A 237,494-nucleotide genomic window follows, 5' to 3' on the forward strand; every position below is an offset into this window, starting at 1 on the left:
AAGCATCTGGATTGCTTTTTAAGAATACCGATTCTGGAATCCAGTGCAGACATACTGAATCAAAACCTTTGAACATGTGTATACATGTAATTAATAAGCTCCCTGGTGCAGCCAGGGTGGAGAACCACTTTGAGGCTGAGGTTTCAGGATTGACTCTCACTGTGGAACTGGGCCATCACGAGAGCTATTGATTCTGCAATCAGGAAACGATTTGCTGCATTGGGAAGCTGCTGCTACAGCTGCTGGCTTCAAAACCATGCCTCCCTGCCTCCTTTGGAAGCTGCCACGGTCTGGAAACTCATGCAACCAGAAAGCTCTCACTCCAGAATGCGTCACACTTGCTATGATGTTGATTAGCAAAACAGTCACCTGCACCTTGCCTCTTGGTGCCCCAGAAGCCAGTGACAGTCATGGTGATGTCAGTGAACAATGCCACAGAAAAACAACTCCTCCACAACTGTGCTTATCACAGAACCAGCAGCAGATGGTCTTTGCCTCGCTCATGCTCTCCCTCCACAACTGCCATGGTAGTTCTGCTGGTGGAAACTATCACATAAGGAATCTTAATTGCAAGAATGTGTAGCGGTTGTAGCTTTAAGCTTTCCAGCCCTACAGAAGAGGAAGGCAAGGTGGAAAGAGATTTGGAGTGCATGTGTGTGCCAATCCAGGGTTCCACCAAGGACATCATGAAATAGATAAGTCATTTTAAAGATAAGAGGACCCTTACATTCATCTGGAGTCGGGCAGATGGGGGGGGGGAGGAGGGGATGGATATATTCACACCTAATGGGTGTGGTGTGCACTGTTTGGGGGATAGGCATGCTTGTAGCTCTGACTCAGGCTGTGCAAAGGCGATCCTAAATGTTTGTACCCCTGCAATATTCTGAAATAAGAAAACAAAACAAAACAAGAAAAGATAAGAGGAACCTTGGTGTCATACTAACCCAGACCTGAGGGAAAATCTGCTTCATGCCTTTTAGGGAGTAAGAGAGAGAGACAGAGAGAGAGAGAGAGAGAGAGAGAGAGAGAGAGAGAGAGTGTGTGTGTGTGTGTGTGTGTGTGTGTGTGTGTGACATCTAAGGCAGAATCAGAAGGGATCTCTTCCCTAGATAGGCTCCTTGCTTCCATAAGAAAAGTAAACCCAATACTGGCTGAAGTCTATGCTTGGGGGTATTAGGAAGGGAAGGGTGTATGTTGCCTACTTTTTATCTTAGTTGGTGTCTGGCCCTTTCTCCCCTTCCCTATCTTAGCGTTACAGCTCAGAGTCTGGGCACATTCTGTTCAAAACCTAGCTTTGCCATGTGTTGCCTCCTTGATTTGTCCAAGCAGCAGCATCTGTGATTAGTACCCTTATCTAATCTTAGCTTTACCCCTCCCTTACTCAGTACCTACAGATGCATACTTCATGTTTTCCAAAGCACTCAGTGCTAATCATGATGATATTTTCCCATACGGTTTCCTTATTTTTAGATATGTTCTTATGCATTTTATATTCCTTCTTCCTTTGGAAATGAACTGTTTCTATAATGCAGTCTCTTCATTAACAAAGGTTTTAGTGTATTTGAATATCTATTTGTGCTTTTTTTTTTTTTTTTTGTGAGACAGAGTCTCACTCTGTCACCCCGGGTAGAATGCAGTGGTGTCATCAAAGCTCACAGCACCTCACACTCCTGGGCTCAAGCAATCCTCCTGCCTCAGCCTCCTGAGTAGCTGGGACTACAGGGGCCTGCCATGATGAGTGGCTAATGTTTTCTATTTTTAGTAGAGATGGGGTCTCACTCTTGCTCAGGCTGGTCTGGAGCTCCTGAGCCCAGGCAATCCTGAGTCTTAGTCCAATACACACTTCAGTCTCCAGAGTATTTCTCTGGGGAAAGTCACTGGAGCTGTGGCTTTTCCTTCCCACCATGGGAGAGGGGCATGGTGTTTCCCCTCCATCCCAAGCCCAGCAAGAGGGTCTTTAAGAGAACCTCTTTGGAAACTTGGTATTTACTCCTTGGAGCTAGAAAGTATGGGTAGTTGACCCACATCTGAGGAAAGTAAAGAGGAAAGGCTGTGTCTGGAGGCCTGAATGATGCCTGCCAAGCAGAGCAATGAGAGGTGGTAGAATTGAGAGTAGTCAGTGACCGCTACCTATGGTAGGGCAGAGATATGAGTCCCCACAATTATGTGTGGGAGGGAGGGATCTGGTTCCATGGCTGATTTAAAATGGATCCCACCCAGATGGCCTTCTTGCTGGGGGCTAGTCTCTCTCAGCACAAAGAGGCTGGAGGTGTACAACCTCCAGTTGAATACAGAAGCTGGGATGGGGCTATGCAGAGTACAGGCATTGCCTATCAAGGCAGCACTAGGCAGGAATTCCTGGTGGGGTAAATGAAGCTCTGCATTCCTTCAAACAGGATCCTGCAAAAGAACTAATTAGATTTAAATATTTGCCAATCCCAGAAAGTTCAAACTGAATTTCAAAAGTACTTGTTCCTTCCAATTTTCAGCTACATAGGGGGAAACTAAGGCAAGGGGAGGGATCAACTGTGCCCTGTCCTCACCTTAGCCCAGGCAGTACCAAGCTGGGACAGGGAAGAAGCTTTCATGTTACATGTCCTTCTCAGTTTTTAATATTAAATTGGACTATGATAAAGAAAATAAAGAAAAATGGGTTCAAACCTGGGACAGAATTTCCTTCTGGGAAGAAACATGTTTTCCTGATAAAACCCTTAAGCAATTTTCTGATAAACTGTAATGAGATTAAAGCCTCTTCTGGGAAACCAGCTACTTACTCAGCTGACTGTCTGGTGTCTTATGATTTTGAATACAGTTTAGTAATAATCATCTAACCATTTTTTTTTTAATCTATAAAGCATTCCTTCCACAAGGGAATCATCGAATTGACTTAAGTCTCTTTCCTTGTGAAAGTTAACAATTTGTATCCTGTTGAGTTCTGCTCTTTCAACATAATGATTATAAAAATATTTCAGGGATAGAAAGATGTTGATCGATAAAATAATTTTGGTTGTTCTTGAAGGCAATTATATCTTAATATCAAATTTCTGAGAAATCACTGTAGTAATCACTTTCAACTTGCCCTTTGTGGCAATGAATTAGAAATTTAAGGTGGTACATTCTCAGTTCAAATGTCATTTGGACACAGATTGTATTGTCTATTCCTATTTCACAGGTTCTGGTGCCTGGTCATCTTTTATAACCCTATTATATAGGCAGGATTTTCCTTTTCTATGTATTACTTAAACACGATCCTATATCACAAACAAATTGTTTTAAAGAGTTCAAGAAAGGGGATTAATAGGTTTTAATTTCAACTAGCAGTAACACAGAGCCTAGTTATTCCAAAGCTGTTGCTCAGGTTACAAAACCAAAACTTTTCATATAATTTAGCCATGCATTGTATGTGAAGAGCCTAGATAAAAAGCCAAATAATGATATACTCAAACAGTGTTGGTAGTTGTATTAGGTTGGTGCAAAAGTAATTGCAGTTTTGGACTGTGAATTTTAAATCATTATAACTAGGCTCAAACACACTTTTCTTAATCAAAACAGGAACCATTACAATCAATACATTTTTGCCAAGGGGAAATAAGTTTGTTTATTCCTATAGTGTGCTTCGGGATTCGACGAACTCTTGGAAAGCATTTTCTGCATCTGCCGGTTGTGCAAGCATTTTCCCTGCAATAAGTTGTTGAGATGCTTGAGGAAGTGGTAGTTGGTTGGCTAGAGGTCAGATGAATATGGCAGATGAGGCAAAGCTTCGTAGCCCAATTTGTTCAACTTTTGAAGTGTTGGTTATGCAACATGGGATTGGGCGTTGTGGAGAAGAATTGGGTCCTTTCTGTTGACCAATGCACTGGAGTTGCCGCGGTTTTAAGTGCATCTCATCAATTTGCTGAGTATACTTCTCAGATATAATGGTTTTGCTGGGATTCAGAAAGTTGTAGTGGATCAGACCGGCAACAGACCACCAAACAGTGACCATGACCTTTTTTTGGTGCAAGTTTGGCTTTGGGAAGTGCTTGGGAGCTTCTTCTCGGTCTAGCCAATGAGCTGGTCATTGCCGGTTGCCGTATAAAATCCAGTTTTTGTGGCGCGTCACAATCCGATCAAGAAATGGTTTGTTGTTGTTGTCGCATACAATAAGAGAAGACAACACTTCAAAATGATGACTTTTTTTATTTATTTATTTTTTTTTTGAGACAGAGTCTCGCACTGTTGCCCAGGCTAGAGTGCCGTGGCATCAGCCTAGCTCACAGCAACTTCAAACTCCTGGGCTCAAGCAATCCTCCTGCCTCAGCCTCCTGAGTAGCTGGGACTACAGGCATGCTCCACCATGCCCGGCTATTTTTTTCTATATATATTTTTAGTTGTCCAGATAATTTCTTTCTATTTTTAGTAGAGATGGGGGTCTCGCTCTTGCTCAGGCTGGGACTTTTTTGATTTTTGGTCAGCTCATTAGGCACCCCCTTAACGAGCTTTTTCACCTTTCCAATTTGCTTCAAATGCAGGATGACCATAGAATGGTCAACAGGATCCTACTACTTGGAAATCAAATCAAGTTGTTCCTTGATATCCACGGGGGAATGGGTGGTTGTTGTCAACTTCAGATGGCCGGCCACTGCGCTCCTCATCTTCAAGGCTCTCATCTCTTTTCTTGAACCACCACTGCACTGTACATTTTTTAGCAGTTCCTGGGCCAAATGTGTTGTTAATGCTGCAAGTTGTCTCCGCCACTTTACAACTCATTTTAAACTCAAGTAAGAAAATTGCTTGAATTTGCTTTTTGTCTAACATCATTTCCATAGTCTAAGATAAATATAAAATAAATAGTAAGTAATATGTCATTAGCAAGAGAACATAAAGCGAAAAATGCACATTAAAATGATGTATAGCATAACCACATTTAAGAATGTATTCCAATATCAAACAGCAAATTTCAACAATGCTACAACCGCAATTACTGTTGCACCAGTCGAATATATTTAAATTGGTACAGCCCTTCAAAAAACAATTTGGCAACATGTATCAAGAGCAATACACGCTTATACCCTTTGATTTGGTATTCTAACTTTTATCCTAATTAGAACTATGAGAAGGAACTACCTGCATGAATGTTTCCTTCACAGTATTTTTTATGGTATTGAAAAATGAGAAATAGCCTGAATGTGTAACAAGGACTTAGAAGGTAAATTTATGGTTATACCCACCTAATATCATGAAATTATTAAAATATTCTTTGGAAAGACTACAACATGAAAAAGAAAGAATAAAAGTTGAATTCATACTATAACAACTTAAAACATATACTGTACATATAAAGAGTACACAAAAATGATAATAGTTGTTAGGATTATGGATCATTTTAAAATTACATTTTCAAAATTTCTCTAAATGTTTCTGTTATTTAAAATTAGCTTAAGCATTAGAGACATTTGCTTAAAATTTCTGAAGTCTTAGAATCACATATTATTGGCAATCCATGCTGAAATGGTACATAAAAATTTCCGTTTGCTAATGTTCTGCTGTTGGCAGATACAGTAAATTTTTCAGCTAAGCAAATGTCAATTGTTGCTATAGCACTTCTAAAATTAAAATAAAGCCACATAATAATTGGCAAGGGTACTCTTAGGTAAATGTGGAGAAAAGTCAAAGATTGATTAAGCAAAGGAAAATGTCAACCTTCCCAGTCAGTGACAGGATCTAAGTTGAGATCCTTTGAGATCCTACCACTTGGAAAACAAAGTAAGTTGTTCCTTGATATCCACGGGAGAATTGGTTCCAGGATTCCCCAAGGATACCAAAAGCCACAGATGTCCAAGTCCCTGAAATAAACCTATGTACATTCTCCCATATACTTTAAATCTCTACATTACTTATAATACCTATTACAATGTAAATGCTGTGAAAATAGCTGTTATAGTGCATTGTTCAGGGAATAACAAGAAAAAAAGTCTATACATGTTCAGTACAGAATACAGTTTAGTAAAAAATGTTTTCCATCTGTGGTTAGTTGAATGCTCTGATACAGAACCCATGGATATGGTGGGCTGACTGTGCTAGTGGGGAGGACACCCTAAATAAGTAGAATGAAATCTGGTAAGCACTTGCAAAGGCTACTGAGCAGGTTAGGGGAAGATTTTGGAGTAGGAGGAGGTATTCCAGATAAAGTAGACCCAAGAGCAAAGGTTTTCTTTTTTTCTTTTTCTTTTTTTTTTTTTATCTCTGTTCAGAGAGCAAAATAATGGAGAGAGTCCTGACTAGAGGGCAACTGCAGGATTCAGGTAAGCAGGTAATAAGAGGTATAATAAAAGGAGGCTGAAGACCTTAGGTTTTGGAGCAGAGAGACTAAGATATTTAAGAATGACTTAAAATCTATGTTGATTATAGCATCTGCATGGAACCAGACCTTCATTATGTAAAACTATCCAGGTAGTATCTCCAGAATATATTTTAATTTAAAGATGATTTAACCACATTTGAACTAAGTTTTAGATGATTTTTGGTGTTCCCTAATAGAATTGGCACATGATATTGAATCAGATTGCAGTGGATTATTTTAACTGTGTGGCCAGATGCACAGAAATATGTAAAGGTATTGAGGCCAACAAATAAATTGAGAAATGCAAATTCTCACAAGTGAAAGGATTTGGAATTCTAGAAGGCAGATTATCAATAGCTGTATCCAGATCCTTTGGAGTGGTGGCTTGTTTTATATTAAAACTTTGTAATAGCTTAACAGGAAATAAAATTCTGCCTTAACCTTCTAGGTAATTGGGATGTTGCTGATCAATAATCAAGATCATTTAAAAAAAAACTATATGACTGAACAGCAGACAAGGTGACTACAATGTTTTCCCCAGTTTCCACTAGCATGACAGAGTTCAGATTTTTTGAATGTTTATTATTTTTAAATTTTTCTTTTCTTTTTTGAGACAGTCTCTCCCTTTGTTGTTGGGGGGGGGGGCGGAGACTAGAATGCAGTGGTGTCATCATAGCTCACTGCAACCTCAAACTCCTGGGCTCAAGCGATTCTCCTGCTTCAGCCACCTCAGTAGCTGGGACTACAGGCGAGGGCCAGGACACCCGGCTAGTTTTCAGTAGAGACCAGACGGGGGTCTTCCTCTTGCTCAGGCTGGTCCTGGGGGTCTTCCTCGTCCTCAGGCTGGTCGCGAACTTCTGAGCTCAAGCAATCCTCCCGCCTTGGCCTCCTACAGTGTTAGGACTATAGGCGTGAACCACCATGCCTGGCCAAGAGTTCAGATTTTTAAAAAGTTTCTTGTCCCAGAAAATATCACAATCCATTTAGAACATGGATTCAAGCCCAAAGCCTTCTGACTACAGAGCTGAAGAGGATGTAGACCTCATTTTAAAAATCACCGGATAGATTTGGCAGTCGCCTAAGCATTTCGTAATTAACTTGTTAACCCTCAACCACTAAGCTAGTAGAGCCTTCATTTATTTCCAAAGCAAATCTTGCCAGGATGGAGGGGGGCGGTGGGAGTAGTGAAGATGGGTTGGAAATGGGGAGATATTGTTGGTCCAAGCGTGCAAAGTTTCAGTTAGTAGGAGTAAGTTCTGGAGATCTATTGTACAGCATGGTGACTACAGTTAACGACAATGCATACTTAAAATTTTTGAGCTCTTAAATGTTCTCTCCATTAAATAAAGTGGTAAGTATGAGAGATATAGATACGTTAACTTGCTTGATTTAATCATTTCACAGTGTATACATATATCAAAACATCACTCTGTACACCACAATCACACAATTTTTTATTTATTAATTATACTTTAATGAAACCGGGAGAGGGGAAGCAATCCTCTTTTGAGCACGGCATCCATCCAGTTTTATTTACAAGCACTGAGAAATGAGCACGCTGAATTAAATCGCAGGGAGCGCGTAGAGGTGACAGCCTTCCCAGTAGGGAAAGGAGGCCTGGACGCCCGGGGCACGTCCTTCCCGGCGGCCCCGCCGTCTCATTTGCCGTTACCGACGCGTGACCCGGCGCGCTCGGGTCCCGGACCGGAGACAGGCGCAGGGTGCACCAGGCGGTCCCATGCGCCCCCTCCCTCTGGCGGCCGCCGCAGTCGCCGCGCCCCGAGCAGCGCTCCGGCTCCTCGGCAGAGGGCTCGCCGCCGCCATGTCCACCGCCGGACCGCTCAAATCCGTGGACTACGAAGTGTTCGGGAGAGTGCAGGGTAGGCACCCCCCTACAGTGGGAGAGCAAAAAGGTTACAGAAGGAAGGGTAGCGAGAGCTGTGAGACGTGCCACCCATCTTAAGGATGCCCTTTCGCGGTGGGGCGGGGACTTCCGCTCAGCCATGACACAGCACCGGCAGCGGGGAAGGGGGCGAAGTGCGCATGCGTTAGAGGACAGGGGTGGGAGGGGGAAATGAGAGGGAAGGAGGGGGAAGAGGGAGGGGGAAGAGGGAGGGGGAAGAGGGAGGGGGAAGAGGGAGGGGGAGAGGGAGGGGGAGAGGGAGGGGGAAAGGGAGGGAGGAGAGAGAAGTGGGTGGTTGAGGGGGTGCGGGAGTGCCCGGCAGAGAAGGAAAGGTTTAATTCAGTTGTGTAGGTAAAGAAGAGGGGACCTGTAAACTAATGGTCCAGGTACTTGCCACTGAAACTTCCTGGGCTTTACTTGAATTTTAGGGAGGACGCCTAGATGATATTTGAGGTTCTGTCTGTCAGAGGTCAAAGAGGTCAAACATTTCTTAAAAAAACTCCTGTGTAGCTCTTAAAACAATTAAATTGCTATCTAATTTTTGTTTTATCAGAAGTTTAAATAGTTGCATAGGAGGTAATGTCTGGCTTACTGTAAATATTGATACTTGAAAATGTTAAATCACTCTTTGAATTTTAGCCAATATAATATATTGTTGAGATTTAATATCCACCATCATTCATTTAAAATAAAGCTCTTTAACATTGGGAAATTTTACATGGTTTGTTTTTTCCTCTTTTGAATTCGATATCCATTCCATTTCCCCCACAGACTTTTATCCCATTGTCATGCTTGAGAGTTTCATGTTGCTCACCTCATGGTACTTTTCTGCAATATGTATGTGTGTGTATAAATATGCATACATGTCACGTTTTTTCTTAATTTCCTTTGATAATAAAGCTCTAAGTATTTTTTTTCTTCTGGATTAAGTTACTATTGAGATGATTATTAGAATACAATTGATGAAAATAATATAAATATATTAAAAAGTATGATAAATATTATTAAATTAAGGTAAGTTTGGATTAGAAATTTATTTCTTAATGAGAAAGCTGTGGATGTTTATGGAACCTTGGTTAAAGGATGGGTTGAATTATCCTTTTATTTGGTACTCTAGAGGTTTTGATACTTTGGGACAACGTAAGATTAAGAATAGGTGAGAGAGGCTGGGTGTGGTGGCTCACACCTGTAATCCCAGCACTTTGGGAAGTTGAGGCAGGAGGATTGCTTGAGGCCAGGAGCTCAAAAATAGGTGAGAGTATGCCTTTAGTAAAGCGTGATTGTGAAAAGGGAGGTGGGAAAGGAGAACCACAGCAAGCAGGTCTCAGACAGGTCTTGGGTCAGTTTTAGGAAAGAGTATATTAATATATGGAAGTTGAAGATCTGAAACTTGATTCCCTTAAAATTATCCATGGGTTTGTATCCTTTAGAAAATCTTTGGGTACACCTAGTGGTATGGTTCCCTGATTTGAAAACTGCCACAATAAGTCAGTGAAACACATTACATAAAATAGGAAAATGGCGGCAGAGATCACCTGACAAAATATTTGGTCCACTCCTAGTTGAGGAGTGTGTGTGTGTGTGTGTGTACATGCACATGTGTGCAATTTACTAGTGATGTTCCATATGCTGAGTATCTTGCTATTATTTACTTAGTCCTCATCACAATTTTGTGAGATGCATGTCTTATTCTTGTTTTAACAAGGGGAAAACAGGTACAGAGAAGTTCAGTAACTTGGACAAGCTCTTAGTTGACAAATGGGATTTGATACCACATCTGTCTAATTTATAACTTACACTGTTCCATTATGTGATGTTTTCTGTTAATACATTGTGCATTTCTATTGATTTTAACTATATTTTACACTTCTGTGCATATGATGGTTATATGGTGTATGAAGATCAATTTTGGGCAGCAGTAAAAATATGGGAAAGATAAATATATTTATATATATAAAGAGTGGGGTTTAAAAAATCAGCTTTAGAGCAATAACTTCTACAGTTCACAGCATGTTAAATGGAAGAGAGTATATGCCCACTATTTATTTATCAAGGCATAGTGTGGTGCAAATTCACAGTCACATATTTGCACATATATGTGTGTGTGTATATATATATACTGAATTCCCTGACAATTTAGGGTATACCAAGCTCTGTATTCAATATTTTGCATACACTGTCTCATTTAATCCTCATCTCTGTGACTTCAACCATTTTTCTTATTTAACAGATGGAGAAATTGAGGCATGGAGAAGTAACTTTCCCAGGTTATGCAGCGAGTTGAGCGGTGGGACTGGGATTTGAACCCTGACAGTCTTTACTGACCACCACCCATCCTACTCGTCATTATCTCCTATTGGTTCTCCTCTCCATACCCTTTCTACCCTTAATTTTGCCTTCTTCTTAACCTGTGCACTGAACACACAGACCGAAGCAGGCCTTTTGGACATGGCCATTTGGACCACTCGAGGTATCCCGGTGGGTGTTTTGACTGTCCTTTTGACCTCAGGGAAGTTTGACCTGGTCAATAAGCAGTTAGCACACACAAAAACTTACGGCCTCCAACTCTCTCTCTTTGTGTCTTGCTGGCAGTGGCTGTCACTATTTCTGTATATCAGTCTGTGTCTCTCTATATCTAACAAAACTGCTTACAATTTTCTTGTGATTGCCTAAGAAATCAATACAAACCATTAGCATTTTATCTGAGTCATAATGATTACACAGAAATAATTGACATCATCAAAAATAAAAATTTTTTACTTTAGTAATATAAAATGGGCAGTAATTAAAGAGAGTATAAAGTGAACTTTTAATTTACAAGTGGAATAATCACAGCCAAAAGGTATGGAATAATAAAATCTTAGTGAAAACTGGCTTGTTAGAAATAGCGGCTCTGAAAGTAAATTCACAATGGAAGAACCTGTAATTGGAAACATTTAATATGGGCAAAATATGAATTGATAAAATTGTGATTAATATTTTAATGTCAGTATTGAGACCACAAACTGATAGGAGCCAATATTGATACATTATTATTAGCTAAAGTTCATGCTTTATTCAGATTTCCTTAGTTTTTACCTAATGTCCTGTTTCCGTTCCAGGATCCCATCCATGCCATCACCTTACATTTAGGCCTCGTGCCTTCTCAGGCTCCTTGAGGCTGTGACAGTTTCTGAGACTTCCCTTATTTTTGATGACCTTGGCAGTTTTGAGGAGTACTTTGAAGTCAAGTTCTTTGGAGAATGCTCCCCAGTTGGGATTTGCCTGATATTTTTGTTATGATAAGACTGGGGTTATGAGTTACTGGGAGGAAGACCACAGAGGTGAAGTGTTGTTCTCATCAACCCTTATCAAGGGTACATACCGTCGCTATGACTTATCACTGTTGATGTTAACCTTCATCTCCTGGCTGTGATAGTGTTTGTCAGGCTTCTCCACTGTAAAGTTAATCTTTTTTCTTCTCCCTTTCCATACTCTACTTATTGATTGGTTGAGACAGAATCTCCATCTGTCACTCAGGCTAGAGTGTAGTGGCATCATCATAGCTCACTGCAACCTCACACTCCTGGGCTCAAGCGATCCTCCTGCCTCAGCCTCTGAAGTAGCTGGGACTACAGACACTCACCACCATGCCCAGCTAATTTTTCTACTTTTTGTAGAGCCGAAGTCTTGCTCTTGCTCAGGCTGGTCTTGAACTCCTGGCCTGAAGAAGTCCTCCCTCCTTGGCCTCCCAGAGTGCTAGGATTACAGGTGTGAGTCCCCTCACCTGGCCTCATCTGTTACTTTTTTTTTTAAGCTTGGAGTTTAGTAAATTTAGTTTTATTGGATTAGTCAGTTAAGTAATTACAGAAATGGATGTGTTCCAGAAAAATGCCTCTCCTCTACGTTAATGGGACAGAGAGCAGTGTTAATATTTGAGTTCTTGTTAACATTTTTGTTCTTTTTGGGCTCTGGTATTGGAATATTGTACTAATTTATTCCGCATTACTTTTGGTATCCCAATTTTTTTTCTTAACCTGCTTGTAGTGGCTCTTTAAAATTGCACTTTGAGAACTATCATGGCCAACTATGTCATTATAAGGTGTTGGTAATTTAAGCATTAGGTCACTCTTCCTTAGCTCACCACCCCACACTCTTCCCAGCTCCTTTCTCAGGCTTTGTTAGGTCAGATTTCAGGTCACAGTTTAGTTATTTTTTACTTTGGTCTCTTACCTCATGGCTAGCTGGCTTAAGGGAGGGAAGATGCCAAAACTGGGTTTGGGCATAAGGGGAGGGAGAGAACCCATTTAAAGTCTAAACTGTGCACTTTGACTTATTAAGCAAAGATCTTTACATTAGGATTTTAGGTGTACGGTTTTGGCTTAACTAGGGTCACTATAACAAAATACCATAGGCTGGGTGGCTAAACAATAGGCATTTGTTTCTCATAGTTCTGGAGGCAGAAATGTCCAAGATCAAGGCACCAGGTGATGTGGTTCCCTGGTGGGGGCTCTCTTTTTGACTTCACATTACTTTTTTAAATCTTCAGATTCTCAAGGAGCTCCACTGTTTTTTTCCCACCTACTTCTGTTGCATTGGGGACTTTGGGATGAGGGTTAGGGGATCAGAGGACTGAGCCTCTGTGTTTTTAGAGCCTTTGTAACTATGACCTGGCTTATAACATTTATATAGATGTTTCATTGCATTTACATCTAGAAGAGCATAGTCTGAAAATTTGAGAGGGAAATTGATTAAGCCGTGTACAGATGCTGTGACGCTTTACCAGCTCTCAGGTGACTACTAGTGACACTCCTAGAAATGCATCATGGCCATCTGTTGGTTTGCATGTGCTTTAGAAATTAATAGTCTGTTTTTGACAGGATTAACTCAGTTTTAGAATAGGAGTAGCCTATCAGAATACTGAGATAATAGCAATTTTCTTAAAGATTGCTTAACTTGAAAACTGGGATCAATTATTAAATGACTTTGTCAGAGAGCACATGATTTAGATGTACACATTTTTCATTATGTGGACAGGTAAATAGAAAAGCTGTGTTTTAGAGGCTGAAAATTTAAGTACCATGTTAAAGTCAAGGAACATAAATATGGTTAACTCTAATTCCCTCTCTAGTCTTTGTTCCTATAGCATTTCATTTATAGTTCTGTTGAACTTCTTGTTTTTCCTTCTCTTTTAACCATTCTGCTTTCAACTAGTTATTTGTGTATACATGCCTGTGTCTTTCACTAGACAATAACAATCTTATTCTGAAGGTCAAGCTGGTAGCTTGTTTTTATAGCCCCTACAGGGCTGTGCCTCTGGTGGGGACTTTAAAAATGTCTTGAATTAAATCAAGGTCCTTGGGAATAGTGGCTTGGAGAAGAAACAGTAGTGTTGTGGCTGTTTCAACTATTTGAAAGATGCCAAGGTGTATGGCTCCAAGGAACAGACCCTGGACTGATAGAGATTAAGTGAGGCAGAATTTTATTCCCTATGAGGAAAGCTTTCTAGCAATTAAAGAAGTCTGAAATCATTAAGGGCTGCTTTGTAAGGCAGTGACTGGATCACTTCCTGCATTCAAACTTGACGAATGCAGTCAGATCCCAGGGTGAAGGGGTACATTACAATGTGAAAAATCTGATTTTACATGAAAGGATGCTGATGTTTAAAACTCATCATATGGTTTCTTTAAATAGATTCCTTTTGTAGATTTAAAGTATGATTTACTTTGCAAATATTCACCCCAGGGTTTCTCACTGACACCTCTTTCCACACAGTGAGGTACAGTTGCAGCTGCCTAGACCTTGACTGGGCAGCATATTGCGCCTGAGTCTTTCATCACTGAAGGGGTGATGTCTGTCCCAGTTTCCAGGGCAATGTGTCTGTAAAAACCTGCATGTGTCATATCAGCTTCTCTTCACTTCAGCAAGTGAGGTGGAAACATTGCAGGGCGGCCCCAAAAGCCCATTGATGCCTCTTCTCCTACAGAGGCCCTGTCCCAAGAGGGCTCTGTTCCAGCCAAGGCCAATAAATTGCAGAAAATCTGTCTCCAAGTTCACCCTTTCTTTCTCTCTGTTTTATATGCTTTAAACTAGGGCTCAGGATGCTCAGAAAGATTCTGGGAAAATTCCAAGTGGGTTATGAAGCTTTGAACATTTGATTCCCGCATGGTTCACTGCCTTGCAGAGTTATGGGCTGGGAGTATTGAGACTCCTTGACACACATTCCTTCTAAGGCTTTGAAATAAAGCTTGTGGTTTGAGGAGCCAAATAAGTAACACCGCTCTTCATTATGTGAGTTATTGACAAGGAAGACAGAGTAAAGCAGAGTTTTGGGAATGTGGCAAGTATCTGAAGTCTTTGTCTTCATAAGCTCAGGCTTGGCCACTCATAGCTTGCAAGAGCCAATAACAGGGACAAGGTGGAATGAAAGGAAAGTGACTTTGTGCCAGAGCTAGCAGTGGGGAAATGGCCAAGGCTTGTGCCTCAAAGAAACCATTTGAAGTCTTGGGCTGAGGGTAGGGGTTCAAAAAGGGAACTTGGTGTGGATGGTATGCAGGAGTGGCAAGGGGGTGCTGGTCAGTGTGACTTGTCCCAGTGACTACCTTGAATTATTGCTGGTGAATGGGCTGGTGCCATCTTGAAGGCTGTTGAGCTATGGATGAAATGTGGCCTTGAGGCAATCTCCTGCTGGGGGTCTGGATTGTTTCAAGACTCAGTCTCTGGAACTTTTTAAGCAAGGCAGTGGAAACTTGTTCAAGGGAGTGAGCGCCCGGCGGAAAGGAGAGTAGAGGTCAGTATTTCCTCATTAAGAGCATAACAAGAAACCAGCAGGAAAATTTCAAAATGGAGTTCTGAAAAACAGGGAACTGTTTACAAGCCAACTTCATAATACTTCATACTGTAGACTTAAACATACCCACCCAGGGACAGGCGGGGCTGCTCTAGGGCAGAGCAGAAGGTATGAACCCTACGGCTAACTTGCTCCCAGCAGAAGGCAGAAGAGGAAGTGCCTGGCCTATGCGTGTTTCTTCTTCTAAACTTACCCATTGGATGAGCCACTGTATGCCCCTGGGGAGGAGTCGGGGACAAGATACAGGGTAGCCAGGAATGGCATACCAATGGATATGCCTCCTTAGGAATGATCTTTTGCTAGGGAGAAAGAAGCTTTATCCTCCAAAAATAAGTTGTAAAATCGAGAGAGAGAACTCAATTATTTAGTCCTGCTTTCAGTAGTTTAAGATGGTCTACACTGTACAGTTTTTTGGTATACAGTGATAGAAAAAGTCAGGGAGGTTGTATGGTGAGCAAACTTGGAGAATGACTGCTCCTTTTACCAATAGAGGTAGGAAGGACTACATCATAGTCCTATTTTCTGATTTCCTTTTTTTTTGGTGGCATTTGAGAAATTTTGAGATATAATTTACATAACACTAAATATACAGTGGTTTATTCCCCATGTTTCATAGTATTACCACTAATTTCAGAACATTTCCATCACTCCTCCACCTCTGTTCCCTTTAGCAGTCATTCCCCATTCCCCCCCATGCCCCACTTCTTCCCCCTTCCCCTGGCACATTAAAGTACCTCTGGGAAGTCAGAGCCAAAGCCTCTGATGTCAGTGGCCTTGCCCTCCTAGTTTCATGGCTGCTGTAGTTCCAATCGTGATATTCACACTACAGTCAGGACGAGAGAGGGTGCAAGCACAGTACCCCTGGCTGAGTCAGCCCCTGTTGAAGAGCTTTCCTGAAAGCCTCAGCCAACTACATGGCTTACATCTCATTCCCCCCGTGATATAGGGGAGACTGGGGCACATAGAAGGGCACACTGGCTGCCCCAAGTAAAATCAGAGCTCTGCCAGAAAAGAAGGGGAGAACGGGTTTTGTGTATGCAACTAGCAGTGTCTGCTACAAATGTTCATGTAGTAAATAAATTTAAAAACATAACTGTTACATTTGGTATTCTTTCCCAAGTAGTGACACAAAAGGACACATTACAGAAAGACTGTGATCTTCATGGTCTTAACCACAAAACATTAGATCTGTAACCATGACAACCTAAATTTCTATTAAGTCCATATTGAATCTTTCATATATGATTTATCTCAGTTAATCTCAGATAAACAAGATTTATCTCTTGTTTTTTTCCGTCTATATCACTGCCTAGGTAATAGGTAACACTTGTATTATTCACCCAGTTTGCCAAGCAGTATGAACTTAGCCTAAAATTGTGTCTCAAACTTAAATGACATTCTATAACTCTACTGTTTTAAGATTTGTTTAATAAATATATGTATATGTGTCTTTACCATTCATAGTTATAAATATTTTTGAAATATAAAACTTTAAAAATTTAAATCAAATTAACATATGCACAGAGATTTAAAAAAAACTCAAATAGTACAGAAGGACTGCCTAACCCAAATCCTGAAAGTTCTATAAGACAAACAATTTAACCATTTTTTCTTAAATTCTTGTGGTTGCTATATCTTTATTATATGTATACTATGTGGGTTTGGGCCATAATCCCAAAAAACACAATCTCAAACACCATAATCTTGAATGTTGAAATATAGGAACATCAAAATTCCTGAAGTCTAAAATCCCAAAAATCACAATTCTGAAAGATCAAAATCCCTAAAACATAATTGTGGAAAAAATTATTTATAAAAATTATTTAAAAGACTTTTTTTTCTTACATTTTAAAAAGGAGATTTATTTGAAAAACAAAAATATGACAACATTTTGCAGACCACTTTACTCAGTAAAATAGGCAGTAATGACATACATATTTTTGCAAGTATAAAACTCAGTTATACTAATGACAGTTGTACAGTATAACAGTTATGGGCAGACCAACTGTATTCATAAGGAAATAGGTCAAAAAACAAAATGCATAAACACATATCATTATGGTTGGTAATTGTGCACCCAACTTCATAACTGTGGTCATCCGAAATACCATGACAGACAACCTGTCTTTTTTCATGATCAATCAAAGTCTATGATAGGTCACCACTACATACACAGTCACCCAAAGAGCTGAGATTTTGAGAAATTTTATCTTTCACAAATGCAGATGTGTAAAATGGACATCTCTACATTTATTAAGGAGGTTTCAGCATTTTTACGTACATGCATATTGCTTACACAACAAAGTCAATGTTGTGATAACATACTTCCATGGAGTCAAATTTCCAAAAAGTGTATGAAATGAATTAGAATACTCTAAAAGTCTTTACACAATTTATACTTCTAGTATTGGAAATGATGTGAAGATGAAATACATAGCATAGCAAATTGTAAAAAATGTTGACAATTTAAAATAGTGGGGAAAAAACTAAAAAAGAAAATAATAAAGAAAAAAACAAAAAGAAAATTTGACATATGAAAAAGTGTATTTCAGGGCTAGATTATGGGCAATTGCAAGGAGGTGGTTGTCCATAAGAACTGGCCAACTTTCATGATCATCAACAATGTTTTGATGTCTTACATCACGATGCATAGCTGCTGCTTTTTTTATTTTAGGATATGGCTCTCTTTGGAGAATACATTCACATTCATTTTGTACATGGCACTGATCTTCTTGAAATTCTTCTATGATTTGAAATACACTGACATGAGCATTCCCTATTAAGTTCTCCCGTCTTCTGTGACATGCTTCTATATTGTTTTGGGTATATGGAAATCCATTCTCCATGCACTCCTATACAGACCACAGATTTGGTGCAAAGAATACTTGTAATCAAACAACAATACTGTTTTGTAAGTGTCTTATCTTACCGTGCACATAATTATTTTCAAACCAGTCAGTAACTTTTCTGGCTTCTGCAGGCAAACGCAACTTTATTTATTTTTATTTTTTGAGACAAGAGTCTCACTCTGTTGCCTGGGCTAGAGTGCCAAGGCATCACCCTAGCTCTCAGCAACTTCGAACTCCTGGGCTCAGGCCATCCTCCTGCCTTAGCCTCCGGAGTAGCTGGGACCACAGGTGCACGTCACCATGCATGGCTAATTTTTTTTTTTTTTTTTTTTTTTTTTAGTAGAAACTGGGGTCTCACTCTTGCTCAAGCTGATCTCGAACTCCTGATCTCAAGCAATCCTCTCGCCTCCGCCTCCCAGAGTGCTAGGATTATAGGCATGAGCCACTGCACCTGGCCTCAAATGCAACTTTAATTCATTAAAAGCTCCTGGATTTTTATCAGCTGGAAGAAATGCCAATGCAGACAAATGACACATTTTTTAAACTGAAGTTTTCATCATTTTGGCTTCTTGTGGCCAATTCACTCATCTGAATTTTCCACCAAGTGCATTAGGCTGAATGGATAAAACAAATTTTATTGGTGACACCTTGGAATTCACTCTTAAAAGACTTGATTGCACCTACTTCCGTCATTATGTTAATGAACCTACGAGGGGGGCTGTTCCCTCTGTTGCTTGCTGCACAGAAAGCCAATTATTGGGATGAGGATTGTCAAGGAAGAAATGAGATTTACTACAGAGGATGTTAACCAGGAGGTGGGAGGACTACCTTAAATCTGTAACCCTGACCTATGAGGTAAGGGGTTTTTTTAGGGGTGAAATGAATAATGCAATGAAGTGAGTGAGCATCATTACATGTTTGGGGTGGAGTGCAAGGCATGCAGGCACAGTGAGAAATCATACTGGCACGTACGTCACATGATAAAAAATGGCAGATAAGCCCCTCCCAGGGTAGAGATTTTAGTAGTATAATGAACTAAGGGGTAATATTGGTCATTCTTTCAGTCTTGTGTGCTTGTGGGTTGTGGGGAGTAGGTTGCTCAGTGCGTCCTTGGGCAAGATTTGTGGTGGAATGCCGCTTATCTTGACTTCTTTAAACAGTGCGGTAGTGTAAAGCCTTGTGATTATCTGGTTACTGCAAGGAGGGTCCACTGTTTCTGAAAAAACAACTCAAAAGGGCAGGGATCAGTGAAACAGAAAATTACAAAATTCTGGTCAGCAAATCTTACTGGCCTGGGAAGTTGAAAAATAAGAGAACTGCAAAAAGGCGTTTTCGTTCAGGGAGCCGGTTACAATTATGATTTGGAGATTCAGTTGAAATCCATTTTCTTCTGCAATGTCCACCAAACCTTTAAATAAGTATTTATAAAGGGCTTCACTTTTCTCCAGTCATTTATACATAAATGAATGGATAACTTCTAGAATTTTCAGATCCAACAGGGATATGAATTGTATAGAGTTGTTAAAAATAGTGAAGATAGTTTTGAAAGTGCTATCCATTAACCAAAGTGAAGCATGCACTAGTTTTTCTATGTTAGATTTAGTGGTAAACATAAGAAGTCTATCTTCTTTGACAGTCAAATCCCTAACCAATAATAGTTCACCATTTAATGTGTTTTGTTTCACTGAAGGAAACTTTATATTGGTAAGTATCTTTGGTTTAGAAGGTCGATGAGCTTGTCAAATTCTTTTTATTCTTTAACGAAAGGCATTTTTTTGAAGGCAAGCATGGCACTATGTGTGAAGGGGCAGAAGTCATACACGACTGAATAATTTGGCAGGGGAGATTTCTTGTATGTTTTGCCTGTGTTTTCACTTTTTCTGTGATCTGTGAACCACTGAAATGTTGACGGCAGATGTTCCCCACCTAGTCCACCTCAGACTTACACAGCAATCTCTGGATACACCTTCACAGACCACCCGAAATAATGCTTTACCAGATTTCTAGTTGTTCCTTAATCTAGTCAAGCTGACGACTAAAATTAGGTCCACAAATGCAGCCCTTGTCAACTGGGCACCCATACATGTCTCCTTAAACCCTACTTAATTTCCAAACAAAAACAATATGAAGGTTAGTTCTATCTACATCATGCTACTAACATGATGCAAGTATCTTGCATACAACTGAAAACACATTAATCCCTTCCCCAGAATTAGGCCTTCAGAATTTTAACATTTGAGATTTTAATCTTTCAGGATTGTGATTTGCAGGATTTTAGACGTTAGGGATTTTAGACTTTAGGGATTTTGATCTTTCAGGATTTCAACATTTGGAATTATGGCATTTGAGAATGTGTCTTTTGGAATTATGATCAGCACCAATACTATGTATGTGCCTAATGTATAGTGTGTATACTATCCTGTACAGTATATATACTACATATATCTAATATACATATATATTATAGATTTATATGTAGACATATGTATCTATAATATGTATGTATATATGTATATGTTCAACCACTATATGTTATCACTATGTAAAGTTCTGCTAGAATCAACACAGGATTTTTGAGACTCATTTTAGAGCTTTGAATGCAGTAAATTTAGCATCATCACTTTGAAAATAAACTTAAATTCTAATCAATATGGTTATATATATATTTGCAATGTTAATAATAAATTATTACAGGGTAGTTAAATATTTCACTTAAATATTTATCAGCTAGTTTTTCTTATATTCATTTATTCAACAACCATGTCGCAAGCTCTGGTCTAGGTGCTGGGGACACAGTGATGAACAAGACAGAAAAAAATCCTGTCCTCATGGAACTTACAGTTTACTGTAAAGGTAGGAAATAAAAAAGTAAACAAACAGACATAGTAATGTCATGTGGTAATGAGTACTATGCATATGCAGAAAACATACTGGGGTGCACTGATGTTTTAGACACATTAGTCAGGGAATATGTCTCTAAAGAGGTGCCATTTATGCAGAGGTGAGAATAATGAGGAGCCAGACATGAGAATGTCAGGAGAAGAGGATTTCGGGCAGAAGGAATAGTCAGTGCAAAGGCCACGGGTGGGAATATGCTTGACGTGATTATGGAGCCCAAAGAGGCAAGTTTGGCTGGAATGGAGTGAGAAAAGAGGGGATACTAGGAGATGAGGAAGAAACACTGGGAAAAGGCATGGAGGCTGTGGTAACCAGAATCTATTTTATTTTGAATGTTATGGGAAACAGCTAGAGGGTTTTCAGCTGGGGAAGGAACTGATTTGATTTTATTTCAGAAAAGAAAACCACCTTGGCTGCTTTATGGAGAACACACTATAGGAGGGCAGAACTGGAAGGAGGTAGACTCGTTAAGGAGGTTCTTGCAGTAGATGAGTTGAAAGATTATGGCAACTTTAGATATAAAAACATTATAGTCCATTTTTATAGAAATAGTTGGGACAGAATTAAACTATTTTTCAGGAAGTCTTCAGTAAAGTTTGGGGACTAGAAATAATTTAGAAAATGAGTGCAATGCGTGGGTTTGAATATTTATGTGTGATATACAAATATGCCCTTATCTCACCTTTGGGCCTTTGCACATGCTCTTCTATCTGTAATGCTGTTCTACGCTCATCATACTAAGTTTTACTCATTATTGAAATCTCAACTCTCAGACCCATTTTTTAACAAGTCTGCCCTAAAGGCACCCAAGACTTGGACCATGTGTCTGTCCCATAAACTCTCATTTGCATCTAGCTTTATGCATCTTACAGCTCATAATCGTTTTATATTTTAATTGCCAGTTTACTTACTTGTCTATCTTTCCCACTAGACTGTAAACTCTTAGATGCAGGAACTGTGTCTTACTCATCTCATTCTTTGCACTTAGAATTAGACAATTAAAAATACTTGTGAATAATCAATGTTTACCTGTGTTTATTAAATACATCTGAGTTAGTTACCTGATTCTTAGATTATGTGTATGTGAAAAAAATATTCCATCAATAGATTGGAGTAGGTAATTTCCTTAACCCTGCAACACATAATGAATGGCATATCTGTGTTTGATACCTCTTTTAGAAATTTCTCAAACTGCATCAGCTTATGCTAATGGATTTTTTTTGTCATTAGTGAATAGATGGTGGAAGGGCCCCTGGGGATTCCTAAGTGTTGAAAGGATGTTGCTCTTCACTGGGGTCATGCTGTCGATTTCCCTCTCTGGGAATTTCTGGCAGTAAGTAGGAAGGGTAGGGGGAGCAATCTAAGTGACAGGCTCTCTAGGAAGGACACCAGGTCCAATTAGGGTGCAGGCGAGGGCGTATTCCTTTTCATCATCACTACATGGTTTATTTCATGTAGTGCAGCTGACTTGTAAAGTAGGTGAGGCAACAGTGATATGCAAGTTCATGATGTAATACCAACACCATCTTGAACAGTGTCAATGGGAAGAGCATAAGATCTGCAGTACCCTACAAGATTTTAGTTTTCCCCTTTGTGATGCAATTCTCAACCTGAAATATAAACCCTTTTCAAATCTCTGCTAGACTTTCCTTTAAGGTGGAATCAGCCATTGGTTCGAAACTTTAGTGGGCATAAGAATCACCTGGAAAGTATGTTAAAACCAGATTCCTGGACTCCACTTGCAGAGTTTCTGTTTCTGTAGTCTGAGAAGTGGCCCGAGAATTTGAGTTTCCAAAAAAACTTTCAGGTGTTGCTAGTTCATGACCCACTCTTTAAATAGGCAAGAGACAGACCACATGTTTCCAATTTCTCTTAACTTCAGTTGCATGTGCTTTTTCTTTTCATAATGCTAATATATGGGGCTGTTCACTGTTGGGAATCTCAGGAATATGCACAATACAGCCATGACCAAAACCTTCCATCTACAGCGTCTTACTGTGTTCTGGAATCCCCTCACTCTTATGATAAAAAGACTTTTGTTTGCACAGTTCTTCCTGTTTTGTCTCTCTCTTCTACATGGTCTGGTTGACCTGAAGTTTCTTGAATTTTCTGCCAATACCTTTTATATCTATACCAGCTAATGTCTTCCCTCCGTCTTTATAACAGAGTGCCTTTTTGATTCTCCTGCAGATTAGTTCTTCCCACTCATCATTCCTCTACATTTAACATGTATCTTTTAAAATATTTTTATAGCTCTGTAAAAATTCCATTTGTGATACTGTCCTGTAATTTTATTGCTTTGCTGCTCTTTTTCTTCATGTTCATTTGTTATCACAATATACTCCCATCAGGAAACATTATTATAAATCTGCTTATACAACTACATAAAAATATCTAAGCTACTGATCCTTTCTTCTATATCCTCTTAACCAAACTCAATTGCTGTATATATTATAGAAGCAATGTCTTTTGGCCTCTCTGGAGATTAGATCTATCCTCTGTGACTTCCCAATGCATTTTTTTTCTAATTATTTTTCAATTAGGTAGAACATACATTCAGTTACATTACCTTTTTTAGTGTCCAATCAATGACTTTTGACACACACACACAGTTGTCTAACCACCACCACAATCAAGATATAGAACAGTCCCATTACCCCAAAAAGTCCCCTGTACCCCCTCATAGTACTCTCTCCCTTCTACTCCCAGCCCTTGGCAACCACCCGATTAGCTTTCTGTCTTTATAGTTTTGCCTTTTCCAGCGTGTAGAATTACACATCATATGTGAGTCTGGCTTCTTTCTCTTAGCATAGTGCATTTATGATTCATATATGTCATTGCTTATATCCATAGTTCATTTCTTTTAATTGCTCGGTAGTATTCCTTTGTGTGGATCTACCACAGTTGTTTATCCATTCCCAATTTTAAAAAATTACTATTTCCTCTCCTCCTCTAAATTGAAGCTTTTTTGTTGTTGTAATTTGGCTTCTTGGGTACTAAAAAGCAAATTTCCAAATTTCCTGCATGTTCTGGGTGGGAATAAAAACCAAGTTGCAATAGGTACGAACAAGCCCTGTTTTTCTGCACCTGACACATTCCTGATGTTTCTTTACTTAGGCTCATTTTAACCACCTCTCAAGTATGAGCTCAGATGTCAGGCATATCTATCCCAAAGAAGCCTGTTCTAATGCATCCTTTTGGATCAAGGGTCTTCCAGGTTGCAATTTGCAGGAATGTCCTGAGATCTATTATTTGGGGTCATTGCTGTAATTCCCAGGAGGAATTCCCTTCCCTTTTCCCTAAAAGGGTTCCACATGTCAAACACACATTCCTGATAATTTGGAACCAATTTGCCTTTTGTTTCACGCCTACTTAGGGCTCAGTTCTCTATGTATCAGTGTTTGGTTCCAAATAACCCAGGATACGAAATCCCATAGCGTTCTAGACTTCTATCTGAGATGGGACTCCCATAGTTTTGCTGGCTGGGTAACTTAAGTGTAAGATACCATGCTAGTTGGCCAATGGGGAATGGCCTGATCTAACACAATTTAGGTAGAGAAAACATAACCAAGGCCAACAATACTACCCAACCTACATGTTCAAAGTATGAACATGATGTAATGTATACCCTATAGATTCTAAGAGTTATTTCCATTTTAGTTAATTCCCATGAGTACTGGGGCTTCAGAGCCAAGTTATGGTCAAACATATCATTTCATGATATATTTGGTTCCATAACTAGAAATAAAATAAAAACATAAATGTTTTATTACATTTAACCTTGAATTTTGTCCTTGCATTTAAAGAAGAAATCCTAAAAGCTGAGGACAGTTAAATTTTATGCCAATATACTCAATCCTTGTAATAAGCATTTTGTTTTATTTAGCATTTAAAAATAGAATGAATATATAGTTCAGCATTTCATTATACTTTGGTTTTAGAATATTACCTATTTCCTCCCTAAAAGTTTTCTTTTTCTCTTTTCATTTAAAGAGGAAATAATTTTTAAAAACACTTTCTGAATACATTCAGATATTAAACACTTTATTTCATTTACTTACTGTACTTAAATATATTAGTACCCCCTTGTCCACTGGGGATACAGTTTAAGACCCCCAGTGGATGCCTGAAACCACAGATAGTGCCCAACCCCATATATTCCAAGCGCTTATCACACACTGTAGCCATTAACTAGTGCAGTTTAACGTGTGACAGCAAAACTAGAAAAAATTTCTTTTTCCTTCTTCACAGTTTCACCGATAGATTCATTCATGCTTAGCCACCTCAGCACAGGATTTTTTTTCTTTCCTTACTTTTACATTTTCAGGTACAGGAAGTACTTTATGGTTTCTCTTTAGCATATCCAAATTGCCAGCTTCACTACTCTTATGCTTTGAAGCCATTATTTTTTAAAATTTATTTATTTATTGTTTGTAGAGATGGAGTCTCTCTCTGTTGCCCAGGTGGGTCTTGAACTCCTGGTTTAAAATGATCCTCCCACCTCAGCCTCTCCAAGTGCTAGGGTTACAGGCCTGAGCCACCGCGCCCAGCCTGAAACCATTACTAAGTATTATAACATAAGAGTTACTTGAATACAGCACGTGGTACTGTGAGATGGATCTGATAACTCAGATAGCTATGAAGCTATTAATGGGCGGGGAGCCGGCACAGTGGGGACATGCTGGGCAAAGGGATGATTCACATCCTAGGGGAGACATCTCGAGATTTCATCACACCACTCAGAATGCAGGCAATTTAAAACTTACGAATTACTTATTTCTGGAATTTTCTATTTAATATTTTTGGACCACAGTTGACTGCAGGTAACTGAAACTTCAGGGGGTTAAACCTTGGATAAAGGGGACAAGTGTAGATGAAAGTTAAGTCAGAAAATATATAATTTTTAAAAATGTAGATGAGCTGATATTTCTTTTTATCTTTCTTTTATACAGGTGTTTGCTTCAGAATGGTAAGTCAATACAATCTTTTTATTTATTTATTTTTGCCATCTTTTCCACTGTTATTTCTAATCACAGAGATCGAGGGGTTTTCTACTTAGTGCTAGTCGACCCCTTATTTCCTGTCCTTGATAACAAATGAAGAAATACATGTATTTCTTTGAAGTTACTGATTGAAATTACTTCAGTACAAGTGAAAGTGTGCTCTCCCTGAGATTTTTATTAAAGCTAAAAATATTACAGCTTTCCTAGTTTTTAGTTAAAATTTTCTATGAATTTCAAAAGTACCTCTCTTGGGGTGATTTGAATTAAACATTTTGATTAGATATGTTGAATACAAGGTATGGGTCTTAAACATGTTCTGGAGATGAAAGAAACCCTCTAGGTGAGGGTCCACTGCAAAATGAAAAATGCTAATGTTGCATAAATAGGTGGTTCCAAGGTTTTTAGCAGTTAAAGCTCCTTGTTGCTTTATAAATTTTAATTTTTTTAAAAATACTCCTTTCCTAAAAGTTAATTGTGGCATGTATTTTCACCTGCTATCTGAGCTGGGAGTCACTAGATGAGGTGCCCAATCCTTGAGCGTTCCAGTAAAGTCTCTGTATTTTGAGCCCCATTCCCCACAATTCAGATTGCTTTCCTTTTCATTAGTATCTAGTAAGAGCTTGACTTATTTTCAAAACTAGCTCCTCCATCAATCTTAGCTGTAACTATTTTGGTTTGTATTGTTTCATCTGGTTGGGGATGTAGAGGGTAGAGATCTTGATCACCCTGTCCTCCAAATAGAAGAGTATGGTTTTGAAAAGTTCCAGTACACTGGATCCACAGGACTTTTAGTATGATGTAGTTAAAATAATTCAAAATCAGTGTTGCTAGTTATATAGCATAACTGAATTTGAAACTGGAAAAAGGAATTTAAAAAACTATTAAGAATAATAGGGGAGATTAATTTACCCATAGACAACTATAACATTTCTGTGTCAAGTCTAGCACTAACAGAAAACATCAGAATCTTTTAATCATACCACAATTGCAAACCAGCATGTCTATGCTAATGTTCTTGCTAGTTTAATTTTCTTATTAAAATTATTTCCCCTATTTTTGCTGGAAATTTCAAAATGTTTTAGCCTCTATTTCTGTTTGTTGGTCATAAGTGGATATTTTCCCTCAGTGATTAAGCATCTTGGGTTGGTCATTTGGAACCCTGATTAACAATGTAATTCAGCGTTAACAGGCACGAGGGCAATGCAACTGAATTTTATGGATCCCAAAACACACCATAGAAACTGTTTCTGAAACAATTCCCACTATCAGTTTATTTTTTTTTAAATGTGCTTGTCCTTGCTGAAAGTGGAATTTAACAAAAGATACCATTGAAGTGAAGATTCTTATTAATAGAGGTGTTACTATAGGCCAGCTACACAATTGTTGGCATGGGCTATGTTTTAGGGAAACAAATGATTATCAGGTTAGCGTTTTTTGAATGTTAGAATAAGTATATTATGAATTCAGACTTTTGATGATGGACTTCACCTCTTTTGTTTTTTCCTGAAACCAGTACACAGAAGATGAAGCTAAGAAAATAGGAGTGGTTGGCTGGGTGAAGAATACCAGCAAAGGCACCGTGACAGGCCAAGTGCAGGGCCCTGAAGAGAAAGTCAATTCCATGTGAGTAGTAAGACTTGTAACACACATATGACATTTATGAAGCTGTTTTAATGTTTCATTGGACATTAAGAATAGTATTGATGGACCAGATACTATTTGTAGATTATAGCCAAACTAAGATGTTTTTAGGCAGGCTGGTGTAGAAATTCTCAGAGTTGGGAATGGTATTTCTATGTTTACGGATGGATTTCCAACTTGGGCAGGCCTCGGGAAGAGCTGTTGCGTCACTCTTTTTATGAAGTTGTCCTGTTGTGTCCCCTCCAGCATGGGGGAAACGTCCAGGGCCCAGGTAGTCCTTATTTGAAGTGTTGTGAGGGAAGCGTAGTACCTTAGGATGGCTCATGAAGTTCTTACAGTAGCCTTCAAGGCAAAAAAGATTTTCATCTCCTTTTTATTGTTTAAGGACCTTACTTACCTAATTGTAATTTTATTTTTACTGTCAATGAAAGAGTGTCTGGTTGCCATAATATGAGTCCTTACAGTCCAAATGAGGACAGATTAAGTAATATGAGAAAAGTACCTTGTATACACGATATTTTCAAAGGCCTTGTGTTTTTAACTTCCTAACTTCCACCGCCCTTTGTAGTCTTTTTTTTTTTAAATAAAAAAATAGCTAACATTTATTGAGCATTTACAACATGTTGGGCAATATACTAACACTTTACATGAATTATCTCATTTAATCTTTGCAACAGATCCTATGAGGTAGTTACTAAGTACTACCCAATTTATTTTATTTTATTGTTTGCAATTTATTTTTTATTACTTAATGTTTTCAGATTTCAAAAGTAATAGTTTTTGCTTATTGTAGTAAGTGAAGAAATATCATACAGAGAGGTATAGAGGCAAAGCTAGTTACCTACACCTTCCTCTCTATTCCCTTCCCTTTAAGTAACTTGTTCCATGACTTTGTGAATACTTGACACAGCTTTCCCTTTCACTTAAAATATTTAAGTATACATTTATGATTAGGTTTTGCTTGTTTTTTACTGAAACAGAATACTTTATGCATATTTTCTATAACTTGTATTTTATGGAGATTCCCAATGATCAGTAACTATATAATTACCAACTCCTTCTTTTTTCTAATTTCTTTATATATACATACATACTTGTGTTTGTGTGTAAAACCACACCCCAGCTTGAAAAGTGGTGTCTAAAAATTCAGTTTCATAAAATTCAGGGTAACAGTTAATGAAAAACAGTATTTTTCAGTAGGATTATCATAAAATGCGCAAAAGATTGTGGGACTTACGTTGTACAGAACTCATAGTTCAATGGATGGGAAAATGCCAAGTGATTATAAGGTAGTTTAAGAATGGAGGCTGAGGAGGATGGAAGCTCATGCCAATCAAATTATATTCCTAGTCCATGTTATAGCAGGTCTTTGATTAATTTACTTTAACAAACTGAATCATATCATACATTCTGCTCATTTTTTCTTTTCAACTCCTACATTCTCCAGCCTCCTTCTCAAGTATAATAATTTATGTTAGCAAGCTCGTTTGTATCCTTCTGTTTGTCTACAAGTTCACTTTCTCTCTCTTTCTTTCCCTCTCTCTCACACATATGCATGTACATTTATGGGTTTTGATCAATATTTGCTTTTTAAAAACCATGGTGTATAACCTTCTCTGCAACTCACTTTTATCACTCAAAGATACATCTAGGAAAATCCTTCCAAGTCAAATAGTATAACTCTAATTCAATTCTTTTTAATGATTGCTTAATATCCCACAATATATAGATGTATTTATTACCTCATTTCCGGGAATTCATTTTTTTGTTTCTTGTTTTTTGCAATAAGAACAGTGCTGCAATAAACATTTTATTGGTGATTTTATTTTTATGGGATAAATTCCCAGAAGTGTGATTTGTTGGTTGAAGTGTAAAAATATGTAAAAATATTTCAGACTGCTTTCCAAAACAGCTATAAACAATTCACATTTTTTCCTCCTCATCCTGTTGTCGATTGATATTATATTATTGTGCTCTAATTTTTCTTTTATCTGATTGGCTGTAGAGTGATTATTATTTTTTATTGTGATTTGCATTTCTCTAATTGCTAGTTAGTTTGAGCATCTTCATGCTTGTGGCTATGTGGATTTGTTTTCATGAACTCCCTTTTCCAAAAAGTCTGGAAGTAGATAGACAATTACTGGCCTTGGTTCAGTAGCTCAGTGATGTCAGGACCAATGTCTCTGTGATTGTCTTGGCCTTTCTCTAATGATCAAAAAAGGAAAAGTGCAGCTTCATCTAATACCCACGATTAAGGCAGGAAGAGTAAGGATTGTATTGCTTCCCCTGATCCACCCGAAACAGACATCTACTTGTGTTTCCTTGGCTCATAAAGGTCATATGGTTACTCTTTGCCACAAAGGGAGACTGGAAAATTGGTTTGGCATATTGATGCCCTGAGTAAAATTGGTGTTCTCTTGGCCAGGATGAAGGGGAGGGGGATGGGTACTAGGTAGTCAACGAACGAAGTCTGTTATATCTTTCATATTTTGATGCTATTATTTTAATGAGGTTTCAGGTAAAAGGACATAAACATGCCATGTGCAGCTGCACTGTGAAAATTAAGTGAGAAAATCCACGTAAAGCACTTAGTGCCATGCCTGGCCCATAGTAAATAATCAATAGGCATTTGCTATCATTATATGACTCATGTGCTCCACTTTGTACATGTTATCTTAGTGGCAATTGGATGGGCCAGGTGGAAATGCCACAAGGCTCCTAGATATATGGGTCATCCCTGCAGAGAAACTGGGCTAGAGAAATAAATGTGGTTGTCATCAGTACGCGGATAGTGTTTGAAGCCATGAACTACATGGATGGGATTATCGAGGGACAGCTTGTATAATGACAAACAAGCAGGAGGAAGACACTGGAGAATGTAAATTAAGCTTAAAGAGTGAATTTATTCCGTTAGTGCAATATACTGTTTAAGGTACTGAATTATCAAAAAATTAAACCACAGCAAGAGATGTTACAGAAATAGGTTGTAAGGTCAGACTAAATGTGGCATATTTGTAGGTAAAAAAAATAATGCCTTATTTTTTTATAGTTATTTAAAAAAAGAAAACTTTTTTGGAAGAATGCTATGACAATAAAGGACACAAATAAGAGTTAAATTGTCTTTAAAAATACAGGCTTGGTTTCTTCTCAAGTTATGAAAATGTAGAATACAACAGGGACCATCATTTGGAGGTGGCCTGGCTGCAGTTGTAGTGGCTCTGCTCCATTCTTGCCAACAAGCCAGCAGCATCCAAGGACACGTTGTGGATGTGTGTGTTTTCTTCCTCTTCTGTGTTTTATTTTCTCAGAAAGAATGACTGGTGGCTTTTTTTTTTTTGCAAATTGTACTATATGATTCCAATTGTAGAGGTGAGTTCTATAGACATTTTTTGGTGCATAGGAACTGTTTCGAATCTATTGTTTTATTAAATCTTTGTTTTTTTTTTCAGCATTAAGAATATTTTCTATTTCTTAGTAATCATTTTAAGTTAACATATTGAGTCATGACACTGGGCATAAACCTTTGAATAAATCCTCACAAAATATATTTTTCTTAAAGACTTAATGGTAATCTTGTAAAACAAAACACACTTGTATTTTGAGAAAGTAAGCCAAATTCTAAAATTAAAATTACATCTTGGTTGCTACATATTTTTAAAACCATATGTCATGGATCTGTCTTCTGCACTTCAGAGGATTGTTAATTGACTAGAGTATTTATACAAGATGATGATCAAATGGTTACACGATCTGGAAAACTATGTCATAATATAAGGAATGCTTTAAGGCATTGGGGTTATTTAGCTGGAGAAAAGAATACTTGAGAGAACCATAATAGTTTACCGAAAGTATTTGAAAGGCTGATACATGGGAAAGGGTAGATGTTTTGTGTTGTTCCAGAAGGCAGTAATTTTGGTTGTAGCAAGGGGTGAATTTGCTTATTTCAGCTCACCCTGACAATGAATTTTCCTGTAAAGTCATCTAATGTATCTAATGGTGGAATTTTATCAATAACAAGGACTAGTCTAGATCAGGGATTGGAAGCCTATGGCCTGTGAGCCAGATCTGGCCTGCTGCATGTTTTGTAATGAAATTTTATTAGACCATAGCCACACCCATTTATTTATATCTTGTTTATAGCTGCTTTTGTAGTACAAGGGCAGAGCTGAGTTGTTGCAGCAGAGACTAGACGGCCACAAAGCCTAATTTATTCTCTGGTCCTTTACAGAAAAAGTTTGCTGTCCCCTGTGTAGATATCAGACAAATCAAAGAGGGTACTGTAGAAGGTCCAACTCACTGGGTGGTATGTAAGACTAGGTGAACCCTGAGGTCCTGTCCAGCTAAGTTTCTGTGGTTCTACACAGAGTTGACGATGTATATGTACTTCAAATGTGTTCACAGTTCAAGAGTTAGAGTAGGCATATTCACTAATATAGTTGTATTGACCTCTTTCTCAAATATGTGACATTTATATGAAATACTGTTAAAGTATTAGCAGATTGGCGTGAAGCAATGGATTTTGTGAACAATTAGGTGGTGTCAGATTCAAAGTTGTTGAATATTTTTGAAAATAACTTTTCTCTGGTAGACCGTTAGTGGCACGAATTTCTGTGTAACCAGAATTGCTCGTTTTTCCTAGCTTTTTCATCTGAGAATCTCAAAGTACTTTGATAAAATTTACCTTATTCCTCAAGGTCCTTCTTATACAAATAGATGGAGTTATTAAGAAATGTTCCATTGGATATTCTATTGAAATATAGAAGACTTAGACATTTTTCAGGGGAACAAAATGAATTGAGGAGCTGTAATTTTAGAAAAAATATTTAGTTTAGCCTAATTGATATATATTAATAGGAACCTAGATACATGAAAAATATCTATAGTAGAGTTGTAGTTGTAACAGCAGGTTTTAAACCTCAAATACTGTGATTTATTTTTCCTTTGGAATATAATAGATCTATATTAAGATGACTTAAATGCATGGTTTTTGCTTTACCATTTACATTTTATATATGTGCATTTAGTAAGAGTCACATTTAATAAAATAAATATAAAATGCAGCACTAATTCCTTTTTAAAAAATTAATAAGACTATTTTTTAGAACAGTTTTAGGTTTACAGAAAAATTGAGTGGAAAGTACAGAGTTTCCATGTATTCCCTGCCCCCAACTCCACCCCCCAGTTTCCCCTATTATTAACATCTTGCCATTGTGTGGTACATTTGTTACAATTGATGAGCCAATGTTGTTGCACCATTAACTAAAGCCCATAGTTTAGGGTTCACTCTTGATGTTACACTCTTGATGTTCTACTGGTTTTGACAAACGTGTAATGACATGCCTTCACCATTACAGTATCATGCAGAATAGTTCCATTGCCCTAAAAATCCCATGTGCTCTGCCTATTCATCACTCCTTTCCTCCTCACTAACCTCTGGCAGTCACTGATGTTTTTTACTATCTCCATAGTTTTGCCTTTTACAGAATGTCATATAGTTGAAATCATGCAGTATATGGCCTTTTCAGATTGGCTTCTTTCACTTAGAAATGCACATTAAAGTTCCTTCATGTCTTTTTGTGACTTGACAGTTCATTTCTTTTTATTGCTGAGTAATATCCCATTATATGGATGCACCACAGTTTGTTTACTCATTCACTCATTGAAGGACATTTTGGTTGCTTCCAAATTTTGTCAGTTATGAGACTGATTATTTTTTAAATGCCTTTTTTTGCCAAATTATAATCATATATAATTAGGGGATACACAGAGATATTATGATATATGTATACAGCATGGAATAATTAAATCAAGCTAATTAATATATCTATCACCTTAAATACTTATCATTTATTCCTTCTGTCTAGTTACAATTTTGTACCCTTTGACCAACATCTCCCTTTTTTCCCCACCTCCCAGCCCTTGGTAACCCCCACTCTACTCTCTGCTTCTATGAGTTCAATTGATTTAGATTTCTCATATGAGTGAAACCATGTGATTTTTGTCCCACTGCACCTGACTTATTTCAGTTAGCAAAATGTCCTTCAAGTTCATCTATGTTATCACAAATGACAGAATTTCCTTCTTTTTCAAAGCTGAATAGTATGCCATTGTATATATAGACCACATTTCCTTTATCCATTCATCCATTGATAGATACTTGGGTTGATTCCATATCTTCACTATGAGAAATAATGCTGCAATGAACATGGGAGTGCAGATATCTCTTCAACACACTGATTTCAAGTCCTTAGGATATATATCTAGAGAAGTGGGATTGCTGGATCATATGGTAATTCCGTGTTTAGTTCTTTGAGGAATCTCTATACATTTTTCCTTAATTGGCTGTACTAACTTACATTGCCATCAATAGTATACAGGGTTCCCTTTTCTCCACTTCCTTGTCAACACTTGTCAATCATCTTTTTGATGTTAGCCATTCTGACAGATGAAAGCTGATATTTCATTGTGTTTTAATTTGCCTTTTTCTAGTAATTAGTGATGTTGAGCATTTTTTCATATACTTGGTGTTCATTTGTATATCTTGTGAGAAATATCTATTTAGGTCCTTTGCCCATTTTCTAATCAGGTTAATTTTTTATTGTTTTTGAGTTGAGTTCCTTATATATTTTGAACATTAACCCCTTATCAGATGTATTATTTACAAATATTTTCACCCAATCTGTAGGTTGTCTCTTCACTCTATTGTTTCCTTTGCTGTGCAGAAGCTTTTTATTAATAGTTTGATGAAATTTCATTGGTCTATTTTTGTTTTTGTGGCCTGAGTTTTGGGGCCAAATCCAAAAAATGATTGCTGAGATCAATGGTGTGCAGTTTTCCCAGAGTCTCACTCTGTTGCCTGGACTGGAGTGCAGTGGCATCATCACAGTTCACTGCAACCTCAAACTCCTGGACTCAAGTGATCCTCAGCCTCCCAAGTAGCTGGGACTACAGGCATAGAGATGTAGAGATAGGGTCTTGCTTTGTTGTCCAGGCTGGTCTTGGCCTCAAGTGTCCCTCTTGCCTCGCCTCCCAAAGTGCTGGAATTACAGGTGTGATCCACTGCACCTGGCCTTCTAGTATTTTTTTTTTTTTTTTTACCAGTTTCAGGTCTTACATTTAAGTCTTTAATCCATTTTGAGTTGATTTTTGTATATGGTGTGAGATAAGGGTCTAACTTCATTCTTTGGCATGTGGATGTCCAGTTTTCCCAGTTTTTATTGAAGAGAATGTCTTTTCTCCCTGTGTGTTCTTGGCACCTTTGTTGAAAATCAATTGACTGTAATTGTGTGGGTTTATTTCTGGGCTCTCTATTCTGTTCTGTTGGTTGACATTTCTATTATTATGCTAATACCACGCCAGTATAATAGCTTTGTAATATAGTTTAAAGTAAGGTAGTGTGATGGTGCCTCTGGATTTGTTCTTTTTGCTCAAGATGGCCTTGGCTACTCAGGTTTTTTTTGTGTTTCCATATGAATTTTAGGATTGCTTTTTCTATTTCTGTGAAAAATGATATTGAAACTTTGATAGGGATTTCACTGAGTCTGTAGATCACTTTGGCTAATATAGACATTTTAACAATATTAATTCTTCCAGTCCATGGACATGGAATATCTTTCCATTTATTTGTGTCTTCTTCAATTTCTTTCATCATTGTTTTATATTTTTCAGTGTATACGTTTTTCACCTCATTGGTTAAATTTATTCCTAAGTATTTGATTTTTCGGTAGGTGTTGTAAACGGGATTTTTTTTTGATTATTTTTTCAGATAGTTTGTTGTTAGTGCATGGGAATGCTACTGAATTCTGTATGTTGATTTAATATCCTGCAACTTAAACTCTTTATTTATCATTTCTAACAGTTTTTTTGGTGGTGTCTTTAGGGTTCTGTCATCAGCAAATAGTGACAATTTAACTTTTTCCTTTCCTATTTGGATGCCTTTTATTTCTCTTGCCTAATTGCTCTCACAAGGACCTGTAGTACTATATTGTATAGAAGTGGTGAGAGTAGGCATCCTTGTCTTGCTCCTGATCTTAGAGGAAAAGCTTTCAACTTTTCACTGTTGAGTATAATGTTAGCTGTGTGCTTGATGAGTTTTATCAAATGCTTTTTCTGTATCTAATGAGATTATAATACATTTTTTGTCCTTCATTTTGTTAATGTGGTGTATTCCATTTGTAGATTTGTGTATGTTGAACTATCTTTGCATCCCTGGGATAAATTCCACTTGATCATGGTGAATGATCCTTATAATGTGTTGTTGAATTTGGTTTACTGATATTTTGTTGTGGATATCTGAATCTATACTCATAGAGATATTGGCCTGCAATTTTCTTTTCTTGTTATGTCCTTGCCTGGCTTTGGTATTAAGGTAATGCCAAGCTCATAAAAAAAATTCAGAAGTATTCTGTCTTCTTCAATTTTTTGGAAGAGTTTGAGAAGGATTGCTATTAGTTGCTTTTTGAATGTTTGGTAGAATTCAGCAGTGGGTTTTCTTTGATGGGAAACTTTTTATTATTAATTCAGTCTGTTACTCATTACTGGTCTGTTCAGAGTTTCTATTTTTTCTTCAGTGTTGGTAGATTAGATGTGTCTAGGAATTTATCCATTTCTTCTAGGTTATCCAATGTGTTGGTGTATATTAATAATTGTTCATAGTAATCCTTATGATCCTTTGTATTTCTGTGGTATCAATTGTAATGTCTCCTCCTTTATTTTTATTTTATTTATTTGAGTCTTCTCTTTTTTTCCTTAATCTAACTAAGAGTTTGTCACTTTTGTTTATCTTTTCAAAAAACCAACTCTTGGTTCCATTTATTTTTTTCCTATTGTCTTTCTAGTCTCCATTTTATCTATTTTTGCTATGATGTTTGTCATTTCCTTCCTTTTGTTAACTTTGGGCTTAGTTTGTTTTTCATTTTCTGGTTTCTTGAGGTATAACGTTGGGTTGTTTATTTTTGATCTTGTGTCTTTTTTGATGTAGGCATTTATTGCTATAAATTTCCCTCTTACAACTACTTTTGCTGCATCCCAAAAGTTTTGGTATGTTGTGTTTTCATTTTGTTTGTCTCAAGATAGTTTTTGACTTCCCTTTTGATTTTTTCTTTGACCCATTGGTTGTTCAGCAGCATGTTAATTTCTACATATTTGTGAATTTTCCAAGATTTCTCTTGTTATTAATTTCTAATTCCATAGCATTGTGATCAGAAAAGATACTTGATATGATCTCAGTTCTCTGAAATTTCTTCAGACTTGTTTTGTAGCCTAATATGTGACCTATCCTGGAGAAAGTTCATGTGCACTTGAGAAAAATGTGTATTCTGTTGCCCTTAGATAGAATGTTATGTGTATCTGTTAGGTCTATTTGGTCTGAAGTATAGTTTAAGTCTAATGTCTCCTATTAATTTTATTTATTTTTATATAATTTTAAAGTTCATCTATAATATAAAAATGTGAGCATAAAATATTTTTTAAAAAGATATCTCAATTTTTCCAAAAGCTTAAAACCTATTTTAGTCTGCCCACTACAGAATGAGTATAATAATTTTTTTAATTTGCAAAAGGTTTACATGGTTGTTCTAAAAATTTAAATAATATGGAATTATATGGAGTAAAAGACGTAAATCCTTCCTGTTCTCCCATCCAAGTACTAACCAGGCCCTACATTGTTTAGCTTCTGAGATCAGATGAGATTGGGCACGTTCAGGGTGGTATGGCCATAGACGTGTTCTTTTAATACCATAGTCCTACACATTTTTTCTATGCATATAAAAGCATGTATATATATTTAAAAATATGTAGCATAATTCTCTTATTGTAAAAACAACCCCCACAACTATACATACCCATATAGTTACATATATCTCTATCATTTATAAAGATGGGATCATGCCATATATACTACTCTGCAACTTTAAAAAATTTCACAGTATTGTATATTGTAGGTATCTATTCAGGGCAGTAAATGTTATTTTAAATCACTGTATCCTGATTTATTAACAAATTATAATTTATTTAATCATTCATCTATTACTGGACATTCAGCTTTTTATAGTTTTTTTGCTATTATGAATCTTATTGCAGTGAGCATCCTTGTAACATATATATCTTGTTCATTTATTAACAGTTATTTATCTGGTACCTGTTGTGTGTGCCAGGCACTGTTTCAGGTGCTGGAATTCAGTAGTGACCAAGAGAAAAGGTTTAATTTCTTGTGTGGGGAGACAATAAACAAATAAAGAATAAACTAGATCTTTTCAGATAGTGGTAAGGGACATGAAGGAGGTAAACAGGGTCTTGTGGAAGAGTGTTATGGTTTTCCTAGTCTAGATGGGATGATCAGGGAAGGGCTTTCTGTGAAACTGTCCTCTGAGCCTAGAGCTGCCTGGTGAAGAGGAGGCTGCCAGTGCAGACTCAGGACGAGCACACTGGGCAGAGGAAACCAAACAGCTGTGCACCCAGGGGGCCTGTGGGCCATCTGCCTGGTGCAGGCATTAGGGGTGCATTGTGTGTAGGGAACCTGAAAACAACAGGAAAACCAACGCAAAGTTGGTCTGCTTTTTTATTACCACCATGTGCCAGCAATTCTAACCCATGACATACTGCTCCCTGTCGCCCTCGCCTTCCATGCTACTGATGTGACGTGTGTGCTTTTCCAGTATTTTTGAAGTGTCGATTTCTGGATGTGGATCAAAGGCTGTCTGCAATTTAAATTTAAGTTTTGGATTCACTTTTTATTATAAAAATTGTGAAGCATTTTTTAAAAAATACTGAGTAAACTAACAACTTGTGGCTGAGGAAGTTTTTGTTTTTGTTTTTGTTTTTTGAGACACAGTTTTGCTCTGTCTCCTGGGCTAGAGTGCTATGGCATCAGCCTAGCTCATAACAATCTCAAACTCCTGGGCGCAAGCAATTCTCCTCCCTCAGCCTCCCAAGTAGCTGGGACTGCAGGCATGCGCCACCATGCCCAGCTAATTTTTTCTATATATTTTCAGTTGTCCAGCTAATTCCTTTCTATTTTTTAGTAGAGATAGGGTATCGCTCTTGCTCAGGCTGGTTTCGAACTCCTGACCTCGAGCGATCCTCCCGCCTTGGCCTCCCAGAGTGCTAGGATTACAGGCGAAAGCCATGGCGCCCGGCCAAGGATGCTTTTTAATAGTTAAAATATTTTATTGTGATAATTTTTTCATTCAGCAAATATTTATTATGTTTTTCCATGTCCCTCTGTTACGTGCTGGGGGGAACAAAGATGATTAAAGGTGTTGTGAAAAGTCCAGTCTAACTGGGGTGAAAGAGGAAAACAGGTGAGTTTAGTGCACGATGGAAAGTGCAAGGGTAGTGTCTGGGACGGAAGTGCTGGGGGAGGAGTCGGCCTTGCCTCTCCTTCGGGTGTCTTCGCTGCTCTTCTCGCCCTGGCTTTTCAGTCCTCGGCCACACCACGCTCTTCCTCCCCTAGGACTTTCTCAGCTCTTCCGTCTGCCTGGAGTGGATGCCTCATTCTTCAGGCCTTGCTGAGGGTTGTTTCCCTTGTCATAGCCTCTCACTACACGCTCTGCTTCCTCATGTCACTTAGCACAGCTGCTGTGAAAGCATTACTTGCTTAGTATCCCCTCCCTTCACCCTCAGAGAAAAATCTGCAAACAAATGCTTTCAGCTGTAAATAACAGAAAATCTGCAACTATGTGGCTACAATGAATGGTGGTTTGTTCTTCTCAACTATAAAGGAGACTGGAGGTCAGTGGCCGTTGGTGCTCGTTCAGCTGATCATCGTCTTTAGGCCCCGTGTCTGTAGGGGTCTCTTGTCCTTTTCCTCGTGGTTGTAAGGTGGCTGCCCCAGCTTTCAGCGTCACACCCACAGTCAAGGCGGGAGGAAGGGATGGCGCCAGCCCTGCTCCTTTTATCTGGAAAGCAAACTCTTCCCCAGAACTTGCACACTTGTGTGTGCCATTGGTCATCCCTAACAGTGATTAGAGTTTCTGGCCACTGGTGAGGAAGGGAGGGAGAAGGAGGGGGCGGTATTAAGACTGGTGTTGGGTTTACCATTCTGCAATATCTACCACACTTGTCAGGACTGTGAGCTCCTTAAAGGCAGGGATTGTCTCGTTCTTCCTTGAATTCCCAATGCCTAGCATAGCACCTGGCACAGAATGAGTGACAACGAGTATGTCAGAAAGAAGGTGGAATGTGGACCTTCAGGAGAAGAGAATAGCAGGTACAAAGTCACTGAGCTGAAGGACCCTTTGTTGTGTGTTTGGGGACAAGTGATTGGAACACAGGTGGATGACACGGACTGTTGGAAATTGAGCTGTGGTGGATTGGGGTGAAACTGAAAAGCCTTGCATGTCATGTTAATTTGTCCTTTCTTCTGTCAGCAATAGGGAGTCATTGAGAAGTTTCAGGCCAGGGAGTGATGAGATAGGATTTGTGGGTTAGGTTATTAACTCTGTTGGTAGTGTGGGCTAAGATCTGGAGGAAGACAGATTGGAGTCAGGGAGACTAGTTAGCCACATTGTACTGTGGTTTGATAAAGGAGAGTGAGAGTGATTTGGGAAATTGGAAAATACAGTTTTAAAATCACCTAGAACAATGATTCTCAAAGTTATGACCCTGGATCAGTAGCATGAGCATTACCTGGCAGCTTGTTAGAAATGCATATTCTTGGGCTCCACCTCCACCTTGGACCTACCAAAACCGAAGCCCTGGGGGTAGTATCCAGGAATCTATGGTTTAACAAGGCCTCCAGGTGACAGTGATCTACAGGAAAGCTTGAGGAACACTGAACTACAACAGTAGACACTTAAGCGTAAAAAGAGTTCAGAGGTCATCCAGTCTGGTGCAGCCAATCTGCACATTAGAATCACGTAGGGACTTTTCTGAGGCATCTAGGTTGCAAATCCCCCCTTGCTGCAGAGCAACTAAATCAGAATCTCTGGGGCTCGGACTCAGGCATCCAGTTATTGCTAGTGCTCCCAGGTGTTTCCAATGTGCAGATAGCTATGAGAACCACTGATCTTACCTAACCCCTATTGATGAGAAAACTCAGGACTAGAAGAGGAGTTGCTCAAGGAGCTACAGCAAGTTTAGGTAAGCACTGCGTCTCTTGAATCAATGTTGTAAGCTGTCTTCTCCACCATGCTTTAAACACTATCCCAACTTTTTAATAATTTGCCTTAAAATAATCATTCACAGTGACAAATATAAATGCCAAATTTTAAGAAGAAAAATAGGTTCAGTGCTATAAAAAATCCGGTTCTCCTTTAACAGTATTTCACACTTTAGAAAGTTATACCTTTCATAAGGATTATGTAACAATATGTATTGTCAATATTAATGAAAAGAATATAGATATGATATGAGTAAATAGTGGTTTTTTGTGTGTGTATATAAGTAATAAGAATCTCCTTTTTTCAAACTCTAGGTGGAGCTCTTTGGTTTTTATATATTATTTATAATTTTGAGAGTCTTTCTTTTAAAAAAGAAACTGGGGATTTTTTAAAAAAAAATCTAAAAATTTATAATATTTTCAACATTTCTCACCTCTCCTTTTCTTCTTGTTTCAGAGCCATACAAAGGCTTATATTTTTGTTTCATTGCTGGACCAAATCCAAATTCAGGCCTCAGAGAGTCATTTTCAAATCCATCTTAAATCTGTATTTTATCTCATTTTAACAAATGGGATAAGTTTCCGATGTTTATTGTTTCTGAAAAGTCTCAATATCAAAATAGAATTTCTATAAGATGGGTCTGCCTTTATGAATAACGCAGGTGGAGAAAGTCTCTGGGGCAATACAGCTGTTGCTATAGTAATTCCGTCAGCTATTTTTACCCCATTGTGTACAAAAGGAGTGTTAACAGCTACCTTCTTGTAACATAAACATTTGTTGCCACTTCTTTTTCTCTCTTGCCTTTTACCAGCTCAGTATTCTCCTACTGGGAGTGCACTTGGAGAAAACTTCCCCAAATATGAGGCCTGTTATTTTTAAATGGTGTAAGCCAGTGGTGTGGTTCCTAGACCAGCAGCGGTACCATCAACCTCACCTGGAAGGAAGTTTGTTAGGAATGTAGGTCCTTGGGTCCCATCCAGAACACGGAACCAGAAACCCTGGGAGCGGGGCCTACCAATTTGTGTTCAATCAAATTGGTAGAGGCTATTTTGAAAGTATAAAAATCCTGTACTCACTGGAACCTACATCGAAAAATTCCTTCTGTGTAGTCAGTGTGCTCGGTTTGGGTTTGTCCGTGGCTTTTCAAATCACCCATGGATTCTGTTAAAAGGCAGAATTTTCACTGAGTAAGTTTGAAGTGGAGCTTGATGCTCTGCATTTCTAATGAGCTCCCGAGCAGTGTGGAGTTTGCTTGTCTGTGGATCACATTCTGAGTAGTGAGGCAATTGACCACCCAAATGGCACGTGGTAAGACTATACCCAAACCCATATGGAAGGCTGATCTATTATTTATGAATTCATGCGTTTGGTTTAGTATGCCTAAAGTCAGTGAGTTTTTTCCTTTTCAGTCACATTGTAAAGAGGCAATTTCTGGAATATAATGCTCTCTTGTCTAGTTTAAAGTGACTCATTCTTATTAAATGCTACAAGAGGGTATTGTTTGCCAGGATCTGTCTCTGAGACGCTCTATTATAATCAGCAGTGGGCACCCTTACGGATTGCAGTATTTTTAACTGAGAAACTAACTCATTCACAGCATTATGAAGCTAGAGAGTAAATCCTGAAGTTTGGGAATGTTTTCAGACAAAGTAATTTCAGACAAAAGTGGTTCATAAATGTTTGGAATTGTTCATTGACTACTGATTATTTATTAAGCACCTACCATGAGAAGCATTGTGCTAGGCACTTTAGGAAATTTTTTTAAAAGTATAAAGTCCTTGATCTTGAGGAGATTACAATCTAAGGAAATAAAATCTATGCCTTTTGTGGGGTGGGTGGAATTTGGATATTCTGAGGAGAGGGAAGGGGGGATGTTCCATAACAGAGGAGATGGCATGGGCCACGGTACAGCTCCCAGGAGGGAGCCAGGGGTGCACACGGGGACTGGGGAGTGGTTCAGACTACATGGAGCTTGGCTTCTTGTCGAAGAGAGATTATAAAAGCGAGTCAGAGCCAGATTAGTGAGGATTTAACTGCCAGGCTTATGAGTTTTGACTTAATTCCTTGTGCACCAGGGTGCCACTGAAGAATGCTTTGAGCTGGGGGCAGGGTGACCCAATCGAATGATGATCTGGGAGGAGTCATTAATGGAACATGCAGGGTGAACTGGAGACAGAAACACTTGGTAGGCAACTGCATTGGTGCGCAGGGGTGTGAGAAAGACTGAAGGAAATACAGTAAGGGAGACAATTGGCCAAAGGGCAATATAAACTGAAAATATATGTGGATTGAAGAGAAGTTAAGAAAAATTAATCCATATAAATGAAAACCAGGGGTGTTTGGGACTATATGTCTGCCCTTTTTAAGTGCCTCTTGTGGGAAAGAGCCTTACTTGCTTTCCCATTGACCGTCTTGGAGACACTGTGTGGACTAGGTAGCTTAAGTGGTATTGCCTTTCTAATGATTTGAAGTTTATATGTTATTTCAGTCACAATTTCCATTTTAGTTTTGTATCTCCACTTAGAATCCTCTCCTTATTTCCTGCAATTATGAGTATGTTTTGAATACTGCTAGTCACACATTCCAAAGCTGGAAATCCATTGTTAGTGCTTTCGGAACAATCATCTCAACATTTTAGATCTAGAAGGGACCTGAGAAGTCATCTAGCATCTTTCTTTCTCTCCCTCAACCCCCACATTCTCTGTCTCACACACTTTACAGACAACCAAAGTTCTGTGAGACTTGAGGCAGAGGAAACACTTGAAGGCAATGCCGGGTAGCACCACGCCCCATCCATGACTAGGTGGTTCACAGGCTGATCTGATCCAACCACAGTGCCCCAGAGTGGAGAGGACACTTGGGGTGGGAGAGCCCCTGTGCTTGCCTTTCCGTGGGTGGCCTCCTGCCCCTACTCCAAGGGAAAGCCAAGGCATGCTGGACCCAGGATGCAGGAATCTTCTGGCAGGATATCCAGGGGCTATTCATCAGCAATTACTGGCCATTTTGCGGAGGATTTTCTCTCTAAAAGTCCTAGGAACCCAGTGAGCATATTGAGTCAGAGCCACCCAGCCTGACTTGTTGCAGAAAACACAATGCCTTAGCATCCCCAAACATTCTCACGAGACACTCTATTCTGAGAAGTTCAAAGGTTTACATTCCAGTTTAGATAATCATCCAGCAATGTTAGGGCCTGATCTGTGGGGTCCAATGTTAGTGCCTCGTTCTTACTGTGCTTATCTGGATGCAGCCTTAGCTATTGATGTTGTGCTGTCTGGGTGTCCAGTCAAGGAGACCAAGGTGGGAGTACTTGCCTTGGCCATGGTGGTGCCTTGAGAGCATCCAGAAGGCTCTGTAAAGTCTCTGATACAGCATGAGCTGATGCGCCTCATTATTACCTGTATCTCCTGGGGAAGCATTCATCCTTTCCACAAATATTTGTAAAGTACTACGTGTCAGGCAGTGTTGGGAACTGTGGATACACAGATAAGTAATGTAGTCTCTGCCTTCAAGGAGTTGAGGTGGGTGGATGGGTGAACACAGAAGAATATGTGTACAGAGTGAGGCAAGACAGGATTTGATCCAGAAAATTCTTGGGAGCTGTGTAAAGGACTTACCCTTCTTGGACACTGAGACCCTCCTGCTTCCCTTGTCAATGCCATGGCGACCTCCATTCTGATACAGTGACTTTGTTCTATTGCTCAAATCACGTCTGCATCTACGGTTTGGCTGACACTTCTGTCTTGAGAAATTTTTCAAACACAGGACTAGCTAATCTCTGGCTGGGGGCCAGAACTAGTGCCTGAATTGGACACCTGAATAGATGTTTTACCCTCCCACTAGCAAGAGGGTTAGGCTACCTTACTACTCACCTTGAAGTTTTCCCATAACAGTGGAAACTTATATCAAGATTCTACAGCAATTTGGCTTTTGTACACCCACCGTCCATAGCACCCCCTCTCCCATTCCCTAGTTTCACACTTACCATCCTGATGCCCTGTTAATGCTCATCTGACAAAGCCGACAGATGCAGCTCACAGGCCCGGAGGGCAGTGGGTCCTCTTGGTAAGGCATCCTATTTTAAATTTTATTTATTTTAATTTTAAAAAATGTTTTTCATGAGGGGTTTTCCAGTAAAAACCGGAAAACCTGCTAGACAAATTCTAAAAGAGCTATAACCCTTAAAAAAATGCTTCAGACAATTACCTTTGATCCAGCTGTCACAGGTGCTAGATGGTAATCCATAAAACCCCTTCCTCCTTACTGCATCTGCCGACCTGTGACCTTTGGCTTCCAGCTCTTACTGAACATAAAACGACATCCAGTGTATCGCCACTCATTTCCTCACCAGTCCTTGTTATTTAGTTTGTCAAAACATTTTTGGATCTTGATTCAGTTATCTAACACATTCATTATTTCTCCCAGCTTATCAACTGAGAACTTTGATAAACATGATTTCTGCCATCCAGGTACTAACCAGGCCCAACCCTGCTTATCTTCTGAGCCCAGATGAGGTCAGTCGCATTCAGGGTGGTATGGCCATAGACAGATAAACATTTCTATATGATCATGTCTAAATAATTGATGACAACATTGAACAGGACAGGGCCCAGTAGCATACTTTAGAAACTTCCATCCCCTCATACATTTGTAAAGATGTAATGATGTAAATATTTTGGAAATAATATTTTAAATACATAGGAAAGTGAGGGAATAGCATAACACCCACAGCAGATTTCCCAGTTGTTATATTTTTCTATATTTGTGTCACAAATACTGTATAGACAGTGATTTTTTTTTTTCCATCTTGGATAAACCAGCTGTAAACGACATTTGGAGGAGGAACTATTGGAGACATTTGAATATGGCCTGGGTATTAAAGAACATTAAGGAATTAGTGTTAAATTTGTTAGGTGTGATAAGGAAATAAGGACACCAGACACATACTTGATGGTTGTGCAGGAAAATGTCCTTATTTTTTTTTTTTTACAGCTGTATACTGAAGTATTTGGGTGAAATGTTATGCAGTCCATAATTTTATTTAAAATACTTCATACTGCCATAAAGAATAATCCAGTAGGAAGAGAGGTGCATAGGAGATATCTAAAGAGATTTGGAGAGAATGGGTACATAATCTTTTGTCAGCCTGTGCTGATACATTTGAATCTGGAATACTCAAATAACAAGCCAAATTTTAAGAATTGCCACTTAATATGCAAGACAGAAATCTGGGCCCCATGCCATCCTAGAGCTTCACTCCATCCCATTTCCCCACCCCAATTATTACTGTAATTTAAAACAAAAATTAGTTCTATATTTTAATGTACATTTCTCAAAACTGTTTTGTCAAAATGTCCATTTTCCCCATTGGCTCCATCAAACATCCCCCAGACAAGACCACTGTGTTGAACTGCTACATCAGAATGTCCAATAAAGGAAAAAAGCAACATATAAATGGTGAATTAGAAACCATAAAAAGTAATTGGATATTACTAATGGAAGTGTTATTAATATAAATTTAGGTACATTGCTAGGATAATATTTAGACAGGTATGGTAGAGTTAATTATATATCTGCTTACTTAAAAATAGATATGGTGGTAGGCCGGGCGCGGTGGCTCACGCCTGTAATCCTAGCACTCTGGGAGGCTGAGGCGGGTGGATCACTCGAGGTCAGGAGTTCGAGACCAGCCTGAGCAAGAGTAAGACCCCGTCTCTACTAAAAATAGAAAGAAATTATCTGGCCAACTAAAAATATATATAGAAAAAATTAGCCGGGCATGGTGGCGCATGCCTGTAGTCCCAGCTACTCGGGAGGCTGAGGCAGGAGGATTGCTTGAGCCCAGGAGTTTGAGGTTGCTGTGAGCTAGGCTGACGCCACAGCACTCACTCCAACCTGGGCAACAGAGCGAGACTCTGTCTCAAAAAAAAAAAAAAAGAAAATAGATATGGTGGTAATCATTCAATTAAACTAAAATGATAAATTTAATAAAGAGCTGTGAAAATGAATATAAAGTGTCTCTTGGAAAAATGTAAAATGGATGATAGAACACTAGTCCTGTAGAGGGTGTATTATTATAGATAATATAGTTTGTGTCTATAACCATTAAAAATAAAATTTTAAGTATTGCCATTTTCTGGATAGCTGAGGATGACAAAAGAATAATTTTTAGTGTGTGCTTCCACCCAAATGGCATATGAAATGGGCAACCAAGGTGAGGTGAAACACTGGGCAGATGAGCCAAAGCTTTATTTTTGGCATCAGTTTCCATGCCTTTAAACTTGCTGGGATTTGTAAAGCTTGGTTTTGCTGCCTGAGGAGCTAATTAGGAATGTTACAGAAGAATTTTTCTACCTAAACCAGTGTAGACGGTATTCATGGTATTCATTCCAAAGTATGTTACACTTACCTCTTATTCCCCCCTAGATGGAAGCTATTTAGCAGAAGTTAACCTTTTTTTTTTTTTTAATGTCTCCAGTATATATTTCAGCTGTGAATCTTCTAGGGCCAATTAACATGGGTAGCACCATTTGTGCCAACATCAAATGGCCACTGCATTCGTGAGTTCTTGTGACCCTGTGTGTTATTCTTCTTTGTTAGGTCTGTCTGGTTTTTATCTGTTGCTGTGACATGAGGAGCACACCCATGAGAGCCTCCCCGCATTCCGCCTTGACTTCAATTTCTAATCTATGAACATTACTGATGGAAATACTCACCTTTATTTGGAATACTCAATAAACAATCCTCAACCTATAGGAATTTGATTTAATACCAGCTACCAGCCATATCCATATTACTCTAGACAACATTTTTTACCAACAGCACATAGGAAAGGTCTACAAAAATTATGGTTTTGTTCCCTAAAACAAAACATCATATTCTATTTCTCTAAGCTTTGTTTTTAAATAATACTTGCATGTTTAAAGAGTCAAATAATCACAGAGCACAGTGGTATGCACCTGTAGTTCCAGCTACTTGGGAGGCTGAAGTGGGAGGATTGCTTGAGCCCAGAAACTAGAGTTCAGCCTGGGCAACATAACAAGACTCTGTCTCTTTAAAAAAATAAATAAGTCACATATCAAAAAACAGCAACCATACCCTCTTCAACCTGGTCCATCCTAGTCCTCAACAACTGTTCAGTGATAAGGGTATTCCTCCCAGTTTTAAAATTACTGGTATCTCTTGAATCATTAACTTTAGATCTTATCTAATGACTTTCTATTATGCTAGGTGAATCTATTTACTTCCTATTATGGTAGATGAAGATAGAACTCTCTTATACTGCTTATACTACTCTTCCCTTCCCTCATTTCCCCAGTATGGTTATATATGACCTTTGGGTAAATGGATCAGCAATCAGTTTTTATATTTTTAGAACTATGTAAGTTGTGTTCACTGTTAAGTGAGGTCATATAGTCCCCAAGAATGTGGAACTTACAAGGCTCCCCCTCCTCATACTCCTTTAAAGCCTAGGAAAGGTGCAGCTGCTCCCTGGCCTCCTAAGAAGCCCCCAAGGAGGAATCTGGCTCCAGCTATTCATGTTTCCTGTTAGAATTCGGTGATACTTTTCTTTTTTTAAAATTGACACATAATAGATATACATACTTTTAGGGATTTTAGGAATTGCAATGTGGTGTTGGTTGCTAAATATATTACCAACCTGTTTGAGAGAAACCCTGGCATTTTCTTTGCTCATGAAGGTTAACTCTCACTAGTAGAAGCATTACAAACAAAATTAACTGAAAGAATTTAATATTATTTCATGTAAGATCTTTTTTCACCTTTTACAGTACTGATTCTAAAAATTTTGTACTGGAAACGTTAATAATAGAGTAAGTAGATCTAAGCTGCTTTGGAAGCTGTACTTGTCAGTTCTATTTTTGGTTTCTTAGGAAACGAGTTAAAAACAGCTTTTTAGTCCTTAATACATTTCTAATTACATTTCTTTCTCCTCTTCCGAGAGGCTTGTTTTTCTTTAAAAAGCTGTGGCTTTCTTTGCCTGCACTAATTGGAATATTGGTTTTAAAAATTCATATTCCCTCTAACCATGGTCATTAATTATATATATATATATATATATATATAAATGCTTGCAAAGAGATAACACAAAAGTTGGATGCTTTAAGCAAAGCTTTTAAGGTTGTGGTTGGTTGGTGTGATCACGTGCTTTATTCGTGAACACATTTGTAGCAACAGAAGTGATGGCCTGGATTGAAGTTCCTTCTCCCCACATCGTCGAGCAGGCTGGCCGAGGTCTCACAAGGATGTACGTAACCATGACAGTGAATGGGTGTGGAGACAACGTGGCTCCCACACTGGAGAAGGAACTGTCTGCTTCTGAGTCCGTGCAACTGAACTTCAGGACTCTCCTGCTCCTGTGCCTACAGTTTGTGGCTCATGAATCCGGCATAGTGCAAGGTTTACATGTTACCCGAACTGATTTCCACTTGGTTACAGCTTTTCTCAGATACTTTAGAGATGAAAAGTAGGAGGAGAGAGAGGGTTTTGCAGATTCGTTGCTACCTCTTCTGGGCCTGTGAATGGAGGAAGATGGTACAATCTCTCAGCCTGTCTTCCTTGTGATGCTGTGTCTGTTACATTGACCAAGTGGTTACTAATGACTCTTCTGCTGCTCACCAAGTTCCAGAGAGATTCTTATCGTCCCTGACAGTGGAGGCACAGGGAGCATGTATACCCTTCTGTCAGTCACCCCCATAGCCATCTCCTTGCTCCTCAACACTCCCAGCTTGGGGAGTCCCCTGAGGGACCTCACCTGGCACCTTCTTACCCATCTGCACACGGCTGTCTCCTTCATTCAGATCCTTCCCTGGGGAGCACTTTGCAGGTGTCACTTCCTTCCACTTCACTCTTATTTTTACCATAGCACTTAGCTACCATTGGATATTTTTGTGTTTATTTGTTTATTGTCTATCCCCTCCAGAGTCTAAGCTCCATAAGAATTGGGCCCATGTCCTGATGTATTCAATTGTGTATCCTCATCATCAAGAAAAGGGTCAGCAAAATTTTTTTCTGTAAAGGACCACATAGCAAATAGTTTAGGATTCACGGACTAAAAAGTCTGTTGAAACTACTTAAATCTGCTGTTGTAGCCCCGCCATAGCCAAAGATGCTATGTAAACAAATGAATAAAGCTGTGTCTAATAAAACTTCATTTATGGATGCTGAAATCTGAATTTCACATAACTTTCCCATGCCGTGATTAGTATTCTTCTTTTGATTTTTTCTAACCATTTAAATATATAAAAACCACCCTTAGCTTGTGGGCTATGCAAAAAATGGCAGGCAGATTTGGCCTGTGGGCTACAGTCTGCTAACCTTGATGAAGAATATTGATTCTTACTGCAAGTTTATTACAATGAATGAATTGATAAAGTGGAGTAGAAGGGTGGAATTGTCACATGTAGAAATTAGTATATTACTAAAAGTGTAATAGAAAAATATTCCCCTAAATTCTTAATAAATAGATTATTCTGGAAAGATAAGAATCATATCCTGTCTTTTGATATCCTCTGGATTTGGTTAGCAGAGTGTGTGTTGCAAATTGAGTCTAACCCAGTTTAGACATGCATAACTCTTAGGTTCTTTTTGGTGAATAATAATAGCTACCAGTGAGGTTTAAGGTGGTGTGCTTAGCCAGTCTCTCACCATCTAGCAACCGGGTAGTAATAAAAACAGGATTCAGGCAAAATTCAGGCACACATACAGGCATTTATTAATCAAGCATTGATTAACAAGTGGCTCAAAGTAGTTCCTTCAAACTTTCTGTAAACCTAATGCAATCCCAAATGCTCTGTTCATTTAAGTACATTGATTCATTTTCCTAGTTCATTAAATTCCTGAGACTGGGTAATTTATAAAGAATAGAAATTTATTTTCTCACAGTTCTGGAGGCTCAGAAGTCTGAGATCAAGGTGTCAGCAGGTTCAGTTGTCTGGTGAGGCCTGCTCTCTGGTTGCAAGATGACATCTTGTTCTTGCGTCCTCTGGAGGGAAGAATGCTGTGTCCTCACATGGAGGTAGAAGATAGAAGGACAATGCCCTTTCATAAGGGCCTGAATCGCATTCACGAGGGAAGAGCCCTTATGGCCTAACCACCTCTTATAAGCCCCTCCTCTTAATACTATCACATTAGCCATTAAGTTTCAACCCCTGAATTTTGGAGGGGACATATTCACAACATAGCATTGAACTTGTATGCAAAACTCATCAAAGATAGACACGGCATTCTAGTAGCAAGAAAGACCATGCATTCAGAACTCCTTCAAATCCAATAGCTGGATATGGGATCAATTAGAGAATGAAACCTCTGATGTTATTCCGAGTGGTCCCGGTTATAAGCATTGCTGGATTCTTATACTGTGTTTGTGGAAGGATTGGGGAGTGTTTGCAAATCATTTGAGTCCATCCACATATTTTGAATACCTTTAATTTCACCAGTGATAATCTATTTTGCACATTTATCGTGCCAATTAACAAGTCACCAATTCACTAATAAAAACCTGTTTTTGATAAGAAAGCATGCTAATCAGCAAAGTGTCATTTATTGATCTGGATGGCAGAAGGATCTGTAGAACCTGCCTCTGGGTATTTTGTTGTAGTAGCCCAAACTGACAAAGACATCCTCCTAGCATGAAGACTCTATTTCTCAGCCTCTTTGAAGTTTGTACGGCCACATAACATAAGTCTGGCCATTGGGATATGAATGAAAATAATGTGTGCAGTGTCTGGGTTGTGCCCTTGAAGGGAAAATGCCCTCCGATCACTGTTCTCTTCCCCGCTCCCTGCTGGAATATGGATGTGAAGACAGGAACCGGGGCAGCCATCTGGAACCGTGAGATGGAAGCCATACATTGAGGGTGGCAGAGCAACCAGACAGAAAGACAAAGTATCCCTGATGGTGGTTCAGCTGTCACACCAGCTGTGGATTGCTTGTCTGGACTCTTGTAGGACAGGGCAATATATTCCAATTCATTTGAGCCACTAAGTCTCTCTGTTACAACATCTGAATTGCTCTGTATCTCAACATACAATATTTCTTTTAGAACATTTGGAACAGCCCAACAGTATTTTTTTAAAAAAAAAAAAAGCAGGAAAAAAATATCCATAACTTTGTCATGCAGAGTCAGCCATAGTTAACTGACGTCTTAGGGGATGTTGTGGCGCCCCTCTTCCCAACACCCTTTCAGTGTAACACACTCACCCAGTGCCAGGAGTGTTAGCTGCTGATGGTGCTATCCAGGTGTTGCCCTTGGCCTGACAGGGAAGCCTGCATCCAATAATCTGTTGTTGAGGGGCTACTAAAGCCCAGCCTTCTTGCCTCGATTGTGACAGCTCCGAAGGGCCATCCCAGCTCCAGAGCTCCATGTGGGCATCACCAAGCCCTCTGTTGCAACCGTGTTAACGGTTCACCTCTCCCTCTGCCCATCGTGCCTCCCCACTCAGTACTGTTTCCAAGAGAACTTCGTGACAAACCTGCACGTAAATGTCAGAATCTCTTTGCCAGGGAAGCTGACCTATGACATAGATGTATTTGCAAATTCAGGATTACATTGTAATACTGTGTTTTCCACTTAGTGTTATATGGGGTATTCTCCATTTACTCCTCCAGATCCACACTCCAGCCTCCTCCATCCAGCTGTGCTCTGGGAGGCTGACCTCTAAGGGCTCCATTAATGGGCTCCCTTGCCCTCTAGGCTGGATGCGGCCAGTGGAAAGCACTGATAGGCGATCACATGGTGGAAGGAGAGACTGACTGAAGCCTTTGTTTCCCAGATGCCTCCTTGCCAGGCCATGGGTTGGAAAAGGCATCATTCTTCTACCAAGTCCACAGCTCCTGCCATGCGATCTTCTGTAGCTACAGATGTTACTGTGTTTTGCTCAATAGTTGCTTCCTCCCTGCTCTTTCAGGCCTACAAGAGGCAATGACTCCCATGTTGCTGGCCCTGGGGGGCTTCACAATCTCTCCTTGGGTTCCTTATTCCTGCCCTCACCTTTTCAAATAGTCACTCTTCTCAATCACCCGGTCTGAGCCATCTGTTCCTGGCAGGACCATGAATGATACAAAGATGACCTGGAAAGCATTTCCCTACTTCTTAAATATTCTTCTAAAACATGATTTTTATTGGCTGTATACAATTCCATCATGTAGACTTACTTACCAGTGTTTCCTTAACTGATTGCCTATTGTTGATGTATATATGTAATTTTAATACTGATTTTTATCACAACATATCAAAGCATTTATTATGTCATTGAAAACTTCTAGTAAATATCTTTTCAAATGACTGTTCTGTTAATATTATGGGCAGACCATGAACCTTGAGTTGTTTATTCAATAATGAAAAGAGATTTGTTCTAATCCATTATGATTTCCCTTGTGTAGTATTTATAATGACTAAGGAAATGTATTTATTTGCAAGATGGTTGGCTGGCTGTACTCTGTGGCTACCACAGAAGAAAGCAAGGCTGTTCCCCAAACTCACCACTATAATGTCTCTAGTTCTAGGCCCTTAAAACAGCTGAACTAACTGGTGTAAACAACACTTTTACTTGAATCTAAGATCTTTTACGTTTTTTGGGTCAGATTTTGCTTTGGATACTGAATAATGGAGTTGGTGACTTTTTTATATTCATTGTGTGCTTGTAATTCTAGAAAAAATACACATAATTTAGTGTGAAGGATTTGAAAGAGAAGATATTAATAGTTTGATCACCATGTAGCTTGTGTAAGAATAGCATCATGATTGAAAACACTAGGAGGAGGGTTTTAAGGAAAGAGAATGAGACTGAAACAAAGTAGCCATAAACTTTTAAATTCTGGGCTGCTAGTGGTCTTCATTGCTCAGGGACCCTTTGTAAGATCTTGTCTTAGTTAAGCTGCTATAACAAAATACTATAGACTGGGTGGCTTGTAAACAACAGAAGTTTATTTCTCACAGCTCTGGAGCCTGTGATGTCCAAGATCAGGGTGCTGGCAGATTCAGCCTCAGATGAGGGCTTGCCTCTTGGTTCATAGACAGCCATCTTCTTGCTGTGTCCTCACGTGGTGGAAGGGGCAACAGAGCTCTCTGGGGCCTATTTTTAAGGACACTAATTTCATCCTAATCACCTTCCAAAGGACCCACCTCCAGTTACCCTCACACTGGGGATTAGGTTTCAACATGGGAATTTTGGAGGGACATAAACATTGACACCATAGCAGATCTCTTAGGTTAACCTTCCTCTAGTATTATAAAAAGCACTTGAGTCTATTCATTTATTCATTGCATTCAATAAATATTTATTAAGAACCTACTATGTTCAAGGTACTTGGATATGGCTGTGAACAATCTGGAAAAACTACCTACTCTCAAAGCACCAACATCTCTCAAGGGAATCAGATAATTAACAAATAAACAAGATAATTATGAATTGCGACAAGTCGTAGAAGGAAATTAACAGGATGTTGAAAGAGAGTAAGTGGGGCAGGGATAAATATGAACCTCATATTGTGTGTTGTAGAAGGTAGTGTCCTTGAATGGAGTGACACAGAGTGAGATTTGAAGTCCAGCTTTATGACCTTGTACAAGTTTCTTTACCTCTCTGAACACCATGACAGACTGCAAATATAACAATAGCAAAAACAAGAACATAATAATAACTCCTACCACTTATAGTAGTTGTGGAATTAAATCAGAGAAAATTCCTAGCATTGTAAGCGTTACTTTCCACCAGGTCCCAAATAAATATCAATTTCCTCTCTTAAAATTATACCGTAACCTGAATTCTATAATATCCATTTTCCAATGACTTAATTTCAGGAAACTGTTCTATACATCTTTGAATCAATTTGATTCATCAAATATTTATTGAGCACTTACTATGTGCCAGTCTCTGGTGATACAATGGTGAATAAAATGTATACTATCCCTGCCTCATCAGGGTTTACTTATTGATCTTACTTAGCTATAACTCACAAAGCCATTTCTCATCACCGGTTCTCCTGACTAGCAGTAATGACTTTTCACCCCATTGGTATGCATATTTTATGTTAAACTTTTTTTTGTTGTTGTGAAATAAAAAACATGCAAAAATGCATAAAACATAGGCCATAAATCTTAAATCTGATGGACCCTCTCTTGCAAAACCCTAAGAGATTATTTATGTGCCTACTATAAACTTCCACCATCCGCCAACTAAAAATAACAAAGGAAACAAAAAATAGAAGATAAAATTTATGACCACCATTTGATGTTTGGACAGACTTCTGGATTGTCTTAGGCTTGGAGGAAAAAAGCTGAGATTCAGTCATGCAGAGTCACACAACTGGCAGTAACTCCTTGAATTTCTAAGTTTATTGAACCAAGTGGAGGGTTTTCTTTGTCTTGGTGTGTTGTGTGTCTACAGTGGCAGTGCCCACATTGGTATGGACTCAGGTTCCCCAAAACTTGCCAGGGAGACCTGGCCACATAGCTCTGGAAATAACCTCACGTGGAAATGATGCAGAGTATCTATATTAAGCCAACATCAACATGCTGTTTAATGATGAAATACTGAAGGCAAATCCAAGTCAAGCTAGGAATAAGATATAGACACTTGCCATTACCACCATTTAACAGTGTTTGGGGAGTTCAAGCCTGTCTAATAAGGAAAGCAAAAGAAATGTAATAATAAATATTATAAAGCAGGAGACAGTACTATCATTGTTTGCATTTTATAGCATCGTCTACCTAGAAAACCCACAAAAACCAACAGAAAATAAGAGATCAGTAAGATGAAAAGGTACAAAATTTGCACAGTTAAGAACCTGCCATAGGTTTCAACGTGATGGATTTGATTTTGTTAACTGCTACCATCCTTTCTTTAGAGAACCACCTCTTCTCCACTCCATGTGCCCCTACCGACTCCCAGACACAGGGTGGGTACCAAATGCTGCTGGTCAGGTCATGGCCCCAGATTCCCTGAGTACCAAGATTAGCCTGGGGATAAGCATTGGGAGGATGAAGCCTGCTTCCTCCTAGGGTTGCTGGGCTGGGATATGACTGGACTGTCAGCAGCCATCCGACCTGGACAACATCATGGATCGCTGGATCCAGCCATGAGTGAGGCCACATACATACAAGCCAGGCCCAGGCCCTCCCCTAACAGGTGTAGAGTCTGGGTAAGGGCATACATGGAGGTCCACAAACCTTATTTTTAAACATTGAGTTTTAAATCAAGGTAGTAAGCTGTTAAATGAAATATGGTCTATACCCCTGCTTTGGTAAATAAACCTTCCATGGCAACAGAATTGAAAATATAAATAAAAATTGTAAAGCTGTGGTTTCTACATGACTGTAAGTTAATAAAATACAAAAAATGATTAGATTTCATAGATTATGCATGTCTGGGTGTTATGTTACCATTTTTGGATGAATGATAACATAAAATAATACGTTACAATTTATTCTATAAAATTTAGTTTCCTTGCTTTCATTCCAGCAAAATCACTAATTTTATTATTATAATGAAGATATTCACTTAATTTTTGTTCTAGTCACAGTAATCTAAAATATTTTAAAAACATAATTGTATTCAAAATATGCCTAATTTAAATATATTTTCATCAAAAATATAAATTAAAGCAATTGCAGAAATTTGAAAGATTAAACGTTCTATATTTTTAGAAATGTCATTTATCTTCTAGTCTAAAACATTTGAAATTATCAATATTCAGATGAACTATAAATTATAATTAATATAAAAATTTAAATAGTTATTTAAATAAATCTGTTTAAAATTTAATCACCTGAAAATGTAATATTATAATTTAATCTTGTTATATTTTCATGATAATAAGATTATTCTTAATTTTAGTGCTATTGATGATCTAGTGATCAATGTAAAGAATTGGTATTACACCTTGAGCATATTATAGCTATATCTATAAATTTACAAATTTAAGAGTAATGTGAGTTATTTTTCTAGAACCACAGTTTGGAAACCAAAGAGAAGCAAGATGATAGATGCTCAGCACTTCCAGAAAGATACTTCCTTATGCAAGAGTCTATTGCATTTGTTCTATCTAAGAGGAAGAATTTGAGGAGGTAATTTGTCATTTCTTTCACCTAAGCATTTCTGCCACTTAGGTCCTCCCAGCAGTTGGAGCAGGGTCTGTCTCCAAGGTCACAGTAGTACAACATTGAGAAACAGTAGTTTTTTATTTGGAGAACACAGGGCAAGAGATAAGGAGAAACATTTCCCAGGGTCCTGAGTAGTGTTAATCAGGAGAGTGGATGTTCAGCACTGAGGATTGCATTTGCCAGGTCTAAGTGCCACGTCCTGAGTGACAGCGGCACTCATGCATTCCTTAATTAATTAACTTTTTTGTGCTTCTGTATGTGTGGACTCTAGACAGTGTGAGCCCCAGGCAGCAGGCCTCTTGCTTGGGCCTCTTGCTTAGGACTTCTAGTTGTGTAAACCAATGAACTTTCTTTCATGCTTAAGCTATTTTATTTTATTTTATTTCTAAGTATCAAGGGGATACAAATGTTTTGGTTACATGGGTAGCTTGTATCATGCTTGAGTCAGGGCGTTCAGTGTGCTCATCACCCAAATAGTGTTCATTGTACCTGGTAGATAAATTTATTCCTCACCTCCCACCCTCTCTCCCCTTCTTGGTTTCCAGTGTCCTTTACATCTTTCTGTGCCGTGTGTGTCTACCGTTTAGCTCCTAGGTATTAGTGAGAATATTTTTGTTTTTGCATTTCTGAGGTTCTTCCCTTAGGATGATGGTCTCCAGTTCCAAAGCATTTTTAAACTGAAAAAAAGAGAAAAAATCCTAAATCATACAAGTGGGTAGAAAACGTAACAGAAAATAAGATCCTGTTCATGATAGGACCCTAAATAAAAATTTCTAGAATTGAATAAACTTAGGTGATAAATAGATTCGGTGCAGAATGTATGTGAAGACAACTATAAGCCCTTACTGAAATATATGTTAGAAAAGCAGAAAATTTGAATAAATGAGAAGAAGTGTTGCATTTTGAATGAATAGATGCCATGTTATAAAGATATAAATTCATTTTAAATTAATTAATGCATTTAAACCAATTCTAATTGTATTAAAAATTATGATTATCTCCCCAATATCCATTCCATACCAGTTCTGTGGCTGCCCCTGATTAATCTAGGCACATAGTGCTGTTCTTAGCTGTGATTGATAAAAGAATGGGTAGGTGGTAGGATTCAGGCTAATGACACACAAAAAGTGATTTGCTGGTGGCTTCTAGTCTTCTGCTAGATGTGAATGAGGATGCGATGACCCGGGTTGCTTCTCGCAGCCATCCTATACCCATGAGGATACCTCACTCACTGTAGGGCGAACCTGACACAGTGAATGGGAGAGCTGGAAGGCAGGGGTTGGAAATACATGGGTTACTAATGACACCAATGGGCCATTGTTTAAAGCAACTCTGAAATTTGATCTATCTTTGGACTCATGGTTATGAACACCGATAAATCCCTTTATTGTTTAAGCCTCTCAGAATTGGACTTTCGGTTATTTGCAGCCTAAAGCATCTTAACTGATATAGGAATCATTTATTCTTAGGGATTTTTTGTTAAAGAAATGACAAAATGCTTCTAAAACTTACATAGACTAATGAAAAATTTAAAATTCTACAATAATTTTATTTTATTTTATTTTATTTTATTTCTGAGACAGAGTCTTGCTCTGTTGCCCGGGCTAGAGTGCCATGGCATCAGCCTAGCTCACAGCAGCCTCAAACTCCTGGGCTTAAGCAGTCCTCCTGCCTCAGCCTCTCAAGTAGCTGGGACTACAGGCATGTGCCACCATGCCAGGCTAATTTTTTATATATGTATTTTTAGTTGTCCAGCTAATTTCTTTCTATTTTTTTAGTAGAGACAAGGTCTCACTCTTGCTCAGGCTGGTCTCAAACTTCTGAGCTCAAATGATCCAACCACCTTGGCCTCCCAGAGTGCTAGGATTACAGGCGTGAGCCACCATGCCCAGCCTCTACAGTAATTTTAGCAGTGTAATCTAATACTGCCATCCCCAATCCCCCTCCCCATCCCCCACCACACAGCAAGAGGCAGGTGGTGGGTGAGTGAGCTGCTCCCCATTGCTGGCAAGTTCAGCCTCTTGTCAGATCAGCAGTGGCATTAGATTCTCATAGGAGCACGAACCCTACTGGAAACTGCACATGTGAGGGATATAGGTTGCGTGCTCCGTATGAGAATCTAATGCCTGATGATCTGAGGTGGAGCAGAGGTGGTGATGCTAGCGTTGGGGAGTGGCTGCAAATACAGATTATCATTAGCAGAGAGGTTTGACTGCACAATAAATGTAATGAACTTGAATCATCCTGAAATCATCCCCGTCCCCATAACCCAGGCCCATGGAAAAATTGTCTTCTATGAAACCAGTCCCTGGTGCCAAAAAGGTTGGGGACTGCTGATCTAATACAAATGTAGGTCAATGAAATAGAAAGTCCAGAAACAGATCCTACTACAATTTACGTGCTATATGATAAAGATGGATTATTTAGTAAACAGAGCTGAGAACATTGGTAATTATTTGGAAAAATCATGTTACTTTACTTCCTTCTAGGAAATACATTATATCTAGATTAACAGTTAATCGTAAAAGATTAAACTATTAAAGAACTAGAAGAGTATATAGATATCAAATTTTGGAGTTGATAAGGGCCTAATAAGCTGAAAGTCAAATAAATGTGAAGGTTTAGGGAAGTCTTGAAGTATTTAAAACTTTATATGCCAAGAAACAGCATAAAATTTTTATGGTCAAAAGCTAAATTGATAGGCTGGGCTTACTGGCTTACTCCTGTAATCCTAGCACTTTGTGAGGCAGAGGCAGAAGGATTGCTTGAGGCCAGGAGTTTGAGGTTGCAGTAGGCTATCATGATGTCACTGCACTCTAACCTGGGCAGCAGAGTGAGACCCTGTCTCCAAAAAAAAATAAAAAGGTAAATTGTCAAAATATAGTTGAAAAATATATGTTTTAAGTATAATATAACATGAAATATAAAACACTGCAAAAAAATCCAAATAGGAAAAAAATGGCCAGGTAGTTCACAAAGGAAGAAAAACCATTGATCATCAAATATATAAAAATGTTTCATATTCCTATTTAAGAAAATTCAATTTAAAAAGAGAACTTTTTTCAACAGATTGGCAAAGATTTAAAAAAAAATGCTAGCACAACACTGTGAATGTACTAAATGTCATTGAATAATTGTTGACTTTAAAATGTTAAATTTTATGTTTTGTGAAATTTACCTCAATTCACCTTTTTCTTAAAACAAAACAAGAAAGGAAAAAAAGAATGGTAATAGCTGAGATGAAAAGTATCTGTAGTCTCGTGCACTGCAGTTTGTATTGTAAATTGGTATGAAAATTTTGCAAGGCTAACATTATGTAGATAAAACCTTGAAAATGTTCATGTCCTTTCCTTTCATTTTGTAATTCCACTCTAGGAATATGTACCTAGAAAGTAATCAGATATGCATAGATATATATATATAAGTGCAGTTATTTTTAATAGTGAAAATTACAATTATAGTTTTTAGTCATAGAGAAATTATAATATATCCATATAATGAAATATTCATTAATTTAAAACTCACATTAAGTAATATTTTTGAGATATTACACCATGGGAGGAAGAAGACAAAGGGACATTGTCCTGCTTTAAGTTTCAGATTAGATTTTTAATTTTTAATCCATGGGGAAACAATAGTTGTAAAAGCCAGCTTTGTTTCTGAAGTCCCCAAAGCCCCTCTTAACATGTCAGGAGGAAAGTTTGGCAGCCTGAATGTTTTTACTTTTACTATAAGCCAGAATGTAAGGAGACATGCGATCTGATGTAGGTAGCCGTCCCCTTCCTAAGGAAGGAAGGAAGGAAGAAAACCTTTACGGTCACTCAAGGGGGCAGCTGGTGCAGAGAGCAGTGGGGTTCACATTGGATGTGTCTCTCTTGCCCTCTCAGGGTTAAAAACTTCAGGGATGTGGCTGGCAGGATCCATGGTGGTAGGTTCTGGGGAATCCAAGAACATGGGTGTGGTACTCTATTTCTCTGGCACGGTCTGAACAGCTTGGGAGTGGCGGGGCAGTGTCGCTGGAGGGAGACGCCTGGATGAAGGCCTGAGACAGTACCTTCAGGGGTCCACAGCCTGTGCCTGCCATGCAGGACTGGGGGCTGCAAGCCAGAGGGCTCAGAGAACAGGTAACAGAATAAGACCTGGGGAAGGCTGAGGAGGCAGACCAGAGCAAACAGCACGCTCCAAGGACATACAGCAGGGCTGGCAAGTGCCCACGCAGTCTCGGCAGAATCAGCCACTACTACACAGCAGGCAGCACGGCGTGGTGCCTGGTGAGCAGGAGGGACGAGGGGAGGTTGGTGAGGACCCAGAGGGTCACACTCAGAGAAGAGGCCTTCCACTCCTGTTGGCATGGTAGGCCAAGCTCTCCCTTGCACCCTGCTATGTTCTAGATGTGTCCCCAGAATTCATGTGTTAGAAACTTAATTCCCAGTGCAACAGTGTTGGGAGGTGGGGCCTAATGGGAGGTGTTTAGGCAGAGCCCTCATGAATGGATTTAGGCTGCTATAGCAAGGGCTTGTGGGAATGGCTCTCTTCTGCAAAAAATAGAAACAAAAAATTAGCTGAGCCTGGTGGCTCGTGCCTGTAGTCCCAGCTACTTGGGAGGATGAGGCAGCAGGATTGCTTGAGCCCAGGAGTTTGAGGTTGCTCTGAGCTAGGCTAATGCCACAGCACTCTAGCCCAGGCAACAGAGCGAGACTCTGTCTCAAAAACAAAAGAAAACAACATGTAAACACTTTGGAAAAATACTTTTAAATATTAACAGTGATTATTTCTGGGTATAGAATTTTTTATGTGGTATTTTTGCATATTTATAAGATGAACATACATTTCTTTATATAATCAGAAAGAAATTGTTATTTTAAAAAACAAAGCATAGAGCCTTGCTACTTACAAGTTTAGTCCATGGGCCAGCAGGATTGGCATCACCTGGGCACGTGTTATAGAAATGCAGATTCTCAGGCCCCACCCCAGATCTCCTGAATCAGCATCTTCATTTTAACAAGATCCCCAGGTAATGCAGGTGTGGAAAAGCACTCATGTAGGCTTCATGCTCCTGTCAGTAGCCCAGCGATTTCAGTACCTGGAACTCTGCTCTCTCCTGTTCCTGCAGATAAACAGCCTTCCACTGTGCTCTGCATCCTAACTCACCTTCCGATTCCAGGACTTTCTCCTGCACTTATCTCCTGTCTCTCTTCCTGGATCATTCCCATCAGCAAACAAAATGCTGTGATATCTCTCTTTAAAAAAACCAATATTGTGTTTTTTGAGCAGTAACAATCTACTCATTTAGCAAAAATCCAGACTACAATACACTATTGTTAACTATAGTCCTCATGTTGTACGTTACGTCTCTAGACTTGTTCATCCTTCATATTGCTACTTTGTGTCCTTTGACTTACATCTCCCCGTTTCCTTTCTCCCCACCCCCCCCCCACCTAACCACTGCTTTATTCTCTCTCTCTGTATATTTGACTTTTTTTTTTTTTAATTTTAAGATTCTACATATGTGGGAGATCATGCAATATTTTTCTTTCTATGCCTGGCTTATTTCACTTAGCATAATGTCGACCAAGTTCATCTATGTTGTGGCAAATGGCAGGATCTCCTCCTTTTTTAAGACTGAATCATAGTCCTCCCCCCACATATATGTACACACACACACCCCCCACTCCACATCATGATGCACCACTGTTTCTTTATCTGTTCTTCTGTTGACAGACATTTCGATTGTTTTCATATCTTGGCTATTGTGAAATAATGCTGCAATGAGCATGGGAGTGCAGATACCATTACAAGATGGTGATTTCATTTCCTTTGTGTATATACCAAGAAGAGGGATTGCAGGGTCATATCATAATTCTATGTTTAATTTCTTTAGGAACCTCCCTACTGTTTTTCATAATGGCTGCACCAATCTACATTCCCACCAAAAATGTACAAGGGTTCTCTTTTTCCACACGCTTGCTAATACTTATGTCTTGTCTTTTTGATAATAGCCATCCTAATGGGTGTGAGATGGTAACTCACAGTAGTTTTGACTTGCATTTCCCTGATGATTAGTGATGTTGAGCATCTTTTCTTATACCTGTTGGCTATTTTTATGTCTTCTTTGGAGAATGTCTATTTAGGTCCTTTGCCTATTAAAAAAATGTTTTTTATATAGAGATGGGGTCTTGTTATGTCTCTCAGACTAATCTTGAACTGGCCTCAAGTGATCCTCCCACCTTGGCCTCCCAAAGTGCTGGGATTCCAGGTGTGAACCACTATGCTTGACCTCTTCACCCATTTTTTTTTGGGTCACATGTTCTCTTGGTATTGAGTTATGTGAGTTCATTATAAATTTTGGATGTTAATTCCTTATCAGATATGTGGTTTGCAAATATTTTTTCCCAATCCATAGGTTACCTTTTCATTTTGTTGATTGTTTCCTTTGCTGTGCAGAAGCTTTTTAGTGTGATGTGGTCCCATTTATTTATTTATTTATTTTCTAACCTGAGCTTTTGGTGTCATATCCAATCTCATCTTTTAAAGCGAACAAGCAAGACCCCAATGTACTTTCCCAGACCTCTACCTCCTACAGATATTGCCCCAGTTTTTTGCTTTCCATTTCCAGGCAAACTTGAAAAACTTTTTTATTGCTCACTGTCTGTACTTTCTCTCTTCTCTTTCTCTCTTCCCTAATCCACTGTTGCTGCTCTTGCTAAAGTCACTGATGACTTCCAAGTGTTAAGTCCGGTGGCCAGTCCTCTGCCCTCAACCTCATCTCAGCAACATATGTACGGTTGATTTCTTGCTTCTCCCTGAAACTCTCCTCCTTGGCTTCCAGGACACCCTACTCTCGTGATCTTCCTCTTGTCTTACCGACGGCCCCTCCCAATCTCCTTCCTCTGTTCCTTCCTCCTCATCTCCTGTTTCTCTGTGGGTTGGAGTCCCAGGGTGTAACAGTTCCATGGCTTTAAGTCTCACCTATAAACTGATACATCCCAAGTGAATATATCTACATCTGAATTCCAAACTCACATGTCCACCTGCTTCTCTTGGGTGTCTAACAGACATACTAAATTTAGTCTGTTCAAAACTGAACTCTTAATTTTCTCCCCCAACTGGTTTCTTACCCAGTATTCCCCATATGGGCAAATACCAGCTCCTTTATTATAGCTGCTCAAGTCACAACCTTGGAGTGATCATGAATCCACTGTTTTGTTCTCTTCCCATCTCCCAGCCATCACTAAATTCTGTTTCATTTTCAAAATATATCCAGAATCTGAAAATCCATTTCTCATCCTCCCAGTCCGATGATCCCCTCCCCAGGCTGAACCACCATCGTCTCTCTTCTGAGACTATTGCAGCAGCGTCACACTCAGCCCCCTGCTTTCACCTGTGCCCCGGGAGTCTATTCTCTCCAGAGCAGCCAGAGTGATCCTTTGAAGACACAAGCTGGATCTTGACTATGTTCAATGGCTCCCCGCTCACTCTGAATAAAACCCAAGTTCTTACCATGCAGTAGTTCAAGGCCCTGTGTAAATTGCCCCCTGCTGTCCACTGTACCATCGTCTCTCTGATCTGATCTTCTGTGCCCACGCCCCTGCTCCCTCTGCTCCAGCCATGCCAGCCCCTCCTTGGCATTTCTTGAGCCTGGGGAGCAAACACACTACCACTTCCAGGTCATTGCCCTTGCTGCTCCTTCTCACAGGCAGTAGAGCATCGTGGCAGTGGTCAGAAGCAAGATTCTTTGGAGACAGACCTTCTCAGGTTCATGTTCCAGCTCTGCTCTACATTAGCTGTGTGACCTCACACAAGTTACTTAACCTTTCTGAGCCTCAGCTGCCTCATCTGTAAAATGGGGGTAACAAATGTACCTACATACAGTTGTTCAGAGGAGTAAATGAATTTATCTATGGGAAACAGTTGGAATGGTGATTGGCACAGGAGCAAATGCTGTGTAACTATTAACTGTTATTATTACCACAGGTGTCTACATGAGTCTGTCTTTTTATTTTTTATTTTATTTATTTATTTATTTATTTTGAGACAGAGTCTCACTCTGTTGCCCAGGCTAGAGTGCTATGGCATCAGCCTAGCTCACAGCAACCTCAAATTTCTGGGCTCAAGCAATCCTTCTGCCTCAGCCTCCCGAGTAGCTGAGACTACGGGGATGCGCCACCATGCCTGGCTAATTTTTTTCTATATAGATTTTTAGCTGTCCAAATCATTTCTTTCTATTTTTAGTAGAGAGGAGGTCTCGCTCTTGCTCAGGCTGATCTCGAACTCCTGACCTCAAGTGATCTTCCCGCCTCAGCCTTCCAGAGTGCTAGGATTACAGGTGTGAGCTACCGTGCCCGGCTGAGTCCGTTTTTTTATTCAGAGCTCTGTTCAAATGTCCCCTGAATGAAGACTTCTCTGGATACTCTCCCTCCCCTTCCATTATTCTCTGTTGTCTTAACCTGCTTCATCTCTCTTCTTAGCACTGATCAATACCTGAGCATATGTTTATTGATTGGTCTGTTATCTGTCTCTACCCACAAGAATGTGGACTCCACTGAGAGCAGGATCCTGTTCTTGTTCACAGTGCCTGGAGTGTGGCAGCCACCCAGGAAGTATTTATGGAGTGAATTTCTCAGGAGTAAGGTTTCCTTCCTCAGTGGTTGATAAATGTAATTAATGATATAAAATCTTCAGTCTGTCAAACTTTGTGCTTGATGACTCCCGAATTTAAATCCAAGAACTAATCCATGGAGAAATGAGAAAAATTAGAATAAAAACACAGAGCATGAAAAAATATATAAAAATCTCAGTATAGGAAGGCCAGCTATTCTGTCTTGGAAAATATTTTTTCCCCCTGAATTTGAAAGCATGTCCTTCCTTTTATAGTGTCAGAATATTCTTTCTTTAATTAAATGCTCTAGATAGTACATGGCAGTTTTTAAAATTTCCCTAGTATTCCTATTTTTATTACTCTGTTTAAAAAATTCCTATTACACAGTACTTATTTTTAACTTTTCAAAAAATTTGAAATATAAAAAGTTGTCAACCTTATGGTGCTTTTCAAAATTAAAAGAAAAATTACTGCTCTGTGAAATCCAAAGTCTGAGCATTGCTTAAAATATTATATAAATGTAGGTAACATATCCAATTTTGTTGCTGTGAGGTTCTGATTCCAGCAATAGCCTGGGAAGTTGTGTTATTAGTCAAAAAACCTTGGTGCCACTTTATTTACTGCATCTTACCTCTTCTTATTAAAAAAGAAATGGAAGATTGGAATATTTTTAAGATAGAATAAATACGGGCTTCAATTAGTAGTCCTTAGAAAAAATATTACTAATGTGACTTAAACAGGAAAACAGAACTGAACAAAGCCTTTCCCATAATACTACACTTGGTTTCAAGTTGAGGTCTTGGTTTAAATTGTTTTAAGACCTATTGAAATCTTAAATGTCATTTTAAAGAGGAAAAAATGGGGGGGGGGAACATGGGCAATACTTATAACCTGAACTTTTGTACCCCCATAATAAGCTGAAATAAATAATATAAAAAAAATAAAGAGGAAAAAAGGTCTGTATTCCCTGTTTGTGAAATAATGCACTTTTAAGCTTTATTTTATTATAACAACATAGATGATAATAGCACTAAGAATGATGGGTACCACTTACTGAATGCTTTTGTGTTATCACATTAATATATTTATTATCTCATTTAATTCTTAAAACAGGTCAATAAAATGGTAATTATTATCAAATTTTGTTAACTGTTGAGGAAATGGAAATTTAGGGAGGGGAAGAGCACTTATTCAAATAGACATTATTTGTTAGATGGTAGCGTTGGGATTGATCCCAGAGCTGACTCCACCATGGGTCTGAATCAGATGCACATTCCCCAAACTGGCGCACATGTAGTCATGATGAGAACTCACAGGTAAAATGTAGCGAATAAATAAAACTTAGCTTACTGTTTGATTTTTCTTTCAGTTGTGTTCTTGTTTTGCTCAAAAGGCCAAATTTTCAATTAGTAATAATTGTGTGAAACACTCCCATTTATGATTTTTTTTAAATTTGCTTTAAAATTATATTATACAGTAAAATATTCCATTCATTTGATTTTATTTGTATTATGTTCCAAAAGATTAAAAATCTGAGTTTCAAATAAGCATAATATATGAAACCTCAAGACCGATCATCTTTTTCTCCATCAGCATTTTCTTTTGGGAACACTGAGTAATGGGTTTTAGTCAATTCTGCAGGAAGTAAGACATCAATAATTGGAAATGAAAAGAATTAACTGCACACTTTTATTGAGTTAACGCTTTTGTGCAACCCAGCTTTTTCATCCATGAGGCATGCTATTCAAATCTCGAATATACTTATTGATTGATTTTTTTTCTTTTATCAGGAAGTCTAGCTTCATATAATGTGATATCATATGAACATACAGTACAAATTATATCTATTGAGTATTAAGTATCGTTAACATCAAAGACTATCTTATTTCTCAACATTTAGTTTTTGTTTTTTCTATATATTTACAAATTATGTCAACATTTTTTCTTTTTCTGTTGCTTTGTAATGTTATAGCCAATTTCTTTGTAATTATAATGTTTAATATCCCTAACTAGATGTGAAAACTGTTTAGGTTAGAAATGAACTATTCCCTTCTTTTATAAACCTTATTAAAATGCCGTCCACACAGTAGATGGTCACTTGACTGTGATATCACTAAAAGTGTATATATTCAGTGCTGGCATCACTAGTGAAAACTCCAGAAGCTATTTTAGGATGTTGTGTTTTCTGATAATGAATATTCAAGTGGAAGTAGGAACAGAGAGAACCATATGCATTGGCTTATTTTTGGGATCTCCCCAAACTAGGTCAGAATAGAGACCTCAAAACTCAGTGGCTAAACCACTTCACTCTTCTCTTTTTACTTAAATGTTCAATGGTAGTTTTTGATCTTCACAGAACATTGTGTGCTCTGGGCAAAGCTTGGTGTTTCTCTCCTGTTAGCCTTGTTAGCTCCTTTGAGAATGTTGCTGCTCTGGGGGGGTGGCGGGGTGGCGAGTGTTAGATTCTGTAGTTTAGAAGGCAGTGCCAGCCACCGACCAATTTAGCCAGCCTGATGTACGTCCACAAACCTTCCCAGATTTTTTGCCATGATAACTGGGAGATGATATTTCAGATATATCTCCTCTGACATTCAGTCATCTTTTATGACTATGGTATTAATAGATTTAATTCCCTGAGTAAGTGTTAGGATTAGGTGTAGCTGCGTGTCACCAAAAACCGAAGTAATACTGGCTGAAACAAAAGAGAGGCTTTTCTCTTCTGTAAGAGAAGTCTGGAGATAAAGCAGTTCAAGGCTGGCATGGCAGCTCCTGTTCCCAAGGACCTCCAACTCCATCCGCTAGGTCATCTCCACAGCTCCAGCTGTGACATCGCAGCCCAGGCCACAAGAAGAAACAGGGGCAAAGGCAAAAGGACCTTCATACTGACTGGGTCAGCTGCCTCTAAAGCATTTTCTTATGAGCCCCATTCGGTGACTTGTGCCTCATTAGTTGCAAAAGAGAATGGTAAAAAATTTTTTATCTGGGCACATTATCATGTCAATTAAAATAGGAATTTATTCGTAAGGAAGAAGGGCTAAATGTATGTTATATGGGCATATGGAAACTTCTGTCATACATTGATATTTAACCTATTTTTTAGATTTGTCCTTTTTTTTCAAGTGAGCCATGGATATGTGCTTTATATGGTTCTGTTTCTGTGGTCAACATAAACAGACATTTAGCCAAGGCTTAATTTTCTTCTTCTTATGTGATTATTTAAAAAATTTTGTTTTAAATTTGATGAATTACATTAAATATTTATTAAGCTCCTATCATAACCAGGATCTTGGGCTAGACAGGGATTCTGACCTTTGTTATTACCGACATTTGGGGCTGGATAATTCTTTGTTGTGGGGGCTGTCCTGTGCGTTAGGATGTTTAGCAGCATCCGTGACCCCCACCCTCTAGATGCCAGTAGCAACTGCCCAGTTATGGCCACCAAAATTGTCTCCACACATTGCCACATGTACCCAGGGGTCAAGATGGCCCCCAGTTGAGAACCACTGTACTAGAAGATAACCCCACATTTATTCGAATTGCCTGTTTGGTTTTCTGTGAAAATATATCATGGTAGATTCAGTATTGCTCTAAGTGTTGCTCGCTGTTGGTGTTATGAGCAAAGCAGTATTTGTATTTGTACTACTGTCAGACACCATGATGAGAACTTGACATCTATTGCCTCATTTAATCCTCATAACACTTTGGTATATCAGCATTGTGTTAATAGAAGGTTCTAATGATATTAGATAGTACTATAAATTTTTCACAAATGAGAAAAATAAGGCTTAGAGGTTATTTTAGGTTAGATTTCCCTGAGAGCAGAACCTGAGACATAGTTTTGAGTGTGGGTGGTTTGTTTGGGAGGTGATCCCAGGAAGCAGAATGATGGAAGAAGGGAGGATGAAACAGGGAAGGAAAACAAGCCAATAAAGGATTGATGTTGAGTGGGAGCTGGTTAGCGTGGGGGCCACCCAGGGTTCGCCATCTCTGAGGACCCTCTAAGGAGCCAAGAAAATTGCATCTCACAATTATTTCCCTCCTCCACTCACTAGGTCAGGAAGAAGCTTGGTAACTTCTGTGCCTCCCATCCCCCCTTGACAACCCCCAAGGGCATTCACCCCTATCCCTTTACTGATGAAAGTGGTGAGCAATATACACAAAGATCCAGCTTTTGAGGAGCTTATAATCTTGAGGGGGAAACAATTAATAAATTAATAAGCAATGTAGTATCAGATAGCAGTGAGTATTCTGAGAAAACAAAGCGAAGGTTGCGTGACAGGAGTGTGGGGACTGCTTAGACGAGGCAGGCAGGGAAGGCCTTTGTGAGAGGGTGACGTAAGAGCTGAGACCCCAACGGCGAGAGAAGCTGCCCATGTTAAGATGTAGGGTACAGTCATTGTAGGCAGAGGGACTGCGTGGTGCAGAGGCCCTGAGGCAGGGATGCATTTTCTTTGAGCAACAATCAGAAGGCTAGTGGGGGGAGGGCCGTGAGGAAGCGGAGGTTTGGGTCAGAAGATTGAGAGTCAGGCTTTGGGTAAGAACTTTAGATTTTATTCAAGGTTCTGCTTACTATATTGGAGGGTTTTAAGCAGGATTCAAGTGATCTACTCAAGACTTAAAAAGAGCACCCTGGCTGCTGCAGAGAAAGGAGCAGAGCAGAGAAAGAGAGGAAACCAGGAGACCAGTTGGGAAGTTTTCATATTTGTGCTGGCAGGGCCCCATTTTGTGGGGCCTAGAGCAAAATGAAAATGTGGGGCCCCTTGTTCAAAAAACAGGAAAAAAAGTACCATTAAAGATACTAAAATATAAAACTCTTTCCTTTCTTCCACAGTCTGTCAACTTGTCATGGTGTTTTCTTGTGTGTTTTAATTTGCTGTTTAACGTTTGTCTTAGTCCGTTTGTGTTGCTATAAAGGAATACAGAAGCTGGGTAATTTATAAAGAAAAAAGGTTTATTTAGCTCATGATTCTCCTGGCTGGAAGATTGGGCATCCGATGAAGTCTTGAGCTGGTTCCACTCATGGTGGAAGGTGAAAGGGAGCTGGTATGTGCAGAGATCACGTGGTGAGAGAAGGAGCAAGGCTAGGGGGAAGTGCCAGGCTCTTTCTCTTTTAACAATAAGGTCTTGGAGGGAACTAATAGAGCGAGGACTTCCTCACCCCCTCTCCCCAGGGGCACATTAATCTATTCATGGAGGATCCACTCCAATGACACAAACACCTCCCACTAGGCCCCACCTCCTACACTGCAGATCAAATTTCAGCATGAGGTTTGGTGAGGACAAACATCCAAACTATAGCAATGTCATTCTAAGTAAAGAAAATTAAAACTTAAAATTATTAGCATGAATTCTACCATTCATCTGTCTATTGTGCAATGCCAGTTTTAAATGCAAATATAAGATGAGAACATTTATCTCATATCCAGAATCACTGAAGTTGCCCAGCTCATGTGTCATAGTTTGCACATGCAGATGTATTTTGTTCTTACCAGAACAGTGGAAATGCTGCACAAAACGAGCTCAACTGTTTTATTTTACTTCTTGATCTGTGCACGATCTACCAACACTCTCTCTTCAGCTTCTTGGTAAGAGAGGTCTGCAAGGAAAAGGAGCTCTGGGTTGTCCTGTGGTTCCCTTTCCTTCTCTTGTCTTTTTCAGCATAAGTAGTTGGTTTCATACAGGGAAGTAACACAAAAGAGGATATCATAGAGTCCCTTGGTCATTTATATTTCTCAGAACACATTGCCTTCTCTCTGTGTTCAAAGTCAATTCTGGTTTGAAAGACAAGTGCGGCCTGCCCACACCATCCGCTCTCCTGCTTGCTCAGTTGTAGGTGTAACCTGCTCACCTTGTACTTGCTTCCGGGTTCGTTAAGCTCCCAGGCATTGTGGCTGACTGGAGTCCTGTGCTCATGGGACATTGTGAATAGCAGATGCACACAGGGCAGCAAGGAGCAAGACACACATGGGTGCATGTCTCCTCTGCTCATGTGTGTGCTTCATTGTCCCATCAGACTTCACTTAGAAAACACAAGTTCAAAGATTATTAATAACTTCAGGATGGTGACAGCAGAGCCTCAAAGCAAGCTCTGGGCCGGTCTGAGTGCTACTGCTTAGGCCACACACCCATGAAGCCAGGCCTGGGTCCTGGCGAGAGATGACAGAGGATCAAGATTCAGCTGGTACAGTGGAGTCAAAGAAAGTGATGAGTAAGTTTTGAATTTAGATGGTTTCCCCAAGTCTTGCTGTTGGATTGGAGCTGGGAGTGGGGACAGGAGAGAAATCAAGGATGACTGACTTCTAGGCTTATAGGAAGTAATTTATGGAGGATGGAGAAGACTAGAGGAGAAACAGTTTGTGGAGTGGGGAAACCTGGAGTTGTTGTGAAGTTTGGATCTACCTAAGCTTAAGTACTTGGGAGCTGCAAAGCCAGGATTTTAGCCCAGGCAGTCTAACTTCCGAGGCGTGCCTTTAACCACTGCACTGTTCTGTCATGTGGGAGCCCACTGTCGGGTGCTGGTGATGGCTGCAGTAGTTCTCCATCTTATTATTCCCTGACCTCTCCAGACGATCCTACCAACTCCTGTGGAGCATCTGGACAGAGGCATGCTTGAATTTCTTTTATATGTAAACCTAGTTAACAAAATATTGGTTTAACTTGCTTCCCTTTTGCATCTCAATTATATTTGTTTTCTTTCAACAGTATTTTGTAGTTTCTGGTTTACAGTCTTGCCCTTCTTTTGTTAAATTTATTCCTAAATATTTTATTCTTAATGGTATTATATAAGTGGAATTGTTTTTTAAATTTTGCTTTAAGGTTGTCCATTTGTAAGTGTATAGAAAAACAATTGATTTTTGTATTTGATCTTGCATCCTGCAATCTTGCTGAATATGTTTATTATTTCTAACAGGTTTTTAGTGAAGTCCTTGGGATCATCTATATATAAGATCATGTCATCTACAAATAGAGATAGTTTTACCTCTTCCTTTCCAGTATGAATACCTTTTATTTCTTTTTCTTGCCTAATTGTCCTGGCTAAAGCCTTCAGTAATTGACAAATAGAAGTGGGAAGTGTGGATGCACTTGTGTTGTTACTGATTGTGAAGGAAAATAATTTGGTCTTTCATAATTAAGTTTGCTGTTAGCTGTGAGTTTCTCGTAGTTGCCCTTCATCAAATGGAGAAAACTCCTTTCTGGTACTAGTTTGTTGAGTGATTTTTATCATGCAAGGTGCTAGATTTCGTCAGATGCTTTTTCTGCATCTATTAAGTTGATTAGATGGTTTTTCCCTCTTCTTTCTATTAATATAGTGTGTTACATTGATTGATTTTTCTTATGGTGAACCTGGTGTACTCTTCCAATAATCCTTTTTTTCTTCAAAAAGGATAAATGGTGATTTGCGTTCTGGATCCTTATAAATATGAAATTTCTCTCATTCACCTTACGAATCATATCTTGCCTGGACACAGTATTCTTGGCTGCCATCCTCCTTTCTTAAAAGTCTGTATACTTCTTCGAGGATTCAGTATGGTATATGAAAGATCCAGTGCTGGCCTGATTATTCTATTTTTGTAAATAAGTATCCTGTTGCTGCTATCTTGAAGCGTATAGGACTTGTTTTTCATATTTGGAGTTCAAAACTTCACTATAATATGTCAGGAGTGTCTTTTTTTTTCGCTATCATAACTGTCTCTGCATTTGATGAGTTCCTTTGATCTGAAAACTCAATTCGTTCTTCACTTTAAAGTTTTCCTATTTGATCATTGCCTCTTCTCTTCTCTCTTCCTGTAAATCCTGGTATTTGCATATCAGGCTTCATGTATCTGTCCTCCATGCCTTTTATATTTTCATGGGTGATTTACATTTCTTCATAATTTTTGCTTTGCGATGTGATAGTTCCTTTCAGTTAGATAGTTCATTTTCCAGTTTGCTAGTTTGGTTTTCAATACTAGCCATTCACTTTACTTCCTCTACTGGAAATTTACTTCTAGATTTCATGTTTGTTTCAGGCACCCTCCTGATTTTTATAGTTATTTTCCATGTGTATCCCCTTAAACATCCTTATTACATTTTTATTATTTCTCCCATTAATTTGGCTTCGATAGAAGCTGCACATCTGTCCATTCTGGTTTCCCTACTTTGAATTGCTAAGTCCCTTACATGTCTATGAAGTTTCTTTGCTTTCTTAGGGCAGTGAGCGTGTATGCTCAAGCATCTGTGTGGGTGTGGTGGGTGAACTCTGTTGGGCCACGGTGGATATTACCAATAACCTGCGGGAATAGAGCTAAAAAAATTGTGAGGCACCATCTGGGCCTGGAGAGGCCATTTTGGTTGTGGGCAAGATGAACAACCAGAGGGAGCCAGTGAGCACTGGAAAGGTCACGCCCAGGGAAAAGCAGACAGGCCATCGGTGAGGGAGAGAAGGCTTAGTTCCTGACAGGATGACCCACTGCTTTCTATTATTGACCTTGGCTTCTCACAAAACCTTTGCATATCCTCTTACGATACCAGTTATGTATCTCCTCTCTTCACCTACTCCTTCTACGTGCCCACCTGTCACGTCCTTGAGGTGGGTTTGAGTTGATTTCTCTTCCCAGATAAGGCAGCAGTCACACCACCGTTGCTGTGGGATGCTTTCGACTCCTCCACATAGGGCTCAGATGGGACAGACACATCCCTTCTGTGTGACTTAGATTTACCTTTCCAGGTATCTCCTTTTTACTGATCTCTTCTAAGTAATTTCATTCCTTTATAAATCCCTTTTCCTGAAATTCTCCTCCCCTCTCTCTCCTCTGAAGTTTAGCTCTCTTCTTAAAGCCTTTGGTCTACACAGATTTACCGAAGTGTCTTATATAATTAGGTCAGGGATATTCATCTGCAGGTAATTTTGCACTTTTCATGCAATACAGGCTTTGCTTTAGGGTTAAATATGTATTATAATTCTGTTTGATAAAAAATAGTATTTATCAAACAGAAATTCCTTTTTTGAATATGTGTATTTCTTAGAGATTTATGGCTATATTCTCTTTCATCTTTAATCTTGTTGTCTAGTCCAAGGACTGCAAACTGGCAGTTGTTTGTTGACATTTACTTGGGCTGATGCATCCTGTCAGGAGGGAATAAAGTTGTCATTGCATTGCTTTAATGTAAGCTTGCCTGCTGCTGGGGCACATACACTCTGCCTCTTCACCCTCTTCTTACACTTGAAACTTCCCACATTTCTGTTAACTCCCCTGTCCTCAAAGGCATTTGAGTTTTAAGTTTGGGATCTTGGACTCAAGATATCACTATAATTCTATTTGCTTTCAAATTGTTTTCCTAAATATTCAGAATGGATGACATTGTGAGTTAAAGGCAGATACCATGAATTGTAATTTAGATCTGTTATTTGCTGTCATTGTTGGCCATGCTTGGAAAACTACTTTCAATTATTTTCCTATCCAATTAAAAATTTTTTTTTCACGTCCTATGGTGTTTCTAAAATGCTTCTATCCAAATCATGTTATCATACATTTTTGTTTAATTAGGTTGCCTGTCACTTTGGTTAAGGTCTAAGTAGTAAATGATATTTCTATTGTGTTAGATTCAAAATGAATGTACTAAAAGGCACTTTGAAAATAAGATAATTTATCCTCTATAATTTGACAGACCTAAGGCTCATAGTTTTCACAAATGACATCCTTTATTTATACCAGGGGCCTATTAGCATTTTATAAACTCTCCAAAGTATTGATGCCTCTTCTTTGTTTCCCTGAAATAAGTGTACCAACCCATTTTCACTGCAGTTCAATCTAATCCTCTTTTTGATCTTTTCCATAATTGTAGAGTAAATGAAATTCACCTACTTGCTCCAAAATGTAATTTAAAAATGCAAACTAAGTGTTCCCCTCTAGGGGGTGCAATCTGTTTTAAACTCTTACTATGTGTAATAAAAGCTATTAACCATAGAGGGAACATTCATAGCCTCTGTCCATATTGTTTAAGGCAGGTTTTTTGAGTGATTTGAAAACTTGTAAATTTGATGATAGCCAGTGTTTTCCTCAAGTTACCAAATTGACATAATTTTAGAGTAAATGCAATAAATTTATTTTTGTTATGATTTTGGGCATTGTGTTAATCAGGGTTCTCCAGAGAAGCAGAACCAACTGTGTGTGTGTGTGTGTGTGTGTGTGTGTATGTAGAGAGAGAATATGTATGTGTATATATGTATATATAGAGAATAGATATAGAGAGGTATATATATGTACATATTTGTATATATATTAATACATATACCTCAAGTTATATGTGTGGTTTATACATATATAAACAGAAAGAGAGATTTTAAGGATATGGCTCATGCAATTGTGGGAGCAAGCAGGTTGGAGTTCAGGGCTCAAAACTCAAGCAGAGTTTCTACTTTGCTGTCTGGAAGCTGAATTCCATCTTCTCTCAGAAGCCTCAGTCTTTGCTTTTAGGTTCTTCAATTGATTGCATGAGGCCCACCCACGTTATGGAGGATAATTTGCTTTACTTAAAATCAACTGATTGTAAATGTTAATCACAACTAAGAAAAACCTTCACAGCAACATCTAGATTAAAATGTAACCAAACAATTGAGTACCATAGTCTAGACACATAAAATTTGCCATCACAGGCATCTTGCATATGTGATATTGTCAGTGTAGGCATGAACCAAATTAAAGATAATGCTAGCTGGGTTTTTTAGTAACTTGGATTAAATATTTAGAACTCTGCAGTAGTAAAGATGCTAATTTATACCTTAGCACTCCAAAGTTGAGTGAATGAGACATGAAACATAGAAACCATGAACCATACTTCTTACCAGTTTGGATTTTTTCCAGAATATTTTTTGGGTCAGATTTCTGCAATGGTATTGTTCTAATTTGTTCTTTGAAACTTAGCGTTCAAGTTCTTTGTGTGCATTCAATATTGGGCAACTTTGAACACATACTTAGAATAGTGGCCAAAATGTGGATTAGAGAAAGAAGGCTAATTAACTTGTTATCCTGTGTAATTTCTGCAATCTTAAAATTGTTACAACACAGAATGTTCCAGGACCTCACACAGATCCGTAAAATGTATCTTCTGGGTTATGTTCCCCATGTGGTTTGTGCCTCCAGCTCAGGGACACGTCAAGCCTGCTTTTCCTCTGGCCCACGCGATCCAGTTGGAGGTCTTCTCGTCGCACTCACCCTCAAATTTTTTTTCTGTCACCAAGTTTTTATTTGTCTTCTGAAGTTTAATTCACACTAAAAAAAAATCTTTTTAGTTCTCTTTGCCTCTGCAGTCCTAAAGTGGTCCTTCCCCTCTCCTGCTCACTTCCCCCCTCTCTTTCTCTCTGATTTTCTCAGTTCTGATCCTGATGTTAATAATATACTATCCTTAATCTTGTGGTTCTTATGTTCACTTTATGTGGCAGACTTCACCTATGTATTTCTTTTCTATGGTGTTATAGTTTACTGTTTAAATCCCTAGAATGGTGAATGGAGGGTGTGTGTGTGTGTGTGTGTGTTTCATTTTAATTGTCAGAGCTTGATCTCTACATGACTTTCCATTAGTCTGGCATCGTGTGATTCCCAGGGTTGGGCAGGAAATTAGTTTTTGTCCAGAATAGCAGGATACAACAGAAATTATTTTCTTAGCTCCAAAGGCCTCTTTGCTCTCAGAAGATCAAATTGAAATAGTGGCTTGGTGATTGACTTAACTCATTAGACAGCCTGCTGATAAGAATTTATGTTTAGACTTTGAAAAAAGGGGAGATTTTTTTTTTCAGGGCTCAATAGAGGTTCCAGTAATACAGAAAAGTAAGAAGAAAAATTGTTATTTGTGTATGGTATTGAGCAATATTCTGTGTCATAATCAAATTTTATGGGATTAGTCGTATGTCAGATTGTATCCTCACACCCTATTGTGTGATTGTGTGTGTGTGTGCATATATGTTCACTGAGGCATTTCCTAAAGTTTATTGGCTTTTACTTTGATTTATCCTTTATTAAAGAAAAGTATTGAGGAAATGACAAAAACAATTTTTTTCTTTTACTTTTTTTTTGGCATGCTCAGCTTTTTCAAACTGTTTATTTTTACAGATGTATTTCATCAGTTCTTAAGAATGAAGCTAGGAATGTTTGCTGGCTCCTAGGTTAGTACCACCCAGAAACTGAAAAAAATCTGTTTTCTTAAAATTTGATATTTGGGGGGAGGTAGGGAATCTTTCCACTTTGGTGAACTATTAGATTTAAAAAAAATATTTAATACATTTTTCATACTGCTTTTTCCTGTACTCCTTATCTTAATTCTGTATTGGCTTTTGAACTCTTGTTATGGGTTTATTTACTCATTATTTTATAGTTAATGATTTTTCTGGAATGTGAAGGGGATAAAAATTGCTTATGTTTTATTTTCTCTGGAAAACTTGAAGATACTGTTCATACCATCTTAGAATTGTTTCTTATCATTCAGAGAGCCTCCTCTAGGGGTTAGTCTCCAAGAGACAACTTAATAATCAGTTGTTAATCTGATCAGTCAACAAGTACACTTCTTATAGAGTATTTCTTGTATAATTAAAATATTAAGATATTGTTCTGACATATTTTCTTTGAGCCAGACTAGAGTAAGATGAGTTGAGAAAATGACCTGGAATGGTTCATTCCTTCATTTGGCAAACATATATTAAGCCTCCGAGTCCTGACAGGCATTGAGTCCGTCTTGTGTCTTCAGAAACTGACAGTTCAAGACAAAAATGAAAGTGCTTACAATTTAGTAGAGTGACTGTTACAAAAGAGGTTCCTTTTCCTGATTGTGCGGCTACCACTTCTGGCCATTTCCCCTCTATACCTGCCACTTTGAGCTTTGACGTTGGGGAATAATGCAGAAGCAAGGATGCAGAGAAATTTATTTCGAAATCAAGGAGTGAGATTAAAGCCAATGTAAAACCATGGTACTGCACTCCTTTTCTCTTAAATCCTTGATAAAACTAGTGTATGCTATATAGCAGGGTCCCCCAAGTTGAGAAATGTATCCCACCCTCTTGAAGAAAAATAAAATTCTTGTGGACTTCCAGTGTTGACTGAAATTGTTTTTATTATAATCTTACTTATAACACTTACATTGCTTATTATGTTATTTAATATACACAAACATAAAGCTACATGTAATTGTTATGCTTTTAACTCCATATAAAATAAAACCAAAATAAAATTACAAATTAAATATAAATAGGATTACAAAACCATTGCAACTCAAATGAACATTACGATTCAATTCCAATCTATTGATTTAATGGGATGGGTGTCCCTGCTTTGCTGAAACAGTTGTTGATTTGGGGGATTATAGTAGAAAGATGTTGCCACAAGTCTAATTCTCTGGGTCATCTGTTTCTGTATTTGTATTTTGAAAATACTTATCTGATAAATGCCTGTTCACATAAATATGTTCTTCAAAATAATACCTTTCAGTCTCTAATTGGAACTTACGCTGATCAAGCCTTCTCTTTAATAAAACTCTGTCAATGAGTATACTCGGAATAGCACATTAAAGATGTATCACTTGGTAGCTCTATAAAGCTTCATCACCTGAAGGTAAAGTTAGCCTGATTGACATCCTCATTAAATAGTATCTAATGTAATTGCTGCTGGGATCAGGAATTAAAAATTCTTTTTTGCCTGTTTATGACCATATTTATTTCTGATAAATTGATATGAGTTGGTACACACAGAGATGACACTGGTCTCTCCCACATCTCTGCTTATTTGGACCACAGGGCCTTCCGGTCTTACGACTTTCCCTGATGTCAATGACATAAACTCAGGTGTACATACAAACTACTGCACAAAAATCTTGTGGCATTAAAAAAAAAAAATCTCATAGTAGTACTCAGTTGTATGGAGTCATCCAAAAGTTGCAGACTATCTTTAAATTCTTTTTCATATTATCATAAAAATAAAAAAATATTTCTTAAAACATCATCAAGAATTTGAAGATCCATAAATTTGAGAACTACTGCTATAGAGTGCCTAACAGTTTCCTGATGGTAAAAATAATTTAAAAAATTTGGCTCCAAACCAAATTTCTATATATTTAAACTTGTAAATAGTTTTTCAATTGTAAATCCACTATTAAAGTATAGCATTACAATGATATTTAACTCAGATGTTCAGGGCCTGGCATACAAAATATGTAATATAAATAATTTTGATATGTCATTGGTTTTAAGAGAGAAAACTAACTGCTGGTAGTTCTTGCTCTGCTGATCTAATGTACTGGGCATCTCAATCTCTGCACCATGGCTGAAACTATGACTGGCAAGCTCAGCTTTGTGTCTTCTATATCTGGTCCTGGCTGTGGTCAGTGTCGTCAGTTCTAGGTTTACATATATAATTTTTATTCTATTTTATTTCAGGAACTATGATGCTCAAATTTTCATGAATTACTGGTTATATTTAATTTTAATATTTAAATATTAGAAGTGATTCATTTACCAAAGAATAAATATAACTCTACACCAGTTTTTTTCCCACCCTGTGTTTCAGATATCCAAATGATGTCTACGATTTCTTTGTCCATATATTGCATTACAGTGCCCTCTCTTTCTTGTACAACTGTAAGACTCATTATTTCCATCTGTAATTGACCAGCAGGGTAGGACAGTGCTTGAAAACGCAAATAGAGCAGACCTGTATGCTTGAGATGCCAGGAACTCTGCTTTCTTTCTCTCTCTCTTTTTTTTTTCTTTTCTAATTTCTTTCCTTCCTTCCTTCCCTCCCTCCCTCTCTCCCTCCCTTTGTCTTGCTCTGTTGCCCAGGTCAGAGTGCTGTGGTGTCAGCCTAGCTCACAGCAACCTCAAACTCCTGGGCTCAGGCAATCCTTCTGCCTCAGCCTCCCGAGTAGCTGGGACTACAGGCATGCGCCACCATGCCCAGCTAATTTTTTCTATATATATTTTTAGTATTCCGGCTAATTTCTTTATATTTTTTTAGTAGAGATGAGGTCTCGCTCTTGCTCAGGCTTTAACTCCTGAGCCGTAATGATCCATCTGCTTTGGGCTCCTAGAGTGCTAGGATTACAGGCGTGAGCCACCACGCCCAGCCCCTTTTCTAACTTATTTCTAGCAGGATATCAATCATTGGCATAACATGTTTGCATTTGATAAGGGACTGACTGTGACCTCCACCCACTGCCTGCCATAGTGCTTGGCACATAGTAGGTATTCCTTGCAGGTGAATGAAGGAATCAACAAAGAATGAATGAATTGGGTGTACCAGTAGTGGTGATGGTGTGGCAGTGTTAGTATTTTAGCAGCAGGAAATTTTGGATTGTTTTTCATTTGGAGCTGAGACTGTCTTACTGATCTTTGTGTTACCTGAGCTTTTATTTATTTTTGGAGATATAGGAATCTTTTGGAAAATTTGTTAATTCTTTTGACTAATACATAGAGTGAGCATGATCTTTGGATAACCCAGTGGATATTTATTGCCTTTTACATTACAGGAAATAATGGTCACATATAAAATTGCATAAAATTTCTACTTTGTATTGCTTTTCAATTTTAGTTTGAGTTCACCTGTCATCCTGGGACCTCAGATGTAATCTTTTCCCTACACAGCTGATTCAGAATGCATTTCCTTATGCTTTACTGGGGCTGGAATAACTGAGGTATGATCATTTTAGTAGTAGTCTGTCTTGCAGGCTGTACAATCTGCTTCCCAGCTCTCAGCATCAAAACAGGAGTAATAAGACTAAAAGAATAAAAATAAGATGGATTTATTTCTGCGTTTGCGCATATAGCTTATTGAGTGTGCCCCGGGCGGCAAGGACGTGAAGCAGAGGAGCTGATACGCTTTCCTCATTAGTCATTTCACCCACTGGGTTGGCACATTTCCATTTATGAAGTAGGTGTGTGATCTGTAGTTGCACAGTAGCCAAATGCATTTGATAAATTTATTTCATTTTGACAAAAAGGTAAATATATTCTTGTACAAAAATATTCAAAAGGTTTATGTAAAGAAGAAAATTTAAATCACCTGTAATGTCACCACCCAGAAACAAACTCATTTAAATAGAAGGTACCACTCACTTTTTTTTTTTCTAAAAATGTCTTGGTTATTTTTACCATAAGAACTTAAAAATACTTTTTATTTATCACCCAGATAATACATATTTACTTTTAGAAAAATTAGAAGATATAGATTAAAGACAAAGAAAAATACCCATTATAATACTATCTAGAGATAGCTGCTATTGAGATTTTGGCATGTATTCTTCTACACTTGTAATTGCACAATAAATTATGTAAATTTACAACTAGGTATATAATTTTTTATAAAATTGGAAGCATACTATGCATATTTAAGTATAATCTTTTTTGTGAATATCTTTCCATGTCAAAAAATATTATATATACCCCATGATCATTACTAAGGCTGCAAGACATTCCATTATATTGATGTGTAAAATAAATACATTTATTTAATAAAGCTCTTGCTCATGAAAATTAGGTCATTTTTAAATTGTCTTTTCTACCTGTTTATTGTAGAGTTAGTGCCAAAAATAAGTTTTACATTTCTGTGTGTCCAATCTGTCAGTCTTGTTATGGTTTCTGCATTTGGGATCGTGCTTAGGAATTCCTCCATAATACAAATATTTTAAAATTTGGCTCTGTTTTCTTCTAATACTTGATGGTTTCTATTTTAACACTGAAAACTTTAACCAATGTAGAATTTATCTTACGTATTGTGAAGCAGGAATCTAACTTTAATTTTTTCAAAAATACTTTGTTAAATAATTCATCCCTCCACCAATTTAAGATGCTAGTTTTGTCATAAACAATAACTCATATGAACAATTGGGTCTCTTCCTGGACTTTTAAATTTAGTTCTATTTGATCTATTCCTGCACCAGATTTGTACTGTTTTGATTATTGAGGGTTTATTTTATGCTTCAATTGATGACTGGTTGAGCAAAACTCCTTCTTTTCTCAAAGTTTTCTGGCTAGTCTAATAGCTGATCATCTTCCAGTTAGGTTTAGAATAGTTTGTTAGATTGCAAAAATTTTTTGCAACTTGATTTTTTTAATTGGAAGTATGTTAAATGTGAAGATTGATTTGGGGAGAATGGCATGCTTATAATATTTTCCATCAAGTAATAGAAAATATATCTCTATTTATTCAAGTCTTTTTTTTTCCAGCTCCTAATGACATTTTTTTGAGCTATTGCACATACTTAAGTTTATTTGAAAATATTTTATTCTTTGTTTCTATTGTGAGTGGAAGCCTTTTCTCATATTTTCTGATGATTGGTAGTACAAATATATGTGAATTTGATTATACTTGTTTTATACCCTATTTGTAATCATTTGTTTGTTCTAATAGGTTTTTATATTATTTTCCTGGGTTTTCCATAGAGACAATCATTCCATTATTTAGATCTCATTTCATTTATTTGTACTTTTATTTTTTAACTTTTTTTTTTTTTGAGACAGAGTCTCACTCTGTTGCCTGGGCTAGAGTGCCGTGGCGTCAGCCTAGCTCACAGCAACCTCAAACTCCTAGGCTCAAGCAATCCTACTGCCTCAGCCTCCCGAGTAGCTGGGACTACAGGCATGTGCCACTGTGCCCAGCTAATTTTTTCTATATATTTTTAGTTGTCCAGCTAATTTCTTTCTGTTTTTTTTTTTTTTTTAGTAGAGACAGGGTCTCGCTCTTGCTCAGGCTGGTCTCAAACTCCTGAGCTCAAATGATCCGCCCGACTCAGCCTCCCAGAGTGCTAGGATTACAGACGTTAGCCACCACTCCCGGCCTAAATCTCATTTCCCTTCCTTGACTCATTGCATAAGTTCAAACCTAGTTTAGAAAAGTGTTGAAAAACTGTGGTAATAACAGGGTTTCCTTGCCTTATCTCTGACTTCAAAGATAGAGGCCCTAAGCCATCACTGTCCAGTAGAATCTGCACTTACGGGAGTGTTCTCCCATTGTCCCATACATGTGGCCATTGAGCACTTGAAATGTGGCTAATGATATTGAAAAACTGAATTTTAGTTCTATTTTATTTTAATTAATTTAGGTTGGAGATGGGGTTTTCATTATTAATTATGTTGAGTATTTATTTCAGATGGATCTTTAACATGTTAAAGCCAGCTTCGGGAAAAGATAATGGGATAAAAACCAAGAGTATTATGTAGGTGATTGTCAGACACATACATGCCTTTAGCGGGATGTGAAAAAAAATACAACAGAATGATAACTGGAATGAGATGAGGGTTTAAAGAAAGCTTGTTTTTTGTATGTTTGCTTTGTTTTTAAGACTAAGTACGGACCCAAATCCAACTCTTTATCTTCCTAAATATGTACCTTCCCTATGTTCCTTATTTCTGTTGATATTGCCGCCATTATTCTAGTCCAAAACCTTGTTATCACTTTTGAAAGTTCTCTCTCTCCCTCTTCCCCTAATACTCAAGCACTCCTTCACCCCACCCCCATTCCCACAATCAAGATCTAACCCATTCTTTAAGGTCCTTCACAAGTATCCTTCCTGCATGAAAGAACTCATTCTTGATCTCCTCAATTAAAAGTAGTTTTGTTCTTCATTAAAACTAGTACTTAATCTGTGCCCTTTTTATACCACTTAGTCCTGCACATTGTCTTATAGCTATTTATGAACATAGCTGTCAGATTGTAAACTCTGAGGAAATAATCCTTAACTGATTTACCTTTCTACCTGCATGGTCCCACTGCTGGTGTGCTGCATGTATACTGTGTATCTGTGCCAGTAAAACTTTAGTTAAGTGAATCACAATCCAACTTGTATTAATCATATATGTTTGCTGTGTCTTTTCTTAAACTGATAACTTTTGGAGAGTATGGATCATATGTATTTATTTTTGTATCTTCTGTGTACTAGCACAGTACTAAGAATCGAACAATTGTTTGGTAATTTATTTAAAATTTTTATCCATAAAAGTAGTGTTAAGATGTATCATCTACAATCACGTTTTGCTGCCTTTAATGGAAATCCAGTTAGACTAGGTCAACCAAACAGGAGTTTTTTTTGTTTTTGTTTTTTTTCTCATATAGAAGAAGTCTGGAGGTGGACAGTCTCAGGCTGGTACAGTGATACCATGATGTCATCAGTGTCCCAGGTTTTTTCTGTCCTTAACACATAGCTTTTGTCCTTGAGATCACATGAGGCTGTTTCATCTCCAGCTATCACATTTATGTTGCTGTCCCTTTCTATTAGGAAAATAGTAGCTTTTCTGGAGGTTTCTACAAATAGACTTAATCTCTTTAGTTAGAACTAGGGTCATGTGGGCATCACTGTCTGCCAGGGAATTTCAGAAGGTGAATATTTTTAACTGGGTGCTTTCCATCCAAGCAAAATTTGTATTATTGGAATTCTTTTCATAGGGAAGAAAGAGAAAATGAATCTTGGATGGGAAACCTAGAGTATGTATCTTAAATACAGAATTTACACTTAAAGCCATTAGGATCTACAAGGGGATGATAAGATACAAGTGAAAAGTTCAACAATTCAAGACAATTATGCGATAAATTCCATATGCACAGCCAGACAATAAGTGCTATCAAAGATTAGGGGTGGATGAACTCCCTAGAAGATGGAGTCAACTAGAAAATCTTCAGTGTAAGAGGTGAAACTTGAGCAGACCCTTAAAAGTTGGGCCAAATATTGCACAGAGGCATTGGATGCTTGTTTTGCAAGTGAGAAACAAAATGCTTAAGATATGTTTTTGAATCACTAGACTGGCTTAGCAAGAGAAATGCACTCATATTATCTGGCAGTGGAAAATAAGGTTGGAAAATAAGTTGGGACAACATTACAGAGGATTTTGAATGCCACCATGAAGAGTTTGGATTTGAGATTGTTCAGATCAGCAGATCTATTGGAGGTTTCTGAAAAGAGGAATAATATGAGGAAGTAGAGTGGAAATGATATATGTTAGAGTTTAAAAGAATAATTCACAGATTCATTCATTAGGATTAATTAATCTCTAATGCTATACCTCCTACCTAGTAGTTAAGTTCATAACCGTTTTGACCAAAACAGTTGGTTCTAAGAGGTCTCCAATGCCTAAAATAGATATTTGCTATTATTACATTTGGGACCCTGAGCTCTAGAAATAAAATTTTTTGTTAAACTTATTTTTTATATTTGCCAAGGAATTCTCTGTTTCTGTTATCATTACAATATAGATTTTAAATGTTATATGAGCATATTTTATCATATTAATGCCCATATGTAATCTTTCATAATTAAAGTCATTTCTCTAAGTTTGCACTGAATAATTTATAAAATGATGACAAAACAGATTGATGTGTTTTGACTAAAAGTGATTTTATTGTCTGTTATTTTCTCAACCTAGAATTTTAAGTTTATTGAAAATACTTAAACTTCAAAGCACTTTATATTGAATGAATGTTTTATTTTCCCTTTTAAATCAATCATCATATAATACATTTTGTAGTATCTTTTAAATAAGTGAAGTGTGTTAGAGCTTTCACCAGATATACTTCTGAATTTTTTAAATGACAGCTATTTATTCAACTGGAAATCTCATAAAATAGTAAAAATTTATCTTCTATTTTAATAATGGTATTAATTACTTTTGATGGTTTGACATAGCAGTTTGAGTAAAGAGACAGTCTGATTCAACTGAAACACATAAAATATGCTTGAATTATTTCCTATATAATTATAAGTGAACACCTGAAGCCCAAGTTACCTCATTTATTTAGTATTTGGAGTATCAGAAATTTTCATTTCAGAATATCAAAATTAGTGCCTTGTCTCTCTAGAATCTCCTTCTTAATTACCATAAGATCTTTCCTTTCAGAGTCTCACGAGTGTGAATTTCATTCCATGTAAAAATACAGATATGTAAATAGTTTGTTGCAATTACTCCCAATTAGGTAAAATTTAGTATTCATAGTTAAGTACTTTTTGATTATTGTTCAGCCCCATCCCACTGAAGTTGGGTTTGGCCATAGAACTTGCTTTGGTCAATGAAATGTTACTAGATGTGACATAAAGCCTTGAATATGCTTGCATGGTTTGGCTTAGGTTTTTTCACTGTTAATTTGCTGTGAGAAGAGCTTTCCTTGGGCAGCTGCTGCCCGTTCAACTTGGGTCCCAGAATGAAAACAGGTGAAGCAAACCTGAGCCCAACCTGCAGCCTGAAGTAGAGCCACCCAACCCAGCCCAGCCTAGATCAGCCAAACTGCAGACAACATACAGACCTGTGAGCATGCGAATAAATGTTTATTGGCTGGGCACAGTGGCTCACACTTTTAATCCTCGCACTTTGGGTGGCTGAGGCAGGGGAAGATCATTTGAGGCCAGGAGTTCGAGACCAGCCTGGGCAACATAGTGAGACCCAGTCTCTACAAAAAATAGAAAAATTAGTCAGGCATGATGGTGCATGCCTATAGTACCAGTCTACAGTCCCAGCTACTTGGGAGGCTGAGGCAGGAGGATCACTTGAGCCCAGGAGTTTGAGGTTGCAGTGAGCTATGATGACACCACTGCACTGTAGCTCAGGCAAGAAAAACCCTGTCTCAAAAATAAATAAATGTTTGTTATTATAATTCACTGAATTTGGGAGGCTTTGTTATGTAGGATTATTTTGGTAATAGCTGACTAATATGGTATTACCATTAATACTAAAAAAATACATATCTGTATACTTTCATTGCGAAAAACCATAATTATACATGGCCCAACCTCTTAGCTCTCTATTAATTGAAAAGTAATGTCAAATAACAATAATTAATTGGGAGTTTCTCTTGGCTAGTGGCCATTGCAAATGTTATGGAGTAAAATTCCCAAAATGGAACTTGAGGAATAAGTTATTGAGCTGTTTCTATTTTTTTAAAAATAGACCTGGCTGGTACTGCAAGTAATCATGAAATGAAATGATGCAGGAGCCATGGCTGACATTTGTTGAGGGCCTGTCCACACATGTGTTTGGCATTCATATCTTGTCTTCCCTTCATGGCAAACCTGCCAGGCAGTCAACACATGTTTATTGAGCACTTACTATATGCCAGGCATTACAAAGTATGTGTTGTCCCATTTTTGTTGAATGAAGAAACTGGGGCTCAAAAAAGTTACATTCAAGCCTCTCAGCTAGGAAAGGGCATAGTTAGCATTTGACCCAAGATCTGTCCGTCTTCAAAGACCAGGCTGTTATTATCATTGTATTATTTGTGTTTCTAATTGTGGAACTAGGAGAAAAAGAGAATTTACAAACTGATTTACCTAACATTTGTTGATGTGCTGTCCCTAATTGTTTACTACCTAGCCCAGATGTCACCTGGAATCACCTCAGCATTCAGAAATTGACATATCGTTAGATCAAACCCAAATCTATTTTATTATCTGTGAAAGTCTGAAGTTCTCCTTACAATTTCTACTAATTCCCAGGCCTCACACTCTTGTGTTCCCCTTCATGTGCCCCTGGAGGCTACTTCATTGGCCATTTCTACCTCATTTGCCATTTTAATACGAGTGTAAACCTCCACCCTTTCCGGTTTCTACTGGACACACCTTCACCAAGCATCTTTTGAGTTTTGATGAGGATCTCCTTGCAAAACACAAGATCTTACACCCCTCCTCAAATTCTTCACCTTCTATTTTGCAGAATAGCTTTCCCCTTCCTTTGAAGCCTTGATAGCCCAGACAACTTTGGGAGTCACGTCTCCCCCAGGCTGGAGTATAAGTGTGTGCCTTTGCTGTCTCTGTCTCATCCAAGCAAAAATCGTGAGATTCTTATGGGAAACAGCATAAGTTGCAATTAGTCCGATCAGTCAGACAGCCCCCACTTAGCTCAATTTTAATTTTTTAAATTGAATTTCATTGAATTTTCAACATTGGCAAATTTGTTCAACTAACCTTAAATGGTGAGAACTGAAAACATCTAATATAAGAAAGAGTTACTCTTTTCCTTCTTAGATTAGAAATAAGATACTTGACTTTACATAACTAAGAAAAAGCCTATCTTTAGAATTTTACTTACTTCCTACCTCTTTCCAAAAATGTGATTTACAAAAATTGCAGAATAAATCTGAGTGTAAGCGTTTTCTGTAGTTTTTCCCAGACCGCTTTTCCTATTAGCTATTCAGAGCGAATTTCAGGAGTTTGAGAACTTGATTTGTTTATGTGCCCAGAATTTAGATTCTGGTATAAATTTAAAAAGTCTGAAGCACTTGATTCTACAGTACTGTGATTGAAATGGTTGAAGAACTGCTTTCTGCTTCTGGAGAAGCCCAGACTACTGTCTTGTCTTACATGATTTGCCACTAAAATTTTAATTCCTGCCAGAATTATTTTTAATGGGAAGAAGCTGAATACCAGTTGACCAAAAGAACTTTAGTTCTCACTCATTTCTAATAAAATTTTTATTGGTTCGTCTTTAATTTAGGAAGCAATTTTCCTAGTAATTTGGCAGGCATTAGTTTCTTACCAAAGACACTGCCTGAATGGTTTTTTGAGAAACTCACGTTTTCTTATATTCTGTGATTATAGCAGCATTGTTTTTTTATTTGACAAACATTATTTGTTAAACAAAGCATTGCTTTGGGGTGTATCCAAACTTCTAAGCAGTAATAAAAGAGAATGAGAGAGATGAGACAGATCTTGGGTGTGAGATGCATTTGGAAGTGGATTGTCCCAAGATTTCATGCTGGAACATTGGGGTTAAGATTTCATACTGTTGGTTCAGTCTTAATACTAAGATTGCGTAGAGTATTTTATCTTGTGTGACCTTGACTAAATTCTTTAACCTTCCTAGACTTCTCATTCCTTATCTGTTAAATTAGGACTATGTCTGCCTTACCCATCTTAGAAGGTTGTTGTAAGGGTTAGATGAAAGCAGTGTGTGTGAAAGTACTTTGTAATGTGCAGTACCTACAGACGTTAGTGATTGTGTTTGTGGGGCAGAAACGTAGGCAGGAGGGAGGAAGGGAAGGAAGAAGGAAGGTTGCTCTTATTTTCATTCCTGCAATGTGGTTGGAAATGGATAGTCCTTAAATCCTAAGCAGTTGAAAGATGGTCAGGGCAGGAACCACCAGCCTGGGGCACAGCAGTGACGGGACCCTTTACCTGGCTTTAATGAATGCCCATTCCAGTCATTTCAGGTAACATTTGAGTGTCTACAATGTGCTGGGCACCACGTTAGTTACTAGGGATACACATAATGACAAGGTGGAGTCCTTGCCCTCAAGAAATCCTCAGTCTGGCCATGGACAGCACGGCTGTGCGCCTTCAGCAGGGGTGAGCTGGGCTAGGACAGGCCTGTGGAGCACGGCTGGCGCAGAAAAGCAGCTGGTTATTGTGACTGGGTCTTGCATGTTTTTTCTGTCATTAAATAGAGTGATTTGAAAATAATCCACCATATTTTTAACTGTTTAAGCCACACAGAAAAATAGCAAGCGTGTCTTGAAAGGTCAGTTACAAACCACATTGTGTAATGACACTTTTTTCTTTTAATACATGAGAAGTGACAGGACCAGCATCTGCTGCTTTATAGTTTTGTCATGTTTCAGGTTTTTTATATGCTCTTTTTAGGTTTCAGGGACATACCATCACAATGAAATTCTACTTTATTGCTTGTTTGTGTCCTGGTTGTGCAACACTAACTCTTTGGACGTCATTTTTAACTTCATTGTTTGCATTCAAAAGTTAAACTGCTAGTGTGATCTTTATCTTTGATAGTTTGTAAAGGAAATAAGTGGATAACATATTATCCATACTAATCAGAGGGCCCAATGACAAAGATTACTCCCAATCGGTGGTGATCATTTTCGGCTCTGGAATGCTTTAAGTATTTCTTTCCTACTTATTCCTTTCTTAGATAAATAATAACATAAGCTTTCACTTTCTGAGTATACAACTCCCTCACTGTGGGAGTGAGGGGAGACATTCCAGAAGATGCCAAGTAATATAAGGCACTAACCTAGGACTAATACCTCGTTGCAGAAAATCCAGGGGGTGGTGGGCTAATCCAATATTGAATTAAATTCCCCATAGTATCTAACTGATGCTTTACTCTAGTAGAGTTGCCACTCTGGTGCCTACTTTAATATTTAGAGAAATATTCTCAAATATTTAGAGAAAATATGAGAAAGTTTGTGAGAAAATGAAATCTTCTATAAACATGATGGCCTTCATTGTTTGTCTTTACTGCAGAAATCCCAGAGTGGCACCAGTGTGGCCCTAACCCCTCACTGTGTCACTATAAATTTATATGATGTACTGTGTGTTTTGAGAGGGAGTAGTCAGCCCCAGATTCAAAATTCAAAACAAAAAAATATTAAATACCCAAGTGAGTAAAGATTAATTCTCCGGGATACGTCTGGACCCATCTTTCAACGATGTTGAGCATCTGGAATTTCTGCGTGCATTTGCGAGGCCGCCGTTTCCTCTGACAGACAATCCATTGTTATTACTGGCTGTAGGCAGGCCTGAAAGGGCAGAGTCAGGAAAGACAAAGAATTTACAGTACAGAACTTTCAATAATGTGTTGATGTCAGGAAAAGAGCTGAGCCATTTCTGATAAGAAAGAAGTGTTAATTTTAAACAGCTGTGAATGTACTGTCTGTGATCTACTCCTGCAAAGTAACAGCAGGGTAATTCACAGGCCGTGGGTCACAAGACGAGTTTGAGTAATCAATCCCTAAGTGAAACCAAAGAGAGGAGAAGTAAGTACTGGCAGAGGTGGCAGAGGTCAGCCCTGGGAGTGGAACGCATTGCTTTCATCTAACACTTACCGTGGGATGTTCTTGGACTGGGTTTGGATTTGGCTGGGGCTACTTCCCTCCTTTAGGTCCTCACCACACTCCTTTACAGAATCAACATTCATCAGTAACTATGCAGGCACAGTATCAAAATTATTTATAGAGTTTGAGAAATGATATTGAAATTTATACAGCATTCCTGGTAGCCAGGCCAACTCTTAGTAGTAGCACACCCATCTTGATTCTTAAAGAAATGTAATATATTTTTTCCTAAGCAGATTTCAAATTTTTATCAACACGTTTGTCTGGTATAATGAAAAACTGCCCAAGTCTATGGAATGGGGTGATAGCTTGTTATTTTGGTGAAGGCGCATATATTCTGAAGATCTGTCTTCAAGCCATTGGGTACAAATATTGAATGTGAGTTGAATTTGAAAGTTGACTGTTTCAGGGTTCCAAATTGGACCATTAGTGTTAGAATATATGCAGTTTTAAATCCAGCCTTAATATCTGTGTGTATTTAGAGTATCTTTTTTCAAAGAATGAGTAACAAGTTTCTATTTTTGCAAAGTCAGTTAAAATATTAGGTGTTAGGAGACTAGACTCTTGTTCAGCTCTTCTTTATAAGAGTTTGGAGTAAATCACTTATTTTCTCTATCTGTCACATTTTTTATTCCACTTATAAAATGTGCACACTAATTTTGGCCCACTTGCTTCTGAAGATGTCATACATGTAATACTTTGTGATAAAGCCTTAACATATCAGAAATAAATGATGATAATTTAAGGCTAAGTTAATCGAAGGTATTGTTAGATGTATGAATAGTGGTACAAATATAGCATGGAATAAGAACAGAATCATGTAAATCAATACTATGTCATTTTATCTTTATTTTTATTCATATTTAATAAATATATTTATATTTTGTAAAAATTCCACAGTGTTCAGAACTATGACATGAGATGCAGTAGTCTATACATGTCTATTTTCAGAGTCCACCTCTTGGGCCACAGTTTAAAAATTCCAGGGTTGAGGATCTAAGTAGTATTGTAGGATGGACCAGGCCAGTACTCAGAGCCACCACCATTCTGGCTTGATTTTGCATAACTTTCAAATCATCTGCTTAGAGAGCTAAACCCCAGCTGTTCTTCAAGATAAGCCATGATGACTGAGTGGCTATAAAATTATCTCATAGATAATAGAGAAGGATGAACAGGTTCAGGCTGGTGGAATGATGGCCCCTTTTTCTTTGAAAGAAAAGGAACATAGCTGCAAGTAATGAATTTCAATCCCTTATTACTTTCTTTGGGAAAGTGATCACATTTACTATAAACTGCATTAGGAAGGAGGAATCTACACCTAAGTGTGGGACCCGATCAGAAAGGAATAGACATAGAGGATCAGGCAGATCTTTAGCACTGAACAAAGGTCTACAGATAGTAATGCAGCCTATAATTCCATAGATGGGTATACAGGAACCATAACAGTAATAGCAACAGCTAACATTTATTGAATGGTTATTATTTATTAGACACAATATTATGTATTATCTATAGATTATTCATGTGTGAGATACTGTCTTTATCACCATTTTGGAGATGAAGATACCAAGGTATACAGAAGTTAAGAAACTTACTGAAGATCATACATAACTGTGCTAGCTTTTAGATTCAGAGCACCTGATTGCAGAAACCGCACTCTTAACTAGTATGCATACTGCCTCCCATCAATTTGAAAAGCAGATTCAATCCATTAATTGGTCTTAACGGGAGTGGTGAAATATAAGACCTAAGGCCAAGTCATAAATTGTTTAGGAAGTGGCCCAAAAAGCAAGCAAGCAAAAACGAAGGAAAGGTCCATTCCAATAGGCACTGGAGTTGGATATTGTAGGAGTCGTCCATGAAGCATTAGGGACCCATAACAAGGAGACTGAGACTTCATAGTAAGACACCTAGCCAGTGGAAGCTGGGGTACAAGGCAAGGAAACCAGTCACAGTGGACTGGAATAAAATAAGAGCAAAATCAGAGGAACAATAATTCGGGGCAGAGGCAGGAAGATCTTGACAAAGGATTTCTTATCTCCTCTGCTAAGGGCTGCAGTTGGCCCCAGAGTCAGATGCATAGCTGTAAGTCAGGGTTAATTTAATAGATGCAGCTCAGAGGGAAAGAGAAGCAAGGGCACAGAGCCAGGTAGGCCATTACAGACTGACCCAAATGGGTTAGAGTTCCAGGCAAAGAGCTAATTTTACTAATTTTACTAACATTTATTTCTCTACCATAGCAGCCCCTGCTTCTATGTGACATGAAGCAGTGACATTAGATATCCAAAGACTGTGGAACAGGGAGATGAATTTTCATACTATAATTATAAAATTTAATAGCATCCTTTCATATGTGTTCTTTGGCCCAATCTAAGTTGTTATTCTTATTTAAAAAAACTCATAATGTTATGTAATATACAGATTGCAGAGTTCACTAAACCATTTGAGAGATTACTAGAAAGAATAATTAGATGTGAAATTGTTAATTATTCATATCACCTGTTTATTCTGTCTTATAATAACTTTTTTTTTTTTTTTTGAGACAGAGTCTCACTCTGCAGCCCGGGCTAGAGTGAGTGCCGTGGCGTCAGCCTAGCTCACAGCAACCTCAAACTCCGGGGCTTAAGCGATCCTACTGCCTCAGCCTCCCGAGTAGCTGGGACTACAGGCATGTGCCACCATGCCCGGCTAATTTTTTCTATATATTTTTAGTTGGCCAGATAATTTCTTCCTATTTTTAGTAGAGACGGGGGTCTCGCTGTTGCTCAGGCTGGTCTTGAACTCCTGACCTTGAGCGATCCGCCTGCCTCGGCCTCCCAGAGTGCTAGGATTACAGGCGTGAGCCACCGCGCCCGGCCGTCTTATAATAACTTTTGCAGAATGCATGTGATTTGGGAGGTTCTTGCTTTATCTCTTTAAAAGAGTGAACATTCGGCCGGGCGCGGTGGCTCACGCCTATAATCCTAGCACTCTGGGAGACCGAGGCAGGTGGATCAAGACCAGCCTGAGCAACAGCGAGACCCCCGTCTCTACTAAAAATAGAAAGAAATTATCTGGCCAACTAAAAATATATGTATAGAAAAAATTAGCCGGGCATGGTGGCGCATGCCTGTAGTCCCAGCTACTCGGGAGGCTGAGGCAGGAGGATTGCTTAAGCCCAGGAGTTTGAGGTTGCTGTGAGCTAGGCTGACGCCACGGCACTCTAGCCCGGGCAACAGAGCAAGACTCTGTCTCAAAAAAAAAAAAAAAAAAGAGTGAACATTCATAGCAGTACTTTAGGAGAGACGTTTAAATGGTTTTCATTTGCTAGTTCTATCCTCTTTTCTGTGAAAGAGAAAACAAAAACAATTTTATTTTTTCTTTCATGTAGTGTTTATCCAACTGCCTCCATGTTTTATCTTATAACAGCTCCAAAGACTATGCAATTATTTGTTCTTTTTAAAGCTCACAGCTTCCTAGATCTAGTTGTAAATACTGTTAAAAGTCTCCCAAACTGTTAAGAACCCAGTTTAGTTTCATTTGTGCTAAGAAGCTGTTTTTCAGATGATTGACATCCATATAACATTGTTTCTATCCAAAAATATTTCTCTTGCTTAATCTGCCATTTTTCATATTCTGTCGAGTAAATAGCTTTGTTATTATGAAATGGGTCTGAAGTATATAAAAGAAAAATACTAAGATATAGGTTGCATCCAAGAAATGCAATGTCTTTCTGTTACATAAATTATCTAATGTGACATAATTCATGTGCTTCTTTGAGTCTCATGTCACATTAGAGAGGCAGCCTGAGGTGGAGAATGAGCACTGGCTCAAGTTGGGACCCGTAGTAAAAGCAGACATCCCCATTTCATGACCTGAGACTTCAGCTAAGTTGTTTCACCTGACTTCGTTTCCTGACCTGTCAATTGGGAATAATACCTCTTTTGCAGCATCTTTATGAAAAAACAAATGTATATAAAGTTGCAACTATAGGTTTTCAATAAAAGCTAATGGTTATCACTCATTGGCACCTACACTTTAGGACTATTTCACTTGAGAGCTATATAATTTTAAATGATAAGAAAATGCCTTTGATATAAGAGTCTATTTCCTGCCTCCCTGGGCACAGCCTGCTGCTCCATTAGCTGTTGCTCTCTGCAGTTAATGATGATAGCTTGGGGTGCATCCGGCGCTGTACTGAGTGATTTGCATATATTATTTCAGTTAATAACGGCAGTCCTTTCAGGAGATTTTTGGGTTTTGACTTTCTGCCATGACTTTGACCTATGTGTATTTCTTTTAGACTATGTATTCTTTTGATTTTTGTCTGTCCTGTTCTATCCATTGCTCTGTGCTAACTATGGTACTTTATGCAACCAAACCATATTAGTTCAGGGGCTTTGGGATGCAAATAATAGAGAACCAGACTTGATGTGTCTCCAAAAATACAGGGAATTTTTTCACACTCACAGCTGAATAATTCTTCACTGGGATTTGTTTCTGTGTGATTCTTTTTGCTCTGTCTTCCTCCATGGCTTCCCTCATTGTATTAGAAATCATAGCAGCAGTTCCTGACATGACATCTTTATACTGCACTCTGTGTAGGAACGAGAGTTTCTATTTTCCCAGATGAAAGCTCTCAGCTTCCTTTGACAGGATCAGTTTGGATCCTGTGCTGCCTCTGACTCCATCACTGTGACCAGGAGTTTGGTGTCATTGACTGGCTTATCCCTGCCCTTCGTGAATCAATCACTGGACAAGAAAAAGGGTGTTACACTGCTTAGTTCAGACCTACACTTGGATTGGGTCGATGTCACTCAATTCATGGACAAGGCATTGGGGAGCAGGAGGTGAAATGGGTGCTGGGAAGGCTCGTCTCGTTCCCAATCCCAAAACAAAAGCTTTCAACATTTCACTTTTAATTATGATATTTTGCTAGAGGGTTTCTTTTTAAAAGATATTCATTATCAGTTTAAAGGAGTCATTTTCACAATTTTGAGTTATTTTTTTAAAATCAGGAATGTAAGTTGACTTTTATCAATTGTTTTTTCTAAATCCGTTGAGATGATCGTGTGGATTCTTTTCCTTATTCTGTTAAGGTGATGAATTACACTGACTTTTTAAACAACTTTAATTAGGTATAATGGCATACAATAAACTGCACATGTTTGAAGTATATAGTTTGATAGCTTTTGACATACATGGACACCTGGCAAACCATCACCACAATCAAAGTAATAAACATATTTATCACTCCCCTCCCAGCGTTTCCTCATTCCTTCTATAATCCCTCCCTGCAGCCCCTTCCCTCCCACTTCCCCTCCACACCCGCCCCCAGGCAAACACTGATTTACTTCCTGTCTCTGTAGATCAGTTGTATTACTGATCGTAGTTTTGAATGTTAAACTAACCTTCCATTTCTGAAATAAACCCAATTTAATCATTATGTATTTAGCTTTTTTCCTTACATATGAGGGGACTTCATGAAAAAATGGAATTAAAAGATAAAAGATAAAAAATATAAACTTTATTTCTTAACATAAGCTCCATCAAGTTTAAGAGACTTTCGTAAGTGATAATACCATCCATTTAGTTCATCCCTAAAGAACTGAGGGTCTTTGGAATTTAATCATGTCAGTATAGTCTTTTGTACATTATTAATTGAAGAAAAATGTGTGCCCTTTAAAGATTTCTTAAGATTAGGAAACAAAAAGAAGTCAGAAGGAGCCAAATCAGGACTGTAAGGTGGATGTTTCATGATTTCCCATTGAAACTCACAAAATTGCTCTTGCTTGATGAGAGGAATGAGCAGGAGCATTGTCGTGGTGGAGGACTCTCTGGAGAAGCTGTCCTGGGCGTTTTTCTGCTAAGGCCTTGGCTAACTTTCTCAAAACACTCTCATCATAAGCAGATGTTATTGTTCTTTGGCCCATAGGATGTCAACAAGCAAGATGCCTTGAGCATCCCCAAAACTGTTGCCGTGACCTTTGCTCTTGACTGGTCTGCTGTTGCTTTGACTGGACCACTCCCACCTCTTGGTAGCCATTGCTTTGATTGTACTTTGACTTCAGAATTGTACTGGTAAAGCCATGTTTCATTTCCTGTTACAGTTTTTTGAAGAAATACTTTAGGATCTTTATCCTACTTGTTTAAAACATTTGTTGAAAGCTCTGCTCTTCTCTGCACTTGGTCTGGGTGCAATGGTTTTGGCACCCATAAAGTGGAAAGTTTGCTCAATTTTAATCTTTCAGTCAGAATTGTGTAAGCTTAACCAGTTGAGGTATCTATGGTGTTAGCTATTGTTTGTGCTGTTAATCATCAGTCCTCTTCAACTAGGGCATGAACAAGGTTAAATTTTTTCCTTGCAAATTGATGTAGATGGTCTGCCACTGTGGGCTTCATCTTTAACATTGTCTCATCAGTAAACTGATTTTTTTTGGGAACTGTTCCATAAACTTTTCATAAACCATTGATGATTTCACCATTCTTCTACCTGAGTTTCACTATAAATGTGATGTTTGTTCTTGCTTCACTTTTAGCAGAATTCATGTTGCTCTGACAGGCTCTTTTCAAACCGGTGTCTTATCCCTCTTAGTGCCTCAAACTAGATCCTGTTCAGACATGTTATTAATATAACAAGTTAGCATGAATTTAAATTGGTGCAGGAAAATTTTGAAATCCATGCATAGTTTTTGCATAATGTGCATTTTCCATGAACTTTCTGAAGAATCCTCGTATCTCTGTATTCATTTAACTAACACGTAGCTTTTATGTTTATGAATGAGATTGGGCTGTAATTTTTCTTTCTACTAATGCCCTTGTCATGCTTTAGGATCAAGGTTATGCTAACTTTATAAAACAATCTGGGGGATATTTTCTATTCTGCTCTTTTCCATTTTATGGAAGAGTTTGTGAAAGACATGTTTTTTTTTTCTTCTTCTTAAGTTTTGGTTTGAATCAACCTATGCAACCTACTGGACCTACAGTTTTCTTTGTGGGAAAGATTTAAATTATTGCCTCAATTTTAAAATAAATATGGGACTGTTCACATTTTGTTTTTGTACTGTCAGTTTTTGTAAGATGCATGTTTTATTGACTTTTTAGTTGAAGTATGACAGTAATGTGTATAATATTAAGCATACAGCTTGATGATTTTTTTACAAATGAATATTTTATTGACTTAAAGTTGTTGATAATATTCTCTTATTATTGTTTGAATGTCTATAAGCTCTGTAGTGATATCCCTCTTTTATTTCTGATATTGGTTATGTAAGCTTACTCTCTTGTATTTCTTTATTATTGTCCATGGGGGGGGTTATAAATTTATTTGTCATTTCAAAGAACCAACATTTATCTTTGTTGCTCTTCTCTGTTGTATGTTTATTTCCTGTTTTATTTGTTGCTGTTATCTTTTTATTTCATTACTTTTATTATCTTTACATTTAAGTTGTTCTCTTTATAACTTTTTATTTTAGAGGTTTAGCTCATTGCTTTTCAGCTTTTCTTTTCTAATATATAAAGTTTCCTCTTAGAAATGCATCTAAGAGGAAAATGCATCTCATAAATTTTTATGAACATTTAATTCAAAATATATTCTAATACCCATTATGATTTTTTCTTTGATCCATGGGTTATTAGGAAGTATATTTCTTAATTTACAAGCATTATGGATTTTCTAGGTATATTTTTGTTACTGATTTCTAGTCCAATTCCTTTATGGTTAAAGTATTTATTTTGCATGAATTCAGTTCTTTGAGATTTGTTGCAATTGCTTTCACATGTGGTTGATTTTGATAGTGATCCATGCATATTGAAAGCAATGTGTGTATTTTGCAATTTTAAGGTAGAGTATTGTATATGTGACTATTAGGTCAAATATGTAAATTGTGTTGTTCAAGTCTTATATGTCCTTACAAGTCTTATATGTACCTGAGAGAGATGTTCAGATTTCTCACTATGATTTTTAAATTTCTCTATTTTGTCTTGTCAATATTGTTTAATATATAATTTGGGGCTATGTCATTAGGTTCATAAAATAGAACTATATCTTTTACTATAGAACTTAAACTTTTATTATATCGAAGTACAGTTGACCCTCCATATCCATTGGTTCCACATCTGTGGATTCAACCAACTGTGAATCAAAAATACTTGAAAAATAATTGCATGTGTACTGAACACATACAGACTTTTTTTCTTGTCATTATTCCCTAAACAATACAGTATAACAACTGTTTACATAGCATTGACAGTGTGTTAGGTATTATAGGTAAACCTAGAGATGATTTAAAGTATATAGGAGGATGTGCATGGGTCACATGCAAATACTATGCTATTTTATATTAGGGAGTTGAGCATCTGCAGATTTGGGTATCTGCAGGAGGTCTTGGACCCAATCCTCACAAATACTGAGAGATAATTGTATACCTATTTCTAATAATGTTTTTTGCCTTAAAGTCTTCTTTGTATGAAATAAATATAGCTTATATGCTATTGTCACGTATTTTCATTTTACATATATTTAAAATCTCCTAATATAACTATTGCTATATTCAGTTGACATTCATTTGGATTTATCCACAGTTTCCCTTTTCATTATTCTTTATTCCTTCCTGCATCTTTGAGCTTCCATCTGGGAGCTGAATACACCTGGGAGCTGTATTCTCTTTAAATTAGACCATTGAAAAATTTTCTACATGAAATGAAAAATGTCTTATTTTCACTTTATTACTGAAGAGTAATTTCACTGGTAGGGAATTTTAGATTTACAGATATATTCTTTTAGCACTTTGAAGATATCATTACATTTTCTTTTCTTCTTCTTCTTTTTTTTTTATTTTGAGACAGAGTCTCACTCTATTGCCCAGGCTAGAGTGCCATGGTGTCATCCTAGCTCATAGCAACCTCAAACTCCTGGGCTCGAGCAATCTTACTGCCTCAGCCTCCCGAGTAGCTGGGACTACAGGCATGTGCCACCATGCCCAGCTAATTTTTTCTATATATTTTTAGTTGTCCAGCTAATTTCTTTCTATTTTGTTAGTAGAGATGGTGTCTCGCTCTTGCTCAGGCTGGTCTCGAATAACTGAGCTCAAATGATGCACCTGCCTCAGCCTCCCAGAGTGCTAGGATTACAGGCGTGAGCCATTGCACCCGGCCAAACCATTCCATTTTCTTATGGCTTCTCTTAATTCTTTTGAGAAGTTAGCTGTCAGTCTAATATTTGCTCCTTTGAAGTTAATGTCTTTTCTCTGAGATTTCCTTTAATATTTTCTCTTTAACTTTGATTTCCAGCATTTTTATCACACTGTGATTTTATTTATCTTGCTTTAAGTTCATAGATCTACTTGAATCTGCTTTTTGCCAAGTTTTGGAAAGACTCAGCCGTTATCTTCTCTAATATTGCCACTTCCCCATTCTCCCTTTCTTCTGGAGACCACCTACCTGCCAGACTTTCTGGACATGCATGAATGGACCCTTGGCAACCTATCTGACCCCACTCTCTGCCATACTCTGTTTTGTTACTACTTGTTTCTAACTACCTTGCTGTTTTTCTAATAAGCCAAGCATGCCTTTACCCCCAGGTTTTAAAATATAGCTTCTTTAGCCTGGAACACTGTTTTCAAGATACAGCCAAGACTCCTTCCCTTACATGATTCAGGTCTCTACTCAAATGCAGCCTTATCAGAGAGGTTTTCCTTGGTCACTTTTCAAAATTATAAGCCAGATCCCTCCTCCTCACCTGGTTTTATGCTTCTTCATAGCACTTAACACAATATGACACATTATATATTTAATATTTGTTTGCTTAATCTCTAGCTTCCTCCATTAGAATGTAAGCTCCATAAGAGAAGAAATGTTTTTGCTCACAGCTGCATCTCAACCCCTGGAATAGTGACTGGAGCAGAGTAGGTGTTCAGTGAATACTTGTGGGAGAATGAATGAATGAACCATTAATAGATAATGCATATAGAGAGGGTTCTCTGTAGAAAATGAAGAAAGTAGACAAAGAAAAATAACAAACTAGGCAAGGCTTTTAATTTTTATTATTAATATTTTGTTCTTTCAAATGTAAAGACAGTATCATTAATCATATTTCTATCCATCAATGTTACCTAAAATAGAAAAATGAAATATTAATATGTTTGAAAATACTGCTTTCATCAGTTTAAATTAACTGGCATCTCATCATTTAGGTTAGGCTTGTGCTCTACAAATTTTTAAGAACATTCAATTTTAGGTTTTTTAAAAAAATAAACCTACCAAATAAGATGCATTCTTTTTTTAGTGATTAATAAATAAATAGATTCAAGATTCTTTCAATGTTTTTCATAGTATGAAATTATTGTGATTGCACATAAAAATTTATTAAATTATTTTGACAACATATTATGAGTGCTTATAAGTACAAAGAGTGAAACTGGCCAGCACCTGGGTATTGCTTGGCCTATTTCTTTTGCAGTTGTTAGGGATATCTATTTATTGTGTAGATCTTTAGGGACTTGTATGAATACACCATTTTTTTATGGACAGAAACTCCAAACTCTGGTTTTCTAAATGTCTTTCCCTAAATAAACCATAAATCCACCCATACTGACTAGACCTACATATTAATAAAATATGCAGTCATTATAGCTACTCAGAAGGAATCTATAGTGTAGGGCAAAGCTGCTTGACTAGAGAGAGTCTTGACTCCGCTAATAATAAGGTTTTACTTCACTGGTGCCCACACTATTTTGCCAGATTGCCTGAAGTCAGCATGCTTTCCTGATGTTCACAGACTGTGTTGCTTTTCCAGGAATGTCTCAAAGGGATCCTGCCTGAAAGAAAAGAGGCCATACTGTGACATTGCACTGCTTATAAAGAGAACAAGAATGGCCTCTGTCTTGTTCTTTCAGCCAGCTTCAAACAAACCTAGCCAGCATCAAAGCAGAAATGGAACTGATGAAGTCATCAACCTAGAGCCTCCCCCAACTGCCTATGTATTTTCTGGTCTAGAATGAAGCAAATAATGTAAAAAAATGCTTCTTAGAAAAGTCAAGGAGAAAAGCATCCACTACCCCACTGCTCCTCCCATTCCCCACTTCTGAAATAGTGTTGTTAGCATCTGATGTGAGCTAAAGGAGTATTTGAGGCTGTGCCATATGTCCCTGTTAGAAACACTGAGCTCATAATGACTAAGAAACTCCAGGGGGGTGTCTAAGCCACCAAGGTTATAAAGGGCATAGCATTATCACAGCTGAACTAAAATTTAATAAGATCCTTACTTTACCACCCATGGTGACCTAAGCAGGTGGTATGGCAGACAAACTCTAAACAGAGGGGCTCAGTCTTGGCTCACCATGCTGTTTTTGTGGTTGAATGGGGAAAAAGAAACTGGTAAATATTTCTAAATGTCCTATGCTTACATATTCATTTATTCATTTCTTTCCTTTTAGAATTCCCTTATGAAAAGCATTTTTAAAATAATCCCTAAATTTGAAGTATTTATAACAAAAATTGTATGTATACTCACCAATTAAAAAATAGAGTGTTCCCTAGAAGGAATTGTGACTCCAGTGGTCTAGAGGTTTAGAGTTTTGTCATTAGAGATGGAAATTTCTTCTTAGAATGAAGTTAGAGGTTTACTCCTCACTATGTGACCGAGCGGATGTTTGAGAGAGATCTGGAGTTATTGTAATGAAGGCGGGTAGGACTGAGAATGCCCATAGGGTCTGTGGCTTGGAGGGTGGGTATCACCATAATCTTAGTGTTGCATTTTTAGAAATTAAAAACTTAGAAATTTAGGTTGGGGACAAAGTCATAATCCCTTAGCTAAGGAGAGAATGATAAATAAACTAGATTATCAGCATATTAATTTAGAGTGGAAAACAGACCTCTTGCAAGAATGAGTCTGCATGTGTGGTGAAGCCTTATTTGTAAACACAGAATCAAAAAAGAAAATGGATTTTTTCCAAAAAAATAGCACATCAGACTTTTGTAGCTTAGAGAACTCACTCTTCTTGCTCTAGCGATATTTCTTTTTCTAGTAACTTGGTAAGGTTGTCTCTAATCAGAGCCCCTGTACCACACCTAAAGAAATCAATACTTTCTCATTCTCCAACTTTTAGTTTTCCCATTGTTATTGCTCCTCAGAACTTTGTCATTGTAGAATCCCCTGCCTCATCATACCTGTGACAAGTTAAAATTTCTACGACTGAGGCTTCTATCACAAAGGGTGCAATTTAGATGAGCAACTCTCCAGCAGACAGGGTGAGGGATGTAGCGATACAGGAGTCTGGAACCTAAGGCCTTGACCTAGGGCTTCTATTACCTAACAGACTGACCATGACTGTTTTTCTTGCTTAAGTTGCAAAATGAGGTCCCTTTCACCTTTGACATGTGACCCAGATCTAGTACTTCATTTTACTTTAGTCATCTTAGAAAGAAGACATTTAGACTGAGGGGATGAATCTCTTTTCTCATTGAGGTAAAGGAGTTTTGTACCATTTTATTTTTCTTGGTAAAGTCTTAGCTTGTAATTTGGCAGCCTTTATTTGTATTCCTTTCTCTTCCCTTGGCTAGCTGGAGAGCAAGTGCCATTGACATGGTCCAAAGAGTATCTTCTTTTCAGCCTCAGAGCAGAGTGCCAGAATGGAGCACCCCTTCCCCTGCCCCCTCCCCAAATGCCTGTGAGTACCAAGTCATGAAAAACATTTTCTAAGTAAGTCGATTCAATTATTATAAGTTCAGTTAATCTCTAATTTAGATATATCATGGGAAACTATTTATAATATATGCCAGCTGACCCTTGTCCAGATTTCCATGGAAATAGCAGTCTTTTAACACAGTATGTTCTTGGACTGTTCTAAAATTTCCAGCTGGTTTGAATGTGATATTGAACCCAAAAAGGAAACCTTCTACTAACCAAATGTATTGAAATGTGTATTCAGGTGCTCAGGAGGTAGGCTTAACTTGAAAAGATTCACTGAAAAGATTCAAGACACAATACCCTGAGCTTTCCCTCAAACTTTTTTAATTGAGACCTCTGATATTGTTGTGTTGTTTCTATCTGAAGTCAAACAGTGGAAGGGATTGCAAAAAATGTTGTTTACTTTTTTTTTTTTTTTTTTTTTTTGCTCTATGAGGTAGAGATTCATCTATTTCAGGAGAAGCAAAGGTAGTCATAACCTTCTCTTGAATGATCAAATAAAGTTCTGCAAGGGATGCATCATATTTCAGTAAGACCAGATTTATTCATCAAATGTATTGCTGTTAAGAGTATGAAAACTTTTCAGATGAAATAATAGCATATGGGAGAAATTAGCCATGTATTTATAATATTCCTGATAAAAGTGCAGATGCCATGACTGACTATATTGCATGCTTGGCAAAAGTAACGGCAGGTTTGCTGTACTCATAATATTTGAGTTAATCTGTTCAAACCCATGCACAGCAGTACAGAAAGGACTTTCCCAGCACAGTCACTGCAGTCTGTAGCAGTTACAATTTTGTTATCTATGTGGCATCAAATAACCAGGCTTGATAATAGAATATCCTTCATGACTCCAGATTTTAAAATAGACTGCCCCACTCCAAGTTAATAAAGACAGTCTTCCTTATTTTTTCTAGTATTTTTATTTTGTTTTTTAAATTTAAATCTTTACTCCTTTGGAATTTACCTGGCATATAGCATGAGGCATGAATCCCACTTAATTTTATTGAAAAAGTCTCTCTAGTTTTCTCAAGACATTATTTTGAGTGGCCCATATTTTCCTCACTGATTTGAGATGCCCTGTTTGTCATATACCAAATTGTGTATGCATTGGGGTCTATTGCTAGACTTCCTGTTCTTTTCCATTGATTCTTTTGTCTATTCTGGTGTCAGGGCCACACTTTTGATTAGTGGAGCTTTACATTGTTCTATAAAAAATTCTAGGAATTTGTCCCCCTCATTTTTACTCTGTTTTGGAGGTTTCCTTGAAATTCTTATTGTGTTTAATATTTTTCTGTATAATTTTTATTTTCTTTTTGACATAATTATACATATGTATGGAGGACATAGTAATGTTTTCATGTATAGTGATCAGATCAATTAGCATATCTGTCATCTCAAATATTTGTCATTTCTTTGTGTTGGGAACACTCAATATCCTCTCTTCTAGCCATTTGAAAATATATTATTGTTAACTATAGTTACCCTACATTTCTATAAAACACTAGAACTTACTCCTCCTATCTAGATATTATTTTGTGTCCTTCAACAAATCTCTCCATATCCCCCCTTTTCCCCTACCCTTTCCAGCCTCTAGTATCCTGTTCTACTTTTTACTTCCATGAGATCAACTTTTTTTTAACTTCTGGATGTGAGTGAGAACATGCAGTGTTAAATTTTCTGTTCCTGGCTTATTTTACTTGACATAATGTCTTCCAGTTCCATCCATGTTGCAGTGAATCACAGAATTTCATTCTTTTTATGGCTGAATAGTATTCCATTCTGTATATATCCCACATTTTCTTTATCCGTTCACCTGCTGTTGGACACTTGGTTGATTCCATATCTTGGCTATTGTGAATACTGCTGAAATAAACATGGGGGTGTAGATGTCTCTTCAATACACTGATTTCCTTTCTTTTGGATAAATGCCCAGTAATGGGATTGCTGGATCGTATGGTAATTGTATTTGTAGTTTTCTTTTTTGAGGAATCTCTATGCTGTTCTCCATAGTGGCTGTACTAGTTTACATTCCTACCAACATTGTATTAAGAGTTCCCTTTTCTCTGCATCCTCACCAGAATTTGTTATTTTTTGTGTTTTTGGTAATAGCCATCCTCACTGGGGTGAGATATCTCATTGTGGTTTTGATTTGTATTTCTCTGATGATTAGTGATGTTGAGCATTTTTTCATCTACCTGTTGGTCATTTGTATGTCTTCTTTTGAGAAATGTCTGTTCAGATTATTTCCTCATTTTTTAATCAGATTTTTTTTTTTTGCTAAGATGTTTGAGTTCCTTGTATATTCTGGATGTTAATCCCCATCAGATGAATAGTTTGTAAATATTTTCTCCCATTCTGTAGGTTGTCTTTTCACTCTGTTGATTGTTTCCTTCCCTGTGCAGTAGTTTTTTAGTTTGGTAAAATCCCATTTGTTTATTTTTGCTTTTGTTGACTGTGCTTTTGAGGTCTTATTCATAAAATCTTTTCCCAGACTAATTTCCCAAAGTGTTTCCCCTATGTTTTCTCCAGTAGTTTTATAGTTTTAGGTCCTACATTTAGGTCTTTAATCCATTTTGAGTTGGTTTTTATATAGGGTGAGAGGTAGGAATCTAGTTTCATTCTTTTGCATATGGATATCCAGTTTTCCTAGCACCATTTATTGAAGAGGCTGTCCTTTTCCCAATATATGTTCTTGGTACCTTTGTCAAAAAATCAGTTGGTTGTAGATATGGGTTCTCTATTCTGTTCTATTGGTCTATGTGTTTTTTATTGTTTAATATATACTTTAGAATTTGCTTGTCTAATTCTCTCTACCCCAACCTTCCTCGATTTTTGGCCTTGTTATTGTAATTATAATAAATTTCTAAACTAGCTTAAGAAGAACTGACAATTTTATGAGGGTGAGTCTTCGTAATCTAAGAACTTGGTACACTTTTCCCTTTGTATAAGTCTTTCTTTGTGTCTTTCAGGAATGCTTTAAAATTTTATTCATAAATCTGGCACATTTCTTAAGTTTTTCTTAGAAGAATCCTTTTATAATAACAACAGTAAAAGATGAGATATCTATTTCATATTCTAATTCACTGTGTTTGCACATCTAAAATCTATTGATTTCTGTATCCTGCTACCTTACTAAATTTTCTTATTGTTTATAGTAATTTTTCAGTTGAATATCATAAGTTTTACATATTGATCACAAATTATAATAGTTTTATTGCCTTCTCTAAATTTTTGTATCTCTAGTTTCTTTCTCTTACTAATTTTATTGTTTAATATCCAGTACTGTTAAGTAATGGTGGTGACTGTTGAGCATCTTTCTTTGTTCCTGACTTGAGTGGGAATACCTCTAGTGTTTTCTCAGTACTCACGATGGTCACTTCTAGATCAAGTTGTATTTTATCAACTTTAGAAGTTATTCATCTATTTCTACTTTATTGAGTTTAACCATATTTCTAAATCATAGTAAAGCCCAGAGCTGTGTACCTGCAGCCTCCCTACCATGATAGGATCAAAGCTCTATTAATAAAAGGAAAGAAACTTAGGACCCTCTAGTTTACCTCCCTCCTATATCATGAGTAAAAATTATAAGCACAGGGAGGTTGTAATCCCCCTACAGAGGGCTGAAAATTAGATTAGAAGACAAGCCTGAACACTGTCTCTTAGGTCTCACACCAGTGTTCTTTTGGTTATACTAGACTAACATTGAAAATTTCTCTATGACTATTTTTCTCTTCCATTATGCTCTCTCCTTGAGATTTTTCCATTTTATACTTCTCTTTCCATTACATTTCTAGGACCTCACATGTGTTGCTTGGCTGTGCATTCTTCCTCCAGCTGGCCATTGCTGAGGAGCCAAGTTTATCAAAGGAGATTTCTAGACAGTGACATAATCCCTTCCCCACCCAAAATGACCTCTTTGCTATTTGTTCTTCCTGGATAAAATGCATTGTCCTCCAAATGCTGTTGGTTACATCTGGAACTAAAGCAGAAAGCTCATTGGAGCCACTGAACACCTCCAAATACGCTTCAGCTTTGACAGTGCCTTTAGCAAGGTGATTTTAACCAGCAGTAGATGTGTCATAAGTGCTATTGTATCTTATATTCATTTGCGGGTGGTATTCAGATTTCAAAAGAAATTAGCTCATAATATGTTCACAATATTTAAATGAAAAAACATGAGCAATTACATATTATTACTACTGCTGATTTTGCATTCATCCTCATGTCGTAACTTTCATTAGTAAATATCAGAATTAGTAATTGTCTTATATGCTAAGATAAATTATATACAAATGGAAAAAATTTAAGGCAATTATTATTTTGATTAATAATGTTTTAATGCAAAAGAAAATATAGTATTTCTATCCACATATAGTTATCAAATTCTGGAGTCAGATAGACTTGAGTTTGAATTCTGGCTTTACCACTGCCTGGCTGGGTGACTGGAAACAAGTAATAATAACATACTCAACTGAGTCTCACTGTCCTCATCTGCAAAATGGGGTCAGGAATACCTTGTAAAGTTGTGTGAGAATTAAGATAATCATATGAAGTGCTGAGCACAGTGGCTATTATGACCTAAGGCCTCAATAAATGATAGCTATTTTTATTGCAGCTTATTGTTAAGGGCTGAGATAAAGCCTGTTGTTTTTATTTAACTTATTGTATTAATTTTAGAGATTAAAGAGTAAATGGCACAGTTTGATTCAATTTGGGTCTATAATTGCAAAACAGCTCATTTATCCACACAGCCTCCTTTCTAAGACTTAGAACTAACATAATGGTTTGACTGAAGTCTCCACCCTGGCTCTTCTTTCTTAGGAATTATTTGGGCAGACGTGTTAATTAATACTTATCTAAAACCTCAAGGCTAAATGTATGTTACTAACTTTTTGATTACATTTTCATTAGCCAATTATTTATTGACCATATGATAAGTGCAATAGAAAAGTATCACAAGAGACTAACATGATTCCTACTCTACACATTTAGAGCTAAAAAAAACTTGGCTGTCTTTTATTTATACACTAATTAAGTAATTTTGGAGAGTCTATTTTGTGCTAGATCCAGTACTATGTCCCAGAGATACATAGATGAAAATATAGTTCCCTACTTTGAAGAAGCTCATAGTCTAGTATGGAACTTACAGTCTAGTATGGAACTTACAGTCTAATATGGAACTTATAGTCTAGTATGGAACTTACAGTCTAGTATGGTGTCTAGAGTGGAACTTAGAAGCTACTTCTTATAGGAAGTGTTTTTTGATACCCATAACCCTCAGCTGGAGGAAATGTCTCTCTTATGTAGTCCTAAACACCCTATGCTTGCACTTGTTTTAGTATTTTTCACACTGTACATTAATTGTCTCCTATGCTAGACTATAGTCTGCTTGAGGACAGGGCCTGTCTTATTCATCACAGAAGAAAAGAAGGTAACTAAAACATGATTTTGGCCCTTAAAGAACTTAAAAGTGAAAGACAAAAATATAAACTACTAACATATATAAAGAACTAACTTCAATATAAATTTGTATGAAATAAATGCTACAAAGGATATGCTACAAGAAGAAGGAGGTTTTGGAGGTTATTTAGAGAAGATGGCATTCGGGTTGAATTTAGAAGGAATGTAGGATTTCCATAGGTAATAAAGTAGGTAAGGGAACCCAAGGTGAGGGAACATCATGAGCTAAGGCACAGAGATAGGACAGTACCTAGGCTACTTGAGGAACAGTAAGGAATTCTATGTGAGCGGACTCTGGCAAGAATGTTAGGCAGGGGCTTGGTACAATACTAGGGTATGTGGATTTTCTTCTTTGGACAGTGGTGCATTGATAAGGATATTTGGGCAAAAGGTACCTGATCACTTTGTCAATAGTGTGACTGATGGGAAATGAATAGAGAAGATTCAGGAAGGGCAGTCTAAAGATTTCCAATAATGTAGACAAGAGATGTTGATGTGAAAACAGATCTGAAAATAAAGGGAGCAATTCTGGAAACATTGTGCAAATGGACATGTCAGACTCTGGTCTGAAGTAAGGGTTGAAGATTCCAGTTTAAGAGTCCTTATCTCAAAGGTGACAGCAGAAGCTCTGGCTGTGGGTGAGGTCACTCAGGAAGAGTACAAAGAAAGCAAGCCAGAGGGGAGCTCATAGAACTTGGTGGAAAGCTTATATTTGAGGGGTAGGTAAATATTCAGATTTAGAAGAAATGTTTCAAACCTATTATTAAAAAGATGAGGAAAACTACATCCTTGGGATTAAGTGGTTTGCTAAAGTTAATACCTAGTTATGGCAAAGCCTCCTAGAACCCTCATGCCTCAACTTGTAGCTCAATGCATTTTCTATTATTTTATGCTATAGATTTTAGTTGAATGCTAAATGTGAAAAATATTATCTACTACCTTTTCCATTCTCATATATTTTGGTAAAACACACTAAACTTGAATTCTGACCCCTTTACATAAATCAAAGTATCTTCTATCTCATAGGCTTATAGCTACCAACAGCAAAGAGAAAATTTTGCCTTTGGAAAATACAGCGTAAGCCTTCTATATGGATGCCTTTTAAAATTATATTGTGTGATTGATTGTAGGAGTTACAAAAAGCCTAGTTAACTCTACTTTATGTTTCAAAGGCAGTAAGTTAATCTTATACGTTTTTAAGTGTTTTTATATCTTTTATGTAAAAAAAAAAAACATTTTAAACACTGAATTAGCCTTACTATCCCCAAATACCTTCCTGTATAAAGAAATGAAAATATTTTCTTCAAATAAGCCAAACCAAATGATTTCATTATAGTTCTATGGAAGATTTTGTTGCTATTAATACAGTAATCACCTACGGCATGTGCCAAAGGTGTGGTTTGAAATTCTGTTATCTCTTAATTATCAAATGAAATATTTATCTCCAAAGAGGGAGGCCTCAAAAGAAATGAAACTTTGAAATATAGACCATCTTAAAAAGCAAGTGTATGATGGAGCCAGTCTTCAGAACAGCATCATCCTTGCTAAACAACAGACCTAAATCATGTATGGATTTTATGATTTATTTGGCTGGAAGAACTAAGATTTGAAAATGAACCATCACAAGCCATTATTAATGAACTGTTTGTAACTGGAAAACTCGAATAAAGGTCAGTTGATAAAATGAGCAGAGCTCTGCAAATACTAAAAGTTGATGGTCTATCTAGATAACTGAACATTTCTATTCTCAGAAAATGTATTTTAGCTATGTGAATGTGGCATAGTAAATGATCCTATTAGAATTCTATGTATGGATTCACAGCCTACTCAAAAAGATCTGAAACATACTTTGATATTGCTATATTCTAGCATACAGGTTCCAGAAAAATAATGGGTTTTTTTTTGTTTTGTTTGACTTTTCTTTTGAGTTTCTTTTGCGTTTCTTAAGGAAGCATATTTTATTTAAGTATGATATACATACACAAAAGTGTGTTTCCCAAGTGCACAATTCAATAATGTTTCAAATTGAGTACACCAACTTACCTAGCACCCAGATCAAGACAAAAACATCACTAGGCCTTCAAAATCCACCATCTTCATACTCCCTTCCAGTCAATAGGTACCATCTCAAAGCTAAGTATTTGGCAATAGTTCTTCATGTGCCCCTCATGTTTCTGCACATCTTGTGAGCAGAGGCATTGTCAGTGTTCAGAATATCTTTTCAAGGAAGTTTATACAGTGAACAGCCTTGGAAGATGTAGCGTCTCCCTCCAGAGTAAAGGGCAGGTTTGTTTACAGTCTTGAAAAATAGAGATTGTGTCTCTTACAGAGCAAAGGACAGGTTTATATACTATTCAGTATAATAATGTCTCCCTTCAAAGCAAAGGTGGCAAGCATGCTTACTGCCCATTATAAAAGATTCAGTTTCCCTAAGCCCAGAGTTGTCTCCTATAGCACATACAATCCAATGTATGTGCAGGTCTCACTGTCTTTCTATATGTTGCCTTGTGAGAATTAGAGCTCAGGGAACTGATGGAAATACTGACACTCTGGCTATTGAGTTGTAAGGTCTTTTGCCTTTGACCTAGAATCCATTAACTAGGAAGGCTAACTTGTCAACTTGCAAGGAGGCTAAATCTCAGATCCTTCACTGTTCTTGGTAGTAACCACTATTCTGACTTCTACCACCATAATTTTACCTTCTCTCACACTTCATATATAAATGAATTATATAGCATGTAATTTTTTGTGTTGTGCTTCTTACAGTCAACATCATATTTGTGAGATTCATTCCTATTATTGCATGTAGGCATAGTTCTTTATTTCTCATAGTAAGAACATTTTCATGTGTTTTTTTGGCCATTTGGATATCTTCTTTTTTACAGTGTACAGTAAGTCTTCTCCCTATTGTTCTATTGAGCATTCTATCTTTTTCATATTGATTTGTAGGAATCCTGAATACATGCTCTAGATACTAGTCTTTTTTCAGATGTATGTTTTACAAATATCTTCTCCCACTCTGTGGGTTATTTTTACAGTATCTTAAGGGTGCCTTTTGAAGAACAAAAGTTTTTAATCTTTATATATTCCAATTTATCATTTTCTCCTTTAGTTTATGTTACACCTTTTGTGCCCTGTTTAAGAAACCTTGTCTCTCCAGGATCTTTCAAATTTACATCTGCCATCCATCTGGAATTGATTTTTGTGAATGGGGGTCACAATTTGTTTTTTTCCATATGAATATCTAATTGACCCAGTGCTATTTATTTAAAAGAGCATTTTTCCCCCCATCGATAGGTTTTTAAATGTTTCCATCAAAAGTGACATATTTCACTGGCCAGAGCTACTCAGTTGGCCTTGCCTAACTTCAAGGAGACAAGGAGGTGTGATCTTCTACTGAGCCTGGAAGGAGAAGGAAACTGGAAATATTGGCAATTGCTGTATTACTCATCACAAAACATAACTTGAATAATATGTAAAAGACCAACAGAGCTAGGCCAAAGAAAGTAAAAGTAATGATAAATAGGAAAAACTTATGAAACACAATACAGAATATCAACCAAAGATTGATAATGAAAGGAGAGAGTATGAATAAATAATATTTGGAATGAAAAAAATAGGCACAATAGTGATTTAAAGAAATATAAGAAAGCATGTTGGACAGTTTTATGCCAATACATTTTGAAACTTAGATGAAATATATGACTTCATAGAAATGTGTAACTCCTCAGCACTGACTGAAATGCAAAAGAAAACATAAATAGACCTAGAAACAATAAATAAATTGAATCAGGGGTTTGAAAAACATCATTCACAAAAATAGCATGAGGCTCAAATGATTTTGAGACAAATACTACCAAACCTTCAAGGAACACTATAATCAATTTTTTATATTTATTAAAAATTCAAAAAATATTTATTGTGTACCTGTTGTGTGCCTGAGACTCTTATAGACCCTTAGGATATATCAGTGAACAGAACAAAGATTTCTTCCCTCTTGGAGTTTACATTTTAGCAGGAGAGAAAGACAAAAATGATAACAATAACAAGTAAACCATATAGTATATTGGAAAGCTGTAAGTGCTATAGAAAAAAACAATAGAGTAAAGGGATTGAGAGTTGTGGGGATAGGGAGTAACAGATTGTAGTATTAAATAGGGTGGTCAGAGGAAGTCTCATTGGAAAGATGAGATTTTGGCGAAGATTCAAAGAAGTTGAGGGAGTTAGCTAAGTGGAAATCTTGGAAGAGAGCATTCCAGGAAGAGAGAAAAGCTAAGCAAAGGCCCTAAGACGGGAACATGCCTGGGGTGTTCAAGGAACAAGGAGGCCATTGTGGCTGGAGGAGAGTGAATGACGGAAGCTAGATTAAGTAGGGTCTTGTATGATACTGTAAGAAATTTCACTTTTATTCTTAAATAGGAAACCATTATATGATTTTGAGCAAAGGACACAAAATCTAATGTAAATTTTGCATGGATCACTCTGGCTTTTGGGTGAAAAATAGCCTGTGTTGGGAGCAATGGTAGATTTAGGGAAATCTTTTAGGAGGCTATTACAGTAATCTAGGTGAAACATGTTTCTCATACTAAGTGGTAGCAATGGAGATGCATGGTGGATAGAGTGTGATGGTAAAGCCAGTATGATTTCATGATGAATTGGCTACAGGGTGTCTTAGTTCATTTTCTGTTGCAGTAATGGAATATCTGAGATTGGGAATTTTTAAAGAAAAGAAGTTTAGCTCACAGTTCTGGAGCCTGGGAAGTCCAAGATGCCATGCTACAAAGCAGAGTGGAGGAAAAGTGGAAGGGTGAGCAAGGGCACGTGAAAGAGAAGGGACAAAGGAGGCTGAACCACTTTATAACAACCCATTCTCTCATGCACTAATCCATTCCCTTGAGAAAAAAAAAACAGTCTTGCAAGAAAAACATTAATCCATCTTAATGACCTAATCACCTCTTAAAGGTCCCACCTCCCAATGTGGTTACATTGGCAATTAAATGTTAATGTGCATTTTGTAGAGACAAACCACATCCAAGCCAGAGCATGGAGTAAAAGAGAGAGAAGTCAAGGATGACCCCAAGGATTTTGACCTGAGCAACTGGTAGGATGGAGTTACCTAGAAGCAGAGATGAGGAAGGTTGGTGATGGGGCAGATCTTTGTAGGAAAATCAGAAGTTTGCTTTTGAACATGTTAAGTTTGAGATGATTGTTGAACAACAGAGCTGAGATACCAAGTGGTAGAGTTTGGATATTTGTCCCCTCCAAACCTCATGTAGAAATTTGATCTCCAGTGTTGGAGGTGGGGCCTGGTGGGAGATATTTGTGTCATGGGGGTGGAGCTCTCATGAATGACTTGGTGCCATCTCCACAGTAATGAGTTCTCCCTCTATTTGTTCACAAGAGAGGTGGCTGTTTAAAAGAGACTGTCACCTCCTTTTCTCTCTCTTGCTCCTTTTCGTGCCATGTGACATGCCTGCTCACCCTTCACCTTCTGCCTTGATTGGAAACTCCCTTAAGCCCTCACCAGAAGTTGATGCTGTCTCCGTGCCTCTTTTACAGTCTGCAGAACCATGAGCCAATTAAACCCCTTTTCTTTATAAATTACCCAGTGTCAGGTATTCCTTTATTGCAACACGAAATGGACTAAGATGCCAAGTAGGCATTATGAGTTTAGAACTCACAAGAGGTCTGAGACAAGGTTACACATTTGGGAATAATTAGCAGACATGGTATTTAATTCCAAAGGCCTGGATGAGATCACCAAGGAAGTGAGTATTGATGAACTGAGCACTGTGGCCTCCAAAATTACAAAGTCAAGAAGAAGAGGAAAAACCAGCAAAGGAGACTGAGGAGAGACCAGTGAGGTCCGAAGGATACCAAGAGAGTGCAATGTGCTGGAAGCCAAGTGTGTACAGGGAGGTGTTTGTGTCAGGTGAGGCTGATAGGTCAATTAAGATGGGGTCTGAGAACCATTGGATTTTACAACAAAAGAGTCACTGGTGACTCAACAAGAGCTCTTTCAGTGGAGTGGTAGGTTTTAAAGAGGATGGGAGGAAGGAAATTGGACACAGTGAAAATTGACAATTCTTCTGAAGAATTTTACTCCAAAGAGAAAATAAAGAAATGGCATCCTGACTTGACAAGAGCAGTTTTGGTGGAGTGGCAGGGTGACAGCTTGGTTGGTATAAGTTTAAGAGAAAATGGGAAGGGAGAAAGTGTAGACTACATGTATACATGAGTCTTTTGAGAAGTTTTGCTTCAAAGAAATGGGATAATGGCTGGTGGTGAAATGAGTCAAAGAAAAATGTTTTTTAAATGGGGGAAGAAGCATATGTATTTGTTAATGTGAATGATCCAGTAGGAAGCAAAAACTAATGATATAGGATATAGAATTATTGGAGGGATATCCTTGAGTAGATGAGAGGAGGCGGAATCTAGTACCTGAGTGGAGGAGGAGTCAGCTTTAGGTAGGAGCATGACAGGCTCAGTAATCATAGCTGGTAAGAAGGCAAAGTATGAGGGTGTGGATGCTGATAGGTGGGTGGAAGTGATGGTGAGATCTATGAAATTCTCTTCTGGTTGCTTTAATGTTCTCAGTGAAATGGAAAGCAAGATTGTCAAATGAGCATTAGGATGGAGCAAGAGGCAGTGGGGGTCTGAAGACAGAGAAGAAGGTATGACATAGTTATCTGGAGAGTAGAGGAGTGACTGGACTGTGACCTAAGGTGTGATTGTCAGACAACAGTAAGGTCATGAAATTGAAGTGAGGCTCACCAGCATGGTTGTGAATTTTTTTCCAGCCACATTCAACTTACAGTTGCAGCATGAATAAGCAGAGTTGGATTTAGTGAGAGCTGAAGCAAGAAGGGCAAGAGAATGATTATAATAATTGATCTTAGAATTTAAGCTGGAGGAACAGAGGACGTATAGGGATAAGGTCAGTTAAAAGGCGGTCTGATCAATGTGTTGGAAGATCCAGGGTATTGAAGGGTTGCTTGGGTAAAGTACCAGGGAGGGTAAGCTAGAAGGACGAGATAGTGGTCTGAGAGAGGCCTGCAGGGGATTAGTCAGAATCCTACTCATCTATCCAAGCTGAGCTCTAATGAGGCATATTAAGGACAAGGTCATTGCAGGGGAGGTTGTCAGTGGACCAAGAGGCCAAGGTGGGAAGGACAGCCTATACGTATATTGAAATCACTTCAAGTTAAGACCAGAGAGAAGTGAGAATGAGTCACGAACTAAAATCCTTGAGAAATGAGGGGGGATGACATAGGGGTAGCACAATGCAGGGCAGTAGGTGATCTAAACCAGGGACAGGAGTCTCAAAGCTGGGTCTGTCTGCTAGGGCCAAGGAATAAGACGACTACCTTTAGATAAAAGGGGAAGGCAGATACTTTTAGAATTTCATATATCTTAATGTCACAGATCCGATATACTATTTTCTCTCCCTCAAAGTGCCTAGAAGAAGGGTACACATATATTAGCTGATCAAAAATAGGGAAAAGATATTTTTCAAAATTGGAAAATGAGTAGTTATATGCTTTGAGTTCTGTGTGAAATGTTATTTTCTTTTGGGGTTCCATGATGCTTGTGTCCTAGGGTATGGACTAGAAACTAATGAAAAAGAACAAAATACAATTTCAGCCTTGGAGCCTAAAATATTCTGGTTGTAAATATTTTTTAAAGGGGAGGAATAAAGAGAGCTAACATAAAATCACTGAAATGTCTGGTCAACTAGAGTCAGAAATAGAGTTGTGGAGAAAGAGACAGAGGAAAAGGGTGAGGGAGAGGAAGAGAGAGAAAAAGGATTTAAGAAAAAAAAAAAGGAAGAGAAGAAAGATGGCTTCTTGGGAAGAGTACAATTTAGCCACAAATCTGCAAATCATAGAATTGTAAAGTGTTTAAATTCTCTGGGAAACAGAAAAAGCATGATGTTTTGAAAGATAAACTTAATGTAAGATGAATGAAGAGAGCCTATGAATTGTATAGTCTGTTTTCCTTTGACTCCTTAAATATTTTCCAGTTCTTACTTGTTTTGAAAGTGATTCCTCACTCTTAAATTCTTCAAACAATCTTGTTTGTATCATGATTTAACATACAGAACTATTGTTCTTAGAACTAGGCCACCCAGTTTAGAAAGCTGAGGATCTCAATACGGTATATTATTTCCTTGAGACTCAAAAGAATGTTGGTAAACAAGAGGAGACCAACACTGTTAATTTCCCCTTTTTCCCATAGAAAGTTCATCAAACTGTGTTTGCAAAGGGAATGATCAAAAAGAGGCTTTAAGTGATTAACAAGTAGCTTTACAGCTGCGGTCATTGTTACTGCCTCTTAGAAATACAAATATAGTCAAGTGAGGAGAAAAATATTTGAGTTACCAAGACATGGGTAATGATTTACCCTGGGAAAGTCAGTAATTATGACTTAATCATTTTCTACTAATACAGTGCTCGTAGAAAGCAAATATACATTATTGTGCCTGGTGAAACTGTAAGAGGCTAAAAGGTGTGTGTAGAGTCCTGGCCTGGCAGACGGGTCCCAAGCGTTAGAATCAGATGGCAGGTATGGCAGGTGTGAACAAAAGGCATCTGGAGGAAAAGAGACTTTAGAGAACAGTTCACAAACCAAGGAGATGCAGCCTTCAGCATAAAAGAAAGGTATTCCAGAGAACAAACGGACTATTTGGCTTTTATAAAGTCCTTGCCAGGGTTCCCAATAAGGTCCATTTATGCAAATGAAGGAGTCAAACTCCCTTAGTTCTGATTGGTTGATACAGCTGAACCCTGCTTGGTTGAGGTAACTCGGCTCTGATTGCTCAGTTTAGGTGAGCTCTGATTGGCTGGTTCAGGTGAGCTCTGGAAGTCCCGAAGTTGAATAGATGTATGAGTTTTTCAGGGAACGCAGAGTATGTGTGTGACTTCTATTCAGCACACGCCCACTTAGCCCACTCAGGATCCATCCTGAAGGACTGGCTCTTTTAGGTTCACATTTGTTCACAGAGGGTGACCCAAATCAGCCAGGGCTAGGCAGAGAGACAGGTATGTGACTGGACCTCTGTCCTGGCTAGTTCCAAGGGTCCCCCCAGTGAATACATTGCAGGAGCAAAATGATACTGTTAGATCCTCGAGGGAGGAACACATGAGGCCGAGATGAAGGTTAAAAGGTTTATTTTAACGTCTCCCTGCAGACTGGCTGAGGCAAGATGGCATAAGCCCAGAAATGGCAGCCGTCTGGGCTTTTGTGGGTGGGTTTGGGGGGGTTCTCAAAGGGATGGGGCCAGTTTAAAGGGAAAGTTCCCGTGGAAACTGCCACCAGCCTCTGGGTTCAGCCTAACAGATACAACCACTATTGCAATGTTTACGTTACACAGTACCAAAACACCAGTATTTATTCCAGACTTTTATTTTAGAAGTGTTCAGACTTAAAAAAATAAAAGAATGAAACTAAATAATACTTTTTAAATGCAAAATTGAAAAATATAGAATAAAACAGGTAAAATGTTTACAATATCTCAATGGTAAACATAATCAGCCTAGCCTAATTTAGATAAAATTAATTAAATTACATATTTAAAAATAATGAAATTGATACTATAGTAAATGAATAAAATTTAGTTAATTGTGGAAAATTGAAAATGAAATATTATTGAATCTTTTAAAAAAATAGTGGGATCGGCAGGCGCGGTGGCTCACGCCTGTAATCCTAGCACTCTGGGAGGCCGAGGCGGGCGGATCGTTTGAGCTCAGGAGTTCGAGACCAGCCTGAGCAAGAGCGAGACCCCGTCTCTACTAAAAATAGAAAGAAATTATATGGACAACTAAAAATATATATAGAAAAATTAGCCGGGCATAGTGGCACATGCTTGTAGTCCCACCTACTCGGGAGGCTGAGACAGGAGGATTGCTTGAGCCCAGGAGTTTGAGGTTGCTGTAGCTAGGCTGACACCACAGCACTCTATCCTGGGTAACAGAGTGAGACTCTGTCTCACAAAAAAAAAAAAAAAAAAATAGTGGGATCTTAAAAAACAAAGTGCATTGATGATGTCAACCATAAGACCATTTGTTTTTTCATCAAAGTTTTCTGTCTTCTATATAAGTTCTTTCAGACTCACACTAGTGGCAGAATGATGAATAGTTTTGCTCTAATTTCTAGTATTTTTTTCTGAGTTGCCATTTTAAAATAATCCGTCTTTTTGATCATTTTTATTTTAGAAACAGCAACATTTTTATGAGTGGCAAACTAGTTTTTCTTTAAAATAAAGCATTTCTAGTTTTATCTTCATTGTTTTAATTTATCCTGTTTGGATGTAGATCCAACTATATCAGCCTAATTACTGTCCCATTCATATTCTACTTTATTGAAAGGTTTTTCAAGTAGAAGTAAGATTTATTTATGTGATAGAAGGTTTGTGTTGTCAATTCTTATTTTCTTTTTCCTTTTGAGGAGTATGGAGGTAGAGAAAATGTTTCTCTACAAGTATGGTGTTCTTTTGTTCTTCTCAAATTTTAATATAGCATATAATCCTTTGCATATGTTTCAAGATGACAATTCAGGACTTTTTAGAGTATTGGATAATCATAGTACAAATAAAAATACCAGAATTTTGTTATTTAAACACACACTAAATACTGAAATGCAAGAATACTGAGAAAAGATATTATCATCATTAGTCAAAACCAGGAAGCCAGATTCTATCATCAAATCCAAATAGTTAGCACAGGAAAAGCAGCAAGTGTACACTTATTGACAAACTTCTTTGTGGCAGGGAGGTGACAGACGTTTAGTGATGAATGAATCCCAAATGGATCCTGCTCACAGAGCTTAGAAAGAAGAGGGCAGAAACAGACGAGTCAGGAAGGGCAGGAGCCAGGCAGACAGTGTGACAAAGTAAGAGGTAAAGGACGTAGTGAGAAGAAAGGGAGAAGGTCTGAGATAATTGCCCCCCACAAAAGGGCAGGTGGGGAGAGCCTGCTAGTCTGGAGATGGGTGGGTGCATATTGTATTGTGAGCATTAAAAATTATGAGAAACTTATTTTTTAAGTCTTTTAAAGCTACTAGTTATTTAGGAACAAGTAGAAATCTCAGTGCCCTTTCAAAAATGTAAGTCTAAATTAAGATGGTAAGATATTTTAAAAAGATACATGATCCTGGTCCAGGTTAGGGGGCAGAGAAGCTATAAAAGATACTCTTGGGATAGTGGAGGAAATTTCAATATGGACTTGATATTAAATGTTTTTATAGAATTACATGAATTTTCTTAGGTGTGATAATGGCACTGTTGGTGGTTGCAGAAAACAACATTCTTATTCTCAGGAGAGGCATGCTGGTATTTAGGGGCCAAGTGTTATGACAAATGCAACTTACCTTCACAAAGTTCGACTACAACAAAAAAACAACAATTAAATTTGGAGCGGGGTGGTGAGGGAGGGAAAGAGGAAGAAAGAAAATATGGCAAATGTTAGGTGGAATATATGTAGGTGTTTAATCCTATACCCAAATTTCTATATATGTGTGAAAATTTATATAATAAAAAGGGGGGGGGAAATCAAAAGATAAGCATCTCCACTATTTAGTGAATGTACAGAGGAAAAAAAAGGTAAGCATCACATTCTCCTTTTGATAACAGATGGGGCAGATGAAAGAATAGCAAGAAGAAGGGGAAGAATGCAGGGTGTGACCTGTTGTGACTTCGGGCAAGTGCTTAACCTCTTTGAGCCTAAGATTTCTTTCTGTTTTTCAGATGCTATCTACATACAGGGGTGATATGAGGATTAAATTAATGACACTTGTTACAGAGATAATGTTTGAAAATGTTAACTGGATGTATTTACACTAGTGGCAGAATGGTGATTTTAATTCCTTGTCCTCATAAGTCATGTTCCCAGCAGCCACTCTGTCATTAAAGCCCAGGAAAGAGGGAAGGGAGGATGCCTCTCAGAAGGAAGAGGCCATGATGCAGAGCTTCCTACTCAAAGTGTGGTCCACAGACCAGCAGCATCAGACTTACCTGGGAGCTTGTTAGAAAAGCAGAATCTCAGGCCTCCTCCTGAATTAGAGTCGACGTTTTTTATTTGCATAAATTTAAAGGGTGTAAGTGCAGTTTTGTTACATGGATAGATTGGGTAGTGGGGAAGTCTGGGCTTTTAGTGTAACCATCACCTGAATAATGTACATTGTACCCATTAAGTAATTCCTCTTCCCTTACTCCCTCAACACACCATTCCAAATCTCCAGTGTCTATTATTCCACACTCCACATGCATGTGTACACATTATTTAGTTCCCACTTATAAGTGAGAACACGTGGTATTTGACTTTCTGTTTCTGAGTTTTACTTATGACAATGGCTTTTAGTTACATCTATATTGCTTCAAAAGACATGATTTTATCCTTTCTTGAGGCTGAATAGTGTTCTAGTGTATGTGTATGTGCGCATGTATGTGTACACACATTTTCTTTTCTTTTCTTTTTTTTTTTTTTTTTTTTTTGAGACAGAGTCTCACTCTGTTGCCTGGGCTAGAGTGAGGGCCGTGGTATCAGCCTAGCTCACAGCAACCTCAAACTCCTGGGCTTAAGCGATCCTCCTGCCTCAGCCTCCCGAGTAGCTGGAACTACAGGCATGCACCACTATGCCCGGCTAAGTTTTTCTATATATGTGTAGTTGTCCAGATACTTTCCTTCTATTTTCAGTAGAGATGAGGTCTCACTCTTGCTCAGGCTGGTCTCAAACTCCTGACCTCGAGCAATCCTTCTGCCTCGGCCTCCCAGAGTGCTAGGATTACAGGCGTGAGCCACCACGCCCGGCCTACACATTTTCTTTATTCAGTTGTCCATCCACTGATGGACACTTACATTGATTCCATATCTTTGCTATTGTGAATAGTGCTGCAATAAACATTTGAGTACAGTTATATTTTTTATATAATGATCTCTTTTCTTTTGGGTAGATACCCAGTAGTGGGATTGCTGGATTGAATGATGGTTCTATTTTTAGTTCTTTGAGAAATCTCCCTACTGTTCTCAATAGAGGTTGTACTAATTTACATTCCCACCAACAGTGTACAAACATTCCTTTTTCTCCATATCCTCACCAACATCTGTTATTTTTTTTGACATTTTAATAATAATTCTCACTGGTATAAGATGATATCTCATCGTGATTTTAATTTGCATTTCTCTAATGATTAGTGATGTTGAGCAGTTTTTCATATCCTTTTTGGTCATTTGTATGTCTTATCTTAAAAAAATGTTTATTCTTGTCCTTTGCCAACATTTAAATGAGGTTATTTGTTTTTTGTTGTTGAGTTGCTTGAGTTTCTTGTAAATTATGGATATCAGTCCCCTGTCAGTTGCACAGTGTGCAAGTATTTTCTTCCACTCTGCTGGTTATCTGTCCACTCTGTTGATTATTTCTTTTCCTGTACAGAAGCTTTTTAGTTTAATTAAGTCCCAGTTGTCTGTTTTTGTTACTTGTGCTTTTGAGGTCTTAGTCATGAATTCTTTGCCTAGATCAATGTCCAGAAGGGTTTTCCCTAGGTTCTCTTCTAGGATTTTGATAGTTTCAGGTCTTAAGTCTTTAATCCATCTTGAGTTGATTTTTGTACGTGATGAGAGACAGGGATCTAGTTTTATTCTTCTGCATATGGAAATCTAATTTTCCCAGCACTATTTATTGAAAAGGGTGTCCTTTCCCCAGCGTATGTTTTGGTCAACTTTGTCAAAGATCAGTTTTGCTGTAGGTAGGCATTTTAACAAGATCACCAAGTGATTCACCTGCACATTAAAGCTGAAGAAGCAGAGATTGAGAGAGAAATCAAGTCCCTCAAGACAGGAGAATGAAATGGGATGACTCCTTCCTGCCAGCCCTAGAGGAAGGTGGGAAGAAGGTGGAGGTGAGACACATGTCTCCTGACTTCCCTTCTTTGGATTAAAGTCCAGAGAGGGGAGCAGAGAATGGACTGAGAGAAAGCTGAGAGCACAGGGGCTTTTGCCCCATTTCCCACAGGAAAGGCCCCCCATGAACTATCCCTCCACACACCAGAGGTGGCCAGAGCAGGGATAAAGCAGCAGCACAGTCTGATGGAATAAGAGAAGGCCTTAGTTGGTACTTTGCGCTGCCCTTGATTCTTGCAGTTAGGAAAACACACAGCAGTCCCAACCATGACTCAGAGACTGGCTGGGAAGAAGCAAAGGTGATAAAGCATCCCCAGGCTGGTAATGAATGAGAGTCACAGAACTCAGGAGCTTCCCTGAGTGGGGCAGAATCAGTGGGGAAAGACCCCTTACCCTCAACAGCCAAGGACTTTAGCATCAAGTTGGGCAAAATGCCCAGGATCCATGTAGACAAGGAGCATTCTTGTCATGGAGCCCCAGGGAGCTGATAACTGTGCAAATACCCCCTTTCCGATAGCCATGAGATCACAAAACTGTCCCCCTCCCCATGCACCCCAACAGCATCATAGAGAGGAGCACAGGCAGATGGGGAGAGAAAACTACAAGTCTGACCATTTAAACAGCATCTTTAAGGAACTCTTCTTGTCTGGATAAATTACTGAATCAGAATGAGTTTCCTGCAGGAAGCAATATTAAAACACATACACACACACACACCCTTGCAGAAATACAAGGAGGATAGAAATTCAATAGTAGAAGGTGACTTTATCTTTCTGAGTATGTGACAGAATATCAAAGGCAAAATAAGAAGATGGAACACCTAAAAGACATTAATGAGGTTGATCTTGTTATATATAAATGAGATACAGGAAAGTGTAGTGCTTAAGAGTGGTGGGTCCAAATACCAAGCTGCATTTATTTACTCAATAACCTGTGTCTTGGACCTCAGTTCCTTTTTTGTACCTCAGTCTCCTTATCTGTAAAATGGGCATAATAACAGTGCCTTCCACAACAGAATTGTTATAAAGAACAAAGCTTAGCACATAGTAAGTATTTAATGAATATTAGCTCTCATTATTTTTGCTCTATGGGACTCCACATCCCAAAAATACCCTTTCTTTTCATGTGCCCACTGGACCTTCACAAAAAATTGAGCATTTACAAGGCCACACAAAAAAACTCATTGCAAAAAGTAGAAATAGTGTGGACACCATGTTCTGGGAATGGTTCTATAATAGCTGATATAAATAAAGAACCAACCCTTGGGTCAAAAAAGAAATAAAAGTGAATTACAGAACACCTGCAAAATAATAATATTGGAAACTTCACATACTAGAATTTACAGGCTGCAACTAAAGGACTTTTTAGTCTTACTTGTGAATATTGGTACAAAAATACTGAATAAAACATAAGCGAGCAAGATCCACTAACACAATTAAAAAAATCATTTACCACAACCGAGTGGGGTTTATTCCAACACATTCATGTTTGGGCACATCACATCCTCACCACAACCCTGTGCACTAGGTCCTATCATTGACCCTGGTTAGCAGATAAGAAAACTGAGGTGCAGAAATATTAAGTAATTTGCCAATGGATGCATAGTAAATGGCAAAGCCAAGAAACAAACCCAGGCAATCTGACCCCAAAGTTCTTCCTTTGAAACTCAACAGGAACTCCCTGAGCCTTTCTCAGCTTTGGTTTTCTCATCTACAAAATAGAGTCAATAATCCTTAGCTTTTGGGGTGGATATGACAAATAAGACGTGGAGCTGGTGGGTAGGGGGAGGCATTGATGCTGTCTTTATCTGTTTCTGTGTTGTTTGGCTTCTTCTCATGAACCTACATTATTCATGAAATTTTTTAATCAAGAAAATGTTTTTTTAAAGGCCTATAAGAGTGCCTGGCACAAAGAGGCACCCAATACAGACATTATGTCTGAAAGCAAAGTCAGAGATTCCATTTGACTTAATAGAAATTTCATCAGCTCCAGAATCTTGAGTATAAAGAGAAGAAATAAGATAGGGCAATAGCTGGAGGAGAATTCAGGTGAGAAGTTTTTACTTTCAAATGAGAAGGGCTTGTATATCCTAATGTAAGGGCTGGGAGCCAGCAGAAGGGAAAGGGAATTGGTTGAGGTGAATGGGAGTTACAGCCAGTGGAGCAAAGGACCAAGGAACTGGGGAGTCTGGGGAAGGGTGGTCCTAAAAACCTCCTTGGATGGACAAAATTATTTGGGGGAAGATTAATAGCAACTCATTATTGGTAGATAAACCCCATTTTTTAAGCACCGTGAACAACAGGCCTCCCCGAGGAAACAAAAATAATCAAGATCATTTTGGAAAATGAGATAGGAATTAAAAGGACTCTATGGCTTTCTTTATTTATCTACCTGGTTCTAGGGGATGTGAGAATAGGTTTTTGAAGAGGAACCAACAGTTTATTTTTCCATTTGTGGGTTGCAATGGTAAAATGATTGTTGACCAAAGAACATCTTTTCAAGCAGCTTCCCTTGGTGTAGGTCAGAGGGGCCACAGGGCAAGTTTATTTCTGCAGCTGGGAAAAAGGTTCAGAGTGTCTTCCTGGAATCGGCTCTCATTTCAGAATCTAAAATAGATTTGAAATGCTGTGCTATTTGGGAATCAGGGCCTATTCATGCGAAGCACATCTGTTGGTTGCTGTTGAAATTCAAATAAATTCAAATAAAGTGCAAATAATGCTCATATTACACTTACCGATTTCAAGTTTAAAAAATACATATACAAAAAACCTATACCCTGGTTGCTGTCACTGCCTAAAACACAATATGGAGAGCCTTGATTTTCTGCTATGCATAGTTGCTTTGAACCTGAGCTACAACATTTAATTCCTTTAAAAATGCCCCTTCCTCTCTACCTGAACTTTTCAACTGAGATTTGTTTTCATTTTCAAAAGCTTAAATATGAACTATATCAAAAGTTCTGTAGTTTGGTTTTGATCATTCTACATCCTTCAGTAGTTGAAATGAGGTTTTTGGACTATTAAAGTCATAAAGCCAGGATTGAATAAATGCATTTTCCTCTTTGTCTTCTCTCCAACTTTAGTAAATGAAATGTTTCATATAGGTGCTGTGATTAAGGAACCTTGAGCAGTTTATTTATACATGATTCCATTCCATAAAGGATTTGAGGTATCATTAAAAAGATAAACTCAGGACAGCAAAATAAGGGAACATGCCTTTTAAAACTCAGCCATGACTCTTTTATAGTGATCTACCGGTGTGTTGAAAGAAGTAGAAGAACCATTTTAAGGTTGTGAGTTTTTCTTTTTTTCTTAATAATTAAAAATTTTGCAAAATATTTCAAGTGACATATTCATGTCATTACCTGAGAGTTTACAATACTATAATAGGTACTACATTACATGAATTATCTCTTTTAATTTAAGTCCCATCACTACCCAACAAAGTAAGTATTATTATTTCTATCTTATAGGTAATGTTATCTGAGGCCTGCAAATAGGTCATTTGCCCAAGTTCACACACTGAGCCAGATCTGAAACCATGTCTCTTATTCGAGCCATTAACTCCTAGTCTAAACTGTGCCTTTTGTATGAGAAGCAGTAAAGGAAAGGGAAAAGGATGGTAAATAGGAAATTGAAATATATTAGGAATTACATACAAGAAATAAATTCACTTACAATAGATGAAGACATTTGTCTAATCTGCTGCCTAATCTAGGCAAACACTTAAAAGAATCACTATGGTAAAAATAAAGCATCAGGAAGGAGGAAGACAAACAGATGACACCAACATCCCAGAATAAGGCTTCGTGGACAAAGGTGTGGCAATAATCACACTCACTTAGTAACTTTCACAGTATGTTCCTCACTGCAGCACCTTTGGGAAACGTAGCCTTCTCTGTAACGTTCTGGCGTGGTGAAAGATCCTAACTCTAGGAAGCTAAATAGCTTACCGTATGACACTAATATTCCTGCTTTCTCCTGTTAAACTTTTTGCTCTTATCTATACGTTGAAAAATATGATAGGTGTTAAAATCTGTAATGTTCAACAACTAGGATAGCTATTCCACCCAATTTTATTTACAGGAAAAAAAAGCAATTATTTCGTTATCCTGTGTCATAGCAATTTTCACTTTTGTCTTTTTCTATGTGTATAATATGCACAGTATGTGGAATTATTATTGGCTCCCCTCCACCATTAAATAATAGCAAATTTTTCCAGTTTTCACAATTATAATTCTAATGACTATGTAATAGTCTGTTGAGTTGATGTACTATAATTTACACTGGGCTTTTTTTTGTTTCCAGTTTTTTGTCTATTATAAATATCCTTCCAAGAACTTTTTATGCATCTAATTTACTTGAATTTCTTCATATGTGAATGGTATGCTTAGGTCCTCTGACCATTTATCTCTGGAGGTTTTAATATTTTTGAAGATTTAAGTAAGTTCCTTGTTTGTTATATATACTACCTTTCTATCCCATTAATAACAAATGTTTCCCAATCATGTTTCTCTTCTTGTATGTTACAATCTTTATTAGTTTTTTATGTTATAGTCATTTTTTCTTGATGTTTTTGCTGTTTTTTCCTTTGTGATTTCCATTGTTGCCATAATCATTTCAAAGATACTATCTCTCTAAAGATTTCATAAATATTTGATTCTTTTTTTTCTCCTAGCTTTGCTGAAAAGTAAAGCTAATATTTAACTCTTTAATCCAGTAGGATCTTATTCTGGTATGTGGTGTCGGAGCTGATCTAAATCACTTTTTGTTTTGTTTTTAATTGTTAGCTAGTTATACTGGCAATTATTTAAATATAATTAGGCAATTAAATATTTCCCTAATTTTGTGATAATGTATCATACATTACATTTATTTCTACGTGTCCCACACTGCTTTAATTATTTAATTAGTTTAATAATTTACACTTTATACTTTGTTTTAAGATTTCCTGGGAAACTTCTGGGGACTAGCTCAGCATCACAACTGACAGTTTCTTTGTTAGTGTAGAATTTCAATATTTAACAAATAGTAAATAACTTTACTGGATGAAAATTGGTTTTCTGTATAATAACATGGTATATATCTCAATTTGTTTACCTTGTTTTATATATTTCAGTGAAGATTTGTAGCTCAAAGCTGGAATTTATTCCAAAAATTGGATTATTGTGCTGGCAGTTACCATGATAAAGAAATTTCCTAATTATGGTAAATTTGCTATAAACCCACACCTTTGTTTAAATTTATTAGTCTATATGAGTTTATCAAATTTCTTAGGATTTCTAGACATGTGCTATTTTCTGCAAATAATCATAGTTTTAACTTGCCCTTTATTGTATCATTCCATTGGCACAAAGTGAATGCCCAATAAATGGCAGTTGCCATTATTTGTCTATTAGAAAGAATTCTAGGCTGGAGAGTGAAGAAATTTGCATCCTTCTTTCAGAGTTCCTCAACTGAGGGAGCCATTGATGAAGCACCTTTTCTTGCTTCATGGGTTGAGCACCAGCCTAGACACTTGGCATCAGCCATCTTGCCCAAGGCACAGAACAAACCTACAAAGTATATAATTATTAAATATCGAGGTTGAGGAAACTGAAATTTAGCAGGTAGGTATACGCTGCCCATTCTGGGCCCAAAGAAGCAATAAGAAATGGAACACTGAGGTGCCTAACTATGGTGGTAGACATATGAAAGGCTGTGGGATTGTGGCTCCAAGCTCCTGTGACCTGGCAGGCAGGGTTATTGCTCCCTAAGGGGTGCATTGACCTTGAATTTTGGCCAAGGGTCTAGGAGGTACCAGGGAGGGACCGTCAGAGCTGAATCAGCTCACTTGCATCCTTATATTATGCATATGCTTTGCATTTCCTATTTCTGGGTCACAGCAAATCTAAGTGAAAGCAGTCCTGTAGGTTTTCTGTGTTTTTGTTTTCACCTGCCTTCCAACCCAATCAGCCCTTAGAGGTCTGGCCTCACTCAGCTGGGTTAAAGAATTTGTGTAAAATCTTATAAATAGTGAATGATGGAGTAGGTGGCTTGCTCCAAAACTAGTGGTCTTTCCATTTACCAATCATGTTTACACCAGCAACCTGACTTAGGTCACTTCACCTCTCTGAGCTGTAGCTTTCTCATCTGAATATGGAAGAGTCAGATAAGATGATCCAGTTTTGACAGGCAGACTCTGTTCTTGAATGTGCATTATACACACTCTTTTCTTCAGGATTGCAAATTCCTCAAAGACAGAGGCTACACTTTCCATATCCTTGAGTTGCTCACATTGCTTTGCACATAACAGGTGCTCAATAAATATTTGTTGATACAGAATGAATGAATGAAACAAAGAAAATTGTCTTAATGCTTTTCCCACAAGAGAGATTTTTAATGCTCAAACACAAGTCCCTGTGGGGTCTCCTAAAAGTCTCATCATTGCACATTTCAATTGTGGAATCTTTTCTAAATACTGCATTTGTCATGAGCCTTTTCGCAAGAAGATGCTTAGCACAGGCTCAGCTTGTTTTCATCTTGTTTTCAAAGAATCAGGGTTAGGAAAGCAGGAACCTAGGAAGGCTCAAGGTGGGAATTGTGGTAGGTAGACTTTTCTCTAACAAAGCTGTTTGGGTTATTTTTATCTTTGTGCTGCTGTTATAGCAACACTATGACAAAACTGACTGTTCAAATTTAATTAACTAAAGCCTGTCCAAACCCAATTTTGGATAAAGGACTGACAACAGTACACATATCTTAATATCTCTGTTTGGGCATGTGATAGGAAACTAAGTCTTATGTTCCTGTCTTTAACGTAAATATACAATGTTCAAATGCACCCTTAGAAGACGTAGTACTAGTGCACCATCTAATAGAGTATTCTTTTTCATCCAAAAAAAAAAAAAAACAACCAAAAACACCAAAGGAAGGTACACAGCCTCCAGGAGGCATAGAATCTATGGATTTTGTAATTGCTGTTTTTAAACTTTAAATCTCATTGAAGTCATAAGTTAACATTTCTAAGATTTTATGGCTGAATAATTCTGAGAAGATATCCCAACAAACTTCCTGCCCCCACCTCATCCCCAGCCAAAGCTGGGAGAGAGGGAACACCGACACTACCAATAGTCACAGCAGTTATTTTTGGAATTAAAAACAGGAATTTGCAGCATTCACAAGTGTCTGGTTTTGTCTCTGGAGCTTCACAAAGACCAGCATTATATTAAGACTATAAAATTGTTCTCTGAAACTAAAAGGAAAATCTGGGGGAAATTAAACATTTTTTGTTGATAAATCACTTAACCTTAACATTTCAGAAATTTTTACCAAGTTTTTATATAAAAAGAATCAGAGGGGGAAAGCTATAAGGAATCAAACTGTTTCTTATGAGCCATGGTATTTGCAGGAAAAGAGAAAACATTACATAAGCCAAGAACAGTTTCTCTAACATGGATACAAAGGAGAATGATGTAATAGCAGCTGCAGGTTTGTGCTACCACACAAAAGAAAGGGGCTTTCGATATCATTTAACTAAATCAAAATACTCAGTTCAACCTGACAACACAGACAATAAAGTCACAAAGAAATGTCTTTACTTTCAAAAAATTTGTTTACCACTGTGTAATAGGGGTTAATTTATTGTCCCAGTACAGGAAAAGGAAAACACCATGCCAATTACATTTGAGTAATAACTTACTCATAGTGTGGATCATTTTATATTTTCAGTGTTCTTTTAGGCTGCCAAAGAAGGTACAGGGCTCACTTACAGAAAATGCCATAGTAACCTGAACTCAAATGGTCCTGAACTCTCTAGACTATGTTTCTTTCAGGCTTCCTAGTATTATTTTAAAGTTGAAAAAAGAAGAAGTAAGAACCTCCTTACCTAAATAACTTAGGGTTTTCTTTTTGTTTGTTTTGTTTTGTTTTTGAGACAGGTCTTGCTTTGCCCCCCAAGCTGGAGTGCACTGGCACAATCATAGCTCACTGCAGCCCCAGACTCCTGGGCTCAAGCAATCCCCCTGCCTCAGCTTCCCAAGTAGCTGGGACTACAGGTGCACCACCACGCCTGGATAATTAATTTTTTGTACAGATGAGGTCTCTCTGTGTTGCCCAGGCTGGTCTCAAATTCCTGTCCTCAAGGGATCCTTCCACCTTGGCCTACCAAAGTGCTGGGATTACAGGTGTGAGCCATTGTGCCCCGCCAACTTTGGTCTTAATGAATGCTCTGATAGGCCATGCCTGGTGGCTTAGGCCTATAATCCCAGCACTTTGGGAGGACAGGGTTTAAGACCAGTTTGGGCAAGACAGCGAGACCCTGTCTCTACAAAAAATAAAAAAATTATCCAAGCGTTGTGGTGCATACCTGTAGTCCCACCTACGCAGGAGGCCAAGGCAGGAGGTTTGCTTGAGCCCAGGAGTTAGAGGTTGCAGTGAGCTGTGATCATGCCACTGCACTCCAGTCTAGGCAACAGAGTAAAACCCTGCCTCAAAAAAAAAAAAAAAAAAAGGCTACAATAAAATTTATTTGGATCTTGAGTTAAAATGATCCAGTTTTACAGGATGACTATTATTAAGCTATTTCTCTGTATTTATTCAAGTTAAATTTCATGTAAATCCTTAAATTGTAAGACTCAACTATAATTTCTAAAAGAGCCATACCAGTGTGAACCTAAATCCAGGTGCATTTTTTGGGGAACGGGTGACTATTTGGATTCTACCTGTGCTGCATCTCACTATCTTACCTCCAAACACAGGAAACTGAGGATTGGCTCCTGGACTATTTGACAGGTGAAAATCTCATAAGTACATTTTCAACAGTTTTCAATTTTGAAAGGAGAATAGTAGTGCTTGACTATTTATAGCTTCTGGTATTAGATCAGGAGAGAAAACATTCTTTAAGTCAGGGAATAATTTAGGAATGGGGAAATATTCTAGTGCTTTGCTTCAGCACCCCCAGGGATGTGCTGCTCAAGGCTTTCACGGGAGAAACTGATGGTTATAAGAGTGTGGATTGGCTTTGTACCTAAGAATTCCCTTGCTAAGGAATATCAGGCACAGAGAAATGATTAAAGGAGGTTTATAGAATCTAACATATTAAGCGAATCACATTTAGGTGAATTTGGAATGTCAGGATGTATTGTTTTATGATGAACATCCAAGTCCTGCTAGATTTGCCTAATAGAATAGCTGATAAGGGCAAAATAAGTTCCGATTTAATATAATTTCTAATTAGTTATTAATAAAATACAACATTAAGCATACCCCTAAATATATATATTCTACTAGTTTACAAAGCAATTGTAATGAGTTTTATATTTACCTTATCATACATCTTTTTCTGGAAAAAAAATTGAAGCTGAACTTAAATAGCTTACACGTTCCATCCTTTCTTTGTTGGGATAAATTCCTTTAAAGATATTACAATTAAAAAAAGATATTACAAAATTACATAATAAATGCCGCAGGTGTACATCCTGTCTTTAAATTTCAGTCCTCTGAACTATCCTTTATGGGGGAACCTTGAGTTTTTATCTCAAAATACAACTCTATCCAGGTCTTTGCAGGAAAGGTCCAAATCCTTAGCAAGCCATGCAAGACCTTTCACCATCCAGCTATGGCCCCAGTAACCTATTTTAATTCATAAGACTCTCCCACTCAAAATATCTGATGTCTGCACGTTGTTAGTTCAGGTATTTCCAGACACCATTCTCCTTTGTTAATTACCCACATTCTAAATACGTTAGTCTAACAGTTTTCAGTGTTATAAAACTTATTTACACGCTGGGGAAAAAATCACTCTTTGCATTACCACGATGGAATCACTAAACCCATTGAAAAGACTTGATACCATTGGTAAAATTTCAGCATCTATTATACTGACTTTGACTTTGAACATTAAAGCCAAATTTTATATTTCTCTTTGTGTTCAGATTGTTCTTTCACACAGGAAAAAAAGAAAAATTGTTTTTATTCCCTAAGGCATTTTCTCAAACATTTTCATAATCTTTTGTTAATTTTAAATTGGTACATATTTATTGGAGAATTTTGAAAATAAGCAAAGAAAAAAGGAAGAGAGGAGATAACCACGATTATCACTTCCATGCACATCTTTCAAATATTTTACTGTCCATACATATTTTCTTACAAAACAGGGTCAGACTATACATCCTGTTTTGCAACTTGATTTTTAAAAAACCTAATGCAGTATTACAAACATCTTTATATATTAGTAAAAATTCATCTTCATAATTTTAGTGGCTATTATTCCTTTATATGGACATAAACAATTCCTAATTGTTAGATATTTAAATTGCTTGAAGTACTTTCATGTTACATACAATGCTGTAATGAACATTCTTGAGGCAAAATCTTTACCTACATCCTCAATTATTACCTTAGCACAGAATTTTAGGAGCAAAACTGCTGAGTCAAAGTGCATGCTCATTTTATTTATTTATCTATTTAATAAGGCAACACATATAAGATGTACAAAAATTCAAAGGGAACAATAGGATATTCAGTGACAAGTACTGTCCCCTCCTTCCTTTTCCTGCAAATATCCATTCTCCCTCCTGGGAGATAGCTGCTTTTAGTAGTTTCCATTTATTTTTCCAGAGATATTTAATGCATTTATAAGTATATACATATAAATCCTTTAATATGCATATTAAGAAATTAGTAAAATGATTTCAATAATGAAATCTGTTTTATAATTTCACATGCTATATCATCATAGGTACAAAGCTTTCTACAATTGGGCAACATTCATTATTTCAGTTCTGTTTTATTACTTAATTTAGATTTTACCTTATGTAATAATATATCACTTATCATCTACCATGATATTTTATCTTCATTGGACACTCTAAAAACATTTTATTATAGAAAGTTTCAAACATACCCCAAAAAGTAGGGAGAATACAATAAACTCCCAAGTGCCCAACTAGTATGCACATTTTATGGCTTCTAATAAGCCCTCTGTAAAAGGTTTTTAGTGATTTATACTCTTATCTGCTATGTATGAGATTTATACTATCTTCATTTTTGTATTGTTGAATTTTATAGCTGCTGCCACCAATGTTGTATCTTTTTTTAGCTAGAATAACTTGTTGGTAGGAATAGAAAATAATAGGAAAAATAAGGTGTAGTAACTTTTGTGGCAATATGACAATAGACTTCATCTAGCATTGTAATGCCAGTCAGCTTGGCATAGCTTCCTGGTTCAATGGGTTTGGAAGAATTATGAGAACACATTCAGGGCCTGTGGGGGAAAGTGCTAGAATTGATTAGCAACATCTACCATCAGAAAAGGAGGGAGGATTGTTGGCTTCTTTGACATATAAAGTTTGCTGATTCTGCTTTAGCTCATGTGTATAAAAGTATAATTTTTTTTTTTTACTGTTCTTTTGCTCAGTAGCCATAAAAATCAATTTGATTTATTACGAGTTTTCCTAAGGAGACATACCTGTTTACTTATAGGTTCCCAATACCAGATATTATATTCACAACTTTTCTGAAAAATAATTTGCTCTTTTGAAATGAACTAAATGCTGTTGGTCTATATGTGGAGAGGACACTGCTTTACCATTGTCAGGGGAGTGCGTGTTGGGATTGTGTTCTCAGCAGCAGGGAGGGATGGCATTTGTCCAGGCACACAGCTCTATGTGGCTCCATGCAGGGCCATGAATTTGTTGACGTCTGTGATGTGTATGGTCATGGAACAGAGAGATGCTAACTGACCCATGACAGATCAAACCCCAAATCTTACCATTTTTAATGCCACATTTAAATTTACTGAGGTAATCAACCACAACAAAAATGTATTTAAAAAACCAATATAAAGTAGTATATCAAGTACTTAAGAACTGTTTCATGAATGTATAGAATGGTAAATCTGGAAGGCATCGTGGACATCATTGAGACCAGTGGGCCAAATCCAGTCTGCTGCTTGTTTTTGTAAAATAGTGTTGTACTGGAATACAGCCAGGTCCACTTGTTTACGTGTTGTCTGTGGCTGCTTGTGCACTACAGAGGCAGAGTTGAGTAAAAGTGATAGAGGCTGTATGGACCACAAAGCCTAACACACTTACTGTCTGGCCCTTTACAGAAAAGGTTTGCCAACCCCTAATTTAATCCAGCCTTTCACTTTAGAGATGTGGAGATTGGGAATCACAGAGGTTATGTAGCTTGTTTGGGATAATTCTGCCATCTGAAAAAACAGCCAGCAGAATTCCCAGACTCCCCAGTGGCAGGATCCAGAGCTATGGTCTCGTAAGTTTCCTGCAAGATAGAGAGCATTTTCACATCTTCTGGAAGCCATCCTCCACCTTCTCAGGCAGGTTGCCCCCCCTCCCAGGCTTACTGCAGTGAGGACAGAATGAATACTCACAGAACACTTTTCATATCCTTCATCATCACATTTATCATGCCCGATTGTCAGCATTTACCTTTCCCACTAGGCCGTGAGTGCATTGGGGAGAGGGACCATGCCATACTTGTCTTTGTAGCCCAGATGCCTAGCACAGATTATAGAGCACATATCTAATACCTATTTGTTAAATGGTTTGCATTTGCCACCTCATCTTTTTCTGTAGCTATTTTAAGATAAAATTCAACCACTGTAAAGATGAGATGCAAGTTGTGGTTTATAATTTCCCATCATTCCTGACCAAGACCCCCCATTAAGAGGCAGCAATAGGAGAGGTCTAGAGCCGAAAACTGTGACAGGAAGGACACAAATCTCAATTTTTTCATTGCACCTCCTAAGTAATGGCCCCAAGCCTCAGAGGCAATCTGGACTTGTATTCCCAGCAAACAGAGAGCCTGATGTAAGTCAAGGGTGATAAGGATGGAGAAGAAGAAAAGTATATGAAAAACAATTAAAGTCAAGAGGACATCAGGGTTGATTGTGCGGGGATGTTTGAAAGTCTGCGACTGCCCAGATTCTAGCAGGTTTCAGAATGCAGGAGAAAGAGCTCATCGGGTGGGAGGGGGCGTGGCGGTGGGTGGAGGCAGGTGGGGCATGAGAGGGGAGACCCAGCAGGCAGTGGGTTATATGAACCTGGAGCTTTGGTGTTAATTCTGGACTTAGATAAAATCATTCAGAGAGTAGACAGAGATTGAGAAAGCCAAGGGATTAAGCCTAGAGATCACAAAAAGTGGGGGTTTCCTTATTTTGTTCAATCTTGAGAGGCTCACCTAGAGATATGGGAGGGGAAAAAAGACTGGTGGTGTCTCAGAAGCCAAGGGCAGAGAGGAGAAATGTCAAGTAAGATGGCCAAAATGTGTGCCATGCCTTTAGTGATTTGGAGGCCTCTGACCTTCTGAAAGCAGTTTTAGTGGAGGGGTGGGGCTTGGAAATCCAAATCAATGGGTTGAAGAGTTAGTGAGACGTAAGGAAGAGACAGTGAGTAGATTTTACTTTTAAACTTAATTGAGAGAAAGAAAGAGAAATGAGATGGTAACTGCAAAGTGCGTTTATGTCCTATTGAGTGGTTAGCATCATTGATTTATTAATTCTTTGAAAAGACTCTACCAGGTGTCAGGATCATAGAAGGTGTATTAAAGTCAGGTGGAAAAGGAAACATCACCACTCAAGAGAGGAATTTATTTCTATGCACCTCGGTCTCTTCATTTATACATGGAAATAATAATACCTTCCTCAGAGAGATATTGGAGGTTTAAATGAAATAACATAATTAAAAACATTTTGAAAATAGCAAAGCACTATGCAAAAGTAGATTATTCTCTGTATTATCAACTCTAGTTTATTATCTTGACTCAACACCTGATTAGTCTCAATCTTGGTGACTTAATATTAGAATCTAGTTACAATTAACCTTGTCATTGCAGCTCAGAAGTCAAGGCTCAATTTCCTTTTCCTTGTATATATTCTGATGCCTTGAATGCCAGATAATTTATCTATTTAATTCAGCTATCAAATTAAGTACCATATATAAAGCAAATTACTGGCACTACCACAGTGCACAGTCACAGTCAGTGGATGTTATAGGGAATACATAAGTCTCAGTCAATAGGTGAGAGGTACAAGTTATAAGCCTGCATGATGCATAGCACAGGTAAGGATGGGCTGATGTTGGTGGCTAGACAGAACTTCAGTTGGGTAAGTCTCCCCATCTCCTTGGAACTAGAGTAGCAAAGATACCATGTGATCATCAGAACTGGAGTCTGGAGAAACCCTTGAGTTCCATTTTTTTTGTGATGTGGAAGTTAATTCTAGGCTCTTATATTATGAAATAAAATTAAAAAGCCCAAATCAAAACCTTATTCTTATAAACGAGAGTCCTACAACTCCTGGTAAGAGAACCAGGAAAGAGATCTTGATTGTGGGATCATTTTATAAAGAGTTAAATATAGATTGCAGCAGCATAGAACCTAGATGATTATGGAAAATGCTTTACCAAGTTCCACTTTCTTCCCACTACACAAATTCAATTAAATCTATTCGAACAAGAGTTATAAAGATAGTAATTATACCCTACCAGCTAATTATTTCTTCTTTAGAATGAATGAGTTATAACAGAAGTAAGCAACACAATTAGCAAGCTTCATTACTGTTTATTTCCATTTTTTAATTTCAACATTTACTTATTTACCTCGTCCTTCCACAAAGGAGCTGAAGTGACTGTTGCTATTCATTTTAGGTGTTTTTATTCATAATTCATTACCCAGGAGACTCCAGTTCTCTTGGTGATGAAATATATGTTAAGTATTTCTGCCTCAGAAATTTGACTTAACTAGTAAATTAAAACCTCTTATGAAAGAACAAAAGAATACATCAGTTCTACCAAATCCTTCAAAGAATACAATTTTAAATCCTAAGATTTATACTTCCATGTCTGTTGGAGTTAGGGATTGGGGACTCTAAATAAAATGAATAAAACATTAAATGACCAACAAATCCTGCCATCAGGGATGATAGGAAACTAAAAATCTGCTTTAACATTTTCAGACAATTTCCAGCTTGTCTCCCAGTCCTCCCCTGTGTCCTCCCCCTGTTCCACACTTACTTTGCTCTGCCGTAGGCAGATCAGTGTTACGGTCAAATATGAAGATCTTGGAAATTTTTTGACTGATGTGATCTTAGTTTAGGTCACGTGTTTTTCCCCATCTATTCCCATGAATGTTTAAGAAAAAGCACTAAATACTCATTTCCTTATTAATAGAACAAAAACATTTGCTTTTATGTGATTAACCAACTACGCTGAGCTACCCACTCCCAGTGAAATTACTGGGATTTGGTGGGTAAGAACACCAGATTGGTGACCATCTTTTCTGACAGAAATTGCAGAAGTTGGTTTTTTAATATGAAAGTAGAGCGGTGTGACTTACGATTAAGTGATGATTATCCTCTGTATGGGTGAGCTCACGTGTACGAATAGTTATGTGTAGACTCATATTTGCGTATGCACAGGAAAGGTGTGAAAGAGTACACCGCCAAAGAGTGGCAACATCTAAGAGTGGGGCTGGGAGGTGAGAAGGGAGAGCTTTCACGTTCTGCTTCCCATATTTCTATACTGTTTAGATTTATGCAATGAGCAAGTGTTACTATTTTAATTAATAATATAAAGAATAAAATGTGATTTTTCCTAAATTTAAGGTGATAAATTTAAGATGACAATTCATAAACTTAAGATGACAGCATGGTTAATTTGAAATCTTTTTTTTAAAGAATTTTCACAATGGCATTTTCAATTCAATGACTTGTGACACATTTTGGGCTTTATCCTTCTACTGAATAAATGACTGAAAATAAACAAAAAGATGAAATTTATCCCAATTGTTATCTACAATCCGTCTGTTAGGTTTGAATATCTTGACTCAAGAATTCTGATTAAAGATTTCCAATTTGGTCCTTTCTGTGCGACTAGGATTATAATCTTTTAATATTGTTATCAAAGATCTGTGCAAATCACTCATTGAACAAACAACTCATCGAGCACCTTCTCCTTATCAGCCCCTGGGCTGGGCACTGAGGTCAGAGGTGGGTAGACAGGACCCTCTCTAAGTCACATGAGCTAACCTTTACTGCATACTTTCCATGCCCCAGGCACTGTGTGCAATGCTTTACATAGATTAACTCCTTTCACCTTCACAATATTATAACTCCCTTTTACAGAAGACAGCACTGAGACACAGAGATTAAGTACCTTGCCCAAGGCTGCACAGCTAGGAACTAGGGTAGCAGTCATTTGAATCCCAGAGGGCTGAGTCTCACTCAACAGCCCATACTTTTAAACCATGACTTCATAGTGCCTTCCAGATCATAAAGTAGGTATAATCGAGTAGGAGGTGGTTTACAAGTAAATATTTAATTGTATTTTAACAATTGGAACACCTTGAATTTCCAAGAATAGAAAGTTGATAAAGTACAATGGGTCCACCTTTACAATGAAAGACTTGAAAGGCATTTAAAATGATGATATAGATATTGATCTATTGATACAAAAACAAATTATCTTATTAAGTAGAAAAGATTATAATAGTACTTATAATGTGATTTAAACTTTGTAAAAAAAAAAAAAACCTACAAAATTAAAAGCCAAAGCTGGATGCATAAAAAGCATCCACACGCTAGTAGGTCAAAGCAGGCCACATAAGCGATTCAAGTCAGAATACTGGGGGGCAGGTCACTGATCACTGCACTTTGTCCCACTGAGCCTGGATAAGTCTTCACCTGTGTCCTCGACATAGAGCCCCAGGCAGCCACCAGCAGTCAAACCCAGGTGGCCCTTGAGCTGAGTCTTCTTTGTCTTTTGAGTATTTGCTACTGTCTATTCCACTGCTGGAATATATTCACCTAGTATTTTTATGTGGTCTAATTCTTATCTCTTATCCCATTCTCTTGTCTAAAGTCTGTGTGTTTCTGTGTCTCTCCTTTTTGTCCTCTCTTCTTGTTGCTTCAGTTGTACTCTGGGTCCTGGGTTGCTACTGCTATTGTTGCTCTTCTACATCATCAGTTTTTCCTTTTCTGTTAGATCATTCTCATAAGCATACAGATATGCCCTAATATCTACCTCTAGATCCCACATTCTCCTCTAGCTACTGCCCCATACAGCACACCTCCCTGGTAGTGCTGTCTATAGTGACTGTGTCCACTCCTCATCCTGCTGTTTTCTCCTCACTCTCCTAACGCTCTGTCCTCATATGGCAGAAGGGACAGAAGGAACAGATTACACCTTCTAGCCCTTTCATAAGGTATGAATGAGGCTGTGCCCTCATGACTTAGTCAGATCTTGAAGGCCCCACCTCTTTTTTTTTGAGACAGAGTCTCACTCTGTTGCCCGGGCTAGAGTACCATGGCATCCGCCTAGCTCACAGCAACCTCAAACTCTTGGGCTCAAGCAATCCTCCAGCCTCAGCCTCCCGAGTAGCTGGGTCTACAGGCATGTGCCACCATGCCCGGCTACTTTTTTCCATATATATTTTTAGTTGTCCAGATAATTTCTTTCTATTTTTAGTGGAGATGAGGTCTCGCTCTTGCTCAGGCCGGTCTCAAACTCCTGAGCTCAAATGATCCATCCTCCTCGGCCTCCCAGAGTGCTAGGATTACAGGCATGAGCCACCACGCCCACCCCCCCACCTCTTAATGCTATTACGTTGGCAGTTAAATTTCAACATATGAATTTTGAGGGACATATTCAGATCATAGCAGGTAAAGCCTAATTCCCCTCCGCTTGAACCTGGGCCAGCCTTAGTGACTGGCTTTTAACTGATGAAATGTGGTAGAAGTGACACTGAGTGTCTTCCAAGACAATACAGCTCTGCCTGGCTCTTTCTCTCCATTGGACATATGCTTTTGGATCCCTGAGACAATGCTGACATTAAAAGTCTGGCTACTCTGAAGCCACCATGCTGGAGAGGCCATGTAGGGATGGAAAGCGATGCCTGGGGAGCCTCAGCTGGTCTAGAACCCAGTTGATTCATTTTTCCCAGCAACACTTGCCAGACCTATGGGTAATCCCAGTTATTGTGGTCCTTGGACTTAGAGCTGCTCTCAATATTGCATGGCAGAGATGAGCTTTCCCTGTTGAGCTCTGCTCAAATTGCAGACTTGTAGGCAGGATAAATAGTGTTCGAAGCCTCTAGGTTTAAGGGTAGTTTGAACAACAACATAGTAATGGGAACATTCCCTAATAAACATTTTAAAAAAATTTTAGAGATAGGATCTCACTATGTTGCCCAGGCTGCCCTCAAACCCCTCACACCCCAGGCAATTCTCTCACGTCAGCCTCCCGAGTAGCTAGGATTATAGGCACATGCCACTGTGCCTGCCCTAATAAGCATATTGACTCTGCTGCTCCTTGATTGTCTTGGAGAACATTATGAGCCTTCTCCTCATTCCCTTTGGGACTAATTCTCTCTGTGGAAAGGGGGCATTCCTGCAGTCTCCTGTTACTCCTATAGCTGCGAGTTAGAAAGGGCTCTCTTCCCTTTACCTTTCCTGAATCTAGGGAAAATAGTGGAAATGTTGCCTTCCAAAATCAAAACAAAACCACCTCTTTCAAAGCAAACTGCCTTAAGATATGCTTTGTAAATATAATACAATAAGTGATAGGTTTTCCCTTATCTCTACCCTAGAAACAGGAACAGACTGTAACAGACTGGAATCTGTTTCCATATAATGGAGTTGACCATATAATGGAGGTGACCGGGAGCATCATCAGGACAGGAACAATGCAACTATAAAAAAACCATAGCCTTATTAATCTGTCTGAAACAATGATGTGTTAAGTGAAAAGCAGTAGGTAGTATGGGTTTTAAAAAGGTGATCCATATTACCATTTCTTGAGTGCCTCCAAAGGAAAAACCTACTATCATTAAATATTCTCTAGGCCAGATTTCACCTAGACTAGAAAAAGAACAATCTAATGTAATTCTGTCTCATTAGTGCACTTCCTCTATAGGAAAATTCTTATACAAATGGCTGATTTATTTGCCAAACACACAGCACCTAATATAAGTGATACATGGTATTCTAGGTTATAAATTGGTCTCCTATGAATTTGGTTAGCATGCTTTTGTTCCCCTAAGCCTGATCATTTCAGAGGACACTTTTAAGGTCAATTTCCCAGACCACTGAAAACCTTTGGCAATGCCACCAATGCAATGATGCCTCATAGGATTCTACAGGAAGCTGCTAGCCAGTTTTTCTTTCTTTCTTTCTTTGATGTGAGTTTAGCAGTAGCAGGAAATAGTGTGTCATTAGTAGAGGCTCCCAAACATTAAGGATGACTCTTCTGGCTGACTGCCAGGTCCAAACCACACTTTCTAGACCCAATGTCAGGGAGTCCAGTTTCTTCCACACCAGGACCCATCTTCCTGCTTTAGCTTTTTAGTTGTAACTTCTAAGACCCCAGACTTTTAACTGTATTGAAATGCAAAGATGTCACTCTGGTGAGTTCCGGTTTATTTATATGCCTAGTTAAAGCCACCTCATCTAAAAGTCATTTGGAAAACTAAAGAATGACAGGTATCTGCTATCAGAGTAGCTTTCAATTCAAAAGAGGGAAATGTAATATAATTTAAATTGCATTTCGATTCTGGTTACTAGATATTCTTTGATCATTTTATTAATGCTGTCATGGAAGTTGAGCACATTTTAGAGTACAATATTAAAATTTTGTAGAATTTTACCTTAGAAGGGGGGGGAGTCCTTACATGTCTCTCACCCTCTTCCATTAAATCTTTTTTTCTCTCTTCTCCCTCCCAGCCTCAAATCCTTCCTCCTTCCTCTTTGTCACCTCCCACTAGATGGGCAGCTTGGATATACTGATGATGTCCTTTTACTTCTCTAATACTCATCAAGCTGTTAATAAATTATATTTTTTAATGAAAAGTACAGCAGATTAAGTCATCCCAATAGGCCCAGACTATTTAAATTTTTTGTTACTAGGGTGACAACACTACACTCAATTTTAGTTTTCAGAATTTAGACAGGAACATGTTTATTGGGATTTAGCAATGACTTTGTTTTACAACCTCCAAAAACTTAGGAAGATACATATTTTTCCTTACTTTCTATTTTGTTTTGTATTTTTTTTTTGAGACAGAGTGTCACTTTGTTGCCCTGGCTAGAGTGAGTGCCGTGGCGTCAGCCTAGCTCACAGCAACCTCAAACTCCTGGGCTTAAGCGATCCTCCTGCCTCAGCCTCCCCAGTAGCTGGGACTACAGGCATGCGCCACCATGCCCTGCTAATTTTTTCTATATATATATTTTTAGTTGGCCAGATAATTTCTTTCTATTTTTAGTAGAGACGGGGTCTCGCTCTCGCTCAGGCTGGTCACGAGCTCCTGACCTCGAGCGATCCACCCGCCTCGGCCTCCCAGAGTGCTAGGATTACAGGCGTGAGCCACCGGCACCCGGCTTGTTTTGTATTTTTATTTAAAAAAGGAATAAACTGGGTTTTTTTGAGTACAAAAAGGAAAACATTTTTTTATGATCATCTCTGTCTACATAAAAGACTGAAGCTTGTGAGCATTTAACACATTAGTGCTGAAAAAATATTGAGAGTATTATAATCAACATAAACATACCATTTACAGGCGACCACGTAGGAACTGAAACTACTAACATCATTCTTAACCTGCTGTCAGGAGCCTCCCTGTGGACTGAGTCACACACTTGGCTTTAAAGGCAAAACACTCTCCTAGGGGAAAATGGGAATCTAAAAAGAATAGTAATTTTTTAAAAATCCTGGGACATTCGAACGGTAAAAACCATTTCCTCATCTATGAGACATATCCATAAAGAAGGTCTTCACTATTTTGATTCTTGTCAAATATTTAAAGGCATTTGGAGAGCCCCCATCTTCAGAGTGTACAACTTGTAGTGCAGTGTATTCTGGCACAGAAGATGTCTTTAAAGCACAGTCGAACGGTCTTCTTTCCATTAAAATTTAATGATTTTCCATCTAGCAAATCTCCTCTTCTTCCAGTGGTTCTTGTGTCATTAGCTGCCTTTCCATTCTACCTGGGAAATATTCTTTCGATTCAGATCTGCACAGATTCATTTTTAAAGGGACTGTCAGGGAGACGGTTCACGAATTTCTCTTGAAAGCTGTGCACGCACCTGTCTGCAAGGAGGTCACAGCCTGTGGGTGGCCTCTGCCCATGAGCGACCCAGCTCGCTGCCTGGGCTGAGCACCCTCAGTCTCGGAGTCCACGGCCATGGACAGGATGGCGGCCCAGAGAGGCTGCCTGGGAGATTCGTTTTTGTGACCACAGAATGTTACCTAATTCACTTTAATAGAAAAGGTATCTTGCAAAGTCGGTTGTAAAGCAAAAATACATACACCGCCCACCCCCATAATTTCCATTATAAAAATCAAAGAAACAGTATCAACAAAGGGGAGAAAAACTACAGCTTTCTATGTACGTAACTCACTTTGTTCCTAGCACGATTTAAAGTGATTTGTAAGGATATGTAAAACAAGAGAGGTACACTTAAAAGTGAAAATGAATTAAAAACAAGGGTGGGGACCTAAAATAAAGCCAGGAATCAAGGCTTAAACAATGCCTAAAATAATGACTTCTGCTCGGGGTGGGTCGCATTTGACTCTAAACTATCTAGCAGCCCTCTACCAGCTAATGGCCTCCCCCTCCCCCAAACCCAATTTGTTTATGAGCATTTTGGAGGGGACCTGGAGAGGTCAGTGTAAGGGGTGAAAATACAGGGGTGTCTGGCCAGCTCACTTTTCATTTGGCTCCACGTAGGAGTAGATTCCAACATATCTGGAATAGAGAGCGGCCTGGACTGTGTGTCCTGAAAACAATTTCCTCAAATATTGCTCTTCTGAGACAAGGTGCTCGTAAATATCGGAAGGCACTGAATTCACAATCTAGGCAGGCTTGACTTGCCAAGAACACAACGTTAAAGATGTATAAAGCTGCTCTGTCTCTCTCTCCCCTTCAGAGGCAGCACAAAAGATTGATCTATTCTTGCTGTCTCCATTTTTTCACTTCCCCCTCACTCCGAAAACCATGCTAATCTGGCTTCCACCTCCACCACTTCACTGCAGCTGATCTTGCTAAGGTCCCCAAAGCACTTTTCAGCTCTTTTTTTTTTTTTTTAAATAATTCACTAAATATTTCTTGAGCAGTTAAAGGTGTCAGGAATTTTTCTAGACATTTGAAATATATCATGGAACAAAATACTCAAGATACCTGCCTTGATGGAGATAACATTCTACAGAATAAGATTGACAATAACTATAAGAAAAATATTATGAGTAGATATATCAGTATAATGTGTTAGAAGGTGATAATTACTTCTAAAAAAGGGAGGAAAGTAGAGTTAAGTATGGGGGACTGGGAATGTGGGGACAGTGGGAACAGGTGGGCAAGGGCTGTGTGCAATGTTTTTTTATTTTAGAATATTACAGGAGTACAAATGTTTTGGTTACATGGACTGCTTTTGTACTCCTTGAGTCAAAGTTATAAGTGTGCCCATCGAGACAATGTACACTTTTCAGTTCTTATTTTACTAAATTGACTGCTCTCTTCTTACAATCTTTTTAGTACTCCTGAATCCCATAGTGTAGAGTTTCATGAAGTTCTTGTTAACTGCATAATGGCAGTGGTAGACATGGTGTACTGGCTTTGTCAGCCTCTGTTCTAAACTCCTTCTGGTGTCTTTCGTACACTGCAGAGTGAGGAGCTGTTTCCGACTGCCTTGCAGCAAGGGTGTCCAATGTGACTTAGTCATCATTAATCAGAGGTACTCACGTGAAATTTGAATTTGGAACTGGCTGTAGGGGAGAGACAGGCAGCAGTGCCTGAGGTATACATTTAGCTGGTGTAAGGATCTAGTGAACTTGGCTCTGGGGTTGATTCTCTGGTGACTTCCTGATGCCTGGGCTGCCATTGGTAGTGTGTTCATAAACACACTGATTTCAGTGGCTCCTGATTCCCAACAGTTCCCCTAACAGGCCTATCAGGAAAAATTGTCCCAGGCATGGAATTGGGTGATGGAGATACAGGATTGTCTTTCAGAGAATTTCTGGGTGTTATCTAGTGGAAACGTGAGGAATTTCCTGCTTCTATAGGGGTTTGCACCTTTGATTGATTTCCTACCATCTAGGCTATTTTACAACTCTGTAAGGTAGAAATTCACTTGCAGCAAGCTATAGAAATGGAAATAATTCTTGTGCATAGCAAAGCAAATTATTTTTTTTCTGATAGATACAATTGATTTTCGCCCTGAAGAAACCCAAGATAACCCAAACATTTTTAATTGCCCAAAAGCTACGTTGTCTAATGTAAGAGCTGATGGGCATGTGGTTATATGAGCACTTATAATGTGGCAAGTTTGACTTGTCTTTTAAGTGTAAAATACACACCAAATTCAAAATACTCAATATGAAAAACTATATAAAAATATCTCAATAATTTCATGTATTGTTCATATTGATTACATGTTGAAAAATATTTGTCTTATTAAATAAAATATAATTAATTTTATCTATCCTTTTTACTTTTTTAAATGTGACTCCTAGAAAACTTTAAATTACAGATGAGGCTTGCATTACAGTTCTATCAGACAGTGCTGCCTTATAGAATTTTAGCCAGTTTTGCATCCATTAGGAAGCTGATTTCAGCATTTATTACATATGTGTATGTATACAAACATGTATATATCTCTAACTTCTCCTTTGAACTGGACTTAACATCTTACAGTTTCCCTCATTAATTAACATGTTGAATAAAATCTTTGCCACATGTCATTTTATATTTGCATGAGAATCACAATTTTAGCATTTTATACTTCAGCTAAATTTTGCAGAGTTGCTCCAACAGGCCCAATCTAAATCTGTTCTAGTTCTTCCAATGATTTTGTAAGGACCTAATTCTCTATATTAAAGTCTATCCTAAAATAGCTAAGGTGGTTTTCATTACCTGCTACTGTACCCTGACTGTACTGAAAATAGCTTAAAATTGAGCACCTACTATTTTCTAGATGCTGTGTTAAGCACACAGATTATTTTATTTAATCCTCACCACAACTCTGTGTGGTAGGCTGTGTACTCTCCATTTTACAGATGAGGCACTGACAGTTTAAGAAACTTGCTCAAGATAACCAGGTAGGAAGTGGTAGCTGTATTCACACCTAAGCATAATGATTCCAAAGTCCACTTCCATTACCGTTGTGCTAGTATTCTGTTCCACTAAATAAAATAGAAACAAGGGTGTATCTGTCACTTTGTTGACTCAGAAGCTGTGGTATGGCAGGGAAGCTGGAGGTTATAGTTATGCCTTCACTTGTTCTGCCTTCTCTGCTTCCTGGCCCTTTGATTCAGTTGGCTGGTTTTCAGAATTCTGGGCATAGCTCATGCCTGAGTTGCTCTTCAGACTCTCATAAAAATGAGATCGAATGACCATTTCCCACTGCAGCTGAGAACCACCTCTGCAAAGACCAACAAGTCTTACTAGTGGAGTTGCACTAGAAGTGTGTGACTCTCAGGGTCACAGAGTGCTAAACAGGCTGTCCACCATCTTGGGCAAAGGCAGAGAACCATTATGCTGTAATAACCGTTATTAATGGCTGGACATTGCATTAAGTGACTTACATACATTCTCCCTAGTCCTTTCAATAGCTCAGTGGGGTGAGTAGTAGTATCACCATTTTAAAGATGAAGAAGCTTGTCTTAGGTTAATTATGGATGTCCTGGGATTCCCTGGATAATCACTGAACTCTTCACTAATCATAACCTACATATCTGACATACTTTAGGCACTATATCAAAATACCATTAAAACATTTGTTTTGATAATAAGTCTATGGTATTATTTGCCCCCATGTAACCAAATAAGGAAACTTGTTAAAAGAAAAATAGCAAAAATGTTATGTACTATCCTTCCATTATTAATGCTAGTTTAAAAGCTTGAAATGGGCAGACAACTCAATACTTTCTAACTTGCACCACATTAGCTTTTAATTCATTAGCTGTCTTTTCTTACTCTGCTTTCTTGCTATGGTCTATGTTTTATAGTGGTGCTGTGGAGATATCTGAAAGGGTTATGCTGCCCCACTTTAGTCCCAGGAAATAGAACTCCTATGAATTATTAATAGTGTTGGCTTTGTAGTGCTTTAATTTCACCTCAGTTTCAGACAAGGATATTAGTTAAATGGAATTTTTTATATCATCCTAGGAGCTTACTATATAGGAAACACTAATTGACTTGAATTATAGAAAAGACAGTCCTCTGTTGATTTTCATTTCTACATATGATGGAGTCTCCATACATTCTACTCCCCCACATCCTTGCTCAGTGATAGGTTAAGAGGGCGGGTTTCAGAGCTCCTCAGAGCCCTTGAAATTCCCCAGAGGTGCTCGAGGTGCAGCTAGGGGAGAGAGAAGGCTGTGTGGGGTGGTGTCTGCACGTGCACGTGCCCACAGCCCCCACCATTCCCTTGCTTCAGAGAAAAACTTCACTTCTTATTCTATAAGCATGAAGCTTTTGTGCAAGATTATGTTGGAAGAAAGGATTCTTCTCTTTAAAAAGCTTGAAAATCCCAAGTTAATATAATAACTACAATAGTAGGTGTTTGTACATCTTTGACACAATAAGAAAAAAATGTCTAAGGATTTTTACATAATGTATCTGAGCACATAAAACTGTGCCCTGGACTTGATGGAATACAGCAGCATGTCACGTGACTGAGCGTGCAGGGTGGACTTGGCCCTCCTGCGGTATCTAAGAATCACCCTGAACTCTGGATGAAGCCAGTTACCATGTTTATTTACATAATGAGTAAACTCACAATCACACAAAATGCAGTAAAATTTGGGGGCTAGCAAAAATAAATGAACTGATTGTACAAGTAAATTGGGTTCACATGCTTATAATCAGGTTGTTAGGTCAGATCCATAGGCCTGTAATGTCCTTTAAGAGAATGGATATAGTCATTACTTGTGTTATCTCATAGAGGACTACTGTGAGCAAAATATGTTAGCGTTTTCTGTAATAAGAGCAATTATTTCTTTAACTTGCAAAGAGTATTACAAAGAAAACTGACAGTTTTGTTTTGTGTAAGATAAAAATCAAAGAGTTAAAAGGACATGCTCAGGTTTCCTTTCTGTGTGCAGACAATATAGGACCCTAGAATGCCCCTCCTCCCATACCTGAAAGCTATAGATCTGAAGAAGGCATGCAGGGGATAATGAATAATACTTATTCATTCAATAAGTATTTATTTCTTTGGGATGGGGGTCTTCATTTCTTTCCTTTTTTTTTTTTTTTTTGAGACAGAGTGTTGCTTTGTTGCCCGGGCTAGAGTGAGTGCCGTGGCGTCAGCCTAGCTCACAGCAACCTCACACTCCTGGGCTTAAGCGATCCTACTGCCTCAGCCTCCCGAGTAGCTGGGACTACAGGCATGCGCTACCATGCCCGGCTAATTATTTTTTTCTATATATATATATTTTAGTTGGCTAGATAATTTCTTTCTATTTTTAGTAGAGATGGGGTCTCGCTCTTGCTCAGGCTGGTCTCGAACTCCTGACCTCGAGCAATCCACCCGCCTCAGCCTCCCAGAGTGCTAGGATTACAGCCGTGAGCCACCGCGCCCAGCCCAGTTCTTTCCTTTTTTTAAGTTTTATTTTATTTTTGATTGACACATAATACTTGTACCTATTTATGCATATGTATTCCTTGAGTGCTCTCTATCACCAGGCATCATGCTAGATGTTGGGAATCTAATAGTACGACTCTGAACCTGCCTTCCTAGAATTTGCATTCTAACGTGGAGAGGCACATAATGAACACATAAACAATTACATAAACATAGCAATTACAGAAACTGATAATTGTCCTGATGCACACAACAGAGTGGGGGTGGGGCCCTTTTCACCAAGAGACAGTCAAAGAAGGGGCTCTGGGAGGGCAAAAACCAAAGTGCATTTTAGAAGGCCCCAGCTGGCCTCTCTGCTGGCTGCCAAGGCCATAAATGTGTGGCACTTACTGTATTCAATGGCTAAAAATGTGCCATCTGCACCAAAGAATTAGAGAAAATGCTGTGGAAACCCTCAGGGGTTTGGTGACTGCCTGAATAGGGACAAAAAAAAAATAGAGCACACCTAATTTATTAAACAAATAAATTGTTCCTTGATCATTTAATATTTATCAGCACTTTGTTTTATTTTTTAATACAAAGATGGCCTGAAGGAAACTTGAAAAGCAATACATGCAAGAGCACTGTCCTTTGTCAGTCCATAAAAAAAATTGTTTTCACAACTAAGAATGATCCTTATCAAACCTGTACAAAATGCATCCATAATGAAATCTCTTCTTATATCTTTACTTTATAATGGTTAAAAGCAACATGATTTTGGTAAAGGAATGTAAGACCATTACAAAAATTAGTTTTATTTTCAAAACCTCTACATAAGACATGGAAAATATGTTAGAATGAAGGAGGAAACATAGTTATCAAGTAACATGATGTCAATAGAATTTTCCAATTTACATATTTATTCTTTTGTTTTTACTAGTTGAACCTTATTTTTTGCTTTTTAAAGATTATCAGTGGGTCATCTTTCTTAAACAGAAATACTTGCAAGATATATGCACACAAAACAGATTCAGATTTACAGCACAAATGTTAGACTTCGGTCTGTTTCACGAAGATATAATTCATCCATTCAATATTTATTGAGTCTACTAAACTAATAGGTAAAATATGCTGGAACCAGAGCAATGTATTATGGTTGTGCTGGCCCTTTGACTAGGTGAACACTGCTCATGGTTTTTTCTTTCTCTGCACAGTTACTGTAGCAGTTTTCTGAAAGGCAGGTAAATAGCCCAACTGTGGCTGGATAGCTTAAAATAAAGAGCAATTTTAAATTATCCAGTTAATGTGATAAAAATCAGCCAACAGAATGAATTCAGGAAAAATGCATGGGATAGTTTACCTAAGAACCCCAAAGAAAAGAAAAAACTATTATTCTTCTAAGGAAATTCAGTAAGTCATCTGATACAATGTAAGAGATCACTGGTTTTCTATATACCAGTTTAAAAACAATGATTAAAAAGCATTTTGTTCAAAATAGCAAGAAAAATAGAATATAACCATAAGTTTCTCACGAACTATATAGCACCTGAATTAAGCAAACTATAAAATTTTAGTGAGGAACTTAAAAACTTGAACAAAAGTGAAGAAAACTTTTGCTATTAATGACAAAATTAAATGTTAGAATGTCAGTTCTCTCTAAATTACTTTTAGATTTAAAAGGGGTTGTGAAGGGTTTGAATAAAATATGTTAAACGCTAATAGAATATATGAGACAAACCAGGACACTTAAATAGAAGACTAAGGAGATGGGAGTATAGGGACAATTGGACGTTAAAATATAGTCTAAAGCTATAATAATTAAAATGGTTTAGTACTGGTTTAGGGATTAACCAAAGATATCAATGGAACCAAATAGAATGTCTAGAAACAGACTGAGGCATAACCTGATTTAGTATATGATAATAGTTGCATTTGAAATCTGTAGAAAAGAAGTTATTCAGTGAAATGTACTGAGGAAAATGTCTAACCACTCAAAATTAAGACATCTTTTTCATACAATGCAATCACATAATTTCAGATGTATTAAAGATTTAAATATAAAGGATAAAGTATAGCTTTATCAGCACTGTATTTTATTTTTTAATGCAAAGATGGCCTGAAGGAAACTTAAAAGCAATACATGCAACATCATTGTCCTTTGTCAGTCCGTAAAAAACATTGTTTTCAATTTTTTGTAAGATCAAGTTAAAGATCTTACATTTTGAACACATACATTTACCTCTTCTCTCTCCTAAACCCCACTTAAATATCAGCAAAAAGGATTTTTTAAGAGGTTTAAACACCCACGAGGACAAAGAATGGGAGAGAAAGCTGCAGCAATGAAACTGTGGAAACCAGAAAGCAGATGAGCAGGTGGTAACGCAGACCTGACTTGGAAGCCTGCAGTGGGGAGGGCCAAGAACTGGCCCAATTAACACAGTGGAGACCGCCCCCCCCCCCCCCCCCCCCGCCAAGGCTCAGGCCACCAGAAGTGGGCATAAACGTGAGGCTAAACATAAGAGGACTGATTCCAAATGCAGTTATTCATTCCCCCATGCCAGCCTGGAGAGCAGCTACCCTGCTCATCCCAGGTAGAAGCCAGAGTTCAGACCCTCTGGAGATGGTCTTATAGTTGAGAAAAAGATACAGTGCTGAAAACAGGGATTCAGTGAAATTGATCACTGAATGCTGAGGCCTTAACCTTCTTCCCAGATTCTCAGAACATGTATAGCCAGACTCAGACCCTCTAGGCAGGAAATTGGATATGCCTTCCCTGGAGAATATGACCAATCCAAAAGAAAAGATATCAAGATACCAACATCAGAGGCTCCTGATGAAGTGGTTTATTCTGCTCACCTTAGAAAACCTAAGGCCAAGCTCAGCAACAGGGCAAAAGAAAAGTCCATTGCAGACTGGGGGATGGGGAGTCTCACCCTCCCTCACTCACTCCAGGAAACATCTGATTGAATCGTTAAATCTTCTCCTCCAATATGGATTGTCCCTACTGGGAAACCTCTAGCCCAGGCGTTGATCCCTGGCCCCCCTGGTTTGGACCTTGCTTGCAGGACAAGTGTCTAAGGAACACATTGCATTGCAGGCAGGTATATTTGCAGCTCCTTGGCCATCTGGTCTAACTTCAAGGGTCCTCATTGCTCTTTAGAAATTCTTTCATTTCAGTTAACATTTGTTAACTTCTATAAGCAATTATTCCACCTTTTCACTTTATTTAATCCCTCAACTATACCTCCACCCCTCACCCCTTATTCTCAGGAAATTACCTTACTTCCTTCATACTAAGAAAATGGAAGCTATTTCAGCTTCTTTGAATGCTTCTTCCTTTCCAAATTGCGGTCCAGTTTTTTAACCCATTGCCTTCTCTTCCATATAGAGATGTGTCTTCTTTTTTTTCTACATCCAATGAGTGTACCTATCTCTTGATCCTCTTCCTGTCAACTGCCCTGGGCCTTGTTCCACCAATTACCACTCCTTTGCCTGCATCCTCAATTCGTTCCGTTGCCCACTTGTGAGAGTATGTGTAGTGGACGCTGTGATTTGCCACTCAGATTCCCTTTGAGGATGGGAGGACTCGTTCTCCCAAATGCTGGGAGGGCTGCTCGAAGGGAGCCCTCAGCACTCAGCCCTCTGCAGGAATTGCAGAAGAAAGTCATTTCATTAAAGGCCATATCCCCTTCCCTCGGTACCTCTCCCCTAAATGACTGGTTGCCCTGGGCGAGATAAAGACCCAGCCCTCTCACCTTAGCTCAGGTTAACGCTGAAGGGTCTTCTCAGCTTCAGAGCACCTCACGTGCTGGCTGAGGTCTCCGTCAAGAGTGCATGGCTGCCCAACTCCTCCCTCAGTCCCATCTTGGCTCCCTTCCTTGCCTCCCACAAGTTGTTAAACCTAAAAGCACTCCCTGATTAACTTCTGCATGCTAACCATCTCAGAGCCTATGTCCCAGGGTACCCTCCCTGTGACAGTAAGACATTGACATTTAATAATTTGTTAGGTAGTACCAAGTTGCTCTTTCAAGATGCTGTACAAATTTACATTCTCATCAGCAATGTAGGAAAGTGCCTCTTTTCCGACACCCTAACTGCTGCTACTAGATATGATCAAACTTTTAAATCTTTGCCATTTCAGAAGTGACAAATGGTATCTTATTCTTGCTTTATTTGTATTTTTTTAAAACTATAGGTAAGAGTGAGAATGTTTTTATATGTTTTTATTGGCCATTTCTATTTCCCTTTCATCTGCTTCTGTTTTTGCCCATTTTTCTATTGTATGATTATCTTCTATGTAAATTTTTCAGTTCTGTTTGTTTAGCTTTAAGACTTTGTTTTGGCCATTCAAATGTTTTGGGTGTTTTTGTTTGTATGTTTTTTTGTTTTTTTGTTTGAGACAGGGTCTCACTTTGTTGCTGGGTATGAGGGTAGTGGCATGATCATAGCTCATAGCAACCTCACACTCGTGGGTTCAAGCAGTCCTCCTGCCTCAGCCTCCCAAGTAGCTGGGACTAAAGGCACCTACCACCATGCCTGGTGAATTTTTCTATTTTTTTTTTTTCTTTTGTAGGGATGAGGTCTCACTATTTTGCTCACGCTGCTCATACTTGGCCTCCCAAAATGCTAGGATTACAGGCATGAACCACTGCATCTAGCTGATGTTTTAATTAGTTAACATTATCAATATTTTTCCTATGTTTCTTGGTTTTCTGTCATGCTTAAATTGGCATTCCCTATTCTAATACTTGAAAAAAACCACTAATATTTTCCTTAAAACTTAGGTCAAGTGCCGCTGCCATCACAAAGATGTCTGAGTACCTTGACCAGAGTTAACCCCCCAATTCCTCTCTCCCATTATATAAATCACCCTGCCTATTATGTTCTGCCTTATAGTATAGTCATTTTTATTACTTCACAAACTCTTCTATTAGATTGTAAGATACTAAGGGAAGAATTCCATTTTAAATCTCTATGTATGCCCTCCAGTAACTAGAATATGACTTGCATAAAGTGCTACTTAAATATTTATTGGATTGAATTAACTGGTACTGTTTGATTATGTGGCTCTCTTTCACACTAAGGATGGTGAAAAAAATATATATATGGTCATTAAATATGAAATGTCTGATTTCAAAAGTGTAGTTTATTATATCTCGAATTATGTGCCTAAACTATCCACATAATTTTGCCATCTTAATGGTAGCTGTTTATGCCAGCAGGAAAGAAGCCTGGAGAGAGCAAGTGGCAATGAAATCACAAAAGGTATTTTCCACAGCTTGAGAATTGAATATTCTTCCTTGCAAGAAGTGGTAGTCAGTTGGTGCAACGTCTGGTGAATACAGTAGATGACAGTTTCCAAGCCCAGTTTCTGTAGTTTGAGTGACATGTGATTGAGCGTAGTCTTGCAAGAGGATTGGTCTGTCTGTATTGACCAATCTCGGCTGCTTAATCACAAGCATCCTCATCATTTCATCCAGTGATTGCTGTAGACATCCACTGTAATCAACTGACCAAGTTTCACGAAGCTGTAGTACATAATATGAGCACCAGACCACCAAACAGACACCATTAGCTTTTTTTGATGAATATTCGGTTTTGGACTTTGTTTCAACTTCATCTTTATCCAACTGTGCTGAATGCTTGTCATTGTCAAAAACAATCCGTTTTCCCTTCCATGTAATAATACAGTGTAGACATTGTTCGCCTTTATGTCAAAAAGAAAGGCAAGCTTCGAAGTGATTTCTCTGCTGATGCTCGTTTAATTCATGCAGAACGCATCTATCCAGCTTTTTTTTTTTTTTAATTTCAGGATTAGGTTGGTGTGGATTTGGAGAGAAAGGGACACTTAATCCAGCTTCCTTACTTGCTGATTTGTTTCAAGTGGTCTAATATTGTTGGAATAGTGACGTCAAACTTTGTTGCTAATTCATGCGTAGGTTGAGGTGGATTCACTTCCACTACAGCTTTCAGCTCATTATCCACCTTGGTCTCAGGTTGCCCATGTGGCTCAGCATTAAAATCACTAGAACGGAACTTCTCAGACCATGGACATACTGTGCATTCATTAGCCACATGCTTCCCCAACACTTCATTGATATTTCGAGCTATCAGCACTGTATTTGTTCCATGACAGAACTCACATGCAAAAATAACATGAACTTTTGACTTATCCATGATTTCACAGAAATTTCTCTAAAAAAAGTTTGAAATATAATTACAAGCCAAAATGTGTGTTTGAAAGACTGAGGATGTATCTTCACAATAAAAATAAAACAAGCATCAAAGTGAAATGTCAGAGATATCAACTGTCAACTTAGTGCTTAAGGAAATCAGACATTTCATACTTAATATCCCTTCTATTGTTATATAATACACATATTTATTCCACACACATCCTCATTCATTAGATGTAACTTTTTGTGAAATTTTTTTATCAGTTATTTTTTCACCAGGAGAACACTTAGTTCCGCCATCTCCAAACCTGAGCCACACCTATCAAAGGCTAACTGCAAGAACAGCATGTGAAAGTGAGGTCTCAGGGCTTGCCAAGTGACAGGTGATCAGAACACTCCTAGGTGAGAAGGCAGGTCAGCCAAGGTGGTTCCTAGCAACAGGGGTGGAACAGGTGGAGCCATGACACAAAATGGCCAGCCTCCCCACAGGCTAAACAGAGCTCGGTCTGCCAACACCATGACCATCTCCTCCTTGGCCATGCATTTGGCTGGCAAAGAAGTTCCTGATGGTGTTGAGGACCAGGCATAGGGAGGTAGTCAGTCTTTCAGTACATTGAGTTATCAGCTCAGGTGGGTGAGTCACTGCAGTGCCTATGCCCACTAGTTCTAGTCTTGGAATCGCTGGTTTCAATTCCCCTCTTCTTGTTCTCTTGAGCCCACTCAAATATGGCTTCCATGCTCCTAAAACTGCTCATCAGGGTCACCAGTGACCTGCACACTGCTAAGCACAATGGTCAAGTCTCAGCTCTCACCTCACGTGACCTGCCAGCAGCATTGGCCCAGCGGATCCCTCTCTGCTTCCTGAGGGCTTTGGCCCCCTGGACACTAGTTTTTCTCACACTTCACCGGATGCTTTCTCTTCTTTTGCTGGTTCTTTCTTTGCTTCCTGATCCCTTAAACATTTGGCCTCTTATTTTTTCTATCTATATTCATATTTTTAATGATCCCAGCCAATCTTATGGCTTTCAATACTGTCTATGCCGACAATTTCCAAATTTTATTTCCTCTAGCTAGACTTGTAGATCCAACTGCCTACTCGACATCTCACTTGGGTGTCTAACAGACATCTCAAATGTAACATTCCCCTTCCCCCAAAATCTGCTCCTCTCACAGTCTTTCCATTTCAGTAAATGACAACCTCATCTAATTAGTTACTCAAACCAAAAACTCTGGTGTCATCTTTCACTCCTCTCCTTTTCTCACACCCACATCCAATCTGGCAGCAAATCTACTTACTATATCTTCAAAATATACTTAGAATCTGACTCCCTCTCACCACCACCACTAACTACCCTGGACAAGTTACTTAACTTTCATGTTTCTCTCTTTCCTCATGGATAACCTGGGAGTAATGGTAGACTATGACTTACAAGGTTTGTTTGTGGAGTAAAGGACAAATAAATGTACAGAATTTAGCGTGGTGGTGAACAAATAATTAGTGCTTAATAAATGTTAGCTTTCATTATTATCTGTGGCTTTTATTTCCTAGAAGGCTTCAAGGAGATTTGACTAGTAAAATTGAAGCCATCGGCTCCTTTTCATAGAAACTGAGTTTTAGTCTTCAACACACAAAATTTCCATTTTTAAGATTTCAACTAAACCAATTAAAGTAAAAGAAGAAGAGTCAACATTAACCTCACCCAGTAAAAAACTGTCCCAAAAAACGAAGAAAGAGTTAAAAAGCACAATGGCAATTTGAATCATTGGAATTCTTCTCTAGCCTGATTAAGAGTAATTTTCAGCTAATCAGAAAACTTTGGCCTAGAAAATATTTTAATCCAAGGCTATATACGATTGTTACACATCATATTGCGCAGCTGTGTGCAGCTCTAGCTTCACAACCTGAAATAACTTTGGGATATGAGAAAACTCATAGAATGTTTCTACAATAGCACCTGGGATAACAGCCATGATTTGTACAGAAACAGCCTTGTATTATTAACCTGTAGTCCCACTAAATCTATCAGTGCAACTAATTATTATTATTATTATTATTATTATTATTATTTTTTGAGACAGAGTGTCACTTTGTTGCCCTGGCTAGAGCGCAGTGGTGTCAGCCTAGCTCACAGCAACCTCAAACTCCTGGGCTTAAGCGATCCTACTGCCTCAGCCTCCCAAGTAGCTGGGCCTACAGGCATGCGCCACCATGCCCGGCTAATTTTTTCTATATATATATTTTAGTTGGCCAGATAATTTCTTTCTATTTTTAGTAGAGATGGGGGTCTTGCTCTTGTTCAGGCTGGTCTTGAACTCCTGACCTCGAGCGATCCACCTGCCTCGGCCTCCCAGAGTGCTAGGATTACAGGCGTGAGCCACCGCGCCTGGCCTGCAACTAATTATTAATAGGTAGAAAGATTCTGGAAAATCTTCAACGGTATTATCTGAAGTGTCAGCCATATACAATAGGCCTGAATTACATAGGAAGTATCTCAGATAAGCGCCCAAATGCATAAATTAGATACCTGGGTGTTGCTAATAAATTAAGATAAACCATTGCACTAAATAAGCAGAAAAATGTTTTCAAAACATTTAACAGCCTTCAATGCAGTCACTTTACTAATATGTATGGTAAGAAACCATACTTAAATAGATAAACTATTCATCTACTTTTACTTTAATGTTTTTGGAAAATCATGTTTATTCTTTATTTATTCTTTCAGTTATTCTCTTTCTCCTAACCTCTCTCCCTCCCTTCCGTGTGTGTGTGTGTGTGTGTGTGTGTGTGTGTGTGTACACGTAAAACATCTACCATGTATGGGGTAGTGAGAAAGCAATGGTGAATTGTTGTTATTACTAACCTCTTTGTTAAAATATTTTGATCCTTTCAAGTGTAAGAGCTAGGTAATAATGGCCTTGGAGTGTTTTAAGAGGGGGGAATAATTCTAATATGAACTCATCAGGAATTGACTTAATTTGTTATTAGCATTTCTTTGTGTATATTATATATTATACTCTGTGGTACTCTTAGAATGATATATATAATGTAAACAAATTTATATATCACTATGCAAAAGTTACATAGTAAAAGTAAATTCCCATTAATACCTATTATGCAATCATTTCAGCTGATCCACATATACTTTATATACTAATTTATTTATTTATTTATTCTTTTGTAGGAAGTCCTGGCTGAGCAAGATTGGGAGTCCTAGTTCTCGCATTGACCGCACAAACTTTTCTAATGAAAAAACCATCTCTAAACTTGAATACTCTAATTTTAGTATTCGATACTAATAGAAGAGAAATAAAAATTATAATGCTTATACTGTACAATAGACACCATATGTTCTTAAGTCTATATACTAGAATAATAGTAGCAGAGTAGGGCGAAAAAAGGGAACTTTCTGTTCTGAAAGCTACAAAATCAAATGTTACTAAAAATGTCTGACACAATTTTATTCAACTATGTTTTTAACAAGCAAAAACATAGTATTGTAAGATAAATGTTATTACAAAATATTTAATGTGACTATTCAACTTAAACTTGTCTCATGGAATCTAATTTCAATGAACAATATAACATGTATGTTATTTGGTGAGACATAAAATAATAAAGTTAACATTTAAAAATTATTTTTATATACTGTTGTCTGTATGAACTGTAAAATCTTCTGAATAATAATTTGTTATTAAAGTTGAATAATTTGTCTTTAAAAAGAACCAGTGGTTAGAAGTAAATATGTGATGAACAGTATAACCATAATATAATATCGATGAAGGGTTCAATTTTATAATTCTGGTTAAATATGAACATGATGCAGTACTTAGGTTGGAGCTACTTAATGCCTTCTATAAACACTATTTTGTATAGTGAACATTCAGGCTGAGTGACAGTGGCTAATAAGTCAGCAATTTCAGTATAGCAAACAGCAAGATTTTTATCAACAACACACAATAGATGTCCTATTAACCAGAACTGAGAGTCTAAATAAGTCATACAATACTATCCCCTAAACTTGGCCTATTCATTTGGAGATCTTCGTATGAAATGATAATTAACCAACAGTACTTAAAGGGGAAGGTTTGTTTCTATTATCATAAAGTTATAACATTGAAAAAGTCCTTTAATACAAAGCACTGAGAATTTCAAATGTTGTAGGAATATACTTGCATAAATTCTTCTAAGATTTCCAAATTATAGCAATGGAACCCTTCATTAAAACAAATTTTTATGTGAAATTGAATATTTTATATAAACTAAAAGAAAAAACAATAAAAGCACAACTGGTATAACTGACATGAGGATGGAAGTCCCTAGAGCCCTGCATACTTGGTCTCCTTTTCCCTCTCTATCTGTGGACAATTTCAAATCCCCTGGGTGCACAGGTTGGAAACTACCATTCTATCTGTGGAACAAATCACCATGGCATGGAGAAAGCATTCAGGCCCCTTTCTCTCGTCTACCTGCTGCAAGGTAAGACTTGAGAGAAGGAGAAGAAGGGTGGGGTGAGTTTGTTCATTTGAAAGGTTAACTCCATGGATTATGATAATATCAATACCAAAAGCATATAAAACAAGACAACATTAGGGAATGACTTTTCCAAATATACTTAAAGGAATAAAAAACTTTCCTATTATTTTAATACCATCATCATACTAAGTATTATATGTGTCAAATATTACAGAGGAGAATCTATTGACGTATTCACCTGGGTTTTGCTCTCCATTACTGCTTTGAGGAAGGTAGACAGGTCTTTGTGTTCCTTTACCTCAGGGAGGCTTTTGGTGCCATATCCCCCTGTGGACAACCTTTCTTGCAAAATTTCTTCTTAAAGAGGGTGTTATGCTGTGGGTTGAGGAGAAAGATAAACACTGGGTCTTTAGCGGGGAGGGGGGGGCGAGGGGGGGAAGCAGAGTGGTGACAGCCAAGGGGACAAGGAGATTATTCAAGACTTTGGAAAGGGAACAAAGGGTGTGATTTCCCACGTCATGGAGACCTGCACCTTCCTCCCCTAGGGGCACCTCCAGGGATGGCTAACCCTGAGAAGGAAGCAGCTGTGGTACCCAGAGAAGCTGAAGTCCAGGCCCAAGTCTCCCAGCTCTACCAAGATTCCTGTCCCCAAATGTGCTACAAAGCATCCGACAAGCACCAGGGTGGCTACAAGGGACCATGGTGGCTTGGACCGTGGCCCATAGTAACTGGAGACCACGGAAGTCTTTCCTTAAGGTTCTCCCTGAGTAAGATCTTGGCATGGTCCTTCTGAGAGAGGGTACAGAGCACCAGGGATGACTAAGATACCCACCCCTCAGACAGGATGAGGCTTGAAGCAGGCTCCATTTGATTTAGAGAAAATAAAATAGACTTTTTTCACACTCAAGTTTGAAAACAAAATCTGTATCCCTCTACACACAGAAAGGCTAAGTGATTTTTTTTAAAAAATACAATCTCAGACGTGACACCAATATGTCACTTTTTATTATCCTGATATCCTTTGGTAGTTCCCAGCTCCCTTTGTAAGAAAATCACACTTTGTTAGAACAGTCTTCTAACTGCACAAAATGAATCACACTAGTCAAGATTACTTAATGATTAATACATAACTGAATTCTATTACTGGATAAAAAGTGTAGATAATGAATGAAAAATAGGTGTTCATGAATGAGTAGAAAGCAAGAGACATAAAGCAATATAAAAATGTGTTACAGAGACCAGATAACACATCTCAACACTAAACTTAATATTTTAAAATTCATACTGACCTTAAACAGGGAATTTTCAATTTACATATATTTTAGATTATAACAAACCTTGATAGGTTTATTTTTGTCAGAATTAGACATTCTAAAAACCAAGAAAAAAATTAAGCAAAAAATAGATACCTACTTCAGTGACTATCAAACAGGGGTCTCCATGTTCCATGTGGCCACTCTGCCCCCCTCAAGAACCAACATATCAGAATTGGGGGGAGGGGTGTGATTTTAAAAAGCATATTGTTTTTCATATTTGTATAAAAATGCATGTCTTTTTGAAAAGCCAACCCAAGAAGTAAAGCTCAACAGAATCTTGGCTAGAGGGAATGTGCAAACAGACTCTTGACCCAGTGGGGCACATTGGGGCAACAGGGGTGTGGGAGAGAGAGATGAGATTTTTCTATGAGGAAGGGTGTGGGCTTCTAAGGTTGAGAGGAAGCAACCCAGAGTCTCATGTGGTACAGGGGGAGTACTCCACAGCTTGAAGAATGCAGCGCCTGTCCTTGCGGCACGAAGAGCAGAAAAGCACTGACAGAGGCATCAACGGGTGGCGGGTGGAGATAGGCAAAAATACCCATTAGTTTGACTTTGCCAGAAGCCGGTTACCATTTTTGTAACTAAATATTTTTAACTTTGTATACCGAAGGAAGTTCTTAGAAGCACATCATCTCTAACCTCAAAATTAGGGACAACAGGAAAACAGAATTTGTTCCCCAAAATTAGTTTGTATTTGAAAGTATATAGGCCTCAAATATATTTTATACAGTAACTCCCCCTTGTCTCTGTTGATGTAGATATTGAAGAATGTTCTCTATTTGGTTAAAAGGAAAATTTTTTGATGTCTGGAGCTAATTTCAGTAGCTGAAAACGGGCAGCATAGTAAGGTAAGAGACAGCTCTGCTCTAGGACACAGAAGACCTGCCTGTGGGGCCCATCCCTTCCACTAATTAGCCGTGTGTCTCAGTAGCTCAACTGCAAAGTCAAAAAGTTAGACTGAATCAGGACTTTTCAAAGGATTCCAGTGAGCCAGGACTCCCAGGAGGCAGTACCAGGAGAGCTGCAGAAAAGCAACTAGCCAGGTGTGGTGGCACCTGCCTGTACACCTAGCAACTTGGAAGCTGAGACAGGAGAATTACTTGATCCCAGGACTTCAAGGCTGCAATGGGCTATGATTGTGCTAGCCTAGGACAACAGAGACCCTCTCTTAAAAAAAAAAAAAAAAGAGCAATGAGAAAGATGGGCAGTTTGATCTTGGCCCAGAATCCTGGCCCCTGCTGCAACCAGAGGAGCTCTGCCCTCATCTCTTTGATGTATCAGGATTGTCCCATAAGACATCTTTTGAGAATAATTCTGCCTCAAAGAAACAAAAACAAAAAACAACAACAAAGACACTGAATTTAGTATCTGAGGTCTTTTCTAAATTTCTATAAATGTTGATCTCAAATGTATTTCCTATTCTCTTGATCACCCCTGTCCAGCCAGCATGGTATGTATACTTAACCTTAAGACATTTCTGTTGGAAACACCTATAATTCATAAAAAAATACTATTGGAAATAAATTCTTATTCTTCATAGTGGCTTCCATAAAGTTTCATGGTGGGTAAAGTATTTCTGAAGTTGATTTTCTATTGTCTTTTGTTTCTATTTTTACCTTATCAAGATGAAAAATATGCAAGAGGAAAGACAAATATATAACTAATGGTTTAATTGAAAAGTATTTATAAGCATATCTTGGAGATTTTAACCTAACATTTAGAGTTATGTGTAAGATGTAATTTTCTTTTTCAAGTGGTTCAAATGGTTTTGAACAAAACTGAAGTCTGATAAAAATTTTAAATTTTAGAAATAAAAAATGTAGTCACTGATATCTTTAGTAGGTTTTTCTATGGAAAGTAGGGTGGGTTTTTTTCACCTTCTGGAGAGCCTCATTTATGCTTTCTCCTCTGCTGGAAATACCAGTATATATATTTTTTCCTTGGTTGGATGTTCAAGATACTTCTTTTATCCTCAAACTAAGTTTTTCTTTTATTAGTTTTATTTTCCATGATGGCACAATGGACTCTACAAGCAGCAGTAGATACACGCCTCTAATATGGCTTTTTTTTCTCTCTCTGTTCTCATTTGTTACAAATATTGGAAGACTTATAGAAAAAGAATTAGAGGATGCAGGATATTCATTGTATTGAAAAATGTAGTTTTTATTTCAAAACAATTCTAAAAAGCAAGAGTCATAGTCATTTGTTCATTTGCAAACGTCAAGATAGAATTTCTACCAAATTCAGTGCAGATTAATCTGTATTAAAAAACATGCCCAAAATGCTTACCAGGAAATTTGCGTAAAGTGAGTAGATACTCTATAATATTATTTTTGAGATGCAGTATCTATATCATTCAGGAAAAAATGGAGCAGAAATCGTTCTACTCCGCAGGGATGATTTTCTCAGGCAGCAAAAAAAGAATCAATATTTCTCTATCTTCCCTGATCCTAACTACCCCTCTTTCTCCATTGATGGGGATAATATGACTCCTGAATCATACCGCACAGTAATGAAGAGGACACAAAGTGGTGGCATACCAGGTAGTCCCCTTTCTTAAAGCCTAGAATTGGAGGCAAAGAGTCTCAGTGGCAGGGCATGCTAGAGACTGCACTGAGGGTGCTAACAGCCATAGCAAAACCATAAACACAAGCAATGAAATGATGATCACAAAACAAGAATAGTCGTTACATCCAGGTTAGAGGAAAGGGGTTGTGATCTAGGACAGGCACGTGAAGGCCCTGAACCAGCTGATCATCTTATAGTTCTTCGCTGTGTGGTAGCTCCATAAGTTTCACTTTATAATTATTTAAACTCTATACAATATTGTATATATCCTTCCATATGTATCTTTCATAATTTTAAAAAATTTATGGCTCCTAGAAATATCATAGCAAAATAACAACAAAATACTGAATTACAGCAGATTGACCATTCTAAGGTTTTAGATCTGAGAAGAATACTCTGGTGGAAACACCAGCATATAACCAAACACTCATCGTTAAAAGATGAATAAACAGGAAACAAAATCCAGCCTTATAATTCACAGAAAGCACTACAGCCCAAGGTAAAAGGTACATTATCCTTTAAAATTAGAGAAAGTACATACCTCTAAAAATTATTTATTATACGAAAAAATAAAATTTCAGGAAACATCTGCTGATGTCCTCAAGTGCATAAAATGAAAGTTGATCTCTGTTAAAGAGCAAGGAGCCTTTGGGGAGATTATGTATAGATTAAAATAAAATATATAGATGAAGGAAAATTAGCTGAGATGTAAAGATCACAGTCTGAAAAGCAGGCAACATGCACATAACACATACACTTAAAATATGGACAAACTGGAGAACTGAAAGAGAATAGGAGAGTTATAATCCATTCTGGAATTAGTAGCCAGCAAATTGAATTAGTAATATAGAGCTGTGGTTGCCAAACCCAGCTGATTGTCAGAATTACCTGGGGAGCATTTTGAATATACTTCTTACCAAGCCCCACCCCAGACCTCATGAATCAGAATCCTCCATGACTTTTGTCCCTAAATCTGAATGTGAAAAAAAAAAAAAAAAAAAAAAAGCCCCAGATGATTTTGACAATCAGGCAGGCTTAGGCTCAGGAAACACAGGTGTAGAGAATAAATCTAAAAAGTTCATCAGGAGAGTAGAAGGAGGAACAAAGAAATAAAAATGCGAGGAAGGAAATGATTAATTTGGAAGAAAGAAAGCTCATATCCGAAGTACGGATAAATCAGTGATAGAAACTCCTGGGGGAGCGGGAAACTCCTGGGGAAAAAGTCAGGATAATTGAAACAGAAGGAAAACTCAGTTGTGATAGAAGACTCTCTTGAGTTGAAGTGTAGGGTACAGTATAAAGGGCACACACCTAGCAAGGACTTAAGTTTTAAGCAAAAATTACTAAAAAGAAGCCCATATATAATGCCTGGCTGAAAAATAATTATTGAGATAAAAGCTCCATCATTCACCTCCAGAGGAACCTAATCGCTGCTCTGCAACTGCTCCATTTCTCTAACCCTTTCTCACCCCCACCCTCCCAGGTTGCCGTTCAGACTTTCTCCTCACTCCTCAAATCTGCAATCTCAGCCATGACCTCGCTTCCTGTTTCCATCAGAAGAGAACTGCCACAAGCCCCTACCACTGCCTCCACCCACCTACCTGCATTTGTGCCAAGCATGTGCTCTGCCTGCCTGTCACCACAGATGAGCTGTTTATGATCCCCGCTGAGGTGACGCCTGGGGTGCACATCCTCTCGGACCCTGCTCCAGCACGGTAGTCTCCCCCTCACTCCTCCATTGTCCATTTTTGTTTCCCACTGAATGGGTCTTTCCCGTCAGTCTAAAATCATGCCATTTTTTCTCCCTCTCTTGGCCCATCTGGCTACAGCCACATATTTCTTCCACTTACAGATGAACTCCTCAAAAAGCTGTCTCTACTTGCTGTAATCCAGTCCTCCCATTCTCCTGGAAACTGTTTCCACCATCCCGCACCCCTAGCAGTCTACCAACACTCCTGTTCTTTCCAGTAATGACTTCATTCGATTGTTGCTAACTCCACTGGTTACTTCTCTGCCCTCCTCTTACTTAAACCTATCAGCACTTTTTTCACTTGGTGTTCCTCTTACCTCAGTCTTCACACCTTTTCATTCTTTTCTGGAGATAATTCCTCCTCATCTCTCTAACCTTTTGATGTTGGAGGGCCCCAAAGCTCAGGGCCCTCCCTATCTGTGCTCATCCCTTTGCCAGTACGATCCATCCCATAACTTTAAATATCACGGACGTGTCAACAACTCCAGAATGTACATCCCCCACCCAGGCTTATTCCCTCAACTCCAGATTCAGATAACCAACAGCCTAGTCAACATTTCCAGGTGGACATCTAATTAAAAGGCAGCGCAAATTTCAACATCCCAAACTTTGCCACCTGTCCCAAACTTGCTCCTCCCACAGGCTCCCCACCTGAGCTAATGATCTTTCCCACAGACTCCTCCACCTCAGCTGATGCCAGTGCCACCTTTGGAGATGCTTAGGGCCCCTTTGAAGTCATCTTTGACTTTTCTATTGGATTCATGCCCCTGTTTTCACCATCCTCAAATGTCTGGAATTTGCTTAAAAATCATCTAGTAGGTGGAAGGGTCAGGTAGGGAGGAGAAGGGCTATAAAGTAGACAGAGGTATAGATGGAACAGGATTGAACATGAGCTGACAACGCATCTTGTAAAGTGGGCATATAGGGGCTCATTAGACTATTCCCTATTCTTCTGTTTATGTTTACATTTTCCATAAGTTTAAAAATATATGTCAAATCCGACCACTTCTTACTACCTCTAAGGCAAGAGCCCTGAACCCATCACCATCATTACTACCATAGCCTCCTCACTAAATGAATCCCAACGCTTCTGCCTTTGCCCATCTTCAGTCTATTCTCAACACAGTATCTAAGGATACTGTTAAACAGAAACCAGCCAGGCATGGTGGCTCACGTGTATAATCTCAGCACTTTGGGAGGCCGAGGCCGGAGGATCACTTGAGGCCAGGAGTTCAAGACCAGCCTAGGCAACATAGTGAGACCCCATCTATACAAAAAAATAAAAATAAAAAATTAGCTGGGTAGGTGGCTTATACCTATAGTCTGGGCTACTTGGGCAGCTGAGGCAGGAGAATTGTTTGAGCCCAGGAATTCAAGGCTATAGTGAGCTATGATCAGGCCAGGCTGACAGAGAGACCCTGTCTTTAAAATAAAAGTAAAAAATAAAATAAACCAAAAAATCCAGAAGCAAGATCATGTCATTCCCCAGCTCAAAACCTTTTCACTGCAATCCATTTTACTCTTAATAAAAGCCAAAAGCATTATAATGACCTATCATGCCCTGCACAGTTTGGCCTCCCCTTATGTCTTTGACCTCATTCCTACTATTCTCTCTGGTTTACTCTGCCCTGCCCCAGCCACATGCAACTCCTTGCTGTTCCTTGAATTGCCCAGGTATGCTCTTCTCCTAGGCCTTTTCCAACTTACTATTTTCTCTACTTAAATGCTCTTCTCCCAGGTATCCACAGATATCACTTTGTCACCTCCTTCTGGACTTTGGATGAATGTCACTTTATCAATGTGTCCTGCCCTGATCACTCTATTTAAATTATCAAACACTCACTCCCCAAACTCTGTACTACTTCTCTCTTTGACTTTCTCCATGGTGCATATCACCATCTAACTAATATTCTATAGTTTATTTATTCATTGTCTTTCACCCCAACATAAGCTACACTGCGGCAGGAATATGTAAGTTAGTGCCCTGCTACATCTGTAACATCTAGAATGCGCATGGCCATAATAAGTGCTCAGTAGTATTTGTTGAATTAAATATGAGAAAAATATTTCTTCACAGGCTTAAGCTAAGAGGACACAAGTCAGACCACATATTTATGATAATAAATGGAAAATGGCTAAAATTCCTGTATTATGACTCCTCACATAATACAGAAAGTGACAAAAAAACTTCCACTATCATCCACGATACAGTGGCAAACTCTGGACTTGACCTCTCATGGTAAACAAGTAGAACATTGAACAAAATACATGGAACAATTGTTTTCAGACACTGGCCAGCAGCCAGTGCAAGACCATGATCCCTGAAAAAGGGAAACAAAACAAACAAGCCCTAGGATTGCCTTAGTTTTCTGCATAGAGACAGTTTCCAGATTACAGGAACAGGAAGGGAGAATGGAAACAGTGCCTGGAGGTCCTGCTGGAGAGAAGAGACAGAATGGAGTTTAGTGAGACTATTGAAGTTCCAGGCCAGAATTCTGGAAAGAAAGAAGCTACAAACAGCAAAAAAAGCTCCAGAAATCTGCACAGGGGTTCTCTTGAGTTTTTCCTGGATTCTAGGTCATGCATATGTAGACTGAAAGTCCACAAAATTGTGCAAAGAATGCCCAGGGAACTGTAAAAAGAAGAAAATCTTAGAGCTTGAGCCCATCCTCCGAAGTGAGGTAACACAAGAATGGAAGAATAGGTACCACATGTACTCGCCGTGAAATTGGCACTGACTGATCAACACTAAAATGCTCACACGGTAGTAATGTTCTTTAGGGATTTAGGGGTTGGGGGTGGGTAAACTCACAATTAATGGACGTAGTGAGTGTTGTAGGGGGGAAGGGCACACCTCAAATCATGGTTTGGGTGTGGCAAAGTCATAACATGTAACCAAAATGTTTGTACCCCCATAATTTCCTGAAATAAAAAAAAAGAAAAGAAAATCTTAGAGCTAACATGGGGCTATAAGAAGTTCAAGCTAGAAGTAGCTAGCTCTCAGTGATCATTCTAGACTCATCCTAGGAAAGCTCAGAAGTAGCACTAGAAGGGATCAAACTGATTAGCAAATAACTTCTGGCCAAAACAAAGTTCAACAACTCCTTAAAGAAAGACAAAAAAAAAAAAAAATCCAGATTCTGAGGAACTTAACTTTCAGAATATCCAGCATTAAAATTCTGAATGAAAAACTAAAAACTGTCAACTTAGAATTCTACATCCAGTGAGAGTCAAGAATTAAGGCAAATTAAAAACTTTTTCAGATAAACTAAATCTGAAAACATTTGTCAGCAGCAGACCTGCACTACAAGAAATGTTATATAAAGTTCTTCCAGCAGAAGGAAAATGATACCAGATGGAAACTCAGATCTACGAAATAAAGAGTACTAGGAATGTTAAACATGGAGTAAATTAAGAAGACATTTTTTCTCATTTAAAAAAAAAATTCTGTTAAAGACAGTTGACTACTCACAACAAAAATAATAGCAATTTATTGATAGGTTTGTAACATATATAGAAGCAGCAATATGTATAGTGCCAAGGACAGGAGAGAGAAATGTAAGTATTCTGTGGCAAGGGTCTTGCATTATACATAAGGAAGTAGAATATAATTTGAAAGTAGATTATGATAAATTTTTATACAGTAAACCATAGAGCAATAAATTCCAAAAAAAAAAAAGTACAGCAATATGTTCTGTATCTGGATTGAGGTGAAGTTTACACAGGAGTGCATATATGTTTGATATATGACATATATATTTTTCATACTTTATAATTTTAAAATATGTACATTTTATTTATGTAAATTCTACTTTACTGTTCGATTTTTAAAAAGCAGCCAAGCAGATTTGAAAAAGAACCCAATAAAATTTTTCAAAAATGAAAAATATAATTGCTAAAGTTATAAACTTTTAGACATCATGTTAAACAGCAGATTAGATAGAGCCAAAGAAAACATTAGTAAGCTGGAAACAAATTTGAAAAAATTACCAAAATACTTTATAAAGAGAAATTGAAAATATGAAAGAAATTAGAGACTCAGAAGATAGAAAGAAGAGTCTTAAAAATGTTTTATCAAATTCTAAGAAAGAAAAATTGTAAGAAAGGAAGAGCAGCAAAAATCATAGTGATTATTGACAAAAAAAAATTGACCAAAAAATCCCCTCTAAACTACACAGAAAGCACAACATACCGAAAGCAAAATGACATTTTAAAAACTCATACATAAACATGTAAGGAAATTGTAGAGCTTAAATAACAAAGAGAAAATATTTAAAAGTAGTCAGAGAGAAAAGATCACCAAACAGCCATTGGTTTTACAGCCGATTGTGCAACAGCAATAATGAAAGCCAGAAAAGAAGTGGGATAATATTCTCGAGTAATAGGGAGTAACTATCAATCAGAACTATATTTTTCAAGTGGGAGAGAGCAAAAAATAAACACATTTTCAGAAAACTAAAATCTGGTATTATAAACCTGTATATTTCATTAAGAAGCAGAAGATAAAACTGTGTGTGTCTTCATCAAAATTATATATAGTTTTGCTCTATGTAGTTTTGTGTAGTTTTATATATGCATAAGATGAATATGTATAGGATGTAGAATATATCTAGAGAGAATTCATGTATACAAATAGAATTAAGTTTCATGTGGATATATAGGTCTATGTATACCTCTAAACAGCTCTGTTAACAGAACTTTCTGTGATGATAAAGAATGTTCTATATTTGAGCTAATGCTATTTCCACCAGCCACATGTGCCTGTTGAGCTCCTGAAATGTGAACTAAATTTTTAGTTTTAATTTTAGCTAATTTAAATTTAAATAGTTACATGTGACTAGTGGCTACCATATTGGACACACAGCTATAGATCACTGGGGGAAAATGGCAGTAAATTCACTGAAATTGAACAGTGGTTGTCTCTAGCTGGTAGAATTTTGCTTTATTTATATCTATGCTTCCCAAATTTTTCTATAATAAGCATTTATTCCTTTTATAATATGAAAAAAACTGAAAAATTATATATTAAATTCCTAATATCTAATTTGAAATTGATGATTTTACCAGAAAACTTTTAGAATTAAATTCTAATGGTATATAAATGGAATTAGCACTTAATCCTTAAAATTACTGTTTATCTCTGGATATTTTTATGCCAACAAAGTTTGACTATGGAAACTCCTTTTAATTTAAGTAAATCAGTTTTAAGTTTTCATGTTAGAATGAAATCAGTAGTTTCTTTACAACAATATTTTGTTTGCACTGTGATGGATCTAGATAGGATTATTTGCAAGAAATTCGAGAAAAGACATTCTCAGAGACATAAGGGATTACTCTGAAAGTATAAAAATAAGTTAAAATGTTGTGATTGGAATAATAGACATTGGAAACTTGGAAGGGTAGGAGGGTAGGGGGATGAGAACTCATTTAATGGGTACAATGTACGCTGAATAGTAATAGTGAACATTTTTAGTGATGGCTACACTAAAAGCCCAGACTTCACCACTAGGCAATATATCCATGTAATGAAATTGCACTTGTACCCCCTAAATCTATAAAAAGAAAAAGGAAAACAAACAAAAAATGTTGAAACTTTCACTCATTTGTCTGTGTATTATAATTTTTAAAGAGAAAGAGCTTTGAGTTTGTGGTTGCATATAGTTTAGCAAATATTTTATGACAAGAAAACAAAATTAGTTTAATGGACTTGAGATGAATAAAAGATTTAATGTTAAATTTTTAGAAAATGGGGAAGATACACTGTAAATTCTTCCAATTTGTCTATGACCTCCTTACCGTCCCTCTCCCATACCAATTTGCTTGAATTTAGCAACAGCAAAATTCTCTTAATGGGTACCATTAGTGCCTACAATATGCAATCTGAATAATACATTCGAGACATCAGCATTCTGGTTTTTAGGCTGTAGCTTAACTCTGGTTTTAAAAAGAATGCCAATGTCCCATTCATTTTATTGTTTCACCCATTGTTTGAAAACCGAGTGGGGGAAAAAACATTAGCTATTTTCAAATGTCAGCAGACCTGGGTAACTCCAAATGTTTAGAGCTGTCAATCCCTGCCACATCACAGAGGTTTAATTCAGCAGTACGTGTATAAGTGGGCATCAGTGCCAGCCATGAGTTCAGACTACTAACGCAAGTTTAAATTCTACCTCACACATCCTTTAGTAATAGAATTTTCACTACATTTTAAATACTGTATGCAAAAACAAAACTTGGGTATGTTAAAGGCTTTTGATATGATTCAATTTGAAAGTGTCACTGTGAGATGTAAAAAACCATATCTTTTAATGGTAATCATGTTGTCCAAACCTTAACATGCATTGTTTTTTAAGTGAAAGACTTGAATGCTGGCTGTCCCCGAGTAGCCCACAGTTTGACTGAGAAACAAGACATTCACAAACACACATGTAGGGTAAAAGTCCAAGGTAGTAAACAAATGATGTTATGGTACTATAATCTTTGTGGTGCAAATCCTAAAGTTAAGGCCCAATATTATGTGTTGCCGTGACATCTGGTGAAATCAGGAGGGACTCAAATGGCTTAACTGTCCCAGTGCGATGGCTCACACCTGTAATCCTAGCACTTTGGGAAGCGGAGGAAGGAGGATTGCTTGAGGCCAGGAGTTCAAAACTAGCCTAAACAAGAGTGAGACTCCATCTCTACAAAAGATAGAAAAATTAGCCAGTCATGGTGGCTTGAGCCTATATTCCCAGCTACTCGGGAGGCTGAGGCAGGAGGGTCACTTGAGCCCAGGAGTTCGAGGTTGCAGTGAGCCATGATGATGCCACTGCACTCTACCCAGAGTGACAGAGTGAAACTTTGTCTCAAAAAAAGAAGAGGAAATGGCTTAACTGCAAGTCTCCTCCCCTCAACTCTGCTCCCATGAAAAAGTTCCCCCAGCCAAACGGTGCTCTTTATCAAGAAACTAGATACAGTTCCCGCTTATCACCAAGTAGCAGGTTTCAGTTCCTCGCCAGCCGGCAGAATAATTCAAACAAGCCAATCACATCCTCTGGCAAAAATCCTCCTGATACTACGGAGCCTGCTTCCCACCGCCTCCACTTGTTCTTTCCATTTTCAAGTGCAAGCCCCATGTGGCCCCTGCATGATATGGTGTCTTCTTCCCCATGGCTATTAGTATATGTAACTAAAACTGCTGCCCAGTGTCAGGTATTGTGTGTTTAGCCATTCCCATAATCTAGGGCAGAAATCCCTCCACCAATGGGGTGAACAGGAAGTGATTAAAGCAGGCTATGTTTCTTAATACTGTAAGAGGTCCAATTTTAGAAAAAAAGACACTCATAATGGTTGTCTGAAGAGGTTTGTGAAGTAGGTTGGTCTAGATGGAGAATGGCATTAGGGATTTGGTTTTGCACGTGGCTTTGGTCTTCTGGAATTCTTGGCTGAAGCAGCATATAGATAAGACATGATGGCCACATAGCAAACAAAGTATTGATTTCATTAGCTCAGTAAGAATCCAGTTCAACAAAGGAAACCCAAGTAAAAACTAGATTACAGAAATTGACTTAGGGTAGGAGGCCAAAGTGAACTTTCTGATTTCCTACATCTTCTCCCTTGAACTCTATACCCTCTCTCCCAATAGTTCATGATTATGGATGAGTGGTTCACCAGCTCCCCCAAGGTGCAGGTAGAACAGAGAGAGTCGAGATGACAAGGCCAGTTAAGATAGGCCCTGCCTGCTTCATCCAGTTCCTGGAAACAGGAAGTGCAAGACAGGGCAAGGGTGTGTACCATCCCTGAGCACTGACCTTTAATACGATGATCCCCCTTCTAATAAAAGGGTCCTCATCAACATCCACTTCTGACAATCTGAGAAGAATGCCAGAAATGGAGTGACAGTTTCCCTCTAATCCATGAGCTAAGGCAAAACTAAGTTTCTTCTCCCAAGTAAGACAGAAGATATTCCAGATAAGTTGAATTAGGTCAGCAGAGTACAGCAGAAGGGTTTGTAGAAAACAAATGCTGTGAGGCCAGTGGGGCCAGTGTCAAGACAGAGATTCATACTTTTTGAGTGTGAAGCCCGAAGCCAGAAAAGGGCTGAAAAACCACCCAAGAAAAAAATATGCAGTCTGATCAAAAAGATGAAGTCTTTTTTGCCTACCACCAAGGTCTCAGGACACACTGGTGAGTCCCATCTCTGGTACTCGTAACTTCCAGTGAAGAATTCCAGAAGCAGGGAGATACCCTGGGCTGGTAGGGGAAGAGAAGGGTCTGTATAAAACTTAGGGTATTGCCATTAATTCAGGAAATATCTACTGAGAATCTGCCAGGTGCCAGGTACTATGACTGGGGCTGGGTACAACAGAGAGGAACAGAAACAATTTTGACTTCTAAAACATTTATATTCTGATGATAACGCTGATGGATAACAAGTAAATGAGCGCTTACACTGTGCCAGGCAGGATACTATGGACCATCTTATTTTATCCTCACAAAAACTCTATGAGGAGGGCAGGTACTATAATTAACATTTTACAGTTAAGGAAATATCAACAACAGGAAACTTACTCAAGATCATGCAGCTAAGAAGTGGCTGCAACTCTAGGGTAACATGCTATAGTCCTTCAAATACTGAATGAGAAAAGACTAAAAATAGGAAGTAAGATCTCAGTTCTATCTATATTCAGTTCAGAAAAAAAAAAAACACTGTAAGTAAAAAAGTGTGAAAAATGCTCATGGAGAAGGTAAAAATAAAAAGTTTAAAGAGTAGTAACCATAAGAAGTAACATGATTTTCACATTACTATATATGAATACAAAGTGATAGAAAGAAGATGATAAGTTTGGGATATAAACATACCATGGAGTATGTCCAAGATAAAATTATATGACTTCTACATATTTTAAGTAACCTCAAGCAGTCATCAGGAAAATAAAATACTTACAATCATTATATATTCCCAGTGGTGAGGCTTTCTGTTCTCACACAAACTAATTGAACATAATCAAAGTTATAGCAAAAGTATAAAATTAGTTACGTGGTCTTATCTTCTATATAATTCAGGCCCATTTTTAGAGAGAGAAATATGAGTTTGGAGTAGATTATCTTGTGGGTGGGCTCCTCAGCCTAATATTCCTACAGAGATGAAATCTGGTTTATAATAAGGATTAATAACAGACTCAACAAAGGAACAGAACCTAAAACATAAACAAAAAGCAAAGGCATGTAAAGGTTTTGCGGGAGGAGGCTGTTACCAAAGTGCATGCTGAGGGGAACTATATTTTACACGTGGGGAATTGTCTGTGAAACTAATCCCAAGAGGGTGAGATTAGGACATTCATGTAGCCCAAGTATTGCATTTACTAATGATGATGTCTCCCACTTGTTAACCAAAGGCAGTTTAACAAAGCTCTTTCATATGCAAGTGCTCCTTTAACCTTGCTGAGGTAGGTAGGGTAGATGTTAGCATCCCAGCATAAAGAAGCTTCAGAGGTCAGACTTGCCAAAGGTCTTAGGGATGGTACACGAAACCACCTGCCCCAAATTTGGATTTCTGGCAGGGGATCCCGTGCCCTTATTCACTGTGGTGGCTTAGACAACAATGGCTCCAGAAAGGCTTAGACCCTAGGCAACGACAGCTTGCAAGGCTCCCCTGTAGTCCCCGTGAGGATGACTATTCATGAGCCAGATGAAGTCAAAATTGTAACTCTTCCCATATCTACTCTCTACATGGCAAAAAAAAAAAAAAACCCTACAGAAATGCCACATTTCTTTCTGATGCTTCTTCTCTTAAAATATAGGAAAAGTACTATAAAATTTCTTTTCCTGAATCTCATTATTAAAGCCTTAGAGATTGGCAGGGAAAGCAAAAAAAAAAAAAAATGGTTTGCTCCCAGGCTTACTGTAAGAGGATAAAAAACATGGCTAAATTTCCAAACTCTTAAAAAGCTTATAAATGCTGAAGTAATTAACTATAACTTGAAGCACATAATACCATTATAATTATATGAGGGAAAAAGGATAGAATAATAGTTTAAAAGTGATGACTTGCAAAATCTTTATTTGCCATACCATTTTGAAAAGAATGACATAGGTCTAGAGGAGATATTTGAGGTAAACTAAACTAACCCTTTTTTTTTTTTTTTTTTTGAGACAGAGTCTCACTCTGTTGCCCCAGCTCACAGCAACCTCAAACTCCTGGGCTCAAGCAATCCTTCTGCTTCAGCCTCCCAAGTAGCTTGGACTATAGGCATGTGCCACCATGCCCGGCTAATTTTTCTATGTATATTTTTAATTGTCCATATAATTTCTATTTTTAGTAGAGACGGGGTCTCGCTCTTGCTCAGGCTGGTCTCGAACTCCTGAACTCAAATGATCCGCCCGCCTTGGCCTCCCAGAGGATTACAGATGTGAGCCTCAACGCCCCACCAACAGCTAACTTTTAATGAGTGCTATGTGCCAGGATAAGTTCTCTGAATGCATTTTCTCATTAATTCTGACAACACATGTATATGAGGAGAAGAGATTATCTATTTTTTAAAAAAGAGAATTAGGGCTAGCTTTTGTTGATGCCATACTTTTGAGATCCTCACCTGAATCACCAGCACATCACTGAAGAAAGAACTGAGAGGAAGCCAGATCGCCCCGAGCCTCAACTGCCCTATCAGGTTACACAACTGTGCCATTCTTTATTTCTGGCATTTTCCTATGGTTACAAAAAAATGTTGACAATTTTCTGCATCTATAACATTTTGGATGAGCAACTTCCATCTTATTGTGTTCCCTCACATATGGTGTTCTTGCTTAAATAGCGCCGGTATTTTTAACTTGCACAATATTAGTAACTACTTTGAATTATACTTTGTTGACAGGTATCCAAACTACCTGTCACAAATGAGAAAATTACAAATGCGTGAGTTCATTGATTTTCTTCAGACATAAATTTCCCAATACAATCACTGTAATTTATACCTGGAAGAGATTATAAAGATTATCTAAAGCTACCTCTTTTTATAAGTAAAAATCTACAACACAGGGAAGTTTAAGTGTTTCTCCCAAGTCAGGTAGTAGCAAAAACCACTAATAGCAGTTCAGTGCTTTTTCTGTATACAAAGTCAACAATTACTATAAAATCCATTTTATTATGCAGTACTCTGCAGAGAATGCACCAGAATAATTGGCACCAAGAATAATTATCAGTATTGAAATTTAACACTTGTGACTATCACTTATATAATGCTGTTATGTGTCATTTTTGTTTTACTCACATTTTTTTCTGTATGTCTTATGTCCCTAACTAGACTGTGATTTCCTTGCAGTAGGCCCAATTTCGTTTTTTAATCTTTCTCATACCTTTTAATAAATCTTAGACATATAGAACTGCTTAACAGTTGGAAAGAGATTGACATAAATAGATTTTAGACTAATACTATATTGCTCAAAACAGAGGCAAACGATTCTCATTCTGCATGGATTCAGGTGAATTTGTTGGTTTGAAGAGAGAAGATTGAGAAACCACCCTCATTTCTTCTTATTAAGCAGTTGAGACTGTCCCTGAGGGTAGGTGGTTTTAGGAGCTTGAAGAGATCGGTGAAAGTTGCAGAAGCCAAGGGAAAGCTTTCCCTTTGCTGAAGGTTGGCTGAAAATCACTGACAAGAGGCAGATTCATAGGAGAAAAAGCATACAAATTTATTTAATGTGTACGTGAGAGTTTTCAGAATGAAGACGCAATGATATAGGGGAAATTGTCTTTTCTGTTTAGGGTTTAACAAAGTATGGACAGCCATGCAGAAATATGACTGCACAAAAAGAGTACGACCTAATGCTAATAGACTGAGTCAGGAAATCCAGGAGGCCTTTGCAGATTCCTCTTGGCCTCTCTGAGCATGCATACCTTCCTTCTGGACATGGGACAGGACCCTCTCTGGAATGGGGGTTTTATAACCTGCAGTCAAACAAGATATGTCAGATAATTTTTTTATGGCTAGAAATACAGGGGAAAGTTAGAGTAAATGTTTTTAGGTTTTATGGCTGGCTTTGGGGAAAAAGAGGCTGTAGTTCTTACGACCCACCTTGGGAAAGAGGGATTCTAGTTTCTATGGCTAGCCTCGGGGAGAATGGGACCAAAAAGACAGGAGGGCAGGAAAGGTCAGAGGAAAATCTTTGCTTCTGAAGCTGCTTCTGAGGCTTTCATTTTAGGGTATTGTTTTCTGAGTTCTAACAAGGCTGAAATAGATAATAGAGAGATTGATGAGAGAGTTGACTAAGTCTCAAGGACATGTGGCAGCATGTAGATCAAATTGCTCAATAAAAATAATAGCTAATAAGGACCAAGCACTTCCTAAGTATCAGGCACTGCCCTCAGTACGCTGTCTTTATTAAATCTAACCTCACAACCACCCTAGGTATTTTCCCCATTTTGTGGATGAAGAAATTGGAGCTCAAAGAGGTTAGATCATTTGCCCAAGTGAACTAGCTAGTAAGTGGTAGAGCCATCATTCAAACATAAGCTCCTAATCGCAGTTTGATGGTTAGGATAAGACCAAATAAGTATGTGGTATTTAATACAGTGCCTAACAAATGCCTCGTTCCCAAGTGGGAGCACAATAAATGTTAGCTCCTTCTGCTTTCAGGTTTCCAACCCACTCTCCCCATATTTGTTTACCCACCCACTCCTTACTCACCAAACATACACAGACAATCACACATGCACACACAGTCCAGTCTTTAACAAAGTCCACACTCAGGTGTTTAGGTCACCAGGTGTCAAATCTATTCATATACTCTATTCTTCCTGATAGACTTCAGCCCACATATGTAAAGTGATTCCCAGGACCACTCTCTCATCTCTCTCCAAGGTTAAGTGTAAATATACACACTAATACTGACTCTAGATTACAAAACGCAGACACATGCAGAGCCTGATAGCAGAATTCAACTCAATAAGGCCTTTTTTTCCCATTATCCAAGGAAATGCCTGAGTTACCATGACAGACGCCAAAGACGTTTGGCTCCGACAGTGGAAATTGGGAGGCAATGGCGGAATGAGGTAAGAAATTCCAAGGCCAGAAGGTGGACGCAAGTCATCACCGGCTTTTCCCAGGAGCTTGCTCTTTTTGGGTAAGTGCTACACGTACAAGCCCCAACCCGCTGCCTAAGCCTCCCGATTCTGAACCCCGCTCGGGCTGGAACAGATGCACACGCCACAGGGAGCCTCATTTGCAGGAGATGAGTGTTCTCTTGCTCTATTTTAATCCTCGCCGCCCAGCCAGGGGAAGGTTTTGTCAGAAATGGCGGAAAACTGTGACAGCCAAGCTTTCTCATGCAAAGGCCGGGCAACCCATGAGCAGGAATCACGACTTGCACAGTATTTAATGGTTCACGAGGAAACAAGTTCCCCTCCTGCCGGCCCGCACTTGTGGAGCCACCTGGGAGAGCAGAGGCAGCGCCGGGGCGACGTCCTGGCACCGCCCCCGGCACCGGGGCCGAGGCCCGCGGGGGAGGCTCCGGAAACCGCCCCTAGCGGATCCCCGAGGACCCAGTCGGTCCTGGTAAACACCCCTCCCAGCCCTACGCGGGCAAGGGCAAGTTCAAACGCAGGGTGTAAAGCTTGGGCGTCTACAGACCTAGCCAGCTGCCCCCTCCCACCCTGCTGCGCAGCCGCACACCGCAACAGCCGGCCCGGAGCCAACCGGGGTGACTGCGCCTGCGCACCCCGAGTCCGGGCTCCCCCCGCCACACGCCCTCTCCGAGGCAGCGCTTGGAGGCCGCCGTCGCTTAGCAACGCGAGAGTCACAATCGCCGCACTTTGCGCACCTCTGCCTTGGTAGGGCTGCATTCCTGTTCCTCCTGCCTGCTCCTCGCTGCCTCGTGCCAGGCCGTAGGGGCCCATGAAAGGAGAGGAGAATAAGCAGCAGTAAGTGCTGGGATTTGGGTTTTTATTTCCCCTTTCGTAAAATATTTTCCTCCTCCAGTGGGAGGGGTAGGTGACACCTGAGGGATGGGACCTCACCACGAACAGTCCAAGCCAAACCTCAGACAGTCCCCATGCTACTTCTGATTTCTAGTGGCTGAGCGCTTACAATAATTTGTTAAAACGCCGTTTACTGAGCACATACTGTGTGTCAGGCACTTTACATGCATTACCTGGCCTAAAATTCTTGAAGTCATCTTGAAATCATCCACTCCTCACACCCTCCTCCATGTACCTTATTAGCAAATTCTGTAGTCTTTACCTGTAGAATTATCCAGAATCCATCACTATGCATCACTTCCATTATCACCCCCACCCCGTCCTAAGTACCATCTTCTCTTACCTGGAAGCTGCCATAGTCTTCTAAGTGGTGGCTTTGCTGCTTCCCTTACATCAGTCAGAGTGGGCTTTCTCCATCCCGACACCGTAGAATAAACGCCAAGGCACCTATAGTGGCCTATGGGGCCTGCACACCGTGCCCCTTCCCCTTCCTTCCTTACCTGATTTACAGCTTGCCTGCCTCTGACAGGGCTCTCCTGCAGCACACGGGCCTCCTTGCTATCATCTCAGTGATTCTCAAAGACTGGCTTCAGACCAGCATCAGCATTGCTGGAAATAAATATCCTTGGGGGTTCCCCGCCCCAGACATACTGAATCAGAAACTCGGGGATGGAGCTAAATAATCTGGGCTAGAACAAGGCACCCAGGTGATTCTGATGTACCCTAAATTTTAAGAACCATTGAACCAAAGTAGTTCAGCTAGTTAAGAGTGATGTGGAGCCAGGGGTTCCTGCTTCCAAATCCTGTATTTTTGTCCCTATAACAGTGGTTCTCAAACTTTGATGTGTATAAGAATCAGCTGAACAGCTAGTTAAAACAGGTTCCTGGGAACCAGCCCCAGAGATTATGATTTAGTAGGTTGAAATGGGGCCTGTAAACTTGTATTGCTAGCAAGGCCATGATTGATGCCAGGGCAGCTACTCCAGCGTCCACACTTTGAGAAGCACTGTGCTAAGGACGGACACACTTCTGCTGCAAGGCTTTGACAGTTACAGTTCACTCTGCTGGAATACCCTTCCCTCAAATATCCACTTGGCTCTCTCCCTCCCTTCTTTCTTTTTTCAATTGCCACCTTCACAATGCAGCCTCCACCCTACCTAAAAATGCATCCTACCTCCCACATACATGCACTTCCTTTTCCCATTCCTTGCTTTATTGTTGTCCTTTGGACTTAACACCATCTAACAGACTGTGTACTGTTTTATTTCTCATCTGTCTTCCCCCACTAGAATGTAAACTCTGTGAGGGCAGGAATTGTTGTTTGTTTTGTCACCGCTATATCTTCAGTGCCTCCAACACACCTGGCATATTTAACTCAATAAATATGTGTTGAAAGAATGAATTATTCCGTGTTATTCTCACATCTATCATGATAGGTATTATTGTCCTTATGCAAATAAGGTTATCAAGGTTCAGATATTAAATCGCACAGCTAGGATTCCAATCCAGGTCTGACTCACTTCAGAGCCCATTACTGTTTTTAATCTGTGTTTTCCTTCAGGTAAGAGATTGCTACAGAGTCATGTATTTCCCATTTAGGTATCAATCTATAGCCATTCACATCACAAGTGCTTAATCAAATGAATGCATAAGTATGCAAGCAATTAGCCACAGTCCTTTCTTCAAGGACCTGATTCCAGTACGGGTGTATTGCTGGGTTACAACTATGAGAAACAGGTGTGGAAAACACTGATACCAGAAGTCTACAGTGATAAATTAATTGACCCCAAAGTCTCCACCTTTAAATACTTACATCTCTGGAAAGGTAATAGAAAAGGCTTAGAAGTTATTTACACTTTATCAGTAATCAGTTTTTCCAAATCCTTTACAGAGAGCAATTTTCTTGGGAAGCAGGGAACTAGAATCCAAGGATTCTGAATGTTGTTTTGATGTGTATTGGAGTGACAGTTGAGGGTATACAGCTAAAACAAAGTCAGAGGGGAAGGAAAAAAAAATTCCAGGAGATTCACCAGAAATGTGTAAATATTATAATTGACAGTCCATTTACCTTCGATGAATAGGACACTTGTCCAGACGTTAGGTACATAATGATGTATGGAACAATCTACACCTTCACGGAACTTGTTGACTACTAAAGGATATTTGTAGTGCTTACCAAAAACAAGTAAACAAAAAACTAGGTACATAAACTGTGGTAAGTGTTATAAAAAAAATGGACCAAGTACTAAAATAGAGAACACATAGGGTGGTGAGAGGGCGCTCTAGAAAAAGCTTCCAAGGAGATGAGTTTCAATCTGAGACCTAAATATAAGCCAGGTGTGTCGGGGGAGCCGGGGAAGGGCTGCCCAGACAGAGGGAACAGCACATGCAAATGCCCTAAGGGGAAAAGAGATTAGTGTGTTCCAGGAACGGAAAGAAGGCTGGCTGGCTGCAGAAGTGTGGAAAGAGGCTTGAGTGAGGTTAAAGAGATTAGCTGGAGCAGGTTGCACAGGACCTTAGAGCTACAACTAGGAGACAGTATTTTATTGTAAATGCAGTGGAAAGCCCCTCGAGGGTTTTAACTGAAAAAATGACATGATAGAAGAGATAGACCTGGCTTTGTTCTCAAGGAAGGTAGGGGTTATATTTTAAGAGCTATGTATAAGCTTAAACAGAACTATCCACTTTATATATTTGAATCTTATTGGCTCACCTGTGGGGTCACAGCTTTGATTTTAACAGCTTCTAATGTAAAAAATATTCAAATTCATATATTTCATCCTTTATTTTTCAAGTATGTGAAATTTTAAAATACTGCCTTTTATAATGTCTATTTCTCCTCTTTAAAATAAAAATTTGATAAGCTTTTCTAAACATTTTAAAAATGTTTTTTCATTTTAATAATTTTCATTTTTGTAGCAATGTAGTTACTAGAAGCAAAAAGTGAAAAAACTGAATTGATTTTTACTGCCTGCTCAGTGTCCTTTTCTTGAAAAGATAAATAATGGCGGTTATTTGGTAGTTTTAAAGTTTGCCAGGTGAGCTTTTAAAATTAAATAGTTTATCCTCATTCAGATGGCTGTTTACTAGGTAAGGGAGGGGGGAAAGCCATCTCTTGGTAATAAAACCTTAAAGAAGATGAGTTAAGTTTAGCATGTAACTTATCCACATGCATAAATACTGAAACATGATTTGTAAGCATGGTCACATCACTGCTCTTTCTTTACTCCAAGCGAATGAGAGTTGGTGCACTACACTAGTGTATTGTAATGAGTAATTACTATACACAAATCTCTTTTATATGGCTTAGAATTAAAAGATAACCTCCCAAATTTTAATAGCACAGGCCCTTATCACTATTAATAAAGCCTGAATTGTCTTGACTGATGTTTGAAATATATTTAAATCTTATTTTATGTAATTATGTCTCAGTACTGAAATGGTTATTGGGGTGAATGATTTACTATTTAATTATGTTTTTCAGACAGCATAAAATAGAAGATGCTGGTGTAGTGTATGTAACTGAAAAAAAAGAAGAAATCAAACATGAAAAAAAACCTGGAAAAAGCATACAACATTCAAAACCATGCATTGGGAGAGGGCATGTATGTTATGCCAAATTCATTAACACAAATATGAGAACATACAATGAACCAGTTCCCTACATGGATCCAAAAAAAGTGCCAGAAAAGCAGGTTGGACAGATGTTCATTATATATAAATATAGATTTAGATTTAGAAGCTGTTTTGCAGGACAATGTGGTCACAGACTATTTAAAGGATATGACACATCTCAGAGCAGTACTGTTTATAATCCAATAATTATAAGCAGTAACCTGGAACTATTTGGACAAATAACTTTTGCATACAAACGATATATATATACAGGGAAGGAATCTAAATAATCATTTTTCTGGATTGGGTCAGATTATAGCCACTAAGTAGTGCTTAGAGGTTACTAAAGAAATTTCTTGTATAATATTATATTTGTGACATATATTCTAATATGAAAAATTCCCATTATACTCAGTAATCCAGATACTTTCTGTACAATAATAGCTACCATTTATTAAAAGTGCATGAATGCTAGGAATGAGCTAAGTGTTTTATATAAATTATATCCTTTAATCTCTGCAACAATTTCTATGAGGTATTATTGGAAATAGCTTACAGATGTTAACAAAGTCAAGTTTGTTGAGGTATAATTTACTGTATTAGTTTCCTATTGCTGCTGTTACAGATTACCACAAACTTAAATGCTGGCTTAAAGCAACACAAATTTATTCTCTTACAGTTCTGGAGCTGAGAAGTCCAAAATCAGTCTCACTGGCTATTAGCAGGCCTGGTTCCTTCTGGAGGCTCTAAGGGAGAATCGGTTTCCTTGCCCTTCCCAGAGTCTAGAGGCTGCCCACATTCCTTGGCTCACGGCACCTTTTTCTCCAAAGCTAGCAGCACGGCATCTTCAAATCTTTCCCTGACTCTCCTGCCTCCCTCTGATAAGGACCCCTGTGGTTACACTGGCCCCACTCACATACTTGAGGATAATTTCCCATCTCAAATCCTTCATCACATCTCCAAAGTCCCTCTGCCATGTAAGGTAACATAGTCACAGGTTTGGGGATTAAGACATGAACATCTTTGGGGACAGAGGGAGCATTATTCTGCCTACCACATTTACACAGTAAAATTCATCTTTTTTAGTGTACAATTCTGTGAGTTTTGGCAAAGGTTTAGTCACGTTACCTACCATAATCAAGCTGTGAAACATTCCGTCACCAACAAAAGTTCCTCCATGCCCCTTTGTCGTCATCCCCTTCCCCCACCCAACAACCCCTGATCGCTTTTCTATAGTTTTGCCTTTTCCAGAAAGTCATACAAATGGAATTATAAAGTATGTAGCTTTTTGAATCAGTCTTCTTTCTCTCAGAATAATCCATTTGAGATTTATCCATGTTGTTTCATGTATCACTAGTTTATTCTTTTTTGTGGCAACTACGCATTTGTTGTGTGACTTTGGGCAAGTCACTCTTTCTAAGCGTCAGTTTCCTTATCCATATAATAAAGATAGTAATTGTCTTTCTCATAGGGTTTTTGTGAGGATTAAAATAGACAAATATTTTTGTCAGGTACTGTTCTAAGCATTAGGGATACAGCAGTGAAAATAAGTAAATGAGAAAAAAATTCTGTCATTAGGTAGCTTATGTTTTAGTGAGGGAATAAATAAAGTAATAAGAATGTTCCATGGTGGTAAGGGCTGGCGTGGAAGCGGGGATGAGGAATGCTGGAGGCAGAGCTGCAATTTGAAAGAGAAATCTTCACTGAGGTGAAATCTGAGTGAGAGACCTGAGGGCGGGTGAGGGAGTGACCACGCAGGGACCTGGCAGAAGAGCATTCACAATCCACAAAGGAAGCACTCACAAACAAGAGCTCTCAGTGGCAGCAGACTCCGAGCCTACTGCTCTCGGTTTTGGGGACCGAGGACCCCGCCATCTTCATTCAGCTGAGAGCAGATTCTGTGATAGAGGACCTTATATGGTGCTGGGCCCAGTAAGTGTTCAATGGATGGTATTCAAAATATGCCACAGCAGAGGTAATAATAACTTCTCATGTAGGTATTTTCCAGCATGACATTTGGAAAAGGAAACGTGTACCATCTAGTTGGTCTCAGACAACTGTGGCAATGTCACCCTCGCCCTACTCCACTTCTTCCCTCATCCCTGCTAGTGCATGAGTTAAGTGTAGTGGTTTAACTTAACATTTAAATGCAGATTGCTTTATGTGAGCTCTCTTCACACTGATAACATCTGTTCTTTTCATGAGACAGCAAGCACACCATGGCACTGTGTGAGTGTGAGAGCATCCCAGGACAGGAATTCCCTTAGGTAAATATGTTTAGTATTGTCAAGTAAACCCTTGGGGGGGGGCAGTCTTAAGGCTATATCTCTTTGTAAAATTACCCTGGTAGGTGTTCTTGTACCAATTCTTTCAGATTTTAAGGAAATCAATTATTGTTAGATCAGACTACACTGGGGGAATAAATTTGGTACAGATATCCAGATGAGTGAAACTTCTGTATTTCTTATAAAAGCCAGTGAATGACTCTCCTGAGTTCAGGGTTGAATCTAAAAGAAACTGTTAACTAAGCCCATCCTTACATTGGAGATACTAAGGAAAAGAAACTGGTTCAAGAATAGAAATATGAAAGTTTAAAAAAATTATTCTCAATGAATTTTCTCTCATTCCTAGTGTGTAGGTGTCTTGAAAAAAAATAAAGGAACAAAGGTGTTAGGAGCTTATCAGCAAGACTAAGTGACAGAGTAGTAGTAGAATCATTGTTTATCAGTGCTGGACCTTTAAGAGATGGTGAAGATAAGTTGGAGATGAAGTAGGAGCTCAAGTAAGGGAGGCTGACAGTGAGTACAAATGTGGGGAGTTACAGAGAGAGACTGAAGAGTTAAACGTGTGTTTCATTTGGGTGTGGAGTGAAGGGAAGGTTGATTCATGTTTAAAAAACAAAACCAACAAACTTCCAGGTACCCAAGGAGCAGTTAAGAATGCTCATTTCACATTTGTAAACTTTGTTCCTTTATTTAAAATGACAGGTTTCTTTTTAAAGGTTAGCTTGGTTAAGGAAAAAAATTAACTGGTTTATAATAATGCTGGCTTTAGAAAAAAAGTAAAGAAAATAAAGTTGCCTAAATATTTTAAATGACATCTGTTGTTTTTTGCATTTTGCTAAGATATCTTTAGAACACAGCACCAGATTGGTTGGTTTTATTTATTTATAAGATTTTTAAGTGAAACTATCACCTATCCACTTCTACCTGGGAACATAAAATTGGGGGTGCTAGAAAAAGTCAAAAGGAGTTTCAGCGCAGTCATTTGCAAAGAAAAGAAAACTAGTTTGGTTGTCTCGTATTTTCAAATGTTGGTACTTTAAAAGAGATTATACTATGTCGGTATTTTACAAAGTTTATTTTTCAGAGCACTGGCCCTTGCCTACTTGCTTAAAATACATTTCCAAAGTCAAATATGTTTTAGAAAACTGTATTTTTATATACCTTTCTCAGAGCTTCACAATTCACATTAGAATATGAAGTTTCTGAGAAATCCTGTGATAAACTAGTTTAACTTTGCTTATCTCACTATTTCCTGAATTTGTTTAACTGTGGAAACCTCTTTTGTATAACACCTATTAATATGCTGGAGAACTAGTCTTCCACAGAACACAATTTGGAATTGTTATGGGGGACATTATGAATTGCTTCAAAAGAGATATTTTTTAGCACTCCTGGTATTTACAGCAAAATAGAGATGAATTTAGGTACAATGTAACCAATGTGACCTTGCCTGCCCTAGTGTTTGTGATAGAAATTCAATTTTTAAAGCCACTGAGCTCTACTAATAAAATGTGATTGTATGAAGGTTTTATCCGTATTTCCTTGGGAATCCCCAAAGTATGATTCTGTGTTTCACAAGTGACCACCACCCCCACCAGCTCCCTTGGCCAGGCCATTTGGCTACTGCCGTGGAGCTCAGCTTACCAACTCTTACACTTCCCTAGGATGCTTCTCTTGCTTTTACTACTTCTCCCCTCAGGATTGTCCCTTAATTTCCCAAAGAATGGAAAATAAGTAATGGTTACCTAAAACCCTTCTGAAAGCTCAGGGATAACAGGAGTATAACATGGAGACTGCCTTACAATGGCTTCAAAATGTGACCAAGTGGCCCACAGTGCAACAACCATTAGGCCTTCTTGGACCGAGGGATTGGGAGGAGCTCCATCATGAGGCATCTCCAGGCATCTTTGACCATGGAGGCCCAGGGACTAATAATCTGGGGCAGGAAAGAAGACAGGCCTTAGACTGGGAGGGAGGACTTCCTCCCCTCTCTCTTGCTCCAAAGTTTTGAGTTGGGAACAACTATCTCTTTAGGCAAAACCCTCTCTACAATCTGCCAGGTATGGTGTGTCCCCCAAACCCTGGACAAAGCCATCACACATTCCCCAGTTTAAAATAACTCCATGTGAAGCCCCCCACAATCCAGTGCAAATGATGGTACACAAGGCAGTAATTTTTTAGTAGTTTTTCCCTTCAGTGTAAGGAAAAGATAAAAACAAGCCTCCATCTATCTCTTTCTTTAATCTCATAAGCTTTCATGAGCAAATTCTTGGACCAAAAAGGCATGCACATGTTCCATGGGCACATACACACTCTCACTCTTCCAGGAACAAGCCATACTTTTCAGGCATAGAAGATTACCCAGAAACAGGAAAGACAATATTTTTTGAACTGTAGGATTTCACTCAGTTGAAATTTAGAACACTCATCAGAACATTTTCACAAACTACAGGGTCTTAAAGTCACCAATCATACTTTTAGAAAGAAATTGTTCATTATCTCCTTTTATTTGTAAAACTAAAGAGACCACTTTGGTAAAATTCTCAATTCAAAAGTTTGTTCAAAAGGTGAACTACCTCTGCTTTAAGGATAGCTTTGCATTACACTCCTGTTTTAGAAAAAACTTAAAGTCCACCAGGCATTTCCTAGTGGTTCACTTATCCAGAATCACTTTTCCTGTAACATAGGTATTTTCTGATCAACAAAAGTTTCTAATCAACAAAAGTAGATGATAAAAAGTATATGCCTTACAGCCTTATTATAGAAGAACTTTCTCAGGACACTTACTGCTATGGTTTGAATGTTTGTCTTCTCCAAAACTCATGTTAAAATTTAATTGCCATTTTAACAGTATTAAGAGGTGGAATGTTTAAGAGGTGATTAGGCCATAAGGGCTTCAGTCTCATGGGTGGAATGAATGCCATTATAAAAGGTCAAGTTTGGTCCCTTCTTGCCCTATTTTGGCCCTTCTGTCTTCCACTACATGAGGACACAGTGTTCAAGGTGCCATCTTGGAATCAGAATTGCCAAACCCGCCAGCGTCTGGATGTTGGACTTCCCAGCCTCTAGAACTCTGAGCCAATAAATTTCTGTTCTTTATAAATTACCCAGTCTAACTTACTCTGTTATAGTAGCACAAAACAGACTAAGACACTTACTTAGGGCCTCTTTATTTTTACTTTGGAAATAATTTAATTACATTTGTGCTTATTTGATTTTGCATTCCACAGCAGATTTGATATAGTGGTGCACCACAGAAATTAGGGGTATGCACAGAGAGGTGGGGGTTTGAATTGTGGCAGTGCCGCTGTCTGCTAATAACATACCTTTGGGAAGTTACTTAATCTGCCAGTTTTCTCATCTGTAAAGTGGATATACTTACCTCATAGAATTGTGTTGAAATTAAGTGAAAAAAAGCCTATAAATCCTAATCCTGGGGCATAATAGGCACTATCAGAATTGTGGAGTGGAGTGGAGGAGGGCTGCCAGAAGCAGGCGCTCTGACAACGGCAAGACGTGACTATTTTCAGCCAGATAGTGAAAAGACACCATCTGTTTGGTAATCTGTTCTAGAATTTTCCTAGGATCTATATCAAGTAGTCTTAATTTTTTTTTAATTCACCTTTTAGCCCATTCTGAAAAATGAGGCATTAGCTGATCTATTCTCCAAAATTTCCTAGTTCCTAAATTTCTGTGATCTCTGCAGAAATTACCCCTGGTTACAATTACCCATTATTCCATTGCTCCTGGTTACAATTTGTCATTGGCCTAAAAACTGGCATTCATTTAAAATGACAAAGTGAGGTCTAACTCTCTCATCAGCTATTCAGGGCTTAGTTCTCTCTTTGGTACATGTTCATCCCATCTTTTTCAGTATGAAGGTAATTTCCTCTAACAACCTAAAGTTGAGTAGTTCTGACTTTCAGCTCAAATTGTTAGTCTTTCCTTGATTTCTTGCTATAAACACTTCTTTTTCCAGAAAATCTTATTTTTCCTGCCTTTGGCATGTTTCATAAATTTCTACTATTTCTAAGCTTCTTGACAATCTTCTGACAAGTTGTCTCCATTGATTTTATTTTGAATTTGATATTGTGCACCTCTTTTATACATGCCTGTCTTTTAAACCAAGCTCATTTGAGAGCTGACTCCCTATCCAGCCACATGGATTTCTTTAGCTGCCTCTTCCTTTTTGTATCAATGTAGCTTCAACTGTATTGTCAGAATTTTACTTATTAGGACCACATATTCATCCCCATTGAATCATATTTTAAAAGTCATTGACTATGGAATCAGAGTTGATTTTTTTTTAAGCCAGACTTGCTTCGTTATAGCCCAAGGTGTAGGTGTTTGATTATACTGAAGGTTACTTTCATTCCCTGATCATAACCAAGAACTCCTAGGTGTCATAAGGTTCTCTTACTACTACCTGATCAACGAGTTTCAAAATTTTTGATCAGAATTAAGTTGAACAACGGTTCTCACTGCTTTCTCAACTTCTGAAAGATCAAATTATCATACATGCTAATGAAGAATCCATCAGTTCTCCCTTTCTTGAGTACTGAGGTCTTATACCAAAAATTCAGTAACATTTCAGATATTTCCCCTTAGAACAAAGTTTATCAAACTGAGTCATTAGTGAATTATAAATCAATGTGAGCTGTAATCAGTATATAGTAAGAAGTATTTTGTGAAACTTGTGTTTCAGTTTTATGTATGTGTAGCATTATGTACCCTTGCATGACATAAAATGTATTTCACTGTGTTGGTCATGGACTGAAACCTCTGAAACCATTTTAGATGATAATACATTATTTGTATTGTCATGATGAAAAGTATGGGATATAATTTTTACATTAAATCATATTTAATATTATATATACATATACATACATGTGCACATATAATAAAATTGTAGTACAAAACAGAAATCCAACTGTTTTGTTGACTTCTATTACTCTAGCTATTGGTAGCTTAAGAATTTAACAGCTGTATTTTAGCTAAAAATATATGACAGCTCATTTTTAGGTGCCTTTTAAGAAATTAAGTCTTGTGCAAAGACATTTATTCCTAGATTTCAGAACTATATTTTAGTAGTAGAATATCCAACAACTCATGGAGTTGAATTACTGAACACTCATAGACATCAAGAAACACGTGTAAATGTCCTGCAATATCCAATTGTGTGTTTCTGATTTGTTTTTACAAAGGGTGACTGGTGGTCACATGGTAAAGCACTGGAACCTGCCTTCCGACCACGTTATGACACTAAGAGCACCCAGAGGACTGACTTCCAAAAACCAACATGTCCATTGGTTTTGCCAGTCAAGCACAGCAAGATGCAAAAGCCTTCTTGTGGAATAGGTAAGGTTAGCAGTGGTGAAACCTCTTTTTATTATCTCAGGTTACTGCTCTCAAATTTAGATGTATTAGATGTGCTGGCACCTCCTGAAAAAAAAAATTACTTCTCAACAGGAGTTGAAAATATATGTACAGCAAATGCAGCCTTTGAAAAGTTTGTTAGCTCTTCCTCGTGGACAAATTGTCTTCAAACATTTTTAATATAATGTAATGAAAATTGTACCAATCATTAATAACACCAGCCTCCAAGTTAGAAACTTAGTAGCATTCTGTTCATTGTTGTTGCCACCAAATTTTAATAATTATAACTATTAAAATGGTAGGTGACAATAAATGGCAGTATCTCTAAAAGTGCACTCTGAGGAACACAAGTTTTATATGACATTTGCAGATACTGCTCAAAAGAACAGGTGAAGTGGTCAAATAAGTTTTGCAGAAAACGAACTGGAAAAAGTCAAACAGATATTTTTGCTGCATAACGCTCAAAATTCTTATTCAAAAATATAAGCATGATGAATTTCCAAGAAGGGGAATGAACAATGCTACGTTTCCTCCACTTATTGATCATCACACATGACTGGTGTCCCCCAAAACATTATTTAGGAAATACTGTGACATAAACTATTAAATAAAACATTTTCAGACTTAAAATTGATTTTACCTAACGATGTCATTTTAATAAACTAAGTCACTTTTTATTCAAGTTGTATCTGTTTCTTAACCCACATCCTAGTCATCTCTTTCTCTGGAGTAGGATTTAGCAAGTGTAGGATCAAGTCAAAACAAAACGAAAGTTATTGAGCACCCACTCTGGTCCTCGCCTCATATAAAGTTCATAAGCTAAACTTCAAATAAGCCACTGTAAAATATGACAGTGGACAACAAAGAATTGCTTTTAAAGGTCGAGAGTTTCTCACTTACTTTTAGCCTCTGGCTTCTGTGATTTGGTCAGTCTAGTTAAGGATACAAAGGGCAGCTAGATTGAAGGTCAGGACATTAGAAAATGGTCACATTCAGCATGATTTCTACCTCAAGGGAGGTAGTTAATTAAGAGGGCTAACTATCAGATAATCTGTAACAATGACCGCTCCTTTAGAAAGACAATAAAGTTTCTGTTTCTGATTCAGGATAGCAGACTGAGCACAAACATCCAAATTCCCTGCTTCCATAGACCCTATTACTGTAAATAGTAGCAAAGCAATAAACCCATAAAGTGAAGAGAATGGAAAAAAGAACTGAATGTGGGAAAGAATGGAACCCTACTGATGGATAAAAGAGAAGAAGCAATACCTAGAAAAAGTTGCAGCAAAGAAGAGACAGTCTGCCTGGCAAAAGCCCTGACTGCTCTGTGGTCTCAGCAGGCACAGCAGAAGGCAAGAATGAAAGGGGGTGGGGGGAGTCAGCGGGTTACTCGGAAGCCTGTCTCTTAAATAGCAGCTCCAGTCACGAGCACACCACCCTATCCCAACATTAAGACAACTAGAGCACAGTGCCTTAGCCAGATGTCAACTACCACATCAGTTATTTTGGTAAATAAAGCTGGTCACCTTCCTATGCTTAATTATGAATGGCCAACCAAAGATTAGAATTATGCCAATTCAAAAATGGTTTGGAGTATAAAGGCAAGGAAATATCACAGAGCATAATACAAAAACAAAATAAAAACCTAGACAATATAAGAGGAAAAAAGGCAAAATGGAGGACCAGTTTGGGAGATCCAACTTTTCTGGAGCTCCAAAATAAAATAAGAGTGAAAATGAAGGCAAGAGAATTATTAAAACATTTCCTAAGCACATACTATTTGCCAGACACTTTATGGAACTTTCTAAATATTAATTCATTTAATTCTCATATGATGCTATGCAGCATAATAGTATACTAACACCATTAATATTCTCATTTTTCAGATAAAGGGTGGGGAGGCAAAATTTTACCTTTACCCTCTTAGGGCTTTTGGCTGGGCCTGAGAATTAAACTGACACAAAGATCAACAGGAGAAAAGCATATGAATTTTATTGAATGCAAGTTTTATGTAGCAGGGGAGCCTTCACAAGGAAATGAAGACCCAAAGACACAGAGTTGAACATTACGTACAGAATTGGACTAAGAGTAGTCAATTGTGAAAATGTGACAAGACAGAGGAGCTTGGGTTAGGGTAATTGGGTAGAGAGGTGACAGGAAGATAAGGGTTAGTTTAACCAGATTGGTTCCTCAGCCTTAAATTCTTGTGCTTGGTGATAAGAATGATTCTTTCTGGGACGGGGAAGACATCTTTCACACGGAAATGTCATCTCCTATTTTTAAAAAATAGAAGGAAGGTCAGAATGTTTTTCTTGCATCTGCTGTTTTTCAAGTGCCTTTAACTCAATATAGTCAATATGCTAGAGCAGCATATTTTGGGGTGGTGTGTTTTGAACCCCTTCAAGAGCAAACATGCAGTTTAAACAACTTGCCCAAGGCTACGTGGTGAATAATTAGTATCTGAACCCAAAGAGCCTAATTCCAGCACCTGCACTCATAACCACTACTCTACACAGCCTCTAAAATAAGAAGAAAGTTTCCCTATGTAAAAGGCATTGAAAGAGCCTACTGAGTGCTTCCAAGTATGAAGGGAAAAAAGATACATATCTACACATTGTTAAGAAGTTGCAAAACAGCAATCATAAAAAGAAGATTCTAAAAGTTTCCAAAAAGGGAAAGAAAAATAAGTGACCATCTATAGAATAAGAATCAATATGAAAAAAAAAAAAGAATCAATATGGAATCAAGCAGCACTGATGCAAGGGCACAATGGAGCAATGGAGTTACTGTCTTTAAAGTTCTCAGGCGAAATAATTTAACCTAGAAAAGAGGATTATTTGGCATGGATACTATTAATAGAACCTTTTTTTTTTCATGTGGCACTGGGCACTGGACCCAGTGAGAGGGAAATGAAGTCCTAGCACAATATTTAGCCCTTAAATGAACAAAATTCATGTAAATAGGTAATATTATAAATGTTGTTTAGTAGTTTTCAACTTTTAGGCTCAATCTATAGACACAATGTGGAAATTTTAAAGGTAATTACAAAACAGAATGTGTGTTAGCAGCTTTAATAAGAAAAGTAAATACACAGTTGATAGAAGATGGGAAGTAGAAGAGGAGAAGGATGCTAATATCATTATCTAACATATGGGTTATCAAGAGCTACTGCCCAATGTGGAGGAAATAAGGAATAGAAGTTTAAGGCTAAAGGTCAAAGGAACCAGTATAAGAACCAGATGTATCTCTCCAACCCTGGCCTCTTCACTGAGCTTCAAACTCACATATCCAACCACCTACTTATCATCTCCCTGTGGATAGCTAATCACCTTCTCAAACTTGATATGGCTAATAAAACATTTCATTTCCACCATGCAAACCTATCCCCAGCCAATCTTCCAATCTCAGTGACAGCCTCCTCTATTCCCCCAGGTGCTGAAGTTTTGATAACCTAGAAGTCATTCTAAAACTTTCCTCTTTCCCTCCCCCTCTACATTCAATCCATCAGCAAATCTTGACACCTCTATCTCCAAAATATATCCCAAACCTATTCCTTTCCATCTTCACTGTGACCAGTGTAGTGCAGCCACCATCATCCTGCTGCCTTTCTTCCTCCTCTCAGGTGTTTTCCACATCATCATCAGAGGGTCTTTTTAAAACACAAAATCATGTCATTATCCTCCTTTGGATTTCCAGTTACTTCTTATTGTTCCTAGAATAAATTTCAAATTCTTCACCACTGACCTACATGGCCCCTTTTGATCTGCCAGATCTACCTGCTTTATCTTCTGTTGTTCATAATATGTGGATTTAGAGAAGGGGCATACATTAATAACTCAGATCAGGGAGTGGTGATGCTCTCTGGAAGTCATGCTTCTTTCCAAACCCATTTATGTCTGTGTACTTGTTATTGTATTTCCATAATTTAATTACATATTCTTGTAAATTAAAACCTGAATATGAAAAGAAAACAGTGTTTCTATAAAATTTTCAAAGTTGAATGTCTAAAGACTTGATAAAAGATTAATCACTAATTTAAAAAAAATACCAATTAGTTGTGGGCAAAATAACTAGAAAAGAGGAGCTAGAGTGAATTTTTGAAATCTTGAAGGATTCTGCACTCATTTTGCTTCAAGGGTGTCTTTATGTTTTCATTCTGTGTTAAAGAAACAGAAAATGGAAAGGATGGTTGTACAAGAGACACAAAGTGGAATTCCAATCAGTGGATACTGCCTTAAAGAAAGTGGCTTGGCACTCCAATAAAAATTTGGTGAATGAACTGGTTAAGATGAACATATGTACATATGGTATATGATTCTTTGGTTTGACTTTTTTGGTTAACTAACCAGTCCTTTTTGCACAAGGAGCAGTTGCCTCTACTCAAGTTAAAGGGATATGAAAGAGTGGTGGAAGATGACACTGGCAAGATGGGCTTTGTTCTAGGTTGACCAGGCAGGGCCCAGCCATTTCATAAGGGATCCCCCAAAATCAAGGTCTGTAGATCTGGTCTGTTGAGCTAGTTCATTTTCCCTGGGAGGAATTCTCCAAACCACTGCCTGGGGTGAAGGACAGAAAGTCCGGGAGTCCCTCAAGCAATCCTCTGTTTGCAATTTCACCTTGTACCTACCCCATGCTCCATACCTCAGAGGTATCTGATGCTTCCCAATTCCAGAGCCTTCCTGGAAGGCTGAGGCATGAATTGGCTCAATTTTTACCACATCCCCATCCCCACAGCATTTAGCTTCCAGTTTTCTGTGGTCTACTTGAGTCAATTGCCACTTACCCATCTGCTTTCCAAATCTGTAAACATTTCACTCTCATTTAGTGCTTTTTCTCCTTAAGGGTATAAGCCCTCTTAATGTCTTTACTGTCATTGTACTGGAGGCTTGGGAAGGAATAGAGGAAATGCACACGTTGAATTTGCCATGTTTAACTGGAAATCACAGTAACTCTATCACCATCAACATTCTCCTTGGAATTTAATATTGGTTCAGTACTTAGTGTTGTTTGATCCCGGGCCTATTACTTAAATTTTATCATCTTGTTTTGCTCAATTTATGAAATGGGAATAATAATTCCTACTTTGCAGGATTGTTATGAGAAATGAATAACATGTAAAGTGCCTACCACAGTGTTTGGTACATGGTAGACAATAAAAGTTATTTCTATTATTAATTATTGCATTGTACTAAGTTTGGTGTTGGGTTGAACTTTAGCTTTGGGACCTGGCATGGTGTCTCTCTCTCTCTCTGTCTCTCTCTCTTTCTGTTTGTTCTTTTATTGGTATTCTCATTGCTAAGTTCGTTATTGTATCCTAGGGCCTAGTATAATGCTTAGACTCAATATATATTTATTGATTAGTTGGATGATAATTATACATTATTCAACAGATTAAAGTCATAATGTAATTTAAACTAACATACACAACACAATATAGGCCTGTAATTTATTCATATTTTAGGTGGTGTTTGGGTACTAGATGAAAAATGACTTTAAAAATATATATTTTAATGTAGCATTTTAAAATATGTATATAAACTACTCTGTATGTGTCAGCTTTTTCATATAAGCATACAAACAGAAAATGTGCATATAAACGTGCACTAATACCAATTAAAAGTCATAGTCATTCTGTTCCATCAGCCTACTTCATTACGCCTGGTCTTTGGCATTTCAGCAATGTCATCTTGCACTGACAATTCAAAGTGCCCTTTATGTCTTGTACCACCACACAGTTTTCTGGCTGCCATCCACAGGCAGTTAACAAATGGCTGTGCTCCATTGTGTCTGAGTCCCTGTAAGAATAAGTGTTCACATTTGGTTTTCTATATTAAAACTTTATAAATTGGAAAGGCTGATCTAATTTGTGAGGAGGATATTTTATACTTAAACAAAACTTTGGCTGTTTACCAACTACTTGATATTTTAATCTTCCTTTGAATTGCAAATTCAGATACTGTGGTAAAATTCATTTTCTAAAATAGGTTTTAGTTTGTGTTGCTTCTTTTACACCAAGGTCGAGTATAACAATAATTTCTTGCTCCAGTTATGTTTGTTACTTTTTTTTTACTATATTTTGAAAATCTATACTACTATTTTTACATTAATAATCCTTTTATGTAAGATCAAAATAAACACTATCAAGAAGAATGGGGCTTAAGAGAAAAATATTACTGATGAGTGTTTTTTAAGCCGAGATAAAAAGTTAAGAAAAGAAAATTTCTCAAAGTAAAACTGCTATGTTCTCACCAATATAAGGAGCAAATTGTGTGTTTGAATAAATCCTGGCTTTGTTGACAAAATATAAATGGCTAGATACCAACTTGTTTAGAAAATTCTTATTTTAATTAGAGCAAGTTTCCAAGAAACAGAGAGTGGATTTCAAACATTCTTCATGGACTTTGCCTTATTTTTTGTAGTTCTCATCTAACAAGGCTTCTTGCAAGTAATTACTTTGGGCACAATTTGAATTCTTAAGTAGAATAACCACTAAGAACCTGAATATCTTCTTTGATGTTTTCACACTTAGATATTCCTCACCATTGTGGACTTCTCGAAAAGTCTCGTATGTTTGCATAAATGAACATAGTTGGTATGTCTAATTTTAATAAGGGTACTGTCTGGGTAAGGAGTTTCTATCTGTAATACTTTAGATTACTTTCCTCTTCCTTTATTAGTTCCCATGAAGAAATGAATGCTTTTCTAAGTTATTATTTTTGAGATTCTGGGAGGTTCTAGATCACTATATAAAAGATGATTCATTTTAACATATTTAATTGACTTCCGTCTCAGGTATTTCTGTTTCAGTTATCTGCATGACAAGACACCTCAAATTTAGTTGCTTAAAGTAACGATTATCCTGTTTGCTCAACGATCTGCAATCTGGACTAGGTTCAGCTGGGTAGATCTCCGTGTGGTCTTAGTGGTGGTCATTTATGCGGCTGCATTCAGTTGGCAGGTGGTCTGAGGACTGGACTCAGCTGGAATGACTGGGCAAGCAATGATCTTCTCAAGGCAACTAAAGCTCACTGTGGTTTTTTTAAAGTTCATCAGATTCATGCTTCCTTCTCCCTTCCATAATTTTCCCTTTGTCAGGATACAAAAGAGCTGGTCCCTTGCTAACTTTGAAGACCCTGCATAATAATTTGATCCGCACATCCTAGAGACTTTATAAACATTCTCTTCAATCCTCACAATTCTGAAAGCAAATTACTATTATTCCCATTTTAAAGAGGAGGAAATTGCTCAATGAAGTTAAGTGATTTTTTCAAAGTCACACAGCTAAGCAATATGGTAGAGATAGAGTTTGAAAACATGTCTATTTTATCCCCAAACCCATGCTTTGGATACTTTATTAACCTCACCTGAGTAATGCCTAAATTTAGAGCTGCTTCATGTTTCTCCAAGCAGTTATCAAACTGTATTTCTCAACACATGAATGATCTCTGAGCTGGACCACAGTATTGATCCAAAAAATGCTAGTCTTTTCCCACTTGGTGGAAAAAAATAAGTTACTGATAGACTTTTCAGTGTCATAATTATTAAATCTTTGCACTGCTGTTCTTTGTGTGCTAGCAAGTTCTAAATAAAAAGCAATGATTAAGTACTAAATAAGTTTTGAGTAGCTGATTTCAATTAGAAATCAAGAAAATATTATCAGTTAACTTTTTTCCCCTGCTCATTAGGAAAACATTGCCATTTTATATCACGCAATGTATAAATATTTGAATACTCATCATTCTTGCTAGTAAAATTAGTTTATATCAATGTCTGAATATTGAATTGAATTCATAAATGCTTAATAAATGTAAATTTAGTATCAGTTTTGTCTTATGTATTCCTCCCAATGTTAAATGTATAATTTTATTTTATTTTTTAATAATTGACATATGCATATGGTAAAAAATAATATACAGTGAAAAATGAATACAGTTCTCTCCACCTCTGTCCTCAGTCCTTCAATTCTCTTATCCTACAGTAACCACTGTTAACCAGTTTCTTGTACATCATTCCATAAATATGCTAGGTTTACATAAACTCATATGTGCATTTTTTTAAGGAAGAAATTTTTTTATTTGATCTAATTTTACCTCACTAAACTTTTTTGATTGTCAGCAAGAGTACTAGAAGTTGCTCTGATTATTTAAATCAGCGGTCCCCAACTTTTTTGCCACCAGGGACTGGTTTCATGGAAAACAATGCAATGGTTTCAGGATGATTCAAAGTGATTTATTATGCACTGTATTTCTATTATTATATCATAATATACAATGAAATAATTATACAACTCACCATAACACAACCTCTTTGCTAATGATCATCTGTATTTGCAGCTGCTGCCCAGTGCTAGTATCACAGCCTCAGTTCTACCTCAGATCATCAAGTATTAGATTCTCATAAGGCATGTGCAACCTAGATCCCTCACAAGCACAGTTTACAGTAGGGTTCATACTCCTAGGAGAAGCTAATGCCGTGCTGATCTGATAGGAGACGAAGCTCAGGCGGTGATGTGAACAATGGGGAGCAGCTGTAAATACAGAGGAAGTTTCACTAGCTCGCCCACCGCTCACCTCTGGCTGTGCGGCCCAGGTTCGTAACAGGCCACAGACAGGTACTGGACCATGGCCCAGGGGCTGGGGACCACAGCTTTAAATAATCTTGTCTGCTGAAAGTAAAACTAAAGTGAGTTTTAAAAATTATTTAAAATGTTAAATGCATGTGGAGTAGAGAGACCAATATAATAAATTCTTATATATATATATATATATATATATATATATATATATATATATATACTCATCACCCAGATTGAAAGGTTATTTAAAAGTGATTTTTAAAGAGTTTAATACTCGTGATAGTCTTGCAAAGTATCAGAACCTCTGTCATTGGATGAGGTAAGAAGAATTATGTGTTCAACTATAATTGCAGCAGCCCTAGAGTCTTCCAATTCATTGTTAATGCTAGCTGGAAGTAACTTCGTTTTTATGTTATATTTACGTATTTATTTATTTTGAGACAGGGTCTTAGTCTGTCACCCAGGCTGTCACCCAACCTTGACCTCCCTGGCTCAAGTGATCCTTCTGCCTCAACCTCCCCAGTAGCTAGGATAACAGGCATGTACAACTACACCTGGCTAATTTTTTTTTTTTTTGTAAAGATAGGATCTCACTGTATTGCCCAGGCTGGTCTTGAACTCCTGGACTTAAGTGATTCTCCCACCTTGGCCTCCCAAAGTCCTGGGATTACAGGCATGAGCCACTGCACCTGGCCTTGTTAGCATCTTTTATAAAGCATGAATATTATGAATACTGATTATATTCCCTTATACAAATCTAATTTTTGTCCTGACTTTGCAAAATCTTTTTTTTGTTGTTAGTTCCACTTGCCTTTCCTGATGCATCAGCAGAACTTCAAAACAGTTTTGTAGAATGCATCTCTTTTATCCATCAATATGATGCCAGGAAAACGCCTAATGAGCCCATCCGAGGAAAGGTGAGACAATATTTAGAATTAATTATTTAATACTTTAGGACAGAGTAGACTTACAATAGAACTTTAAGCTTTTCACATCATAATCATCTTTCTAAGTCTATTTAAACAAACTAACATAGTTATTAGTAAGGATAGAATCTCAGCCACATGCCATAGTAAAACTAAGGAATGATATCATAATTTGAATCAGTCTTTAGAATTTGGTTTACTTAAATTATTGAAATCATTTGTGTAAGATAATATCAAAGCATAGCCAGGCACAGTGATTCGTGCCTATAGTCTTAACTACGGGGGAGGCTGAGGTGAGAGGATGACTTGAGCCCAGGAATTCAAGTCCAGCCTGGGCAACATAGTGAGACCCTATATTTACAAAAATAATAATGATAATATCAAAGCAGTTTGATAAACTTTTTTATATGCTTAATGTACATGTGTGGCAGGGAGATGCTTAGAAAGTTTATGAAGCCAAATAGAAATGTAATTGTCAATTATTGGATTTTTCCAACTACAGAAGTCTGCTTTCATATTTCATTATTAGTAAGCCTTTTGTTGGAACGAATAGACATTTGGGATGCAATCATAAATCCTCAGGTCTGTGAACTGTAGTTCTGTTGTATTCATCAAAACCCATAAGGCAAGAAATTAAATTTTATATGACTAGTCTTATAAAACCAAAGGATAGAAAAGTTGAGAATGGGAGGTAATGAGATGCTGCTTCTTTGACTTTCTGCTTTTTCCCTTCCTGTTCATATTCTGGTGCACCCTATTTTATAATTTAAAAAAGGCTAACCAATAATTATCATGGTGGTATCTTTGGCTTTGGACTAAGGTGACAGCCAGTAAAGAGGCAGAGAATAAATGCCTGCATCCCTAGAACTTGAGCTAACCCACGAACTCAGTTCACAGCTGCGTCTTCCAGCAATTTGTGTTCCCCTGGTTAATGTCAACTTTGTTTTCCTTTCCAGAGACATGGAGCTTTTGTGCAGAGAGAGATAAAACCAGGGAGTAGGCCAATAGTTCCTAAGGGAACAGAGGTATTATTGAATGCTCTGGGGTCATGTTCATCAGAACGGTCCAAAAAAACAGAGAAAGGAAATTCAGCGGAAAGCAAAATGATCTCACCAGGTCTCTGCCGACAAAATTCCCAAGAGCTGTTAGAGACTAAAACTCACTTATCAGAAACAGACGTCAGACAGGCAGCCAAGGCGTGCCCCAGAAGTCCTGAGAGCAGGGAGAAGACTGCAGCCATCTCTCAAACAACTGTAGGAGATGCTCTTCTTACTAGGCATGAGCCTTTAAATCCACCAATAAAAAATCAGGATAAATCGGGATAAACTACCTTCTTTAGATAAAAATACAATCCCTGGAATGTGGAGAAATTTCATAATCATCACATAAGCCCTCACATTTGCTCTTTTTGTTATCAATAATCTCAGAACATACAATTTACATAAATTGGAAAAAGGAGAAAAGCAATTAAAATACACCCAAATTTTAAGAGTTGTCTCCAGTGAGTGATAGATTGAGACATTATTGCTATGTCACATTACTTACAATAAAACACAACTTTGGCACAAAAATGAACATAATTAACATATATAAGACAAGTTCTAGAAGAGAGGCCCTATTAGACAGTCATGAGTTGCAGCTCTGGAATCAAACAAACTGGATTTGGAATGTTGGCTTTACTTCATACAAGCCATGTGACCTTGATGTTATTTAACTTCTCTAGACTTCAATTTTCTCATCTGTAAAATTAGGAAAATAGCAACTTCATAGGAAAATAGCAAGATTATTGACCGTGAGATTATGCATATTGATCAATAAGTGATCAATGTAATCACATCATCACTATTGGTATAATTAAATTTCAATTTGAGGATAATGTTCTCTTATAAATTTAAATTTTCCTCCTTATTCTAAAACTTAGAATTCCTCCATATATAATCAAACGTGTGAAAATCTAAAAACATTTCTGCTAGTGCAAGATGTGCATGCAAACACACACATTTAATTCAAAGAAATAGGTATACTTAGAATATTAAAATACTTTCTAAATTGTTTTCTATTTTATTTAGATCAATTCTAGCATTAACTCAACCTTTGCTTTTTGAGTAAGTTTGGTAAGAATTAATTGCACCAGCTATTCTAATTTTGTATATTTGATGTGCTACAATGTGTCCAATATAAGATACATTATATCCCATACAAGTAGAAATGGGTGGAGTATTCCTTTGCTGTAAAGAGTATTTACAAATTTCCATGGGAATACTCATATATCAGTTGCTCACTATTATCTGCAGCATTGATAAGACTATAGCTAAGAAATGTAAATAGACTGCAAAAGAACAAATGTCATTACTATATATATTTGTGTGTTGGAAACTTTTAGTTCTTACAACATGGCAGATTAAGGCTAATAGTGAACCCTTTGCATTCATTACAAACACCTTCAAATGCTGAATAAGATGGAACAACAAACAAATATACAGCCAAGCTCACAAAACAGAAAAACCCTCATATTTCAAAATAGGGAACTCACTTATTTGTGTATTAATGTATATCTTGAAGATCTTTCCTTGTCAACACATGTAGACTCCCTCATTATTTTAATACCTTCATAGTCCTCCATAGTATAGATGTGCTACTATATAATAGGAGCAATAAGAATGAAAGTTTTGGTGAGGGTGGGGAAGGGAGAGGTGGTTAGCAGATTTGGAAAGAGGTCTTAAAGGCTAGGGACTTGAATTTTAATCCACACTGGAACAGAGATGGACTCTTACGGCCTCCAAAGTGGAAACATAGAATTGAAACCTGCATAAAGCTAGAACTCTGGAATGGCTGGCCTGTTGGTACAAGGCAGACTCCTCTCTACTCATATACCCAGAAAACAACAAGAAAGTTTGCCTCTTCCTAGAGCTATAGATAGTGAATAAAATCTCTGCAAGAAAGTAAAACCCCAAGCTTGTGCCACACTATGGTTTGGAGTATGAATTTATAGGCAGGACTTCTCACAGGACCCAAAATTAACATAAAAATCACTGCTCGTGATAACTCTGCAATGCCTGACAAAAGCAAATGCAACCCCCCACCCCAGAGATATTTTCATGATCTCTAGAAAAAAACAATCCCAGCTAAAGATAAGTCACAAAAATCATAAATTACAAAAATAAGAAAACCAAACTAGCAAGAGTCTGCAGTATGAAGAATGATTGAAACTTTAAAACTGGAGATAATAAAATTAAAACACTTTCAATTTTAAGATTCTTGTTTTTATTCTACTCTAGAAATCATATCATGTTACTTTTTCTGTTATTTCCATCCCCTCCATTCTCTCTCTCTCCTCTCCTTCCAGAACAGCTGCTAGCTGAATGATGGGACATTTGGATCTATCTTCTGTCTCTCAACTTTTCTCTCATCATCTCTCTTATGGTGCTTTACCACTAAGTAATGGTAAGAATCCTCTTGACACTAACTTTCTTCTAGCTAATTTGCTTTTCAGCCATGTCCATTGTTATGCCAGACCATTTATTGAAACTTAAAGGACCCTCTATGGAATTTAGTATTATATTTTTAATATCCAAGATCTATACATGCTTCCTCAATACAGAAGACTCTTCCTATATTATAGATATAATAGCCCCTCTTATCCCTATTAGAATATTATAGTTATGCTTAAAATTTTTTGTTTGCTCTCTTCTGTTAGTTTTTGTTGAGTGTGTATTATACTTTTTTTCTCAAATGCTTGGTGATTCATAATTACACTCTTTGATTATAATATATCCAGAGCATAATCAGTATAAACTGTTTCCGTTTACTGTAACTTGACTTTTGGACAAGGTCGGAACATGTAGACAGATAGGATCTGAGAATGATCTGATGGGCTCTTTGATCCACCGAGGGGTCAGCAGTAGCTATTTAGGCATTGCCCTGCTTCTCCAGCCCCAGGGTCTGATTCAGTTCATGACACAGCTGCCCACTGCTTCACACAAGCAGAACAGGGAGGGATACTGATTTGCAGTTCCCTAATTCTTCAAGTTGACAAATGCCCCAGGGCCTTCTCCAACTCTTCATATCCACTGACTCTACTACCTCCAGGTCATCTCTATACATAGGTTGAGCTTTTGTTTCCTTTAGTTTTATTTCTTTAAACATTTCTTCTCTGGTAATATCTTTCAGAATTTATTAAAAATGTTTTTTCTGATCATAAAGTTCCCTGTTTTCCAATTCTATTAAAGTGGATTTTATTGTCTATATTTATCTACATGCACATTTTTATGGACTTTAGGAGACGGCAAGCAGCAGATGTGTACGATCAGTCTGCCATCTTGAGTTAATCTCTGATTTCCTTTTTAAATCATTTGCAAACTTAGTACTTTAACCATTAGTAAATAAATTCTCTGCAACAGACCTCATAACATCCTCAGTGACAAACATCACTGAGGACTGACACAGTCCTTCTGCTCTAGAGAGAATATGTTGTACTGAGAGGTGGAAGAACTGGGGTCAAATAGCCCAGTTAGTGGGCTCCTACCACAGGCTAGGTTGGTGCTCAATTTTTTCAAATATAAGGAGATCTTTTCCACATTAAAAAAAGTTTATGGTTCCTCACAAAATATTAATTGAACTTTCGGAATCCATTGTTTGAGAAAATGCATAATAAAATGCAATGATGATTTCCAGGCTCAAGTCTCTGTTTGTTAAATGCTAAGGGTGTGTCTCTCCAAAATGAATTCCATAGTCTATTAAAGTCATAACTGCCTGTCAGCACAAATAGTGCTCTTATATTTCACGAGAATATTTGAATGCTTCCAAATAGTTCCCTTACTGTTTCTGTAGAATGATAGCATTTACCAGGATACAGGATTTTCTTTCAAATTACAAAAAAAGAAACCCCAAACCAAAACAAAACAAAAACCAGGATCCTCCATATAACTTAATATTTTAGAAAATACCTTAATGAATATGGTAATGCCTTTTGACCCCAACATTGCTATTAATAATAGCATACATTTGTATAAGGTGCATTAAATATTAAAGAATTTTCGATCTATTATCTTATGTGACCCTTATAATAATCCTATGAAGCAGGGAAAATAATAATATTTTAATTTTACAGCTACTAATAGGCTCAGAGAACATAAGTGTTTTCCCGAAGTCTGTAGTTGCCAAATAAAAAAGCTAGGACTAGAACCTAAGTCTCTCAGTGCCCAGTCCATTAATTCCCAGATGTCAACCCACAAGGCAATGCTAGCCCATTATAAATGAAAAAAGGATAGTGTAAGAAGTATCAAGGCAAATAATTTCAACACTTTTATTAAGTGAGAGACTGTGACTGAACGGATTTTGGAGATTTAAAATGCTCTTTGTCCAGTCAGTAGAGCATGAGACTCTTAAAATGCTGTCAGTCTTCTACCCCTATGATGCACTAAAAGTTGGTGTGGGAAGCACCCATCATTCCTAACACAGATAAATGTTGGATAAAATACAACAAAAATATTTGAAATAGACAACTAAGTACTAAAACAAGAAATTAAAGTCCTCAGGTGCCAGAAATGGAGAGAATGTGAAAAAGCAGTGAGCAAGAGGTTGAGACTAAATAAGCAACTGGAGAATTGGAATCAGAGGATGAACTTAGGAGCTGGGATTTAACGCCTGAGCTGGAGTGGCAGTGAAGGCCCCATAGGCAGTGAGGTTGGAGCTGAGCAAGGAGCCAGGATCCTAGAAGAGCTTTGCTGCTATGAAAAGAATTTTGAACTATATCTTCCCATTAACTTGGGAATTGGAGGAGGAAGCTGACTGATTACCACCCAGATGGCACTCGTACCAAACTGAGCTATGCACAGGAGCAGGGTCCAAATGTGCATTCATGAGTAGTGTGGGAAACCCAAACCAAGAAAGCAATGGAAAAACTGGTTTGAATGAGGGAAACTTGAAGAACCCCGGCAGAGACAAATATGAAACTGCCGCATAGTGACAATAATGCTACACGCATGAGACACCATGGAAAGAAATACTCAAGACATCCCAAGATGAGGTGGTTAAAACCAAAAAACAAAACAAAACACAAGAGGCAAGAACAAAAACTTCCAGGGAAGGGAGTTAGCAGAATTCATATCCCAAGAATTATGGACAATAAACAGCCTCTAAAGAAAGTATGCTTTAAAAGACTCAATAAAAAAAGGAACAAAACTATACAGAAAAAACATAACACCATAAAAAACAGACATACTGGGTGTAAAAGACTGTGGAAATTTCATAAATAAAAATATACCATTTTTTAAAAAAACTTAGACTAAACATAGCTTAAGAGAAAATCAGTAAGTTAGAAAATAGGGCTGAAGAAATCTCATAGAATATAACACAAAAAGATTTTTTTAAATATTAAAAAGAAAACAGAGAAAAGAATGTCACTAAGAGTTCCAGAAGGATATAATAGAGGGATTGTGAGAAAATATGAAATATTCCCCAGTAGCCAGTCACCCCCTCTTCCTTATTAATAGAATCACCTATTTTTAGCTGGAAGTTTGGCTGATCAGAATAAAGACAGTATTTTCCAGCTTCCCTTGCAGCTGGGTTGACTGTAGGATTGTGTTCTGGAATATAACCAGAACAGCATGTGCAACTTCCAGAAATGTTTTTGAAGGGAGGTGCTTCTCTGCAACTCTTTCTTCCTAGTAGCTGGAATGCAGATGTGATAGTTTAAGGTTTTAGCCATCTTACTGAAAATAGAGGAACAATAAAATATAAGGGTCTTTGAGCCCGTGACATTATGAAACACCACCTGGATGGCCTAATTTGTGTGAGAAATAAACTTCTGTCTTGTATAAACCACTCTGATTTAGGGTTGTTGTTATTTTTTTAATTACTTGTAGCAGATTCTACTCCTAACGTATACAATGACAGAATTTTCTAGGCTTAAAGAAAGATGTGAATCTTCGATTTGAAGGAGCAAACTGAATTTTGAACTAGAAAAATGAAATTAAAGTCACACACAGACACACGATAGTGAAATCACAGAACATGAAATGTAAAGAGAAAACCTTAAAAACAGAGATAAGAGACAACCTATAAAGGAAAGACAATTATGTCAGCAGACTTTTCATCCACAACAATAGATGCAAGGAAACAATGGAGTCAAAAATGCTAAACGCAATAATGATCAACACAGAATTCCATGCTAAACTCTAATTCAAGAATGAGAGTAAAATATGGACATTTTCAGACATACACAGATTAATAATAGCAAGCACTTATATAATACAATTGTATAAGGCATTGGTCTAAGTTCTATATATGTTTTTTAATTCAGTAATCCCCACAACAACCCTCTGAGGTAGACAATGTAACCATCTTAGAGATGACAAAACTAAGATACAGGGAGGTTAGGTAGCTTGCCCACAGCTAGACTCTATGGTTAATCACTATGTTACACTGTCTCCATGACTAATAGAGTTAGCTGCCCACAGATCTCCACTGAAATAAACACTAAAATATGTCATTTAAAAGACTAATATTAAATCTAGACAGAAAAAGTAGGATGTAAGCAGAAAAGCAAGGCAAATAAATCATACTGATTAACCTATGTATTAACTACAAAAATGTTCTTTCATGAAATGATTCTGGTAACAAATTCTAGGAGATTTTTTGCCCTTACAGTGTCTTTATTTGGTAAAAGAAAATATCTGACAACTCTATTTCAATTCTCTCCCCAAATTTGGTAATTTTCCTGGTCTGTGAAATCCCAAAGTCTGAAAACTACTGGTTACATATATTGTGCAACAAAGGTTTTCAGGAAAAAAAATAGATTTGCAAGGTTTATTACTGTGTCATATAAAAAATGTATATTTATTGGTAATAGAATTTGGGGAGGGGTGGGTATTTGTATTCATAATGTGAGGAGGACAGGCTGCGTGAAACCATTAGTTAGAATTGCTATTCTCCTAGCAACATGGCCCCAGCAAAGGGAATGCTATAAATCAAAATGTAAAAAAAGGAAGAGAAAAACCTTTTCCACTACAGAAATTCATTGCCAACTTAAAGATTTATGGAGAAAGTGCCTTTGGTTGATAAAATATATCAAGATGATCTACAATTTCTCAGCCAGGAAGGCAGAGCCCAGTGCTGTTACATGCTCACCAAAGTTAAAGATGGATTTTGTCAGATAGAGAAAACATGTTAATTTTTACTTACTTGTAATAATTTTTTTATTATAAAAGTTTCTCCAAATTACTCTACAAACTATCTCTTTTAATTCTGTAGATTGAGAAAGCATCAGTTTTCTCTTAAGTAACCTTATAGGTCACATAATTTCCTTATTATCTAGTCAACTTTACTCTAGATGGAAATACCCCAAAATGGTCCCAAGAGTTGCTAGCTTTTTGTTTCACAATCATAAGCAAATGAGTTAAAGAAACTTATGACCTAACACAATTTTCATGGCTAGAATATTAATAGTAGCAATAACAGAAATTGAATTTCCAGATTTAGTTCTTCCATAAAAACGATTTCATTTTTGGGGGGTGTTTTTGTTTGCTTGCTTTTGTTTTTGTTTCTTTATAGTAGAATCAGCAGCAGTTTATGTGTTGTGGTGGGAGTTGGGGATAGTGGGAAGGTACCTTTACACAGCCTATGATGTCCAGGATACATAGTTTTGTATATAGTAATTCTTATATTTGCTAGAAAATATCACTGAGCTAGGAGGAAAAAGGAAAATCCCTATCAGCTGTCTGTGTGCCTGCAAAGTTTCCTCCATTCTGTATCAATATTAGGCTTCTATAACCCTAGTGCACGCCCGTGCAATAAATAATTAACCTTGCCCAAAGAGAGACCATCTTTGCCTTTGGCTCCTATGAGGTAACTTCTAAGACCTTGGAATGCCCGGCCCAATAAGAGTATCTTTCTTTACCTGGGGGCCTTGGGCCATGCCAGATAATATATACTAACAATGTGGTTTATAGTGAGGGGTCTTGGGCCACATGGGGTCAGCTTGATCTCTAGAGGGCCTGGAGATTAAGGTCAGCCACATGGCAGTCAACCATGTTTATATGACAAAGCTCAATAAAAATTCTAGACATCAAGTATCAGATAATTTCTCTGATTGGCAATACTCCATGCCACCCATTGTCACACATCATTGCTGAGAGAAGTTAGCATTGTCCACAATTCTGCTGGGAGAGTGCAACTGGAAGCTCATACTTGCAACTCTCTGGGACCCTGCCCTATACACCTCATTTCCCTGATGATTTTATTCTGGTCCTTTTATTGTAGTAAACCATAACGGTGAGTATAAGAGCTTGCAGAGAGTCCTGGAGTCCTTCTAACAAATTATCAAACATGAGGGTAGCCTTGGGGGCCTCAAAGTTGAATTGGTGCTGCATACATTTCGTACACAAAGCACACCTGGCCACAAGAAACTGCAGTCATCACACTGGGTCATAGAACACTATTCTTCTCATATTAAGCACTTAAATCCTCAGTTTACAAAAAAAAAAAAACAAAAAACAATGGCATAGGCAAAACCTTCCAGGAATTTTATGGGGTATATGTATGTCTGAGGTGAAATGATCCTGGACTTACAGATGTTTTGACTCATATCATCTAACAGTAATCCTCTCTCAGGAGGCTAAAAAAAATCTTGAAAATCACTGAGGAGGCAGCTTGGACCAAACACTGAACCAAATGTTGAAAAATCTGGTTTCTAACCCCAAGACAGGTCTGGGAGCAGTCTCATCTACATAAACATCAGTTTTCTAATCCACGAAGCAAGCACAATTACAGCAGCTCTGCCTAAGTCATGGGTGATCTTGAGGACCAAATTGGAAAAGAAAATTGATTTGAAGTGCTTTAAGATTTGTAAAGCCACAGAAAGATGTAGGGCTTCATTATCTTGTCTTTGAAGTCGTGATCTGAGGAAAATTTTAAGAGGCAAATGAAAATGGTTGTTTAAATAACTAGGACAATTTCTTGGTTACAGTGTGACGTACTATTTTGAAGGGAGGAAAAAGAATACCACTACAGTTTTCTAATATATATGCAATTTGCCTAGAGGGTAGTTTGTAAATCAATGGTGTGCTGACATTTCCCATCACACCAATCATACCAAAGTTGCTGGGGTTATTAAAAGAATTCAGGGACAGCCACAAAGGGTGTCCCTACTGCAGAATGGCTGAGTGGTATCCCCTCCTTCACCTTGCCTCTATTATTATTGCCAGTGAATTCATACAGCACAAAAACCCTTAGTAATTCTACACAACTTTAGTCCTATATTATATTTTGGTGTTGCCAGCTATTTAAAAAAAGAAGTCAAAATTACATTTTCAGAGAAGAAAGCAGGAAAGAAGGTAAAATTCCCTGTAACCTCTACAAGAGTGTTATAGAAATTATAAAATCTTAATTATAAAAAGTACCTTGCAAATTCCTTTAAAGGTATATTACAAATATTAGTTATTTTTGTGCTTTTTTTTTTTTTTAAAAAAAAAGAAAACCATATAAAGAAGAGTAGCAGACTTGTAAATGCAGCCCAATAGCTGTACAGCTGATGTTTTTTGGTTCTGCTATTCAGGGTTCCATCCCTCAGAATCTGAATTGGGCGGGAACCCAAATGACTTGTTGGAAACACAAATCTGTGAGCAGTTCTGCCTACGGGGCTCTTCCTAAGCTGACCCTGGTCAGTTTAAACTGTGGGAAAAGGTGAAGCAGCCACACTGGAGTTTAGGAGAATGTTCTGCCCAGAGCCACTTCCCTGTGATGTGGGCGGAGAGGAAGCCTGGAGGCCGGGGTGCCCTGTGACCCACCGAGGCCAGCACAGAGTTCCTGACATTCTCAGGAACTTCCTGGAAGTCTTGATAGGTGAGACACAGTCCCTGGAGGGGACAGTCTGCCCCGTCAGTTTGGCCATACCCAGGGCAGCCTGCCAAGTGGACTGTTTTTATTGTTAGCAAATGTCACTCCGCCCAAGACAGGATTTTCAAAGATTCCTTAGATGAATGGGAACTTCTGGTTGCTCCTTGTTTTCTGGAGTGTGTTATGACAGGCATTTGATCTGTTCCTTCTTTGTAATTCAGGAAAAATTCCTCAGAGCCCAGAGGGTCACCAGAAAGCAGCAGACACTGTTATTCCTTTCCGGGCAGTTGCAGGGGCTGAAGGGTTGATAGATTAATTTTCTCAGAGATGATCCATGTTTTAGGCAGTTCAAGGAGGAAGAGAAAACACGTCCCCGCTCTGAATATTTGCTTGTTTGATTTTGAGCCCCCAGACAGGAAGGTGGGGAGGTTGAGAGAAGAAATGCCAAGCCTGGCAGTAGAGGAGGGCCCCGGAAGTGAGAGGTGTGGCCCTGCGGGTGCCAGCCCTGGACTGCCACCCCTCGCCGGGGCGGGGCTCCTGCTAGGTCTTCAGGGCAAGGCGGGCCTGTCCTTGCCGAGCCTGCCCCGCGCCACCGCGGGCAGGCGCACGTGCGCCCGGCATCTGCTCTGGCGCATCAAGGGAAGGGAGGTGCATTGAGGAGTTTGGTCCCAGTTCTGCGCGGCTTTGGGAAGGGGCTGCAGCCCACCCCTATTCCACAGCAAAGGCAGCGGTCTGGAGATCTGGAGCAGGGAGGCTGGGGGCCTGCAGCGTCGCGTCACACCTGCTGTCGCAGTTGTCCGCATCTTGCTTCCAGTAAATTTCAGACGTGCCGGTGGTGGGCGAGGGCAGAGGCAGCCAGGGCGTCCCCCGGGAGGGCGGCTTCGTCGCCCAAAGCACAGCCGGCTGGCCGGGAAGCCGATCCCTCGGTGTGGGTGGGCGCAGGAGTGGTCCGGGCCCGCTCCTGTGCGGGGAGCAGCTGCGCAGCCGCAGCCGCAGCCGTGGGAAAAGCTGAGTCCCTGGAAGCAGGAAAGCAGGCTTCCGAGTCACAGCTCTGTCGCTTCCCAGAGGCGTGACCTTGAGAATGCTACCCGACCCCTTGGGGTCACCATCCTTTATCTGTGAAATGATGATAATGCGAACAGCTACATCAGATGGTTCCAGGGAGGAATAAATGAGATAAGGCATGTTGGAGTGCTTGGCAAACCACAATAGCTGCCAGTATTTATGGAAAGGGGCTGTGTGCCTGGCACTGTTCTATGAACTGTGTGTGTCTTAACTAGAATCCTCACCAACTCTTTCAAGTACGTGACTATCATTATGCCCATAAAAACGGGACAAGAGATGAAGTGGGGCACAGAGAGATTAAATAACTTGCCTATGGTCAAACTGTAAACACACAGTGGAGGTGATATTCAAACCAGGCAGTCTGAGTCCAAGCCCACCTTCTTAACCACTAGCGATGATATTATAATGTGGGAAATTTCAACGTTCCTTTGCATCTTTGAGGCTCCCTTCCCCCTTAACCTAATCCAGTCTGTCACTGAGGTTTGCAGAGTCTGTCTATTTCATATTTGTCCTCTTGCTTTTATTCTCTCACTCATTCTGGTGGTTTTAAAACATGGCCTCAGACTTTTTGGCACTCCTCCTATTGAGAGGTGGAATCTATGTTCCCTCCCGTTGAATTTGGGCAGGCTTGTAACTGCTTAGACCAATAGCGGAAGGCAGAAGTGATGACAGGGGACTTCCCCGGCGAGGTCACAAACGGCATTCTTGTCTGGCACACTAAGCCATCAGGTGAAGAAGTCTGACTACCCTGAGGCTGCTGTGCTGGGAAGGTCACATGTGGTCGTTCTAACCAGCAGTCCTGGCTGAGCCCACCCTGCCAGACTTCCCCACCAAGGTGCCAGCCACATGAGTGACAACGTCATCTTGGAAGTGGCTCCTGCAGCTCCAGCTGTTCAGCCCCAGCCATTAGAGTCACCCGCAATCTCTCCAGCTAAGGCCCCAGATTGAGGAGCGGATTTTGCTTCTAAGATTTCCTCTGCTGCTGCTGCCCTCATTCAGACAGTAACCTTCACCCTAATATAATTTGTCTTTTAAAATACAGCCCCAAACAGGTCACCTCACCCTCAAAAATTTAGGTGACGGCCCATTCAATAAAGACAGAGCTCCTTGGCATGGCATCAGTGACCTACCTATGTCTTTGTGCTGAAGGAGGTTTGAGTTAATGGTCAAACAGTAAGTCTCCCAGTAAGTTGCATAAGTTGGCACCTTGCTGGATTCTGTATGCCTCTGACCCTCCTTCCTTGTCTGCACCCATTTACTCTCCAGCAGGGCACTGTCCTCAGTTTGTGCATTTCTACTCACATATTTATCTTCCTAATAGTGTATTTCCCTTAGACAAAGTCTATTCTTCCATTCCTCTATTCTGTCATTGAATCTCTGCATCAAGTCTCAGGAATGCCCACAAGGTCATATTATTTCTGGGTATTAAAATGGCAAGTTCACTTTCTTTATTATCCATGGCCTAGGCAATGGCGTTTAGACACCTGAGAACAGCAGCATTGTGTCTCGCCTCCTTTCCAGTTACTGTAGCCTGTATATCTCTGCAACGTGCCTTCCTGCAACGTTCCTTTCTCTCTTCTGCTCCATACTCTCCATAGTAACTGGCTTTCTGGTTTTAGCTGAGCATTTCTTGCTCTACTCTGTAATTCTTACAGATGGAATCCTAAAATGCTGAAAATGGAAGTCTTTTTTTCTTTTCTTTTCTCGCATTCTTTTATAAGCTATTTCAAGCAATTATATACCCAAGGACTGGGAGTCCTTTTTAAAACAAGGTATTCTGGGTAGTTGAATTTGAATTATCTGATTGAGAGATGAGATTTTAAAAATTAGACATTCCTTTAGTCATTGATGACATTTTAAAGTAAAAAGAAAAACTATTTCAGGGCAAAAGGAGCATAAAGATTTCAAAATTTTAAGTAAAGATAAAATAATGCTTAGAGAAACAGTAACAAATTCCTTCCAAAATAACAGGATAGTTTGTCTCCATTTAAATAACTGAAACATCAACCAGTTGTCCACATTTTGGTCCCTTCAGAGGAATGTTATATACATTATCCAAAATGTGTGTCAGAAAGAAAAAGCTGGAATAAGCCTGAGCTTGGATATAGTGGTCACTTTTCAAACGTGGAGCACTTGACAGATTCCTAATCCTCTTTCTTTTCTTTTTCTTTTTTTTTCTTGGCAAAATAAAGGCAGAATCAGCCAGTGCTAAATTTTGCCTCTAGAGTAAATGATGAAATGCACATGTCAAGACACCCTTGCAGTCTCCTGCTGGCTCCCTCACCCCACTCCTCTGCACGTTTGCAGTGAACAAAAGGCTCAGCACAGCTTTCTCCCTGCATTTTCTTCCCCATCTGCAAAAACCATTTCTTAATCTTAATGGAGAAATTTTTGTTTTGCTTCCACACATAATAGAATATCTAGTGAATTATTAAATAAATGCTGATTATCTTTTTATGACATTAATCAGTCAATCTTACAAGGCTTCTTTTTCTCCGTAAGGCTTTCTAGTTACCTTATGAGCATTTAAAAGTATCCAAAACAAGACCCCAAACCCAGAAGCCATGAAGGAACAGAACAGCAGATTTATCTACAAAAGAATAAATATTGATATGGCAAAAAAGTAACTTTAATAAAGTTAAAAGCTAAAGGGAAGAGTGAGAGAAAATATTTGCAACACATAAAGTATTAATACCCCTAATACAGAAAGATATTAAGAGTTTTATATAAAAAGCTCATCAGTAAAATAAAGCCAATCAAATTAATGGGAAAATCAGCAAAGAACATGAACAGGCAATTCACAGAAGAAATACAGAGTAAATACTGTCAAATAACTAAAATAAGAACAAGATACAAGTTTACACCTATGAGATGGTCCAAAATTGAAAAGATAGTTCATTTGCAATGTTGGCAAGGGTAAGGGAGGAAATAGGTACTTTACTATAAAGTTGTAGGAGTATAAGTAGGTACAACATTTTAGAAGGGCAATTTGACAACAGTAATCAAAATTGTAAATGCACATACACTTTTACCCTACAAGTTTACTCCTCAGTGTCTGTCCTACAGAAATCACTGCACAAGTAAACAAGAGCATATTTACAAGGACATTCATTTGGTGTATTTTTTAATTGCAAATAATTGAAGAAAACATCAATTAATCATCAATATGGAACTCTTTAAATGCATTTATGGTATAACTGCACGATGTATTAATAATTCTTTACTGTGCTTTCAAAGTATGGGCTAGATCTTTTCCAAGGTATATTATGAACTAACAGAGCAAGTCTCAAAACTATTTATATAAACAGTATGTTCCAATTTTTTATTTTAAAATTTTCAAATTGTATTTGTGTGTGTAGATAAAGTACTGGAAAATTACTCACCATAGTGATTTATCCTTGGAAAGCTGAGATAAAGTGGCAACTCCTTTGGTAGCTTTATACTTTTCAATATTATTTAAAATTTTTATAATGACATGAATTGTTTTAGAATTTTTAAGGAAAACAGATGAAGAAAAATAACATCCAAAGATGCTCTAACTATATTCCTGTTATGAGTACCAACCCAAGTCTTAAGGATCCCCAAAATACTGTATTTCCCTTAAAATCTCAAGTTCACTTCATAGCCCTTCTCTTGGAATAGAGATTCCTTCATGGAGTGGATATATGGTTTTACATTGAGGCCACGAGTTTCATTTCTGACCCTCTTCCCAATTACTCTGTCTTACTCATTTCCAGACAACTATTCCCATGGAGATAAATCTGACCTTTGGTGGCAGTCCCCCGGAAGAAAGCAGTACACACTCACTGGGGCAATGGCCTTGCAGTGCCTAAAGTAATACAGAGTGAGTTAAAGAAAGCTGGCAGACACTACTCCCCACCACCTGCTGTGAACAGTGTTCACACAACCTCACCAGCCAGGCTTGCCACTGCTTGGTCATTTGCACTGAGACCCAGGAAGCTGGAGTATCCTGGAAAAAGCATTAGCCACACACCAGGACTTCTGTCAGCTGAGCGCTGTAAGCACAAGAAATTAGGCTTGGTTTTCCTTGAAGGAAAAAGTGCTACCTTCCAGGATCACTGTCAAGCTCATGCAAGAGTCTGCATGCCAGAATTTTGTGAATGGCCAAGCGTCCTTCTGACGTATAGAATCTTCTCACCTTAGCAATGTTCCAACACTTTCAGTTTTCCTAACTTCCACTTTCTTGAAGAAGTCTTTAGTGCAGAGACAGTACTCTTGGGCTTACAGAATATATCCATTAGCCCTTGTGGACTGTTTATTTCCTTATAAAGGCAATTCATGGCAACACTTCTCTGCTGACTGCCCATGGTGTGCTGGTAAATGTTTAACAACCAGCTCCCTGGAGAAACTACACCCTGGTTTGAAATATTTACCTATTTCCACAGTGTAGCTACAAGTCCCATGGTGGATTTCAAGGTATCAACAAAACATCACTGAATATCAATTGGGAAGAGATGTGTACAGTATACAGGACCATTACATGGTATTTCTACCTTGAGGGCAAGAGGCAATAGTAAAGTACAGTACAATGATTAGGAAGCGATGAGTTGTGAATATTTATGATATGTTTAAACGTTATTTAATCATAAATTTATGTAATTTAATTTCTAATAATAGCTAGGTTTAACAGCTGGCTCACAACATTTCTGAAAAATTTAACAATTGGCTTTTGCAAACCAATAGAAGCCAGCTCCAGCACACCCCTGAGATTGCTACTCTGCAAGATGCTATGGCTATTATTTTTCCTGGGAAAATTGCAGTCATCATTTTCTTAATGAAAATCCAGTTCTCCCTTTGTTTTTGACAGTACCTATGTGTGTATATATATATATTTGTATAGCAATAGGAGGTGTCTGTATTCATGGCTCCTTGGACTTAGTGCAATGTGTTGCAGACAAGGAAAGGCATGGATATTGGAATCAAATAGACCAGTGACAATGTATAATTTAATTAAACCCTGGCCTTTAATTTAATAATTTAATAATATTTACTATCTGTGAAATTGTTGTAAAAAGAAGAAGAGATAAAGCAGGCAGAGACTATACTTAAACACAGAGCAAGCGTGAAGTAGAAGGTTTGATACATGTAAACCACCTGGCGGAGAACAGGAGCTTAAATCATGTTAGCACCTTCTCTCTTTAACAAGTGCCCATAGATCCCCGGCTAATTGATGGGAGCTATTTGGAGAGACCCGCAGAGCCAGCAGCATCGCGACACAGCAGGCCGAATCCAGCTTTCTTTTCCTTTTTACCTGATTTGGGCATCAGGCTGGGAGAAACCCTGACTTTATCATCCTGGTGCCTGGCAACAGCCGGTAGTTTAACCTTCTCAATTAGAGCTGCCATCCCAGGACAGAAGGTTCAACAGATAGAACTGTCCTGGGTTCGTGGTGATATTCCTCCTCTGGGTAAAAGGTTACATACCCAGTGCTAGTCATTCTTGGGGAAAATCCCATTCTCACCCAGCTTTGTGGCTTAGCCAGGTGCTAGGCCTGCACACAAGCTAGTCCAAAGGAGTTTAAAACAAAAATTTTAAACAGGAAAACTATCTATTGCAGCAATTTGAATTCTTCCCTAATTAATTGACCAAATCATATGCTTTATACACATTAATGATTTTTTTTTTAGAACATCAAAATTTCATTCTAAAACGTATTTGGGAAAATATGCAGGTGAAATTACCAAAAAATTGTTTAAAAAAGAAACAACAGAGGAATGCCAAGCTTTCCCAGGAAGCAGTATATTAAGTCTGAACAGCAACAAAAATAACTAAAGCATATATAACAATTCACAAAACAATAAAGCAAAAGAAGTATTCAACGAAGGGAGGAAACTGGAATGCCCTCCTCTCCACTCTATTTCAAATCAAAATCTCTTTTCAAGTCCTAGCCTGGTTCTTGGAGGCTCTAATAAGCCTTTTTGGACCTACATCTCCTGAATTTTCACAGCAGTAGAACCTGTTCGCTCTACTCCTATGTTTGTACTTTCATCACATTCTGTACTGTTGTCCTTTGTAGAGATTTAAATTGTCACATTTCAACATCTGTTTTTGAGGGCAGAGAGCAGGTACCGTCAGCCTCATGTGACAGGCACGCGAGCGTCTGCGTAAGCTTTGCCAGGGGAGGCGGCCGCCTTGTGAATGAGTAAATGAACTGGTGAAGCAACAAATGAATGGACAGCCATGGATATAGGCAAAACACAAATTCTGGGGCCCTCAGTCTCCTCGCCTGGTCTCACACAAGGAAATTTCATTAATGCAACTTAAAAACAAGGCTTTTGCTATAACTGCTGTTTATTGGCCTGGTCCACTGTGACTGACATCTCTGGAAAGTGACCTGCCTGCTCCTAACAACCTGACCTCATCCATGTGGACAATAAAACAGCCAAGACAGGATGCCTGGTATGCATTTCCGATTTTATCCTTTGACTTCTGTTTTATCCTCTAGTCCCTCACTCTTCTAGGACAGTGTTTTGTAATGTGTGGCTGTTGGATCACCTCATCAGATCACCTGTAGCCCTAGTTAATATGAAGATTCCTGAGCCCCTCTTGCCGGTTTTTGGATCAGGTTTTTGGGGGTGAGGCAAGGCCTGCATCTCCCAGGTAATTCTTATGTACTCTAAGGTTTGAAAATCTCTTATTTAGAAAAAAGGGAAGGGAATGTGCCGAGTGCCTCCTATAGGCCAGGTACTTGTGTTTACAATACCTAGGTTGAGGTTTACAATACCACTAAAGGTAGACTTTATTATTCTCTTTCAGCGATGGGTCTTGGGCACTATTATATTAACGAGACAAGTTGCCAAAGGCTCCACAGTGAATTAGTCCTAAGCCTAGTTCCAAAGCAAGCACATCTGACCTCATGACCTCAGTTCTTCCCATGACGTCACACTGCCTACCCCACTCCAACCCAGAGGATCCTCTTATCTGCATACATTTTAGGTTCCAGGTTCCAGCTGATAATTTTCTCTATAGACCCAAAGTGACCTCTGAGATGCTACTCCACAGCTCATTTGACAAAAGAGTTAAAAAGCTCCAAAAACTCCTGAGAATTCCTCATCCACCTGTGGATGCTACAGGGAGAACATGTGTTATACCCTCTCTCCCAACTGCAACGTATGTGAGCTGGGGCCGTGTGTCCTCCACACCCACCCCCAGTACATACACTTGCACACACACAATGACACCCTGCCTTACCAGGCACTCTGTACAGACATGTGCTACCATGGGAACGTGGGCATAGAATACGTAGCTGGTTCTCCTCTTTCCTTTATAGATATTTTCAAAACAGTGTTTCTGTGGCGATATCTTTTTTAGCCTCCTTGTTTCCTTGACTACAGGTTGAGAATGATGACAAGCTTCTGGGTGCCTTTTAGTAGGTCTTTCTCCACTGGGCTTGGTGACTGAATAACTATATTTCTATTCCTGAGTCAAAGTCTATTATATTTATTGTATCATTCATCTCTTTGCAACAGAATCTCAGAATATGTTTGCATAAAACCTCCCCGCCCAAGAATTTGGGATCATATTTCCTCTTTACTGCATCAAGCACAAGCCCCTCTTGTGCTTTCAAGGCTGGCGTTGCCCCACCGCTCTCCGCCCAAACCTTCCCCCGCCACCTCTGTTCCAGAGCCATGTGATACGGTATTTCCAACCTCTATGCCTCTGTTTATGCTGGTTCTAATGTGAGGTTCTAATACGATTCCTAACTGACCCCCTAATTTTTTGAGCAGGTTGTTAAATCTCTCTAGGCCTTTTTCTTCACTCCCTGTAAATAGGCTCCATTGCTCATAAGAGCTACCATTTGCTAAGGCTTACTTTGTGCCCACTGCCCTAAGGGTTTTACACGTTTCCTCAAATCCTTCTAATACCCATTCAAGGGGACATTATTGTCCCCATTTCCAGATAAGGAAACTGAGATTGAGAGAGACCAAGTCAATTGCCCAAAGGTATATTACCAGTGAGGGGCAAAGAAAGGATTAGAATCCAGCTTTGCCTAATTTTAAACCTCATCCTTTCAACTACTTGCTATGCTACTCTTCAAAGACCTTTCCAACCCTAAAATCCATGACTTTATGAAACCTTTCCAACCTTCCACTCCCTCTAGCTTATGCACCCTCTGCCCCTTGGAGGCTTTGAATGACTTTTCCACAATCTGCCCATCTCAGCACTCCATCTGATTTAACACTTGATTGCAAACCGTCAGACACTTTCCCATAATTTTTTAGTGGGTGTTTTTCTTGTCTTCCCTCAGAGGAAACCTTGAGAAAAGGAGCCGAGATGACTACTTCTCTAGCTGGTCTTGGGCTACAGAAAGCAGACAGGGAAGGAACAGAGAGGTAGCTGGCATTTGTTTAGCACCTGTGCCAGCCTAGGTGCTTCTCATGTCATCTCATTTACTCTTGAAACATATTCAAAATATGAACAGTTTCGTTTTTATAAGCGAGGAAGCCGAGGCTTACAGAGGTTAAGTAGCTTACTCCATAATAAGTGGCCGAAGAGAACTTAATAAAGTCAGTCTGATTACAAAGCACAAATTCCCTGCTATAAAAATCTGAACAATGAAGGACAACAAACATTATGACTTCCTTTCTCTTTTAGCCATTCCTCTAAATATCAGTACCATGTGGGTATTCAATTCCACACAATATTCTAAATCACTATATTGTTATCAATGTCCAAAGAGCTCTAAGAGTAAATATTCATTGGAAACTGAGAACAATGAAACTAAGTCAGTACAATAAGATGTTCACTTATAAGAATCATTGATAATATAGCATTATAGATATGCCCTGGAAAGCAACCTAAATGATGAAGAATTATAAAGTATTACAACTTATCACAAGACTCCATTTTTGCACAATTCCTGGTGGTCCCAGCTTGCCTTTCCAACCTTATCTTCAGCTGCTTCATTTTGACCATCCTACAGCTGTCTCATATGTCCTGCCTCCAGGCCCTTTTGTTTATTTATTTTTCCACTTGAAATGCCCCCTCCCCTACCTCTACCCATGCAAATCCTACCTATATTCAAATGTTACTTTTTTTCCATCAAGTCTTCCTTAACCTCCTTCTCCTCCCCATTTAACTAGCTAGCCCCTCCACACTTGCTAATAAACACACAGATGTTTTCTACCCAATATTCCATTCTCCCCTCCTTTCTGTGCTCACAAATAAACCACATTTCACAGGCATTCATTTAATTGGACCATATGGCTGATTTATGCCAATAGAATGTGAACAGAAGTGATATTTGTCATTTCCAGACTGTAGTCGCTTTACAGCATGTCCACAAATTCTTTGATACTGCTCCTTTCAAGAAATGGAGCTTAATTTTCCTCCTCTTGAGTGTGGGTTGGACTTAGTGATTCTTTTCTAACAAAAAAAATATGGCAGAAGTGGCAGCATATGACTTCTGAGACCAGATCATAAAAGGCATTAGAGCTTCCACTTTGTGTGTGTGCTCTCGCTCTCTCTCTCCATCCCCACGCCACCCCCACCTCCCTCCCTCATCAGATAACTGGTTCTGGGGGAAGCCAGCTGCCATGTTGTGAGAACACTCAATCAGCACAATGGCAAGGTCCACATGGCAAGGAACTGAGGCCTCCTGCCAACAGCCAGTAAAGAACTAAGACTTTCTGCCAAGAGCCACATGAATGAGCCCTCTTAGAAGAAAATCCTCTGATCTCATTCAAGCCTTCAGATGACTGTACTCTGGGCAAACCAAGATTGCAGCCTCACGAGAGACCCAGAGCCAGAACCACTCAGTTCAGTTGCCCTTGAATTCCTGACCCACAGAAACTATGTTAATAAGTATTTGCTGTTTTAAGCTAATAGATAACTAATAGATTAATAAATAACGTATATGGGCTTAGCTACGAAACATTGCATGCAATATTTCACACAAACTCTTTTTTCCTGCTCTTGTACCTTGAAGTGATGATTCTGAAAGTCTAGAAGGCCATAGGATAGAAGGAGCCACGACCCCTGAGTCAACTGGATGAGTAGCACTCTAGAAAGCCACTCCTGTCATGTTAAACCATGAAATTGGGGCTTGTTTGTTACAGTAGCTAGTGCTACTTACTCTGTAATATATCTTCCTTTTCACTTCTCATATCAGTTATTATTCTTCACCATCTATAATTATTTGCAGAAATATCATTTTTTTGTTCTAGTCTGCAACTTGCTTTCTTTTTAAAATGAAATATTGGTACGGTTTGAATGTGTCCCCCAGAAAGCATGTGTTAGAAACTTAATTGCCATTATAACAGTATTAAGAAGTGAGATCTTTAAGAAGAGGTGATGAGGCCACGAGTGTTCTGCCTACATGAGTGGATTAATGCCATTATTTCAGGAGTAGATTCATTATTTCAGGAGTGAGTCTCTTATAAAAGGATAAGTTAGTGTGCACATATGGTAGTAAAAACACAATGGAAATCAAGCAGGTAGGAGGGGGAAGGAAGGAATAAGTAAATTCACACCTAATGGGTACAATGCACACTAAATGGGTGATGGGCACACTTATAACTTTGACTCAAACTGTACAAAAGCAGTTCATATAACTAAAATGTACCCCTGTAATATTCTGAAATTTAAAAAAAAACTGAAAAAAAAATAAAAAAGGACAAGTTAGGCCTCCTTCATGCTCTCTATGTTTTGCACTCTCTTGCCCTTCTGCCTTCTGCCGTAAGATGACACAGCAAGAAGGCCCTCACCAGAAACAGCCCCTTGATCTTGGACTTCCCAGCCTCCAGAACTATGAGCGAAATAAACTTCTTTTCTTTATGAATTACCCAGTCTCTGGTATTCTGTTACAGCAGCACAAAACAGACCAAGGCAAACATCAAATGAGAGATTACAAGATGCTTGGTAGTATGTGCTTTACCAACATGTCTCAATTAATCTCACAATAACCCTATATATAATGTGGACATTATTATGACTGATTTTTCAGAGGTGAAATCTGAGCCTGAGAGAGGTTAAATGACTTGCTCATATCCCAGAAGAGGCCCAGCTGACAAAGGTTCTGATTCCCAAACTCGAGCTCAGCCGCTGGGATACGCTCCCTCCCGTTATCCCTGGATCCCACACAGTGCCTAACAAAGTGTCTCACATCCCGCTGTTGTTTAATTAATGTCTGTGACTGCATGAGTAAGTGAATGGACACAGTAATATGTAGAGTGGAAATGTCATGAAAGTTCACAAATAATCAAAAAATCCTGTTGTTCTAAAATGTTTTCTTCCTCATACAAATGGCCCTTTTTACTTGTGTGCATCTGAACTTTAGGGTATTAATGGCGAGAACACATAAAGAGACTCATTCACTGGATGAAAAGCATGCTTGGAGAGTATGAAGAAATTCTTCGTAATGTCTGTATTTTTAGATCAAGAGCTTCAAGTGCTTCAGGACATCAAACAAATTCAGGACTTTTCTGAAAAGCCGACTCATTACGGAAAGCCCAATCTGCAGGCACCTTTGAAGGACAGGACAGTGACAGCACCAGTGGGTGTCAGTTTCACTAGAAACCTGCGTCCATTCGCAGGGCCTGGCTGGAGAACCTCAGCCGCATGACAAAGGCCGGATTGTTCTCTCCAGAACAACATGATAATGCGACGAAAGAGTGGGTGCCCTGGGTACCGAGGAAAAAGGGCAGTAAATGAGTCTCTGGCACCACCGCAGTGGGTCAGCCTTCACAAAGACGGCACGGCACTCTGCCAAAAAACTGGTCTCAGCACACTTGCTCTAGGAGTTAAAACTCTATCAGATTGAAGCTAAAAAAAAGCTAAGTTTCCAAAATATGCAGCCAGTGCACCATGAGAAAAAGAAGACTATCCCTACCTAGGGAGGGTAGATAAGTAATGAATAGTCACAAACTCTTTTAATGAAAGCAAAGCCCGGGTCTTCCTTTCTGACTTGCTCAGAATTGGTATTATTAGCCCCAAGTCATCACCCTGTCTCCACTTCAGGTTTAGGTCTATGTCTATTCCAGTTCTCCCAAAGGAAAGCTTAAACACTTTTTTCTGAAATGAAAGATGTTGAAGTAGTTAACTTTGGGGAGAGAACTGGGCGCTGGAGCAGGAGGAGGGAGACGTTTGTTCTCACGCTGACCTGCTCGTATCGGTATTTCACCACAAGCACTTATTAATTTTACATTTCTTTTTTTTTTTTTTTGAGACAGTCTCACTCTGTTGCCCGGGCTAGAGTGAGTGCCGTGGCATCAGCCTAGCTCACAGCAACCTCAAACTCCTGGGCGTAAGCAATCCTACTGCCTCAGCCTCCCCAGTAGCTGGGACTACAGGCATGCGCCACCATGCCCGGCTAATTTTTTCTATGTATATTTTTAGTTGTCCAGATAATTTATTTCTGTTTTTAGTAGAGATGAGGTCTCGCTCTTGCTCAGGCTGGTCTTGAACTCCTGACCTCGAGCGATCCACCCGCCTTGGCCTCCCAGAGGGCTAGGATTACAGGGGTGAGCCACTGCGCCCAGCCAATTTTAAATTTCTAATGTCAGAGTTCATCAAGGTGATGATTATGACCACTTGGGTCTTTGTTTTTCTATTATTCTGTTTCAAAAGAATGGTTTTTGAAACTTTTATAATTACAAATCTCTGCCCCCAAACAACAGTTATTGTTCCCATAAATAAAAGCCTTACTTCTCAGGGAAAAGACCATTCCATGCATGTTTCTTAGAGTGGAATACTATGGAATACCTTCACTAAACAGGAAAGGAAACTCCAGGTTATTGGTTTTTTATAATTTTAGTATTGTTTAAAATGGCATAACCATATATTATTCTTTTATATAGATCAGTGGTTTTCAACTAATGGTGATTCCTCCCAGAGGGCATTTTTGGAATTCTAAAATTGAATGTCTAAACTAAAAGTTTAGAAACACTTTTAGTTCTCATAACTGGGCAGGGGAGGGGGGTGGTCCTCCCAATATCTAGGGATAAAGGCCATTTGCTAAATATCCTACAGTGCACAGGACAGCCCCCACAACAAAGAATTATCTGGCCCAAAATGTCAATAGTACCCAGGCTAAGAAACTCTGATGCAGATCAAATGATTCCATTATATAATATAATACATAGAAATTCACCCTAAATTTATGCTCAATAGGATGGCGGGGGCAATCATTTCTTAATTGTTTGGATGACATACCAATATGAGGTTGCGACTGGCCAGATTTGGGGACAGGTGTTCGTGTCCATGCTTCTTGGACATGCAAGGCACTTGATAGATGCTATGAAATGGAATTGAATTGATCCCTGATTCTTTTTTCATTTATTTAATAAATATTTGTTAAATCTCTGCTATGCTATCAGATAGACACAGCTTTAAGAGAGGTGGCTGTTCAACCATGAACATACTTGTTCTTAATCAGAAAGAGAAGTGTCCATTTCTGAATATTACAATCAATATTCTGGTCAGGATATGTCTTTTGAGAACCCAAATGAAATGAGACTGAAACTGAAATGTTTAGGTTCCTTATGTACTTAGTATGTATTCAGTTCATTTCCAGGGTGGCTGATTTTGTGGGTCTATAATTATAAATAAACTCCTGCCTCTTTGGAAAAACCAGGTCCTCAAAGGGCACCAATTCAAGAGGCTAAACAAGCCAAACAAGAAAGAATTTAGGCCCGGGACGTGGGCGGCCAGAGCTTTTCGTACTTTCGCTTTGTAATTTCTGACTGGTCCCACCCTAAGCAGTTGTCTTGGGACAGGAAGTTCTCCGGACTTCCCTTTGTATCTAGAATAGCTGGAAGGATGTGAGTGTGTGGTCCCAGGGGTTGGACTTGGCTCCTCATTCAGAATGGAGTCATTGGGAAAGTTCCCAAACTATCCATCCCTAAAGCAGTCACGAATCCACACTTAATTCCCCCCATTAAAGTAGGCCTCATGAAAATATTTTCTCTTAAACTTAAAGAACCTCAGCAGGATGAATTCTCTCAGAATTCGTAGTAGTTGTAGCGTTATTGATCCAGGAACAATTGAATTCTTTGAATCAGTGCCTAAGAACACAAAAGAAGCCCCTGCACTTTTTCACAGGTCTCTGTGGATTTTCCCATTCCAATGAAAACAAGTTACACTTTTTTTTTTAATTTAGCAAGAACACCATTTCCAACCACCAACGTAACCACTTAATACAGACTTTTGTTTATAATTCAGAAAGATGTTTTTTTTTCTAATGAGGAAAAAAATTACAGCTACAAAGCACTAAGATCAGAAAAATACATTTGCAAAAATATATTGGAAATGTAATTCTCTCCTAATTTTAGGTTGCCTTCAAGGAAAACTGTAAGTTGGAAGAGCAGCATTGTCACCAACCTACTGGGCCAAAACCGAAACTGGTTCAGGGCTGGCTGGACCCACTGAGCTGAGGTCAGGGCAGTGCAGCCTGGCCTCCCTGCTGGGGGAGTGCTGAGTGGGATTCTGTCTGTCTCAGCCCATCCTGGCTGTGAGGACTCCTAGAGGGCCCTGCCTCCCACTCCAGCAGACTTTGCTTAGAACCCACCTCCCACTCTCTAGGTGACCAAAGCCCATCTCAAGGGATGACCTGGAAATAGCCCCAGACCCTTTGGGGCCACAGGAGTGGGTGCTGGGTCTAGGACCAGCCGAAGAGTCCTGAATCAATCCAATAGCTGCTCAAATCCAAGGGCTTTGACTGGAACCAGAAAAATTACCGGAATGCAGGAAACCATTCAGCCCTGGGTCAGTCACAATAGGTGTTCAGAACCCCCGGTCCTATGTAATCAATCAAAGACAGACAACTTCCACTAAGAAAGAAAACCTCGGCAGGCTCGCTGGCTTTAAATCACGCCTGTTGTTGCTCTGGAGCTATGGAATGAGTTAAACCTCAGCATGTTCCTTGACTTTAACTCATTCCAGTTTCTCAAATGAGAACAAAGAAAACATCAGAAGTTATCCATCAGCAGTGGAATATGCTCCACACTTGGCTCCGCACTGTATTTTCACCCTTAACTCAGAATTCCCTTTCGCTTACAGATTTAATGCAAATCCTTTGTTTTGTTAAATGATGGTGCACATATTTGGTTCTTAATGTATAATATGCTGGGTTTACTATGTGCTGGGAGTGTCGTAAGTTCTTTTTATACACTAATGTATTTATACATCTATACATTTATATAATGTGTATATTTATAAAGGTGCATAGATATAATATATACATTTTAACAAGATGCATATATTAAGGGGTTGCATAAATTCCAACAAAGGGAATGCTTTTTTAGTTTCTTTGTGATTGAATTTATTTTTTAATGTTTTTAATTGCTGAGGTAATATCTGCCCATTTTAATAAAGAAAACAAAGTTTTATAAAGAAAAAGTGAATAATCTTATTGTCTCCTTTCAAGTCCATCCTCCTGAGGTAACAGCAATGTTTACCAGTGTTTACCAATGTGAGGTAAACCTTCTGAGGGGAATTCTAAAGGAAAAAAAAAGTTTTAAAAGAAACCTAAGTCTCAAACTGATTAGAATGAAATAAAGAATAACATTCTTCCTAGAAAAGAAATAAGAAATGAAGTGGATAAAGGAAAGACTCATGTCCTCAACATGGAAAGAGGGTCAATAGTATGGCGGTAGTTGAATTTTTAAATTGATGCTGTTAAGGTAGGAATGGTGAAAAAACCATATGTCAGTGTACACCTGGAAGAAAGGTGGAGGGAACAATTTGAAATTTCAGGCTTTTCATAATTGATCAGTGAGTTTTAATTGCTATATAGAGATAGCAAACACCTAGGAGTTCTTTTCAACAGGCATTTCCTCTCAAGAGTTTTGTCACATGTCCTTTTGAAATTAGACCAGTTACCTCCAGCTCATATACCCTAAGGATCCCCGAGATTGCATTTGAACATTCTGCCAGTGCAAAAAGGAAATCTCTTCCCTCTTTCCTGGAGAGAGGAATTGAATGGCCTAAAAGGGAAATCTTGAAACAGTCTGTCCACTGAGACCTAGCATCTTCAAAAAACCTATGCTCTCCCCTGTGATGTGTGCAGGAGACATTTGGCCCAACCTCCAAGAAGGCTTCAAAGCCAAGGGAAGCTCACAGGTGCGCTGGAGAATGGGATCTAGGGTGTCCTGTGCCAAAGGGGTCCCCCGTGGGACCTAAAGTGTAGCACAACATAGCAGTGAAGATTCTGACTGGAGGGATTAACTGGAAAACAGCAAAGGAAGTAATCAGGGCAGAAAAATACTATAAACCTTGCCAGGCCATCATTGCAACCCTCGGAATAAAGCAAAGGCTTCCGGCCCCTGGGACCACCCTTCCAGCTGCAAAAATGTTACAGACTGAGCATCTTTGTCTGCTAAAGAGACCAAAACAAAGATCAAATAATCGAGGGGGTGTGGAGTGGGAATATAGAACTCACTAACTCGCTGACCTTAGCATAACATGTGATTTGGAAGTTTTGTTGTATCACATAGTAATCAGTCTCTTGGCCTTTTAAAAATACATGTGTTAATAGTTATTTCATATCTGCATAGAGCTCTCTTAACCTCTCCCCATAGCTAATTAATAATTCTTAAAGAGAGCAGCTGTCTTGACTCAAACTTCAAAGTGTTGGAAATAACAATGGATGTGATCAAGATGGTGTTTGTCTAAGGCTGTGGCTTGGCACCCTGGCTGCGAATGAGAATCACTGGAAGAGTTTTAAAACACTGATACCTGGAATCCACCCTCAGAAATTCTGACTTGATTGTTCTGGGTTGAGGGCAGGTTACTGTATTATTTTAGAAGGCTCCCGGGTGGTTTGAATGTGCAAGTAGATGTGAGAGACACAGGTCTAAGGGATTTAGGATCATTGAGATCCTAATCCCTTCCTAAATAACCACCACTTCCTATGAGGTGCACAGAGAAGAAAACAACATAAGTAACCCTTTATTATGAGCTTTTTTCCCCAAATCTCACTGCAGCACTATAGTGAGCTAGGCTGAACCTAATGCAGGATGCTTCGCATGTGTTTAAATAGCCAAAGCCAAAGCCGACTGAAGGGCTGACTCTTCCTCTCCATCCCCAAGTTCAAACCCAGGCCTCAGTTCTTTGCCACGACAATAAGAGAACGGCCACACCCCTCAGCAAGAAGCAAGAGAATGAACACGAGAGAAACCAGGGAATCCTTCTCAAGGATTGGCACTGGCCTGGGTCTCTCTTGGGTAGACAGTGACAAGAAGGATGTGGAAAGGTGCAGAGGGATACTGGCCCTCAAGGTGCTCCTCTACACCTGCTCTGTCTTACCCTGGAAGAGGAAAAGAGGGTATGAAGACACAGCTGGGGCTTCCCTGAGGAAGCAATGCCAGGCCAGGCCTGAATTCTCCAGGTTCCTGAAAAAAGAAAGAATGAGGTGGAGGGGGGGTGGTGAACAGAAGTGAAGCCTAAGCCTTCTCCAAAGAGGGTAATGCCTCCAGCCTGTCACTGCTGTGGCTGAATCACAGACACTTGTGAGCAAGGAGGGGATGGGAAGAGAAAGACACCCAGCACCATGGCATGCCAAACTGGAGCCATCCTGGACACTGCCCCAAACACATAGGAACACTGTGTAAGATACAGCCAAAAAGAAATTCTGGTACACAGTCAAACTCAAAAGGGAAAAAGCTGAAACTAGAAACCGAGAAGGTTCTAAAGCTAGAGGAGCAGGCCCATGAACTGGCCCGTGGTGGTCCTGGGGACTACCGAGCCAAGAGATGGCCCCGGCAATAAGTGAAGGGTCAGGAGATGTGACCTGGGGCTTAAGGACAATGGAAAGCTGTATCAGGACCTTTGCACAAAAGTTGGACCATCAAAGAGCTGCCCTTCCAAAGGGCTTAGAAAAATTACCCACTGGGTCAGGGATGAAACAGGAAACCTTGTCATCTGCCTGGAGCATTGAATAGGAAAAAAATCAAGACTACAAAAAAATTCTCCAATAAGAAATCAAACTCACAAGTCAATGGAGGTCTGAGGTCCAGATTATAGCATGTGTATATTGTCAGAATCCCAAGTCAAGGAATAAAGGTAGAAAACTAGATTAGGAGGAATGAAACAAATGCAAAACTGGTCCAAAGTGATGCTTCCACAACTCAGGAGGCACAAATATCTCAAATATGATAATTAACACCTGCTAAAAATGGCTCACAATAAAAATTTATAAGGCACACAGAATAATAAACTATAACAAGGGAGAGTCAGGAGAGACAATAAATGGAAGACATCATCCTGTCAGAACAGCAGGTAATAAGATAACTGTAAAGAGATTATGACATATGTTTAAAGTGATTACAAAGTTTGCTTGTTTTAAAGGAATAGACACAAGGAGAGAGCAGGACATAATGAGTAAAAGAAAAGGCCGTCTGGAAAATGAACCAAAGAGATTGACTAGAAATAAAAAAATATTGTCACTGAAATTAAGAACTTAATGATGGGAGGCCGAGGCGGGTGGATCGTTCAAGGTCAGGAGTTCGAGACCAGCCTGAGCAAGAGCGAGACCCCGTCTCTACTAAAAGTAGAAAGAAATTATCTGGACAACTAAAAATATACATAGAAAAAATTAGCCGGGCATGGTGGCGCATGCCTGTAGTCCCAGCTACTTGGGAGGCTGAGGCAGGAGGATCGCTTAAGCCCAGGAGTTTGAGGTTGCTGTGAGCTAGGCTGACGCCACGGCACTCACTCTAGCCCAGGCAACAAAGGGAGACTCTGTCTCAAAAAAAAAAAAAAAAAGAATTTAATGAACTGGTTATATAGAAAATGCAACCTAACAGAAGTGAACATTCTTGATCTAGAAGAGACAGAAGCAAAGAAATTTTCTAAACTGCAAACCAGGGAAGTTAGAAGATGTAGAGAGTAGAATGAAAAAGTGTGGCATGCGTAATGGCAATTCTAAAAAGAGAGAATAGAGGAAAATGGAGAACATCAGACCTCTGAGGGATAGTAATTGCGAATGTCACAGAATTACAGAAAGACGTAAGAGCTCAGATTCAAGAGTATGGCAAGTATCACGCATGACAAACAAAAGTAAATCCATCCCTAGAAACACTGTAATGAAATAGCAGAGTGCCAAGGACAAAAAGAAAATCTTAAAACCAATCAGAAAGAAAATATGAATTACCTACAAAGGGAAAACAATTAGAAAGACTTGTAATCAAATATTCATAGCAGCACTATTCATAATAGCCAAAAATTTGAACAATCCAAATGTCCACCAACTGCTGAATGGGTAAATAAAATCTGGTATATCCATAATATAATACTACTCAGCATAAAAAGGAATAAATTAATGATACATGCTACAACATGGATGAACCTCATAATCATTATGCTGAGTAAAAGAAGCCAAAGACCACATACTGTATAGTTCCATTTATGAGAAATTTCTAGGAAAGGCAAATTTCTATCTGAGGATTGCCTGGGAATAGAAGAGGAGCTAAGAGTGACAGCAAATGGTCATGAGGGAACTTTTTGGGATGATGAAAATGTTCTAAAACTGGATTGTGGTGATGATTGCACAATATATAAATTTACTAAAAATTATCAAACAGTACACTTACAATAGGTGAATTGTATGGTATATAAATGATACTTCCATAAAGCTGCTGGTTGAATCTATCAACAATAACAATAGCAAAATGTACAAGGCCCAGATGACTTTATAAATTAGGTTTTGCCAAATCTTTAAAGAATAGATAACCCCAATCCAATACAAACTATTCCAGGAATTAGAAAAGAGTGAGTGGCCCCATCATTTAGGAGGCTAATATAATATGAGACTCAAATCTAAGCATTCTGACTGCAAGTGCAGACTCTCGGTCATTACACAACTGCCTCCGTCTCTGTCTAATGAGTTGGGAAGGGTTTCTTAAACAACACAGAAAATGTACCAACCACAAAGGAGAAGGTGGATTTTGAGTACATTAAAATGTAAAATTATTGTATGACAAAAGACACCATTTAGAAAGAGAAAGGCCAAAGCCTGACAGCAGATATTTGCAACTCATATTTTCAACCAAGAAAAGATTCATGTCCCAAAATAGAAGGAAATACTACAAATCAATAAGAAAAGACAACAACCCAATGGAAAAATGAGCAAAAGATCCAAACTGTCAGTTAATAGAAGAGCAGCCTCTAAAGACACATGCACATGAAAAAATTCTCAACTTCTCTAGTAATCAGGAAAATGCCAATTACAATCACAAATGAGACACCATTTCACACTTACCAGAATGACTAAAATCACAACGTTTGGTAATACCAAATATGAGCAAGGATGTTGAACAATAGGAACTCTGAAACATGACAGGGTGTTATTTTGCACAACCACTTAGAAGAGCAATTTTACAATATCTGTTAATGTAGAAGATGCTCATACCCTTCAAGGAAACAATATAACCTTCAGTTAAATGCTGCTCAGACAGGTACAGAATGAGGTATATATAAGAGTATACATTACAGCATTGTTTGTAATATGAACAGGTTGGACAGGTTAATATCCAGACAATTGTGGTTTCATCATCATATGATGAAATATATCTCAGTTAAAATGGATAAATATTTAGGTTGGTGCAAATGTAATTGCGGTTTCAGGCCATAAATTTTAAATCATTATAATTAGGCTCAAATACATCTTTATTAATCAAAATAGGAACCATTACACTTACCACATTTTTGCCAACAGGAAATAAGTTTGTTTATTCCTGTAGTGTAAAAATCCATGCTTCAGGATTCAGCAAACTCTTGGAAAGCATTTTCTGCATCCTGCTTGTTTCGGAAGCGTTTTCCCTGCAAAAAGTTGTCGAGATGCTTGAAGAAGTGGTAGTTGGTTGGCGAGAGGTCAGGTGAACATGGCAGATGAGGCAAAACTTTGTAGCCCAATTCGTTCAACTTTTGAAGTGTTGGTTTTGCGACGTGCAGGTTGGGCGTTGGCGTGGAGAGAATTGAGCCCTTTCTGTTGACGAATGCCGGCTGCAGGTGTTGCAGTTTTCAGTGCATCTCATTGATTTGCTGAGCAGACTTCTCAGATGTAATGGCTTCACCAGGATTCAGAAAGCTGTAGTGGATCAGACCGGCAGCACACCACCAAACAGTGACCAGGACGTTTTTTGGTGCAAGTTTGGCTTTGGGAAGTGCTTTGGAGCTTCTTTTCGGTCCAACCACTGAGGTGGTCATCGCCTGTTGTCATATAAAATTGACTTTTCGTTGCACAACACGATCCAATTGAGAAATGGTTCGTTGTTGTTGTGTACAAGGGAAGACGACACTTCAAAACGACGATTTTTGTCATTTTCATTCAGCTCATGAGGCACCCACTTACCGAACTTTTTCACCTTTCCAATTTGCTTCAAATGCCGAACAACTGTAGAATGGTTGACGTTGAGTTCTTCTGCAACTTCTCGTGTAGTTGTAAGGGGATCAGCTTCAATGATTACTCTCAATTGGTCATTGTCAACTTTTCCGATGACCGGCCACTGCACTCCTCATCTTCAAGGCTCTCGTCTCCTTCGCAAAACTTCCTAAACCATCACTGCCCTGTACATTCGTTAGCAGTTCCTGGGCCAAATGCGTTGTTGATGTTTCGAGTTGTCTCTGCTGCTTTATGACCCATTTTGAACTCGAATAAGAGAATCACTCAAATTTGCTTTTTGTCTAACATCATTTTCATAGTCTAAAATAAATATAAAACAAACAGCAAGTAATAATGTCATTAAAAAAACCATAAAGTGAGAAATGCACATTAAAATGATGTGTAACATAACCACATTTATGTAACAATGTATTTCAGTAACAAATGGCAAATTTCAACAATGCTAAAACCACAATTACTTTCGCACCAACCTAATACATATTCCAATACAGATTAATCTAAAACAAAGTTGAATGGAAAGAGCAAGTTACAAAAAGTCATTTTCAGCATGATACTCTTTATGTAAAATATGAAAACACAAACAATTACATATATATTCATTAATAAATATGTAGAAAAATTATAAAAACATGGGCAGGAAAGATGTGCATCCACAATAACGGAGTTATTACCTCTGGGGAGAGGTGACATCTCAGTTGAGAATGAGGAGGCATTTCAACTGCAACTAAAACTCCTTCCTTCCTTCCTTCCTTCCTTCCTTCTTTCTTTCACTGTTGTATTTTAATCTGAAGCAAATGTGGCCAAACGTTAACAGTTTTAAAACCTGTTAGGTAAATGTGTGCTGTTATATTTTTATCTGTATTTTACTGTATATATAAAATATTTAATAATTAAATTTCTAAAAACCTTTTAAGCAAAAAGAAAGGCAGCTATGAGCATCTCTTTTTATAGGAGCTTTGGTGATGTCCTCTCTCTTCTTTAATACTGAGAGGGCAAAACAGGTGCAGTGGCAAAGCCTGCCGCTGGTGGCCAGGATCCGCCTCCTGATGGGGGCAGGGCCTTCAGGGATCCCGGGGGATCCATCCCACAGCCACCACATTCGGCTCATGATACATCATCAACGTCCATTCAATAACTCCCCTTTGGAACGTGGGAGAGGTTAAGTCTGACTTCCAGAGTAACACACAAACCCTGGAGGAAAGGAATCTCTTTACTCCTGTAATGGGTGTTTTATGTGGGATAACTATTTGAGTTGTATTTAACCAACATTTGATGTGTTTCAAATGCTCTGGCCCCTGTAAAAGGTCAGGTTATGACTCATTCACGAGCAAGTTGAAAGGAAATTGGAAGCAGCTGGGGAACCAGAACTCCAGGGCATCTGACGGATGAGGAAACCGAGACTAGAGAGTGGGGTTTGCTCTGCCCCTGCAGGTTTGCCATGCCGGAGCCAGGCCCTGGTTCTTGCCTCCCTGCCAACTGCTCTGAAACCCCTGGCTGCCGACGTGTTCCTTCTTATGGATGAAACATACTCCAGGGAGAGAACTAGAAAAAGGTTTTTCCCAATTCTTTTTCTCTCTGTGCTGTTGTTTTATTGCTACATTTAAAATATATAGACACTAAACTATGATACATTTTTGGTGACCAGTTTATTTGAGGAGATTCAATTTGTAGAAGGAAATATACGAAAATAGCTTTATATATGTTTTTGATCACTGCTTTCAACCGAATCCTGGTCAAATCACCCTTTCCATCCATTAGTGTCATTTTAGGCAGATTTGGTATCTCTCAAGTCATTTCTAGTTATTAAAATTGGCCCAAACGAAATCTCTTAAGAGATTCAAAGTTGTTCTGTTCTTCCCCAGCACAGGCTCGGAGTGTGTATGTGTTTGGTGTGGGCGACGGGGACGGACTCTGACATCGTCTCGAGGCCTAGATCTCTTGCTCGGGGCTATGAGAGGAACAGGAGGCCTAAGAGATCCGCTTCTGTGCCTGGTGGTCCTCTGCTGGGGATGGGGGTCGATGGTATCACACTGACGTGTTGTGATTCTCTCTGAAACTGAAGGCCTCTGTCAATTTCAGAGCCACCTAGAAGCCATATGGCATCTGGGCCAATTAGACACTTCTGGGGTGCTGGGAATGTTTTATACCTTGTCTTGCTCTCCCCAAGGCATCCACAAGAATAGTGTGGGTTCTTCAGTCAAGCTCCTCAAGGCCAAGGGTACTGCAGAGAGTAGATTGTTGGAGAATCCATGCTAAACACATGTGGATTTTCTAGGGCTCAGTTGCTATCCAAGCACACAGGCACTGGGATGCCTTCCCTGATTCAGTGTAGCTTCTGTTAAGCCCTTGCTTTTTGCTCGGAGATGAATCTGTTCTGCTCTATTACACTAAGGACTCGCCAGTGAATCCCAATGAATAATTGATCAGTAACTGCATCAATGCTCTTTTCAGTGGTGAGCTAGGGAAAAAGGGAAAAGGAGAAATGGACCTTACCCATCTGGGCCGTAATGTCTAAAGGTGAAAGAGAAAGCATTCCAAGCATTTATTCACGTGGCTATTTTGTTCTGTTTGGTTGTAGGGAGGAAGGAAGAGTAAAGGGGAAGGAAGACATGCCTGTTCTAATCAAAGACTTTTTTTTAAAAAGAGGGTCACCAAGAAGTTATCTCTGGAGACAGGGTACCCCCCTCATCTGACCATGTCCACTCCTCACAGTGTGTATCTGTCCATCTTTATTCACTTTTGCAGACTTTGGGTAGCGATTCTGTCTGAGGCTGACCTGTGTTTTAGGCTCCTACCCACTAAGGTAGCTGTGAACATTCTTAAGAAAGCTATCCTTAAAGAGAGCAACATTCATACCAAATGACAGGTTTGTTTGGCTCTTTGGACCTTGTCAGGGACCTTCCATTTCGTATGAAATTTGCCACATCTTAATCTCATTCAATTTAGAAACCCTAAGCAGTATGGCTCCATTCCTTATGGACTCTTATCTAAAATTCTGTTTTCAGTGTCAAATATCTCTGGATAGAAATTGATTTAAACTATATATATTTTGGAATAATTCATGTAATATTTTGATTAAGCACTATAGTCCATATATTAATGTAATTTCAATATTTTTATGTTGCTGAAATGTTCAATAATTGATATATGTTCTGTGCTCTGAAGATGTTTTCAATTTGCATCAGTCAGAAGTTACAGTACTGAAATGCAATCAATATAAATTGCACCTACACCTTGTAAATATGGAGGCCCAGCTTCTGTCAAACATTGAAAATAACTTTTTGAGGGTAATGTAGGATACCCAGGGGGAGAAAAAAATGCCTATCTTTTTACCGATTAAATCATGCATTTATTTTATTTTTCCTTCTTTATTTAAATTTTCATGGCATTAATTTCTCTTTCACATGTGCAGTCATTAATTAGCATTTTATGTCATTCACATTACTTAAAATTCTTCTCCCTTCAAAATATTATTATAAAAACAAAAATTTAATGACCCCTGGCTTTCTATTTGTTTAAATTGTAAGGAGCAACCTGGTTTGTAATCCACAGAGGAAAACATGAATCAGTCATCTTCTCAGACAA

At 38.3% G+C, this 237,494-nt stretch overlaps 2 protein-coding genes, 1 non-coding gene and 1 pseudogene across 4 annotated transcripts; 2 read left to right on the forward strand and 2 right to left on the reverse strand.

The window, feature by feature from the left end:
• The first annotated feature begins 7,952 nt into the window (after positions 1-7,952).
• ACYP2 (acylphosphatase 2) lies at positions 7,953-159,441 on the forward strand. Its single transcript, XM_045549601.1, has 4 exons — positions 7,953-8,202; positions 25,754-25,770; positions 27,318-27,427; positions 158,988-159,441. The coding sequence occupies exons 1-4, from the start codon at positions 8,061-8,063 to the stop codon at positions 159,100-159,102; spliced, it is 384 nt and encodes a 127-aa protein (XP_045405557.1). The 5' UTR covers positions 7,953-8,060; the 3' UTR covers positions 159,103-159,441.
• LOC123637610 lies at positions 44,664-44,725 on the reverse strand. The gene has a single exon (XR_006734964.1). It is a non-coding gene; the product is annotated as a U7 small nuclear RNA (small nuclear RNA).
• A 20,275-nt stretch (positions 159,442-179,716) lies between the features above and the next one.
• Positions 179,717-202,136, forward strand: C4H2orf73 (chromosome 4 C2orf73 homolog). 2 transcript variants are annotated; one of them, XM_045549602.1, is made up of 5 exons: positions 179,717-179,810; positions 183,352-183,562; positions 190,975-191,128; positions 200,523-200,638; positions 201,604-202,136. In XM_045549602.1, exons 1-5 carry the CDS (start codon positions 179,785-179,787, stop codon positions 201,970-201,972), a joined length of 876 nt encoding a protein of 291 aa, XP_045405558.1. In that variant the 5' UTR covers positions 179,717-179,784; the 3' UTR covers positions 201,973-202,136. The 2 variants fall into 2 exon arrangements, with proteins under 2 accessions (XP_045405558.1, XP_045405559.1); XM_045549603.1 differs by lacking the exon at positions 183,352-183,562 and having other exon boundaries at positions 179,737-179,810.
• A 30,977-nt stretch (positions 202,137-233,113) lies between these two features.
• Positions 233,114-234,206, reverse strand: LOC123636919 (annotated as a pseudogene).
• Positions 234,207-237,494: the final 3,288 nt, after the last annotated feature.

The sequence above is a fragment of the Lemur catta genome, chromosome 4, assembly GCF_020740605.2.
Source record: "Lemur catta isolate mLemCat1 chromosome 4, mLemCat1.pri, whole genome shotgun sequence".
Taxonomy (NCBI): Eukaryota; Metazoa; Chordata; class Mammalia; order Primates; family Lemuridae; genus Lemur; species Lemur catta.

What these genes read in the sequence shown, in the direction of transcription:
- ACYP2 (XM_045549601.1), top strand. Translation starts at nt 8,061, where the DNA reads ATGCGCCCCCTCCCTCTGGCGGCCGCCGCAGTCGCCGCGCCCCGAGCA. An exon ending in GAAGAGAAAGTCAATTCCAT is followed by an intron (nt 27,428 to 158,987) that starts GTGAGTAGTAAG and finishes ATTCTTTTGTAG; the next exon opens with GAAGTCCTGGCTGAGCAAGA.
- C4H2orf73 (XM_045549602.1), top strand. Translation starts at nt 179,785, where the DNA reads ATGAAAGGAGAGGAGAATAAGCAGCA. An exon ending in AAAAAGTGCCAGAAAAGCAG is followed by an intron (nt 183,563 to 190,974) that starts GTTGGACAGATG and finishes GTTTTTACAAAG; the next exon opens with GGTGACTGGTGGTCACATGG. An exon ending in ATGAGCCCATCCGAGGAAAG is followed by an intron (nt 200,639 to 201,603) that starts GTGAGACAATAT and finishes TTTCCTTTCCAG; the next exon opens with AGACATGGAGCTTTTGTGCA.